This window comes from Anopheles funestus, chromosome 2RL (genome assembly GCF_943734845.2).
Source record: "Anopheles funestus chromosome 2RL, idAnoFuneDA-416_04, whole genome shotgun sequence".
NCBI lineage: Eukaryota > Metazoa > Arthropoda > Insecta > Diptera > Culicidae > Anopheles > Anopheles funestus.
In genome coordinates, this window is record NC_064598.1 from 37443479 (window position 1) to 37731836 (window position 288358).

Below are 288358 nucleotides of genomic sequence, written 5' to 3' on the forward strand. Positions count from 1 at the left end.
TAACCGTAATGTTCCGTACCAGTGCAAATTTTTACGCTTCACCTCACAATCAAGTTTGTTTTGCTACAAGTTTGTGCGAAAGGTTTTACATTCCGTCGTACCTTTTTTGGGAAAGAATTCCAGTATACGCAGTGCCCGGTGTAACAACCACGCTCGTCGCCCATATTTCCAATCGACAGGTAATTAATTCGATACACAAAACTCACCCACCGGACGAACTTATTACGGGCGGTGTGCCGTTAATCATGGTAATCAGAGATCAACATCCCGAGTAACGGTGTGGAAAGGAAACAGTTCGATGAGAGTGCTTTGTAGTGGGTAGTAAAGCACCAGGTCATGGCACAAGTGTTGACGAGTGAGAACCAATACCAGATGGCTGAATCCTTTTTTTTGCCGAGAGTTCTTCGAACCACGTCTTGGTTTAAGCAAGCAATAGCGGGTTAAGATAAACATTGTTAAGATTAATTGCATGTACAGTAATACATTATTTGCAATTTTTTAACGAAATTGTAAGCAATTCTTCGAATGTAATGGCGTTAATCAGCATACGCGTAATGATTAAGTATTTCTTCCGTTTACACCTAAGTGAACATGGTTGACGTTTCAGAGCTGTCAAATGTAATGTCAAACAATGATCGATCGTGAATCATCAATGCAATTTATTAGCGACCTCTAACGGATCTTACTATGAACTATATACACGCTTGTTATCCGCAGCGATGATGAATGGTATTAATTATTACAGCTGAATGGTTCTGGCGAAACTTTGACCATAATCTTTGGTAAAAACGAAACCTCAATACAAGCAAAACTATAAAAAAATGACGTCTGTAGACTTGTGAGAAAAATCACCACTAAAGCACCTTGAGAACAAAGCAAGTCCTGCACGCGCGAAGATATGGCGTGAACCCAACACACTCTCACACGGCAGGGGGGCAAAAACTTCAAGTGACGATGGCTTCATTTCATCGGAATACGGGTGCAAATAAATAGATGAGTGAGTGAAAAAGGGAAAGAGATGGTGGGCGAAACTTTTTGCAACAAACCAGTCAGTCGGTGGCACATTTTTGCGGTTGACAGGGAGTGTTTTTGGCAGGCGCACGCGACTCCGGAGCATGGAGGGAAATCTAGTTTATAAATGTATTCAATTGAAACCGTCCCTCCCGCCCCCGGCTAGTACCCGATGCCACTGTTGCTCGTGAAAGTTTCCACAAAGTCATCGTACTAAATACCACCCATCCGAATTGCACCTTGCCATTGCAGGAAGCACCCAAAGACAGTCAGAGCCACGCCACAAGCTCCATGCAGCGCAATATGCAAAAAATGTATAGAAAACAAGGCACGTATGAAGGGGTTGGGGATGAATGTGCCACGCAGGGTAAAACTTTCATAAACCTCTCATTTGCACAACGCACATTGCTGTCACGTGAAAATGTAGGGTAAGCAACAACAACAAAAAGACACATAATCAGTTAGTTCTTCCTTTTTCCAACCGCCCCTTAGCACTTGGGTTTCGCCGATGAACTGGAAGCAGGTGATGCAAATGAAAGGTTGTGGAAATGAATAACACTTTTGCGTCAGTACCGTGTCGTTCGTGATGATACAGCAAAAAAAAGAAGAAATAAAAAGAAACCTTTGCAAACAGGAATACAGGAAGAGAAAAAGCGAACTTCAAGCGATTACTTCACAGAGAATAACATGACACAACGTTCTTTTAATAGCTGCAACAAACAAGTCCTGTTACATTCGCTTTTTTCTTTCTCACGATCATTTCTTTGGGACGATACTCCTTATGTAACTTTTATGTCGTATTAGATTGGTTTAAAAAAAACACTCCTCTTCAAGCATGGGAAAATGGATGTTTTCGGTACGTTAAAAGAATGATGATTTTGCGTGTCATACGCAGGTTAATAAAGGACCACCGCCTGTTGGAAGGCGCTATTGCAGTTGCCTTTCCTAAGGAAATGTATGTTTGTGGCTTACGCCTTCGCTCTCTAATCATCATTAACGTGTGTGCACCGTTCGCGGACCATATCTCCAACTATCAGGACGAATGGGCAATATCAATAAAGATATTTCTTGTCGGCTCGACCGATCGGTGAATCTTAATCTGCCGAACATTTGCCCGAAAATGGGAAAGCTGTACGTTGAAGAAGGACCGACCAGTACCGACCGTCAAATAACTGCCAGCATATGACAAATGGGACCTCATTCGGCCTGTTCGTGCAAGAAAACATGGATCATTACGGATCTACACCGAATTTCCGCTTTCCCGAGCACACCCACCCATCCACAGACACACACGACCCGAATCCGGTCCAAAAGATGATTGAGTAGTACGCTACAGTGGCAAATGTTTCGACCATTAGTCATTTCTCACGTCCATTAGGGGTTTTTGGACGCGTGTTTTGCCTGGCGATCTACTGGCTGGTTGTGCGCGCGTTTTTCCTTTTTCTTTTGCCGTCAAGGCAAATGACAAGCCCCACGGAAAACACCCCGCCCCCAACACCGTTGCGCTGTAGTGCACATCGCCGCCTGGAAGGTATGCAATGTTTCAACAGCGAGCATAAATTAAAACTTTTCGCACAAACTTTATCATCCGTTGCCGAACGAGAGGCGGACTCGCAAATGGGTGACGAAGAAATGCAAAAAAAAACGCATTGCGCGATTGTATGAAAACTTTCCCCGCGGGTTTTCCACTTTTCCGCGACCAGCTCCTGTGGCGCGTTTCGTTCACGATGTTCCGGATGTCCGTCCGTTGCGAAGTTGCACAGGAAGCGTGGAAGCTTTAATTATGAACTTCGATAGTGACAAATCGCTTCCAATTTATTGCTCCTGACAGGGGAAAGTATCGACACTGTTGAAAAGAAACTTTTGCCCAGTGTATGAAGCTCTTAAAGGGTGCCCTTCCGATTGGGTAAGCGAACTGGAACGTGATGAACGATGAAAGACATTCGCACAGCTATACAGTACAGTGTTTGTTGCTGGTCGTGTCGTGACACTACAGCTTGGAGTGGGCAATGGGAGCCTGTGTACGGAATGGAATGCAGGAAGAACGGTTCACAGGAATTGGTTATTCAATATTCAATTATTTTTGCCCTCAAGGCAACAGTGTATGGTTTATCAGTTCCTAGCTTAAGGGCAACCATAGCCTTGTAACAATTCTCCTTTTGTTGCACACTTTTTCTTTAACTGCTTTTGTTGCTATATAAATAGCATAACAATTATTAACAGCAGAAGCTTTAACATTCATCGGTAATTTTAGCTTCTTTATGCAACAGACAATACAAAAATTAAACCGAACCGTTCAACTTCGAAGCAACTAGCAAATGCAGCTGGGGAATACATTTGTGAAATGCACAGCTGGGAAAACTGTTTGCCATTTCACAGACACATAAAAATGGGCCCCTAGAGGCATGGGGATGAGATTAGCAGGCATTGGGGTGGAACGGAATTATCCTATTTAAGACAAACACTTTCCAAACTCCCGAGATGGCCGGTGGGATTTGAAGTTTGGTGTTCCAGTTTTTAACAGAATTGCATACGATGGTTTGGATACGGTAAAGTTGGACTACTGTTTGCTTTGAAGCAGCTGAATGCAGAACGATTAGAGCGTATGCAAGACTTCTAAATGGATTGAAAGTCCAATTTTTACTCGAAAGTTTTTGCTGCTTTTGGGAAGGTTTTAAAGCTAGAAGGGTTTTGTTTGGCTTAATGAGAGGGAAGGGATGAAGCCTGAGAAAATATTTGACAGTAAAAATGGAAACAACAATCATGATTGAATTTTTAAATGTTATTAAAAAAAGATAAGTATGCCTGTTGAGTATTTTTAGAGGGCGCTAAACGTTTTGATCGAGTGGTGGATTTGATGGGATGATTCCCAATCAAGGAATGGCCTTTTTTTGGCTCCACGCCTCCTCCTAATATGAAGCTTGCATCAATAAGAAAAATTACCATCGCAATATGTAGATCATTATTGTGTGAAAAATGCAATAAAGCTATGAATGAGAAACCTTCTACAGAGATTTCATTCAACAATCGTCTTTGAAATGAGATCACCATGCAAAATCCTTCCATTGAAGATAATAAAGAAACCAAAAAAAATCCCGTAAAATACTTTTAGGGTTATTCTTCTCCGTGCTTGAGGAATGGCAAAAATGCTAATATCGGTTTATGGCACCCATCCTTAAATACACCCTTGCTGTTTTCTCCATTTTCACCTGCCAGAAAATCAAAGGCTGTCCCGAAGGTAATCTCGACGCGCGTCATCGAAGCGTATCGCAACCGTACATTGCGATCCCGTAACCTTTCCCCTATGTCAAATTCGTACGCAGGGAAATTTAATACAGGGGACGATTTCTTCCCTTACGGCAGACGTTGAGAACCGTAGTAAATTCTTTATACGAAACCTGATGAGCCATACACGCACACACTCGTTGTCTATTTTCAAATCATTTGATGCAGCATCGTTTTGATGGATCCATTTCTCTTTCTCTCTCTCCATGTCCAAGGACATAAGTGCCAGCCGGCCGATAGGTCGTGTGCAGTAAATCTTTGATTAGTGCTACTGACGATGAATTTGGCAGAGGTAGCAGGGCGGGGCAACAAAAAGGCAGAGAGGTAGAATAAAATATTATCGTAAAAACAGACAAAGATTCCTATTTCATCCTTCGTGCACGAGTAAACTTCAAACGTAATGTCATCCCTTAAAATCGTCCCATTCCATCTACCATTAGTCCCGTCCCGGAAAGAGCAAAACCCGGCCAGCTGAACAGCCACATAACCAAAGAGAATGAAGGCACTAGGAAACGAGATTTATCACGCATTATGAATGCATTTAGTACTTTATTAGCTATTATTGCCGCTCTCATTTCACGGCTATCACTTTGAGTAGGTGTTCTAGTGTTTGGCGACGAGGAACATAGGGCAACGCTTTGCAAGCGTTTGCGAGGGTGAAAGAATGGGACTGTAGCCTACAAGATTTGATGCATGGCTGAGTTCTGCTCTTTCGTCCAATCGTTGGCCATTCCCGAACCATCCGCTTTTGGCTTTGATCTTTCTCCTCGTTGCTGGTACGATGGAACGATTCCACCAACGAGCTATGGCTAATGCTTTTTCCGACAAATCATCGTTCCTGTGCGAGGGAGTGTGTGCAAAAACGGAGTGGGAATGTTCGAAGGGCGAGTTAGCCTGCTTTTGCCCAACCGGACAGTTTTGCCAGCGTACCGGTAACAAACGCTGCTCGATGTTCTGGGCAATTAGATTAATTATACATTCCTCGGTGGTATCGAGTTTCCTTCCGGTCTGCAGAGCACATCGATCGCGACGATGGAAAATTCCGTTGAACGGTGCATCAGCATTCTATATTCGTCTATTTGCCGCCAATACGAATCGTGGCTTATCAATATTACTGCCAAAAAGGGAAAAGTGATGTGACGAGAGTAATTAGTTTTTGTCATTAAATTACTTTTGATGCAAGTGTTAAATAGATGTTGTTCACTATTCCCACTTACTTTGGTTGAATTTGGAATTATATAGATATTTTTTTAAATCCATTCCCTCATAAACTCCCCCTCAAAAGTACAACTTAATGTCAACGATGTATTGTAGTCATGCATCACCCGTTGCTGCATTATTCAGCAGCCGAAGACGTTCCCCATGAAGCCCCGAGGTTGAGATTTCCATCATTCACGTTCCATTTCGTGCCAGGCAAACATGACATGTCTGCGCACAAGTGCTACTTTGCGAGGAACAAACGAACAAACTGGCAGCTTCTTACTTCCGACCAAGCCCCTTGTTTTCCAGTTTGCAATTTGTTCTCCGGTACGGTGGGAATAATTTAATGGGTGTAAAATGGTACTAAATAATGTCCCATTTTGTCCCGTTAGCTGGAAAACACCACCTCCTTTTGCTGTGGATGGTGAATGCTAAAGAACGAGCACGAAGTTGATGATGACCGGTGGGAAATTGTGCAGATGCAAGCGAGAGATAAATTTCTGTTAACATGATCGAGATGACTGCAAGCATGTTAGGGTTGAACCATTGCACCAATTGCGATTGTGGAAATGAAAGAAAAGTAACAAACAAATAAGGTTTCCTTGGAAAGGGGAAAGCTAGTTTAGTGTGCAATACAATTACTCACAATGGTATTGACTAGTGAAAAATTGTATTTAATGTGGTTTTGTAAACTATCGTTCAAAGGTTAATTAATCGTATGATTTCTGATCGTCTTGATACCTGTCAAAAATTGCTTTCTACTGTTCGATACCAGTTACTTTACGAGATTAAGTCAGATCAAAACACTGTTAAAATGACACAAACAATTCATCTACAACCAACCAAAGCTAAACTAGCAGAAAGTTATCACAAACAACACAATCAAACATGTCAACAGTAAAATCGCACCCAAAAAACATCACTAAATTATGATTTTATTTATCGACTGCCAATAAAACCATCCGTATTACAATCACCGATGATCATCTTCATCACTTCATCCATGCAGGTTTATGGTTTGTTTTGTTTTGTTTAAGATTAACTTGCTTCCTTTGCTTTACGATTGTCACGATTGGATCAAACCAAACCACGATCGGAGAGGGTGATAGGTGCCCTTACAATATGCCATTATGACATACACGGTTGGCAATTACTTTTTCTGTTGTTGCTGTTATGTTTCAACCTGACCTTCCTCGGTTCGTTTTTTTTATTGTAATCGTGTTGATTTATTTTCTCATCATGCATAAGCGCAAACCATAAAAAAGGACAGCCTGAAAGGAATGTTTTATGTCTGGCTCACCAATATGGTTTTGGATGGGTTTTGACGAACCAATCGTGTACGGAGACTCGATTCGAACGACATTGTTTGTTTATGGCGGCACGGAAATAGGGTGGTGGGGTTTATTTTGGTGGGAACCAATTTTTGCAACTTCACTCAACGTCAGCAGATGCTTTCATACATTTTGTGCGTCTCAGTTAAGCCTCCGGGGATAGTTATCTATTCATGCACAAGCCATATTTCAATGAAGGACAATTCTTTATGCTGTCCACCCCGTCAGGAGGGACACTCCTGGGCCGATACGCTGGGTAAAGCTTTCGTCAGAAAGACAGCGAGGCAAAAGGAAATTATACGCGGCAAAGAAAGTAGCTAATGTTGTGCACGATGATGGTGTCATTTTGTGTAGGAAGAGAAAATTATTACCCAATCCGTTCGTGCTGTCATACTCGTTTCTGCGCGCTGAAGGATGCGCCCCCCCTCCCCCCCACGTCGTCGTAATCTCGTACCAGAATGGTGGACGTTCGTACAAACGCCGCGTCCAGATGGAGCCGGACTAATGGTAGCGCAGGAAAACGAGCGAATCGTCGTCAGGGTGATCGTGATTTATTGCATTCTTTTCGCCCGAAAGATCGTTACCGTGCGTTTCAAGACACACTCACACATCCATCAGTGGAGGAAACTTTAGCAAAACTTAATTTGTCGTTTGTTCATACAAACCCCCAACGTTTCTGCACCATGAATTGGCCCCATACATTAGTCCGGGTTGTCAGCTTCCGAGGATTTCAACGCTTCGCGTATAATTCCAACAGTCGTTACGGCAAATCAAATACGATGCGTTCGCGTCCTTCGCACTAATGAGCGCGTACGAAACTCGGTGGCTCTAAAATATGCGACCAACTTTCATTAATGCAACCACTCGTCACTGTCAAACGTAAAGCTGAAGAACAGAAGGATGGAGAACAGACGGGGACAGAACATTGGTCATTGTAAATTATGCATTTTGTTGTGTGAATGTGTGCGTGCTTCAAATGGCTTCGATCTGTTGCCCTGACTTCTCGTCTAGCTAAAGGCTCATTAAAATCCATCTCGCTTCGCGCTTGTAGAAGAGAAAGTGGAAAATGGCTTTTTCCCTTGACGATGAGTTTTGCCCACGTGTGTAAGAAAAGTGGAAGGAAAAGGACGGAGGTAAGATCATTATCATTGCTTGTGTTATCTCATTAGTGCCCACTGTACGATAGTTTCCATCGCGCGGATGTTAAGGGAGAAAAGAATAAAAAAAACACACGAAAGTTGTTGAAGAAGCACAGTGAGTTTCTTAAAAACCGTCTCGTTTACCGGAGAAAATCATGAAGGAAATCAAGCACGGAAGCACGACATACAGCTAACGACGAACTATCGTCGCACTCTTTCGGAGGACATTATAACGTTGCGCACCGGGAAGCAATGGTAGAGCAACAAAAAAATAAAGGCATATCCAATCGTTTCATCGAGAAGCTACAGATTTTATCACCCTTCACCCTTTTACCGGTATGGTCCGCACATCCTCTCCCTAAAGGATTTCTTCCAGCGCTAGCTTCTTGGAAATTTCATCGCTTGGCAAAGAAACAGCTTCACTGATGGAAAACTTCATTTTCCAAGCGGTACAACGAACCGGCGCTTTTACCAACGGTACATTACAGCTTTCCGTACCCTTTTGTATCTGTAACTCTCTTATCGCCCGACCAAAGACGTCGGGCACATCCCGGAAGCAGCATCAGCACCGTAGCAAGCAAAACTGCTGCAAGCGATTACGAGTAATTATCTTCCTGTTGTGAAAGGATTTCATTTTATGTTTGCATCCTACGGCACAACTTGCCGGTGAGTTTGTGAGCGAACCGTCCATCCCGTGGAGTTGAGTGGTCACGAAAGAAAAAAAAAATCACGGCTACGAATGCATTTTCAATCGACGATAGCAAAACAACAGCAAAAAACACGAATGATGCATTCGACTGCGCTTCGGTTGTCACCGAATGGTGGGATTTTTTTTGTTCGATCAGGTGTTTCAATGAAGCGTCTAATGGATCACACGCTTAGGGAGGAAATCAATCATGTTCCAGTGGGTAAAATAGAGATTTGGTCGGAGTATCGAAGGGTATTTCGATACAAGTCCAGCCATGCGTTGAGTGGTAGAACTTCGTTTGGAGCTTTATAAAAAACGGTGGGTTTAGGTATTCGGGAAACATCGTTTATATAATTTAAAATTAAGTTTTTTTTATCTGATTTTGCTTAGATTAATTCCATGCCTGACATGAAGATGAAAGTACTAATTATTATTTACACAGAGTTCTCTCTGTGGGAGCAAGTAACTGTTGAGGATCAATAATCTGTCAATTGCTGAAGGTTTTTTAACTGATAAGACGAATAGAATTCAAATTTTAAGGTTCCTTGTACAGTAATTACCCGAGATACGCGGATGATGCGTTCCAGAGAAATCCGCGTATCTCGAAAATCCGCGTATCTCGAATACTGGATGACATGTAGTTTATACCTCCTATTCAGGGATCCAATGTGTGCGCAAGAAGAAAAGGTATTTTTTAAAAACACAAAACAGACCGTTATTTAATCATATTTAACACATTCAACGATTGAAGATATACTGCCTGGCCGTTGTTAGGTGAAATAAAAAACACGTTCAACGCCGTGTCAAAAAATGCAACAAATCTACGGTGATGAATGTGTTAAACATAATTTTCAATAACATTTTATTCATTATACATGGAACGAAAAATTATTTTATTGATGTAATAAAAGTTTACAAATAACTAATTTCATAAAGGAACGAATAAAATATAACTATAAAAGATAAAGTGTAAAGTATAAGTTATAAACTCCTCTTTCTGTCAAATTTTAAAAACCGCGTATCTCCGAATCCGCGTATGTCGAGAACCGCGTAACTCGGATATTTACTGTACAAAAAATGAAAAGTCTGGAATAGATCATAAAAATCATATTCAAACCTCAAAACGTAACATATGTATGTCCTCATTTAAATACTACAAACTTTATTTATTTTCTTTGCAACATAACCTTTAAATTATTTTCAAAGTACTTCATGTTAAATCTCGCGAGGCGACTCCAAAAAATAGGGCTTCTGTTGCTACCTTCCTTCCAATATTGTGCTAGTATTCATCCAATCATGTTAAAAAACTCTTTTCTTTTGGTCACTCCTGACACGTTTGATTTCGTCCTCTCGAGGAATATTATTACCAAGAACTTTTTTGTGTTTTTCGATAAGCAAATTGTCGACAAACGGTACTCCAGTCGATAGGGTGCAAATGCACCAAACTCAATCCTAGTCTCTTGGTTCAGTTTTGGTTGTCTTTAGTACCACCCTTCTCATCACAGGGACAGATACTGCCGTGGGGCTGTATCTGAACTGAACGGTGGTCTCAGGTGTATTGCTGGATTTTTCCCCGTATACCTGTCCATCGTGAGTATTTACCCGTGCATCGGGTGCTCATCCCATTGTTTGCTAAGAATTGAATCGATTTTCCAGGTCATTCAATTGGCGTATGAGGCGCTACTGGCCACGAAACCACGGTTCCGGATTAGCATCAGATTATTTCCCTAGGTTGCTTTTTCGGTTCGGTTTTGTTTGGGTGGTTTTTGTAGCTATTTCAGTTACTGGAATCGTATCGTCTTGCACATTCGGTACAACGATCGGAAGGTGCATGTCAAAACTGCAAATGAATTGACGTTAAATCGTAAGGGAAGGTGAAGTAGTGATTCGATGTCTGCACTGGTGGTCATTCGTCAAAATCGGATTAGATGGTTGTGAAAAAAGGGAATATCTGCAAACACTCATCACGATTGTTCGTTTCCAATTTTTCGGTGATCGATTTATCGTTTCTAGTAAGCTTGTCTTGTAAAACGCTTACGATTTAACTGGAATTCATTCACCCGGAAGCTGTTTGGTTTGTATAAAGATATGTGCAAAAACTGTACATCGAAACTAATCACGTATGAAATAAACTTCAAAATTTGTCTTCATACCAATAAAAAACTTGACGTATAACTTTAGCATGATTTCAAAACGTGAAGGCGTTCCACTAGATTGCTATAACAAACGCCCAAGCAGTGAATAATAGGTGCACCATAACGTAACGATTCTTTCTTCAGGGGGCTTTGTGAACCGATAGGAACAATTATGATTGAATTTCGCAATGAAAAGACTCGCGACAGCCGAAAGGATAAGCGGCTGGTACGGAAGTGTCTCCGAATACCCTTCGCCGTAGGTTCGTTCCTCCAGCAGAATGGAAACTTCACATTTAACTACAACAGAACGCGTACAATGCGAAACGCTGACAAAGCAGCTCGATTTGATTGAGAAAATGCAACTGGAAAAAGTGGAACACCGGCCCTTCAAACGACACGTGTCGTTGCCATTTGCGATGGAGTTCCGCACGGGTAAGGTTACCCAAAACGAAAAGAGCGTGGAAAACGGTTTTCTCTATCGCCCGCGCTGGAGCCAGCTTTTCTTTAATAACTTTCGCAGAAAACGTGCTTCATCAGCTCTGGAAAGGTGATGTGATCAGGCAGTGAAGGGACAAAGTTGTACATTTTAGCATAATACAGGTGTATTGTACTGCCGCGGTACAAACTTTGCTTTAGCAAACCCAAAACGGCGAATAGAGCGAAGCGATTCGAGCGGCCCTTAACATTCACAATGACGATGGTGAAAAAGTTATCGGTATCGATGACCAACACGGTGAAACAGCCCGATTTCCGGGAACGAGTGAAATATTAACCAGTGCACCAGCCAAACATTCAACATGAGCTTTTCTTTCCCATTTTCGGGCGTGTGAGTTGGCCTTGTTTTTCGGGAGTTTGCCTTTGTCATTGCTTTTCTTTGCTTTGCGAACCGTTTCAAAGAAAGCGAAAAGTTCGATACGACTAGCTTTATGGGAAGCGATAAGATGACTTGGCGCAAAATAGACTGCAACAACCGCAAAGTGTGGAAATACCCGCCGGCATAAGGTGCCAATATGGTTGTAGAATTCCGTTCCCTTCTGGTGGGAAGTTTCCCGAACACAATTACACCACATCAGCAACTTCCTTGCCATACTCTCTAGCACAGGTATTGGAGTTTGGTTTCAAAGGTTCAAAGAACACATTTAAGTTCTTAAAAGAATAAATTGCCAAGCGAAGAGTTTAAAAATTCAAACTTAAAGGATATAGCAGTTCACACCCCTTTTCAAGAAGGATGAATAAAAAATCATAAAAGACTCAAACGAGTGTCTCCGTTTTTGCTAGCCAGGCACTGCACTGTAAAGACGCGTATTTATGGTCACCTAACTCGGCAGTGATTTTATAGCTGATTTATTCATGGCTTTCTCGCGGTGCGGTGCCCGATCAGCCTCGCGAGCCATGAGGCCATGCCGTCATTTTCCGACCAGTCAGATTTAAAAGTGCACTTTTGTCCACGGAGAAAACCGATGAACCCCGCACACACACACACACAGTAAAGGCTAAACTTCATCACTTTTTTGGCATCATAAAATATACAACCATAAAGCGTCTCGGTAAAATAAATTTCCCTCTGATGATTGGTAGAATTTATGTGCATTTCGGTTGGATTTAAGATTTGCAGCAATTTGTTCAACAAATGGATGTAAAATTTTCAATCGTTCTACCAGTTTGTGTCGTGCTTTTTCTTTCTTTTCCTTGCTGATAGATATTCTTAAATGCCCCTTTAGCACGCATTTGCTGTCCGCTTTTCTTCACTCGTGCTCTTTTCGTGAAAAATCTGACCTCAAAGGACATAATTTTTAATGACAAAGACAAGCAAACCTATTCGATTACCATAAACCCGTTACTCAGGTCCTCAGCAAAGGAAAAGCGAAACACAAATCAATAAACACGAGTATCAATCTGAAAAAAACGAAAGTTTGTTGCATTCGCTAGAGAGAAAACCAAAAGTTGGGGTGACAAATTATAGCAAAAATACACAAAAACAAGGTTGAACATAAAGCTCCTTTTGTAATCATGCCAAATAACTTCACGAAATGTGAAAGCTTCTTTCGCATCCACAGAAGTCAATCGATTTGGACACGCAAATTTGAATTTCTTTTTAAAAGCATGGAAAAGAATGAAATTCCAATAAATTGTTCAGTCCAAACATTTGATCTTTGAAATACTTACAAAAAAAAAAACTGGCGTAATAAAATATTCACGGAAAATTGGGACTTATTTTAGCTGAAGGTAAAATAGGTTTGATAACAAAGATCCATTTCAATGGACTATGATCAGTACTTTTTACCTCAGAATGTGATATAAGTTTTTTCTACCGATGAAAATTTTGTATTGTTGGTATCAAAGCGATAGAAAGACGTTCCTCGTTTGCATGAAATTTGTGGAAATAGTTTTTTATGTTCGTTGAGAAATGTTATCTGAACTGATTTTTTTTTATTTACTACCAAATCAAAACCATATTCACTCCACCCTAGGCTAACATTTTTCATGCGAAATATACACCGTACCATATTTGAAATGAAAGATTTTCAAAGGAACTTGGGTGTAAAAATGATTTAAATACGACGAATTTCTTTCATGTTACGAATATTCAGCAGTTTGCCTTTCGAAACGCGTTATTATTTGACTTGCTACTCTTTTTTATACCGATAATACATTTTATTTAAATACTACTCTACGTCTTCACGTATAATTGTTTCTGATTTCGCAATGATTCTTCACTGATGAGGCAATATTTGCTAGATATTTTGTCGTAACAACTACAACGTAAAACTATGTGCATCATTCATACGCAATTATAAAATTGAGTAAAATTTTTATTGTAAATGCTATAAAATAACAAATAGGAAAGATTGAAGATCGTTTTCTTGAGCTTATATAAATGTTCTTTCCTAAGGAACAAGTTACGTCTACTAAAAGCTAATGCTGCATGCAATGCGTATTGCCTACTTATAGGCGGAAAGTATCGTGCCGCCACGCCGCACCGTTATGTACAGTAAGCAAATTGATGTAAAATACTACACAACAGTAACGATTGATTCGATCCTTTGATATTGTTTTTACGTGACGAGATTTTCATCTTTCCAAATTTGTCACTCAACATTTTGCAACCGAGTAAAACGCTCCATGCCACAGCTACACACACACCGCCTAGCAGACATTCGTGCGAAACCGATGAACCTACTCCGACGGTAACATGCCACACTTACCTGTAACGACTATTGGCCCCATGAATGTCACCGCATCGTATCGCTTACACAAAGCGGTACAAAGCGGAAAGTTTTCTACGGTACACCAACTGCGCACCGGTTAAGCGTGAAATACGGTTAAGCCGGAATACGGTGAGCACGGGCCCGTGCTGGATGCTCACACATCACCGGACGGTGGTAACGGTTCGGTTCGGTAGAAAATATTGAAAATTCATGTACTAAACAACTTTACCGCACGGTTTATTGTCGTCACTTTCGAATGCAATAAAGAGCGATGGCGCCCGGGGAAATGGAAGCGACGGCGGTGGCGGCGGTGTGTTAGCATAATAATAACAATGATAATAAAATAACACCAACGTGTCCCCATTCGCCACGATGTGAAACTGGTCGTGGAGGTAAGGGGATGAAGGGGAGGAGGGGTAAGAAGGAACGTGGGGGAGGGGTAGAAAATAATAGTAATAATACTAAAAAGTATGCACACTCACGTACGCTCTTGTGGCGGTAAACGATTGGGCCACGCAAGGGCTGCAAGAACATTCTCGAGGATGGTTTCAATTTTTATAGGTTATGTTTAAGCTCCATTTCCTTTGCGATCTCCTTTTTGGGTGGTTTTTGGTACGATGCGTTTATTTTATTTTTTTGCCGTTCCTCACACGATCAGCTTTTTCCTCCTTCCATTATGTTTTTCCTCCCATGTTCCCGTGAGTGATAAAATTGCACCTTTGGGTTGTTTTTTGTTCTCTTCTTTTAGCTCTTGTTCTGTTTTTAAGCACTTGTTTTGCTACTTCACCTTTTTTGTCGGATCGATACCTGAGAGTTTTGCTTGGTAAGGAGCAGCATCAGCAGCAAAACAGTCAAGCGATAAAGCCTGACATCGCCGAAAATCCATCCCATCTGGGGCGGGGGATGAGTTTTTTTTACGGTAGGTGAAACATTAATGGCTCATTTGCAATGACTTTATCATTATGGAAGGGAAGTCGATTTAAACTTTGAGGCGTACCGGGTAAAAAGTTATTTGTGTCGCTTGCCTCGCTTCGTGAGCTTGCGAACACTCGCGACAAAATTGGCAACAGCATTGTTTAGATGCTTTTGTGTATCTGAAGAGCGTGCGTATAAAAAAGTTTGAGCCAAACTTCATTATTCAGTGGGTGGGAAAGGACGGTCGGAGGTGTGGCGTTGTGTTTCAAATTTAAATCCACGATTTACTTGTTGCGCCATAAGTTAATCATCTCGCACTCGTATCTCGCCCTTGACTTGAGGAGGATGCTGATGAAGCAGTAAATTCTTCTACTACCACGGGTTCCGGAAACCGGGCAACAAATGTCGAAATCGGTGACAACCGTGTTGAATCAAACGCTTGAGAGTGATGGCAAATTATTAAACTCGCCAATTTTTCTTCTACAACTAAACTCATGCGACTGTGTCGGGACACAAAACAAAACACTGAAAGAGCACTTGAAAGCAAAAGGGGGCCCTCTTTGCACTACGTCAGTCAGAAGAACCATTTCGAAATGGGAAGGAAACGTGGTAGGTGAGCGTATAATGTGTTTATTGCATCATAAAAATAAATTGGTAATTGCTGGCAAAATGGTCGAGAGGAAATTTTATGAGATATGGAATGGAAAGTGTGACGAAGCCGGCATTGTCTTTCTGCGGTGAAACGAGCGTAAGTTCTTTTTCCTTGCTGCACTTACGATCCTATTATTGTTGCTTCGAATGTAACGCTAACGCTAACGAGCATGAAGTGGGAATATATATTTCTACAAATGCTGTGCGTTGGCGTTTGTTTGCGTACGCGCACAGGCAAAAAGCAGCAAATGTTTCAGCTCTGATTTCGCTAGATTGTCGTCGAAATCGATGGAAACAAATTTTTCCAACAAACCATTCGAACATTTTCCACCGTGTTTGCCTTGCTGTTTGCCACCAACCGATCTGCCAATTCTCAATCATTTCCGCGCACGCACTCTCGAAGAGTTATGCTTGGTAAAACATTTTATTGTTTTACTACCTCACACACACACACACATACCAGCACCATCCAACTAAGTTTCGGAATCTTCGCTCCTTTTTATGGATTAAGCGAAACATACCATAAGCATTTGCAAGGGTTGGAAGAGAGGAAGCCAAGGGCAGTAAAAAATGAAATCGAAAGTTGCTTATGATTCATGTTGGCCCCCTCGCCGTACCAAAACTGTACGTAGAAGAAAATGGATGATTTTAAGAAACGGACCACCGGGGAAGTGGAGATGATAGGAAGGTATGATGGCATTGAAGGCAAAAGAAAAAAAAAGGAGAGAAAAAGGAAAAAAGGAAACAACAAACACAAAACGCTAAAATCCGAATGTTTCGCATGTTTGGCTTTGTTTTCGGGGCGTGATTTATCCCGCTTAGCCTTAACTTCCTTTCATTGTATTTTTTTTGTTTTGCTTTCTCAACGGTAGCATTTTTGAGGTGAAATCAAAGCTGAATCATTGACGCTTCCGAAAGCCAGTTTTAGCCATTTTATTTATTTATTTGTTGTTGTTGTTTTTTTTTCTGTTGGTCGGTACCATTGGCAGGCGGATAAAACCCGGTGGAAAGCGCCTAGCTATTAAACGATTTCGGATAGAAGCAAGAATTTATTGCCCCGGGTACTGGGTTAGGATTCCGAAAGATATCCTTTTGCTGGCCGGGGGTTGAATGGGTTTTATTTCTTTGTTGCTTGCCTGCGGGTCTGCGGGCCTGGACTGGGCAAAGGAATTTCGAGAAGTTTTTCCAACCGAATGGTGTCGCGGCACCGGGGGGCCGGGGGGAGCGACGTTTGGTGCTTTCTTCTGAAAAAAAGCCTGCTAAAGGTGGGGGAGCAAACGAAAGGAGGTTTTCTCCTTGTCAGGTTGATAATGGTAACGCGTTTATTGTTTGGTGAGCAAATCAGAGTGATAAACTCGCGCTTGCTTACGTTCCGATCCGATTTCGAAAGGGATAAGTTTTGATCTCACTTTGAAGGTAAGTATTAACAGAACGGATAAATGAAGTATAAATTGTTGGATATAAAGGTGGCAGTTGATTTCGTACACTTTCTCATACAGGCAGGAAATGGTTACTGTTGATTCAATTGCTAACTGAAGCCAGGTGCCATAATGCCATTGGGGATTCATTAAATATGCGAAATCGGCTGTAATATACGTTTTGTACTCGTTATTGAATTCAAAACCGCCACCAATTTGTTGGCTTGTGGTGTAGCTTTGCTAGAGAAGATAAAAAATGTTTAAAAACCCAACACCCAAAACACACATTCACGCGGTCGATCAGCAGCTAAATCGTTCAAAAATGTGTCTACAGTGAAATGGAGTGTGGAAAATATTATTTACTCACAACACAACCAACCATTTCGGGTGGTGTTTGTTTTTGTGTGTAACTTTGCAGCTCCAGCTCAAATGTCGGACAGAGGCAAAGTTTTTTTTTCCTAATAAATAAACCCATTCCTTCCCAAAAAAAACCATCCTATCCAGTGTTCTCGGCATCCAGAGAATCGCATCATGTGTTAGCAGCCGTTTTTGTTTTGTTTTGTTTACCTTCCACTTCTTCTTGGCTGACTGTTTTATTTAACCAACACACACGCACCGCTGCTAGCTATCATCGGGCGGGTATTATGCGTAAAACGCATGCCGATTTATGCCACCGCAAACGAAGTGGTTGAGAAAATTTCGAAACAATACGATTTGCGTAACTGGTTCTGCGGTTTTTTGCTAAAACCACCGCCAATGGTCCGTCGTTTGACAAAGCCTACGACCGTTTTCAAAACAAGCTCATCGATGTCAGTCGGTGGTTTTTGACATTCGGTTGCCTGCGCAATATTCTATTAAACATCGGAAAACTACGGTCGCTTGCGTTTGTCTCCAGCTGCTTCTGGCTGCTGAGCTGAGCTTTCGAGTTTTTGATGACAGTTTGTTTGTGATGCAATTGTAAGCATTTCACACACGCACTCGTGCGGTTGTGATAGTAAAATTGTTCTTTTACAACTCTCTACAATAAATTGACTGTACGGGTTTTCACCCGTCGCAGAGTTATTCAATAAACCACCAGGCGTCTCCATTGAATGTATCATTCATCGAAGCAACAGCGATTGGCATTGGCAGGATGTATTCGCGACGATCAAACAAAGCTTTATCGCATGCAAAATGCCAATAAAAATGCTTTCCAATCAGTACAACCCACCCACAGGCAAACCTACTCAGAACAGGCACCACTCATGAAGCAATGCAACACACACGATAATGATCAATGTGATCGGCGTCAACTCACCACACACGTACATCACACACAGGGTGTTAAGTACTGTTGAGCAGAGAGGGCAAAAGGGCACCCGGTACCCATCCCTCCCCACGGAAGGGATCGAAGCTTACACCAGACCAGGGATTTAAAGCTTATTTATTGAATTATAAAATATATGATGCACGCGCGTTTGCTTGCATCGCCACGATGCAGGCAATCTACGCCACTCCACACTCGGGCCCGCTGTTTGTTTATGGTGTTTTATTACCCTAGCCCTGCGATAAACGGGCATGGTGTGGAGAGATTTGTTTGCTTTATCAGATTGCAAGCTGTGATTGAAATTATTTACTCGTGTTCTCGTGACATAAAAAAGAGCTTATCGTTCTGCCTACGGGGAACCAGAACGGGATGAATGATAATTTTTTTTTATGTGTCGAAGAGGAAGGACGATTTTTCACAGCGATAATGCATTGCATGTGTGTTGCTTTTCTTCCGTGGTTTTTCATGCGAGGGAAGGATTTTTGGGACGTTTGCTTTTTGGAGATTGAGAGGGTTGGATGAGGGGAGTACTTAAAATTTAAACACGGATTAAATTGCATCAGTTACTGTTCTGTACTGTACACACGATTTTACTTAACTATTGCCTACTGCTGGAAAAGAAAAACTGCAAACTTGCAAACTTAAAAGTATGCAATTTTTAACATAAATTTAAAACATTCTATTAATTGAGTTTAAATTCGCCTTGGAAGGGTGTTTTGTACCGAATTATTACATTTTTTTACTTAATAAAAATAACGAAAAATACTAACCTATGCACTCAGTAATATTTACGCGATACTTTTCGAAAATGTTCAACCCTTACCACTAAATGTTCACTTTCTCCTCTTCGAAAATGTTTTTGAATGTCATCCATCCTAAATGAGTAGATTTTCACTGCTTTCTCACGCACGGTGAAATGTTTTGCTCGCGATGAACCAAAACAAATGAACGAAAGGAAACGCTTCACTAGCGACATGCGCAATGCGTGAGCAAATCGAAATACACCGGTGTACGGTTCAAATTTTCTCTCACAAGTGCGAATAAAAAAACACACGCTCCCTTCTGAAGCGTTTCACTCTCATCCCCCGAGTGGGCTGTGAAACGCTTGCACAAAAATGTTCGTCTGGAAAAAGCGGTTTCGGCAACGCAGAAGGAGTGTTGTGTTCGTGTTCGGCTGCTGTTCGGTTCGGGGTCGGGAAAACTCCATCACACCGCAGCACGACGGAAACGAGCAACGAGTTGTTTTTCCTCCACCAGCTGTCAGTTGACGTCGAAACATTCGCCGATACGGTCTCGCCGGTCGGTTCTGTTCGCAAACGCAATTTTTTGACAGCTGGTGTTCCGTCTTGCTGAACACGGGCCAGTCCGCCAGCGTAGCCTGTATCTGTAACTCCCAACCAAACAGTAACAACCAGGGGAGCATAATCCGATTTTCTTCCGTACTCGTGTAACGAACTGCGAGCGATTCCGGTAAGCAATAATGGTTAAAGTGAACACGACATACAATAACAGCTCGGTACTCGTACGGGGTTTAGCTAGAAACACCCACCAGAAATAGGCAAGTTTTGCTAGGTAGTGGGTGTATCGAGCACGCAGGAATAATATGGATTAAGTGATTAAGCAAAGTGTTGCTTGTGTGGCTTTGCGTGCAAAAGGAAACGGGTTGTCGCAAACGGCAAACAACTCAACATTCGTGCGTTAATGTCGCAGTAGCGCATAATGTACCGCGGTTCACATACATTCAGGCGCACTGGCGGTGGCTTTTTTGGCAGAAAAGAAACAGACAGTCTTTCGCTGTAAAGAAAAGCACTGTAACCGGTGAAAATTGAGTCTTTGAGCATGAGGTGTAACGGCTTCCGTTTACTTATCTGTTCGCAATCTGATGTGCTGGTGGCGTATTGTCTGTGTGACTGTATGTGTATGTGTTTGGCATCGTTTTCTTACTCGCGTGTGTTTTCCCAGCCCAGTTCATAACTCATCGTAACGCTGCTGTGGTAGGAGCAAAAACCCCTCCATAGGAAAAAAGGTGGAAAAGTGTAAAAGCGTTACAAGCGAAACCGCCACAGACCCAGCTTTGGCAGGCGCACCAAATTTGTGTACGTGTGCTGTGTGAGTTGATTTATGGTATGAACGTGTCCTGCGGTCGGCTGTAAACACCGGGGTGTTGACGAATGTGTGGGAAACGGTAGGTTGGTGGTGAATAAGTGCAAACCATTTTCCAACGCACGTGTAAAATCTGTCAACACGCGTCGCCCACTTTGCGCACCGTCCCGCCCACGATCGTGTGAAGCAATTTTCAAATAAATCAGTTCAGCGTCTTGTCTTAAGCTCTTCGTACAGCTTTTCTTCGCGTGTACGGCACTCGAACGGTGTTGTTGTACGATAAATTTTCTACAAAAACCGAGCCAAGTGTATAAAACATGCATTCGGTACGCAACAGGAACACCCCGAAAAAGAACAACACCGCGTGTCATCGTGTTGCTAGTCGCAAGTCTGCTACAATAACAACAGTGACAAGCAGCAAAGCAACAGAATTGAAATCGTTCCGAGTAAAGTGAAAGCAAATAACTGCAACAACCAAACCAAAACAACAACAAAAAAACAAAAAAGAGAAACCATTAAGCACTGTAAAAATGGCACCGCGGTTGAAACACAAAGTGCTCTTCGTACCGCAAGTTCATGTAATGATCATAATAACCTGCCACACGGACCATTTGGGCGGAATGTTTGAAGTGAAAAGTGGAGCTAAATTAAAAGAAAACACCAGCCCAGATCCAGTGGTCCCAGCGTCTTGAGTTGGAAAGTACCCTTGTAATCGTGTACTGGACCGGTCTTACCTCATTGCGGTGTCCTGCGAAATGGTGAAATAAAAGTAAAGGAAAAACAAAAATATTCACTAAAAAAAAAAAAGATGGAAAACTGTAAGCGGTGGAGTGTAAAATTTGATTGCAACCGTACCGTTTGAGCGTACGGAGCAAATGGTTGTTGCTGCTGCTGCTGCTGCTTTAAGCTCTTCTCGAAGTACACCGAAACATGGCCACGCACACACACACACAAACAGAGATTTACTCCAAAATGGGAAAGATTTTCCGGCGCACAAATTGTTGCACGCTGGTGTGTGTGTTTGTATGTGTGACTGTGTGTCTGTGTGTGCGTAACCGACGAAGCCACCAAGATCGTTAGCATAAACAAAATGCCACCGTTTAGTGCGTGTGCGGGTGGTGCCTACGCGTGCTATTGTGACTGAATCTTGGCTCACAAAAGAAACCGATAGCGCAACTCACCCAACTCCTTGTCCCTCTCCCCCCAACCTTCCCCTCTGAATACCCCGCAAACACTTTTAATCAGGGAAAGGTGGAACCAACCGAAGGGATTCTTACCCTCGTTTGGAAAAACCATTCGTTAGTGAAGAATTTTCCTGCCGGCTGTTTGTGTTACGGTTCGGTCCGTTGCGTTTTGTTTTAGTTTGGAGTTTTCTTTTCCGCATCCTTGAAGCGTTCCTCTTCCCCTTTCCGTTTCCCTGTTTTTCACGTCCCATAGTGTACTTATAAATTGTGCGTAGCAACCGGTTTACTGTGGCGTTCAATACGCATCAGGAAACCGTTCGATGACGACGACGAGGAAAACCTTTCAACGATCAGCGTTTCAGGAAAGGGCGAATGATTGGAGGTGATTGTTTTCCTTCTTATCGCATCGTTGGAGCAATCGGTTCGAGCTGTTGCAAAAAAAGCGAGTCCAAAAGTCATCGTCATCGGTTGATACAGTTTCGTACCATCGGAAAAGCGAACTGTGACACAGAGGAAGGAAGGAACAGAAAAACGAAAGGTTAGTACAAAAGAAGGGAAGGGAGTTTTTCCGTTCTTTTTTTTTTTGTTTGTTTGAAGGAGCGGTTTTGGAATGATTTACCAGCCCGGAAAACGGTCAAATATTCATGGAAAGATTTGTCGGTTTCGGGACAGAATCGGAAATGATTTGATTTTTATTTTCCACACTTTTCGGTTAAAATAACTTTTGAGAGAGTTTTATTTATGTGATTGGATTTGTTTTTTTTTTTTTCTCTACGGTGTCCAGAAAATACAGTTTTACCCCGAAAACTCTCTTGCAGCAGTTTTTAAAATAGATTTTTTGGGACGATGTTTTGACTGGAACGATAAGTATTTTTGTAACCTCCACCTGTTGACGGTTGCCTCGTGCAGTCGTAGAATCGTGTTCTATTTCTGTACCGAATGCTCTTCCCAAGGTAATGTCGCTTCTTATGGCGACCGTAAATGTAGCTTCATTAGCATCTTTGATGACAGTTTTTTCTTTCGTATAAAGAAAATTCCATGAAATGTTTCAATCTGTGCCGAAGGTCGAAACGATCGAAATCTGGGCGTAGGGCGCGGTGCAAAGTCAATTCGTTACTGGCATGTTCCATTTTGCTCTAATCGCTCAATTTCACTTGCAAAGCTCCCAGACAGCAAATGGCAAACAAACAGTGAAGCACGCGTAAAAAACTTTTACCATCGCCAAACGCAGATTGTGTAGCATCAAAGAGAAGCTCAAGAAAAGTTTAAACAGATTGCCTTGCAGCCGGATGGGCCACCTTGTGGACGGTTGGTTTGCGGGGCTGGTAGAGGAAGGTAGAAGAGCATAAAGTTCACCTGGGGAAAATGACGAAAAGGAAGAAGAAAACGTGAAAAAACAGGTGGAAAATCTGCGCACACACACAACGAAGCACTTAAACATACGGGTTTTTGGCGGAAAGACTTGGGCCACTTTGGGGCGGAAGGAGCGATTTGTTGAAAATCAAAAAGCCATCCAGCGGCTAAACAGGGTGGGACGTTTAAAACGATGATTGCCAACAACTTGTTGTTTGTTGCCTTTACCCGATGGATTCACGCGGCAAAGCATCAAGTTTGGCCGTAAAATCAACAGAAAGCAAACAGTGTTGTTTTCTTTCGCGATTGAATGGTTCGGAAATGCGTTTCCTTAACGGTGGCCGAGGATTTTCCTCTTTTTTTTTACCCATCATCATTCCACCGTAGTTTTGATTGTGCTGATGGTTTGATTGTTGATTTGGTCTGTGTTTTTAAGCCCTTAAATATTCTACTTTTCGTGTTTCTTTTTCTCATTGTTTCGTAATGCTTTAGCTGTAAGAAAAGTTTTTATTGGGCGTAAAATTGTACCAAACGTTGGTAGAAGATAAATTGAAGATATTTCCTAATCGTCTTCCAGACTGATGCGTTCGTTTGTTGATTTTTAGTCAGGCCTTTTTGACAGGCTTGAAAGAAAGATGCTGATTTGCATAAAAAAGCACAAGTAGAGCTTTTAAACGAGCTGAACCATGATTTGAAACAACATTCTTACGCGATTCGCTCTTAACTATGATGCAAAGCGCACGCCTTAGCATTCACTTTCAAGGTGAACGATAATTAAAGAAGACCTCAACCTCGACACGTACCATTACCACCAGTGAAGGATACGCTTCGACACCCGATATCTATCGTGACGGCAGTACCCAACAGTTCTGCTTGTTGCTGTAACAGGAATGGCACGGTTTCACCATCACTTGCCATTCATATCGTGTTATCTTGCGTAAACGTGAGGAAATGTGTTTTTCTCACAGTCCGTACCAACCGGGTTGTATGATAACAACACGCAGCTTTTCCGAGCTATGCCCACGCTGGCACGTAATGTCCCGTACTCGAAGACTGTGCCCCCCTGCCAAGGATGCTAATTGAAAATTGACATTTAAAATCATCAGCCTTGGTGAATCAACAAATTTGAGCAACTCGCTGGAAGCATTCTGTTGAAAGGGAAAAGTTTGCTCCAGCTGTCTAGTACCGGTAATCGGGAAACAACTTCCACAAGGGAAGTCCCTGCGGGAAGAAATGAAGCACGAGACGGTTGAGACGTTCGAGAACACTACCGCGACATGTTACGAATATGTACATATATACGTATACACATTTCTGGCAGCCGAATTGGGTTAGGCAAGGCTGGAAAAGTTGTAGCCCAGTTTTCTGCTTCATCGTGCATCGCTGAATGCCTTGCGGCTTGAGACAAGTTCTTGTGAGTCTGACTACTTTAACGAACTAGAGCGAGAGAGAGAGAGAGAGAGAGAGAGAGAGAGAGAGAGAGAGAGAGTGTGTGAGTTCTAAGAAGCATTGTGTACAACTATGAACCATCTTGAAGCATCTTTTCCTTCCAGCAGCTAGTGTGGTATCTGCGCTTCACAACTCAGATGTTGTTGCGAGGGTGAAACCTTGAAGTTCGCGCAACAAAAAGCTTACTTGCGGTTGTTCTAAAACGGGCTGGCATCAAGGATGAACACAACGTGACAGACACGAATGAGGATGAAGAATGGTAATGGTGTAATTTCGGTACAGATTCTAGTAGCAGTTGCGATTCAATCACAGGGACTAAGCACAACCAGGCTAAGGTGGAAACATGCGATGATAGCAGATATTTGGCAACATGACAAAATTCCACGCCACGTCAACAGAGCGCCAACCACGGTACAAATATGAAAATTATCATGGTACAGACACGCTTGCGGGACGTAATGTTCAGTGAGTGCTGTACATGAGCACGCAGCTAGTGGAATGTTGCTAGTTTTTGCTACCATTCGTGTCTTTTGTTTTCGGGGAAGTAATCGGAGAGTTGGTTTAGCAGTTTGTTGTGCTTCAGCCCTAGACTCGTGCAGTTCTTGGAAGCCGAAAGTAAGAGAGCAGATTTTGTTTTGCAGCGGTTTATCAGTTTGAGAAAATGTGTTTGATGTGAATATTGTAATTTTACCACAACACTTTAAGTCAATTTATGAATCGTGGAATGAGTACTAAACGGATCTTTTTTGTGCAATTTTTCCCCTTTTTGGGTGTCATAAGGAGAATGTTAATTTAATACTTTATTTTCCTTTCTTTTTTCGACTGCAAAGCGCCTACGCCATGCATTCTAATACAAATTCGCCTATTCGCTTATCTTAAGTTTTTTTTCCGTTTAATCTAAATCAACTTTTTTAAAAACCACTTCAAAATGTTGATATTTTTTTACCGAAATTTTTATTCCTATGCGTCAAAACCTTCATTGTAAAACTTTGTTTGCCATTGTTGAAAAACAACGGGCTTAGGTGTAAAGCTAAAATAAAACAACTATTTCAATAACGTTTTTTCAATTCATCCATTAAATAAATTCAAGGAATCTAGGGAAAACAGAAAACAATGGTAGTGTACAAAAACAATAAATAAAAGCAATTTTTCAATTATCTCCCATGGACTTAAGTATTCGCTGAAAAATCAGGCATAACATTCCGCTGAGCAGAGTTTAAAATTGCAAAACATGCATCGTTTTTACAAACTAGATAACCCATGAAAACGAGTATGGAGTATTCTAAAATTTACTTAAAATTCCCAACTCTAAATTGCCCCTAAGCGAGATGTTTCAAAACAAATGTAACTACAATCATTACAAACTTTTATCAGCTTCATATCCACTATCGAGTAAAGCGTATAATCGCATCCCGGCATGGAATGCGGGAAAATGTTTGTAAAAACGGAAATATTTCTTATTTAATCCTGTGCAAATGAAATCTCAATCATGCTCACAATGAGCACCTACTAGTATTCACCAGCTGGTTCCGGATAAATAGCGACGTCCGGTACACTTAAATTCGCTTGTTCCAGTCCGCAACCACTGCCTAGCCACTGTTCCACCTTTTGCCCCATTGGCATTTTTTGTGTGTGTGTGATATTCTCATCATACTGGTGCATTGCATATTTTCACGCAAAACGCAGTTGCAGCGATTTCTCCACGACCAGATTAAACACGAACCGGTATTACGATTCGATGCCGTTTGTTCGCCAGATAATACCACGTGTGTACACGCCGCACGATGGACGCTTGTAGATTGGCATTGTTGGTCGGCTCAGCAATGTCGGATGTAACCGAGCTTAACCAACGGCGCTCGGGGTGAGTTATACTCGGTCCATCCTTCCGCCGTGGCCGGCAACCTTCTGCATCAACAGGCCATCATCAGGTGCAGCACGGAACCGAATCCACAAAAAGCTGTTCATCCCTTTACCGGCCGAGGCAACAACTCCCAGTGACCACTCACCGGGCAGAAATGTCATCGTATATCAAACATAAATATCACCCTTACCCGGTGGCACCCTTTTCCTGTGGCAGTGTGGCAGTGTGCGGTTTGCGGGGGAAAACATTCACGCTTGCTGTTGTAGCATAAACGGTTCGCGTTTTTCTCCCTTTTCTCTAACGAACCATAACGCCCCGGAGGCTTCCGTCCTGCAGGAGTCGGTGGGAATCCGTTTTTTTCCTTCTTCTTTATGCTTTCCCTTCATTTTTCTTCCAACTCCGACAAGCTTTTGGATGTGTTCAGATTGGACGAATGTTGTGATCGATAACGTCCCGTCATCAGAGGATGGTTTTTGCAACCTTCACCCACACAAGCCAGGCCAGGTTGAGGTTGTGAAGAAAGGAATAAAAAAAAGGAGGAAGTCACAACGAACACAAAGCCGAACAGAGGAAACATAAAACATCACACCCAGTGTGCGTTACGCTTGTCCGGGGGGGGGGGGGGGGGGGGGGGACTTTTGGGGACGGCAAACCGGCGAACAAGGGAACCCATGTGTCGACGAAGTTGCTATTTTCCCATCAACCATCAACAATCAGGCATCTCTTCCGTCGTCCGTCATTCGTTTCACATACACAGGGGCGTTGTGCGAAGGGTGTGTGCGATGTATTTTTTTTTTGGTTGTGTTTGCTGGTGGCAAATTTTGAGCTCGCGAAAATTGCGCTACCAGGGTAGTCAATTTTGCTTCCCACATTGCGTTTTTATTTTTTTCTTTCTTTAGCTTCCTTTAGCTTCCTTTAGCGCTCTACTGATGGGTTTTCCGCAACGGTCCGCATGCCCAAATAGCTGCCGGTGGTGTTTGATGTAATCAATCAATTTTAATTTTATATATAAATTTACAGCACCATACCTCATTAATCATTCGACGCCGGGCATCGTAACGGTGATGCGGTAAGGCAATACCAAAAAGCAGCAGGGAAAAGCGTACAAACAACCACGTTACGCGTGTTGTGGCGCGGTTCCGATATGTTCGGCGGCAATACATCGATTAGCGAGAAACTTTTTGCCAGCGTTTTTTTTCGTGTTTTTTTTTTGCATTTTTTTTTTGCATTCTACCTTCCCAAAGGAAAGCGTGTGAAAACAAAGGTGGGAAGAGAAAAAGTTCAACAGAGAAGCTTTCTTTTTTATTGGTTCCCTTTTTTTGGGGAGGATTGTTTTTTTTTTGAGGATGGCAATGTTTCCCTATCGTTCCTGATTTTACGGTAGGGTTGGTTTGGGGGGTTGGAAAATATATTCAATTAACACGCCCCGAAAGCGGAGCTGCACCCATTTTCGGGTGGCTGCTCATCAACATTGTTTCGTGCTGATGGGGATCCAAACTTACCCGGTCGGTTGTCGATTGGAAGTTGATTGGAAAGTACACCTGTAGCAACGCAACGCAGCAAATCAACAAGAGTGTTTTCCGTTTTGTGGAACGCAATACACGTTGATTGATCGATTCGATTTGATTCGATGTTTCTTTCTGTACCTTTTTTATATGAGTTCATCCCACCTGCGGTCGGGTTTGAAAAGTTTTTTTTTTCTGTGTGCATCATTCCGGCCGGCTGAAGTGAAACGACACGCAAGTTGCCACGTGTGCGAGAACGGGAAGAGAAGCTATTTAGTAAAGAAGCTCCTAAGAATCAAGTCCAGCCAGACGCCCACAAGCTCTAGTCGGCGTTTGTTGAACGTTTGCTAAACTTCGCTTTAAATTGCCCTCCTCAGATGGTCAACTATCGGTACCCGGGACGTGCTTGATCCAGTGCTGTTGATTGATCGCTTCTCACCGGAACCGTACGTCTGGTGTAGCGGTCCGCAGATAAAGAATCTTTCCAGAAACCATACTAGCATTCTTCCACTCAAAACGAACAAGAGCGGTTAACTAGGGTTCTTCGTTTTATTTTATTTTTCGCTCCTGACGTGTTCCGTTGGAGAAGAAAATTCAAATTAATTTCCCCATAGTCTCACGGACCGGCCCAGGGGCAGCATGAGGTGGGAGCGTTACGAAACGAAAAGTTCACAAGACAAGCACGCAAACAACCGACTCGTTGACCAAGATTGCAAACAGCTTCAGAAGGTAAGGTGGGGACAAAGTTTTTGCTGCGTCCAGTCCACAAGCTGGACTTTATTGAATCGTAACGAAATGAATTTCCCACCATATTGCTACTCCGGGGTTTGGCTTGATGGTGGTCCAAAGGATGTTCCATTTTTGCTGAATACCCGTACACGCTCTTTCTCTTTCTCTCTCTCTCTTTCTCTCTCTCTCTCTCTCTCTCTTTTCTCACTTTCTTGCTCGTTCACTCATACTGGTGAGGTGAAACGAGCATGACAATTTCGGAGACCAACACCCGAACTAATAAGCAAGAATTTTAGTGAATGCTTAAGTTGAACCAGTTGTGCAACAAATTAGGAAAGTTTTAACCGATACCGGGACAAGGACAGACGAAAATTGTGAGGGAAAAGTATGCAGAAAGATGCAAAAGAAAAGCGACAAACGTAAAGTATATTTTTTTCTTTGTGGTGGAATTGGAATTTCCACTGGAATCGTTTTTCCCCTTTGCTGCATACATACTTTCCGTACTATGCGAACTCGTATTGAACGCAAAGTGGTCAAGCATAGTTAGGAGCAAAGTTTCACAATGAATCGATCGATGCTGCGTAAAAGAACACAAGAACGGGCTGCATAATTAGGCACGGAGCAACGAACGCATAGCGTTTGGATAGAGATGAAATTGAAAATGTTTTTATAAAAAGAACTTTTGCCGAATTTCGTGGTAAAAAACGAAAATATGAAAAAATATTATAACCAGTCATTTCAAACTTTTCAAATTATTTGGGAAATTAGTGGATTAATGGAGATATTGAAAATCCCGACCCAAATCTGTAGCATATGCATACGAAAAAACCCGTAAAAACCCCATAAACTAAAAAATTGGTATTTTTTTAGTAACAATTTCCAAACAGAACTAACTTTACACATCAAATGCATACAGCAAGGAAATAATTACGATTTTTCCTGAGCGGCGTGGAAATTACTTGCAATCGGCTTTAAAAATTTATGAGCTTTCGCACAAAAACTTTGCCTTGATCTGTCTCATTTGCTTGCCGGAAGATCGGCAACCTACCTTCCAGCCCCAAAATGGGGGAGGTGAATGAATCCCGCAACCCCTACAGTCCCTAAAAATCTGCAGAATGATAATTTATTTGCCTCGAGGAAAGCTTCTACATTATTAAAGCATCGTTACCAGCCGTCGGCCATCGTGCCATCGTGTGTTGATTTAGGAACCGGAGAGGAAATGAATCGTTCACGACCGTCAAAGCAAAAAAAAAAGAGGCCTAAATATGTATATGTATCTTCCAAGCTTATGGAGCGCATGGTTTTTTTTCTTCTTCCTGTCTTTTACGTTTTTGAGGGCTTATTCGCGCGAGAGTGATTCATCTTATTTTTTTCCAACTCGCAGAATTTTAGTGAGTGATTCAGTGTTTTCTTTTTTTTGCATTCTTTTTTTGGTTTCGCTTCGCCAACGCTTTCTGCGGGGAATTACGTTGGAGGTAGATAGCAGAACGAAAAAAAACATCATAACGAACGAGATAAACGACAAAGCTCTCCGTTTCGCTTGGGTTATTAATTAATCTGAAGCAAAGATGCAGCAGGCTGTAATGCTTTTCGGTCAAGCGTGTACGTGTGTATGTGCGGGTAAAACATAAGCGGATCCAGCCGGTAACACAATGCGCTCGGTGGTTACATCACAGCAGGGGTTTTCTGCTACCACCGTGTGCAACCCCAAAAAGCTCCCGAAACGGTGAACCCCATGAACCGGTGGACGGTGAAAGCCATTAGCCTGTAAGTCTTGTTTTCCAGTAAGCGGATGCAGTCGGGAAAGCTTAAGTCGGAAACATTTTCCAGGGCAGAAACCGGGCTGAGTTTTTGCGGTTCGGTGAGTTTGAAATTTGTGTGTTTTTATTTTTTTCTTTATGCCACCAACGCCCAGCTTGGTTGTTGCAAATTCTTTTTTAGTTTGTTGTTGAGAAAATTCCAACAGGAGAAGAATTACATATTTGCTCAAAAGCAGTGTACGAAAAGAGACCGAGGTTGAACAAGCCGAATGGAGAGAATCAGGTTGGCTTAATATGTTGAGAAAGCCTTCACGCCTTCCCAGCATGATACTGACGATGATAACGATCATGATGATGATGATGATGATGATGATGATGATGATGATGATGATGATGGTGATGATGATGAAGATGGTACCGATAGTCCGTCCGTTTCGTGTGTCATCCGTTATCAGCAAGATATCTTCGAACACGATGGCACACACAGTAAATCAATCAAGCCCGGCTAATGAACGAACGATGAAGTGACAGACGCGTCGGGCACTGCTGCATTATGAAATATTAATTACCATCCCCATCGGTACCAGGCGCCTCCATTAGCCTGGTGCGGTATGATAGATGAACGCGTTTGCGATCGTGGCGCGTGGTTCGATAATGACTTCGCTTATCAAGGTACGTTTTTGGAGTTCCGTCCGATGAAGGACACACTTTTACATGGACGCAAGCACAAAACCCTCCAGCCGTTCGATCGAACCGGCAGGCAGCATTAATGCAGCTTTGTTGTTTGCGATGCAGCACTCGGATGTTAGGCGGGTGTTTCACCGAAAGACCCTCGGATGTGGTTTGTAGAACGATGCGTTTGAATTTTGCCGTTTCGATGGATTACCGTAAAACATTACGGTCGAAATTATGTTCCACCCGGAATGGGAAGCAACAGGTACAGCAATGAGTCCGTTGCGTATGTCCTGCGGTGCCCTGAAAGCGTACCTTTTAGCAGAACAAAGCCGATAAGTATAGATTCCATTTATCCGAAGCCTTGTTTTAGTTTAGACTCGTTGTGTTGCGAGAGAATCCAAACACGAACGTTTCGAAATGTGGATGCGTAAGCTATCTTTAGCTTGAAGCAATCAGCCAAAAAGCAAGTTGAGTTAGTGTCCAACATGAAGTGTCAAGCTGGAAAATTTGACTCACTGAAAGCGGATCTGCTTATCACGATCTACCAGGTGTTACGTTTCGGTTTAATCTTAAGGCGCTTTTTTCGAAATTCTAGCGATTTGACGATTGGCGATTTTAGAAGCGATTTTCACTCTAATCCTGATACGCCTTCGACGGTCACCTTCGGTGCATAATCGGTTTTCTTAGACCTGAATCGATCAGCTTCGGCTTTGCTTTTCGTACATCGGTGATTACATTTCCACCAACCCGGAATCTTCTTATCAATCGTTCAGTGGATGTTACTCGCCGCACACACAACCACACAGCTTAGAAAGAGGGTTTTTTGTGTTTGTTAGTGCCCAGGCCCAGGCCACTTAGTCGTAAAATGCTCACGACGAAATCTAATTTCCGTCCATCAGTTAGAACGCGCCTAGCCTTTCTGGTTGTGGAATCGAGAATTATGTTTGGCTGCGTTTTTGTATGTGTGCGTGTGTGAGTTTTTTTCTCTGTTATTGTATGTGTACCAAATCGTACTCGCAGCTCGATCGTAAATGCCGACCGTAGTGGCGAAAATATTGGCGCAAATGGCAATCGCCTTCTGGATGTGAAGAAGAAGGGTAAAATTCAATCAATAAAACCTCACCCTCAAGCGCCAAAACGCTAGTGCGAAACCGGTTGCGGACCGGCTTTATAGTAGCCCATATAAAGTAATTCCATTTTATTTTATAGCAAACAGGGTTATACGCCTGGACCGACGTCAGCTGACGCAAGGGTTTGCTGGCTTTTCCTTCTAGCAATACCACCGATAGAAATGGCGAGGGTGAGTTGATGGGCAATAGACCGGAAGCCAGAATATCTTTCCGTTCGGAAGGAAACGAATTCATAAAGTGAAAATGTGAATAAAATAAAGGACCTTTTCCTTGCTTTGATCAGAAAAAAGGGAGGAAAATAAAAGTTCTTGCAAGCGAATGGTGAAACTTCGGTTCTGAAATACGTAAACATGCGGCCCTGCCGAATGGTAGCAAAACGTCCCATACGAACAGCATCTTGTGTTGCTATTTCGGCGTGAAAATGAAGTTGAACCCCCTCGAAAACCCCCTAAAACGCTGATCCGGCATGAATGTCCGCCCAAAACCCCCAGACGAATACTATCGATGACTGTGACAACACACGGGACGACGACGACGACAATTACGACGGCTGCACAAATCTTGCAACCAGGCGACCGATCGAAGGGAACAAAATCCAAGCCATTCTTCACCGGAGCTCCCTCCATTCGGCATTGCTGACTGCCGAAGTGCGAAAATCTAGACAGCAAATTTATGTTAATGCTCTCTTCGCGCGTTAGTGTGTGCGTGTAGGTTTACCCTGTGCACGGAACGAAGTGGATTACCCGTTCCAGTTTCATCGACCGTATAGCATCGGTTCCGTTGTTTTTATCTCGAGATTGCATCACATTTCCGGGAAGTTTTTTCCGCGCTACGATCGTCCGGTTTTACACCAGCGGGAAGTTTTGCCGTTGCGTGGTACGTACTCGGTACGCACACCACAAACGCTGAGTTTCGAGTCGCAGTTCATTTTATATCGTACTAACTCACCGACCATCCCTTTTTCGCACACCCGCGGTCATTCCCGTCTGCTGACCCAAAACTGGCCCCCAAAATCCAGGGCTGGTTGGCCAGCAGTGGGGAATAGAATGGGGCCCGGGCAGCCCGAAATGTTTTCACCCGTTGCTCCATTCCAGTGGTTGGATGGAAAATCGTACGAAATATTTACGAGCGTGTATATTGGCAACATAAACATATTTGCCGGTCTGCTTGTTTTCCGGTTAGAACAGTGCCGCTCGATGGTTGCTTTTTCGGTGTCTTGGGGGCCACGGTGTCGCGCACACTCTACCCACTGCTCCGTACCACGTGACCATTCGTTCACGTATGGCCATTTCTCATCGTTTGCTGCTAAAGTCGGTCCCGACCGGCCCCGAGTGACCGGAATGGAAGAGGAAATGGATACGAAACAGCACGTTTTCCCTATATAATCTACCAGATTGCGATACCCGTGCAGTGAACTTTTCCCGACCCTGCGGGAAGTCTAGATGAAGACTACCAGAGGGAAGAAAAATACAGCAAGAAACCTTTACCGGCGCACGCAGTTTCCGCCCGATACCAATGTGTGGCACAGTGTTTTTTCCTCTTAAAGACTGATTGCTTCTTGCATTGGGTGATATGAAATTTACTTCAGCTACATGAAGGGCAAAGGAGGTTGCTAAATGCGAGGTCAAATTCCAGCAAGGACATGTCCAAACCGGGCACCTTGAAAATGGCTTCCAAAGCGCTGGTAGTATTTTTCGTTTTTCGGCTTTAATTTATGATGATTTCGGGATCTCTCGGTATAATTTGATTGATGGAAGCAATTTCGTTCCGATAAAATGATACGAGCGTTTACTTTCCCCCCTTTGGCTAGAAAGCAATCGGTACGATGCACGATATCGAACGTTTAGCTCTGTTCCGGTCGACCTGAAACGGCCGCATCCGGTCACCGCATGTCAAAACGTTTCGTTTAGCCTAATGACTGAAATTGAATAAGGTTGATGTTTGCTGGAAGAGAGTGGCTAAGAGGTTTGAGAGCCCTTTCGACTGATCGGTCAACCAAAGAAGGAAAGGCTTGGCATGTTCGGCACGATGGGCGACGATTGCCTGACAATAGCGTTAACACGAACGCGAACCACAGATAAAGATGTGCCTATAAAGACGAAACCGTTTATATTCACATTCACAATGGTTTTATTGCTTTAAGCACAATTTAATCAAGACGGAAAAATTATTGATAACTTAGTTTATCGAATAAGACACGTTGAGTATACAATCTAGTTGATTTTGGCGTTACATACATAGTACACAGTAAGTATGTCTGAAAAACGTCAAATACCTATTATATTACATTGGTAAACTTATACATACATATTTCTGACAGCTATTGATGTCAGAAAGATGTGATGGCTTATTGAGAGAAATTCTCTGGAAGGAAGGAATTCGACCTCATCAGAAATTCTCTGGAGAAATGTATTGACGAAAGTTTTTCCGAAACGGATTCAAAGAAAAATCTTGTTATTTATGTACCGTTCCGTTTACTACGGTTTATTTATGTTGAGTTCATTTTTAATAATTCTTGGAATTTTATAATATACTCCAGATGTATTATGTATCGAACTTAACTCAAACGAAATTAATTTTACAGCTATTTCCTATTAACTATTCTATGTCAGTTTTACATTTTTAACTTCCCATTTTCATCTGCTAGTGAAATATTAGTTGGAATAGTTTTCCTTTTTTAAATCTATTAAATTACCTCTTTTATGAACTTTTGAATATTTCTCTGCTCTAAATCCCTTTGTAAAAGGTATCATAAAAATCGGGAGAGTATTTACTCCGTCCAAGAGGATTGCAATTCCAGTAAAAACTTAAAACACCATTTTATTCTACTTAGCAGCATCACTTTCCACGCGTCAAATTATGAATAAATGAAACCATAAAGCTCATTTCGTGGTATAAAATTTCCATTGTTTCCTAGAATATTACTGCACAACCTGTATACGACAACACGCACAGAAATCGGAATTCAATCCTGTCCACCATCCCTAGCAAACGATCACCTCCGGTCCAGTTTTACAGCCACCAAACTTTCGACGAAGGCAAAATTTACCAGGAAGCATTAAGAACGCCAAATAAACGACACACCTTTGGCTTTCAAAACTTTCCACCGAAATGGTGCCGCCTGGTTCCAAAGCTCATCAAAGTTCTGAACCTCCTTCCAAACCTTGCCACTTGGCGACGGGGTTACTGTGCTGTATCTCATAAGTGCCCTCGGTCGAAACGTGGCAAATGTGACAAATTTTGCGGTTGCTCCCCACTCCCTTAACAATCCAAAAACAAACCGTAAAACCCTGGTTTTTCCCTAGCTAGAACGATGTGTCCTCTGTTCGGGGTAACTCGTTCAGCTAGTAAGCCGTTTCCCAATCGGCCATGTGTGTGTGTGAGTGTGCCGAAAGGGGAGGAAATAAAATTATATTTTCATACTCCCTGCCCATGCATTATTCAGCGTTCGGAAAGCGGGTCACTTTGGGGTGGACGGACGGGTAGTGTAATCCACTGGAGTGGGATTCACGCGAAGACGCGATATTTTTTAGAAGTTTAAAGGAGACTGAAACGCGGATACGACCGTTCTTGTTGCGTTGTAACTTGTAAGTCGTTTATTGAAAATTTTCGTTTCTTATATACTAAAAATTAGTTGTGAGAAATGGAGGTAAGAGTGAGATGGGTAATTAGAAAGAGATAGTTTCCCTTTGGATAACGTTGTCCTAGATGCCTTATCCTGGCATATGTTTACATGAGTTTTGGGTAGGCATGCTAAGGCTGTACCAATATCTCACACGCATTTCGGTACATGTGGTATCACTTAAGTTGTGTACCCTTGTCTCGTTTTACTTTCCTCGGTTATAGTTTGACCGTATGCAGTTATGCTGCCTTTGCTTATTGCCGGGTAATATGTTTAGTTTCGATTGTCAAGTGCTTCGTCCTTTTTGGACGTTTTATGATATTGCCTGAAACTATGATCATGTTACGTAACGTATGAAGTGGGTAAGGATTTGGGATCTTTTTATGTTAATGTTGCATATGGTCCTTGAGATGCATCGGTATGTAATTGCGCTTACGTTTTCTCATAGAACATTATTTTGACCTGAAAGCTGAGATTACACACATGGCTTTTCTAGGATGTCAACATGTTAATGTTGGTAGAACATTATCTGACCTGAAAGCTGAGATTAACCACATGTCTTTTCTAGGATGTCAATACGTTTATGTTGCGTAGCTATTTCAAATTCCCTTTTTTACGATAGTTCGCATACGTAACAGTAGATATGAACCTAAGTTGGCCAGGCGATCCCGCGTAGCATCCTGTTTATTTAGAACGGCGTACCATTCTTTATTCCTTTTTCTTCTCGAACTTATTGCCTGTGCTACGTTCGTCTTGATCGACGTCGAGTCTAATTTATGGCTTGTAATTCTCTTAAATGATCATATAATAGTTTGAAATGTATTTGAAAAACGTGAATTAGAACGATTGACCGTTGCGTTCACAACATTCCGGCCCTCGTAAAACTATAAGTTTTACCAAAATACGCAACGTCTTAGCTATGAATAAAACGAAAATGAAAGGTGTAATCTAACTTTTCGTTATTTACCTAATAAAATGCGTGCAATCATTGACGTTCGCAGTTGTTGTTACGCGAAGAGCACTGCGGTTGAAGATATGAAGCCGTAGGAGTCGTCATCTCGTTGTTTGCTGGAGGCGCGATGCTTTTACGCGATGGGAACAGAAACCTCGGTTTTCCGTGGCACGGAATTACCTCAATCGTGTGCGGTTCTTCATTTAGTTGTTCTTCTAGCGGAATGTTGACGTAGTTTTGCGTGCTTGCTTCGTTGGCTGCTTGCTGTCTATGGCCGCGATGAGATAGCAGATTGGTCAAGGAGTCCCAAAAGGATGCAATCAATTGCCATCCTACTCCGTAGATTTCGAATAGAATTCTGCCATTTATTATTGTATCTATTATGAACTTAATGGTTCTTCCACATACATAGATACCGATAGCTGTTGACGTAATGTTTCCGAGCCAAGTTGACCAAGAGACTAGTTTAGACCAGTATTTGTTGAAGGCGTTGTGAATTACCTTTTCTGACACGAGCCCATCGAAGGTAAATCCTTGCAGATTCGGATGTTCGCCGTTGATCATCTTGTGTAGTACTGATGCCGCTATTCTTTTATCTCCTTGTTCGTACACCATATTTTTCATTTTTTGTAGGTTTTCGGCGTCGTAGACACCGCTCTCCATTAGATTCGGCAGTGGTGTATATGTCCAGCTTGTTACGATATCGGTTGTTAGCTGCTGTGGTGCTGTTGTTTCGCGCAAGCGTTGGTCGGTCGTATACCATTTTCCACCGATGGTAAATTTCGCAGGCAAAAGCGGAGTGCAATCCATTTGTGTACCTCTTAGTTGTAACATTCTAGTTACTGGAGCTATGAACATTGACCGGTTATTGTATTTTACCGGAATCTCCTGATAGCAGTCTTCTTTGCTTTCGTATGTAACGTAGACTGGCTTACATTCAAGGATGTATAATACTTCTGCTGCTACGACGGCCGTATATCCGGGAGTCACCAGGTGTGACGAATTCACTAGGATTTAGTCGAGCCAGAGTCAGCTTGGTTTCCAGAAGTGTCTTATCGACTTTGCACATCTCGGTCATTACTGTGAAGTATACATCGTTTAGCTTTTGGCCGAGATAGTTTTCTACCAGAGTGATTTTTGAGTTGAAGTACGTGAATAAGTCGAGGTTTCTTCCGTCGACCGCTTTTCGTTGGAATGGCGATTGATAACCACTTAGCTCGAGGATGAAAATCTTAGGATGGTCGGTGACGTAGCTATTGAAGCCGCATATTTGTGTAGCGTCTCGTGCTCTTATCGAAAACATATGCTCTTTCGAGATTAAGGTGTAGACTGTGTTTGCTGCATTGACCTTTGCATTATCGATGGTTTTGTTTACAATACCTTCATAAATGATTTCGAAGTCGTTTCGCTCGCATTGCCGCCGCAGGTCCACTTCCCAGGTGAGGTAGCCGTAATCTGGATCTAAACACCAACCCGTCGTATGTGCGCACACAAGACCGCTTCGCAGCGTGATTTGATCGTTCTCGAGGTCTGCCGTAGCCACGTAGTCGTATAACCCGATTTCGTACTCGTAGTATACCAACGCGTTTTCCCACGTGTAGCTCGATGTCCGATACGTTCCTCCGCTGCAAGCCGTTCCCTGGATGCTGCCAACGATGAGTGCTTCCCCCCTTGTGGTGTGATTGCGACGCAATTCCCTAACCTTCGTATTGATTGATAAAGCAATTTCTCCTAACATTTGAGCTAGTTTACACTCCTGTGGTGTAAATTCCTTAACGATATATTCATAGCTTCGTTCATAATCTGATATGTGTGAAAAGGCGCCACAATGTTTAATTGACCGTTTAATGATTACTTTACATTGATGAACGTGAACAATAGCTTTTGGGCTTCTTTGTAATACTTGAATGCGTATTTCCTCGGTCGAGACGTTTTTGGAGGGCAGAACGCAAGATGCTACGTCCATAAGGGAGTAGCTGGTGATATTTATATCGTTGTTAGCGCAGTCATACGCTATTAAACCCCTTGCTGATTCCCCAATTGCTTGTGCTGAAAGAAACAAAAGTATTAGTATGGCCATGGTAGTGGTATTTAATTTAATGAATTTAGCTTGTGACGGCATCTCTTTTATTTGTACCGCCTCCGGCCCTCGTTTGAAAGCCGACACCTTTGTAGTGTTTGCTGTTAATGTGTTTTTATACCAATTGCAGGGTTGGATTTTTTTCTTTTTTCTGTTTATACCTGCTCGGCCACAATCCTGATTGCAGGACGTTTTTGATTTGTCGAATATTGCGCCTACAAATTCAGGGTTTTTGTCCTTTATGACGTTATTTTCGTGTTTGTACACGTCGAGCACTGCTACCCCCGTGACTGGGCGACAGTAGATACCTTGAATGGTTTTGATTCTAACGGATCTGATTTGTCCGTCCTTGCCTGGTTGTACTTCTATTACTCGTCCTTTTAACCAAGTTCCAGGTTTCATTGAATTTGTGTCTGTAATTACAACGATATCATCGATTTTAATTGGTTCCGTTAATTTATTCCATTTTGGTCTTTGGGCAATTAGTGGTAGATATTGCTTTACCCATTTGTCCCAAAAAACCTTCCCATAGTGAAGAGCTAGTCTGTAATGTTTACGTTCTAGGCTATGTGTGGGGGTTTCAATCGGAATAGAGTAATTTCCAGCTCTACCGATAAGAATGTGAAATGGTGTCAATGGTTCATCATTCTCTTCATTGAGAGGTATGTTGGTTAACGGGCGAGAGTTTAGAATAAATTCGGCTTGTATTAATGCGCTTCGTAGCACTTCGATGGTTGGAGCACGATGTTGCCTACAATGTATCATTTCTTTCAGATTTGATTTGATAATGCGTATCAACCTTTCCCATGAGCCTCCAAAATGTGGGGCTATTGGCGGATTAAAATGCCAGGCTATTTGTAACTTCATTGCTTCCCCTTGTTCCATACGTGTGTTAATTTGTTTAACCAAAGATCTTAGTTCGTTGTCTGCTCCCACAAGGTTCGTCCCGTTGTCGCTGTAAACGTGTGTTACTGCCCCCCGTCTTCCTTGAAAATTAAGAAAGCACATGATGAAGGAATCGGTATCTAGTTTCTCAGCCAACTCGATATGGCTCGCTCTTGTGGTCATGCATGTGAATATTACACCCCATCGTTTCTCTAATGATCTTTTTACAGCTACTTCGAACGGTCCGAAGTAATCTATACCTGTATGAGTGAAAGGAAAAACGTACGCTTCCGTTCTGCAGGTTGGTAAGGGGGCCATAATTGGCGCTAGTGGCCTTGCTTTAGCATTTTTACAATATTGGCACCTAGCCTTTACGTAACGAAATGCCGTATTCAAGCTGGGAATGAAGTATTTTTGTTGAATAGCTGATAAGACTATTTTATCCGATTGATGGTTATACACTTCATGGTACCATTGTATGATCAATCGCGTAATGTGGTGATCTTTTGGCAATATAACCGGTATTCTTGCCGAAATTGGAAGGTGTTCCGTGTATTCTAACCGGCTCTTGAAACGCATTACGCCATTTTCGTCTAAAAATGGCGTTAATTTTGAAAGTGGTCCAACCGTTGTCAGTTGTCCGTTTTTCTCGATGTCCTTTATTTCGTCAGGATATGTATCCCGTTGGGCCTTTCTATACAGGATATTTTCGGCACGTTGTCGATCTTTCATCGTGTATGCTTTATTAAATGAGGTTTTGTTTAACCCGTAGTCGACTATCTTCATTATAGTGGAAATCCTAAATAATAGTTTCCACCAATTGGAAAATTTTTGTTCTTGAATATAGTCTTTCTCATCCGTATGGATGTTAACGAAATGCATTTCTTCGCTCGTTTCGACGGATATATTTTTAGGCCACTCCTTTTGATCGAGTGTTAGGAAATTGGGCCCTGTTAGCCATATTGAAGGTTTGGTTATAACCTTTGTTCCTTCATCTGCTGGATTCAATTCTGATGGCACCCATCTCCATTGATTCATTGTTGTTGTGTCGAGAATTTCCCCGATACGATGGGCAACGAACGGTTTATATTTACGGTGAGAGGAATTTATCCATGCTAACACCGTTTTGGAATCGCTCCAAAATATTGTTTCGGATGCCTTGATTCTCATTTCGCTTTTTACCGTGTCCAGCAGTCTAACCCCTAATAATGCAGCTTGTAATTCTAAACGAGGTATTGATAACATCTTTATTGGCGCCACTCGAGCCTTGGCTGCGAGAAGTTGAACGTGCGGTTTACCTTTGTCCATGCTTCTGGCGTAGATAACGGCCGCGAACGCCTTATCGGAAGCGTCTACAAAGGTGTGTAGCTCTATTTCCGATGTAGGCGATTTCATGATCCATCTAGGAATACGAATATGTTTGGTCTGCTCGATGTATTTCAACCAAGTGTTCCATATTACAAATAAATTATCTGAAATTGGTACGTCCCATTCATTCGTTTCTTTATGCACTTCCTGCATAAGAATTTTTCCTTGTATCGTAACGTTGGATATTAATCCTAACGGATCAAAAAAGCTCATGACGAATGATAGTACTTCTCGCTTGGTGGGAGGCCTTAACTTTAGCGACACATCGGCTGGTAGATTATCTAATTTCGAGTGAAATCCGATGTTATCCTTTTTGGTATTCCAGTAAATGCCAAGTATTTTTGATTCCTCATTTTTGCTTTCTAGCACCTTTATGTTATCTTCGTCGATCCTATCACTTGATATAGTGTTGAGCAACTCTTTATTATTTGAACAGAATTTGGTAATAAAGAAGCCCCCTTCATCGTGAGCCTTTATAACCTGTTCCACTGTTTCTATTGCCTCGTTTATCGAATTAAAGCTGTCATTATAATCGTCAACGTAATGCTGATGTACGATCGGTGTTAATGCTAGCGGGTATTTATCCTTTAGCCGTTCGGCATTGGAATTTTTTGCAGCCTGTGCGCAGGCTGGTGAGCAGGTAGCGCCAAAGGTCATCACCTGCATGACATAAGTGTCTGGACTACGATTTTCGCAGTCTCGCCAAAGAAATCTTTGGGTGTTTTGATCCTCTTTGCGGATCTTTACCTGGTGGAACATTTCTTTTATGTCACCACAAATAGCATATTTACCTTCGCGGAATCTTAAAAGAATTCCGAATAACGAGGTTGTGCCATCTGGCCCTGATAGTAAGGCCGAATTTAGCGAATGTCCTTTTATTTTCGCTGCTGCGTCAAACACTAATCTTGGCTTGGGCGGGGTTTTATTTTTATTTACTACTATAAAGTGTGGTAAATAAAACGTGTTCGACGGCTTTATTTCAGTTTCCCAAGGTTCTAGTTTTCTAGCATAACCCTTTTCTACATAGCTTGCGAAAGTTGTCAATGCCCAGTCCTTTAGTTCTGGATCTCTTTGCAATTTCTTCTCCAAGCTTATGAGTCTTGACATTGCATAGTCAAGGCTAGCGGGAAATTGATGATTATCCTTTTTCCATAACAAACCGACTTCATAACGTCCATTTTTGAATTTCAAAGTGCTTGCTAGGATTTGTTTTGCCCTTTTTTCTTCTTCCGATTCCGGAAGTTGTTTTATTGGTTTCACACCAAAATCTTCAACTGAAAAATAGTTAGACATCATCTTTTGGATGTCTTCCTGTTCTTGAATGACCATTGAAAAGTTTGTATTTTCCTGATCTGAATTCCTTCCGTAAACAAGCCAACCTAGTTTGGTTTTCATTGCGATGGGCTCTCCCTGTTTTCCATATCGATGCTTTAATCCCATTAATAATTGATTATGTTTTATGCCGATTACGATTGTCGGCTGTACATTTTCAAGCTCATTAATCGGTAAATTCTTCAAATAAGAGTACTTGAGACACAATTCATTGTAATTTAATGTTTGTATTGGTAACATTAAATTTTTAATTGTTCTAACATCTTTTAGTTTAAAGGTCTTTTTTGATGCGCCTCTAATTTTCAAATCTACGCTCTGGCTTCCTTCATGGTGTGCCTTTGTGCCTTGAGCCCAAACCAGTTGAAGTGGAATATTTTCTCCCGTTAAAGAGAGTTTCCTGGCGATTTTTGCATCTAATAGGGTTAGAGATGAACCCGGATCTAAAAAGGCATATGTTTGAACGGATTTATCTTTGTTCATCAGTGTTACTGGTAACACTTGATAGTGTGTCGAAGACGGCACTTGTACCTCGTGATGGTTATTAACGGCTTCTTGTTCAACGGCTGGAGTTGCTCCCGAAGGATGAAGCATTTTGTGATGTTTTGATGTACATCCATTAATACCACACCTTTGTGCGCTTCTACAAGCGTCTATGGCATGATTGTTTGATTTTAAACATCCCGCACAAAGACGTTTGTTTTTTACTATCTGTTGACGCTCTGTGACATTTTTATTCACTAAGGCGTAACATTTGATAGTTTCATGTGGCTTGTTGCATATTAAGCATTTTGCCTTTGATTTACTAGTTTCCGGTTGGTCGGATCCTAGCTTTTTTGGCTTTGATTTAGCCTCGCCTTTCGGCTCATGGATATTAACGTGTCCCTTTTGAGTAAACGATTGTAACGTACTCATAACAGTTGCGGTTTTCGCATAAGGTTTAAGCCATTCGCATAATTCATCTAATGTTTGATCCCTTAGGCTGACCTTTTCCTTTGTTACATACTTGGCTCTATCGAGTTGTATGTTATAGGGAAGCTTTGACGTTAAATCAAGCACCAATCTATGATCGCTGAGATAAGATGGTTCTTCCATGAGTTTTATTGTATGCACTAAATTTTCTAATGCATTTATCAGATCAACGACTATATTCTTTGAATCTTTTTTTAGTCGTTGTAATCCATTCAACAGTTCTAAATAAATTAGATCTGTTCCTCCAAATTTTTCTTCTAATCTTTTAATAATTTCGCCTACGTTCTTGGATTCCATCATAAGCTGTTGAACGTGCCTTAAGGCGTCTCCGTTCAAAGCTTGTCTTAAACGGTTTAGATTTTCTAAATCCGTAAATTTGCCTTCCTCGTTTGTTTTGTCAAACGTTTGTTTGAAGTTTGTCCATTCTTTCGGATCACCTCCAAACTTTGGCAATTGCATCAAGGATTGTCTTCGTAAGAAGGTTTCCATGTGCGATGGACCCTTTCTTTCATCCATCATGGATTTGAAAGCGTTGAAAAATTCTTCCATCTGTTGCTTTTGGTTATCTACCATTTTTCCTTGGTTGATAACCATTTCTTTCATAGTGGTGTCCAAACTGGACCCGTCCATGCTTTCCTTTGTTCTTTCCTCATCCTTTTTTGCATATGCCTCCATCGCAGATTCCATACGTTTCAACTCGTATTTAATCTTTTGGCACTTGGGGCATAACCAGCATTCGGCTGGTGTTGGACTGCGAGTCAGTCTAACGCATTGCAAATGGAACCATCGGTCGCATTCGAAGCATTCCGCCATTGTGTTTTCGCTGGTATCAATACCCTCGCACAAGCGGCAGCTACCGTTGGGATTTTTAACAAAATTGAAAGGCATTTTGGACGAATCTGTGATTTCCTTGCCGTATTATGAGAAAAAACTGACTTACTTGGATAAGTTGATACTTTCCTCTTGTAGATCGGCAGGAGCTAGAACCGTCTGGAACTGGGATGGCTTCGCTGTGATGATGTTGCACGGTACTTCTCTGGGTTTCCCGCGTGTGTCGGAGCAATGTCTTTCACAATAGTTTTTAGAAACTTTCACAACACAACGTAAAGCACTAATGTTCCTATAATGGTTTAAGCTATATTTGTTGACACAGAATATAAGCAACGACGATTTTGAAACGATCGAAGGTCGAAAACGGAGTATTAAAATATTCGGAGGTTGACGTTACAAAATTGTTCACAACTACAAACACTTTCTATAAACGCTATTTCAGTTCACTAACTTTTCAAACAAGTTAATTTGAACTGTTATTCACTTTAAATTTGAACAGTTCGACACTGGAGTTGAGTTTAAACAGGATTTTACACTTTTTTCACTTCAACTCCTCTCTGGAGCCACCATGTAATCCACTGGAGTGGGATTCACGCGAAGACGCGATATTTTTTAGAAGTTTAAAGGAGACTGAAACGCGGATACGACCGTTCTTGTTGCGTTGTAACTTGTAAGTCGTTTATTGAAAATTTTCGTTTCTTATATACTAAAAATTAGTTGTGAGAAATGGAGGTAAGAGTGAGATGGGTAATTAGAAAGAGATAGTTTCCCTTTGGATAACGTTGTCCTAGATGCCTTATCCTGGCATATGTTTACATGAGTTTTGGGTAGGCATGCTAAGGCTGTACCAATATCTCACACGCATTTCGGTACATGTGGTATCACTTAAGTTGTGTACCCTTGTCTCGTTTTACTTTCCTCGGTTATAGTTTGACCGTATGCAGTTATGCTGCCTTTGCTTATTGCCGGGTAATATGTTTAGTTTCGATTGTCAAGTGCTTCGTCCTTTTTGGACGTTTTATGATATTGCCTGAAACTATGATCATGTTACGTAACGTATGAAGTGGGTTAGGATTTGGGATCTTTTTATGTTAATGTTGCATATGGTCCTTGAGATGCATCGGTATGTAATTGCGCTTACGTTTTCTCATAGAACATTATTTTGACCTGAAAGCTGAGATTACACACATGGCTTTTCTAGGATGTCAACATGTTAATGTTGGTAGAACATTATCTGACCTGAAAGCTGAGATTAACCACATGTCTTTTCTAGGATGTCAATACGTTTATGTTGCGTAGCTATTTCAAATTCCCTTTTTTACGATAGTTCGCATACGTAACAGTAGATATGAACCTAAGTTGGCCAGGCGATCCCGCGTAGCATCCTGTTTATTTAGAACGGCGTACCATTCTTTATTCCTTTTTCTTCTCGAACTTATTGCCTGTGCTACGTTCGTCTTGATCGACGTCGAGTCTAATTTATGGCTTGTAATTCTCTTAAATGATCATATAATAGTTTGAAATGTATTTGAAAAACGTGAATTAGAACGATTGACCGTTGCGTTCACAACAGGTAGTACCGGAAACTGAGTGGGCGTACGGAACGGGGCGGTCCTTCAACATAATCCAATTTCAGTTACACATCGCTGAATTTGAGAGGCACTCACAAAACAAACAATGAAGCACACAATGCCACACAATGCCGTTTTCCCTTCAGGCAACTTCACGACTCCTGGGGACGGAGTCCACCCCCGTTTAACATCCTTCCCACTTGTGGTCCTTGTTTGTATGTATCATTTTTTACTTCATTCTTTTATTTCATTCTTTCAACAAAAAAAAACAACAACAAATACCGACACCCCACAGGAAGATAGGTTTTCCGTTTATGTATCCGTTTCCGGTTCGGTGCGCTCGGTCCACTTGGCGATGGATGATTGGCGTATCCCAGGAACGCGCTCAGATACACGAATGCGTTCCTAATCAAGCTCAGCCGCTAAGGTGGTGCCGGATGATTGTGTCCTGCTTCCCGGAAAATACTGCTCCCGGCCAAACCAACGCACTCCGGCAAATATGATTCCACACACGCGTGTGATCGTACGGAGGATGTAAACAAAACAGCAAAAAGAGAGAGAAAAAAAGCGACAAGAAAATAAATACCCACTCACTGCGGTTAAAGCCGTGACCGCATTTGGAAACTTCTTCAATCGTCGTACGTCGTGCGCATTGTTGACTTCCGCCGACAGGGCGTGTGCGTGCGTGTGTGTGTGTGCTAAGCAAATCCGTCTATTTGTTGTTCCACTTTGTGCGATGTGCTGTCACTTCTTCTGTTCTCGTTTTGTGATGTTTCCCCCTCAACGGGCCCCAAACGCATGTTGTCGTGGTTGTTTGCTTTGGCACAGCCAGAACAGCTTTTCCAGCGTCCTGCGGCCAACGATTCGCGCTGATGTTTGTCCGCTCCTTTTCCGCTCGTTGCCGGTCGGAGGACGCTGCTGAGCTGGAGCTGTTTCGATGATAAAATGGTATTGCTGACGCAAGCACACGTATCCGTGCGTATCGATCGTAAAGCAAAACGAAGACACCACCGGATCCATGTTTGTCGTGAGAAAAGCATTAAAATATGACAAAATGTTCGCTGTGTAAAGGTCAAGCAAGTTCTTGGCGGGTCGGGCAAAAAGAAACACGCTCGAACAATCGCGCCAGACGTCATCGTATGAATATACAATGCAATGATGATACATTCGCAGTGCCGCTGTAGGATGGCTATATCCTTAATTATTTTCAGTGCTATCAAAACAACCGCAACGATCGCGTAACGGGGGGGTTTAAACGGTTCGTATGTAACATGAAGATTAGAGAATGAATATTTCATCCTACGGTAAGGGATTTCGGTTCGTTTTACTGTCGACTTTCAATTTGATTTTATGCTTTACCCTTCCCCCGGGGATGTTACTTCCATGATCCGCACAAAGAATCACCGAACGTATTCCTTTTTGGGCAAATCATATTTCTTGGTTATGGGATATGAAAACATAGAACCGACGCTGCCTGGTTGCTTCAGCGTAACTAGCATCATCCAGGGGATTTCCTGCGGACGTTCCGTGAAAGAAAACATACCCTAGCGGGTCCGTTCTACACCTTCATGTAAGGCGTGGGTCCATTTTAAGGATGGTGGAAAACTGAAAGAATTTTGCCATGAATATGGCGCTAGCAATGCACAGTGAGGAAGCAATGAGGTGTGCAGCAAATTTAAAATTTATTTCGATCAAAATGGTCATACATGTTTAGAACAGCTGTACATTTTTCAACAGAAATGAGTTGTTATTTGGTCTCATGTATTAAAAAAAAATTTATCATATTTTCCGAAAAATAATATTTTTAGTGGGAAATTTTTTTTTATCGTAATTGCATACATTTTACCAAAAATTAAAAAAAAAAACAAAAAAATCTCAAAAATTTATGTAAACCGCACACAAATAACAGTAGCAGGGTAAGAGCGTAGTGTTATTTAAGGAAATATGTTATTACTTCATATTTTTATTTTAGTTAAATTTACACACCGAACCATTTCAATTTATTCCGATTCATAAACGAACCGTACCAAAAAACCTCTTTTATCCCACAGTGCAATACGATTACACCACCATATGCGGGTGAAGGTGCCAGAACTCTTGCATGTGTGTGATTGTATCCCCGAGATGAATCGTAATTGAATTTTACCGTCGCTAAAGTTTGAATGATTTATTTAACATTTGTATTTCGCTTTGTTCGTTTGCTGGGTTGCCACAATCGTCCTTTCGTTGATCCTTTTAAGCTCACCCCGGGTACATGGAACCGTGGTTAGCTACCAACACCCCAAAAACACACACAATCCCACACAAAACAGAAAGAAAACTGGAGGATTCGGGTGTGCTTGTGCACGTGTAGCTTAATACAATTTCTTTCCTTCAATCCTTTCCTCTAAAGTTCATCACAAATCTCTCCCACCGATGGGATGCGAAGATACGAATCGAAGCGAAACTTTCGCAATCGTTCCCTTACCCCAAAAGTGCGGGATTATAAATCCACAAGCCCGCGTAACCCTTGTGTGAGAAGCTCGGGTCTATTCGGGGCGAAAAACAATCCCAATCTAGACACACTCCCCGAAGATGGATTCGGCGGGGCGCGAATTATGATGTTTTGATTGGATTTTGTTTTTCCACCAAAGCACGGCCTGAAGGAAGCGCAGGACAAGCGCAGGAAGCTTGTCTACACGGGTGCCGATGGGTGGTTGATTCGATGGCACATGTACCGATGCTTCGTTGGATTGGGAGGGGTTTTGGAATTTCCCGAAGGTGTCGGGGACAATCATGTCGCATCCCTTCACTCGTTTTGTGCGCGTAGCTTACGGGCACCATGATAACGCAGTACAGTAAACATCGAGCTATTGTTGCTGCGTATACTCGGCGAGTATTTACCGGTCTCTAATGGGTTGATGGTACTGGTGGAAAAGGTTAGCAAAATAAAACGCCACTAGGGCAGATCGCACTTTGATTGGGCTTTATTATTACCCTGCAATGAATGGTGAGGCGGATTTTTTTTTGTTGATGTGTGTAATACAATTATTTAAATTATTTTACTGGTGTTGTATTAAATTCTCATACATGCTGATAAACATGCCGCGCTACGATAGCAGTACAAAAATCTATCAAAAAGTGCAATATCAGATAAGAACAGCGAACAAAATGTTCACCCAAAAAAAAAAACGTGTTATAATAACAGCGATAAAACCGTGTGAAAACAAAGGCTCGAAATGGACAGAACGAGCCAACAACACGGTCAATAAACAAGCACACACAGACACACTTGAACGCGGAAATACAACAAAAAAGGTAAAACACCTCACGGCTCGGTCCAATAATTGTCATCCGATAGATTGAGGTTATTTTGTTTCCATTAAAATTAATTAAAAACACGCTTCATCAAATATTTATCCATTGCCGCTTCCGTTCCCGACTATTGCTGCTCGCTTTCCACCACTCTGGTTGGTTCTGTTTGACGTGCGCTAGCATATTTACTCACCGGTAAACTTCTAACGCGTAGGGAAAAGTCTCTTTCCCCCGTTTTGTGTTCCCCCATTTTGTGTCCCTCCTCGGATCGCATCAACAACCGTTCCCGGGCTGCGTAACACTTCCGGGTGAGTGATTTGCAATTGTGGTGTCATTTGCAAGTGCACTTTTATCACACCCCCTTACTGACCCGTGTGTGTGTTTGTGTGCAGTGAAGGGTCACCGGGATTAGAGTGTTTGAATTTTTATCACTTTTATCTAACACCTCAAACCTCAAGCTGCATTGGTTTCACATTCACGCTAATTCAGTCGTAAATGTGGCGTAAAATTAATGTTTGCCATTGCCCACAATCACCCGACGTAAATGGAGTCGTAAATGGGGGTGAGATATGCTCCCAAAAGGCCTCTTCATTTTAGTGGACATAATCGATTAATTTAGACGTGCTACAGTTACAAATTGAGCTGCATCGGACACGATGTTACACGATGAGTGGGTTCCAACTTGAACCATAACGACACAATTGGTTCATACAAAAATTTGTTTCCAATGTTTCCAAATGAACCACCTTCTGTCATCAAATTGCACAATTTCGCTGGTCGGTGTTTTCTAACTTGCCAGAATGATAAATTATCGATAAATATTTTATTCGTGTACGAAACCATTTCTGTTACACTCTGCTGCTGCTAACTAACTCATCGGCTTGCGATTTCTCCTGTGCCTCGGGTGTCTATTCACACAGGGCATCCACATCCGGAACGCACATGCTCATCAGCGGATCGAAACGTTCTCCGGTGACGCACTTGAACTTGCTCTTCTTGAACTTGTCCAGCTTCTTCAGCGTGCAGACAAAGTAACGGCTGCAGTTGTTCGGATCGGCAAAGGTACCTTCCTCCAAGCACTGGAACTTAACCTTCAGCTTCGGTTGATCTTCTACCGGGGCGACAGTTTCTGCTGGTTGCGTTGGCTCCACTACCACGTCATCCGCTTGGGTTGACTCCTCAGCTACCACTACCTCGTCATATTCCAACTCGTCCAACGGAAGCGAACGAGTTCCCGCTACCATAAACGCACAGCGACCACGGAACGGGTTGAACACCTGGCCCATCGGGCACTGCATCTTGTACTGCAGGTACCCACCGAACATGTTCCATACGCACCAGAAGTACTGGGTCGGATCGGTAGGATCCGGGAAGCGACCCGGTCCCATACACGTGAACTGTCCCGGGAAGCAAACGCTCTGGTCGGCGGTACATCGTTCCAGCGTAGGGTTGTACGCGTATCCGGTCAGACAGTTCTGCTCGAGACTGTACAGGCCGAATGGTAGCCAGAAGCAGACGTAGTATTTATGGCAATCGGTAGGATTTGCAAAGCGACCTGCAGCAGGACACACAAATGAGCTGGATCCGGGAGCTTGAGGTACGTTGGGTGTGTTGCCTTCGTTCGATTCAGCGCCAGATTCGGCCGATGGTGCTTCCGTGGAGTCTTGGGAAGAGGATCCTTCGTTCGAACCAGACTCACTAGTGTTAGGGTCGGAGGATGAGGTGTCTTCATCACTTGGAGATGAGGTGGAAGTTGTTTCAGCTTGGTCCGTCACTGGTGCGGATGTCTCCGAAGGTTCGGAACTGACACTGCTTGATTCGGTAGCTTCTGGTTCTACAGATGGATTGGATTCAGGAGCTTCTGGTTCTGTAGACGATTCCGAAGTCTCCGGTTGAGCGGACGGTTCAGAGGTCGATTCTGACACTTCTGGCTCTACCGAAGGCTCAGAAGGGTTTGCTTCGGAACCCTCCTGTTCGCCGGCTTCTGGAACAGCGGTTGTTTCGGGCGCTACATTATTATCATCCACAGGCACTTCCGTTTCCTCCTGTTCGGGAGCTTCTGATGCAGCGACCGTTGATGAGTCTTGCGATGCTTCACTCTCAGTCGTAACACTATCCGTTGATTGTTCCGATGGCAAACTTTCTTCCGTCGTAACGGCTTCAGCAGCATCCGTGGACGATTGATCTACCACTTCACCCTCCGTACCCGATTCCGTTGGGGTAGATGATTCCGAACCGTCCGTCTGTTCGGTCGTTACAACCGATTCCGTGCTTTCACTAACTTCTACCTCGGGAGCATCCGTTGCAACTGATTCTGGTTCGGTCTCCTGCGCAACCGTCGTCGCTTCGGGCGATGTTTCTTCTGCTGCTGGTGGATTAGTTACTTCCGGTTCGACTGGCGCCACCGTCTCCACGGGCGATTCTTCGGTTTCCGGATTGTTTGATTGCGAAGTTGTTTCGACCGCTTCGTCTTCTGGGACCGGCGTGGATGGTGCTGATTCCTCCGTCGGTTGCACTGGGACCGTCTCCGATGCTACGGTCGTTTCCGACTGTTCCGGCAATTCGGTACCTTCCGATGGAACTGCAACTTCGGCTTCCGGCACCTCGTTAGTCTCCGTTTCAACCGTTGCTGTGGAAGATTCCTGTGCAGGCGCATCGCCGTCCGTTGCGCCTTCCTCCTCTACCGGTTCAAGTGAACCGCCTGCTTCGGGGTTTGCCGGTGTGCTATCGTCATTGCCACCCTCCGTAGCAGGATTGCTTGCAGGAGCTTCCGTTTCTTCTGGTAAAGTAGCATCCTCTACCTCCACCGCAGGTTCATTCGTGGCATTTTCCTCCGTTTCTGGTTGTGCCGTAGCTAAACAATGTGCAAAAAGATTAGATTTTCTTCACACAAACTAAAGCGTGCCGTCCAGCTCTTACCATCATCATCAACGTTAACGTGTGGCTCAGCAGTGGTCGAAGGTGGCACGAACGAATCACACTCAAAGTGTCCACTGTTGCTGCAGAACGTTCCCTGCGGACAGTGCTGCACCTCATCGTTAACGGTCGTAGGTTTCCCATCACCATAATCTACACAAAGTTGAAATCGAACATCGTCCAGACACAGGTAGTCCTTGCCGTGGCAGTCGGTTCCTCCGGTTTGCGGTCGTACATGTGACACCAGCAGCCCCTGTAGCAAGTAGACAGAGAGCAGCAGAAACTGTCTATAGTTCAAAGCACTAACGCAATCGCACCTTGCCGAACACTTACGAATATGAGGAACTGCAAAAAGAACACTCTGAAAACAAAATCCATACTGCACGCGGTTGTTACTGTTGCAATCCAGATCCCAAAGACTTTGCTGTAGGCTGGGTCGTTTCGTTACTGATGCCGGTTGGGTCTCGAGCGTGCTTATTTAAACGACTGTTGCAACTAACCCACCCTGCATTGCTTGCCAGCATCTGGGAAGACACACTTAATCCAGGGCCATATGCGCTTACTACACTATTTGCAGATAAGACGCGGACGATAGTTGAGTGATTTGATACACGATAAGACGCACAACCCAGCGCTACCAACAAGATAAAAGCAATCTAGTTGGTAACGAACGAAACAGGTTGTTTGATTTGGATTCGCTCCCACACTAATCCCTCTGCAGGTGTTAGGGGGAGAGATGACTCAATTACCGTGCTGGCTGATGGAATCTGCCAGATGTATTTTCTTCTATTTTCCCTACCCCATATCGTTGTATCTGTAGCAAGCATTCTCATTCTCTTTTCGATGAATTTTGTTAAGTAAATCGAAGAATGTTATTATACCGAATCGTTATCTATCCGACCCTATAACAGTGTTTCCTAGGAAGAATCATTTACAAGATTGTTTTAAAATGTTTGTCTTCTTCCGGTGATTGAGTACAATGGCAGGGCATCCTGATGTATCTCGAACGGTTGTAATCAAATAATAACAAATCTGTTCATAAGTAGTGACTGGAATCAATTTCGCCGGTAGATTTGATTACCGATGGTGAAACGATCATGCTGTAGCAAGGGGTACAGCCGTATTCGAAACTTCTTAAATACATAAGACCAAAGAAATGAGTCTTTGGGGTTATCTGATTCTATTCCCTAGCCAACATAAATAAGTGACAATCTCTTGAATCTTCCCTTTTTTTATTCAGTAGTGAAGCATACCTTCTCGGATCAGGCCAAGAAGAAAGGACTCGAAATCGATTTCCTTTCAGTCCATTTCATCGAAATCGGTTCGAAATCGGTTAACGTTACCGCTTTCCAGCTTTACAGCGGAACCTTTTGCCAACAAAATCACCTTAAACATTCCTACGGTAACTACATCCTTCCGCCCTGTTTCACTCTTTCTTTGGCGATAGTTTTCAAAGGCAACGCTCCGTTTAGCAGCGAGCGTTAAAAATAGTCCTGGGCCGAGGATTTTTTTTTGCCATTTCGAAACTGTAACTATCGATTCTCCTATTCCGGTGGAGCCTAAACGCATTCGTTGGTGCGATTCGAAACGCAGCATCAACCCACACAAAGCCGAGGGATGCTTTTGCGTAAAAGGGTTTGCCGTGCCTGCAAAAACCAACGCGATGGAAAATATCGATGATGAGCAAGTTAAATAAACTGCTTCGAAATGGTGGCTGAATTGGTGGCAAACGGATACGGTCGAATGGAAAGCATTTTAGCTGAGTAAGCGAAAATCGTCCACATCCCCTTTTTTCGCTTGTGTTCGATTCCGGGAGCACTGAGGGAAGTGTGTTTTACCGTCTTGCGGGTTTTGAGTAATGATGCGAGCAAAAAGTTTCGGACGCAAAATTTCGAATGCGACACTTGCGACGACGGATGCTTTAAAATTAGTTGCTGGGGACAACATTTATATCCCTGCTTGGTACGGTATTTGCAGGGACAGCGTAATTTAAAGAGCTCCTGGTGCCGTTTTGAAGAAGGACAGTAGGAAGAAGGGCTATATAATTGGAATAGAACTGTACAGCATGATGCAGTGAAATTGAAATGAAAGCATTTCTCGTGTTCCTGTGTCATGTTGTTCATCTAGAAAAAAAAATCGAGCACAAACAATCGCTTGTCATTCGATTTAATTTGAAATGTATTCTGTTCGCTCTTGTCATATATACACACACACCCTTTGTTTGAGTGTTTCTGTGTGACGAACATTTCGAATTCTGCATTCGGAAGTTTGCCAGTCCTTCGATTTTCTAGCGTTCTTTTCCCTTTTGCTATCGCTGTGGTTTCACGATGTAGACTGATTATGTGTCCTTACAACCTAACAACGTGGCACCTGGTTCTATTTCATCCCATTGCCAGCACATGTACTTCAAGTGTGCATGATACTTCCGATGGCTAAACGAACCTCTACCGTACCAAGTTTTACCTGTACGCGGGAAAAGAGAAAAAAATCACACACAGACACAAAAATCAACCATTTTATTTTTACCGACATGTCGACACGATTCTTCGTGGTGCACAGACTTTGCCGTGATTTCCGATGTTTCAATTGCACACGGCAGCGTTCATCCTGGCAAGTTTGCCAACCTGCCGCACCGGTGCAGTAACGGAGAAGTAAGACTGTACGCCACCACGATGGCTCGTGGTCCAACAGAAGTTTACTGTTTGAGTGCAATCAACATTCGATCGAGCTATCACTTCCGAACGGTGTGTCTTTTTCAGGGGTTTTGTTTGAGGCTGTCGGATAGTTTCATGCTACATGGTTATCTCTTGTTCCACGTTGTGTTTGGTAAATCGAGATCCGGTTCAAAAACACGATGATTGAATTACCATTTAGTAGCGACGGTTGCGAACAAATCAGCACTGGTATCTGGTCGGTGTATTCGTAAAATGTGTTGCACATAATCGTTTGCAGATGTTATGTACAGAAATTTTCCTGTAGATATTTCCGAAGTTCTCTAATTGAAACTGGTAGCTCGCTAAACGTTAAATGTGAGAAATTCATTTACAACAGTAGATTACTCACGTGATCATTAAACACGGCGCCTAAATTTATGCAATTGATACAAAAGTCCACTTTAATAAGTATAAGAAAAGCTTTCAAAATTTCGATCCTCGAAGCTTAAAATTACTTTCCGTTCTTACAACCACGCATAGTTTCACATATGCTGGTCCGAATGCGGATGCTGGCCACAATCCTCAACCTCAATCCATAGTTCTCAATATTCTGGTCTATAAATTTCTATCATCGAGATCGATACGGTCCTTTCTACCACGTGCAAGATGGATAAAGTTCACAACACATTTCCAGCTATGAACGCGCTATTAACAATAAACGTATCATTCTGTTTCTTTAAAAAGCTGTATTGAACAGAAGAATAAATATTTGGTAAATTGTCCCCAGTCGCCGCAATTCAATGTTAAATTCCTTGTTGTTTAAAAACGATATTATTTGATATTGCATGAAATTCAAAAAACATGTTTTTAATTAACAAAACATATGAGTCAATCATCATTTTCAGTACATAAGTCTACCCTAAAGCATTCTTTAACTCGCTTTTAAATCTATTAATCCTCTCAATTTAGATTCCAAATTAAATACATATCACTTATTCACCTCGTCTCTGACTAAACTCTGGTAGGGCGACTGGAAGACTGATGATGAATGGAAATGTAGCCATTTTACTTTAACTGCCAACAGACCGAGAGGATAAAGCTGAACCATTTTATAACCACACCTTATTCCGTGTGCTTTATCCATGTCTATATTTCTCCATTTCACGGTGGGAAGCAATGCACTTAAAAAAATTACACAAAAAGCTTCCACCGTGTTTCCTCCAGCAATCCACATGTTTCCTCCGTGCGAGCATAAAAACCCAAGCTATTTGAACGTGCAAAATGGTGCAAAACTGTCGTTTCTCGATCGGCAGCCCACACGAACACACTTTCAAAAACCGATGGAAAAGTTATGGTTGTTGCGGTTTATCGGTAAACAATAAAATTTTACGAATTGTGCTGCTTGCAAAGCAGTTTACGTTACGAACCGATGTACTCTTTTTTTCTCATCGTGCAACCTAAAAGACGCTTTTCTAACGATCGGGTAAAAACAACGGACCCTTTTTTTCGGGCCCGACCAGCTGGGGTTCGGATGGGTGAGATTTTTTCTCACCCCCACTGCACTGACACTATTACGGTGAAGGGAAAGCAAACAGACATGGGTGGTTATATATTTTCGTTTTCTTTAAGACCTAAAATGGCCTTCAAGTGGGTATGTGAACTGAGACTTTTATGATTCGCTGAGCCTACGATCGTTTATTTCTTGCTCATGGTGTTTTCGGCACCGTGGCCGAATGGAGCCGGAGTAAAGGTCCTACAGCAAGTAAAAATAAAGGAGCGCGATATTTACATTTAATAAGTTGTAAAAGAAATTCAACTCTAACACTGTGCAATCGGGTCAATCGTTTGGAAAATGTTCAGTCCCACATGGTTTTCCCAAGGGGCAAACATTAATTTTATTGAGTGATTTTTCAATTAATTTACACAAAACCTGTCTTCGACAGAAATTGCCCTTGGGTGCGTTCACATGTATGTGCCTATGTTTAACTATTTGGTTACCCGAATTCAACTTAACCGAGTGCCAAATGGTGCAAATAATCAATGTTTACACTTCAGCACAGAACTCACTTCACAGAACAGCGTATTCTTCCGATTTTCCGAAACGGTCAGCATAACACAATGTGTGTGCGTATGTGTGACATTACAAGCGAATTTCGTACGTGTGAATAAGCGGGAAAACCCATAGTTTTCCAACGCGTGGCCGTACGTGAGCCGTGTGGAAAGATGTGCGTTGGCGATGGATTTTGCAAACGCCGCCCTAAACCACATGCTCGGGATCATACTTTTATTTTTCGCTCCACTTCACACCGTAATGTAATTAGTTCTCGGGGGAAATCAAGCTAATGCTGGGGGTTTGGTTCGGCATCAACTGCCCTGCTGCAGGGTGAAAAATGGTATGCGATGCTTTATATCGTCGCCTCCACCCGACCTGGGCCATTGCTTTAGTCTTACGATCGTCGACGGGGGACGATAATGCATGGAAAATGGAATACGTGATTGTTTTTCTCATAATTGTTTGCAGTGCAGGAAAGCACAAAAAAACCGTAGAGTTACTGAATGTTTTATGAATGGAGCTTTGATTGCAGAAGCAGTGGATTTAAAGAAGCCGATTTACGGTGGATTTTTTTGTTTTTTGTTGCTAAATAAAACATCGAATTATATCTATTATTAAATATTGCTTCCTAGCACAAACCGTATAAACACTATGCTAATTACGGTAGAAGTTTCACAAAACGGTACTAATTTCATTGTTTTTACCACGCTGTGCTAATGTTCTCCAGATTCTTTCTCCTTTTTAAGCGACCCCACACTGCAGTATATTAGTGCCGCTAAAGTATGCTTTAAAACAAAATGATTATTACGCAAACACAAGCGATAACATACAAGAGCAACCAAAAAAAAATGCTTCACCCTTAATATTTTCCTTTTCCAAAGGCATACCAGCGTGAAAACACTCGTACCTAGGAGCTTGATGATGCAAAATGATCCCACAAAGAAAGAAAGAGAGAGAGAGAGAAAAAAAGAGCGATAAAAAGGGTGAAAAAAGGAACCTAAAAACATCCATTTGAACAAAAGCGCTTTTCCGCTTTAACAAATTCAATTAATTATAAGCCGCTCGCCCACGCTTCCGTGGCCATATTTGTGACGATACACTGCCCTGCTGCTGCTTGCTGTTGGGTTGGGTTGGTTTACCGTTCAACCCAGAACGGAATGAAGCGACGATGAAGAACGAAACATTAGAAACGACCAAACGATGGATCCTCTATGGCCATCTTCCACCATGAAGCGTTTCTTTTTAATTCCCATTTTGGAGTTTGAAGCTTCTCTTTGCGATTCCTCTTTTTTTGTGCCCTCTTTTCAAGCGTACATACGAGAGATGGCCGGGTATGATAGAGGTTTTTTTTGGGGAGGAAAATGGATTCTTGACCTACTAATTTTTGTTTGCAATTATCCTGCCACCGTGCCAACAACCATGAGCGAAAGCCCTTCGATTTGTTTCCCATCGCTGGGTCGATTGAAAGCGTTGTTTTGTTTCGGGGGATTTTTTTTTTGGTAAGCGAAATGAAAAATGACGTCGTTTCGACTTATTTCGGATTGAATCGTGAAAAGAAGGAAAGAAAAAAAACTAAATTAAGGATGTGCTTCGTCATGAAGTTTAGCTATTATTTTGCAAATAGAAAACCCATTCCCAGTTTTATTATGTGACGGTCGAGTAAATGAAATAAATATCAATCACAGTACTGTTGCTGTTGTTCGTGCTTCCTGTATATCTTCACATTTGATACTGTCCCCAGTATCACATATGTTACTGTCTTTTTTATGGTCGTAGATTTCGAGTTTTAAAAATTTAACCATACCATCGAAAGGATGAACAGGAATGAATAGCTCCCATGTGGATACAATTAAGCTGACCTTTCTTCCAAGCATATGCGTTGGTCAGATTTATCCCTGCCAAAATGACCTTCCACACTGCCGATAAGCGTCGCTTGCAAGGCAACGAAAGCAAAAAAAAAGAAGTTCCGCCTTCCGGAACGTCAACACCGAACACCGGGCAGTGATCGTTTCTTTTTATTGACACAAATTAATCCCCATCGTAAGATAACGACCTTCTTCCAGTACATAAATCACGAGCTTTCTCGCCTTGCAAGCATGTGTTCACTTTCGCTACGCCGATCATGGCCCCGTTTGCCGACTGACAAACATTTTCACGTGTGAAGCAAAAGTGAGTGCACGCTTTGAGGTCACAAAACGGACTAAATCTGCAAAGGCCCTTATTCCGGTGACCAGACATGGATCATAAAATCTGCCCAAAAACCCGAAGCAACTTCCGAGAAAGTTTCACAAAATGTAGAATGTGTTGTTTTTCGCCTTATCAAAATAGTCAAGTGGAGCTGACAAAATGGGGGAAGTGTTTTCACGTTTCACACGTCCATCTATCCTGTCCTCTGGATTTCTGTTGCTAGAGTGTGCGGGTGTATCACTTCCTCAAAAAAACATTGTCACACAGCTTCCGTTTCTATGGATGTGTTTGTTGAGCGTGTTTCATTGTGAAATACTACGACGATACAAACACAGGTCGTGGGGAGCTTGTTTTTGTTTTTCCCCGAGCACATTAGACGGTTGGTTTCTTTACTCATGAGCAACGCGTACGTTTCCCTGCTACGTAATGAGACTTCCTACGATTGTTGATAATGTCGCTGCTCTACTATGCAAACGGACTGTATCGGAGGTGTGTTGTGCCGGACCGGAAGCGACAACAAAATATTTATCATCACAACAAGTGCAGCTAGCAACGTCTTAAAGGGGTAACATAGTTCAACACTTTGCGTTTCCGCACGGCGAGACTGAAAAAGTAGTAGGAAATGATGGAGGGAAGCTGAGCCGCGGGAACACAGAGGAGTAGGTTCCATAGCCAGCTCTAAGCCCAAACTTTGCTCAAGCATCAGTGGCAGGCTTAAAGGGAAAGCGCTCTACAACAACAAGCGGCAAACGACGACGCTCATTGAGCGGACGGATGCTGAGTGGAGTGGCGCATTGTTACTAAGAAGGGTTTTCATGGAGCTACCGTTGCAACCGAATCCTCCATTAAACGCTTTGTCTGATGCGGCAAGATTGCCCTGATGCTGACGTTCGCAACGATAAAGTTCTGTGCCAGTGTGTTGTGCTTCATGCTTGAGAGGTGTTTTGTTGATGCAGCTTTGAAACACCAGGCTGTTGAAAAACAGCCCGAAAAGTGTTTTAATTTATTTTTTTATTAATACATCCTTGCAGGAAGGTGTGCGAGAACGAATCGATATACTATCGAACCGAAGGATCGATCAATAAAATTATGGGAAAAACTCTAGTGACACTCGGTGTCATAAAAGACAAAAGAGTTATTTCTAAAGTATCAGCAAGGTTGTCTGGCAGAAAATAAGACTTTAAACAACATTGCGGTTATTCTAGAAAAAATTAAAACGCCTAACAATATGCAATTCATACAAAAAAGTTCATGTTTTAAAGATATTTTCGAGCGGATAAATATTACATTTAGGAACGTTCATATATTAAATATTTCAAAGCATCCAAAATGATTTGATCTCAAATTATGGTTAATAACTACAACATGGGTCAAATCATCTGCCGGGCTGCACCCAGTCTTGTCCCTTACAGCCGGGTCGATTTTGCTTCTTAAAGTTGACAAATTTAATCACTAACCCTTGTCACCGTCACGTACCTTCGTAATCGCTTTTCGGTGGTTTCTCTTTCAGTGATTTTTCTCCCCATCCCTTTTTTTATCCCCTTTGCCGACCATCGTAACACATTCTCATAGGAAGTTTTATAAAACAAACAAAAAATAAAAGAACATTTACCACGGATAGGAAAATGGCAAAGAGATCCGATCCTTCGCAAGCCGTCACGAGCAAGGATAAAAATTGAATTTCAATTTTCATCGCTCGCACCGTACTGCGCCGGTGTTGCATTGCATCCTGTCTGCACTGAACTTTGATGGTGAAAAATAGACCCATTGCTATCGGTGACCCTTCTCGGACCCACGAATTGGGTGAAGCACGGTAAGGGTAGGGCACGAGATGCGGTGCAAGATTTTCTCTTTTCCCGGGCACGAGAGAAGAATGTATTATGTTCTACGTTTTTTTTTCTTAACTTTATTCTACCTTCAACCTTCTAAAGGTTGTTTTGTTCTGCTCGGCTTCCTTCTTTTTTCTGATGTTTTATTTTCCGGATTTTTCTCACACGTTGAAATTCATTTTTCTATCGTATTTTTTTCTCCATTTCTCCTTTTTCATTCCAGACCATTTACGCTCGAACGGAAAGTTGATACGACGGCCCGATCTGCAACACTACACGCTAACAACGGATTTCATTCAACGTGAAAAACCAAACGAAAAGTGAATCCCGTGGCAAACGCTGACAGGGAGTCGAATCTTCCCATTCCACCCGCCCTTCCTTATCCATTTGATTGCCAAAGCCACACACACACATACACGTAGGCAAACTTCCTTCGTGTCGAGGTCCCGGAACAGAAAACGAACCGAGAAAAACCAATTATGATGTGAGAAAAATCAGAACCAGGAGTATTTTTTCTCCCGTTTTGCACCGTCTTTCGTTTGTTTTCTGTGGCCTGCGGGAAAATCGCGCACGAATGAAAATTTGAGTTAAAAGTGATCTTTTTTTTTCGTTGAGTTCGTGGTTGGGCCGAGAAATCGCACATCCAGCATGCTTTCAAGCAATTTCACTGCTACCAGAGCGAAAGGCAAATGAGGACGAAGGCCCGAAAACTAGAAACGAAATTTTTTCGAACACCAACAGAGAGCGGACCTTTATTTTGTGGTTTGGGGTTTTTTCATATAGGAGTGTATGTGTGTCCTCCCTTTTGTGCGGTTTTCCACTAAACTGATTCAGGCACGTTTGCTGCACATTTGTGAAGGAAATTTTATGTGAAAAGAATTGTAACGAGTAGAGCAATTAGATTTGTTAGCGCGTGAATAACATCATAAACCTTTCGCGTACTGCTTCCTTCCAAGCAGCAAAAAAAAGTGCCAACGCCTTCCAACGACCGTCGCACGAAAACATTAATTCTTGGTCGTTAAACTGTTGTTTTTTTTTCTGCTTCGTGTGTGCTTCATCTAGGGGTGGTTACCGTTTTGCGCATCGGTTTCTTTTCTTTTTTTTTGTTTTCTGCATGTGATTGGCGGTGTGCGTGCGTAGTTTGTTTAAGGTTAAACAAACCTTCCCCATGCGGCCTGTGATTGTGTTTAATGTGCTTTACTTACCATGAATTGGGCTTTTCCCATTTATGTTTGCGCTCCATTCACACTCCATTCGGATTATCAACGTCTATTTCTGCAGGTGATGGATTTCCTTTTCGACACGAGTGCTGCGGGCTTCGGGAGCAGGCGTAAGCGATAGTCGCGATAGTGAGACGTGAAGTTTTAGTAATTTTCTAGGCCATTTTGAAGTGTTGCCCAAAAGTGAGTGAAGTGTATTGTAAGTTTTTTGGGGGGGTGCAAACATTTTTCCCTTCACGACCGATGCTCCCACGAAACCCCGCCCAGAAGCTAGCGGGGTGGTGCTTCCTGTTTAGTAAGTTTTACGACCATTTTGGTACGAGCCCGAAAACGGAAAGTCACAACAAATGCTTACATTTACATTAGTGGCTAGTGGCTAGCGGAGGCACAACAAATCAGTGAGTAAAAATAACAAATCACGGCCCCATTAAAGTGACGTGACGGTGTTCGCGGTGTTGCGTGTGCCGGGTAAACAAAACTGCGTAGCATAAATAATCGATTCCCAACGAACGAAGTCGGCACGTGGCGCGTGGCAGTATGGAAATTTACAACCGCCGGCGGCTGGAAGCCGTTTCCGGCGCCGCAGTGTGTGAATCCGATGATGAAGGACCGACGGCACAAGGTGGTACGGTATCGAGCGGATGGTGTGGTGTCGAGAGCCGCATCAACGGTGGTGAGAAGGAACATCAACATGGCACCCTTAGTAGTACGCCTTCCACGCCAACACCGGCCTGCACAGACAGTGTTGCAAGCCGGTGGAAAATTCGCGGAAGGATCTACCATCGGTCCCACCTGCACCTGTTGCTAGTCGCTGCCGTGCTGCTGATACACATGCTTGTAAATATTAGAATAGGTAAGTGGCATCTTTGTACGCCCGTGAATGATTAAATGATTTAACATGATGGTTTGTTTTTTGGAAAAGTAACGTAGCGGAAACAGAATGTTTTTTATTGGAACTGCGAGAAAGTAGAGAGAAATACGAATTTTCATAGAATTATTTTAAGTTGTAATCTTTAGTGTCGTGTTAACTTCAAATTTGAACGTTTGCTCTGATTTAATCCCTTGAGAAAAGGCATCATTCTGTGTTGTTAACGCCTAAAAGTATGCAATTTTTTGCTATCAAATCGGTTTTAACATAAAATTAGCAATGACTTACTCCTTGACTACTTTTTGGAGCAGAATTACGTATGATAAAAAGAAATAAGAATAAGTGTTTCACAAACTTGTAAAAACATACAATTTGCATAGGGCTTTAGAAACTATTTAATAAAACTTATAGACAAACTTTAAGGACAAAAATCGTAGCAATACTTTTAACAGCCTTCAGCACTTTCAACTTCCAAACTACTTCTCGTTGTATGACGTGTTTTAAAAAAAACCATACATAAAACATTACCTTTTATTAATTTCATCAACACCACATCAGAACGATTCACCATTTCCATAACCCCATATCGCGTTCCGACATGCACAGGCAATTATTTACCCGTAAAAAGTCGTCGCACTCGTCATTGCGGCACATCAAAATTAACCTGCTTTGACACATGCCAAACGTCGACCACAAACGGTTTGCCATAAATTTTGTCTCAAATTTCCCATTTCCCCGCGGCACCCATCCCAGGGCAGGGGGATCCTCCCTCCAACCACTATTCGCGTCATGCTAATTCGTGCATCAAAACTGTCATCACACACCGCTTAACCGGTACCCGTGGGGGGTGCTGGTGCGGGGTTGTCTCATCACCGATGTCAGCCCAATGTACACGAGGGAGTCCTTTGAAATCACATTCATAACCCTTTCTGCGGCAAACCATACACGCCATTCCGTTTCCCTGGTGCCACGTTTCAATTTCGTTGCCAAGTGATTTCCCGTTCTGACACCTTGATGGACGTGAATTTGTCCCGAATATTTTATGACAGTGTCGTTAGTGATATCAGCGTGGCGTTGATCTCACTAGTGCCACACGATGACTAATATTCAATCCACAGTGCTCATTCCGCGGTGCAGCACTGTCGGCGTGATTTCGCACAAAACCGTACGAGGCACTTGTCTAACCTATTGGTGTTCAGAAGGGTTCAGTTACGTTACCCTTTTCTTTTGTACGCTATACTTTCCTCCGTGCGGCGCGCGTTAAGGAGCAAGAAACCGACCTGGCAACAGATGCTTTCTTTGGGGGCTTCGCAGCTAAGTAGACTGGATTTGCCAGACATCACCATCCATCATGCTGCCAATCCAGGTGGCCCACAGCGTTTGTGTGTAACCGGAGCGATACCAGACGCACACAATGGTGCCGGGAAAATGTGCTCATTCAATTAGGAGATTGATGAATATGATCACAGGAGAAATTTAATGAGTTTTTAATTTAACACCATCCCCTTTCTCACTGCGCTGGGACGTACGAATCTTCGCAAACGGATGGTAAAGCAAGCGTAAAAGTCAATCTAGTTTAGAAAGTGCAGCCAACGACACGTTTGATCGTGTACTTTGCAGATTACTACTTTACGCAAATTTTGCGTCTCGTGGCGAATAAAATCTCGTGGTTTTTGAGCTTCTCGGTGTGAATGCTGCTTTACACGCAGACAGTGTGAAGTTTTTCTTATGATTTAATCGTCATCCATACCGGTCTTTGAAGTTTTCTGTGTGAAAAATTAAATTACTTCTCATTCCCTGACTGCATGATCCAACGAATCATTTTGGTACTCTTCGCATGTCAGCAAAAAACTTGCAAAGTATAATCTCCGTTTGCTGCAAGCGCTTAGGGTGGAATTAATATTGTACACTTGAGTTATTAGTTGAACCATGTCTTAATATGCTCTGTCTGGAATTATTGTCACATAATAGAAAGAGATAGCGTTTTTTTTTCTCTTGAAATTCCATGTCAATTTTCAAATTGTGTGTTTTAAGACGTTACTTAAATTTCATGTTAAAGAGATGAAGAAGCATATACTTTCGTAATTATGTAATGTAATTTTTTTTTCTCGTTGAGATACTAACTGGCAAGAAGCATGCACCCAATAACTTGTCATGCCTGATGATCAGGCTCAAAAGCATACAAATCCATGAAAACGACAATTTGATTGTTTATACGCTGTTAAAACGTGTTCTGTTAGTTCTGAACTATTCGACGACCGGATCGCGGAAAGAAGAAGATCCTCGGCTTGCAAATAAACCGATTTAAAATTATAATGTTTATGGACCAGGGCGGGTCAGGTGGTGTATGTGATAAACACCACCCGGCCTGGGACAGGGCTGGGTATCAAATCGCATCCGGACCGTCCCCTTGCAGCATGGACATACTATCCGGGTACTTGGTAAAAATAAGTCTAGTAAGCCCGAGAAGGTCTGTGTGACCTTAAGGGTAGTTAAACCTATAAGAGAGAGAGAGAGAGAGAGAGAGAGAGAGAGAAGCCAAAATGTCAGGTATGACCTTCTAGGTCATCCAAATTTATCAACGCTAGTGACATAATTTGAAAGAGTTCATTCTGTTGAAATTTGCAACATTTTCAAGTAAAACGCCTAAAGATAGACACTTCTCATCACAACTGTTTCCCGTTAATCCTAATGTACGTATCTCAAACTGTAGCTTATTTAAACTAATTCAAGCATGGTGCGTCCGCACTCAAAGTGCAAGATTTACGACTGATGTTTATTCACTACCTCTACCGTCGTTTGCAATATTGATGCGTGTCGAAAATTCTTCCACACGATTATCGCCCATCATCCTTTCCTGCATTCCGTATGCGAGAAACCATCCCCGTTCTCTTCCATCCCGGTCGAGAACACGCAGAAGTAAAAGGGAAATGGAAAATCTGTTCGCATTCACGTTTTCCGTACAGGTTTTGCTGATTGATGCTGACGTTTTGTAAGCGTTCGGAATCCCTGAAAACCTTCGCGGTCCGTGAGGTGGATTAGTGTACGTTTTGGTCCGATGGGCTTTTAATTGATTTCACTGTTTGTGTGAGTGTGTGTACGTAGTTCAGAGTGGTGTGCGTCTATCGATGCATTCGCTCTGCTCCATCCTGGGTATGTTGGGATTTACCAGACCCCAAAAATCCCGTACACCAAACGCAAACGCATCATCCGAACCTGGAGCAAAAGCAACACACCCGGCAACAAGACAGGAGCAAATGCCGGAAAATGAATGGTTTGCTACCGTTACTTAATTGCATATGAATATTTTATGCCCTGATGGGTGAAGCTGTGGCAACCGTAATTACCGGTGCCCGTAAGTCCCGGTTGTTCTTCCGCGTGCAGAACACGTGTGCACACGGTCCGGAAATTTGTTGTGCCGAAAAGCTTCCTGTTGGCGGGCGGTAAGGAGTAGTGCTGGGTTTAATGGGAAACTAAAGGTATGGTGTGACCGCATGTGAAGACGTTTTGCTGTAGGTACACACCAAGCACACTTTAACAAATCAGACAAATTCAAAAAACGAGGATTCAAAATAGAAGTTTTGTTGCGTTGAGAAAAGAAAAAAAAAACAGTCATCACATCGATTTTCCTTCCCAATCTATAGTGAACGTTGACATAATGGCAAATTAGAAGCTGCTCGCTGTCACAAAGGATTAAGGGCTATAATCAAGACAAGCATATTGCACGTGCCTTCGCATGCCTTCAATCAAGCGCGTTGAACCGTAAAACCTTCATCCACTTACCCTTGGCAGAAGGAAGCACGCTTCCATATATTCCACTAGTAACTAGCCTCAACTGCTATGATAATGCATTTTGCAGCATCCACGGCCACTGTCAGTGTGGTCAGTATGCCTGCAGCGTTTGCGATAAGAGAATGCGATAAGAGATGCAAATTTTACCAAACCCACACGAACACATGCACACACACACACGTAGACTGCAGTGGACGGGCAAATTTACACCTCGATCGAAAACACGGTCAACACTCAACCGGCTGAGTGGGGTAATTGCATTTCACCTTGCGCATAATCAGCATCTAACAAGACGGCACATGAAGTGTGTAGCAATGTGTTGATCGAGGATATTGATCGGTGTGGTGAATACCAGCAGCAAGGCAAACGCGGTACGTGCCTTTAATACATTTAATTATATCAATCTCCCCGCGTGTTTGTGTGTCTGTGTGCGGGTGACGATCATCTGCGAGAAACTGCTCGATTGCACGGGAAATGTGATTTCGTCGCACAATTTATGCTTCCGAAGGTACGATAATTTAATTGCCATGAGCAATATTTAACGACACAAATATCGTTCCCATCGTGCACCGTAGCGATGGGTAAAGGTTGTGTGGTGAATTATCGCTACCCGGCGCATAATGTTTGCTGTAATTTACGCTTCAAATGCTATACAGCTTTGCAAAAAACATTCCTTCGCCGAGTAGGAAACATTTGGAAAAGCGTTTGTATCGCCAATTTATGGTGACGCTAACCGCTTATCATTCTACCCCGAACGCAGAGAAGACTGGTGCTTAACATATTTTTAAACATTTCTTGTTTTTTTTTGCCATCCTTTCTGCTCACGTTCTTCACGTCGCTTCGGTGTTACGTTTGATAGGCAGCGAAGTGTAAAGGTGTGCCATTTTTTAGAAAGCTTTCTTCCACTTTGCCCCATCCTGAGCATTTTGGTGCGATCCCACTTTCCTGGTGCCATATGCTTTATGTTTGGTGACACCCTTCACACGAATCATTTTCGCGTACGTGCCAACCCGCGGGCGGGCGGGGAGGGATGATGTTTTAATGCTTACGGGACCACCGGCAGCACCATTCCCATGCTTCCCCATCTCATTAAAAATGAAGCAGTAAAACCTGCCCCAAAAGCGAATCACGTACCGCCGGTTATGTTTCATTGGCGAAAGTTTATTAGGAAATAAAACGTGAAAACCTTCTTGCCATTTTTTTCCCTTCCCATTCATTCATACCGCCTCTCACTCTCTCTTCCTTTAAGGGTAGTGTAGTGTGTATGTACGATTGGCAAGGTGAGCAGCACACGGTGGTCACATGGGAAACCCCATTCGGTACAGGGAAGTGAATTGGTGGATCTTCTTTGTATCGCGGAGAAACGAACGATTGCTCTCCTTCATACGCAGACAAACGGAAACCTAACCCGGGGGTGGTTTTTGCGAAACGAATGATGATTGGGACGACATTTTCGGTTTGCCATACCACGCTCCCGGGCAAAGATGTCCTTTTTCGCCAATTCAACATTCGGGTGGAACGGGTGGAACCCAAAAAAAGGCCAAAAAAAAACACCGACGAATGATCTAAACGCACGCCGGGACCTGGTGGTCAGGTGGATTCCGTGGCTAAAATAAATTAATGTAGCATGTTTTTCCGGGTGGGTTCGGTTTTTTTTTCTTTTGAGTTTTCGTTCCCTTTTCCCCACCAGAAACTGCTTCAAGCAAAATGACGGATGATTTCCTTTGCGATGGTTTGTTTGGCACGTGCAAAGGGCTGATGATTCTGCCAGCATCGGGTAAAGGGATGGGCACATGGTTTCCTACCCCTTCTCAACAGAAATGTCATTTTCATGCCGACTTGAACAAATTGACCAGTCTTTTTTTTATTTGGTTTCCTTCCTTAACCCAAGAGGAGTCGAAAATCTTTCCCTAAAAAACATCGTTTGTACGGACGATAATTACATAAGTAGCAAGGTGGTCCATAACATGCTAAAAGCCGCTCCCTCCCGAACATACGAAACGTCGTCCTACTCAAACAAATTCGTGAGCAAATTGAAGCCCACGCCACTTGGGAGCCGTCTCGGCGAAACGGTTACACCGGAGTTCGGGTGTTTGTTTGTTGTTTTTCACAGCTTTCCTTCTTTCGCTCGGCTTTTTTCCCCCCGGCAGGGCAAAATTTTTTCAGCTAAACTGGTGACAAAATGTTTCACTATTACATTTCAACCACCACGCTACTGCAACATTAACGGGCTCGTGGCGATTCGTATGGGAAGGACAGCGACACCGTTACTGTTACGATGGGGCATGTTGCAATCATGCCAATGATAATGGTAATGATCGTAATGATGACGAAAATGGGAAACTTTTGCTGCATGAAGGAACACATCCGGGTGACTAAAACCTTTTCCCAAACAACGGTCCTACCCAGTGGTGCAGTAATCCTAACCGACGGCTAACTCCTTACACTATTCGATTGGGTTCCGAATGTGCCGGTCTTACTCACCGTACGTTCGGTCGAGAACCCCCAAGCAACGCTGAAGTTAATAAATGAATCATTACAAGCGTGTCCTTTTCATGTCTTGATAGCCTTTTGCGACATTTCGGTTGGGTTGGGAAAATTGCACGCCACAGTTTTCGTCTTGTTTTTTTTTTCATCTTCCTTTTTTGACCCGCTTTTCCATTCAAACTCCACGCCCGAACTATGTGGGTTCCCGGTGTACCGGCAAGTATCATAAACGCTGGTAGGCCATTGTGTCATCCGATACGATTATCGTCGTAATGATGATGTTTACACGGTTTGATACGGCTAAAAGTTGGGCGTGTACGATTAGCGAGCGTCCAGCCGGTCAAGAAAATGCTACCTCCAAAGTCCACGGCTGCTAACCATAAAGGACAACCAACAAAAAAAAACCCATCGCATGTGCGGACACCGCACACAATGTTAAGTGAGATGAAAAATGATCCACCATTTAGCGGTAATCTTTGGTGTGGGATTGCACTTGGCGGTTTTTCGGTGGGTCCGCCATCTTGGGGACAATAATTCAATTTATTGTACCATGCCGGATGTGGCTTGGTGCTACCGGAAATGTTAACCCCTCCAACCCAACGACACCGCTCCGCTCCGGCTCTATGGCTATGGTGTCGGACGTCTTAGTTACGATGATATAGTGCGATTCGTGGCCATTATGGTCACATTATGGGGATCTAGTGGTTGAGAGGTGAACAAATGTTCGTTTGTAAGCGCAAATTGGTTTGAAATCTTCAAGATTTCCTAACGGTTGGTTATGAAATTAATGTATGTGAAGATTCATAGCAGAGAAGAAAAAACATTCTAGACTATGGTTTCCAGTAAAATTCAACTCAAGGTATTAAAACGTATTCATTTTGTATATACTCATAAAGGAACGCCTATTAAAATGTAAAGCATAACAGTTTCTTTCTGTTTCAAAATTCAAATCCACAAAATGTTACCCAAAATGGAATAAAATATAAAACAACCTAAAATTGAAAGCATAATAAGCGAACGATAAGCTTAGCCACCACCAGAAACGTACGCGATAAACAGGTTTATGGAAAAATTATGCAAAAGAGAAAATTTCAACAAACCCCAACGCAGATCACTTTTGACTTTTGGTTATCTAATCATGTTCCAAAGTGTACGCCCGTTTGCGTTGCGTTCGTCACAAGTTTATCATCACCATGATGTCATCTAAGAAAAAGCAGACCTAGAACGGTGTGGCAAAGCGTACGAAGCAAAACTTTAGATTAAAAGATAGTGTTTTGGAGAAAGTTTTGCATCGAAACGAGTTGTCTTCTAGGAAGTGCTGGTTGTTGGTTGAGTTTTTTTGCTACTTTTTGTAGCTCCCCATTCCTTTTACCTGAGAAAGGCAGAAATGCAGCACTTATGTCGAAGGACGAAAAAAAAGACCAACAACATTACTAATGGAAAATTAGTTCTCAAATAGTGTCTTTATACAACTAACAAAGTTCTAAAGGACACACGGGAACATAAATTTTATAAGTAACTCATGGACGCACAGCTTCCCGCTTACATGATGGATGTATTTTTGGACGTTTCCTTGTCAGCAAACGGTGAGACGTCAACACTCGTCGATCAATTACAACATCCTGCCGAAAACAACTGTCAATCTTATTTTGCCGTGTGAAAAGAGCGGTTACTGACGGGTGGCTTACGAGAATAGTACCAGTTTCCCGGAACCGCTTGATAAGGTTACAGATGCTCGAGGGATAAACTGACAGATTTCGCACGCTTTCTCCCTGGTGCACAACTTGTTCGGAAAACCGATGACCAACAGGCGCCAGATGGGTGGGGAAGGAAATTGAGATGAAGACATCACAATCATGCTGATGGGGTCCGGGGGTGTGTAGGGATGTTTGGAAAAAATAAGCACGAAATGTCGGTGTAACGAGAATTTAATCCCTTTAACATGATTGCTGCAGTGACAGTGGATGAAGGAGTGCTGGTCCTGTGTTGGACTGTCAATTGACGTGAGCGTCTTAAAGCAAAAGTAAAGCTGAAAAAAATGAACTTCGAACTATTTGATACATTTACTCAGTTCATAAGGCTCCATTATATAACGCCTAAACGACAATACAGAAATGGTTACATCACTTAAAAGTGTTAAAAACACATACACTCGATAAGGATTTAAGTCGAGCACACCCAAGTTCTTGGGTTGAACACCATGGGTGATGTTTGGAAGCTGGTCCACAGTATTTCTTCGTTCATCTAAACTAAAGGGAAATGCCTTCCAAAGCACTACAATTCCACCCGTTCGCATGATGTCCGGTTCGATGATTTGCCGTCCTGAGAAAAGGTTTTCCATTCTTTTCAAATTTTCGGTTTTTTTTCTCTCACTCTCTCAGGACACAGATCTTAAGAAGCCCATTTTCAGGACATTGAAATAGCTGGCGATTCTGTCTTTCCTTCTTCGTTTCGTTGACAGATACTGCTTTGTTGTCGGTTTGCCGGTATTTGTGTGTGTGTGTGCGGGGTCGTACGGGGAATCGTTTCCGTCAGCTCGTGAAACACATTTTCGGGCACGTCGCCTGTCACCATGAATGACCACCACCAAAACGCGAGTGGGATTTGGAGTATTTTTCTTATACACATTTTTTTGTTGCCTTTGCTTGTCCCTTTGCGCCTTCATCTTATCTGCTAAATGCGAATGGAATTTAATTTAAAATGCTTCTCTCTCTCTCTGTCGCTTTCTATCGCTTCACATTTCGCACATGGCCATCATCACTTTGGCTCGCCGTCAAACTGGCCGTCGAATGGTTTTCTCTTTTTTCCCCCCTGCCGTTCCCATTTATGCTCGTCCATTTATGATCTTAATTAAGTGATAAAGCATTTGTTCATTCACTTCTGCTTCAGGGGGCCCTTTTATTGCAGTTCCCTGCACACGGGTTGGCGACCTAGCCAAGAGTTCCAGAACATCAGGACGACGACGGTTGCGTCGGTCCTATCTTTCGATCATCCATTTTCCAAACCAAGGCACTGGTCTACTTTCTTTTGCAGACTCTTTAACCTTTTTTAAACCCCCTCCAAACGATTTGGTGTCGTTTCCGTTTTTTTAATGTTGTTGCAAACCACCCAAACCGGTCCGGTCGGCCTCCGGGAACATCAATCTTCCGAGCATTCTGCTCTTGTGCGACTTTCACAATTTATCACGATCACGATGTACTGCTATTTCGTTCGGTTGGAAATTTACTCCTCACGTTCACTTACGAATTCGATCAATGGCCGTACCGGTGGAACAGTACGTCCATACTTTGAAATAGTTTTCATCACCTTTTCCAATCCCAAGCCCAGCCACTGTCCTTCATTGTTGTGCTGCTCGCAAGTGAATTGGTCTTTCGACTGCCAACGGGAATTGTTGGGATTATTTGATGCGATGGAATTTTTCACTCTTCGTACTTGGAATTTCCCGTGCAGCACAATGAATGACAGAAAGGGATGAGCTTTTTTTTGTTGTTGCGAGTGTATATTCGACGTGTTTTGTGGTTAGATTGTCGAGCCTCACGTCCCTACCAGCCTCATCGTCAATTATTATCAGAAGTTTTATCAACCAGCCTGAAACGGTGCAACGGTGGCAGAGGGTTACCATAGAAGCGATACGTACTCTCTACACCGTCGAAGAATGGAAGCCCATTTCGATTGATCCATGATACTGTATGAAGAATTTGAATGAGATGCAAATTGGCCACCCAAAATCCCTTTGATACACGGGGTTTCAGGATGTGATCCAGCTTTTACCCTTATTAGAGCGTTTGGGGGATGGTACACATGCGAGAGCTTTTAGCCTTTGATGCAAACCGGCAGAAATCATCATCGTGTGCACTTGCCATCGTAAGCTTGCGTTTCACTACCAACGGATCGTGCATTTGCATAAAATATCGAATTTAGTATGTAAATATGTTTTTGTTTGTCCGGAAGCAGTTGTAATTGAATTTTAGCTCCCTTAAGATGGCCCCGGGAACGTTAGATGGTTACGAACCGAACGTTCGGCAATGTTTTAAAACCCAGAGATGTGTGTATAGTTGTTTGTATAGGGGTGGAAAAAACTGAATCCTACAACGATCTTGCAAAGAAACGAGACGAGAACTAACGACCCGAGGGAGGGTCCGATGCAGATTTTCCATGTCTTTGGCATATTTTCTGGTTCGCTTGCTTAAAAGGTATTATAAGCAGAAGGAAAAGAGAAAAACAAGATAAGTCATCAGGATGATGCATATGCCGAGCAGCATCCCAAAGCCGGGGAACAAACTGCAACAAACATTCTTGACATATCTACCACGCGGTCTCCTTTCTCGTAATGCTAACTTTGTAATCCTGCTTCGTTCAAGTTCTCCCATTACGGAACATCCCAACAGGGTTCCGGAGAGTGAAATTTATGAGCTTGTATGGATGAGTGTAGCTGTATGGAAAATGAAAAATTACACAAAAACCTGGGTACAGAAGGTAATGGTTGCATAATCGCCCAATCCTCTGCCAAGTGTGTCTCGACATTCGCCTTTAGTATACCTTCCCCAAGCCTTTAAAAGCGAAAAGCAGAAAAGCTTCTGTGCTCGGCTTCTTCATAAATGAGAACAAATTCGTTTATCAATTATGAGATCACTTGAAACTTATGCAACCAGCATGGATTTCTTGGCCCATGCCCGTACCCATTAACTGTAAAACTTCATGTGCGCACATGGACACGCACAACGCCTCTCCGAAAGACTCCGATGGCTCCCAAAAGCATTGTGGCTGCCAAAACAATTGCGCAAAGTTTCGGCAAAGATTGCACCATTAAACATGACAATAAAATTGCACCCCAAAGGCACCCGTTCGGGCTGCGTGAACAGAGGGATGGGTGGACAGCACCGTGAGCAGCGGCACTATTTAGCATCGATTGTTTCGTGTAGCGAGGCGCGTGTCTCGAGGCGCAAAAAACATTAGCAATTTGATTCGTGCTGGTGCTCTTTGCCCTTTTGCATTGAAGATGCCGAGCCGTTGAAAAGTTTCCCACTGCCAGTATACCCGGGGCCCGAAAATGTGCGCGCGAAATGTGAAATAATAGTCTTTGGCAGGGCAAACAACACAATCGTTATGGTGCTAGAAACGGGCACGTGACCGACCTCTGCTGAAGCTCTTGTGAATGAGAAATTAACATTTGCTGCCAGCATTGTACAGCAGGGTGGCATTATAATTTGTTTTGTTAGTTATTGCTGTTGCTCCTTTTTCGGTCACCAGATAATTGTTGCTGCGGCAATGTAAATTTTGTGATATTATTCTATTTTTTTGGTAGAATACTTTTGCATAAAGCTAAAGGATTAAAATTTTGTTTCGTTAGGCAAAATGCATACAAAATTGATTGCATATAAAAGTGTATTACAACGCTTAATAAAAAAATCTTTAACAAAAAAAATTGCTAATTGCATACTGTCAGGCGTCTTATACCCGAAATGAAAAGATCCGGTAATTAAGTAGAAAATTACGTAGAAAATAGAAATTACGTAGCACTCTGATTTGCCGCCCAAATGCGACGATTCGTACCAACTTAAGGACGAAAAACAGGTCAATCGATGCTTAAATGGTGCAATGCAACATCCAAAACTGCTTACGTACAAAACGTACGTGCTCAAACTAATTGATTAGGAGCTAAAGATATGTATTCCGCAGAAAATCATACCGGTTATAATGATGACTATTATTAATGATGGGCACACGCTGCCGCATTGGCATCCTCTCCATCCTGTATCTATGCTGCAGATAAATAACTACCAATAATTAGCATCGATCACAGCATGTAAAAGAAAGCGCGTGGAAAGCATTGGCAAAATAAATAACAACCATAAAAGCTTCTTCGGTCGAACTTTTCCCGTTCGATCTGATCGCTGATAGGGAGCGACCCGCAGCAATCGAGTCTTTCAGTACGTTGCCCGTCGAGCTAAAAGCTACTAGTCTGGGTCCCCTAGTCATCGCCGTTCACATGTTCGATCACCCACCCCCGGAAAAACACTTAAGCAGTACCGGTTAGGCATCCGAACTAAACTTTACTCCAATTGCTTGCGGCTTTTCCTGACATTTTTGTGCGGAACGAGCTCACCCTTCTACCGGTGGCTGTTTCGGGAGGGTTTTTTTTCTCGTTCGATTGTAACCAACAAACAAATGTCGGGAATGGTATCAGATGTAGTTGCCATTTTCCTCTTTTATGCTTCTTTTCCCAACTAACCAGTGCCACCATGGTTCATCCACTTTGCTGCCGTTTTTCTTTATTGGAAAACTTTTAACAAGGCATCAAGCGATACAAGAGATTGTGAAGATTGCTTCAGCCTGCTACAACTTCGTGGAACCCGTCTGCTGGACCCTGGACGATGAGTGAAAGTATTTATGAAGTAAACTTAACCTATCATGTAGCAGCAAAGGCGAAGCCCGAGCAGGCGGATCGCTTGACAAAGAGGAACGAGTGGATAGAAAATAGCTGCCAGATTGTAGTGGCACCGTCTAACGAAATGAAATGAGAATCTGCTTTCGCACTGAAGCACTTGCCCTTTCACAATACGAACGATGCAATTGCTCAATGTGCATTCATGCATTCATTCACTTTGCTTCTCCTTTTTTTCTTTCTTTGCCCCTATAGACATTATGAAACACAAAGTAAATCAATTAACTTATTTGTTGGATTTTTTTTAAGAAAGCAATATTAAATATTTCTTGTTCGAGGTTAGTTGGAATATGCTTCCACGATACTCTAACAGGCCGGGGAATAGGAGATAAAGTGTAGAATGAAAACTGATAAACTTTTGCAATGATTCTCCAGCACCACTTGGGGCCATGATAAATTGAACATTATGATTCTAGGTGAGTGAACGCAGTAGTGGCCATTTACTACCTGCAGCACCAAACGGCTGCTAGGAACATTGCGTCGAACCGAGCGTAGATAAGTGATGGCGGAGGAGAGGGAGACAGATAGATAGAAAGAAGCCCAACATGCTCCCAAGGCTAACTGTAATCGGTAACGGCTCCGTGGGCTTCGATACTGTTTGACGACTGCCGTAGATTGAATTGAAAAATCAAAGATGCGAAAATGATTGCGGCAAATCCTTGCCGACCAACGCATCACCGAACCGACCGCGAACGAACGGCATGGCGGCGAGCTGATCGAAATGGATGTTTTTATATGCTGATGATCGGCATCTCAGCCGGTTGTCGTTCTCTGTGGACTCGCAATGGATGGATGATTTTTATTCCTTTTTTTTTTTTTTTGTTCAGCTGGCTTCACCCTGTACAACACTGCAAAATCCATCTTGGGTAGCTTTTTTGTTGCCATGGTTCGAGTGAGAGTGTATGTGTGATTTGTTCCATGATGTAGTCAAACGGTTTAAGAAGATCTTCCCATTTCAAGTGGCACACGGCAAAAGTAGCTTATTCTTCTTGAGATAAAGCGACGAAGCGGTAGAGCAAATGGGCTTTGGAACTAGGGGGGGTTTGGTTCGTTGCCTGTAAGTACACGAAAACAGAATCCCTCGCCAACAGCAACGTCCGCAGGATAGTGCGGTGTGGCCTTATCTTCACGAGCACTCGTGCTGCATTTCGTTGTATGTGTGTGTGGGTTAGTGGATTTCGTTCCCTTTTCCCATCCACGCAACGTCCAACACTAAATTGAATTGTCGTAGATTGTGTGAGGTGTTTGGTTGGTAATAGAATTTTCCTCCAGCTGTCCTGTTTTTCCGAAGTTTCTAAGAGTGTGTGTGTGTGTGGTTTTCCTTTTGCTGTCACAGCTGAAAGCAATCGTAGATTTGTGCTTCATTTTAACTTGTCGAATCTTTTCCATTCCTGTTGTAGGGAAACACTTTTTTATAAAGTGAATTCAAAGTAAATGGAAAAAGTACTATTGTCGATACGGAAACTCCACACATTCGCACAGTGATGAGCTAACGATTGTCAGTTGATGGCAGAAAGGCTAGGCTTTTGTCACAGTTTGCCGATTACCGATTGACCTACTCTAACCTTTTCCCATTTACCACCACCGAAAAACCATCGGAAATGCACTCAATCGGTAGTCAGTTAAAAAAAAAGAAGTTGCATAACCCCAACCGACCGGGAAAAACAAGTGCAAATGAAAACAATATTAATTACTATAATTATCACAACGTGTGGTCAGAACGGGTAAAGCCGTGCATCATAAATTGATTAAATGCCATGAATATGCATGATTTATCGCTGACGTTACTGCGAAACCTGGACCGTGCCATCGGGCCCGACCGGTGCACGCATATCCGATGCGATTTATCTTTTTTCTTTTATACATTTTTGCTTTCTGTTTTGTTTTCCTCTTCCTTTACTTTGCTTCCTGTGCTGCATTTTTACAGCACAACTCGCAGTTCCTTCCGCTTCAAACGAACTTGCAAAATGTTACCAACGTGCCATTCCTCGCTCGCTAACGGATGCTTCGTTTGAAATGGAAAATTTAATTTTCTCTGTTTTTTATCCTTTTTTTTGCCCTCTTTTTTGTTGCATTCAAAATGCTGACCCTATGTGGGTATTAATATTTCATTGCGTTTAAATTCCTTCACACATGGCTTGGGTGTGAAACCGAACTGCATCGTAAGGGGTTGTACGTGGGGCTGTACGTGAACACAATCACTAAACCACGAAGAATTTAATACTGAAACATTCATTGCAGCAGTTAAGCGGGATGAAGGGTGTCTTAAATCGTTCAACGCTGTGATGGATTTGGCATTTTAAATGGTGGTTTTGAATGGGGAATTAAATATTAAATTTCCTTCATGTCTTTACATAGCTGCATGAAGGATTTTAGCTGCATGAAGGATTTATTTAAGTTTTATTTACTCTAAGAAAATTGCTGGATAATAACTTGACATAGAACGTTAATTGAATCGAAATGGAAGGCTTATTTATTTGTTTGAAACCATGAATCCTTGCTTTATTTTTTATTATTTTTCTTGTATTATACAAACAATTGTATTATACAATTATTGGATTAAAACAAACATTCCAGATAAACATTCAAATGTTATAAATCGGTTTGAAAACGGTGACTGTTTCATTAACATGATTTGTTATTATTAGGACACAACAAGAATGATTTATCTACCTAGCAGCAAGCATGTTAAGTGATTAAAATTCACCCACTCGTTGGATTTCCCCTCCTTCATTGAAATCACATTCTTACGAACTGGCAAATGTGATCGCAATAATGAAGCCATTCTCAACCAGCGAACCGAACGGGTACGTGGAACAATGTGTGAAAGAAATAATGAATAATAAATAAGGATTTGAAATTCATAGCTTATTTTCCTACCTAAAGCGCAAGTGTCTGTGTGTGAAGCGATAATAATTATGCTGCTGACAATGCAGGTCAGTAAAGGCTTACAAGGCCTGCGTAGCTGGTTGATTCACAACAAGAGGTTAACGTTTAAACCAGAGAAAATTTGCATAATTAATGAAAACAGTGTTTCGCCTTAATGCGATTGGTGCAAAATGGAAAAGAGGGTATATCAAGTTCGAAGGTTTTTTTTTTGTTATTCACTTGAAAGGAATTTGATTTCAACAAATATAATAAAATATTTCTTCCTGACAAACTATTTTACATCAAACCGAATATAGGACGCAAACGATCAAAGGGATGTAATGCTGCAGTGTGGCATTTTTTTGTTGTTCTTGTTATCATCCCTATCGTTTGTCTGATGTTGAGAAACAAATCTAATCCCATTTCTATCCTCTCGAACCATCTCCTTCACTAGTCAAACAATTCTTCTTGCGCCACAGAACAAACAGTAGAGGAAGAAAACACATCTACCTTCCTGCTGATGCGAACGATCCTTTGATTTGACTCACCTCATGAAACCTGTGCGTCACAATCAAACTCCAAATGCTTTCGAACACCGCATGCCTGCAGTTTCGAGAACCAATTCCAATTTAGTGAAGCGTTATTTTGCTGCCATGTTTACCGACTTGCTGTGCGCTGGGTCGAGCAGAAAATGGAACCATGTACGATGCGGTATCATTGCGGGTGGATTCCAACTCGATCCAGCTCGATTCAAATTACCGTAGTGAGTCATCGCAGCAAGAAGCAGAAAGAAGTGGCCACCGGTAACAAGCTGGGAACTGAAAGAGCAAAATAACTTATGGCAGAATTGATTGTTACAACACTCCAACTACGGTGTTCTTTAAAGCCAATTCTTGGCACTATTTTCCTAGTCGGTCGAAGAAATCATCCAATGTCCGGAAATGTACACAGCGCACACAATCTTCCGGAATGGCAAGATAGGAAATGAGATAAGCGATAGAAATACTCATTTCCAATCGAACATGTTTTGTTGATTTATTCTTCGCAAACTTGTGTTTTTCGTACACTGTATCGATTTGTTTTACTTCAATACGTCTCGTTCGGTGTGTAAAATGTGAAAGAAATTTGATAAGCCCATTTAATTCAAACTCATCAAAACTATCTTTGTTGGAGGGGTATTTTCTATCGCCTTGTAAATCCTTCTTAAGACAATCTTTAACGAATAGAAACCACCGACATCATAAGCCATTAAAGCGCTCATTTTAACTCCAGCAAAGCTTCTTGATGCCTCCGGTTGCTACCGCTTTCCCCTCACAGGCGCTTTACAGTGCGCTGGTCAGGGCTTAGGGAGGGCTTACGATGATGGGCCGTTATTGTTTTACTTTTCCCGGACAATCCATGTTTGCCACACTGCTTGTCGCGAAGGATGAGATTGGTGCTTTGACTTCATTTTCATCGGCAAATCTTCCTAATCCGGGCTTTGCGCAGTTCATGACTGTTACCATTTGCCATCGAATAGACAACTTTCGAAAACGGTCCCTCTCGCCAACACTATTCATCGTGCCGTGAAGATATTTATAAAACCGAAAATAAATAAAGCAAATGAAAACACCAAGAAGCATAAGGCAATTAATGGGCGCTTTTGTTTATGTATGTCTTAAGAAAATGAGCTTTTCATGTAAATTTGCGCTCAAATTGTGAGTTTGCTAACCTAAGGGTGGAAAGTAAAGAATAAACGATAGTTTGTAACGGATTGCTTTATAATGGGGAATGATTTGGTAAAAAGGTTCTTCTTGTAATGTACATTTTGATATCGAATTTACCCAAAAATAAACGGCAATTACTATACTAACTCATGAATTTTAGATTTCTCAGGTTTATTTAAGCACACCGTTCTATTGTGAAAATTTCACTAATCGTTCCATCAAACTATATACAGAAATAGCCTTCCCCGAATGCTTACCCGCAAACTGACATAGAACCATTTAAATATTCATTCACTACAACACAAATCAGCGACTCTAGGAGGATTAAGCAACTTGGGCAGCTTCCGTAAGCGTTGCGATAATGCACGCCCGCTACCAACCAGTAACGGGGGCGAACATTTTCGGCTGTCGTTCTCCATCGGGCTGGGAAGAGATTTCTGCTCCCTTTTGGTTGGGCGGAAGATTTAAAATATAATGAAGTTAGGCAATTCATACCGCGTATAGAGCTTCGCATCCCACAAACGGTAAAGAAGTAAGAAGCGAACCTATCATTATGGTCACCGGCATCTTCGGGCGCTCATACAAACTCGCCCACCAACCGACTGAACTTATCGCGGGAACAGAGCAAGAAAAAACCCCACACCTGCCGGTAAAAAGGACGGGAAGTGATTTTAGGACAAAGCAGAAGGTAAGCAGGCAGAAAAATATGCTTCAACCGCGCATAAAGGCAGCAATCGACTATCTACTAATGCACGATGGGCATTTGCCGCAACAATAGTCCATAAAATCAACTGTGTATGGGGACCCGAAAGAAAGATAGGTATTTAATCAACAAGATTAAACTGAAAAATCTTTACTTTAGTCGCATCTGTAGCTAATCTAGAATCTGAGAGACGAAGTCTAAATTAAATGTTGAATTCTTGAATGAAGAATCTTCTTTTTTGTTTACTTTAAAACGACAATTATTTAAAATAATTTAAAATTTATATTTTCTTTCTGATTTTTTCTGAAGCTAATGAAATATGTCATTACCAGAGACAGAGCAGAGCCATTTGTAAATATCTAGGTTATATTCTAAGGGATGGAAACATTTTGACAAAATTTTTGAAATCTCCATCAACAATCAAGTGTTTGCAAATGTCGTTATGGAAGAGGCATTGGGTAAAGTCATTTAATGTTTATTAAATAATTATGTAAAATAAATACTGTCACGAAGTGAAATAAACCTGCGCGAGTATATATCTCCAAAACAATTTGATTTGTTTCTTCAATTCAACGTTGTATTTAGTGAACAACGTGAAGTACTAGGCGCCTCCATCGATCATTAGTTTTTATGTTGCATTTTTGTACTTTGTTATTAATTTTTTTCTGTAATGATAATTTGGAACAACAACAAAATTTTCTCTTTACAAATCTCTACTATTCTATCCCAACATTTGGTCCAAACTGCCCACTGTGCCTATAAGATGCGCAGTAAGAGGGGAAAAAACCAACCAAAACTCACCATGAATACATCCTTACCATCTTTCCGTTCTGCGAGAGTGAATCGTCCCGTTTTTATTTTTTTGCTTTCCGGTGCTCGGTTACGATTTTCGGTGCCTCTTATTATTATTATAACGTAGAATTTATGAGATAATTAAACTTGGTGAACGATAACCACATTTTGCGGAATCCACCACCACCGCGCGTATCCCGCGAATGGGCGAAACTCGGGGGAAAAAAACTCCCGCTCAAAGTCTTGCCTTTTCCCTATTCTGCTATGGTGGGGATGATTTCCACCAGCCAAATCGCGCACAAACCATATTGAAAGAAGGTATATGGTAGAGCAAGATATGGTAGGGAAACGGGAAGCGAGGAAAGGGAAGGTAAACGCAACGGAACAGGTCTCGTTCGGCTCGTTTACGGGCTGATTTATCGTTGACACGACCCGTCACGCCAGACAGTACAGTACACGGCGGGATACATGAACCTGACAGTTCTTTATATCCCAGCAAGACACGATCCCCATCCCGATCCCCATGCTCGCGCACTAATTTGGTTACGCAAAGAGGGAAAAAGTTTTGTTACAGTGTGCATGAGTGTGTGTATATGTGAGGGTGTGTATTTAGCAGAAAGACCCTCCCACATTATAACGACGCTCTGGCTAGCAACATTTGACATTTTTGGGAGGCAAAATGCATTACGACACGGTTCTGTCACAGCCTTCAGGCTGATTCTGGTTGCCACCATTTCCGGTGACGTATTAACCAACTTTCCATCGAATTAGTCGTTCACGCGGTGAATCTGCACTTTAATCCAAACCGATTTCAACCAAACTGGATCGACAAAACGGCAAAGCTGATAATCGCCAGCATAAACCGTCGTATTAATGCAATTAAAATCCACTCTGAGTTTCTGCTCGGTACTATGGTGCTCGAGTGTGTCATGCACCGTTCCACCGTGTACCGTGGCCGTGTCTTCGCCCTCGCAGGGCTTTTATCTTAATTGCACGCCTAGAAGCCTTCATCGTTTCTCCGCGTTCGTGTGTGTCAGCCGGTGGGTGTGTTTTAAGCGGTTAATAAAATTTTCATAATTCCCGACTTGATTCAATTCTCAGTCGGAGCCGATTCCTTCCGGCCGACCGATTCGGACGTGTGGCAACAAGGATGCGACCATACGCCGGTATTATACGGTCTGCTAACTTCACCAAATCCAGTCTTCCTTTCACTCCCTTACCGCGGGGTGGATTATATGCTTCCAAAAAAGGGGTACCTCCCCACGGTAATGTCACACATTGGCCATCGGTATACGACAACGAGGACGATCATGATGATGATGATGATGATGATGAAGCTGATGGGCCTTTCAAACGTCTATGTGCTGTCGGTGACACTACTAAAAACGTCACAGCGATGAAGCGATAGTAAAGTGGCGTTTACAAAGGCAAAAGCAACATCCAGCAACGCGAATGTCAAACGAACCATTTCCACTGAAGTAATGTGCATCGTTTGATGTTGCTGAAAGCCGTAGCATATGGATAGCTATGCTGCTCACCGTGCAAAAGTTTGCTGGGTCGGAAAAAATGGTCCACTACGCCACTCACCCCCGATCATCAACCGCCCCCGATGGTAGCAAATGTCTCATTACGTATCGTTATGCCAGCTTTCGGTTCGTTAAAAGCTTAATTCTCCATTTCCGTCCATGCTGCTACCATCGTTGCGCTTTTGCAAATGCTTAATTTTCATTTGGATTAGCGCACAGACACACTGAATGGGACAGGCTCTGAGTGTGTACGACAATTTGGCTGATTAAAATCGAATGGCCGTTAACACGGGCAGGGGACGGGAACATGGGACGGGAACAAGTGCGACCATGAAAATGGGAAAGCTAAATTCAATAGAAATGCTTTTAAAATTTACACCCCTCCCTTACATCCCCATACTTCCTACAAACACACACACACACACATCAAGACGACGAGTGCGCACTTGGTTTCGTTCGGCTTTTGTAATTATAAAACTATTTCCCTTCCGGTGGAATCATACACCAACGGAATGTTTCTCATGACACTAGAAGCGTAGTGTCTATTCCAAATGCGAAAAGTATCCTCTTGTTACTATCAGCGCAACTGGAATGTGAACGTTGTGCTGGTGTATGATTTCCCCATTTTAAACTCGTTCTCAATTGACAACAGATGGTAAAAGCGATAGCGGTCTAGCATATGCTCCATATGCGCACGTTATGTTAAAGCTCGTTTTGCTGGGGAAAGACGACATGCCAACGAATCGCTTCTGTGCTTTCTTCACCATTTTCCGGTTACGGTGCTGTTTGGCAGTGTATGTATGTGTTTGTTTATTTGCACAACAGTTTTTGCATAATATCAACCACCATTTTCGAACATGTACACGACTGTTAGGGAGCGTGTTTTTTCCCATCTCGGTTAAACGGTTTCAATTAAGAGCGAAATGATTATTGCCGTCGACGAAAGCAGCGGAACGGTTGTTGCTGTGTCGTCGATTGCCAACCGTTAAATGTTTTTTTCATCATTTAAACGTGGCTTGTTGAAGCTTTTCCGTATAGCAGAGCGAAAAAAAAACATACAACAACAACAGTGACTATGGCAAGCAGAAGGAAAATCTCTTCACACGTTTAGCAATGGGTTAGCACAGAAAAAGGGTTATTGGAATGGATCATACATCATGCAGTCCTGTGGGAGATAGTTATTTGATGGAATTTTCAAGCTAGTTTTTCTTCTGTTTCCGTGAGGAATTATTATCGTATCGTTGGAAGATGCTTGAAGGGTTTTGGTTGAAGGTTTAACTCTTGAAGTTTTTGCCGAAATTAAGGTACACATAATATTTAGTTTAAATTATACTGTTCAACACACTCTACTGTATACTCTTATAAATACACTACCAACATCTTCAACAAAAAAACACATTTTCGTGATTAAGCAATACTCTTTCATGCGTGAAACATGCTTAAGAATGGCTAAATTTCCCACTCCCCAACAACCCGTTCCAAACACGTGTGAATGAACAAACCTTTTAACCTACAGCTCAACGAAATACTTGGTGCTGAAGGCGGTTAGCAGCCTGGCTCCGAAAGGTGCAAGCCACTGTAAAGTAATTTGTGCGTTTAGTACGCTACCTGCTTGACGCCCGTACCGGGAACTTTCACTGGGTCTGAAGGCGACGTTTATCAAAAGTGGCCCCAGAAATGTTTCGGAAACCGTGCAAAACCCCGTCGGAAAAACCCGCAGCAATGTTGAAGCCATTGGTACTAAGCATTACTTCACCTGCATACTGTACCGCCTGGTACGGTTCAAAAGCGACACAAAACCTGATCCGTGCCATCGTGAGCAACCCGATATTTCTACGCCCAACCGGGTGGAAAACTCCACCTGTCACGGATGGCAAACACAATTATAATCCACTCGGGCCCCGTCAAGGCCACATGTATTTTGGTGCGGTTCGTCGTTTCGTACCGGCAGCATCTGTGCTGGGTGCTGGTTTGTCGGGAGATCCTGCAGGATCACGGAATGGAGTGATATCGTACGACAACAGATGTGGCTTCAAGCATGCCCGTATGCACGGTGGTGGAAGTGGTTTCTACAAAATCAACCAACTTAAGCGAATTATAAATAGATTTATCTTTGCCCATTGTTATGGTGTACGTTTCAGCGTACATAGAATGCGAATTTTCCCCTCCGAATAATGATGCGTGATTGCAATGCTCTTCAAAATGAGGGTTGTTGCAAAGTAATGTCATTACTCACATATAAATCAAACATAATTTATTGCATATTTTTACATTAAAATATATTTTTTTAATCATAGAAAAAAGGTTTATATAAGCACCGCTTCAATGAAAGCAAAAAGCTTTAAACTTTCCAAAACAAACCACAGAACAAGACGAACAAACCAAACAATACAAAAAAAAGAACCATATCAATTTTCTTTTCCCTCGAACAAAAACTAAATCTTGGCACTCGTCTCATGCACAAATCTTCCCTTTTAGCCAAGGCTAAGCCACCGAAGCACAAAAGCTGAGCCGGCCAATTAATATGAGAGGCAAAACTTATCCCTAGCTCCGTGTGCGCTCGGATGAATAATTTTCACCAAGTGCCATTTATTATTCACCGTCCCATGCTTTTCCAAACCGGACATCTCGGCCCGGTGGAGAACGAGATGTTGCATCAGATTTTCTTTCTCACACTCTCCTCCCCCTTCTGGTGGTCTGTTTTAGAAGGGAAGAAAATGAAAAGTTTTTCCCCGTACGGTCACTAACACCGCCACGCGCAACTGTACGACGCGGTGATGTTACCTTCGTTAGGGCCTGTTCTTTCATAAGTTGGAAAAACTATCTACCAGGGATAAGTGGGACGAAATAAAAAGGAAAAGCTAAAAACCAAAAAGGCAAAAATAGAAGCGACAGAGAACGATAATTCAGATGGCCTGATTTTGTTGGGGTAGTATATGGTAACCAAGCAAGTAAAGCAAAAAAAAAAATCCCTACTTCGGCTAAAAACCCGAGAAACATTTCAAGCTCAATTGCAAGCTATTCACGGGGCTCTTCTATCACCAATTAAAAATGTATATACATTATTCAGTGGGGCATGATAAAAAAAATTTTTTCCTCCCACCAACCGTGCTCGTGAAACAAGCTGGCGGGAATATACTGCCTTCTGAAATTTGTGTCACTTCTGATGGGTCACGATGAGACAGTTGAACAGGCACGTTAACTTCAATATGCACTACGTTGAATTAAAAATTCAATCTTGAACCGTCATCTTAAAGTTGATTTAAAAATAGCGTCTTGTTCCATGTATGCCAGCAGCTAACGTGGTATTCCCATCCCGAAGCACTTTCGAATCCACACTTTTCTAATGGTCAACTTTTTTTCTACCTTCACCAATGTCTTTCACAGGAGAAGCAGCTAGTCAAATACTCAACAAAGCGGAACCACTATTCATCTCCAGATCGGAAGCATTCAAGTTCGCTGTCGGCGATACGATTACACTACCGTGCGAAGTAGCCTCTCCAGGTAAGCGTCGAATGGATTCCCTTTTTCTCAAACACACACACACACACACACACAAACAATATCTTCTCCAGGCACACAATCTTCTCGGGACGCATCTTCTAGAACCCTTTCGCATCTCGCACCGGATGCCCCAACAATCCTGAAAACACCAAACAAATGGCTGCAAGGAAGGCATTCATTTCTCAGATTATTTTTTATACTTTGCCGGACCGTATTCCTCCCCAGGGGAGCCATAACAATGTGGAAATTATCCACAGGAGGTTCCTACTGGAGGTTCTTTGCGCGTTCTCGTACGCTCGTACAACCGCCGGCAACCAAACCAAAACGGTCAGCAAGCGACCGAAACAAGCGATCAACCCCGAAACAGCTTATTGAAGGCGTTCAGCTGGCGTCTGGACCGCCTACCCTTTCAGCCTTAACCGCCTAATTTGTACCAGAACTCTTGCGGCATGCTGGGCCAGCATGCACGTGGAGTTTTATTTAGAGCCATCCGATGGCATCAACCAAACGTATGGACAACGTGGTGGGCCTTAGGGTTGAGCCAAATAAAACACAAATTGATTTATCCCCTTTTTTGCTGCCTCCCAAAAACACGGTCGCTTTTATCGAAGCGCATATGGGTTCAAGGTTTTGTAGATGGACGTCCCTAGGGGAATGAGCAAACTGAACCCATTTGTTCTTGTGTTTTTTTTTCGTTTGAGTTACAAGCTACGCTTAGCAAGGTGAGCTTAAACCAGACAGAAAAAGGAATCGCAATCTCAAAACATGATCAAACTAAAAAATTACTCCAATGTCAAGATGGGACAGGAGTCTGTGGTAGGGTTTTATTATATTATGAAGCATATCTTTCTTTTCGTTGCCTTTATACCATTGGGTTATATTTTTAAATGGGATTTCCACTGAAAAACATCTCAAACTTCATTTTTGTGTCCAGAAATACAATTTGATACGATATTCTTTGATCCTTTTTGCTGCAGGCTAAAAGGTATTGTGACTTTAAAGAAGAATTTGATTCGTTTCCTTTATGGCTACTTCCAGATTTTAATAAACTATTTCGAGAAAATAATTACATCCCAATTTCCATGAGTTATGTACAACAAAAGATTATTTATGGAAAAACATATAAGAGGAACCCCTTTTTTAAAGGTAACGCTCCAAAGGAAAATTAATTTGATGTGCTTTTAAATCACACCAAAAGCAACTGCTGCCAAATATTTGTACCAATCCGCAATAAATTTCTGAACTCGGCTGTCAATAAAACAAACAATCGCCGTGCAATAAATCAATCGGTTTTTGGCATTGTTGTCCCTGACCCGGGGATTGGGTGCATTGTTCGCAGCATTAAAACTTTAAGCAAAATCGTACACTGCCGAAAGGAAATATGCCATTGAACTGTTTATGGTGCAGTTAAATGGAAAATAAATTACAAACTCTACCACACACTTCCATTCCCTGAGGCGTTCCATTGCCAGACGGTTTCTTACCATTTTACTCAAGACAACCACAACCTGAGTAGCGTGAGAATTTCTGCGTCTAGAAAAAAACAAACCTCAGCCTTCGACAAATCCACAACCACAACCGGGAACCGATCAATATTTAATGTCATCGTTATGGATGGCAAATTTATAACGATGGTGGAATTCAAAACCAGGGAAAACCCTTCCACCCAGTGCCGATGTGTTTCTCCCTACTGGCCGTTTACAAAATCCGTTTGTTTGTACCATTCGTGACGGGCTGGTTGGGATTGTTAGGAGAAAAGGGAATTTGTGGGTGAAATTTGTCATATTTTTGAATTCATAGCTGTCGTTGGCTTCAACACACAGCGAAAGCGAGTAAACCTGCAACATTGATGAGGTGGAGAAAATTTGTTTTTCCTTTCGTGTATTCACGGAGACAAAGCTTGCCCTTTTACCTCACACGTGCCACACACGTACCACACACAAACTCTCGATGGGACCGTTGGAAAATGGATCGGTAAAATTATTCATTGACCAGTGCAACCAAAGCAACGGTACCAACAGAAATCGATCGGTTTTGTGTTGTGGTGTCTGAAGGCAATAAATTTTCGCTGTGTCGCGCTAATATGCAACAATACACTACCCCACCGCTGTTGACCATGCTGACCCCGTTGGCCAAAAACAAACCGAACATGGATGTAAAGAACACGCAAAAATCGAACAAAGTATGGGGTGTTTTTTTTTTCGTTGGAAAAACATTAGTGTCAACGATGCATGTAACAGGGGAAAGGGAAGTGAAAATTTGTTTGCGGTCAGGCATAATAAAATAGCGAAACGATACACAAACACTGACCTCGTTTGGTGCGGCAAAGCACGGCTTCTAAACCATAGCCGATCAATAAGTGAGGTCTGGAATTTTTAAGTGAAGCAATATGTTACCCGGGACCCGCAAAACATATTGATTGCTGCTGGTTGGAACATATCATAACCTTTTTCGGTTAACCACAAATAGTTATGCTTTTGGTATCAAACAAAAGTTGTGTCACCTTTAATTTGTTACGGCAACATTTCGATCGTCATTAAAATAGATATCTCGTTTGCAATAACAATGTGCAACTGGTCGAGAATGTTGTACATTGTGTGCAAAATTACAATACTACATTGTACCTGGGTGTAAGCTGGGCTAACCTGCACGATCGCATCTATTATTATCATCAACCTTAACTCGTGCCAGCCATATAATAATATTAATTTGCACTGGTTGTTTTCCTTGCAACCGGAGAACCGTTCGCAACTTATTAGACGAGAATAAATCAGTGCTACAGGTGATGTACGACATCGGATCCCTTTCCATCCAGAACGAACGCCAGCGATCCTCACACCTAATCACTGGGATATGGGCATGCATGCCTAGGCCAGATACAACATCGTCCGTACTGACTAGCGCAGGGAACACACTCCTGAACGTTATATATATATCATCGCATGCCAAAGGTCAGCCGCACTAGTACTAGACGTTCCATCGTTGCCGGGAGTACCCAGTAATCAGCGGCCATTCATCAAATCCTTGTACCGGCAAACACGGCTAGCTCTCGGACACAGGAAAGATACACATCCGATTGCATACCCAGCGGGCAAACCATCACAACGCCTCCCCATTTCGTGTCTACACGATTTAGCGATACCCCCGGGGGTACCCCGGTGTTGTGCTTGATCCTGACCTATTGCTAACGACATTAATCGATTTGCTTTGACAGTTGGATGGTAGCAAGCTGCACCAAGGCAACCGACGGTGCAAACTCCGTTCGATTGTCGGTCAGACAGCGGGGCGTTTCCTGCCATCGACTTCGTACACGGACACAGTGTGGCCGAGTTTATTTTGATTGCAAATTCAATCAATATCCTTCGAGCGAAAACCACCGGCCAGATGGACACTTTAGATGGTTGGCCGATTGGTAAAGGTGCAACACCCTGCATACGAGATGCAAACGATCCTCCTTTACACAGTGCTTCTTCTTCTGCTCCGTTATGGGTGATAATGATAGGTTTTTGTGTCCAAATTGAACAACACCTCAACGAAATGATAAAGTACTGTTAGAGGAGCAATCGATTGAAATAATATAATACACACAACAGGAAGGTATAATCTTCAAAGAGGTCACAACAATTGTAACGCGTGTGCGATATTAGACGAAATAAAACACGAACCTTTCATTTTGAAGTGTGGAAATCCAATTTTCAAATACACAGAGTACGACCACCCACTCACAATCGATACGAGTGACTCATTTTCATGCGATAAGTTAGAGCCATGACATGGATCGATCGCCGATGCCACATCAAGCTGTCAGGGTTTGCTTATTGGTTCAAAGACCCAATCATTCCCTCGATCATTCCAATTTAATAATCCCTTTTTAATAATCCCACGTCCGTTGTTTCTTCTGCAGAGCGTGCCGGTATCCTTGGGAGAATCAGTCCCATTGTAGTAAACCGGACTGTACGACTGACCTGACGTTTTGTTCATAATTCAAAAGGACACTGTCTGCACAGCAGTTTTGCTAGACGAATCTGGAATGACCTTTTTATCGATTCTGTCGTGTGCCTTCCCGCGAACGAGAAAACCCCAATTGCTTTTTCCTACCGGACCCTGGATGGACCTGTGTCCGTTTCGTGGTACAATTATTTATGACAATCAATCAACGACAGGCACAGAAACCGCAACCGTCAATAACGCCGATGAGCTGTATGCGAACGAGCGAGGTGAATTGCTGAAACATGTCGCTTTGAAATTTTATCGATTTTGGCAACCACGGCACCACGGTGTAGCTGGTACGGTGACTTACAGCGTACAGTGGCCCCATGTGGTTGGAACGTACGTACGACGCAATCCGGGTACCATTCCCATAAACCCGGTAGCCGGAGACTCAATTTGAATTGTGTCAAAAACAGATCCCTTATTGGATGTTGTACTCCGCACGGTTGGCACGAACTTCTACCCAAAAACCCTCCGAGTCTGACGATGTTGTACTCTTGAAATCGAGTACTGTCCTACAATCCCACGGCTCGGAGTAGCACACGGTACCATGGTACCGTACCATCGGAACATCACATTTCTTCGTATACAGGTGTGCTATCCATCGTTTTCCGAGCTCAAACGCATGTCTTCTCAATCAGATTGCGTTGTACAGCGCTATCGAGCGTACCGCTTACCACTGACACGTCAGCTTCGAGGCCGGATCAACAACATCATGGCCGGGGCATCCCGAGTTCCACACCGAAAGGAAAGAGGAACAAAAAAAATGGGAAGCTAGAAATTTCGAATGACCTCACATTACTCTGCTGGATACTTTCTTACGTACGCACTGCAGAAGACCAGCTCAGCATGGAACCTCCGTTTCGGAATGGAACGGCTAACCTGGAAAATGATAGCCACCCATTTTGGGTGCAGAAGTCAGGCCGTTCGCTTCAAAGCGATGGCACTGATGCTGACAAGTTTGGTGAATTGTGAAAGAACCGCAAAAATGACAGACGTGTACAGCGAATTATAAGGCACTCTCTGTCTTTCACTTCCCATAAAAAGGCATGGTGGCAAGCAAAAACCGGCCATATCAACGTTCATGCGGGCATGCATTTGTTTCCCGGCCGGTAAACTCACTTCCAATTTCTCATCGTGTGCATGATGTGTACCGGTTGTAGCAGATGGAAAGTGCGTACGGATCGATTTCGTCCAGCACAATATGCGTCCAGCCTGGGTGCGTGTGAAAGGTAGACAACAAAGAACTGAACAATAATCATGACTCACAAATGTGGAACAAAGGAAAACTGTTTTTTCTTCTGTTATTGATGTGAAGTAAAATGAGTTGAAGGAATATCTGTTTGTGGAGCAATGTTTCAGCGTGAACTTTACAGCAATTGACTGCAATCTATCTTTTTATAGTGCTTAACACTAGCACTACAAGTCAAGTGCAGTTGTCATTTGTGAAATGACTAACGATCTGCGTTGATTTGACACAACTAACAAATATGAAAGCCCAGCTCAGTCTGCTGTGTTTTCAAACTTATTTTATTAAGTAACATGAAAACATGACAAAGAACAAGCTTTAATTATTCATTAAAGCTTAGTCCCGGTACCAATTCGAACTCCCTTGAAAAGTCATCCATCTTCCACCGGTTAGCAGTCCAGTTAGTTCCAAATCATCTAACCCGATACCGATATCGCTTAGCCCAGCTGATAGCATTTAGTACCCGTTTCGTTACGCACCCGAAAGCCCACTTTCCCACTATCAAGGGCTGCCTTTGGTTTTTATTCCACTTCCAGCCATACTGCCATAAACCCGACCCTACCCTTCGATAGGACCGACGGCCGTAAAACCGGGAGCAATAAAATAAAATTTGTCTCAACTGAATAAACATTTAGATTATCGCGCGAATTGCTGGCCGAGTTAGCGGGTGATTGGTACGGCGCAGCGTGATTCGAGCCAATGGGACAAGCCACGCGGCCATGAACACCCATTCCACACCGGGACAGTTATCACTGACCGATGCTGCACGTTATCTTCGGTGAAGCAAAAGGACACCGTAGGGGGATCCGCGGATCGGCTAAATTACCTATTCAAAAACATCGTCAGCTGGTAGAACACTCGCGCACTACGACAATAATGGTCATCATCGAACCTCACTGTCGTTCGCCCTCTGCGTCGTTTAACAACTTTCAACAGCGGTGTCCTAGAATCGTGGAGGAGGCAATAACATTTCACCACCACCACCACCAGCAAGCAGAGTGGTTCCGTTGTTTTGGGTCTACATTTTTCGCTTGCTGCAGGACATCCATTTAACGATCGAGTGGACCATTGACAGGGTTCGAAGAAGAAATGGGCCCAACCCTCCCGCCTTCTAACCAAGGCGTAGACACTTTGGGTTTTTGGATCAATTTTGCATGTAATTTTATAGCGAAAGACTTCATTAATTTTAATTAGGTTCGTTTTTCGCGTCAAGGGATTTACGGCTTTCGCGGAAAACCCGGTAGCCGGCTAACTTTTTTGAGCGTTTTGCGCAACATACTAATGGGCAGGAATAGCGTCGATGTTCGACTGTTAGGTGCGACACCCGCACGTCAGTTCGTCCTTGAACCAGTTCGGTTCTAATATTCCCGTTAATGTTTGATCACTCAGGAACTTGGCACGGAAATCTGAGCTATGCGTGAGCGCCGCTGCTAGTGGTGTTTTGGGTCGTTTGCAAACGCAGCAAACAATCATCAAAAACTGAAGGGATAATCACAGCACCGAGAAACAGTAATCAAAACAAGGTTTCCTTTTCTCCGACGGAAGGGTGCTGGAAGGACTCGTGGGTTTGGGTCTTTGGGTGCGTGCTATCAGTTTTATTGCTAACAAGAACTCATAAAAACTTACACTTTATTGCCGTCCTTCGATAAGGTGAATGGTAGAATGGTGCAGATTGATAGCAATGCGCGTAGGCCACCCATTTGGAACGTTGTCCGATGCTAAGATTTTCGGTTTCTTTTCCATTTGAAAACATCCAATGTACCATCATTTCGCCTAAAGTAGAACACGTACAGTGCCCGTTTCAAACGTAAGCCAAAGCACACTAATCAAACGTGCTGTACTGATTTCCTATTTTATTTTCCACCCATCACACAGGTACGTACGTGCTGGCCTGGAAGCGGGGCATCGCCATCCTGACCGCTGGTTCGGTCAAAGTCACTCCGGATCCGCGCGTTCGGCTTGTGAACGGCTACTCGCTACAGATACGCGATGCAGTACCGCAGGATGCAGGAGATTACATCTGCCAGATCGCCATGATGGATCCACGAGAAATTACACATCACGTGGAAATTCTTGGTAAGTAATTACACGATATCAATAGAAGTCAATCAATTGCGCGCTTTGCAGGTAGTGTTTTAGGTCCACTTTGTTGAAATGAATTTCTACGAAATGGACAATCTGAATCTTCGAACAGAAGAAATAAATCGATACCCTGGTACATGTTGCTAGCATACACGCCGGAAAGTATGCAATAAGCAAACAAAAACATGCTATTAAATTCAAACAGTTGTCGCGTTTGCGAACGCTTTTTTAAGCGTTTACGCGTTCTTTTCTTTATAACCTTATATGATACCTATAGCCTTATAAGATTTTTAAATTTATAGATTTTTTAATTAACATTATTTTTTTTATTTAAAGCAGTATTTGAGTGAAAAGAAACTAATTTCAATAAATTCGCATTAAAAATACATCAATTTATAAAATTTTGCAAAATTACTCAAAACAAACGCTAAAACTATAAGCCTTACGAGGATGGCAAATTTATAGAATTTTTTTTTTGGGAAATGTTCACGAGATGAGATTTTTTTTAGAACTACGTAACAGCCTTTTTAACTATTTTAAAAATAGTATTTACATTCACAATAATTATATACAACACGTACGTACTTTAAGGCATAAAAAGGCTCCCGATGTTTTTAAACTTAGCAATATTCAATCTAGAAAACTATCATGGCTTCAAGTCGCGCTTCGAATAGCGATTTTTAGCTGAAAATTTACGTATAGCGACTTTTTGCAGTTTTTTGTACATGGAGTTTCTCAAAAAAAATCTTTTGTGACGAGGTGAAGCTAAATTTCAAAGGCGCGAATTTTAAACTCCATCGGCTTAACAATTCGAGCTGTAATTAAATGTTTCCAGTTCATAAACCTAGCTTCATTGCATTTGTATTCAAATAACGAAAGATGAGATTTTTAAAAATGAATTACATATCCTTCTCTCACATGTTCCATTGTACGCAACTGACTTGAAATATTGATTTTAGATGCTTCTTTGATATTATCAACCGTTCCACCATGTTGACAAAATGTTTCCACCTTAACGAACATGCTCTGAACGTACCAGTATTTCGTTCCCCGTCGACGATTATCAGCCAACTACAACAGCTTTTCCCGCACCCCATCATCCATCGTACCAGAACGGGGAAACTTCCCGTCTTTTGTGAGTTGTTTGAACAAATCGCCGATAAGCTCTTCCGATCATCTCACAAGACATCATCTTCCAAACCCCGCATCCCCACCACCAGTGCGTCCATTTAACATTGCCTCCACCAGTGTCAGTAACACTTGTACGGCTGGGAACGCGATGGAAAACTTTTGCCCAAACAACCCAACATGGCGCAGGCCGTGATGAATCATCGATCGTTTTCGTACCCGATGGCAAAAATGTTCCCATTTTCCAATCCACGCTGGATTCACAACCTCCACTCCCTCGTCGTTACTGTTTCATTTTCAAACTTCCCTTCAGCTCATCCGCCCCGGTTGCGTTCCGATACGGTTTGCGAAATCTTTTTGCAAAGAAACTCGCTGTCTCGCATGCTGATTTATGGCGGGTTTTTTCCTGTTCACCGGGCATCGCAGATTTTCTCCTCGTGTGCGCATCCTTATCTCGCACTGGGGATGGTAGTGTGGCCAGTTTGCGCCACAGCATACCATCGTTTCGGGTTAGGGATGGATTTTCTTGTCCCTTTTGCTACCCAGACTGCTTCTCCGCTGCAACAGAACAACCGAACCGTGTATGGCTTTGTGGAGTACAAAAAAAAAAGAAAGTAAAAAAATATCGAGAATGAAGAAAAACGAGTGTAAAAAACGAAGAAAAAAAAGCAACACCCTGTCAGGATCAGAAAAATCCGGAGACAACCTTTCAACTTTCACCGCACGTACCGTAACAATCGTAGGTTATTAAATCTTTTTGAGTGATTTCATTTGGCAAAGCGAACGCTTAGAAGGTGTCACGTGGTGAAATAGCTCGAGCCGATCCCTCCGAGGGAGGTTAAACCGGGAAAATAAGGGAGAGAGTAGGGATGTAACAATGAAAAAACTTTTACCTCCCAAACACGCCAGAACGACGCCCGGAGCGGAACCATCCTGTGTCAGGATTTATTGGCCGAGGTTCCGTTTTGCCCGATACGGTCCAAGCGAATGAAGCAGGTTGTAGGGGGGACGTACAATTTCCTGACAAACAGTTGGTGGGATCAAAACTGTATCGTATATATATTCGCGTAAAACTTCATGATAAGGGTGAATATATGTTTAACTTTTTTTTATGTATCGTCGTAGAACGATTATAAAGAGCATCACAAAAAGATTATTTGTAGCATATTTGTTTGCAATGGAAACAATTAAATGGGATAAACAGATTAAAAGTCAAACAAAACCAGGTTAATAGAAAATAAAACATACATTTAAATCCAGCTTACTTATTACTTTATTCTATTTGGAATTGACTCATTGAAAGCAACCAATCAATTGCAATTTAACAACTAGAGGTGCAGCAATGTCGAAAGCTGGAATGCTTAATTGCATTCATTTGCACTTGTTTTGTTCTTTTATTAATGGTATAGTAAAAAAAGGTATGAAAATCACTGCATTCATCATAAATCGGTACCATTCCACCGGTACCTACTACAAGCAGATAAAGTTTTACCGGTGCATTTTCAAATGTAGATCGTTATTTTGCACACAATTAGCGAACATTTCAGCGAATTTGATTGGTAACGGATTTATTGCCTAGCAATGAAATTGAACACGGGAATCCTAACGGTGCTATGCGAGTTACGTGATGTTGTTTTATCTAAAACTTTCAATGAAACTCCCTTTTTCTATCGATGCTTGTTAAAGAAGATCTGTAGCGTATGCACATGTTAAGCAATGTTGAACACATTTCATGCAAAATCGAAAAACAACGCTACCGTTTTTCCCTACCATTCAAAAACCGTGATGCAACGATAAACACTAGCAACGATCGGCGGATCAATACACTTGAATAGATATGCCATAACGAAGTCAAAGCTCGCATCAAATAGATCACTAAAGAGTCAAATCAAAGCACACCGGTTAAGCTAGCCGGCATGCTGTCGTATGTGTACAGCCTCATTATTTGAGTGCAGTAAAGCCCAGTGAAAAGCGAGTCTATGATGAAATAACCCCGTCCGCGCTACGGTAGGTATTGGTTTGCATCCGTTCAGCGTGCAAATTCTGGTGAAATTTTGCCATTGAACCACACGAAGGATTGAAATGGAGCGTAAGCTAATGAGCTTTCAGTTCAAAACGTTCAAACGAGGTTGTTTGGGGAAACCTTGAACGTTGAATTTACTACTGTGTCAAATAATGCCCGAACGTTTGAGGTACATTTAGCCTGAATTAACCCGATAATGGGATCTAATTAGAGTGTCTCCATTGGTTTCGCAGTTGTTCCCCGTTTAGAATTTTTACCTCATTATACCTTAAATTATTCCAATAATTGAAAAAAAAAATAAATATTGTTTTACTATTTGAATCCTTCGAAGTTCACCGACCTGTTACAAGATAATTGACTCGATTGTTTCTTATTCATGCGGTAAATCTTTCTTTCGTTCAACCATAATACGGTTTCACTTATTGCCAAATCGAAACAAATTGGAAAAACCAACTCCGATCAACAGTTCGTGCAGAAATCGTTGGAACCAAACCGGAGAAAACAAATGGGAAAACGTAACTGGAAAAAGGAAATTTTCCCCCACCCGGAACTCCACACAATGCTGGCGATGATTTTTCTCTTCCTTCGACAGTCTGTTGTCACATCGTTGTCTTCTTCTTCTTTCGCAACCCTGCCCCTCGCGTCCCGTGTCACCATCGCATAGTAAAAAAAACACTCACATGAAAGTTGTCCCTTTCCTTTCTGACACATTCTGACCGCATTTTTAACCCTCCCCGTCGGTGCCGGTTTTTCCGCAATGCGCTACCATTTCGCTTCGTTTCATACGTGGAAAGTGCTGCCCTTGTTTGTGGCCCGCAAAAAGGAAACGGAAGTCAGCAGGAAAATGAACTTCCACACGAGAGTAGATTTCCGTCCCCTTACGGAGAATGGTCGACGAATGAGGGGTAGGGGAGAGGAAGGGGATGGAAACTCACGTACCCGATGTGGGAGTAAAAGTTTGACTACGGCCAGTCCTTTTCCCTAACCATTCCCACCCATGTTGCGTTGGTCTGACAGAATGGAGAAGGTTTTAAGCACTTTCGGAAAAAGGGAACCAATACTGGGTAGCTTATATCATCTGCAGAAGTTCGCCCCTATCGGCACTACAGGCCACGTGGTTTATTTTATTTTAGATATTTTTTCTCTTTCTCTTTCCCTCTCTGTTTGTAAATTATTTCCCTGCGTATGGGAATCACGCCACGGCTAGTTCCGTGCGTCCTGAGTGCCGTGGGAAATTCTTTTACAGGGCAGCTTCCAAACACCCCACACACCGGAGTCAACCGGAATGACTTATGCCATTGCGCCAGGAGCATGAGCCTGCGATATAGGGTGAACCGTGGAACGTGGCCTGCTGTTGAAACCGGAAAACGAGAGACATTTTGCGCTTTCAGCTGCTGAGCGTGGTCCCTTCCCGAAAACATGGCGAACGCGGGTACGGATGGCGCTTAAGGTCCACCTACTGGATCGAAACGGTAGCCCGCACGCCGGGCAACAAAACACCGCTGAAGCTTTATGCGTTTGAGCACAACTTCAACTGAAAGTCCCTTGGCTACGGCTTTTTCTGCAACCAACGTGACAACATTTCCTTTGGGAGTTTGCCGAACGCGTTTTGCTTGAAAGTGTTTCCTTACCATTGCTTCGTTCGGAGGATTTTTTTTTGATCACGCACACTCACATACTTACAGACACGGCGGAAGCCACACTTGGAGCATGGTTGGGTTGATGCCGGAAATAATAAACTTTTCAGGACACAAGTGCCACAGAACAGTGAGTGTGTATGTATGCTGTACGATAACGATTCCGAACTTTGAGACGGCCGTGAAATGTGTCACGGGGAAGTACCCTTTCCTCCGACGATCGCTCGAGGATAGTTGCAAATGGATAAAAGTGGAATTTATTTCTGCCCAGAACAATCCGTGGCTACGTGACGTGTCACATGAGTCGTTTCTGGGAAGAAGCAATAAATGCGGAAAACTCCCTCTCGGTTTCCTGTGTGTGTTTCGCCGAACAGTTCATTTAAGGCACATAATTGTGCCATCAGGGACGTCACTGTGCGATTACGCGTGGGGTTAAGGAAAATCTGATAAAAGTAATTAGTAGAAAATTCTTTGGGCGGTTTTTACTGTCATGTCAGTGATTGTGCTTAAATGACAGTAAGATGGGAAAGGCATAACTTTGTGAAGTACTTTTCAAAGCAACACTAAATGACGACAAACAGCAAGACTGCCATTATTATTATGCAAAATATTTAAAAAAAACTGTAAAGGAGAGTGAAGGAGAATGAGAATGAAATAGACATTTAAATCTCTTAGAAAGAACATTTATATGTATATTGCTAGACAATAAAGCTGTTGTTAAAATAAAAAAACGAACTTAAACTAATATTTAACTCATTTCCTGTTAAGAACTTTTCAAGACCTAATTTATGTCGATTTTCTAAAGACTTTGAACTTGGTGAACGGAAGAAAACTAGTATTCATATTAAATGCATTTTTGACAATAAATGCTTACCCTCTAGAAATAAATTACATTTAACTGTCTATATGAGTCTAGCATTTAAAACATTCTATTACCAATACCTATTATCTATTATCAATACCTTCATCTATGCTTTAGAATACCTTAACCTTCGTAAACGACTAAAAGCTATTGAAAGTGCCTGCTTTAAGCTAAACTCAATCAAATTCATTGTCTGAATTACGATTCATTGCAATTCCTCCCATTAACCGTGCAATGTTTTATAAAATAAAGTGTCTTGTTAAAGAAAAATTGTTGCAAATCAAATCATAATTTAAAACTAACATAACAATTCTTAAACCATTTCTGTTTTTCAACAGTGTTCTATTGATATAAATAATTTAATGGTAAATAAAAAAATATAACTTGACATTTTATCAAACAAATTCATTTTTTGTGAAAGGTATCATACAAAAAATTTGCTTAATCCCAACAAACTCTCTAAAGCAATAAAAAGGCCCAAGCCATGACAAACATTTATATCAACATTTTAATGCATTTGCATTTTATTTCAATACAAAAAAAAATAGCAGCAGTAGAACAATAAACTGCTTCGACATCTAATCTACACCGAATCGATTTTCATCTCGCGCAGATAACAAAACAAAAAAACGATCAAACAATCACACTGCTAAATTCGTGTCAAATCAACTCATCTCTGACAGCACACGCCGAATGGTAGTTAGAACAAAAAACTGCTCCCAGTGCCTGCATCGGAAATCCCCAACCGTGGGATTCGGCAAACGAAAATTGCATCGCAGATCCGATTCGCTCGACAAGTCACGCTCGATTGCATCACGTGACAGTTGCAGCGTTTTGCCAGCCTGCCTTTTCCGGAAGCGTTTTGAAGCGAATGGATAAATTCATCCCCCTTGCCGCATGACCTCCCGCAGGCCTCACATGATGCCTACGAAAGCGCGAAACAGTGTGTGCATGTGTGAATGGAACTGTTCCGATCCTCTCCGTTATTCATATTTTCATTCCACTTCACGCTTCGCCTGTACGATCATGCAAAACAAATGTTCACGGAAAAGTCGGAAACAAAACGACGATCGATTTTTTTTTGTGTTGTAGCATGCAGTCCTGATATGGTATGCTGGGCTCAATGGCAGGAGAGCAAATAATGGTCATTCGCAGGACCGGAATGGGACGAAAAAATAAAACACACACACACACACACCCAAGTTCATGACAACGAACGATGGCACAGGAACGCCGTTGGAACAATGGAAAAATTTAGACTCATTGCGAGCATCCCGCCCCAGCGGAGCAAAGCGGTAACCATCCATTTTGCCTCCGGTCGGTTGCTTTTGCACTGTCCCATCCAACCGGAGCCGAGTGAAGAAGATGTGAATAAGAGTGGTGCAATTGTCACTGCCCACCGCTTCAACTCGTTTGCATTTGTCAGCGAACGCAACTGGGAAACGTTGGCCGACAAGACATCTGGATGAACCCCATGCTACAGACAAGCGCGGTGACAAGAGCACGGCGAAAAAAGAATGAATTAAAAGTTCAAATTCTTCCCTCCTCGCCCATGGTTTTTTTTTCCCACCACCTTCCACCAGATTATGTATCCGGATTGCGCCCATCCAATCGGGAAGATTTGGATGCCCCGAAATACGAAACGTGCCGCCAGCCAGAAAAGTCGATCGCTTGTACGCTTTCACAACCACCGTCATTTCTTTCCTGCCACGAAAAAAAGGATAAACCGTACAACAATAGAAACAGGAAGCTGGTGAAACAAGAAAAACGAAGGAAAATCAAAAGAAGAAAAAAAAATAATGTCCAACTAGTTCCCCTGGTAGTTCACATGTGACACATCGTTCGCTTCAGTGTTCGCGCTCCTTTGCTTACTTTGCGTTGGATAGGTTGCATAAAAATATGCACACTAGTCTTTATGCTGGGTACATAAAGCTTCCAAATTCTTTTTTTTTCTCCCACAACATACTGTTTCCCTATTGTATGCACACAACAGTTAGCATACAGTGGCTGGAAGAGCATAAAAATTTACATTTTGATAAACTAATTGGAGATATAACTGTTCGTTTCATGGGAATGCAAATGTTTGCTTAAAACTAGTACCGTGTCTGTAGCGGCCGTGTTGCAACGATGGTGCATGCGTCTACGTGCAACGAAACAGCAGCTGCGTGCCGAAAGCATCCTCTCGGTGGAAAAGTTGAAAAGAATTACTAATCCCGAAGTGAAACCGATGGTAAACATTTGCCTTCCGCCCCTTCAAACTGGACCGTGCGGATCAGCTTTCCTCCTAACGATAATGGAGATTAAATTTGCTCACATTCATTGTCGATTGTCGATCGGATGAAGAACCCGCACGAAACATATGCTCGAGCGGGTGTGTGTGTGTGTATGTTTTATTGCGATCAATGACGGAACACGGAAAATGAAACAAAACCAGTAAAACTCGTGACCACATTTATGGGGGGGAGTTGTAGGTTGTACAATACGAAGCCGAATCAATTTCATCGTAAATCGTGTACCACAAAACCAGTTGTTTGCAAAAGAGCGTTGTAAAAGATTAATGTGAGGTCATATTTTTCCACCAAGCTTCTAACCAAGTACATGAGTATCGGTTGTTTTGAAAACAATCTCGCGTACGAGCTCGTTGTTTTTCGCTCCGTTTATTCCTTGTTTTGCCGTTGTTTCCCCTATTTCTTGGGTTAGCTTACCATTACCCAATCGTTTCAATCCATTACCAAGCACCCTGCCAAGAAGCTGGTGGATCGAGTTTTATTGGTCCACATTAGGGACACCCAATCAGCCAATAAAGCCTCCACCATCAACCAACGGCACACTTGGTGTTCCGTTTATGGATGCCATTCTAATCAATAATAAACAAGGTACACCTTTCCCCGGGAACCTGTAGCCTGCTGGCACGTTGCAGGGGGATAGAAAAGGACTCTTAATTTTCCAATAAAATACCCTTCGTACCCACCCCAACCGGGGATGGGGAGTCATATGCTACCATCGACGGAAATTGTGCAGAGTAATGAAACGAATCGAAGCACATATAAGAAAAGTTCCAACCCCCAACTGGTGGTTGCTTGATGCCGGTTCCGGTGCAGAAAGAAATCTCAACCCTACCTGCAGCATTCACTTGATGGAGGCTGTATGAAAAAGAAACTCCTTCCAGTGAGCGAGGGTTTATGTTCTGCATGCCTTTTTTCCTTTTTTTTTCTTACCCTACAATCTTTAGCCGATCTGTGTGAGTTAGTGCTATGGCAAGCTGAACGCGCACAGGACACACATAAATACACCCTACCTGTCGGACAACGCGTCGGAAGCAAAAGAAAATCATGAAGCCCCTGAGGCCGAACGAGATTTATGTGACTGCAAAACTAATCCCAAACTCCTCTCGCCAATAAATCACCATACGGAGAGCTAATAAATAAAACATTTGGAAAAGCGAAACGAAACCATCCGGCCGTCCGTGCGCTAACGATGCCACGGATGGGGTAGCGGGGGGTTTGCGCGTCCGAAGACGAACCGGAATGAAATTTCCGAGTATTCCGTCAATTCCTAAAATCGCTAAAGTTCGAATTTTTTGGGGCTATTTTATTGCTACCCAGAGCTTCGAACGATTCGCACCTTCACCGGTCGGGTGATTGTTGATCCATGAAAAAAACTGGACCCCTTGATTATCTCGTTATCAGTGCGGTTTTTTGGCTAAAAAGCTGTCCGGGTTTTCTGTGTTCTGCATATCTTAATACCGCGGCAATACTAACCCGCGTTGGAGATGCCATAAAACTGACGGCATATCGGTATAAAAACCGAAACGGTAATGCTTTAATACGTACGAACGTGCCGTACCAATCGGTAGCCCGATTCGGATCATTATTATCGGATCGGCAGTAGCATGAAATATTTGTTGCATTGCAGTCAAAACTCCCTTTTCACGGTGTACGGTGGGTTTATTTGGAGGGATAAGCGCAGGGTGGACCCCCGACCCCGAAGGGAAGTCGTATAAATTATCTTCAACCGTGTAGTTTGCTCGCTGCCCTTCTGTACAATGCACACAACCCACCGAAGTTGCCAACGTGCGATATGTGTGGCTGAGTGTATGTGGCTAACAAGGGGCACCAAAGTCATGTAATGGAAATAAATTTCCCGCATTTCCCCATACCACCCATACCAGTATCGAGCTTTTGTCCTTCCGTTACAATGCTGGGAGTCAATGAAAAATCAACAAAATATGTTTTGCGGCTTTTGGGAGGATAAATGACGCATGTGTGTGCCCTTTAGGGTAAAACAACCGATTAATAAGTTGGCAAAGCATTTGCACGAGGGAAGCGATTAGTTTGGATCGAATCGGACTTTAATATGAATTTAAAACGAGCATAGTTAAGTAAATTTCAGATTATCTGACGATAATGTTGAAGCAATATGTCTTTTCTGTCGTTTCCGGCTAAACTAAATAAGCTAGTTTAAATTAAAATAGCAAACAATACGCTTTACTGGAATACAGGGTGAAAAATCTTGAATTTGAGTAGATCTCATATTCTTTAGTATTGCTGTATTGCTGTCCCGATAACTGTGAAAGGAATATTATGGAACAGCTTGAATGTTGAACTGTATTCTGTAAAGATAATTGTAAAGTTATATGTTTTATTCACTTCAAACAAGACGTTTACTTTACGGACAGGAAGACACAATAATTTAACCATTTTGCAGATATAAGAGTTAATGAGATTTTCAATAAAATCAAACTCAAAAACCTCAAAGTTTTAAAAAAATTAAAATACCAATTTGAGCAAATGTACATGTTCAATCCACTATTTAATCTTATTTAGACATGCCAGTAAAAAAAGCAAACAATGGGAATTTTTCTTATCCCTTGAATAATGTGATGATAATTCCACCGCAAACCACACACGCTTTCGCTCTTAACGCGATAACATTACTTCCCAAATTCCATAATATTTGAAGCTCATTTTGAGCTGTTATTAAATACCAATGTCATGGTTTTCTGTGGTTTCTTGTGGCATTTGTTTCAAAGATGAAAACCCTCATAACTGTTACATGTATAAAGAGAAAAGCCTCCATTTTCTTCCCACGCAACTGAGCCCATCTGTCACGCAAAATCGTGCCACTGTTTGACACCTTTGTGTATCATCAGTCCCACATTTTTGGCACGGTTTCGTCATTTAGTTTACCAATAAAATCCTTCAAACCAAACAGCCAGCGTAGACACCGGTGTTACATTAACACCAACAACACTGGAACCAGTGTAAAAGAAAGCAACAACATCCAGCGCACACACACACATTACCGTTACACACAACTTTCAAGAACATAACGTAACGGGCCATCATCATTCGCTGTGTCTTCGTTTCGTATGGTTGAATGTAAGACAAATAAAACTGGTGATCGTATTTATTCTTCACCAACATCGTTACGCCACCACTACGCTTTGGAATAACGCGAAAGGTGCGCGCACACACACACGCGTGCTCCATTAAAAACCATTTCCAAATGTTGCGCGTAGATCGTAACATTTTATTTTCAACTGCTACCAACCTGGTAAATGTTGGCGATTGGGGAAAAGCTGAAAACAAATTATTTTCCACCCATCGCAAGTTTCCGTCGCGATCTGGACCGATCGTTCAGCCACGGGCGGAGTGAGAAAACCCCATTGTAAAGCCCTTTACGGTACCATTCTTTCGGTGAAAACATTACAAGAAGAGGTTATTAATAGAACAAATTGCAATTGGTTGAGGCGAACCCGGAAACAAACGGAAACGGTTGCCAAAAACTGTTTTTGGGAAATAGTTCAAGCGAAGGAGAAATAGGTTTCCACTTCTGTTCGGTTTTTCTTCCTCTCTCTCTCTCTCTCTCTCTCTCTCCCTCTTTCTCTCTCTAGCCCTTTATAAAAACAGGACTACCAGTAGCAAGAAAGGAAAACTGTGAAAAAAGTACCACCCCAGCTTACAAATTCCGTGCCAAACGGGCGAATTCGTGTCGGTTCACTTCTCACTAGAAAATACACCGACGCGTTCGACAAAGCCTTTGAAAGCTTTCGATGGCCCACCCGCTTTAGTGTTTAGTGTGTTGTTTTCCAGCATCAAACTTAAACCACCCGCTCCGGTGGCTGATATTTCCTTACCCTCGCAGTAAACCCAAGCACTCTTTAATTTGAAATTAATTACTTGAAAACTCAAGTCGAGTGGCATAGCACCAGGAAATGAAAAGTCGACCAGCCGATGGAAGGAAATTACGCGCTTTTTGACTTTCCTCTCAGCTGTTTCCCATTTCCCACCGACCGGGTACACCCGTCCCGCCACGACGGTTGACTTTTGCCGAATGATGTAAATGTTTTCCTCCTGGTCGTATTTCACGCAGCCAGACACGATCGATGGATATAGGCTGCGGGTACCTTCGGCAGGAAGGAAGCAAATTTATTCAACTCTTAATTTAATTACACTTTAATTGATTTCCACTTTCGGGACTAATGGTGGGAGGATTCTTCGGTGAACATTCCGCGCATTTAGGACCGGCCTTCGAACCGGAACGTTTGCGAAAAACAGGAAGGATTGCGTTTTCGATCAAAGATGAAACCTGCCACAAAACTCTCTCCCTGACCTTGGCAAATGTTGGTTGGTTGGGGAAAAGGTGTTGATGCGTGTAGAAGGCTGTACCGTAAATTTTAAGAAAATTATACCTTTTTCCATGTTTACATCTTGTTCGCTCCTACTTTATCGTGAATGTGTTTGTCTCTTCTTTCGCTTTCAGTTCCACCAAAAATCACTCACGTCACATCCGGCGGTCATCTGCAGGTCCGGAAGGGTTCACCGGTACGGCTCGAATGCTCTGCCACCGGTAACCCGATGCCCAACATTACGTGGACCCGGAAAAACAATCTGTTGCCAAACGGTAAGGCCTTCATTTAATGTTTTTCTTTTAACCCTCAATCACGATATTCTACTAACCTTTAACGTTACTGTTTTTTGTTTTGTTTTTATTTAACGGATTCCAAACAAATCTGGACGACCGCAGGCGAGGAACAGTTCACCAATCCCGTGTACGTCATCGAAAACATGGACCGGCATAAGGGTGGAACGTACATCTGTACTGCCAACAACGGTGTCGGACAGGTGGCCACAAGTCAAATCATTCTGCATGTGCTGTGTAAGTATTTTCAATCTTTTTTTTATGAGCAATTGATATTGAAAGGTTTATATTGTTACATCAACTATTTCTAAACAAAGAATACTACTATTTTACATATAATTATTTAGCACAACGTTACAAAACTTACCAGAAAGGTATGATTTTTTTATAAACTTTCGTAAAGTTTATGAAGTATGAAAATGTTACTTTTACACATTTCATACATCTGATGACTTTCTGATATGACACTCGGACGTGAAAAAGAACTTTCATTTAGAAAATTTTCTACTTATCTTGTTGAAGTTCTCTTCACGACGGCCTGCGTTAAACGATGCCGGTTCCACACGGCAGGAGCGGGTATCAAATCCCATCCGAACCATTCCCTCGTAGTAAAGAGATCCGGCTACTTCGTTTATCGTTAAACCAAGCAGAGAGAGAGTTCTCCGCAAAGAATATTTACTTGTCAAGTACTTTTTCTACTACATTATTCCTTTAAGTCTTTCTGTGATGATCTAAGTGTTCCGAACTTGCTACCGTCCGTACATGTTATAGTGACAGTATCATCTTTTTGATTATCCCTTACAACCTGCGCACGGGCCAGCTAACTGTAGCCAAACGAACCCAACTGTCACAACTCACGCCAGTACACTAGAATAACTCATCAAATACTCAGAACTAGTCACCCCGCTAGGTATCGCTAGTACCGCGAAACAATCTCATCATGGTTTGTGGACGTCACCATCATCCGTGCGTTGGACATCGCTTGGGGAGATATTGGTTCTGTAAGGGGTGTCGTTTTTTCTTTTCATACCACCCATGCTTTACAAAATGTTACAGGATAGAGTTTGTGGTAACTTTTAATACCAACGTCACCTCGGTACAGCTCGTTCAACAAGAACGTTGACTCATCACAGGACGTTTAGACCTGTCCTGTACAATTTTTTTTCCGACCGCTGGTACAAAAGTTTACTTTCAGTACTTTGTTCGGAGAAGCTATTTCGATAGTTAGTGTGTATGTATGAAGTGGAAAAGTGCTTTTGGGTTAACATCGTGAAAAGAGATAATTGGAAAATGTTCTCCGTGTACGCTGAGGTGACTCTAAAAATTTGAAACTAAAATAAAGTTCTTGTGAATTCTGTTTACAATTTTTCCTATCATGCCTATTTCGCCTGTTTGCTGTATCATCATTAAATTTGAAATTCGCGGATGGAATATCGCAAAGAACTTTACATAGTACTTTTAAAATAAAGTTACAAAAGCATTGATTAATTATTCACAATTTTGCACAGAAACACAAACAAGCTCTGGGGAAGAGAGTTTCGTTTCCAATGGGCAAGTGGGAGTGGGCAAGGACAAAATATGAAATCCTAAGCATCCACTACTTCCACTCTTCGTGTCAAACGGAGAGTTGTGTTTTATAATCCAGCAAAAAAGCACTACATGCTCATTAAAATCATACCTTACCGGGTCGTAAGCGGACGCGTCTCACTTACTTGACAAACGATCACCCAACATCGTACCCATGGCGTGTGTGTCGATTGCGTGCGAAAAAATGTCAGAATTTTAATGCTCTGCTAGCTACAGTTTTCCGTTTTTGTTGCGATTTTCTCACTGCACGGACCAAAGTTCCAGCGGTGACTTAGTACGAGGTTTGTCAGACTAACAACCCCTACCAAACACAGGACACTATCGGTATTGTGTGGTTACGTAGTGGTTTTCAGATAGTTGACGAGTACAAATCAGCCCTTGTTGTGTGGCAGTAGCAAAACCAAACCTAACAAGACCCACCAAAGCTCCAGACCTCATAAGCATCATTGACTGCAGGTATGAAGTTCCGTATTAATCTGCATATGCAAATGCTACCAACTTGCCCACCAATTTTCATCCTATCATTCTTTCCCTCTCTCGCACACACTCCTGTCTGGTTGAATACTCTAACCCAAAGCAAAAGGGGCCTTTCGTTTTGGAACAAACCGTGCATTTATCACATAATCAGGCACACCAAACACAGCGTACCCGCGTTGATAAAACCCTTTCATTATTTTTGCTCCCCAGTGACACACTGGTCACCCCAGCACCAACGTTCCAGCACGTTCCCAACTGTGCCCGTGTGCGGAAGGTGCGGAAAAGCATTCGTGATAAATGAGATTCCATTCCCAAGGGTGCTGCTCGAAATCCAAGCAGCCGGAATGGGCTCTGGTCACACGAACCGAAACGTCCGTGACTTTCGCTAGCAATAGCAAAGTGGGGGGACAACACAGTTTCCTATACCAATCGACACTCACTGCTCAATCCGCCAACCCTTTTTGCCCGTGCACGTGACGCAAAGCCGTCTGAAAGAGGAAAAAAAGTACAAAAAGGGGAAAAACTTTACACGCACACGTACACTACGCCGCAACACTAGCGTTAGATAGGCGGAAAGTCATGAAAATGGCCATCGAAAGAAAGGGTGGACAAACTAGGAAATGGACGTCCGTGAAGGCGTGAATAAAGGGAAGAAGAGAAAAAAAACGTACGTGCCAAACTGTGTGGCATCGAAGATAAATAAGGTGAAAATAAATTGGAATTTCAACTGACCTCCGGAAAAAGGGGAGGAACTTCATAAGTGACCCCAAAGACCCTAGGAATGCTTAAGGGAGAAAAGGCCGGAGAATGAACTCGGAAGCCACATGATGACAGATTACGGAGGCACGTCCCGATCCAAAACGAACCCGGACGATAATCATCCGACATTTTAACCCTTGTCGGTTTCGTTCATGTGGGTTCATTTTTATCACGCTTAAAATTCTCACTCTTTCTCTCACACCCATAAGCGTTTCACTCCCGTGGGCCATCCTTGGTGTCGGAAAAATCGCACACGGCGTTGCACACGTTACCTTTCCGCGCCGGGTGCATTTCGGCGCACCCTTATTTTACGCCCTGCCAGACACGTCTAATGAATGGGTCGGAACGGTTTGTAACCGGCCATACCTACTAGCGTCTCTGCACATCTGCAAAACTTTGCAAAACCTTCCGTCGAATCACGCTCGGTCAGCACCGACAGCAAGCTTTCAGAGGGGTTTCTGGCTGAGTGTGTCCGCTTTTCCGTTTTCGTTTTTTTTCCCCGAGTGTGAGATGCGAGCTGAAATGCGATTTTCATGATGAAACAACAAATAATTGTAATTTTTATGGCCTTTCCGTGCTGGCGAGTCGTTTATTTTGAACTTCCCCGGCCGCTTGTAATGGCTATGGCTGTGTTTGCGTTTTTCCAAGATTTTTGTTGTTGTTATTGGTTTGTTTTCTCGCATTCCTTCTTCAATTTCGACGGTACGTTAACGCTTGGCCCTAGCGTTCCTGTCTACGAAGCTATTTTTGTGTGAAATCGAGCTTGTGAAAATAGGCTTTACTTCCTAGCGAGTGCCCCACCACGGCCGTTTGATTGCGTCAAGGTGAAAAGACAGCAAATTTCGCAGCAGTTTTCCCTTGGGAGTGTTTTCCACCCCGAACCAAAAAAAAAAAACCTGCGTTCAAGCGAAGCAAGAAGAATTCGTAAGCATTCAGTGTGACCCTCTGCGGGCCGTGGTTTGTTTTCTTGCGGTGTATTTTCCCGACCTGTCAAACGCAATCATCCCATGCTCCCTTCAGGGAACTCAGGGTGTAGATTTGAATTATAGCACAAGCGTAAAATTAAGCGCTGAAATCCGAGTGACAGCTGCTGCCTTTTTTTCTGCTTGGGTTACACCACCCTACCCTGACCTTATGGTGCAGTTTCCCCGCATCAGGAGTCATTCAGCCTAAGAAGCAGGAAGTATAAATAGTGGGTTCCTTTACTGAAGGAGTGCGGATCAAGAACCGAATTCCGAAAGGAGATTCATTTTTGGTGCGCCGATGAAACGTATCCACGAAACGAGCCCTTATCACGAAGCATCGACGTCAATGTCTTCCCGTACCTCCCATACCTTCGTCTATGTCACTAACGTGTGCGTGAGTAAGCGTTTTATTTTATTCACATTTTATTATTTCACTCCAGCGACTTGAGGCTCCGCACAAACCACCACGTAATGTGATGATGGGTTCACAGCGATTAGCAATTAAGATAAGAATCAGTTTTCCTCCCCACTTTGAACGAGTGCAAATGGGGAAAACTTTCGGCAGCTACCATTCACACTGTGGCCCGTTTTGGTGGGCATTATTGTCGCCCAGTCGCCTAAAATGTGGACAACGGAAGAGTCTCAATTATGTTGCAAGTTAGATTCCTCGCACGAGTTGATGTGTGTTTTTTTGTTGCTGTTCTTCTTAACTAGCAGCTTTGATTTGCATACAATTTTGATGAATAAACATGAGGTGTGAAGATACAGAGGGTGAGAGAGAGATACTGCAACTGTGCCCAGCAGGAGGACGTGCAGCACGTGAATGTGAAAATCAGTGCTTCATTGTGCTATAAAGTGAGGAAAAGCGTTCCATGTTAGCAGACCTCAAATGGGGTTTTTGTTCAAACGGAACTATGTGCATTGCATGCACAATGAGTAACAAAAGGCTACTAAATTACTCATCTTGTTGCATGTGTAAAATCATATCGATCGAATAGTAGAACCATTTTTAATTCCTTTGCCAGTTTTTCATCAACTTTGTTACTATCAGAAAGGGACATCCACTAAAACCAGGACTGCTTTAAAGTGTAACACAAGCCATGTTTGATAATAGTGTTTCTTAATTGCCCTTTTTTGGCTACAGGGAATTTTTTTACCGCTACAAAAACATAGCTTCCTATTCAAATAAAATTAACATTTAGTTAACCTGTTTCAAATGCGTCAGGTTCGACATTTTTGCCTCCTACGAAATAAACTTAATTTATGATACCTTCTGATTCAGTTCTGCTTACAAAACGACCAGCAAAACAACAACAATAACAACAACAAAATATCCATTCACGCTTGGCATTGATCCAACATGGCTTCAACATCCGGTCATTTGAAACGCGAACCCTTTTTCTTTGCATTTAATGCTCTCCGTGCCTTCATCCGTCAAACCGGGGCGCTTTATTTCACCATACCACGCACTTCCTGTTAGCTTAACGTACTCTCGTACACTCTAATTATAATATCCTTTTTTTCTCTTGGTTTTCTTTCATGAAAAGATTTACAGTCCCGCATTTTCGACTTTGCTTTTCTTTCACCTAAATTCTTCTGCCTTTATGCACCCGCCTACATTCTTTTTCTTATTCGCAATATTTATTTAAGGGGTGCGAATAAAGAAGGAAAAAAATCAAACCAAATATAACCGTGGTGGGTGGAAAATAGGCGCAGTAAGCCGAGAACAAGTCTATTACCCTTTATGGAGGAGCATAAAATTATGCTATTTCCTCTTCGTATTACCCACGAAAGTGAAACGAACCCATCGCTCATGGTGCGATCGTACGCTACGGAAAGGAAGGGGGAGTGTAATGAAACTACCCTTAAGCACGATGAAAAACAAACCTTCCCTTTTTGTTTCCCTTTTTTTACCACTGTGGCCAGGACCTACAGAGTGAGTTCCCACCGCGCGTTCATATGTCGAACATGTGAACATACCTCTACGAAAGCGAAACTTATTGACCACGCTCATTGTGAAAACCTACAACCGGTCGGCCAATACCGGTGGCAAACGGAGATGGAACGGTTTGGAGGAAACTTTTACGAGCATTAGCCCACCGTCTGTTAATAGGCAACTAACACTCGTCCCCGCTTGCTCCCTTGCGTTTGCTGCGGTTTTGCCCATTTCCGTTCCGTTTCGTGCGAGTCCGGGTTAGTTTAGTTTCGGCCAATTAGCCACGAGATGGCTCGTATTTCCCCGCCAAACCGGGATAGGATAACCAGCCCAGTGTGGCTGAGGGTGGCTGAGAGTGGGAGTGTTAGCGTCATTTGACATTTGACTTCCTGATGATGCCACTTCCCGGTATTGCCTGCACGAAACTTCCGGAAACTTCTGGCCAACGGGCCAGGTAGCCGTTTGGTACTCAACTACGCAATGGACCACAAGCTAACGACAGAAGTGCAGTACATTCGAAGTTTAGAATTAATTTAATTATACACCAGTGGCAAGGTTGATTGTTTAGCCTCCCCCAAACTCATCCTTTCCCCAAAAAAATACCTCCCCTTGGTTCGTGTGGGTAAGTTTCTTATCGTACCGACGTCACCTCGCAACTGGCCATTTGCATTTTCGTGCATTAAATTCAATTTTCTTGCTCAACTGTTTGCGGTTGTGGCGTGCGGTCGTTTCCGTTTGAAGCAGTACAAAACACAAACATAAAGCTACCGACTTAATGCTTCATAAAACGGATAAAAACGGGCTGTGCCAATGAGGGGTGCACACACCGTTTGTTTACACCGTTTTTTTGGGGAACTGGTTGTGCACCATTTTCTAACTTCACATTCGACCATTTTCCTAACCAAAGCGCAGGCCATTCAGCAGGCTTCGTATCACATCATTATATTCCCTGTTCGCTTGTTCTTCTTTGCCTTTTGCAGATCCACCTGAGATAAGCGTGGAGAATCCGATCGTGTACTCCGGCGAGGGCCAGGAGGCGATGCTCGTGTGTATCGTGCACGGTGAATCTCAGCCGGAAGTAAGTAGTTTTCCGTGCAGTTCATTGCGTCGCTAAGTGTTTAGATTTTTCTATCGTTTTTGTTCTATCGTTAAGGTTATAGTGCTTGTTTTCCGTTAACTAGCTTACACGGCTTTGGGCATTAACTCTTATCGGTAGGATTTATTATTTCCTTTCATTTATGCTGTAGAAAACGAAGCTTTTATGCTTGTTTACCTTTTGCGGGGTAAAGTAAGCATGCAAACGGCATTATGTATTCACGTTTTGTTGTTTGCTGCTGTACTCATATGTTGGTTTATTTTTACGCCAGCTTTGCAAGGCCGTATACTTTTCTTTTGTTTATTTTTTTCCTATTTATAAGTAATCTAATTTATCATCTTTTGAATGATAGGAATGTATGCAAACTTCTGGTATTGCTTCCATACTACTCTGACTATGCTTCATAACGCTAGCTAAACAAATGGTTTTACTATTTTTACTTTTTTCATTCTTCTTCTTCCACTGCCTTTCTTTGCTATCTCTCTCTCTCTTTCTCTTTCTCTCTCTTTCTCTTTCTCTCTCTTTCTCTCTCTTTTTCCTCTTCTCTTTCACCGTCTGTCGCGTTTCACACGACCACAACTTACACACATGCTTTCTACCACGCTGAAGGTACTGTGGCACAAGGATACGATGCAGATCGACCAAACCGAACGGCACGTGATCGAAAACCGTGGTGCCCGCCACACGCTCATCATCCGGAAGGTGCACCCGCAGGACTTCGGTAACTACTCCTGCATCGCGGACAACCAGCTGGGCAAGACGCGCAAAACGGTCACGCTGACGGGCATACCGAAGAAGGCCGTGTTCCGATCCGTACCGAACAGCCAGTGGAAGGACAAGTATAACATCTCCTGGATCGTCGACTCCCATTCACCGATCGAAGAGTTCAAGCTGTACTACCGGCAGGTGGACGGTGATACAATGCAAACGCAGGACGGCATCTATCTCGATACGCGGAAAATGCATCACAGCTACGCAGGTGATAATGTACGTATCAGGGGAAAATCGATCGAATAGTATATAACATTGCCTACCTTTAGGCGACCTTCAATCATTTCTAAGTAGCTCAGCTGTCATATTCAATAATATTGTCATCGTAAATGTCAGTTCAATTTGCTTTCCAAATCGTTATCGGATTGAAGTTCTTTACTTCCTACGTGTCACACATCATTCGTGCAAATGGTCCGTGGTCAAATTTGTTTCACGCTTTTATTGAAGCTGTCATTTTCCGTCGACCGACACGAAGGAATGGAACGGCCTTCCATGCCTTCCCCTGTCCGATTCCGCCGTGTCGGTGTTCATCGCACAGCAACAAAGACATGGAAAATGGAAGAATTAATTCAATCCCATCTGGTTCATTCGTTTTCTCGTTCTCGGTTTGCTGCCATTGTGTGTGTCACATTCATCATTCGGGGTTTTCTTACCCATTGGACTGGGTAACTGTAATGCTGCGCTGCTGGAACTGCTGCTGTGTACGTGAACGACCATCATCCTCCGTTTTGGTATGGAATGGAAATTTTGCTGCACGCGCCAACACCCGATTCCAACCGTGGAAAAATGAACGACAATACAAAAAAAACACACACACACCATGACAACCTTCATCTTGGCATCAAATCCCGCAATTTGTACACGGAATACCAATCCAAAACGATGTCGTTTCGGCACGTTGCGGTCGTTGTGCACTGGGAAATGGAATGAATACCACCTACACACCACCACCACCACCACCACCACCAACGTCGTCAATAACAACACACACACACATAAAACTGTCCTCAATAATGCCAACTAACGCTCGGCAGATGCTAGACTACAACCGGAAAATCAACTCGTACGATAGCTACTCGTACAACAATGGCTACCACAATCTGCACCACAAGTGGTCCAAGACGGACTGGCGGGACATTGTGCTGCCGGCGTTTCCCTACTCCCACCACTACACCCAGGGCATGAGCTACCTGATACGGGGGCTCGAACCGGACCAACAGTACGAGGCACGGGTTCAATCCAGGTAATTATTGATGAGTGATCATCCAGATTTCTAGCCCAGTTCCTTCGGGACACTGGCAAAAAAAACCTTTCGAGCCCGGATCTTCTAACCCTGCTCACGTGCATGGGTTCTATAGCGGTCAACAGTGGCTGTGTGCTTTTGGAAACCAAGAAACCGCCCGTAACAGATGCCGCACAGTGTCTTCCTGTACGGTCAGTAGGGGAGCATGATTGGGAGCTTTGGCTTTTATAATCCGATTCCTGCAAGTATGATCCAAAGCATGGGTGGAAACATTCGAAATGGGAGAAAATTAATGGTTTCTGCTTTCAGATAACCCCCGGAGCGAATGTCTCCTTCGAAGTGACTCTTCCAGCCGACTGAACGAGTTTAAAATTTTGGGTTTTTGTCATGTAGAAAAAAATGTGTAGAGTTCCTACTCCACTCACTACTCGTTCGTTTTGGGCAGAGACATGCAAGAGCCAATGATCCTGTCAGTACAAAGCCTCTGTACAACGATAGACACTAGATAGAGGAAGCTCGAAATTCATCAAACAGAAAATCCAATCTTGTCATACGGGAAAACAGTGAGCTTTTGGGGAAACAATTCAACCTCTTTACTGGACCTAGAGCTGCGCTAGCAGTCATATCATTTTTGCCTCAGCTCGTATTAACTTCTTAAGCTTTGGGGCATTATTTTCTGTCCGAACATGTGATCGAATGGCACTCACACACAGACACACATAAAGATGCTAATCTTCTTACGCTCGAAGCATCCGACCCTTCCAGCACAGCAAGATTGGATGTTCTTCATGTGAATAAAATTGATTGCTTCTAATCGATTTTTAATAATGGCGTCACCCCTGTGGGAGTTTGATCGATGAGGGAACCGAAGCGTCTTTGTGTCCTGCGTATAAGAACGATGTGTTATTGCGGATGCAGATGCGCCTTCAGGTTTGGTTCTTTGCATTCACATCCAGTTAAGAAACTTACCCATGTCTTATCCTGAAGATGGCTTGCCTGTTTTACCCCCTTCGGGACTAAGGGGGGAGAATCGTACAAAGCCCAGCACGCTACCGGTTAAGCGGATCAGCTCAAGCGACACTGTGGGCGTTTGGCATGACATATTCTTAAATTGAAATTTAAATTAAATTTATTTTAATCAACTCACGGTTTGTCTGTGTTTTCTCTTCATTTTATTTTTCTACGCTCTGCAACCATGCTGCTGAATTGGAAACGATTTTCTGCCGTGATTAAAATCATTATCCTTCGGGTGTGAATAAAAAAAAATACGATTCTGCATCCATCTGCGGTGTACATCTTGCCAACCATCTTGCCCCCGTGTACATATTAACCCCGGTATGCTTGTACGTGCTTTTCAAACAACCTGCATCGATGTCGGCATCGATAAGGAACCGGCACGGTTGGAGTGAATTTTCCGAGAGCTTTCTGTTCACCACGTCAAACACAGGTAAGTGGATTGAGTAATTTGTTGCTTCGCAGCAGTAGCACCTTAATAGGGCTTTGTTCAGCCAACAAAACACTGAACATTTTCGTAGAAAGAAGTACATATTTCCATCGAGACACCCTGTCGCTAAGGGGTTCAAGTGTTTACTCTTATGGTTCAGAGAGTTTGATTACGACCAGTGTACCGTACCGAGTAAGTGTTTTGTTGATCTGTTGGTATATGAGCTGTTAATTTTATTTTGCAGGAAACACGACACTTGATCCGTGCTAAAATAACGCATTTTCTAGTAACTTTTATGATTATTTTATTACTTTTCTCAACAATCAACATTGTTTATTTCCATACCTAACTGTTGTGGCATTTTTCATTTTCTTTCTGCTCACAGATACGGAGATACGCGACCTAAGTGTTACTCACTACAGCTCGTCCAGGGCGTCAGTCATATTTGCCAGTGAAATGCGATGTCTACTAGGAGCCCTGTTTCTGGTCACCATATGCCGTTTGGTAAGCTTTTGAAGTTGACCCTATCGCTAATTGCCGTACAGCAGGAAAGATTTACGCAGCAAAGGTTCTGTTAGCCGGTGGTGATTCATTACAACAGCACAGTTAAGTCATCAACAATACATTCTTAATCAGTTTTATCAGTACATCCCACAAAACGTCCTCCACGAAAAAGAGCTCCATTGTTTTTGGAGAATCTCAATTTGTTAATAATTTCTATCGCTCAAAAAGCATTACTCAATTTTGTACTCATGATGTCAAAGAAGCGTTTATTTATTTTTATGACACAGAAGAAAAAAAATACCCTCGAACGAATAACCATTCAGGCCAAGCAAAAGCGACAGCGCACGGAAAACGGCGCGACTGAAAAACGTTTGCGAAAAAAGTAAATGTGATTACAAGAACAAAAAAAAACGATACCAATTCAAACCATCACGCAAGCAAGCAGAAAAAAAAACAACGCGAAAAGTTGAACGCAACTTGAAATTGATTAAGCTGGAAGGACTATATATATTTTTTGATGAAATTTAATTTACTCTGATAAAATAAACAACCACTCAAATTAAACCTCTGGCTACTGGAACGAAGATGGCAATTTCAGCAATTACGCTCGCGACGATGATGATGATGATGGCAATGATGATCATGGTGACGATCGCGGTCACGACCTCGCACCCGTTTGTGTGCCTGTCGCTGGTAGCACGCAGGTGGTCATAATTTATTACCATTTGTCTTACCCCCGGGGAACGGACGGGACAGGTCGTACGGGGCGTTCTGTTCATCCCGCGAGGCGGGTTTTTGGTGAATGGTACAATGCAAAGAAAAGAACACCAAAACTTACCACCAAAACGGATGCGTTTCACAACGAATGAAAAATTCAACCAAAAGCACTCCAAAAAATAACAAAAACCTTCGATGGTGCACCGGCCGAACAGCTGGCGGGGAGGGTGAAAAGGTGGCGCCGGTTCATTTGCGGAAAAACAAGAGGTACAGAACAATCTGCCATTGCCGCCATTGAAGAAAAGTATGGAGCACAAAAATTAAATTAATTTAATTGAAATCACACTCCATTGTGCTGCGCTCACTCCGTTGTCCGGAGGCGAATGAGCTTGCTGTTTGCTTTTATTTCGGAATATTCCCACCGAGAAGCAAGTTTTTTTGCTTCTTTTTTATGTACCGAAAATGTGGTACTAAGCATTGTTCTGCCATTTATGCCTGTGATGAAATAGTTTGTTTAAAAGCTCGCAATTACACACGCCACAAATATGTAACACTATTCATACGGCGATTGACTGTGACAGCCAGTCAAAATTGCATACATTCCGGCGTTCAATTAGGGGATGCATTCCATTATTATTATTTTGTGACATAATTCCTAAAACATTTGCCAGCCATTCCGGTCGGCCATAATGGAATTCATCCGCTTATTGTAATAATGTCCCATTATGCATTTAAAATGCTTTCCCAAAACTAGCTTCCGACGCTACATTGGTGGATGAAAATCATTATGAACTTATGAATATGGAAAAGGTCATATCTGTTCCCCTTTTGCTTTGCCGCAGACCAAAGACCCTCCTACCTTTATCATACGTTTCACGACTGTATCATATTTAGTGGCGGACAATTAAAGGTGTGTAAAATGCAATTATTCCACAACAAGCCCGCATTGAAGGTGCGGTACCACCGCAGCCGAAACAGCACTGGTCCTAAAAACGGATATTCCTTTTGAATATGCAAAACTCTAGCACCGATTCAACTACCACACGCTGATTTCGAGGGGTAGATTTTGTAATTAAATTTTGAAACAAACCTCAACTAATAAACCTTCCGCTGCAAAGCAGACAAACCTGCACCAAGTGGAGCGATTTGTCCCTGTGGTGATGGGACGAAGAAAAAAACTCTCGATTCCAGCTGTGTATTGCAATTCCACCGTGTGCTGGTGGGCATTACTTTTATCGTGCTGCATGGACATAACGATTCAAATGATTCTGTTCAAACGGCGAAGGGTCAATGGTGTAATTGCGAAATGGAACTTTATGACAGTGCGGCACTTGTGCTCGTAAAAACAAATCGTAGAGAAGAAAAAAAACTTAACAACGCCATATTTTTATTTCGGTGCTATAGAAAAATATTCCACCAGTTTTGATGGTTTTAAAAGGGACACCAGAAAGCACAAGATGCAAGCAAAAACAGATCGATTTCAATAAAAGCCTTCCCAGACAGACAGTTTGACAGTCTTCAGCAATCATTCACCCAGAAGGTGTTGATTTCATCGTACGGTTGTCAGAAGCGTCACAATAGCATCAAAAAGCCTATATTCAATTAAAATAAGAACCCTTTTGAGACGGGTTTCGCTTCCATTTTACACATGACGTAAGGGAACAAGAACTATGACCGCTTACTCAACGCTGCTGGTCAGCAGCTGTTCGTCTTATGGTCCCTAATGAATTCCTAGACGCTCACACTTTCATCCGGAAGTCAAACAAAACGGAACTACACACACACACGTCAAGCTTAATGGTACAAAACTTTGCCAACCTTTCTTTATGACCCATGCTTACAGATGCATGTTTCTTTCCCCAACGCAAGCTTCGAGCGTAAAAGTTGAAGTAAAGTTTTTTGTTGCCCACCGATTTGATGAGGTGAAGTCGGATTGGTTGATAGGAACATGTACGTCTTTTTCCAAAAAAAAAACTTTCTTGCAGATGAAAGCCCCTTGGGTTCCACAGCATTACGTTCAGCAACACCGTCAAGCAACAGGGCCGTACCGAGCCTGTTCTTCAGCGCAACCGAAACACGACAGCCAAAAAAGGGATTGACTTCCGTGCCTGTTACGTTTGCGGTTTTCTTCATGGTGCGAGTTTATCTTCGACCCGCTCAAAACCACGACCGGACGAACCAACCTACCATTGATTAGAGCACCAGCAGAAGCTAGCAAAAGGCGCCAGTCGGGGTTTCTTTTTTTTTTGGTAAAAGTTTCACCCAATATTCAACCGCCCGCCCGTTGCAGACAAGCAACAGCTCCCTTGAGTGGCCTTCAGCTGGTGCCCTATTTACGATGCCGGCCGTGGATAAAGGATGAAGAAACGGAACAATGAATGTTGTCGGAAAAAAAGGGAAGAAAACTTCATCCACTTCTAATCCACCCCGTCTGTTTTCGTTTTCTGCTCAACCACAAAACAATGCCTAAGCAAGTGGTGGCCGGTGTTGAGCAGGATGTTTTGCAAACGGTAAACCACCCGTACGAACAAAAGCATCCCGTTTGGATTCATCTTGATAGAAAATCTTGATATTGCATGCCTTTCGTACGCGGTACAGTGATAAGGTCGGGGAGGGGAATATCATTGCCTGCACATCATCATGCACATCATCGTCGCAGTCGTAGCTGTGAGGTTTAAACAGAAAAGTTTTCACCTTCCAAAACTCGGTTAAGCGAATGTAGAGCAAATGCATCTAAAATAAAAGCAAAAGACATCTTTCTCACAACCACAACCCAAAAGCCAATTCCCAAATACTCGATCGTCAGCTGCATTGGAGAAATGGCTAATGTTTCTTTGCGAAAAGTTTAACGGATGCAACACTGCGTGGTACAGTTCCGGGTCCGAAGTACGTCCATTTTCCACCGGGCCAGTGGAAAATTGTTTCGTAAAGTATTTGTTCGCTTTGCATGCGGTTTGGACCGAGGGACATGGGTTTCGAAAATGGTATCGTTTTGTTTCGCGCACGGGCTAAGTTTATCTTGCTTTATCTTGGGGTTTTTTGAAGTGTTCAAGTAAGCACACCAACCGACGCCGTACAACACTTGTTGTAAATATATATGCATGTGAATGTGCTACCAGGATATGTTCCATATTTTGACCAGAGCCACAGACAGTCATGCAAGAACTTTTGCAATGAAAACAATGCCCACTAGCAAACCATGGCAGTACACGAATGAATGAGGAAGACATTCTAGCCAGGGGAAAGTATTGCAAAAGTTCAAACAAGCTGTTTTTAGTAAACTTAAAGCAGCGTAAAGTTTCACAATGGCAACCATCTTGGTGGAGGTAGCCGAGGGTGAAAGGAAGCGAAAAATAGTTTAAAGAAAATTAGGAAAAATGAATTTGTTGTAAGCAGCCCCATTTCCACCCCATACCGTCTCCTCACACACCACCCCAACCTTGCATCCTTTCTGACACATACACCCTCACCCACACCAACACCCAACAACCCTGTTCTGTACAATTTTTGCATAGCGCCTTAGATGTGTATCCGTCTGTGTTGATCATGCTTGACCATCTCCCGTGCAAAGTGGAGCCAGATGTAATGTTACTCTATTTGTGAAGATTATTTATTTACTCGTGGATAAGAATGTGTTTTCTTTCTTTTCCTAGAGCAAAGCATAGCGGTTAAATAGGTTAAATGCGATAGAACTCATTAGTAACTGCATAAGGGATAGGGAACGTACATCCTGTATCCTTTCCTTTCCTTTGATGTCCTGTCAAATGTCGCTAACGTGATCGGTCATTAAACAAAGAAACAAAAACTGCAAACATTCGCTCTCTGCTCAATCCTGATCGTGGGAAAATCAACCCGTGCTGCTTCGGTACGGTACAGCGGTACGAAGCATATTATGTAAATGTTTAGAATAATGCAAGAACAAAGCAAAAGTAACACTGAGAGACGAGGAAGAAGCAGCAGCACGCACACTGAACTAGCACGCTCTCGAAACTATACCGTCAAACAAAAGAAAAACCCAGCTGCTGCTACTGTTTTCCGTGTAGGATAAGTCATCCAAAACAAAGAGGTAGATGATGAACGTATTTCTTAAATCAGATACTCCTGAGTGTATTTAGTATGTGTAAAGAACGGTTGACGGTATGTTAGCTTAACCATTGTGTCACTCATCATCAGCATCATCAACCCAAACCCATCAATCCACATAACAACGAGATTTATGAAGAAAACAAGACTCAATCATCCGGCGCTAGAATAGATCGTGCGGTAACAAAAAAAAATATCGATGGATAGCACACACACACACACTTTCGACACCTTGCTCGTTGAAATAGAACACGGCAGCAAGAAGGTACCATTTCATTTCCCACTGGGATGAAATCATACTATGTATGGCATGGTGGTAAGCACACCGAGCAGAAAGCGATGTAGCGATGTGAGAAGAGAGAAGCAAAAAAAACGATAACAAAAACGAACAAAAGTAGAGAAAATGAAGATAAAAAAAAACCTATGAGAAAATGATACAAAACTCTTTATATGATGACTTATACTTTATATGATAACTATTTAAATAAGCGACAGCAAAGATGATTCCGCATGTGAAAAGAAAAACACAGATAAACACACACACACACACAAACACATCCAGAGAGAAGGATAAAACCAAGCGTAACTTAAATGGAAAATCAGAAGAAGAATAAAACAAACACATACACACAAGTAGCAAACTGTACAAGAGGATAAACTGGTGAACAACTTCTAGATGCACTTTTTGTATATATCTACACACTCACCCATACACAAAGGCCAGATATCCTGAGCAGAATATGGAGATGATCAAAAGCTAAATGCCAACCGGTGGTACGGGCGACCGGAAAAGGGGTGGCAAAAAGAAAACCGAGATTAGACATGTACCGCTCCTTGAAGAAACGAAGATATTCTGCGTATATTTTGCAAAAGCTTATCGAATGTGTCGAATAGTTTATTCAACGAAACAACACACGGCAAAATGTTATACCGATTCATGCTGATCCAATCTTAACCCCACAACATGGGAACGTAAAGACAAGATGGATGTCTTGGGTCTTTTTGTTTTGTTTTTTTTTTTAGATAAAGACAAAGACATTTTCAGCCAGCAGCATGGTAATTGCAAAAAAAACGACATACGCAAAAAACCACCATAAAGCAGGAATGATACACACTGTACCGATCGAGCCCGAACGATCGTTCATTCAAGATATTCGCACACAAATAATGCACAGGTGTAGAGATTAAGCAACAAACCAGAACAAAACAAAACAAAAAACATTCAACAACGGCCACTGCAAGATAAGCTCAAGGTAATAGGTTACATTTGTTGGAGAATATTGTATATGTAAAACAGAAACCTAACACAACCACAGAAAACCTTACTCTGGGTAACATTCTCCTTGGATGACACTATCAATTTCAATGCAAATCATACCGCAATGCCAAAACGCAGTGCATCAGTGAAGTAAAACACAGAGAGAGAGCGAGAGAGGAAAAAAAAGAAAAATTTATCTCAACATGAAATAAAACGTGAAAATGAGATTACTATAGTGGAAACAAAAAAGCGAGCGATGGATTTATGAAACATTTGTCAACAGTGAATCGAAAATAGAAACAGAGGGAATGCAATGTTAGATCAGCAGAAACGATGCCGTGAAAAGCAGTGAACCCTTACTGTGTAACGGAGAAGCAGAGAACAAACACAACTACACTTTGTCCAGCAGATGAAATAAAGTAAATTCAATAAAAAGTAATAAAAGTGAAGTGGTGTTACAATTATTTTACACCTTTACGGGTGTTAAACTTTTATTTGGTTTGTCAGGTTTTAAAATTTGAAGTTTGCTCAGGTAAGCCTAAATGTATGCAATTACCTTTTTATCGATCCGATTTGCTTTTTAGTAATTAATTATATCAATTCATCCCATCCATTTGATTTGATATTGAAAAATGTGTAGCTTAATATTGTTCTTTAATGATGTTTTATTCATTTCACGTACCTAAACCTTATTTTAATGTTCCCCATTTCATTTCCCTGCAAACGCAAAACACTTCCATTTCGAGCGCGTTCGCACTATTGGAGGAAACTCTTTTGCATGCAGCATATCGAATGAAAATATCTCCACAATTAATTATGCACGGTCTCCCCCCCCCCCCCCCCCGCCCCCGTCACGGAAACGAGGGGGACACACCAAAAACCCCCGGCAGGAGGTCGATGACGGAAAAAGCATAAAAGCTTCACCCTTGGCGGCTAAAGATTGTGCGCCGATCAATTAGCAAAAAGACCAAAACTGCCAAAACTAATCAAACGCACGCCTCACGCACCACTTCATTTCAATCGAGCTCTGAAAAACACAGCCGAACCGAACCTTCCCCCAAAAAGGCACCCATCATCACGGCAATCCATTACTCATACGTCCGCTGTGTTTCGTGCCGTGCGTCAAAAAGTGGCTAAATTAGCAATTCAATTCTAGACTAGTTTTGCGAGGCACGAACCTTCCAAAAAGCTGGTAACGTGAAGGTGAAGGCACCACAATAACCTCCCATCCCAAAACAACAAAAAAAACGATCTTCAAATTCAACTTCCTACTCGAGTGTGTGGAACATCAGGTAAATGTTCCTGGTAAGAAGGGATTCCCATTAGATGCCGTGGGTATGCGTGGTGCGTGTGGTTGCGTCATTTGGCACTTGAAGAACGCGTCACTAAGACGGCGAATTTTAGCCCGCCGTCAGGGGGTTCGATGAGAAAATTAAAACGAATGAAAGCATTAAATTTCGTACGCCGGGGGTACGTTCGGTAAAGCCGGGACCGTTTTTTGGTGTAATGCGGGCCGTTGTTGCGTTGTTCCGATGAATTTATCCCCCATGTGTTGTGTGCCCATGCAATGTGCGTAGCGTCTGGCGATGGTTGCGGTTTGCAAATAAAACCCTTCCACCTGTGCTGATGAATGAATCCAGCACGTGAGATTTAGTTGCCGTTTGCTGCGGGGGAAGAGAAATTAATTCACCCAAAAAGCTGAAAGATATCACTCACAACCATCTAAAGCTAAATGGTGCGTATTCATAAGAAGTATGTAAGCTTACCGTAAGTTTGTTCATCATTAGTAACCCTGCCCCTGGGCGGGCGGGTTAATCGTCATTTAAGCACAGCTGACCTTACCATTTTGCATGCTACAAAAATTGCCGCTTTACCAAGTTCTGCCACGGAATTACCCGTCCAAGTTTCGAGTTTCTTCCAGTGACAGCATTAAGCAACGACAATTTATGACCGTTTGACTTTTTTTCGCTCCCTTTTGGCAAAAAAAGGACATGTCTTTTCACCTTCGTTTGCTTTGCTTTACCTTACGCTTTACCACATTTTTTCCATGTCTGCATGAAATGTGATCCATGGTATGGCTCGATGGTTGTGTAGTTTTTTTTTTTTTTCGTGCCAAGGGTGATAACGACCATGCAAGAAGAAAAGCTTCTACAACCGCAACTACCATTCTTGCTCGGTTGAAGATGCATAAAGCAAAGCAAAAGGGACAAAAAAGAACCATGTACGTTCGTTTGCTCTTCAACCTACACAATCTCATCTCGTTTCGCATTTTTTCGCACTTCCCAGATACGCATTCCACCATCAGCCCTGCAACACCACCAGATCCTTTGCCACCCAGGCCCCCAGGTAAGCATACGCGTCGCATCGTAAAGACTGTCACATTTCAGCAAATTATTTAAGAGATTACCGTTCTTTATAATGCTGTGGCTGTGTGGCGCTTTATCGTCGCGCGTTGGTGGTTTTTGGCGCTTTCTATACCCGACCCGAGCTAACCGGTGGGAAGCGGATATTTTTACTCGTTCTACTCGTGCGTGCATGTATCGGTACTGAGGCGGCACAATGTTTTGTGCCTTTTTACCCAAGGACTTACACATTATTATGGATTATGCTCCGGAAAACGGCATAACGCGGTAGGCTCGGTGTACGATCTATGGTGTATTTTTGGGGGCGCTATTGTTTTTTGTTTGTTCCGAGGGTTTGTGGTATTGAAATTTTTATAAACCACTGTCCCAGTGGGCGAACGAGGCACTGCTACGGTAATCTACGGCTGATAAATGTGAGCTTCCAGTTTCATTCGTTTTCATAAACGTCGTCGAGAGTGAAATTGAAAATATGAAATACGAAGGAGCGGTGGAGAGCTTATGAAAACCAATGAAGATTGTTGTGTTATCATCCGTTTTAATGTTATCTTCAAGTTGTGTCTAGGTAACATAGGTAAGGTTAATCCGTTCAGCTTAAAACCTATGAAAATAACTTGCTTTAACTCTAAACATCTGGCCTTTGTTCGTTTAATTGTTTGGCATCGACAAGTCCGTTCGTCTGGATTATTATTGCACATGTTTTATATTTCGTTGGCGTAGAATCGTTGATTTCAAGAATTAATGAAAGTGATGAAAATAACTGCATTGCATAAAAAACTCAGCAAATCAGTGCAATGGTCTTTTTAAAAGCTGCAATCATGTACTGTAAAAGCGCCTCAAGTTATGCAAAACGTATTACAAGATTGTCTATTAATAACATTTCAACTCAAAACCACTACCGACAATTCTAAAGGATTCTTTATTCAAAGAATTTGTTTTGCATTGGACTTACTATTTCCAGAAATTAAATTCACCAGAGGATCCTTACTCCTGAGAAATTGCTGTCTATAATAACAAATCTTCGTTCCCTTCTTGCGCTACACTTAATTGCTTTGCAACCCTTTACCTTTAAGCCACAGTTCCGTGTAACTCTTAACATTGGCTCATAACTTTAGCCTGACGGAAACTATGTTCATTTAGCTGCTGTCTGTCCCATCACGTCACCCACAGGGCATAATGAAACCCAACCGAGATAATCTCACCATTTCATCGAAATTCAAATTGATCTTACCGGACCGTACTTCCGTCAGGTATCGGGACCGGTTCTTGAGTGTGACTTCCGGTACAAACGCGTTCGCCCTGTTTTTGCCAACCGACAAACCGGATGGCCCCATCCGGTGCACACCGATGCAAACGCTACACCAGTTTCATGGAGAAAATGAAAAATTAAGCACTAATAAAAACCAGCTCACCTCAACGAAGACCTCACGGTCCGGCACGTAAAACGTGGCAAGATCTGTTCCGTCGGTGCGCGTACTTGAGCGCGTTTCATCTCGAGAATTTATGATCCCTTCCGTGCCCTTGGGTTCGAGATGCAAGCCAACCAACGACGCACGCTAAGAAGCCTACAAGTGTCCAGGGACTCTTACCGCGTACCATCCACGGATCCGTGGATCCGTTGTTCCAGTGTTGCTGCACAAAGTATGAAGAAATAAAATAAAGCCCTAACGTACAGTGCGCTCCCCCATTTTCCGATGGCACTAGCAAAGACGACCGGATCAAGGTAAGGGTCTGACGACAGACGACGCCGACGACGACGACGACGGTGACCGTGGAGAAACCACTTAGAGCACATCTTACACTGGCTCTTAGTGCCTCCGTTAAAGGACCGTGGAACAGTATGGAATCTTCCGCAGGCACGCAACGACAACAAAAAAAGCCCACCGGAAGCAGAAACACCGTGACGACCACGCGCTGGCACACTAGCAGGAAGAGTGGGAAAATCTTCCCACAACGGTGTTCGGGTGCGAGTGAAAGTACCCACCCGTAAAGCACGTAAGCTTGATGGGAAAGTGGATCATAAATGAAAATAGCACGTTGCTGACGCATTGGCTCCCGGTCCGGAATTTATGTCCACCGAGTTAATTGTGTTCTTGTGATTGAGAGGACACCGAAGTGGCATCCTTCTCCTTCTCTCAAAAACAGGCAAACACTCACACACACACATCCGGGGCACATACAGCCACACACGTGTACGAAACGACCATACATATGCACATGCACACCGCAATGGAGAAAGACCGGTGTTATACTGGGCAGGCAGGCGAATGCCATAGCACTCACTGTTTGGCTTGCGGTTGTCAGAGGGTCAGTAGCCGAAGGACACGACCTCACAGTTGCGGCCAAGTTGATGGTGTATCCTATCCGTTCCGTATGGTTGACGGACGGTTTTGATGTGCATGCTTCATCCATCGGTAACCGACAGTATGACGATACCGGGCGCATTTGGCCGTTTCCATTTGGAGGTCGTTTTCCTTCAAATTTTCCTATTCTCCAAACCTACTTTCCCTTCCCAACACATCACACACATACAGTCATTCGCAAGAACAATGAACGCAGCAGAGCCTGGATTTGTTGGCATCCAATTTTGGCTCGACGAACTTTGATGAAGCTACCCTTATGCCGCACCAACGGTCTCAAGTGACAGATTTGAGGTTAGGATTGCGTGCATGAACAATCGGATGCTTGATGGCACGGTTCGTACGATCGACAGATGTACTTCAGCTGACGCGTTAGTACGCGTTCTTTAGAAAAGTTTGTGAGAGGGTTTGTGAGAGGGTACGACAACACACTGCAACGTTTATCAGTATCTATAATAGATATGTTTTCTACTTGTCAATTAAATTTATTTTGTGTTAAATACAAAATTCTTACTAACTATTTAACACAATATCCATTAATTGTGACCTCTCGTGTATCCAACGGATTACTCAGAAAGACAGATTGGAACAAAACTGTTACCACATCCCAATTTCAGAGCTTATCAATTATATGCAAATAGGAAAGAGACTAACAACAACTAAAATGAATATCAAATTTTGGAAATTTTCGGTGCGGAAGGTTACTCAATTATACCGGTAAACCATGGTTTCTGAGAAATAATTAAAAGTTTCACAAAATACTTGACCTGAAATTAACATTTGTGAACCCCATTATCATCAATATTCGATGTCGAATAATTATATAAATGCAGCTTCAATGTTCTCCGAATTAATATGTTTTTCCCAGCAATAGTAATGAGGTGATGAGAAAATAGTGAACACTTGATGAGGTGTTGTTGTTCAGAGCATATCCATTGTATTTTACAGCTTAAATGGTGTTTGTGTGAGATATTCATTTTTCGTCAAATTCCTATACACGATTGGAATTTAATTGAAGCGAACAATAAATACAACGTTAATTAAATATTATGTATGAATAAAACATAAGCATGTTTTTAAAAAATCCTTTTAAACTTGACCAAATACAACAGATAACATAAAGTACAGAAGGATCATTAAAAAAATGAAGAGAGAAGGTAAAGTAGTTATAGGAGAAGACCGCTGTCCCACGCAAAGTGATAATTTATTAGCCAATTTAATTTAAACTCTTCAAAAACCAATATTTGGCGTATCGTGTATAAATTTATTTTAACATGATTTAAAATGAGGAACAAAGCACTTACTCAGAAAACTGATGAAATATTAGAACGCATTAAAAGGTATTAATTTTAAAACCTAACCCCGTCCCTAAATGCTTAGCAATTGTCGCGTTTGAGAACGCGATTTAGAATTTTTTTTTTGCAAAACTCCATATAAAAAATTGCGAAAAGTCGCTTTACGTGTATTTTCAGCGAAAAACCTCTATTCGAAGCGCGACTTGACGCCATGACAGTTTTTTTGTAATGGCGGCCAGGATAGCTCGATTTTGCTGGTAAAAACAAGGTAAACATATACAAATTCTAAACTTAGATCGGTTGAGTGTCATTAAATATTGTAAAGTTTGAAAAAATCGCGAGCCTTTTTAATTTTAAAAGTGAGTACGTGTTGTATATAATTATTGTGGAAGTAAACATTCTTTTTAAAACAGAAGAATGGTTGAAACTCATCTCGTGGACCTTTCCCAAAAATAAAATCTATAAATTTGACAACCTCCTAAGGCTATAGCCTTTTTTTGGGAAAATTTAACAAAATTTAAAAATTGATGTTCTTTCATACGAATTTGTTGAAATAAGTTTCCTTTCAATAAAATAATGCTTTAAAGAAAGAAAAGAATAACCAATTGTAAGAAAATAAAAAAATCTATAAATTTGAGAAAAAAAATCCTAAGGCTATAGCATAAGCTTTTTAGGTAAATTTAGCAAAATTTATTAATTGATGCATTTTAATGCGAATTTGTTGAAACAAGTTTCTTTTCAATCAAATAATTCTTTATAGTAAAAAAGAATTAAACATAATAAAAAAATTTAAAAAAAATCTATAATTTTGAAAATAATCTAAGACTATCGAACTTGCTTCAATAATGTCGGTATAAACAACGCGTTTGGCCATCTTACTAGATAAATATAGCGCACTCCATACAGGAATTCGATCTATTTCGGAAGCTATGTCGGAATCGTAGTTAGAATTACCTATGTATTGATGGTATGGTGACGGTCATAAAATGAGTAAAAAAGCCGACCAAGTTCGATTATCCCAATACAAACGTTTTTATCTTTATGCTACTCGAAGCTGCTTCTAATTGGTGCTATCCGACTTCTAATATTCGATCTCGATTGTATTTTGCCCGGTGTATGACGCGGTGTACAAAAACATCTTCGTTCACCTATATATCTTGTTACAATTTCTTCTGGCTACCGGAAAAATTATGACAAGATTTGCCAGCGCCAAACACACAAGAAAATAAAACGGACAAATCTGCGGTACTGTTAGTAGCATCCGTTGTTTGTATCACAGCAGTCAGCAGCATCCGGTGACGAGCTTTTTTGATGGTCCGTGGTTTTGAAACATCGTCACTGGGCTTAAAAAACTTACCTTTCTCATCGACTTCATCAAAACAATAAATTTATTACTTATTAAAATTTTCGTTGTTTAAATTAATTTCATTTAACCGGCTACCGGCTCGATTAAAAACGTAAACAAACGAGAAAAGTTAAACAACCATTAAGTCGCGCCAGAATCGCAAAATTATTTTGGAAAATTGAGCTGTTTTTGTCGCGTTCGAAAACGGGACCTTTGCTAAGCATGTTGTGTCGGGGTAATGAATCATTACGAGAAACAACAAAAAGATGGCTAAAATTAAAGCTAATCGTATGTTTCACTTCCTGCAAAAAAAAAACAAAAATAGCACACACACACACCACTTCATTATTCAAGACCCCAACAATAGAACTTCTCGACTGCTACAAAAAAAGTCACATTCAAGCTTCTTACGGGAGCGTTCAAAAAAAAAAAGCCATCCCTAAAGCCCGCGTTCTACAAGCACTGCAGGAGAACAAAGAAACTCGGTGCCGTTGTTTAACAAGCCATGCCCACAAAACCATAAGCTGGCATGGCACCGTTGCACAATCCGACATCCATCGTCCGCCTTAAGTGACCAAGAAAACCACCGAGATGCAAATCATTCCACCATACCGCCTGTTCGTACCAACGGGAAGATGAGCGCCGTCAAGCGTGGTCCCCTGTATCGGTGCCCGGAATTTCTTAAGAAACCGAGAACCACACCGTTGGCTACTGCTCAGCAGGGAGAAATTGAATATCTTATAACATTAGCATATGCTTATGTGGAGGCGTGCGACTGCCTGGCACTCAAATACGTCCCAGTTGCATGTTTACGGTTGGGATGTGAAGATCTCGTACTAACCCAAGCTCGATCGTTTTATGTGTTGGGAGTGATGGTGAAAGTAGTAAGCAAAAGAACAAAAAGTAAAGAACGAATACCCACACACGATTACACCACCAAAAAGCTGCACGAAGCCAAACTTTATCCGAACGCACTTTTCGGTAGCTTCTTACCCTTTTTTTGTTTATTGAACGTCCCGGATTGATGGTTCAAAATACTTGAGATGCACTTCTACTGCTTGCTACCTTTGCATGGGAATTTCGAACGGGGCAAATATCTGCTTATCATTCGACTCACTCACACGCCCAACAACATACGCCATGTTTGCTAAACTTTGTGGTGTTCAGGTGTGTAACGATATTTGCTCATCGAAAGCGATCCTTTCACCACCATACACCCCACTTCCCCCTCCCAACCCTGCACCGGACAGGATCAATGAAGGATGAAGATATGGCCATAAAATTTAACATAATTTGAAGCGTTTTACCAACTTGATCCCCTCGTACAACCTTTCGAACCTTCGAAGGTCCTTGCCACACACACACACACATACGAGACACACACACCTGCCACACCTTGCCCAAACTTACCTCCCGGTTGGGGCAATGCTCATAAATAGTACCGTTCCCGATGGTGCCATTGTTTCTGGCGTAGAACAGAACTTCGTAAGACGAACATCGCAAACCAGCACAACGCTTTTCGGTTCACTTTTATCGGCGAAAATCTTCAATCCACTGCTCTGTGGGGTGTCGTTTCTTTCTTCATCGCTTTTCTTTTTTAAGCTCACGTATAGCGCTATGCCATTGTACATTATCGGAGTTTGTAAACGAAGAAAAAAAAGAAACAAAATGCACACCACACAGCAGAGACGCTACCTTTTTTTGCACACGATCGTGACTGGTATCGTGCCGTTCCGCTCGGTTTACCACCGCCCATCAATGCGCTCGCGGTTGATGATGTTATGAAATGTTTCACGCTTTCGCGCCACAGGGAACAACCCCGTGTTGATGAAATGTTGAATATTTCTACGAAAACAACATTACCTTACGAGCCGGCCGAACCCACCTCACCCGGTGCCGGATGCCTGAACCGGTCCCGAAAACGGTGGATCAAGAAAGACAACTTCAATATTTCGACAGGTTGCGGGCGGATCTTCATTCTTTCGGTGCTTCGCAACTGCTAAGAGAGCTCGTGTGCTCTTATCGGAGTGTTGTTTCTTGTTCTCGCACTTCCATCGATGCGTTCCGGCGTTACCGTAGAGATGGATGTTGTCTTTGACGGCATATCAATTTCCAAAAAACGCAGCAGGCGATGCGATGGATCGGTGTGGCTGTGTGATGAAAGCTTCAAGATGGAGAAGCACTTTTGATGTGGTTGGTTCGTGATGTTACTTTCCTTTTTTAAATAAAAAAAGGAGCTTACATTGGAACAAATGCATTCCATCTGCAGCTGCTGGGGTGTTTCTGCAGCATCACAAATGGAACTACTCTATCAACTAACTGAAACTATGAAATGGGTAAGTGAAACATGTTACAGCGACTCGAGCATAAAGCATGGGTGCTATGGTGCCTTCTTACATGTTTACGGTTCGTTCGATAGTGTTGTTTCGTTTCAAGGACGAAATAAAGGAAAAAGTCATCTATTTCACTAAAAGGATTTACACCATTGTCTGATCGTACACTTACACGTAAGAAACGGATCATACCGCAAAGCTTCTAAATTGAATATTTTTCCTTTGTGGAATGTTTGTTCTAAATCGGGAATATCATCCGACCGTTTTGAAAGAAAAAAATTCAAATTTTTAATCTAATAAAGCTGAAGAAACAGTGATGGAAATTACGAAAAACAAAGGTTTAAATACCTAACTAAATGAAGCAAAATCATGCCTAACATTATGCAATACAAATTCAAATTGTACATTTTTTGTCATTAAAGAGGTTGTTTAAGCCGATGCTGGATTCATCCCGACATAAAACATTATTGTTTTTTTTTATAAAATGGGCGCAACGGGACAAGCCGAGCAGATAATTATTAGGATCTAAATTAGTAGCATTTCTAATCTAAATAAAGTTTGCAGCTTGATATACGTCGTCTGTACAAATAATCAAAGGGAAAGATATATTTCATCAATTAAAAAAATATAACATTAGTTAACTGTATAAATTAAACAAATGAAAATCATTTAAACCTGATAGCTTTCTATTAAAAATAAGATAGCACCAACCGGAAACTAAACTCTTTTGGTTTTACCAATATTATTTCTTCACCAATGACTCCTCATCATCCTGCAGCTTATCATTGTCGGTTCATTCATTCGGTATGCTACGGTATGATAAACTGGAACACCATTCTGACGTCACCTGATAGAAATAGAGGCACGATTCGAAACCTGCAGGAATTAAGCACCCAGCGCCACTGAATCGTCCTCCGTACGGTGCACGGTGGAATTCAAATATGTAATAGCACGCTCTCATATTCATATGCACTCATGTATAGATATTGCCGATGTTCAAATATAAATAGATTATTACTCACGCCGCACCCAATTCCTCATCCCGATTCGCCCACATCTTAGCCCCGTAGCGTCGAAACATGTTTAAACAACAGAGTGAACTTTAACGATGCTCTAGACGCTTTGCCTTCGGACACAAAGCGCTGTGCGGATCCATACCCGACCCATACTCCCGACAACGACATCAACCAAAATCAACCCAAGAAGCAACAGAAGAAGCACGCAAACGGTGTGCGAGCGTGTGCAGTCATGTGGACATTTTTCCTGAGGAAACAACTTTCCTCTCCTGCTTCTCAGTACACTTCTCGGTAAGGAATTCCACCGTCCCCTTTGGTACTTCCACCGGCAAAACGTTGAACCCGGTTGCGTGGAAATGATGATACGATGAAATGGTGCAGAAATTGCATCGGATGCCATTCGTCCGGTGAGCCGGCTTGTGGCAAGAAGTAGGCGGTAAAAAGATAACAGTTGGGAAAATGGAAAAGAAATTCCAAAAGCTGTTCCATTCGCATCCCCACCCCGTACCTGAAAACGGAAACCATTTCCAGCGCTAGAGCGTGTTTTGGGATGAACTTGTTGAAGATAATACTTCGATACACAAGCATCGAACCGGCTTCGGACGATAGTGTTGCTGAATGGGATGAAAGGGTTTTAAAATATTCATACAAATCTCCGGGAATCATAGTTTGTGCAGCACTGTCCGAGAACATGCAACGAACATGGCCACTCGACCTTACTTAAAGGTTATTCGATTTTTTTTTACTTCTTCTCGCCTTTTTCTATCGGTAGCGGGGACTGCACTTGACTGGATTCGTCGAGCGTTATGTTACGGTCTTGTCTTGTAATACAAATCGGATATAGTGGCAAATGTAGCCCTGCTTGCACTGGACGTACAAGATAAGCTTGGTGTGAGATTTCTTTGCATTTGGTATTGGAAAATCTTGCAAAAGCGATATACCATCAACCGGTTTCCCTGGAAGTGGAAACAATTTACATCAAGTACCGTTCCATATTCTTCTGCACAGGCGCCCATTTTAGTGATAAATCTGAAATGCTTTATTCAAGTGCGATGGTACACTGTCCGACTGGTGTGTCCATCCTCGGTGGTAGCTAATAACGCTCGCAACATAATATGGCTGAAATTAACTTGCACGCTACATTTCCCAGCGATGATGCTCGCTAGCAACGAAACGTTGACGAGTCAACCCTACACCATCTTTCGGTTAATCATCCAACAGAATCCACCCTAATCCGTTCTATTTGAGCTAAAAGTCCATCAACCAAAACCGCGTCCACATTCACCGGATGCCATCACCGTGCGGTGCAGCTGCATCTGCATGAGTGAGCCGAGTGCGGGCTTGTGTCATATACACAAGTTTTAATAAATTCACCCAATCTTCCACCTTCCACCTACCTTCTTCTGCATCCCGCATGACTGACGATGATGGACCTGCAGCCACTTCGCACCCGCAAGCCAGAACACCCCAAAAGTTCAAACGAACGAACGGGGACAGGGTGGCTTCACATTCGGACGACTTACGCTTGGAGCTTGAAGTTGACGTGCCAGCAGTTTGGTGTGTGTGTGGTGCTTGCGATCTGAACGCGGTGACACTAACAAGAAAATGGCTCAGATCGCTCGGCGAGTGCTTTAGGGAGAAAACCACCTCCCCGGCCCGGCCAGGCCTGACAGCGGCAGCGAGCAATGGCGAAAGACCCCGGAACCGTGCGCTACCGAACCGTCAGACTCAGGAGATCAGGCGAAAGACGACATGACATGATGCCGGTGTACGTCCCGTGTGTAGGTGCCTGTACGACGCCAGGGTTTGTGTTTATGTGTGATAGTGGTAGTGGTGGTGTGCGATGGTACGCGATGAATAATGTTAGGAAATTATGATTAACTGCATACTGTGCGCGCATTTTCCGCTCACTGTCCGCTTTGCATCAAAATCCTCTTTTATACTTCAAAATTTCCTTCCCCACCATACTGACACGGGCAGATCCTTCCACTGCCATTATGTTTGGACAAGCTAGTGAGCGATATTTGTTTGCGCTTCCGAACGTTGTAAAGTCGCCTGCAGTAGCTGGCCGTGGAAAGGCATTATGCTGTACAGAATGAGACTGTGTGTGTTTATTTTTTCAAACTCTTCCCGCTGCCTTTGTGGGTTTTTGCACGCTTCTGCCTCAAAACCACTTTCCATCCAACAATGCAATGCACTACGGTGCTTCACCATCCTGCAAAAAAGGGCATATCGTTCACATCCGTTCCTCTTGTGCCACCAGCGGTTGTGCGCACAATACACACACACAATCCAGTGTTCTCGTGTCCCGCACTCCCAACACCAGGACAATACCAAACGCACCGCTGAATGTCCTTTGTAATGATGAATAAATTATAGCGAATTACAAACGGCGTAAAATTGTACGGGTCGTGGCGTACAGGGCACAGTGGAAATACGCGGAGTGGAGGTAATGAATGAGAGGAAAAAGAAAGAAAGAAAAAAAAACCTTGTATCCCATCACCACATTGCCCTTAGTGCGGGTGTTTCCTCGGGTCAGTGAAATGACCGAGGGTGACATTTTCCGGTTCCGTTTAGCCTAACGGGTAACCTGTTAGATGACGCAGGGAAGGTTGAACGTCATTTATGAAGCCTCGCGAAGCCATTGTTCCAGGCACAGACACTGTGTGGCATGGCCATTAAGGAGTGAACCAATGGTCGTAAGAAACGGGAGGAGGAGGAGGAGGAGGAGGAGGAGGAAGAGTGGGTGGGAGAGTGTTACTTTGAAAACTTACCCACCCGGATGAATGACGAATGTCCGAGCGCAATACCCTATGCTCTGTTTGTTCGCGTACCGTGGAATATGTTTCGAGACGATGGACAGGGGAAAACGGTGCAATCAGCGAAAATTTCCCATAGCTTTAAGAAATGGAAGGTGTCAACGAGGGTTACTAATAGGAATGATAAGTTGTTGTCATATGGTTGTATTAAAATATTATCAATTGACCTATACAACAGGGTAAATTAATCATCCAAATCTGCTACATCCAAAAGAATGTTCGCCTGAATGTATGCAATCTGCACAACAAAATAGACTAAAACCTTTTTGGTAATAATTTCCCATCATAACCGCACAGTCAACTTCATAAATTAGCATCCTATCGAATACCGAACACTTATCAAGCAAGCGCTTGACATTTTTGCCATCCCACAACGCTTCCCACACAAACGCTCACCCAAAACCCACACGGCAGTAGAACCGACCCGTGTGCTGAGGTGGTCGTTTGTAGCCCGTTTGTCTCCGGGGCTACGGGAGGTTTGCGTTTGCGTGTATCGAAGCATCAGCTCCCATCACCCATCAAAAACCGTATGCCAACCAGGGTGTACACGGGTTTTGCGGTCGTCTGCTGTCGCTTTTTGATAAGAATGATTAAATAACGGTAATGATAATGCTAATATTGCATGCCTTCGTCACATTTGCTTACGGCTCTCCCCTTTTTCCGTGCTCCCTGTCAACCAACCTGTGGGTTGTCCTGAAGTCCATCCCTTTCCATTCCATTCGAGGGTGTGTAATGGGAAGGATTCCCGTTTTCCCGTGGCGTATGTTTGCTCGGCTCGACGTATTAACGCTAATGGGACGATTCGTGTTTCAGTCAATACTATCATAGTAATGATGGAACGGTTCGATGCGTTTATACATTTTTATTGTGTTTGTTGCTCTTATCACTAGCAAAGGAGGTGTGAAAAGAGAGCAAGCAGTGGACAATTGTTTGTTTAATTTGTTAAACTGCATTACTTAATATGATTGTTATTGCAGGTTGTCACATACAACGTGAAAGTATCTTTGCCATTAGCTCTTTTAAATGATTTCCTCATCATCGTTCTTGTAGTCATTAAGGATTACTACGCTTTTTTTAGTTTACTTATACATAAATTTCTTTTAACACAGCCCTTTACTTTACACTTCAACCTTTTTTATTTTCTTCAGAGTTTCGACTTGTAATTCAACCGATAACATTGGTCTTTGACTTAGATAGACTTTGAATGTAGACTCGGAATTGTACAGCAGAAATAATAGACTTTGAACGAAAACTTCGGAAATAACCTTGTAAAAATGGACTTCGAAAAGCAGACTTAAAATTAGCTCCGCTCGAGCTACTTTTTAACAGATACAAAATATTGCGCTACTGGGAAGTAAGGAATTATCCCTCCTAATCTCACGAATTAAGGTTATGGACAAGATTATTTGTGAGTGTTTAACTCGAAAGTCTATAAGTTTCAGGTGTTGCCGGACATTAATCTGCTGCAAATCATCGATGGGACAAACCTACCGATGCTATGTCCGATACCTTTTTGAACGATCCGATAGTGCAATTTATTTTCCTGTTACCCTACACTTACCCATCATCCGCTTGCTCAACACCCTTTCCCATCACACAGTACAGGATGCGAAGATGTTTCAACTCACAGTAGCGGACGATTTTGCAGGCTCAAATTGAATTTTATTTTAATTAAAATCTCAGACAACAGCCAATTAAAATTCAATTATTTCTGAAAGATAGGATTTTGTGAATACCTTTCATGTGCGCCACCCACGATCCGCGCACACTCCTAAGATCCGAAAAAGTCCTTCGCAAAGTAGTGTCGAGTGCAGCAGCTGCAGTGTCGAAGCTTGGAAGGCGAAGCCAAACCGGCCAGCCAACCGGTGTGGTTCCACTTGCTTTGCATAGCAAGCGCTCTACCTTCGCTCGGTGTGCGACCATCTCGGGCACATTTCCGTCCACATTTGCTGCATGTCATTCGGCTGCAATGAGCCCCATTCGGGCATCTTGGTTTTCTTTTTCACCTTACCAAGCGTTCAATTCTTTCCGTTCCACTTTCCACCCGTGCCTCGTACCACCCATCCCAGCCAACACTTTGCCAGTGTCCGGAAAACATCAGCTCGTTCAGATTATTGCCACTGCTTTCGAGTGTCACAAAGCTTTCAAATCGCTACCGGGTTCTAGCCCTTTTGCCAAGATCCGGCACTGATTTCTTGTCCCGTCTGTCAGTACCGTTACGTGGCCAACCACTTCCATCGGGCCTACCGTTGATAGCTTACAATTTAGGTCTCACTCTCGCGAACGAAGCATCCTCCAGAAACCCGGTAGTCCCACACGATTCCGTTCCCAACTTTCCGGTGCTTTTAAAATGAAAATTAAATTTATTTTAGGTTTCCATTTTGTCCCATCTCATCTCATCGGTCCAAGACCGGTGGATACTATGGGGGGAAAAAAAGAAACGAAACATCCCATCTCGAGCACACGAGAATGAACGGCGGTCGGCATTTATTGAAACTTGCCGCAAGTCGCTCGTTTAAAGCAAAACCACGGCCACAATATCCAAGGTTGAGTAGGGAGGCAAATGAATTCTCATCATCACCCAAGTGGAATAGGCTGCCTGGTCCTTCAAACAGGATGAACAAAAAAAAAACATCTACTAAACATTCACAATCTCCGTTGGCAAGTGCTACGGAGACCGCAATAGTTCCGAGCTTCCCAAGTGGGGAAAATTCAAGTGAGCTTTCAGTTTTCTTCAATTTAGGAAAAAACGCAGAAAAGCTTGTCATTGCTTTCAATTGGTGAAGCAGAACAAAGTGCAAACCAACACCGTGTAGCTGAAAAGGGAAGGAACGCATTGGAATTATTGTTTTCAATACTTACTGTGGAGTGCAGAAGATGGCATTAAATTGGACAATTTAATGACAATTTTTATGTTTTCTTTATAGCCGGTAAAATTGATTTAGCGTTTTGCAAACGCATTTCATTCGTCTAATAAAAAGTCAATTTATATACTAATAATTAATTTATAATACATCGAAAGATTACATCAAGAAACGGTCAAATTATACAGTTCAAAATATTCGTGAAACAGATGCACTGCATTGACTATCATTAAAACGTATTTTTAATTGAAAATCGTACTCATTCTTTTATTTTAAATATTTTAATCAAAATAAACTTCACATCAACAACCCTCTTCTCCAAACCGAAAACTACGCATCGATAGTCTGTAAATAACGTATTCAAAATTAAAGCTTGCTTCACAACGTAAAGAAATTACTACTCACTGACACTTTAGCAACTCATTTTTTCCTCCTCACTTTGCTTAAAGTTAATTATTAGTTTCATCTATTTTTGGCTTCATTTGTGAGCGTCTCCTGCTAATCACGATCTGCAACAAGTTTCCCACCCGTGAACGTTCTGCTGTCAACGGCGTCTCTTCGCACAGCTTAAAACATGTGCAACATATTCTGCTCATGCCATTAGCCATTCTCAGACAGCTTCAGAAAGTTTCGATGCGCGCCCAACATGCCCGACATGCCACATTGCTATATCCATTTTGCACAGGTGCTTACTGTACACCGGCGCCCAGGACAACCGGTTCCACGGCGTAACACTTTTACCCGTAGAGTGAGTGTGTGTGTGTGTGTTGATTGGATAACTCAATTTAGCGTTAGAGGTAAAATTTTGCCTCGTCTTAAAATGTTCAATTTACCGTGTGCCCTGTACCGGTGACGGCCTCGGATGCATTTCGCATCCTTTTCGGTTTTATACATACACCAATGTGGATGCTCTGCCAACGGGTTGTGAGTGTGGAGCAGAAGTTTCTGCCACGTCGAAACAACACCAGACCCGGACGAGTCTGAACGGAGTGTGTTTTTCGATGCTTATTTCAACGGGTTTTCAACGGCAAAACGCAAAGTATTTCGTTCTTTCGCTTACCTTCACCCAGTCGGTACCGATGGGCTTCGAGTGGCTATGGGAGCGGTATCGGGAAAACCGCCAAAAACCTATGCCCACGCTAGTGACGTGGGAGATGAAATCCATAATTTATGCTTTCATTACCCCCATAACTAATGCAAATCCCGTGTAACGATGAGAAGGAAAACTCGGGAGTATCTTTAACTGTATTTTCGCCATATTTTAGCACGTAATAAGTTTGCCGTTTCATGGGCTCAGCGATTTTCGACCACCAGAAACCCATGGTACGGAAGTGTACGGAAGCTTTCAGCGATATATCGGATGCTAGTAGTATGTTTTTTTTTTGGTGTGTTCTATATTTCCCGTACAAAGATCATTGTGAGTGTGTGTTCAAGCGAGTGGAAAGAGAGTGTTCAGCATATGAAGACAGTACCCGAATTCGAAAATCCAACACGGGGATTCACCTTTCGCGGGTAACGTAAAACTGGCAGACCAACCGGATACACGGCTTTATCGGGCCAATGGTGGTGTATGGTTTCCGACTGAACACTACCACGCGTTCAGGTGTTCGTATGTTTGTGGGATGCCCGTTTTCGAATAATCTCGCGGTTTTCATGCATGCATTACACAGTTCAGAAGCGTACAGAGCACATCGACATAGAGCTGGCGGCACTACGAGAGTTCGTCCAACCAGTGAGCTAACCTTTCCATGGCACGTGATTGACGAACTTTTTTTTTGCTGCTGCTGCTGCTGCTGCTGGTGTTTCTTCATCCGTTGCTGCAGATCGTACGCTAGGTTGCAAAATTCATCCAAATGAACAAGTTTAGTAACTGATAGTAGCTAACTTTCTTTTCTAAACCTCGGGGCTTTTCACGTGCTTTTCCAGCGGTGAAGTGGCATCGCGTACCGCATCCATCATTGGCACTTTTCATCGCAAAGAAGTAAAACTTTCCACCCCTACCTGCAGTCGCTTTTGCACCCCAGCAGCTTAACGTTGAGCGGAGGGGAATTTTTTTTCCCCATCATGCAACTTTCAATGGAGGCGCCTGGTTGCTTGTACCAATTTGGTTCTTTTGTATGAGAAACGTATTTTTTTCGCTTTAGAAACAGAAACACTTCTACCAACATAATTAAGCATGTAAAACTCTTTTCTTTAAGTGTACTTCACTGTCCATTCCTATTGGTACGGTATATATTTAATGTTTTAATTTGCACTAACTAACCAGCTACAGTGCCGGCGACTAATTTTCAACTCCGACTCCGGATCGAGATACGGTTGCTTCGCTTAATTTGGCTAAACTGATAACAAATTCTTACCAAACATCGGTACGGTGCAAACAGATTGACTGCTTTTGCAACACGACTTATCTGCCATCCCCCCCATCCGAGCAGTGCAATTCAATTTCGAAAGCAGATAAAACAATTTCACCATTTAAGTCGAACTTTTCATCTTCAGATGCACGACGGTTCGGTGGTGCTGGCTAAAAGTCTTCAACCAACCAAGTAAAGCTTCCTGCCAGCATTAAACCCCCATGCCGAGTGCAATGACGGGGGTGCAAAAGGGCACATTAATTCTAACAAATATTCTGCCCCGTAATGAACCCACTCCAAATTGCATTATCCGTGACAGTGCCATCCCAGTGAGCGGTAGCACCAGTAACGCCAACCAGAAAGCCAAGCAGCAATTTACTGTCGTGTGCTTCCCTTTTTTGCTGTCTCATCACCATGCAGCAAACATGCAGCATATCAAAGATGAGAAGTTTTTACCTAAATTAATTCCATTAGCAAAAGTGATGCTGATGAACGTACTGTAAAGTCGACCATATGACTCTACAGCTGTACTGAATGAGAAATACAACAAACGTGACACATTTGTTTGTGCGTGTTTGTCAGCAGCAACAAAATCACTTCACATCGGTTGACTGCTCCGATTGTTTTCCCTTTGCTGGGGCGCAGGTTGTTGAATTTGTTCAATGCTGTTTTCTTTCTTGTGGCATACATGTGTGCGTAAACGAATCTGATCTGAGTGAGTCTGATTTGTATAGCACCAGGACCAAACGACGTCTCAGCTTCTCCTTTGGCGACATGTATACACTATCAAATTTGTCTTTGGTAAAAAAGCATCATCCCAATCAGAATAAAATGAAAGACATCGGAGTGGGAGCAAAAGTACTATTTGGTAATGCAACAGAGTGTTGTTTAGTTTCACGAAACCCGGTCAAAACAACAAGATAAACAGCTATGAAAACATTTGAATTTGATTTGATGAACCAGCGTTGTTCCGAGTTCGAGCTCGAGCTTTTAAAAAGCTCCCTTAGTCCATCTTTGTCTGACCTGAAATGACATCCAACGAGGGTTTAATTAGAGATAAAGTGAGAAACTGTTGATTTATATCCGCTTGTTTTGTGGTTTGTGTTGCAGTAAAGAAGCCATTTCTCTTCATCAAAGCTTTTTCTATTGAACGCACACGCGAAGTCAACAATCTCCAAAACTTTCTCTATCTTTCTCTTCTCTTCATCTTTATCATCATCAGCGTCATCCACTTACTATCTCGAATCCTTCCCTTTCTTCGCGAACTTTTATGCTGAGATATTCTAAATCATCCCTAGCTGCGACCCTTATCCTAACCGTGTCTTTCGGAACAATCTGTTCCATCGTGGGCAAAAAAAAAAATCCTCGAAACAAATATTAATTTTTCGCATCTTTTGCTTCAAACTTCAAAAAAAGGGAGTAGGGCACCCATTTTACAAAACTCTAAGCCTCGCTTTGTGCAATGTTCTTCCCAGTTTGGTTCGCATCGTAAAAGAGAAGAAAAACAAAACTTTCCCATTCATTTTTCTATTTGCCAACTCCATAAACCCAAGCTTCAAATCCAACCGAAATTGCTCATAACTGGGTTTGAGTTCGGAAACGACCTTTTGACACGAGAAAGTTCCCAGACAGCACCGTTTTCGCTCGTCGTGGCTACACAATACAAAATCATGCGTTTTTATTTTTACCCCACCCATACCACAACGCAAACAATGGTGCGTGAGAACGGAGAAGAGAATAACAAAACCAGAGCGGGGAAAAAAACGACCGAGGCGAATTTTAAATCGCACGGGAATTCGCAAACATGAGCCTGCCAAATGGTAGGATTACGGTTAAACTCTCCAACACCATGCGTTTGGCAGATTCAAGATAGGCTGCATCACAGCTGACATCGTGAAGCTTATGCGTATCCTTGTGCTGCGGAAAAGCGAAATGGCTCAGTTTCTTGATTTCGTTTCCGCCTGCCAAAGATCCAGTGCCGATGATTAATGTAGCTTCCGCGCTACACTTCGAAGTCGTTCAAAGGTACACACGATGAGCGGTAGATTCACATCTTGTTTTATGTGAATTACCGGGCAAAAAAAACGCCTTTTGTTATGCATGAACTTGAGGGAAAAATAACTCGGTTAATTTGCAGTTCATACTGAAGTGTAATAAATCATTATGAAAACAACGGATCGAAGTACTTTGCTTTACATCTTTTTACTTGTCTTCGCTAATCAAAAGCTCAAACGTAAAACAAATAAAAATTAAACGTTAAATTTAATTATACACCTAATATTCTTTCTTAAGTATCCATCAACTATTTTAATAATAACGCCAAAAGTTACTTGTAGTGATAACAAAGTTATTCTTATTCTGCCGATAAACTTCTTCTTGTTCTATGTTCTATGGTATGTTCTTGTTTAGACATCAATTTCTGCTAACGTACCTTCGACGCCATTCAAATAACTCGTAATTTGTCCGAGTTTATCGTAATTTTGTACAAGTCGCATGAAAACGTTTATTAAGAGGTTTGGTACACCTAGTTTAAGTGTCTGATCTAATGATCTTTCCCGTCCGGAGGTTCCTGATAGTCTCCTTCTTATAATCTTTTCATACTTTCTGTCACTCTTTCCGAAGATGGTCCTCCGCGTTACGTGCATTGCTGGTAGAGCTGACCAGATCTTCTATACCCGTTTATGAATCTCCCATGGTCATATTTATGTCTATTAATATTAAATATTTCCGATGACTTCTTAAAAAAGACTGGATTATGTTGATAGCATTACTTATGTTCTATTATGCCCTCATAGTTCGAAACACAGATTTTATATTTCTGAATTTGTCCAGTTAACTGACAAGGTGTTATTCTTCGTTATTATTATTCCCTTATGCGAGTATGCTTACAAAAATCATTAAAAGCCGCTAGAACAAAAGATATACGTAAGAAAAGAAAATAACAATGCTCTTTTCCAATTAATCCAAGGCTTTCATCGAAAAATCAACCCAATTCAATACGCTATTGGTAGTAAATTTATTGGATTTTTTGTTTTTGCTTTCCAACCTTATCGACTTAAGAGAACGGAGGAAGAAAAAACAAACCTTCCTTAAATTATTATGCATTGCAGACACCCTATCTAACGGAATGCGGGAAATGTTTTTTTGTTCCTTCTTCTTAAATGGACTCCCTGATCCCTGCTGTTGGTGACATTTGTTCGTTACTTCCGAACGATTCGTCCCATCCCACAACCCATCTCTTCCTCCAACAGCACAAAATCCAGCAACAAACCTTCTGCGTTGATCAGTAGCAGCAACACGAAAGCATGCCAGGATTAACGTTAATTTGTATCAGATTTTTGTTGCCCTTCTTACCCCATTTGCCACCGGTGGTAGCATGGAAGCCGTTCTCGGATTTCTGTTCCATACGAAATTAGTCAGGTTTTCGTACCGTAGCAAGAGGAAGCTGTGTTTCATCGGTTGTTTCGTTCGAGGAGATTGCTTATTATGTCAGCATTTTAGCTTTTGCAAGAACTCCTCCTTCTTGAAACAGCTTGAATATTGGTTTGTTACACACAGATACACACTCCCCAAAAAAAAAAAATATCCCCCCTTACACGGACACGAAATGGAAATGAAAAGAATACGCGCCAGTCAATGTGAGCTTTCAAATGAACGACGAAACGGTACTATCAGCTTCATCGTACCGGCTGTGTCAAGTATCCCTTCCTTAAGCCGCATCGAGGGGGTAAGTAATCCTCTCGGAACGATACACGCAACCGGTTTCCTTCAGCAACCCCGCTTCAATGCAACCCCCGCGATCCGGCGGGGGAACGATGGTGGCCAAATGATAAGCACAACGTCTAGTGCCACGTTACTGAAGTTGCGGTAAACAAAATCCTACCCCAAAAAATAAGGACACGCACACTGCTGAAAACCAAACCAAGTATGTGGCATTTCGGGGGGCTTTGCTCGATGGTGCAAAAGAATTAGTGAGGAGTGTGGCAAAAAAAACGCAAACAGCAACATATAACCAGAATAACTTTTCATCCACAGTTACGCATTACTTACTTTTTACGCCATGGACCATTCCGTGAGTGATTAAGGAATTTTCACTCCGAAAATTCACCATCGTACCAAAGCACACTTCCTTATTTCGTAGCCTTCGTTTTCGGTTTCGGGCTGGGAAAAAAAGGATTTCTTTTCTCGAGAAGAATATTTTATTATGAATTTTGTTCACCTTTCAGACAAAATCAACCACCGTTTCGTGCGTGGCCCAGTCGGCCTCATCTTTCTCATCAGTAGAGCAACATTCCCCAGCGGGACGAATAATCACCGAGGGTATTCGATTTGAAGAATCACGTCTTTACTGTTTCAAGCAAAAGGGGGGAAAAAGGGTGCTTCGTAAGAGGGTTTTTGCATTTCGCAGATCCCCACACTCTGGTCAGCCGTCAAAGCGTATAGAGGGACAGTGGATGGAAAGCTTTTGAAGCAGATCCGGTTAAGAAATACCATCGTTGAATATTTTTCCCTTTCCTCGTGGGTTTCTCCTTTACAAGCTGAAGGAAAATCTCAAGCCTGGACCCTGGATCTGAACGATGACTAGGGCTATATCTCCAACAGTACAACCCAACACAAAAAAAAGCTGCCGAAGAATTGGCTACCAAAAGAAAGGAAATATGTGAATTTTGAATAAGGTATAAGTGTTACCTGGGGATTTATCTTTACCCTCTCGAGGCTGGAGGACAAATACTTGCCCCTTTTTTTTGGTGGTACCTTGAGATAAAAGAAACCGAAAGGAGTAACTCTTACCCCGTTACAAGAGAGCTCCACATTTTCTTTTATCCTTTTCGGCATGGTTTTTTTTCTTTTCCATTCTTTTTTATAATCTTTCCTAGTGCTACAATGGAATGGTTTTTGGTTTGCCGGACGAAAATTGTAGCCCTTTTTCCCCCGGACCTGTTCCATCATCCAAACACACGCGAAAGGTCTATAGCGGATGAGCTAAAGAGAAATATGAAAGGTAACGAACCGACGTAAATCGATTGAGTTTACATTTTTTCCAAAATATTGTATGACCAATTGGATTGCGCTTTGTGACCGGGAAGGGGGTGGGGGTTTCCTAGCAGCACCCATTCGGGTGCTGCTTTTGTGGGATTTGAAGAGCGGTTGGTTTGCCCTACTTGCCCATACTTTCAATCGTTCAGCAAAAAGAAGATCAATCGATGCTTACGGTTCAATGTTGGGCTAAAGAAGCCTTTGAAATTTGTTTACACAAAACTCCACACACACACACACACACACACTCAAACCCCTGGAAAGATCCCGGGAAGGATCACCCGCTGGAAAGGGTTTATGCGTTTTGTCACATTTTATTTACATCTCGCCCATTCCCGCTCCCTAATGCTAATATCTAGTGCCATTAGTTTTCCATACGGCAAACGTTTCGTTGCTTCGGCAGCGGTCAACGGGTACGGTCAACCATTTTTCGGTAGGCGAAAAATGGCCACCCTAACAGAGCAAATTTGTCCACTCGATGATGATTTGTAAATATTGAACATTTTGTGTGCGTTATTATCGAATCGCCTTTTCCCCCCGGCGAGGGGCCAGGGTGGATCACCCACTCTGCACATTCAATTCGTTTTAGGTGGTAATTTATCTTCAGCAACAAACACAAACCCTTTTTTTCTTCTTCTTCGGAATGGCCCTATTGCGAGAAGGGTACCGGTTGGAAATTTTTGGTTGTGTTGCCCTCCCCACCCTTCCGTAGAAGGGACAAAGGTGTAGAAAAAGGAGGGAGGGAAAAGAAAAATAGATTCAATTTATCGTTCCATAATGATTTGACACATTTTTCTTTCCTTGTTGCGTTGCGAATGGTAATATTTGTGCGACGAATTATTGCCAAAAGAGTTGCTTTTGATTTACACCAGCGTTATTATAATGATTGCGCAATAATTTTTGTGGGAGTATAGCTTTTAGCTATTCAAGAAGAAACTTCAACTAAAAGAAATTACATTCTCTTCGTACAAAATATAATTTCACGCACATTACAAAACCAATTATAACACCATTTTGCTTCCTTCAATTGGTAGCGCTTTTCTCCTCAATAACACGCACACCTAGCATGACGATCGCAACATCTTTGTCTTGTATTTACCACCGGAAATATTATCCAATAAAAAGCTCACACAAAAAAAAACCGGCGCAACAATTTCACAACCAATGGAAACACAGAAACGCCAACACACAATCACGACCTTACGCGCGCAGGAACGCTCACGTAAAAAGTTCAAAAGTCCTTCGAGCGATATTGGTGGCATCTCAGACCACTTCGCCCAACGTAACAACAAGAGGAAAAAACAAACCCCGCTCAGAAACCATTTTCTTCCCCCCGGCTTGAAGGCGAAATATATTCGCGGCTCTTCAATTTATCATCGCTATCACGCAATTATCGTAAATCAGCACCAATCAGCCAGCCGAAAATCCTTACCTCATACTGCACATAAATCATTCCGGAACAGCCATTCTCATCGGAAGCAACGAAAAAGAAATGTTAGTAATATGCGCGGGGTTGGGTTGGGACCGCATACGCGTACACACATACCAAATTCAACGTCAGGCAGCAGGAGCAAAAAGAAAATATCTTTCTATCGGTTTTGGTAAAGTCAAACCAATCGAAAACATCCCTCCCCCCGTAACACCGATCTCTTAGTGAGTTGGTAAATCCAAGGTAGTTACAAACACACAACATACACAAATCGTTTGTCCCCCCCGGTTAAGGCAAAGAAAAACTTATGCCTGATTTTTCCATTGGGGTTTAGTAAGGGAAAGAAAAGCTTCATTCGTTTTACACCTGACAAGACCAAAAGGCTCTGCTGAACATCTTTTTTCTATGTTTTTTTCTTTCTCTCGGGTGTTGCTTTTTCGCTTGGGTTGGACCGGATGAGTGTTAATGCGTCCCTTTTTCTTCTTTTTTTTCTTTTTTCTCTTTGTTGAAGTCCCATTTTCACACCTTGTTTTCCACACCACCGTTGCAGGATGATCACCAAGGATTTGTTTTTCCTTGTATTTGCCCATAGACTTTCACCTTTCGTTTGCAGCAATCGAACAAGCATTGCCCACGGCATATAAGCTTGTGTAAAAGATAAAGAGCCTTCGCCTGTGCGCTTTGCGCGCTGGTCGATTTTTGGGACAATCTGATCGAACGGATGAACAATACAGCGTGTGTGAGCAGCGTGAAATAAAACAAACTCAATGTACTAACAACTAACACACGCAAACACTCCAAAACTTGCAACCCGGAGCGAAATAATACGGCTGCCAGAAAAAAAAAACTTCAACGACGTGCCAGCAGAAGCTTTTCGCGAGCGGCATTAAACCGCGCACCGTGTTTCGTTGTAAGAAAACGCACGTTAAAAGAAAACTAATCGTTAGCTTGAAAAGCACGTACAAGATATTCAAATAAAATATTCCTCCTGGGTATACGAACCTGACGATAACCGAAACCATCTTTTCGCTTTATTTTATTATTTTTTTTTTGTACTGCCTTGAAGATCATAGCCCTTGGAGGTGAGACTGACAAGAAGCTAAAAAGGGACAGGAAATGGAGTGCTAAACAAAACAAAACAAAAAGAAGTAAGGAATTTAAATCTCCATCCTTCGGCGCGGCAAATGCTTTGCCTTTTCCCCTCTCTCGTCTGTTTCGTGAATGGAGCGAGTTTGAAGTGGCCATTACTCGGTGCGCGAAGTGCGGAGTAAACCCTTGGCAATGGGAATGGGTGAAAGAATTTCACCAAAACGCTCGAAGGGAAAATGTTTGTGTGCGTGTGTATGTGTGTGCCACGCAAAGGACCTTCATTTCGACCACGGTGAAAGTGATATTCGTTTCATTCCAACCCCATTGGAATGGATTCTCCCCTTTTTGCGTTTTGGTTCCGCGTAGTGATTGTGCGTTCTTTATCGTTCGCATGTCCGCATTTTTTTTTTTGCGGGGCACACTGAAACCATAACCTCAAAAACGGTGAAAGAAAACAGAGAAGGTTCCAAACAATCGGGCAAGGTGTGGAATAAAATCCGAATACGAAATCCCTTCCCATGGTCTGGCTGAACCGCGAACCAACACTTTGGTCAAGATGTTTCCATTTTTTTTTGCTTTCCTGGTGTGCTTTTTTGTTCTATTTTATTACGCTCCCCCGGGAATAATGCCTCGCTAAGCGATTTGGGTGGGCATTGGGCAGGTAAATGGCTAGAGCGAGAGAAAGAAAAAACGGCATCACTTTACGTTTTGCTAGGACACGGTTGGAAATGCCATTAAAATTAAAATGCTGTTAGCCTAATCCTGAAAACCCATCTTGACACGATCGTTGTTACGGTTAGAAGGAAGGAAGATGAATGCAAAAAAACATATTCTCTAGAAAGTGAACTCACCCACTGAAGTGTTTTTTTTCCTTCAAGAAAAACACAGAGTAATAACTAGGAGTAATCAACCCAAAATAGCCAAAAGATGTTATAAAGTTTCAGCTGTTCATAAGATTAAATAAAATTTATATTTTAAATCAACAGTTCGATTTCTGTTACTTTTTTAATCTCCTTTGACACTTTCACCTCGCCTGTGCTTTTCATCAAACATTTCCTCACGTCCGAGATCTCAGATTCGAATCGTACCAAACACAAGTACAAGTTGCTTCTTAATTCAAACATAAATTAGCAAGTGTTAATTTTCCTCTAACATTCGGCCCAATTAATACTTTCACATTCCGTATTCCGTTCGTATTCGCCACTTCACGGCACCGAAGCAGGAGCATGAATTTAATATGGATGAGCAGAAGATTTATCCATAAACACAACCGTGCCGTGCTGCTGGCCTCTCCGTTCCGGCCATAACCTCAATAAATCGAAACTCATGCTTCTTACCCACACGAACGATCGTATCGCAAAACGAATACCGCCAATCCACTTCATCCACGGTACAATTTCATCCCCGGGCAGCCATTTCGGCCGGCTTACCGACGCAACAAGACTCTCTTCAAAATCTCGGAACACGTTTATGAATAGGATCAAAATTTATTGCCGCTATCATGCCTCCCGCTAATGTTGACGCTTCGCCCCGCTACCAAAAAGCCGTCTTGATCGATTTCTTCGTGCCGGCGCCACTTGGCTACGCGTGGAAAAGTGCTGGAAAATTCATAATTTTACGGCTTTGCCACACTAGTTGGCGGTTCGTTTCCCCGGTTCAAGTTCCACCTCAGTATGGATCGCACAGTTTGGTAAGATTAGAGCTGAAGAGCCGCTTGCCGGATTGATGGAAGCGCTTCATCGTTGAAGATGTGCTGGAAAAATTAAACATTGCACCCACGGTGTCCTAAAGCATTAGCCAGAAAGCGTTTACCTCGCGTCTATGGTGGATGGTTCTTGGAATCTAAACCAATGTGCCGTTGAATCGATGAATACTTTACATAATTACAACCTAACAGCTACAAGCAAGCTCCAAGCGCAAAAATCGAATCGGAACCACAATTTTACGCTACCCGACTTGAAGTGGCTGAAGCTTCGATGGCGGCCCAACTTCCGGCATTGCGTTACGTATTTAAGATTTAACCCGCACCGCGTCAGTCGCTCGTCATCTAAGCGCTTGAAGTGATTTCGTGGATCTGACAATATTGGCTGCGAAACTAATTGGCAAAATTAAATTCCTCGCCTAATTAACTTCTCAAGTGTGCACCGTCCAAATTAGGAGGGCCAACTCCACCAATTGGAGAACATTCATTCTTTCCACTCCGCACAAATGGGAGGGCTTTCATCGCGTACGAACTTTCCCCCAATTGGTATAAAAACACTTGAAGTGTTTCAATTAAAGATACCAAACGATCAACCTTAACAACGAACCGGTACACAGTCAGAAGAGATGCTTACCGTGTCCTGTTGGGATGTTTTTATACTTTAGCCATTACACACGAACTCGTCTGGTTTCCTTCGAAGAAAATGGTCAATCATGCTTATATTTAAAATTTCACATTGCCGCTTGACACAAAACCTAATGACCGTGCGCCGCATGTAGCTTTGTTTACATTTGACAATCAAGACATTTACGTCGAAAAGTGGCCAATCGGGTGTGGGGCAAGGAGGGCAATCAAATCTCCAAAACTGGATGGGCGAAAAGTTGCCCCGCCGAAACGGCAACATGGCTTCGAAGGAAACTTTTTTCATTAATTATTTTTAAGCGAAATCCTAACGATGTTCATGGTGGACAGTTTTCGATATGCAGAACATTGAACTTTACCTTATGGTGTGTCGTGGAATTGAGTTTTTTTCGTGTTGTTTGGTAGAAAATTCACAATAATATTATTTTTCAAGTTTAAAGCTGATTAATTAGAGTACTGTTGTCCACTTGGATACTTATTCTAAAACTCTTGATCATAGAGTTTTAAACTAAATAAAAAATGTCAACTTACAGTTTATTGAGTAAAACTGTCTACATAACAGCAAATAATTCGAATTTCATATTGTGCATGAATGTTTCATCCATGGTCAGCCGTTATCTTATCCTTCATTCGTTACGCTCATGAGTTTCAACTCAACCCTTCTGCGGCGTACACCCATCATAAGCTAAATGGCGGTATAACATCAAACGCTACGCACGATAACGCTTATGGGTATCACTTCCCTTTAACAGTTACCGATCGTCTCTTCATTGCACCCCTTTCCTTGACACGACAAACATTTTTCGTTCGTGCTCAAACCATGCTCAACTAATCTGCACGCTTAAGTATGCCCTCCGTTCATAGCATTCCGAGCAGTTGATGGGCAGCATCAAGCCACCAAACAAATGGGCAACCGGAAGATACAACCAAAAACACGCTACAAATTCCACTCCTAATGATATCAAAGGTCGCTCGCCGTTTTTCCCTTCCAGCAGCACGTTTCAATGTTTATGGGATAATAAATTTTAATCGCATTTAAGTCACTTCCCATGTAGCACTTGTCGCACCTCACCGCTGGATGTATGGTCCAACGGTTGGTTCGTGGGAAAACCTTCATGCATTTGCCGAGTTTAGAAATAAAAACTTAACCAGCGTTAAGGTTTTCCTTGTGTCTTAGCGCTTGCGGGCAAAAAGAAAAAGTACCCAAAACCAATGGCAATGGAAGTGAGAAAACAAATGGTACTTCCATCAATTGAACATGTACCACTCGATACCTTCTGCAGAAGGCTATCCAGCAAAGAATGCAACCGGTCCATATGGGGGAAGGAAAGTTTGTAAGAGAAAAACCTAAACCACCGCAGTGGATTGACCGGAGCACTTCGCACCACCGAATACCGTTGGGAAACTGGCACCAGCAAACAACACGGTCAAGTACATTCGACATCAACTACTTGTACTGTCATGAGCAAAAATAAAGGCCGAGAAGAGAAAAGAAACACATGGAAGAGAACAACAACAAAAAAGGCAACACAACACAGGCTCGAGAACTGGTATCGCAATCCATGTTACAATTTCCAGCTCGCTTGACCAGGGTTCATGTTTCTGCGGCGATTGATTTTTATCGGTTTTTCCTGTGTGTATTTCTTAAATCTTTTCCCACCACCGTTCACCATTTTCCATCCATCCTTTACCGCGGGATAGGTGGGTAAAGTAAAATGTGTTTACCCTCTATACCGTTTCTAACCATCGCTTAAGAGTTACAATTTTCCATCGTTTGCTTCCACTCCTCCCCGGCACCCTGCGGGGGCTGCACGACTCCTAAGGGTTCTTGATTTTTCCGGGGTATTTTTTCTGTTCTCTTCACCCAAAGGATGGGGAAGACCCCCATAATATAGATTACCGAAGGGATCTCTGAACTTTACTCCTAATTTAATTATATCGTTCGGTCACTTCGATTCCAGGGATCTCCTGACTTAGGTATTTATGTGACCTCGAACATGCCTTGTCCGTTGTACGGCTGTGGCATAAAGCGCAAGTAGCGCAAGAATACGAAACCGATCGAGATAACGGACGGTTGCTAGTGCTTATGTGGGCGGGTGCGCAAGGACGGTCGGTACAGTTGAGATGGATAATGGAGCAACCATTTCGCCTACTTCAGAAAGGCTTTACTGATTGGTCAGCAAAACTGGCCCATCGCTCGTGCAAAAGACACACGAACCGTACGTAAGACGGAACCCATCCCTGCCGCCCGTCCAACACCCGTCCAAACCCGGCAGCATCCACAAAAGTGAAAGATAATCGTGTAGAAATTTAATTAATTTAAGTGTACCGAAAGGTTTCGCAAAAGTGATAGCTCAATTTATTGCTAACCATTTGGGGTGGTTCCCATTTTGAGGGGTTTTTGTATCGTTTCTGCTCTTATGCTTGTTTAATTTTCTTTTTGCTGCACAGCAATGAAGAAGAAAAAAAACCCGATCGCGGATGCTCATCATTCTGTGTAGCATTACTTAGTAATGAAATAAAAAGGGACAAAACCAGAACCGGCAAAAAAGGAAGTGTAATGTACAAGTTATGTGGCCTGGTACCTGCCTGCATTTACGGATCACCGTACGCGAGATTAAAAAGCAACAAGCTTCTTAGGGAATTTATTTACCAACCGCAATCGCGATATTTTATGGACTGTTTGCACAATTACAGCACGGTTTTTAAATTGATGATTGGTTTTTCTGATTTTATTGATGATACTACACTCTTGTGACTCACAAACGGAGAGTAATCGATTTTTGTGGGTCATGATTCCTCGCCCGGCATTGCCCTGAGTTCCCGCGCGGCTGTCCTACTTATAGGCGAATTCATTCGCTTGTCAATTAGGTGTTAATTATTTCATTGCTGAGAAATTTATTTTTGATTTATTACCACCTCTAAAACGGTCAACTTATAAGTGTTCCTTTAGATTTTTAATTTTCCTGCAAAAAAATGAGTAAACGCTTTTAATTAGGCTGAATTGAAGTGAAACTGATTTATCAATATTTGATGTTTGCTTTTGCTGAAATGACTTTTTTTGTTTAAAAATGACGGTTTAAAGTACTATGGCTTATTTGTGGAGTTTCAACAACTCCCTCCCTGGAATTATCCAGAAGTTTTTTTTAGTTCATTGTACTTCCGTATCAATTACTTAATGTACCTCTGTATTCGTATCAATTACCGTTTTCCATGTATTTTAAAAGAGATTTTCTACCGGCTTTTTATTTTTGTTTTCCACAGTCCGGTGAAGCAATAGTAATTGAGCTGGTAATTGTGATTTTACACGATCAGACTATTATCAACTCACTTTCGGGACAATCCCAGGAAAACATGGCTGACAGGGACATAGCCGAAGGTTGTAGTTCCACAACAAAAAAGATCCACGCTGTTTTAAGAGGGATTTCGTGCAAATTTTTTATTCGCATTTTCCAGACAATTTCGTTGAGTGTTCCAACTCGATCGTGAAATTTTCACGAATTTTCAGAAACTTTTTACTGGTGCTTTCAGGAGTATAATAAGTTTGAGAATGAAAAACATTATTTTTGTGACGTCGCCAGTTTAATTGAAATCCGTATTAATATCATTACGCCATACTTATTGCCTAGTCCTACCAACTTATTGGACTCTTAACTGTCAAAGCAGGTTTTTTCGACTTTTTTTAACAATGAGCAGGATAGTTCTGCATTTGTAGAAACAGTCGAGATAAAAATAGCTGCCGGGTTTTATTATTTAAAACCAGGAACTCGATGCCGGGATTTTTTCTGCACCGGTACTACTCTTGTTTTTTGACTTTATTTATTAATGGTATATTTTGAGTTCTGGGAAACGGTCCATATGGTATTTGCTACAAGTTCAACCATATGAAAAATCCACGTAGTTACTCATGCACTATCAGACTATCACTCCAATACATGAAAAATTCCATAATATGACAAACGATTTGCGCTGAGAAGGCCGTAATACTCTTGCATGGATTGCATTTTCCTAAAAATATTATCGACTTATCTGAAGAAAAAAAAACTATCAGCAATTAGCTTCGGGTCTTTAGCTAAAGGGATAAACATTAAAATATTTATTACAATATTTATGTTACCCTGCTTCATGTAACATTATTTATCTGCTAGAACACGCTTCATGTTGCAATACACATATTCTTATTTAAAAAAAAAACATAAGCGGAAAGTAAACGTTGAAATTTAACTACAACAACGCATTACATTTGCCATAAACAAGCAAAAGCCCTGTGCAAACCATGAATGCATTCAGTATAATTAATTAAAAACTTTCTCACAGCTCCACATTTCACAATGCAAATTTAAAACATTCACATACGCAACTCCATTCCATCGTACAAATTTACTCATCACAATGGTTCATTTGCAAGGGCAATCCATATTGCCCAGAAATTGGATGGTAGCAGAATAGCAAAATATAAGAATAATCCTACAACCATAGAACAAAGGAAGAGCAGCACAGGGTGAAAGAAAAAAATCCAAAACATATTTTTAATACCTTTTAATTTATTTTCTGACGTTAACACCGGTTCCTGTCAATTACCTTGTCACGGTTGTCAACGGTCGGCGTCCCTGGTCTCGGTCTCCTACCTGTCGCTATATTTTCCATCGATGAAAAGCTCTTCCCGTAGCAGGGCTTACGGTGAACTTCGATTCTTTCAACGATCCACACCTCTCCCTTCATTCTTAGCCAACCAGGCGACATTGTTGATGTTGTCTATTCTACTAAGAAACAGCGGGAGAACCTGGTGCGACCAAACGAAACCATCCCATGCGCACGCTGTTGAGACGCTGGATAAATTTTGCAAACAATAGCATTACACTGTAGCTGTGTGGGAAAATATTGTCATAAAGCATATTAAATTACCGAACCGAACCGACCTCTCTTGCCCCAGAACACTGGCTGTTCGTTAGGGGAGAGCGGAGAAAAAACTGTTTTTCTTGTTTGCCGCACCTTAACTCCATATCCGGTGCACACACAAAAAAAGGAGGAAGCAACACAGAACCCCTACAGGAATGTTCGCCACACTGTCCGTTTACAGTAGAAGTGTTTTTGTTTGGTACTGCGGTGATAAATCCACCCACACCCGGCGGTAGTAATCGAACCGAACCGCAAAACGATCCCAACCGTCTGCCCGGTAAGGATGGTGTGGCTAGGATTATGCACAGCGTCGCTGGCAGCTTGGAATTTGAAAGGTGGGAAAGAAATCCGCTACCCAATGGATGATGGATGAAGTGAACACGCTATGAATGACTGGAAAGGCAAGCGTTGATGAGCCAACCGTAGCAAAAAGCTGAGCTTTTTTTCGCATAATCAGAAAGAATAATGAAGATCTGCCTAAAGAAAACAACCCATTAGCCCCGTTGGAAGGCTGTGTGGTTGGCCGGAAAACAGACAGCGAAATGAACGAAAAGGCAAAAAGCGTTAAAACTAGCAGGAAGTTCTGGTCACATTGACGATGGGCAAAGACGGGCAAGGGAACGAAAGTGACCAAGAGTGGCGATCGAGAAGAAGGCTCTTCTTTCTGATGGTTTTTATTAAAGCAAACTTCAGCTCAAGCACGGTTTCTACATCCTCTAGGAATATATTTAAAGGTTGAAGCAAAAGAGTCCGATTTTTCAACAAAATTATGTTTATCAGGTCAAGCTAAAATTAAATGCTTAAAATCAATGAAAGTCAAAATAATACATTATTAAAAATAATAATTAAAAAAAAGTTGTTAGAAAAAATTAACTGTATATTCATAAGTTTACATTTGTATTTTTATATTTTTGATGAAAATATTTTCTATTACTTAACATTTCTGCATTTTTCTATTACTTAACCATCCATTGCAGTGTTCGCACTTGCATGTAGCTTTTATGAAACACAAATACAATATAAATTTGAATGTCAAATATCCGGACCATTTCAGCATTGCCATTACTGACTATCCGGCTACATGGTCGAATTAAGTCTTAATACGCGCGATTCTTTAAAAAAAAGGCTAAATAAAATATCTCCTCTCTTCTCAGTCTCGTTCTGGGTCTTCAACACAAAAAACCTTGTAAGTTATCATGTTACTTTTATTTAATATACTAAAATAGTACTTCCTGTTTAGTTTGTATTCGGATTGTAAGAAAATTTCCTAGCAAGAAATGGATGTGTACAACTTTCTTTATCAACCGAAACCATAGTTAGTCATTCATTTGAGTTATGATTTAATTCATTTCTGAATTCAAAGTAAGATATTAAATATCATTCTCGATATCATTCATCCAAAAGAACAAACGAACTATTTTTTTTTATTATTTATGTACGAAATATTTGCAGTGGAAACCGTGCTTATCATCAAACTCCTCGCTGGATTTCCCTCTACGGTGCGTTAAAAATAAAAAGGCACACCAAAGATAGCTCAAACCACCAACGCTTGGCGAGTTCTTCCGCTCGCAAACACAAAACCAGCAAATGAGTGTCCGCTAGTCCAGTAGTGTCACAGGCCCGGAAACCGAACCATTCTCAGCTTCGTCAGACTTCACCATCCCGTCCGGCAAACAAAACGCCACTAAACTGAAGCCGTGTGTACTCGACGGAAGCGGATGTGCCCGGTTATGAAAGGAACGCCGTAAGCCCAAGCCTGGTGTGGTTTGCAGATGATACGGCTGTCATGTCGACTAAATGAATTTTGACACTAATGTTTCCCCGTTTTTGTGAAACAACGTCCGGTTCGGGTTTCGCTCATTGGTTGGCCTTGAGATTGTAGTTTCTCCAGGAATTGCAACTCACCGTGTTTGCGAACGTGGAACACCACCGGTAGGATAGAATGAAATCGATCGAAATCATCACCATTACCGCGTGGATCCACGGAATCCAATGATCGATCGACTATTTCTATAAGGAACATAATTATGCTGTGCCCCGAATCACCATCGTCAACGTACATCAATGAACGCGCTTAGCTGGATCAATTAGTTTGATTCCGTACCTGCCGTAGAATGTTCAACCCCACAGGGGAGATGATAAAATTATCATCCTTGATTATTGTGGGATCTGATAATATTTATCAAAAACAAGGATTCATCTACAACAGCACCATCGAATCAACCTCAACCGCTTCGTGTATTTTGTCGCTACCCTCCCCCGGCACCAGCCATGCTAGGAATTGTTTTCACTCACTTTAATATTCACGAGCAAACTTTGACTAGCGCCAAATACCCGAGCCTGAATCCGCATTCAAGGGATTCGGTGGTACGCTGGTTCCAACCGAGTGCCAGAGAATATGCAAAAGGGAACTGTGGGAACCACAGTCGAAACATTGCGTCTCGTTCTGTTTCGCGCACCCGTCACCATGATTCTCGCTCAACAGTGTCGGCATCCTGACCATTCCACGCAACCGACAAAACCCCATGTCCCGGAAGTGGACACCTTAGTTTTGGGTGGAACGGGAAGGGGTGCGAGAAACTCATTAAAAATTCATCACTTGTCTTATTAGCGTGTAGCCGGTGCGTTGGTTAGCGCCATTAGTTTGCCCTGCTGTCGTCAAATCAAATTTCGTTGTATTTAATTATGACCTTAGCGTGTCACTACATACCGGTCGGTCTGTGACCGGCTTTTTCCACGGGAAATCTCGATCCGGGATCGTGTGTCTCCGGCTTCTCGCTTTATCTCCTTATTGTGATAAAGCGGGGGAGGGGGGGGGGGGGGTGTTGATTGTGGGGGTCTCTGACAGTGCCATAAGGTAAAACTGCTTGCTGACAACTTACTTCTCACCCCGGGGGTGAGACCGCTAGCTGAACGACATCCATATCATTACGTTCGCTTACGGGGGGCGACACACCAAAACTGACCTATTTCGGTGTTAGTGGTGTTTTTCCGTTCCACGGCTCTGCGTTGGGATTTATCCTAACCTATTTTCATCCCCAAACCTTTGTCGTTGATTAGCTGGCTAACTCTATTTGCGGTGGAGTATTTTTCCTTTTTTTTTTGGTGGAAATTCCCTGGAGGAGGGCGCGAATATACTTTCGGTCTCGGAAAAAACAAACCAACCGATTTGAGCGTAATCCATGTGCTTGATTATTTACGAATTATTCGAAGCGACAAGTACGGTTTCCATGTTCTGGAGGACCTTGAGAGAAAAACATAGCCATGCATGACAATTTTTTTTTGTAACTACCTAATTACTTTTAGTATAATAAAACAAGATAAAACATAATGTTACAGACAATATGGTTCAGTTGAATGTTGTTATTAATGTTCAATGTAATTTACTAAATGATAGTTTAATGATATAATCACATCTAGTCGACTTTCACAATTAATCTTTTAAATTACGAACTGCAATCACATTACACTCCAAAAAAATATTCCTTCACTATACTTAAATGAACAGTAATAATTCATGGTGTACTCCAAAACAAAATTCAAAAATAATTTACATTTTTAAAACACTACAGCAACACATGTTCCAATGATGTGAAATTAATCATTAAAAAGGCACATCACATTATTTGGACCACATTTCCATTCCGTAAGCCCCCTGTACCATATTCGGTAATAGCAATTGATTCGTAAGCTACGCTTTCCATGCTGAAGTCATAAACATTTATTACTTATGTTTCGCAGGCGAAACCGGTTTTTTTTTCTTCATCCGTTCCGACAGCAATTCAAACCACGCCAAAAATGTGCCTTCAGACGTGGTCACTGGATGCAGACGACGAACGGGGTTTTTCAATATTGACACAACGGGAACTGCCCCAGGGGAAAGGAAAGAGTCGAACGAGAACACACAGCAAAGAGTGTTTCCGAACCGACGCAAAGTCAATCAAAGCATCATGTTTTGAAACCTTTCATCCACCTAGGACGAGAGCGAGAGAGAGAGAGAGAGAGAGAGAGAGAGAAAAAAAGAGAAAGAGAGAGAGAAACAAAAAGGGGAACAAAAAACACTTGCCCAAAATGATGATTCCTAACCGAACCGTTCCCAATAACTACCCACTACCCAATACTACCCGTAGTGACCTCCCTGTCGAATTTTCACCCTTGAGTAAGCCCGAAGTAAAGTAGAGGTTTTGTGTGTGTGTTTTTTTTACGATCGAAACCGCACGTGACGCCATCTGGTGGACGTATCGTTAGGTCTCCGTGTACCGTATTTAATAGTCATAAAATTTAATATTACCAAAAACCCCATGGTTCGCGGAGGCGCGCTTTTTTTTTTAATGACCGGACCGAAAAAAAACCCGGACAGCAAAACCATGCGAACCAGAATGCGAACCGTTACAAACGCACGAAATGGAAACAAACGAAGAAAAAAAACACAACAATACGCTATTGAATATCATAAAACATTCTCTAAATTTTCCAGACACCACCAGGCACGGATCAGGAGGCAGGATTCGAAATTAAATACTTCTGATACAGTCCAGAGCAAGGAGTGGCAGTGCCAAGGCCAAGCGCCCCATAATAGCACTGCCGAAATTCTCCATTGGCTCAGTTGGCAACATCAATTTCAACGGTTTTGTTGGGAAATAAAATAGTACCGATGGAATAAATTCTTATACAAACTTTCCTTCCTTGCAAACCTTCTGCTACCGTAGAAGACACAGCCTAATTCCGCTACAAACAGACACCCACAAACACACGCATACACACACACAACCGAGGGAAATAAATGCTGAAAACCCCTAAACGGCATTTGGGTGATAATTTGTTTTGGCCACCGGTATCAGCCACCGGACGTCTCAATCTAGCGCCTCATTAGCTCCGATTTAAATTCAATTTTCGCCGGAAAATCTTCCACACCCGCGCCGCCGTAAATTCTACCACCATTGCCTTTTCTTGTACGTAGAAGATGGATTGCGCAAAGCTGCGAAATGATTGAAATTACACCATGGGCTGCAAAATTCACCCACCGTTTCGGGGCCCACCGATGCCCGAACACCTGCTCCGTGATGCACGCAGCTGTTCGTGCTGTTCCGTCTTACTGTCTTATGGACGTGGCTGGCGGGAACCACCCGTACCGACCCACAAGTCTCCGGTCACTAATAAATTCTCTACAGAATTTAATCAACTAAACACACCTTTTATGCAAATAATTCTACTTTATAGCTTGGGAAAAACTTTTTTCATTTGTCCGCGAGATGTGCGTAATATTTTGCTTCGATTCTGTATCATGTTTCTTTTTTCTTTTCTTTTTTTTCAGTTATATTTGTCTACTGGAAATGGTGAGAAAAAATCGCATCCCTGTTACCGAGAGGCGCATATTTACTGTTTTGTCATGTCTTTACTCTCTTCCCTTTCCTCCCCCCGGTCGAATTTCGTTCACCTGGGCAGGAGGGCACGCACGAAAATTGGTCCCCAAGGCTTCCGGATCCGAAGTGGTAGCAGCAAGTACGAGACCAGACAAGAAGCAAGTGCGACTGGTACTGTGGCGTGGCAGAAAAAAAGTTTCCCTTTTGCTTCCGTCCCATTCGCATACAGCAAAAGCGAATGGTACAGCGAATGATGATGATTACAGGCAACGCGAACCGAGGGACCAATAAGTTCCGGGTCCCCGAGAAGGAGAATATTTTTCACTTTACGATTATCAGCGTCGCGCGACCATCGTTTTCGATGGAAAATCCCCTCTAGTGAAGATGGGAGCGTTAGGGGGAGTAGAATCCACCATCAGGGGGAGGAGAAAGGTAAGGAGGATTTGATTAAATTTTGCACAACATTTCCACCATCAACTCGGATGTCCTTACCGGTTCACCAACAGTTCATTATGTAAATTACAATGTAACTAAACAATAATCCCAAACCAACAACAATTCACATTCCATCGTTTGGAGGATTTTAATTGTATTATTACATTCGCTTACAAACAAACTCTAATGCTTTTAAAAATGTAGAAAATTTTCTATCAATAGTTTTAACCCGTTTTATACCATTCATCATAAACGGACGGTTAATTTCCATAGCAATATTTCAGCGCTTAGCAGCATAAAATCCTGAACTCAAACACAAATTTGTAATAGAGTAAGTTTTCCAGTGAATAATGTGTCTGGTTGCAAAAAACCTTCCAAATCTGTTTGGCTAGTTCCTTTCAGAAAAACACATTCAAAAGATTCATAACTCATCCTTACTTCCACACAATAGATCATGAACGGTTCCGCATCACGTAATTAAAGCATGTCCTAATCCCCACACATTAGCTCACTGCTTTCTGGTCTAAGCCTGAAAACATAAACAAAGTCATCTGCATATTAACCAAAAACGAAACACACACACACACACACACACACATATGTAAAAAAATGGAACAAAATCAACCTCAATCTGGAACCATCACAAATCCGAAACCAAAACGAACTCTCGGTAGGTCCGGAAATACAAACAAAACTTCCCGCCAGATAAAACCGGCGCCCAGCGGCACATCTATATGGCAGCATCGTACCAACTTTGAACATCCTGTAATTATCCCTAAAGTGCATTTACCAGCACGAATGGTGAACGGTAGCCCATAGCGAATGCATACGCTGGACCGGGTGGCCATCACCGGAAGTGGGGCAACTCGCGTGTCCTATTTTCGTGCTTTGACTTCTCATCTCACTCACCAGGCAGAGGAACGAGCGTACGCCACTCTGGTGGAAAGGGGTTAGGGAGGTGAGAGGAAAGTTTTATGGAAGGAAAATGCTTTTTCCGGCATCTTCACACACAACGTCATCCCCCAAAACCGATCCCTTTCGGCCACCGATCCCTGAGCTGCGTCTTTTATGTAGGGGTTGAAACGCAAGAAGGAAACTTTTGCTGTCCCATCACGAACTTCCGCCTCGCGTAGTACACCGTATCCGTGCCCACCGTACGTGCATAAGATGGAGCTATCGAGGGCCGCCCCACGCGCGCTGACATTAATGGCAGTCATAACGTTTGCAGACGTGTAACATTTTATGTTTCTTCGAAAAAGCTCCCGAACTCTCGAACAGTGAATGCAGTGACTGTGTGTGTATGTGTGTGAGTGTATTGGATTTCTGAGTGGCGGCCATGAGAAAGGGATGAAGGTGGACAGGAAAATGGGGATGCTTTCACTAAAGAAAGCAAACTCATATATTTTCCTGACTGCGCTCATGGGCCCCCCCAAGAGAATTCGAAAAAGGGTACAGAACAAACAGCTTTTCCCGCGCAACCCCTTTGTTATCCCTGTTGCAGAACAGGCGAAAATGCTACCGAGCTACCGAATGCAACGTGCACTGACTGCAACGATGCAATGATGCATAAGGAGGCAAACCCGGCAAAAAGGCAAACAAACCTCATTGTGCTTAATTTTAGCGTTTTTTTATTTTTGGGGTTTGTTTGCAGGAAAATGGTAGGGCAGAATGTGCCACTTTCTAAACGAAACAAAGAATATTATTTTTAATTTTCATTTTCCGTTAGGTAGATGAATGTCATGATCATGCTTTTTAACGTTTTATATGACATTTAAACTATATGTTGCTTAATGGCATGAATGTTATTTAACACACGTGGGTAGCACTCAACTTTTCTCTTTTACCAAGTGATAAAGAAGTGTTTGAAACAATTTTAAACAAGCTGCAATATTCCCAAGATTCTTAATATTAAATAAAGAAAATCACAATTGCTGCAAATGACTCTGGAATAATTTCCCCCTTCGTGCTGCATGTGACGACAAAGATATGGAAAATAATTAAATAACACAACAGTGAAAAGCATTCGTTAGCAGCTGTTAGACCATCCGTAATGTGTACTTATTTCCACTCAATGCACAATCGTCTGTGAGCTTTGTTTCTTGCTTTCTTCAAGATAGCCTTGACAGAAGATCACCTTCAGGCCAACGAAACATCGACACTGAGCGCAACATCATACTTGCACACACCAGTCACGCCGTATTCCAAGCGGCCTGATCCACCATTCGCACTTCTCCAATGCACGGAATTGTACACCAGCTTCACAAGTGCACTACACGCGGCTTGCCAACGGATTTGATTGCATTCATTTATCCACCTTTTAACCCCCAACCCATCGGTAGAAGGTCGTCGCAGCTTTTGAAAAAGCACGCCTTGAATATCGTGCCCGATGCTACGTGCTAGCTTGCCAAAGGAAGACTCAGCTATCATCAGGTCTCTTCCCTATCACCTACTACCTGTTGTACTTGCCGTTGCACCATCCACCACCATGTATTGTTCCCCCGTTTTAGCTGCGTGCATCCCGAGCTTTCTGTAACGGGCGTGAAAACGTGCCACAAGAGCACAAGCTCCGGCACTTCAAACCGCTTTGACGGATCGAGCCGAAGTAATGTGACCCGCACCGGCGCGAAGTAGTAAGTGTGCAGCAAAGTGAAAGAAACACAACACTTTGCGCCTTTGCGCTGATTTGTGTAAGCAGCAAAAGCATTATGCCGAACACACTTCCCGTTTAACGAGCCGGACTGTTGCGCACGACAACATCAAATGATTGTGCAAAGTGTTGCGCGGAAGGGCAACGTTCTGCGTTCGTGACAGGGTTTTTTTTTTTTGAAAAGCAACAGATGGCTTTTTAATGAGCTTGTTGAGTGTGAAACTGTTACAGCAAACGATACAAAACACTCATCATTCATTATGCAAGTAACAGTTGGATGCAGCATTGCGGATGCATATTTTAACGCCATAAAAACAGAACGTTACACCGTAAGATCATTATGGATGGATTGCTAAGCATCTTTACGAAAAAGGATATTTATTTTCAATTGGAAAATGTAATCGATGCTTAGTGCTTATTATTTTAGCACCGATAAGCGTACCGCAGGATCGTACCTATCTTCCTATAGGAAATTAAAGTCACCCAAAAGCCAGTATTGACAGGCTAAAGCACTTGAGGTTTTTAAGTAAATTTGAATAGAGAAGAAGCAATTTTGAATGGATGATAGATGATGGGTGGCCACATTTCTGAAATCGTTCAAAACTTTATCTACATTCGGGCAAAGATCAGAATAGTTCCAGTACTCATATACTTCTCTGAGACATGTCTTAGAATTTGTCCAAAAACTGATGAAATTCTCTTAACCTCGAACTACTGGAAAGATAAACTTCAAATATTTTGGGTTAAAGTTCAGCATAGTTCCAGCACTCATACACACCTTTGAGACATGTCTAAGACTTTGTCCAAAACTGAAGAAATTCTCTTAACCTCGAGCTATTGGAAAGACAATGGAGGAACTAATGTAATGACGTGCTCTACCACAACTAGTAGAGCTTACAGCGATAGTACAGCGAATTAGACACCTGTAAAGCCGGTGAAGTCCTTTTAGCTCGTCCACATAGACAGAGGAGGTGTGGTAAGTTCAAACTGAGATGCAAGGATGCCCATGGATTGGAAAAGGCCAGGAAGATGGATTTTCAAACGACGATCCATGATCCTTGAGAGGATTCCAGCAGTAGACGAAGATCGCGAAGTGGTTGTAGCGCCTAGTAAGCAAATAAGTAAGGATTAAATCAGTATATGGACTCAGTGATTTTCAACAAAATCATGAATTCATACTACATACCTTTACATTCAAGTATTTTTTTTTATAAATATTTAATGTAACCTGTGTATCTTAACAGACGTACATTTAGGATCTATATCTACATATAGAGGATTTATATTTATCATCAATTTTTTCGTACATGCCCAACTTAAAGTCTATACGAATAGCCTCCAAATTTTTTAGATGGCGGGCCACTTTGAGTGGAATAGACACAGCTGAGGGCCAATCTCGGGATCTCTCAGGAGGCCGTAGTTTGGAAACCCCTGGTCTATAGAGTTTTAGAGAAAAAAAACAATTCTAAATTTATTCTAAATTTGACACAGCTCCAAAACCAAAAATCATACAACGCAAATGAAATCTTTTCATCATCTTCTCCAAATTTCAAAGCAAATCACTCACATTGGACAGGAAATCAAACGAATTGTATAATAATAGTGATGCGGTCACAGCTGCGTACCATTTGACGTTTCTAATCTGTCAATGTCAAATGAGTGATGGGTGAGTCATCTGTTGCAAAACCGTCTTACATAAAGATAGCAAAAAAAGCTTACCCACACACACACAGCTTCCGAGCTTAACATACTTCTTGCAGTTGGTGCACATTCATGAGCAAAAAGAAACTTTTTTCATTAATTTAAATACGGTACCAATTGAAGAGATACATCGTTCTAGGAATCATTTGTCTTGTTATACTTAGCTGTTAGGGAGGGGAGAAAAAAAACTAAAAAGCACATTTACAAAACACTTCTGCTTCCCTCACCGGTCGTTATGGGAGCCATTAATACGATTACCGTTTCGGGAAGGGACAAAGTTTAGATGTGCTCCTTCCTCTCACTTTCCGTTTACCAGATCCCCTAAAAACCGAAAAGCAACACATACACAAAAAAAGCAAAAAAAAAATTATAAAAAAAATACACCACCCTAGTTGTTCGTTTTGCCTAAAAATTTGGTCACCGCTTTACAGCACGGTGCACCCAATTAGTGAGCAAAACAGCGACGTTCCGATTCGATCACTGTGTCCTTGATCTTCTGGGAGCAGTTTGCTTTCGTTTTTGGGCAGTTTTCCTTTTTTCTTCTCCCCACTTTTGGGAAAAATGTGTGCTGTCGCTTCGACTGACCGGGCTCGGGTTCGCGTCCACCGCGTTTGCCGTCCCGCTAACGCTTGCTCATTATTCCCTGGTACCAAAGTTTACCGAATAAATTAATCTGCTTTTCCAAGAATGGTCTTCGAAACAGACTCCCGCGTACGTCCGTAGGATCGTAGGTAGTGAAGAAAAGGACGTTTCTAGCTTATCGATCTCTTCATTAAACAGATTTCGATAAAGCTCTTCCCGTAGCCCTGTGATCCACCAGCGGCGACACGATGCGTCCTCTATCTAGATTTGTTATGCTTTTTTTTTTGTCCTCCGGATTGTTTTCCCTGGGTCACGGTGCTAAGAAAAACATAAACATGAACCATGATCCTAACCGTGGGACTAAGCAAAACTGAAAAAATTACATTCTTCTCGGCACGGCTCATCGCTTTTTTGTGCAAAACAAAACATCGCGCTCGATAACTTCCACAAACATTCTTTTCTTTTTTGCTTCATAGGCCTTTCGCTTCCTTTTGTTAACACTCTCAAAACCAGATCTGCTATGCTTCGTATCAAACCATCAAATCTGTCATGTAAACGCCCTAAAAACACGTCCCACTATCAGGGAAAAAAAACCATTCCTTTCCCACCCTATATTTTCCACTCTCGCACATCCCCATATCGACGCGAGTACATTGTCGTTCACAGACATGCCCGCGCAGAAAGTGGGTGTCTGGCGTTGGACAGCAGTGGCACATCGGAAAGCAAAATATGGTCATTCCAATCCAGTGCCGTAAGTTTTTCACCATTTTCCAATCCAGCACACAGCACCATCATCACCGGCATCAGGCGAAGCGTTCGAAGTTTGGAAACAAATTTGCGCCTTCCACTTTCGCATTCTCATTTTCCTAATCCTCATTTTCCACCCGGCAGCATTCGTAAGAAATACGCACGCAAAGCACAATTTTCCTACCGCTCCCGCTTTGCGTGCGTGCCCGGGCGTGCGTTCGATTTTGTCTTCGCAACTCATTGTCCCGTGCTCTCCGTTTGTGTGCGTTCTGCCTGGGTAGCTTCGGCACGGGCTGGCTCGGTTAGTAATTTGATGAAATTAGCATAATTTCAATTTGAAATCAAACTTTTATCAGCAAAACGAATTATTCAAATTGAATTAATCCTGCCTAGCAAACATGAAATTTGTGTGACGGAAAAAGTTCTTACCGACGGTGCTTGCAAGACTTTTCCTTCCGCGGCACCTTACGATTCACCATTACGTTCGTTTGCCCTGAAAACTGACTTCACAGACAGATACTTTTCGTTTTGAGAGCAGAAAAAAAAACATTTTTTCCACCTTATGCAGCTCCATCAAAGCAATGATAATATTAAAAACATTTTTTTAATGCAACTGTAATGATGTTTTTGTACACTGGCAATATTAATACAGTGCATTTTCCATTTACCCAAAAGATCGAACACAATCCTATCAGCTCTATTGAATGTTCATCGAACACACGGGCGCGCGCATACACACACGCAGCACCCCTTCGCGCTGACAAGCATAAATATGTTGAGCATACCATAATATTAATTACAGCTCAACATTCACCATCCGAAAACCACACGCTTAATCAGAAGCTGCTTTTAGCTTATGCCAATCCAAAATAAAAGCTCGCTTTTACCACTGCAACCAACGATGTGGCAGCACATATGGTAAAACGGATAAGAGAAAGAGAGACCGTGGGAAGAAGGAAAAATCGAAAAAAAAACCTCACACAAACAAGCGTACTATTTTCATTACGAATTGCATCGATTTTACGGCTTCTCGAACCCGCCTTTCACCAATTCGATCGCGCGTCTGTGGTTTTCAATGCATTCAACATTTATCACCCAGCCCATTTTGTTAACGCTAGAGATGATGCATTTGCAGTAAGCGAAGCTTACGTTACCCGTCCACATGACGTCCACAAGCGCGTAAGCATATACAAAGCCTTTACGGCCGTTTTGCCCCGGTTAGTGTTCGGTGCCGTAGCGAAGGACGGCAAACGTTATGGTAAAATAATAAAACCATTTTCATATGCAACACAAATGCTGCTCCGTTCATTGAAGTCAGTTGGTGCATCAATTAATTTTAATTGATTAATGACTGGTCATTTCGTCGGCATTATTTACATCTGAAGGGGCACTCGATCAAGCCCAGAGTGGACCCGGTTTGCTGAATTGGTTAAACGTTTGGAAGGTCATTTCCGTGGGCATTTTTTATTCACATAAAAAGAGGAACTCCCTTTTCTCCAGATGCTTCATTAAGGTTCGTTTAAAAATGAAAAGCATTTTTCTTCTTGGTGAAGAAAAACCCGATAAAGATAACACTCTTCACGATAGAAGCACAAATATTTCATTCCGCAAAACAAACAAGACCACTTGCTAAACACTAATAAGTGAAATCTCGTTAATTTGTGTTTATAAAAGCAGTCCACATCTATCTTCCCATTCGTCTCGATCATCTAATTCCGTTGCAACCAGCGCCGTCCAAGTCAAACAAAACATATCTTCATGGCCCCATCAAACGCAAACACGAGTCCACGAGTCGGAACAGTGTAAACACGGCTATTTATGCCATCCGACTCACATTGATATCCTGCTGCACCGTATTTATGAGCGGCAATATCCTTCGCCCTAATGAGCACTGCCCGTGGGCACCTGTTGGTGCATATGTGATCCGTCTCCGTAGCAAAAAGCATGCAAACAAATTACCCACAAACGATCGCATCACAACGCCATCTGGGTAGGTGCGAACGGGAACGTACCCCGGATCCGGAGCGAACGCACGGAGGCAAATAATAGTAAACGATTCGCAGAACTCATCAAGGTGCAGCATGTTAACGTTTGCTGCTGGTTTTCTAGCCAAGCGAGCTTTGCTTCGTAATATCTGAAGCACCTGACGACGACCTCTAGACCAGGCGACGTTTGGGGAGGGCGAAAACGACGACAACAGGATTCAATGCACATCTACCGTGGTTCTTCTTCCTGTCACGCACGCTTAGCTATACGGCATAATACACTTTTTTACACCGAGCGAAAGGTGCCACCGCACCAGAGCAACTGCCCTTTGATGGTAACATATGCGTTTATTATTTATTTTCACCCACAATCACACACGGGATACGGATGATGCATTCCTCTATTACCAGGTATCTGGTAACACCCACAGCTAACGTATGGGAAAAGATAATCTTTTTGTGGCCGCCTTGCATCCAATCCATTATCCGCTTGTGAAAAGCTTTTGCATCCTTTACATAATATCTTTATTACATTTTGCAGCAGGGTGATACTAAAGAGCAGAGCATAAAGGTGACGTGATTTGATCTCAACTTTCCTGGCATCATGTGAGGTTTTAGTTTGAAATGAATAATAGACGATCTACATCTGCAAATGATATTCAGCACACGGGGGGTAAACAAAATTATAATACACAAATTGAAGACAGGGGTTGGAAAAGCTTTCTACCATATATTGCTTCAATAGCGAGTAAAAATCAGAACTAATGGTTCGTTAACTGTTTACCGCCTACCTAATGTTGCATTTAAGTACAACTTTGATAGCGTAGTTTTGCAGATTCCCACCATTCAACACCTTCTCGTAGACGCTTTTTAATGACCATCAATTTTCTTGCTATAGTGACTCACTTACCTTTTGAATCGATGTTGTTCCCATTTTCCACCCCCATGTGGCATTTATATTATCGAAGGTTGCCGTGAATTGCCGGAAACAATAGTTTACAGCATAACAGCCTAAAAGTATGCAATATGCAACACAGAAAACACCTTTTTTTAAAAACAAACCCCGTTTCTGTTTAGCTTCTTTTGCTAAGGTATGTGTCCTGGGGGTCCCTTTCTTTGTCCCAGGCAATGACTTCCTGAAAAGGGATTAAAACAAAAAGGACTTGTTGCGAAAAAACAATCCATTTTCTCAGCGCATTGGAGTACCGCTTTAACGTAGGGTTAAGTTTTTGCTCGCATGACTCAGTGAATTGTTGTACAGCGAAAATCAGATGTGATTTATGAGCCTTCCGCACGCTCCTTCGGACAGGTTTCAAACGTGGCAATATTTAACGCGCATATACTGGCACTCTTATCGCACACCCGGTTTCGCACGAATCGGCCAAATCGAAGGCATTGCTAAAGAGTGGATGACCAACACAATGGTAGCATAGCAAAAACAAAACAACGGATGATGACGACGACAACAACCATTAGCAAGTTTAGCTGAAATATTTGTGTGTGTGTGAGTGTGTGCTCCACCTGTCGGCATTTCATTGGCGGTGGTGGCCCGCACAGGCAAACGAAGCAAAACCGACCCACCGATGGATGTGTGAAAATGAGCAGGTGGTTAAGAAGGGCGATGAAAGGAAGCCAATTTTCTGCTACCATATCAACACCACCGTTCCTATCCGACGCGAATGGCTGACGAGCGTTCGACAACTTCATTTCGCAATGGTTCACCCGTTCGAACGAAACCCCTGGAACACTCGTTTGTGCCACGCTGTGTCCTAGCATGATTGTGTGTGTGTTTTTTTTTCGTCTTGCTTTTCTTTCGCGCTGCATTTTTCCTCCGATGAAACCACTTCCAAGGAAAATGCTTCCCTGCCGGGTTTGGGTTCGTTACCCGGTTAGTTGTTTTTTTTTTGTTTCTTTCTTTCACCACAGCACAGAAAAATGTCAGAAACGACATCAACGATTTAATTGAATTCCTCCAGCTTCCACCCCAACTTAATCGGCACACATGGTTCGATTCCAAGACCTCATGCTGATCGATACGATCGATCTAACTCCCTTTCCTCCCACCCCCATCCCACACTCCCCCGCAGGGACTAGCCGTGTTTGTAACAATGCGTACTGCAGCCACAATACCGTCTTTGAAGGGTTCCCTAATACGCCGGAACATTCGATGCCGGCTTTCCACTTGAAAGCCTCTTCCATTTCCAAAAGCGGAAACCCACTGATGAGTGCCTTTTGTGGCGTCCGATTGGCACCCATGGTAAGTGGGATGTTACCGGGTCAATGGCCACAAACACGCCGCATAATAACGAACCATCCCGGGGAAGGATCATAACGGCCGCCCCGGCAAGGTTCTTCACTCCAGTACAGCGATTATTGATTAAAGTGCACACCGATACACACGGGATGCACGGCTGTGGTACACATTTCACCGTCTTATTAAGCAAATGAGTACAAATAGCATGTGGCCAGTGCGATGGAAATTGATGCCCTTTCCGGACGTCAAGCCTTTGCGATTTACTGGCCCCTTCACGTGACGATAATTGTAGCTTAATTAGAAATCTTCCGTAAAAGTACCGGTTGTTTGTACAATGAGCACTTTCTTCCGCCATAACATACATGCAGCGTTGAGTTGGTTGTATATTCTGCTGCACCACATTGCAAACCTGTCCACTTTCTTACGTTATTGCAAAAAGCTACGGACGAAATATTTATGGCAAACAGGTCGAGCTGCGAACATGAAACATTTAAGTATACATTGCAAATCAATCGTATTGTTTGTTGAGAAGGTGGTTTTCTGCACGCAATACTTACCTTTATAAACTATTCAACAGTTGAAAAAAGTGAACAATTCACACCATCAGAATGTCTTGACCATCCATTACAGGTTTCATATTTATTGGTTCCTGTACCAACTAGACCAAGAAAAAGATTTTACTTTTAGGGGTGATATACCGTAAGCATGATTCGTGTAATCGATATTTACATATATTTTAACATATTTTTGAAGCCCAAAAGGATTAAGAACAACTGATGAAAATTCAAAACAATTTATCATCAAATGACGAAATAATATCCCAATTAGTAAACGTATCCAGAACATCTCGGAAACCTGTTAATCGATTTCAATTTTTGTTTTTTTATGAAGGTTTTTTTTACTTACTTAGTTATTCAATATATGAGGAAGGTTTTTCCTTCCTCTTTTCTTCCGTTGAAAATAGTTTAAAAAATTACAAAATTTACATTTTTTCGAGGTTTTGAGAGTATATCACCCCTTAACATATTATCCGTCATATCATGTGTGGTACAAAAGTTGTAAAAGGATTTTCTTTCAAAATAGCATGTAGATTGTTTCTGTATAATGAAAAGAAATTTATGATTTTAACAAAAAATTCGCTTTATAACTTAACGTACAATCAAATGTAAAAAAATAAACTGTCAACAATAACGGCGCTATTGTTGACATGTCCGACAAAACGTCAAGTACGCGCTTCGGGGAATCCGTTACGCACTTACGCAACGGGAGAGACAATGGGAGAGAGAATGAGAGAGAGTAATTAGAATAAAAGGATCGGATTCGTTGCGTGCGATGAAGACGAATAGAAAAGAAGCACAAAACGGTACGGTTTTTAGCACAGCTTAAAAAAGTATCGCCTGTTTCCTTTTATAAAAATTATTCGTGTCCGAAAAAAGTACCCCTGTTCGCGCCGCTGCGAACATTCTAAAAACCGTACGATAGTGATTGAGATCGCGTCGTAGCCGGCCTAAAATCGAAATTTTAGGATCGAGAATCGGGACGCTTATCCGCCATCGCGAAAGCCGCGTGTTAAAACCTCGTGTTCGCTGCTGGACCAAAGTACATTGACACCGCGCCGGAACGATTGTGGAATCGGAACAAATTCACGGTTACGTTATCCGTTGACGCTTAAGTATCAACAGAACCAGTGAATCCTACTAAGAACCACTAATTTGCTAATCGCTTCTATGGAGCCGTCGAGCGTGATCCCGTCCTCTGAAGAGGATAGATGCGGAGAGTGCAACGGTGTGCCGTACGACGAAATGGCGCAATGCGATTCGTGCAAGCAGTGGTTCCATTTTGACTGTGTCGATGTGAGCGTCGATACAGTCGCCGAAGACTGGCAGTGTCGCGCCTGCCACCCTCCACCGCAACAAGCGAAGCCAGGTACCGAGGACATGAGTGTGATCACTCAAGAAATCAACGCCCTAAGGTTAGAGCTGGCTAACCAAAGAAAGCAGTATCGAGAAGAGCGAGCAGCGATGGAGGCGGAAATCAGCCGGCTGTCATGTGGACAGCAAAACTATTCACGATCGCAAGATCGAAACGCCTTTGAGGTTAGGAACCTCGGAGCTCATTCCACGAGGCGCTTTTCCACGTTCGAAAACATGCACGAGTTGAGCCGTAGCCAGGTAGCCGCGCGTAAAGTGGTCTCCGGGAAACTTCCGACGTTCTCCGGTAACCCCGACGAATGGAGTAACTTCAAAAGCCGTTTCGATACTACTACCCGTATGTGCGGTTTCACTGATGATGAAAATGTGTTGCGGCTGCAAGAGTGTTTATCGGGGCGTGCACTAAAAATGGTTCAGCGTCGCTTGAATCAAGCAGAGAACGTGCAGCAAGTGATGGCCGACCTCGAAAAGATGTACGGGCGGCCAGAAGTGCTAGTCGAAGGCATCCTGCAACAGATTCGCCAAGCCGCTTTGCCGAAAGTAGAGAAAATGCAGTCGATGATAGACTTCGGAGTCGCCATCGAGGAACTTTGTGCCACCATTAGAACGCAGGGAATGCACGAGCAAAATTACAATACATCGTTGCTAGCAGAGCTCGTTGAACGGCTTCCGCCCTACGTGAGATTAATGTGGGGTATCCATCGAGAAACATCCCTGCAAAAAGTAACTCTTGAAAATTTCGGCGCTTGGATGCGTACCATCACCAACGCCGCCATATCTGTAACACCGCCACCCTCGCAGGAAGTAACAAAAACTAGCGCTAGAGTGCACACGCATACGGAGACGAAGAAGAAGGAGTCTTCATGCGTCATGTGCCAGAAAAACGATTGTCCTACAGGAGTGGACTGCAAGAAATTTATTTCATCCTCCATCAACGAACGTTGGGGCTACGTACGGAAACATCGCTTGTGCAGAACGTGTGTGTTGAGACATTCCGGCCGCTGTAACGTCTCGTCGCCGTGTGGCGTAAACGGGTGTTCCGCCTATCATAACAGTGCGCTCCATGGTGAACGTCCAAGCAATCCGAATTCGACTACTGTTCTCTCTCACTCCTCTATATTCCAGGGAACCCTGCTTCGGTACGTGCCAGTAGCGCTTCACGGAAATGGCAAAGTGGTACGAACCTTCGCGCTTCTGGACGAAGGTTCGTCAGTGACCTTAATGGATCACGCCCTCTTGAAAGAGCTGCAGCTGGAAGGAAAACCTGAACCAATTTGCCTTAGCTGGACCGGTGATCAGAAGAGAGATGAGCATCAGTCGCAGTCAGTCGCGATCGGAATTTCAGGGATCGACGCCATGAGCAAAACATATGTTATGCCCAAGGTACATACCGTCGCCGAATTAGCGCTGCCCGCTCAAACGCTATCTGTACCGCACCTCGCCGCAAAATACGTTCACCTAAGGGAAACGAAAACTAGGAGCTACCATCACGTCGCTCCCAAGGTTTTGATCGGGATAAACAATTTCCACCTTACTCGTCCTCTAAAGACCATCGAAGGAGCTATAGGAGAGCCATTCGCCACTAAGACACGCTTAGGTTGGGTCATCTGCGGTCCACACGAGCCAAGTGCGATATCTACGGTAAAGCCAAAAGGTGTCCACTTGTGTACGTGTAGTGAAGTCGACATGAAGCTGGACGAAACCCTTCGCAAGTACTTCGCAGCCGATAACAACAGCATCTACGGCGACCGCGCAAAGATTCCTTCTAAGGAAGAGGAACGATCCCTCAAACTGTTAGAATCGACAACAAGATTCGTAGGGGACCGTTTTGAAACCGGACTGCTATGGCGCGCAGATGAGGTGACTCTACCAGACAATCGACGAATGGCTCTGAATAGACTGGAGTGCCTAGAAAAACGTCTGCGAAGGGACGATGGTTTGACAGAGGTCATCAACAACAAATTGAAGGAGTATCAAATAAAAGGGTATGTACGAAAAATCTCCGATGAAGAACTAATCGCTACTCGTAACAACCGTAGGAAATGGTATTTGCCGATATTCCCCGTATGGAACCCCAACAAACCCGGGAAAGTACGACTGGTTTGGGATGCCGCCGCTGCAGTACGAGGCGTTTCCCTGAACACAAACCTCCTGACAGGCCCAGATCTACTAACACCCTTGCCATCAGTACTCTTTCGATTTCGCGAGTATCGATATGCATTCGCAGCCGACATTCGCGAAATGTATCACCAGGTAATGATACGTACAGAAGACCAGCACAGTCAACGCTTTCTTTGGAGATGGGGTGACAATAATCGCGAGCCAGAAGAATTTGTAATGACGAGAATGACCTTCGGCGCCACGTGTTCGCCTAGCAGCGCCCAATACGTGAAAAATCTAAACGCAGATCGCTTTATCGCAAAGCTTCCACGAGCAGTACGATGCATAAAGGAACAACACTACGTCGATGATTTATTGGCTAGCACCGAATGTGAAGAAGATGCCGTAAAACTAGCAAACGAGGTACGAGACATCCATGCACAAGGCGGTTTTCAACTTCATAATTGGTTGTCAAACTCGAACCAGATAGCGAATAACCTCTCGGGTAACGTGGCAGGGCAGCGTGAGTTTAACTCAGATACGGTATGCGCTCAAAAGATTTTAGGGATGTGGTGGAACATACAGTCTGACACGTTTAGCTTCAAGCTGATTCCTAAACAGGATCACGATATTTTAGAAGGACATCGTATACCGACCAAACGACAAATACTGCGCGTGCTCATGAGTATATACGATCCTCTCGGACTACTAGCCGGATTTCTGTTATACCTGAAGGTTATTCTGCAAGAAGTTTGGCGCGCAAATATCGGTTGGGACGAGAAAATACCACACGAGCTATTCCTGAAATGGAAACAATGGCTAGACGGCTTAACCCTCGTTCAAAAAATCTCCATTCCTCGCTGCTACCGACAACACATTAAACTACAAGGCATTGAAACCCAGCTACACGTGTTTGTAGACGCCGGTCGAGACGGATACGCAGCGGTAGCCTATCTTCGTTTTCAGTGTGGAGAGCACACCGAAGTGTCCCTGGTAGGCGGTAAAGCAAAGGTGTCACCGCTGAAATATATGTCGATTCCACGAATGGAACTTCAAGCGGCAGTTATAGGATCCAGGCTCGCCCAGACAATCCAACAGTCGCATGATCAACGAATTGACCAACGCTTTCTATGGACGGACTCGCGCGATGTTATGTGTTGGTTACACTCTGACCACAGAAAGTATAGTATCTTCGTTGGACATCGCGTGGGTGAGATATTGGAGAATACGACCGTCAGCGAGTGGCGTTGGGTACCAACTAAGTTAAACGTAGCGGATGAAAGTACAAAATGGAGCAATTTGCAACAACACGTGAATTCGAGCCGCTGGTTCACCGGACCAGCATTTCTAAAGGAATCTATCACAGATTGGCCACCCGTAGAGTTCCTCGCTAAGGAAACCGAAGAAGAAGCGCGGAAAACGGTTACACTACACCAAGCCTTAGAGCCGATTTTTTCCTTCGAGCGTTTTTCCAAATGGAGAAGGCTTCTACGCGCTATCGGATACGTATGGCGATTCATAAACAACGCAAAGAACCCTTCGACGCGATGCGGAGCTGCGCTTACGGCCAAAGAACTTCAACAAGCCGAGCGATCGATTCTACGCGAAGTTCAACGACAAGCCTACCCCCAAGAATATTGCAGCCTTGACAAGCAGTCAGCCAACGAGATGAAGCCCATAAGTCGGATTAAGCGTAGCAGTCCGTTGTACAAACGTTCTCCCTTTATGGATCAAGATGGAATCCTAAGAGTTACAGGTAGGATCGACGCCTGTGTCTTAGTCGATCCAACCGCTAAAAGGCCGATTATTCTTCCGAAATGCAGCGTAGTGACGGATCTAATAGTGGACGATTTTCATCAACGATTTCGACACGCGAACCACGATACCGTCATCAATGAAGTACGAACGAAATACGATATTCCAGCATTACGCAGCGTTTGTCGACGTGTACGAAAGGCATGTACCTTCTGTCGGATCAGAGAGACGATACCTCGTACGCCAGTCATGAGCCAGCTTCCTCCAGCACGTTTAGCAGCATACCTCAAGCCATTCTCCTTCACCGGCATCGATTACTTCGGCCCAATCTCTGTTTCGATGGGTCGCGGAAGATCAGAGAAACGATGGGGTGTGCTCTTCACCTGCATGACTATTCGCGCGATTCATATCGAAGTAGCGTCCTCGTTATCGACCGATGCATGTATTCTCGCACTAAGGAACTTTATTGCCAGGAGAGGAACCCCTAATGAAATCCTAAGCGACCAGGGCACGAACTTCGTAGGTGCCAGCAGAGAGCTGATCGAAGCCGCCAAGAATATCGATTCGCAAAGACTCGTAGAAGAGATCGATTGTCCCAACACGACATGGACCTTCAATCCTCCCTCCGCACCGCACTTCGGAGGATCCTGGGAGAGGATGATACGTACGGTAAAGAGAACTCTGGAAAGAATGCCATTCCGTCGTCTCCCAACCGATGCCGTGTTGAACTCTATGCTGATCGAAACAGAGAACATAATCAACTCACGTCCCTTAACGCATGTTCCCGTAGATCGAGATGAAGATGCCCCATTAACCCCTAACCATTTTCTTCTAGGAACGTCATCCGGTGTAAAACCGTTGATTCCGTTCGACGATTCCTCGGCGACACTTCTAAACACCTGGCGGACATCACAAGTGTACACAAACATGCTGTGGAAGAAATGGTTGAAGAGCTACCTGCCAACACTCACGAAGAGAACGAAATGGTTCGAGCCGTGCCGTCCAGTCGCAATCGGAGACCTTGTGCTGGTGGTGGACGAAAATCACCCTAGAAACTGCTGGCCTCGGGGTAGAGTGGTGGAAGTAGTGCAATCACGAGATGGAACAGTTAGGCGGGTAACCATTCAGACCGCAAAGGGCACGCGATTAGAACGACCAGTAGTGAAGGTAGTAGTGTTAGACGTCGGACATGTAAATAGTACCACGGCAATGGAGCCGTCGCACGGGGCGGAGTGTCAACAATAACGGCGCTATTGTTGACATGTCCGACAAAACGTCAAGTACGCGCTTCGGGGAATCCGTTACGCACTTACGCAACGGGAGAGACAATGGGAGAGAGAATGAGAGAGAGTAATTAGAATAAAAGGATCGGATTCGTTGCGTGCGATGAAGACGAATAGAAAAGAAGCACAAAACGGTACGGTTTTTAGCACAGCTTAAAAAAGTATCGCCTGTTTCCTTTTATAAAAATTATTCGTGTCCGAAAAAAGTACCCCTGTTCGCGCCGCTGCGAACATAAACTAAAAATATCTTAAGCTTAATTCTCACATGGCAAAATATGTTTTATCCATAAAATTTACCCCTTGCAGCTGCTTTTCCACCACACACCACGCGAAGTCTGCGAATGAGCCCTAGTTCGCCAGGTGGCTATATTAAATTAGGTCATCTAATTTTAGTGCCACCTCGTTTCGGTGCACTTACAAACCTGTTAGTCGAGTTGGAAACCTGCACGATTGCCTAGGTCACGATTGACCATCGAAACCACCGCAACCCCCAAACCGCATCGTGGCATCGACTGGGCAACCGGCTATCGCTACCGAACCCGCACAAGAATCACACGTGCTTTCAATTAGCTGCCGACTATCCGATCAACTCTGGCGATCGGTCGATCGGTAACCGACACTATTAAACACGGCAATAGGGCCAGCTTGCAAAAGGGTTGTAGATACCACACACACACACACCCAAAGAACCACCAAAAAGGATCAGTGTCGGAAGCCAAAGCAGACCGATAACTTAGCTATCGCAGCTGGATAATTGCACTTATTGCTAGCGACTCGTGTAGCCTGTCGACAGTTGGTGAAAACTGCACAATATTCAACAGCGAACAAAATCATTTTTGGCGGAAGGGTAGTGTGCAGAAAGCACAACGAGAAGTCACTTTTTGGTACCAGGCAGGTTTCAAACCTGCACACACACGTACACTTGTTCATAAGCTCGTGGAGGGTGAGCGCACCGAACGCGCTCAAGCATATTTTATGTGCCGATTATGCAATGACCCTCTTTAGTGGTGCACACAAAATTGGCCTACCGGTCCCAATTTGGGCCGTGCTGTTTCGTTTCACCTCACGCAAAACCCTCAAAACCCTCGCTGCACACCCAACTGGGATGGCTTAATTAGTGCTGCGGGAGACGGTAGAACACCGACCGTAGGTTTTGGTGGGAGTTGGCTAACCCTACAGCCAAGGTTTTTGCCGGACCTTGTCCTGCCTGTCGTCGACAAAACCACCGGACATGGTGGACAGGTTCTGGCCAAAGTTTAATTTCATAGACTCCGTAGTGAAGTTTAGCCGTGCAGCACCAAACACTGGCCACGTGAGAGTTCTGGAATGAATCTGATTACCGTACCGATCGGTTCGGAGGGTTCCTGCTAATGGAACGGGATACACCAGCAAGCGAAAGGGTGAGTTTGCTCAGTTGCTAGCAATAAATGAACAAAAAAACGGACGGACGAACAACATTGTGTCACACACGAGGATACTTTGTGTGCCAGCTAATCGAATAACCGGTTCGTGATGCGAAATCCGATACGGCTTTAATCAGATCTCTTTTTTTTGCTGACCAAATCTCCCAAAAACCAACGAGAACGAGGAAGTCTATTAGTGTCCGGTACGAGTTCGATGCGAGTTTGTACCCAAAATTTCATTCCCTGCACGCACCGCACACAAGATGAGCTAAAATTCCCATCATCCTACCTCGTAGGCTCATACCCGAAAACACAGACGATACCCACGGATACGGTAACAATATCCTCCGGGGGAAAATGCAACCAATGCCTTAAATTGGGTCATTGTGTGCTTTTGGGGAAAGGAAAATTTAATGCAAACACTTCTTCCGGCTCTGGGAACAGTTTTGTTCCCATGAACAATGCCGTAAAAGCAGGAAACAGCTGGAAAACCGCGTACCCACCGGGGAGCGGTACCATTAATGATCACCTGCCATCCGCCAGGTGTGAAGAAAAGGCTCCGCCTTGAGCTCCACAAAATCCGGTGCCCGCAGGAGAGCAAAAAAAAATCTTCCACCATCGCGCCAAAGCGTGCCAGAAGAAGTGCTAAAGTAAACATTAGCGTTCACACGGGAGCACATTTTACAAATGCGAAAACTTTTCTTCACTTTCACCACCAACACAACGAAGAGAAGCAGCAGAAAAAAAAACTCTCGTTCTGTTTTCGCTCGAAACTTGGCCAAAGCTTTCGTCTGCACCGAACCATCATGGGTTGGAGTTTTGAAACGGTTTCTTCTACCGCAAAACATTAAGCTTTCTTATACCATTGGAATGCAATCGCTTGACGGCATTCGGGTGAAGATGAAGAAACACGATTCTTCGTAACTCGGTCACAAAAAGTTTTTTTTGTGGCTTTACGAACAGCACCAAGCACTCCACCAAAAAAAAAAAAGACGAGTGCCAAATTCTTGAGTTAGTGTAGAAAGTTGACTCGGGACTCGGGGAAAAATACGACATACTTCTATCAAAGTGCAATGAATGATCACCAACACTGGCGTTAGGTGTACTCCAGAAAACGGGGTCATCATTATCATCCTGAATGTCACCTACTCGTTCTGAAAATAAGAGCATATTACAAAGAATAAAAAAAGCGCTTTGCTTTCAAAGGTTTCCAGCCCGTCTTCAAAGCGGGAAGACATCTTACGTGTCCGTGATTCCAGCGAAGACGACCAATTCGTGGAGCATAAATATATTTAAATAAATTATGAAAAATAGCGTCACAATTTATACGAAAACTTCATCGTGCACATAAGTCTCCGTTTTTTTTTCGCTCTCTCTCTCTCTCTCTCTCTCTCTCTCTCTCTCTCTCGCTGGGTGGCATTTGTTCCGGAACCACACAGATACACACATTCCTACTGAGTGCTCGGTAAATCTGTCCCCGGAGACGAAGGATGGCAAAAGAAAACTAGCCCCAGCGCTGTGCTTTGGGTTTCCCCCTTGGAAGGTCTGAGACTTTGTGCTGGACCCAAACTCCAGCCGCATGGTCGTTGCACTTGTGATGTGAAAGTGCCCCACGCTAAGCAGCCAGGTGCAGGTAAATCCTTACGCTGGTTTGTAGCAAAGATACGGCAAAGGATAATGACACGTCCACTACACGCTACAGAATTGGTGGGAAAGCAAAGCCCAGCGCGGGTTAGCAGCGCACAACACAAACTGCAATTAGTGTTCATTCATTATTCAATGGAAACTCATTTCTCATACACACACGCGCGCGGCACAGTGACGTGGTCACGGGGCAGCATGGGCGGATGTTCTAAATATACGTCCGTGCTAGATGAAGGAAGAATTTCTTTCTACATCAGAATCATGTCACGAACGCACTTCCTTCAACTGACGTGTCCCGCGGCTAGACAATGTGCACTTGAGTGGAGAGAAGCTCAACATTTTTGCTTTTTGTAGATACAGTTGAACACTTTCACGAAAGTATACAATTTTTTAATTTAGAACTTATTTTGCCTTCATTTTGTGCAAGAAGAATAATGTTTGAAGTTATCGTTTAAGGCTCAACAAACAAATCTCTCGAAAAAACGCCTAAAGTTATGCAAACTTCAAGACAACTGATGCTTTTCCACGAAACGCTTTAAAAATGCATCGCGCAAATTGCTGTAAAATGATCATGAACGATAAACATTCTTAATCTCTTTGTCTGCTATTTTGATAGACCGTTTATTTTTTTCCCCGCTATTTTTCTTCCCAATCTGCTTCATAAATCACATTCTACCGCATCAATTGCATCGTTCGTATCGTTAAAATTCGATCAAAAGCGAATGATTATTCGTTCCTCATGCTTACGCACACACAGACACACCCGGTACGATTCATTCAATCGATTTGTGAATACCACCCTAACACACTCTGTCACTTGTTGATGTACACTGCAGCAGTACGCATCATAAAACATTTAATCCATTGATCTTTTTTTTTGCGCCCCATGCTACCACTTCTGCTCGCATGCATCCCGCATCAGGGTATAAGGCTATTCGATTCAAGTTTCAGTTACGTTTTTTTCGTCTTCATGTTACGGCTTCAGAAGAAAGTCAAATCACACAAACGTCCATTTATCTTACTCCTGCCGTACGTACTGTCACTACCAGAATAGTACGTTTTGCACTGTGGAAACGTCTGCAAATCGGAGAAGCAACGTCCACCGACCGGCACAAGAAATGCTACCGAATTCTTTCGATTTATCATACCCGCAGGGATGGGCCGGGTTTGTAGAGACTGTAGGAAAATGGTGGTCGAATTCCCATTTGTAGACTTCTAAGCATCTAAGATACACGCTACCACTTCCCAAGGCTTTAGGTTAGCGCCAGCCAACCAACCTTCCCAGCACGCCAAACCCCCCGGTCGATGCGGGAGTCCTGCAACGACGAACACATTTACCGCATATTGCCTTCTTGATGAACAATTCAAGGCCTTTCTGTACAGTGTTCTGCAGTGGTAGCTACTTCATCATTTCCGCCGGTCGTGTGGATGCAGGTGTGGAGCAATCCATCGCCTCACTCCAAAACGCCGTTCACTCGATACGCTTTGTGCCTTGTTCAAACGATTTCAAGAACCACCCTTCCCCAAAAGACCTTACCGGAACCGAAGTAAAGCTATTTATTCCTCCTGCTCAGGTGCCTTCACGGAGTGGTAACCCGGGGTACGGCATGTGAGTCTATGTCAAAATGTAGATTTTCCCAGTTTCAAAACGTAGCAATTCGAGTGGCATGCCTGTGAGAAGGTTAAGCACAACTGCACAACCGGTAAAACACGTGCCCAACATACACACTCACAGATATACACTTCTTCATGTGACACACCGTGACACAGACAAATGCATATCGCGTCGGGCTAAATTATGGTGCGCACACTTGCCCAGTTACCGGCACAAGAGACAAAAGAAAAATTATCTTAAATAATGCAGAAACGTGACACGTCATACCGGGGGTAGGCGGCAGTGAATTACACCTCACTACGCTTCTTATCATGGCTGCAGCTTATGCTTCCTGTACGGCTTTCTCCTACACCCTTTCATCCCCTTTCCTGCCGGACGTCGCACCGCCCGGGCTATGGGGAGGTAAAACTCACAAAAGACCTAAACAAAGATTGCACTGGTGGTGGCACCGACACAGGCAACTTAACCTGGGAAGGAATAACGTTTCAAGCTCTTAGCTAGCCGTTTGACATACGCTAGGATTCGTGTGCACGGGTAAGGCATAACGTTTGGTCAGGTGCTAACCGTCGGTCATACTCGAATGCGACACTTCTCGTAAAAATGCGAAGTAACCATTGAGAAACCTTATCATATTTCCTTTGGTGAAAACGGGCTACGGCACAGGATACGGGGAAATTATCACTCGACAAGCAAAATGCTAGATTTGCTGCAAATAAGCACCTTTGCACATTAGAATGCTGCTGCACATCCGATCTTGCAGTACAGCTGTCTGTATGATGCTTATGAATTTATGCAAATGTACATATTTTTTGTTTCTTTTGTTCTATTTTAATCCATTTCGGGTTAAAAAAGGTCTTAATGTAAAGAATTTATTCCTACAACATAAATTCCTCGTGCGTTGTACAGGTTCGTTATTCATAATGAATTCCGAGCCTATGTTTTAAGTCGTATTGACCTCAGTCAGTACAAAAGGAGTTGTTGAAATCTTCCATGAAATAACTTTTTTCCACTTCATAGGCGATTGATAAACAATTGCTATTTCAAAAAACATTTCCACGAAAAATAATATTGAGGTATGTTCAATACTACACAAAAAAATACCGAACAAACTTCAAAAGATATCAGTTCGTTTCCGTTTGTCTGAAACAAGTAAACAACTACACTGGCACGGACCAAAAACATCAAAGTAAGGCGCAGCAATATGTTGTTAGTGCTACTTTCACAACTACCGCATTGACACTGGGCGCAACAAAAGCGCGTTTTTTGTTATCCTTCGAACGATGTTTCCCTTATCTGATGCAATGTTGCATCAGTAAACGTTCATTGCGTTTTGCTGCAATTACACAAAATGCTTTCAGCCATCACCGTACCGTTGGGTGAATCATTACCGTGTCGCTGTTTACACCATGTCGTCGAATCAACTTCTCTTTTTGCATGTAGTACATCAATTATTACCTTCAGTCTGGCTAGGTTTAACATGCTAATGGGAACAAGTTGCCTGTAGTGTTTGTCCGCATGTCTCCAAGCATCTATTCATCATGTTTTGCATCAATGTTCATACATTTTTTTAAAGAGAAGGATTCACACAACAAAGGTGTCTTGTCGTCTGCAAACGCTGCTACATATAATAATGTGGTGTGAGAAATTAGCATGAATAGTGTTCCATCGTCTGCTCAATTGTTCGCGATCGTGGCAATCTTTTAACGTTTACTGCTGCGTTTAATTAATGAATGAACATTTAAGCGCCGAGTTTGATAACATGCAGTTATCATGCAACCCCGACTCTAAACGCTTAGCAATAGTCGCGTTTGCGAACGCGATTCAGATTTTTTTTGCAAAACTCCATATAAAATGGCGGCCATTACAGAAAACTGTCATGGCGTAAAGTCGCGCTTCGAATAGCGATATTTCGCGGAAAATACTAGTAAAGCGAATTTTCGAGGAAAAAATTATGTGGAATTTCGCAAAAATTTTCTGAATCGCGTTCGCAAACGCGACTATTGCTAAGCGTTTAGTGACGGGGTAAAGGAAAGAAAAATAAGTCATTCCAATACACAAATTTCGTTTAAAACAACTGAGAGATCTAAAATTAATGTATTTCTGGAATACATTTTTGGCATATTTTTATTTCGTTTCATTCACAGATAATCTTCCCTCTTCTGGAAGTCTAATTTAAGCCTATCCCTATCGAGAGGACTTTTAAGGGGAAAAAATTCACCTCCTATTTCCCCCATCAAACGTCACACATTATCATAGATCCTTCACAAGACCTAAACTGAGTCCTGTAGCTTTGCTACGTGCAGCAACTTTTTTTTCATTCGCAAACACTTCAACAACTCCACACACGTGTGGGTGTCATGTATGGGACTTCACCGACGCACTTCACAACCAAACGCTACAACACACAAGACACAAGAGTATATTGTGTGCGTCGGTCGAGGATGTGATTGGGTTCGGTCTGCCACATCTTGTGCCACAGCCTCTTTGCTCGCACCATTGAGTGGTTTTCAAGTGCTGAAAGAGACCAACGGGTTTTGCCAGTCTGCCGGGGAGGAGAAAGTGTATTGGCAGAGGGAGACGAAAAAAACTCATCCATCCAGAATGAGAATCGGGCCCATGGTTGAAAGTCAGTCACAGTCTGACGCACGGTCGCATGATGGTAGATGAAATCGCGCAAACCAGGATATAAAGCGTTGGCTTCATGCTTTTTCCGGCATGCCGGCACAAGATACGCACAAATACACACACACACACGCTCTGTCTCGTTATCGCCATTATCAACTTCAGCCGAAGTGTGTTCTAACGCTAGTCGTCGATAGTAAAAAGCCGCCTAGTTCCGGTGTTTCCTGTAAGGCTGTTGGTGTTTTGTCTGTACTGGAGATCTAAAGGCCCGCAGTGCAGCGTATGGTTGTCGGTGGCATACATTTTCAGCTAGACATTCCGTTGTTTGCAGGTTTGTAGGATGATGCAAGGAAGTGACTGTTAACAAATCGTGGCTTTGGTGCATCAAAAACAGAAGTGCAAGCCTATGCGACATGCGAGCTGGTGTTTAATGCTATTCATGGATGCAGCCATGTTTTTAGTGGTATATTAGTCAGTTAACAAGCACATGGTGATGGAAGTGTTGTGGTTGTAAATTGATGCATTGTAGTAAAAACCAACAGCTTCAGAGTCTATGTTTCCTATTCTTCGTTACAGTATGAGTGACGTGTTCAACGCCTAAGTGTATGCAAGTTGCAGTAACTTATAGAGTTATAACAACGTCAAACAGGATTACCAAATTCTCATGAATATAGAAAAATATTAGGTTTTAATTTAATTTCTCAATTCACTAATGTATTTTTGTTTTTATGTTTATGTCATACAAAGTTACCGCATTCTACGCGTTTAAAGACTGTTCAAGGGCTTAAAATTGAAAACTGTTTATTCATCTGTTCAGCTACGTATCAAGCTTCACCAAAGTGGAATGGTTGAAACGGCATTGAGTTACCGATTTGAGTAATGAATTCAAGCGGGGGCAGGCGGTTAGATGACAAACAAACGTCTTATCGGAAGTTGCGAACTGGTTTCAAAATTGCTAACCGGAGAGGGACAGCTTTTTACAGATCTCAAACAACTTCCGCCCTAATCGGGCTGACTAATTTGTTTCAGTTTTTCAATTTTGTTCGATTTATAGAAAGTTAGTTTTTTTCTTTCTTTTATTTTTATATTATGCTAATAATATTCACTATTGGCAATGATAGTATCCACCGAAAAGAATTATTTTTTTTAACAAAATTTTAGACATGGAAAAGTGTATTGCTCTCCACCCTCTAAACTTACTCACCAACACCAATTCATCACAGTAACAAATCAATGCTTTCGTTTGCACCAAAGGCACACAATCACTCACCACTTTAATTCATCCCAAACCGCCGCTAATCCACTCGGGGCACATTCACGTACCTAATAAATGATGATCCACCAAATGATGATGGCGTGCGAATCGTTGCTGTCAAATCATCACACGGAAAGGCGCGAAATTGGCCCTACACGAACGTCAAACCAATGGGGCAGATATACATCGACCCACACGCACACGTCATTTGTTTCATTTGCCGTAGCCACAAACCAAAGCACAATGGTAGGCGCCATTGGTCGTCTCACGTTCAACCGACCGACCATCAGGAAGCCACAGGAAAGGGCATAATCTTTGATTCCGTAACTCTCATCGGTAGAAAAAGGGGGCCCATCACAATACATCAACCAGGGTGTCGTGTATGTGTGTGTGTGTGTGTGTGTGTGTGTGTGTGTGTGTGTGTGTGTGTGTGTGTGTGTGTGTGTGTGTGTGTGTGTGTGTGTGTGTGTGTGTGTGTGTGTGTGTGTGTGTGTGTGTGTGTGTGTGTGTGTGTATGTGTGTGTTTGTCCGTGTGAGAGAATTCTATTCCAAATCCTGCGCCGAAACCATGATCCATGCCGACGCAGTCTCTTTCTTGTTGCTCGCATCGATAACGATTATAGCGAACATGGTGGCTCAATTCCGAGTGTCAAACCAATATCACCCAATACGACGCCACCCACTAGCCAAAACGGGAAACGGTTGCAATCGAAATAATCTATTTTTCATTCGTTCGTGTGTTTCACCGACAGAATCAGCCCGGAACGGTGGAACGTTTTCCACCGGTGAACCACTGCTGCGGTCATTCCGTTTCCAGCCTTTCTCCCCTCACACTTGTTTGTTAGCTGCTCCGGTGATGATAAATATATAGTTTCCGATTCTGCCCGCTTTGCCGAACATTTCCATGGAAAATGCTTCCCATTTTGTATGCATTAGTTCGGTTTCTCCCATCTTGTGCTGCGTTTTTATTTTGAAACCTTCAAACACACACACACACACACACATATAATGCACGCACAAATCGAAAGGAGAAACAAAAATAGAACCAGCTGGACAAAGGAAATATCGACAGCAAGCCATCACAGAGCAGGCAAAATACAAACGAGACCCAAAAAAATAAAGGAAATATTCCAAACGACATGGCACAGGAGCAACAGCTTCGAATGATTTTTTGACATGCGAAAAGCGAATAAATCGAAACGCAATCAACGTAAAAGCGAATCCCCAAATGACCGCCCGGGACTGGATCGGTTTTTTTTTCTTCTCTCTCGTTCTCGGTTCATCGTGTTTCGAAGGCGTACCACCGAAAAAAAAATATGATTCGTGCAACCGGTAATGTGCGCCGGTAAGGGAAAGTGAAGAAACAATCCCTCGTCCCCTGCCAGCTGTAAGACTAGTGGGCGGCATGAGGTGGCCATTGACCATGACGGATTGTACTACCCGGGATGGCTGTGCCCGGCCAGTGTCATGATGATCGTTGCTACTCAACGCCACCAAATTTTTATCGCTTTCGGTTGCGTCCCCCATTCGGTGGAAAGGTGGAAAAAAACATGCAACTGCAGTACAAGTGAGACAATAATAAAGCAAACAGGGACAAATGGAGAGAAAAAAAGTAAGCCCTACCCATTCAAGCACATCGGAACATCGGTATCGATAATACCGAAACAGGGCACGGTATGAGATTGTTAGAGCCAAAACAACCGGAAAGAAAGAACTAAAAAAGTAGAATAAACCGAAAACTAATAAAAATAAATGAACATCCATTGCCCTTGATCGAATCAGGCTGGAATCGGTGAGCTTTTCAGAAACATTTCGCACAGCGTTCCGTTCCTTTTTCCCCCCAGGTCCAGTGCGAGTGTTGCGACGCTTGTACGACGGTCACGAGCAATATATCCGGTGAGGAAAACTTTTCCAGCATACGCAAGTGAATGGGAAAACTCGTTGGGCGTTATAGGATACGCGTCCGACATTATTTTTCTGCCCTTTTGTAACGCTCAACGACCCTAAACTAGACGGGGGAAAGTTGAGAACGCGGCAACAATAAAGGGAAGCACCGTGAACACACTCACACGCTCGCACACGTGCATACAAAAGAAAGCCCCAAAACCCTAGTCGTCCATATAACGACGGCCCCTCCAATCAGTATCGATCAACATGAATAAAAGATAATTATTAAATGTTTATGATCAACAAAATATTTTTATTTATGGCTTTTCCTCGCCGGTCACATAACTCATCGTACGGAATGCGGAAATAAAAAAAAATACACATACATATATGATATAAACATATATATATAAACTATATATAAACTATATATAAACTATATATAAACGCACATATACACACAAAAAGTGCACAAAAAAACCCCGACTACCATAACGAGAGCGAAAGTCGATCAGTAGTGGCAGAGAAATTGGGGTTGTTTCATTCGACTGAGTGCTTGATTGGGACATTTCAGAAATTATAGCATGCAAGAGTGACCGAACAGGAAAGCGCATAAACGAGGAAGTGCTTTTGATGGGCTTTTTTTTGTTTTTGTTTACGATCATGTCGAACATTTGTGCTTCTTTTTGTAGTTTCCCTCCCTCTCTCTCTGCCTCCAATTATTTCTTTCATCAACTCGTCATTAATGAATGGTGATGTGGTTTGTTTCGGCAGATGCATCAAAAATGAAGAGTTCGGGTTTTTTTTCGATTTGACGATATTTATGCCAAGCCATGAAAAACTTTCCATCGCTACATGCAACAGCCAGAAGTCAAAAACATTCACTGGCGCGGATTTTCCATTTGCAAAAGTTCTGTACATGATTGCGAACAGAAAAAAAATGATACTTGCAAAGCGAACTAGGTACACGATTTTGATCAGCTTTTTTTTTAGATTTATTATTTCGTTTGCTTTATTTTTTCCTCTTTTTTTAAGCTCTCTGTCGTTATTTAAACTTGTTTATTTCGTTTTGCGAAAAAGATATCCTGCAATCTCCCTGAAGCCGTTTTCATGTTTATTGTATTTTAAAGTTTTTGAAATCATTCGTGTTGCGTCTGTTCGTTCATCATCACACTCTTATTTGAGCATTGCATACGAATCCTTTGACTAGCGAGAAACACGGGTTGTTGAACTGCAATTCCAATCGAAAGCGCACTGCACACGGTAGTCCAAACGCTGGATGATGGATTTCCGGTCCATTTCGGGTGTATCGAGCACGATCGATCAAAGTGCATTCATCGCTAACATCCTGTTGCTCGCACACTGTTAGCAAAGTGGAAGAAAAGTTGGACAAACTGTTACGAGAGCTTTGGGTTTATATTGTGTTATCCTTTGTTATCATTATAGTAAAGTTTGATAGACAATCTGTTTGCAACTAGATGCTTTTTTCATATATGCTTACACATGGAATATACGTTCATTCAGCATCAATGAGAAAAACGCCCTAAAGTATGCAATTAAGCCTATTAATCCTTCGATACCTATCCTTTAAATATTTTTTCCTTAATTTTTTGTTAATTAAATCTAACAAAAAAAAATAAAGGACGAAACGAAAAACAAGAGAAACTAAAGTAATAATATTTTATTGAGTAACTCATTTCTCGCAAAAAACATTTTCAATTTCCACCGCTCCCATAGTGCCTTTCGTGAAAGGGCCAAAAATCGCATCGTACAAAACGAGTAAATTTAATTGGCAGTTATAAATGTGCCTCGAATACAACCCAAACACACACTCACACACACTGCCACCACGTACTATCATGTCAATGACTTACCACCGTCTTTTCACACTCTTTGCGGTCCCTTTTCCCCATTCGCGGCCCTTCGCCAGTTTCCAATACAGCTTCAATCCCAGCAACGCCGCATTTCGTTCGGAGCACGCTTTAAAAGGCTTATGAGGTTTTAGAAAACGACAAACGACAAACCACGCACCATCCGGCGCACCAAAGACTGACGGTAGATAAATCATTGTCCCGGGACGTCAAACGCGATCCCGAACCGCGCGCTCTAAGAAAGCCAAACTCCCCAAGCGAAAGCGAGCGAACGAAGACTTTTGTAATTTGTTCTTTCTCTTATCGGTGGCCAACGATCTTGCGATGGGGGGGAGGAAGGGTGGTTGCACAGGACAGGCGAAGGATGCAGGGAAGCATAAAACTCTAACTGACAGCAGAATGATGGCAAAGATTCTTCCCATTTCTTGTACCATCCTTCTACCAATCTTTCACCCAAAACAAACACAAGCGCAAGTACACACACGCACACAATCCCGCAACCAAACGCAAACAAACTGCTGTCAATTAATCACGACTTTTTCTGACATTTTGCCACAATAAACTTTCATATTAGAGCGAAATTTCTAATTTTCCTATATTAAAGTCAACCGCCGGGTTTCCAGGTTTTGTTGTGCCAAAGTCACCCTGCCCTCGTTCGGCAATCGGTCGTAGCTTCTTTGTTTTTCGGATGCCGCTCTGTTTAATGACCCTTTTTTGCCGTCCCACGCTAAGCCTCGCTAATGAACATTAAGCAGAAGCCCCGGCCCCGAAAATACTAATAGCTTATCCTGACGGGCTGCCCTCCTGCCCGTGGCCAGGCTAGGAAAAATCCCCATTCACACTCACTTCCGGTGTGTTTGCTTCCGCGGCGACCGTGAAGATGATCTTCGTTTCTTTTTTTTAAATCCAGTTGCCCCACCGATAGACGGCACTTTTGGGCTGGCTTCGATCCATATTTTCGGGTACTCAATTATCACCGGAAGGCGTTCGGTGGCGAGATTATAATTGTCTGAATTAAATATTTGCAACTTTCGACCGAAATCATAAATCTTCATTGTGGTGCTAGCCGGTCGACCATAATCCTTTCGCACCGTGGCAAGCAGGAGCAAGTTGGGCCAAGTTTGCCGTCCGTCCGTAGCTGTGCATACTGTGTCCCGACCAAGATGGCCGGCGATAACAAAAGGGAAGAAACCTTCAACGGTGAACTTTTGGACGAGAAATTTGCTCCTGATGCAGGTCTGAGTGCTTCGTTGTTGGAGCATCGTTGGTTATTGTTAATAATGCGGTGCTCGGTTTTACGTTTTCTGACATTTAAATGAGTGCTGGAACAGAAGCCCGGTTTTGGCGTCTGATGATTTGGCCCTTGCTCTTGACTTCGTCTATTCTAAGCTTTAGGGCACAAAACGCACACCTCCAAATGGTGCGATAGCAATTCACAAGTATCAAGCCTTTTCATAATGCAATATTTTGCCATTCTTTACAGCGCTAAATGGAACGTTGAGGAAAATATGATGGTTCAGAAGTTAACGTTCGCCAAACTCATTAACTATGAACACTAGGTTTTAAGGACGGCAGCGAGCTTTTGCAGATAACGATAGTATATTTAAATTAAAGAAAATTGTATTTATGTTTCTTTTAATGCAAGTCATTTGTTGACTAAATTGAAACACTGTACAATTATTATGAATTAACAAAAAAATTCTTCCACACTTTCTCACATGCGGATTGCATACATATTGGCGTTATGGTAATGGCAGCTCTCTATCTAAAAAAATGTAAAGTAATATGAAAAAATCGTTGAAAGAAAAGTTTAAAAAAAATACATTACTGTCATAAGACATTTATGTGAACCCCCCCAAATTCTATCGTATGGAACGATCATCAATTCCATACCACATTCAATCAATTCTGGCCACATTTCCGTGGCGTGTTTTTTTTTCTCTCCTCTTCGTGCCATCATATTAGCAAGCATTTGAATTCGGCACGGTCAACGGTAACGATCGGGACATTCATTTTTATTGATTTTACTGCCCATTTCTCAACATTTATGTTGCCAATTTTCCCATTTTATTTTTTACCCATTCATTTCACTTCCATCCCAATTTCATTATCAAACAACAACAGGCACACATACACACACACACAAAACCCATCCGCACTACGGTCAAAGTTCGCTCCGGTGGCTTCCTTTATGCGTGCCGGATCGAATGAAATGTTCGAATGAAAATAAATAGCAAACGGCATACAGCGGACATCAGAGGCAGTAAACTAAAAAAAAGCAAGAAAGAAAAAATGGCTACCAACAATCCGGTACCTCCGGTTCGCTCTGACGCAATTTTCTTCGCCACGATAAATGGTGCCTGCTGCCCACTTTCGGTGAGCGGCCGATGAAAAGTGTAATGCTCGGATCGCCTGCTGACTTCTGACTAACTGGTTTCCTCTGTTTTGATGAAGCAATTTAGAGCATTTCCATCATGCTTTATTTTCGTGGCCGTTGTCCCAGCCGCCCAGACACCGGGGCACTCGCTTTTCTTCACTCACGCAATTCCTCGGACAAAATGTCCCGCCGCCCAGACGCGTTTGATTCGGTGCGCTATGCCTTTCAACACTGGCCCTTTATGTCCCTGTGTGTGTGCATGTTCAAACGATATTTGGTTGGTGATATGAAGCATGAGCGCGTACTACCACCGCATGGGTGAGAAGGAAACGATAATTCGTTCGCTCCATTTGGTTTACCATTTTACGACCAACCCATTTACCGACCACACTGCCCCATGCCATTCGGATCCGCTCCCCATATCTCTTGCACATTGTTCGCTTATCGTGGGTCTAAATCATTTCCCTGTTGACACAGTGGGCACCCACTCAGTAGCACTCAGCACTGCTTTCACTTTCACTACACATCAACGTTGATTTGGCGTCTGCAAGGAAGTCTGACAGGCTGAAGCCAAAGGCCCACATTTGGTCGGCGCTTTGTTAAGACACATTAGAGCTTATGCTACCAGTCGAAACATTACTCCTTAAAACCGAATCAACTGGCCCGATAACGCAAAAGTGTACTTCCGATAGTGTTTTATCGAAAGTGAAATAAATTACCTTAATCTAGCAGGTGCATCAACAGGCTGCAGAACAGCCGAAACGCAAACAGAAAGGTTTTTCTTTCTTTCTGAATTTCTTTTTCACATCTTAAAAATAAACGTCATCCTCCCTTTGTACTGTCGTACTTCATCATGCAGATAAAAATATCTGTTCCATTTCAAATCCCATATCAGACACCGAACGATGTATCGATTACGACTTGTTACGACTCTCAGTTTTCCCACGCAATCTATATTAAGACACTAGAATCGCTGGACTACAATTAGCTGCTACAGAACTTGATTGGCACATCAGACCAATAGATTCCAATGACCCAAAACCGACGCCAGACAACATATTTGTCTGGCCAGGCTTACAAGATGGGCTCAATAGCCATCTTGTAGCCTGTGCTTCCAGTTCATTGCTCACGCTTACTTTACTATAGTTCCGATTGAGTTCGTGTAGCTCCGTCTGGTGTTTTCTTGTTAAATTTCATCCTTAAATAGAACAAGGGGAAGAATATGAAAGCTGCGAGAAATAAAGCAACATGTCTACTTTTGAAACAACAGACGAAACCAATAGCTATGCCTGGAATGTAACACGTAGCTATGGATTCAACTGGATGCCTATCTTAGGTCTGTTAGATATTTTGCTATTTTTCCATTTATTTTAGGTCATCGATATATATACAATCCTTATCCAGAGATGAAAATAGCAATGTTATATTTTGCCTCGTAAAAATAACGAATGAGTTTCTTGCACAAAAAAAGCAATCCGGTTAAAGGTATGTTTCTTCAAGAAACGATCCATACAAAAAAAACTGAAAAATATTTTTATGGAGGCTGAAATTCAAATACCTACCGCTTTAGTTATTACTTGTATGACATCTGTTACCGTAAAGAAATTTCGAAATATTGAACTTTGAATACTATTTGTGTACAGCATGTTTAAAACTTCCTTCAGTACCACAATTGAACACGTTTGCAATCTCCGTTGAGTATTCCGTACAACAAATACATTGCCAACGTTCCAATCCACTTCCAAGTTCTTCCGGAGAAAATGTATTTCCTTGCACTAAATCTTGATGCGTGATGAATTTCTACTGATTAACATATTTTGTCGACCAAAACACCGAATAGATCTCGAAACTCTTTCCCAACTCCGTTACTCGTGAAAACATTCTTCAACAAAAATAAACACAGTACCTGTGACCGTTGCCGTGATCGTACTTTCGGTATCGCTTGGGTCCTTTTTTTTACTCCTTTCTTGCAAAATAAAACGCAAACCATTACAATTTATTGCGGTGCAAAAGGCGAAGGAAATGCCATTCAATTTTCCGCCAAAAATGGTACAGCAAACGCAAGATTCGGCTACGGACGTAAACAGCTTTCATCCAGCACAGGTTCGTGAATTTGCGTTCTCGCTGACGGTGCTGCACTGTCGACAAGCAGCTACTGCTGCTGAGTTGCTGCTGTGCCATGCACGGGGGGTAGGGGGGTGGGGGTGAAAGCAATAACAGTACATCTTCGGGACTTCAATTTTAATGCTCACCAGTAAACGATAATCCTGTAGTAAAAGTGAAAGATAAAACTGGTGGAAAAGAACAAGCGCCACAACACGGGCACCATTACTCGAAACCGCCTTGTGTGCGGATCCACTACGGCTGCTACGTTGATAAATTGTTAACGAATTCGAAATTTAAATTATCCTTTGACCCCGTCCCATCGCCTCAGATGGATGGGAATGTGCCTCCAATACACTTCGATCGAAAAGCCACTCGTCATTTTGAGTTCCCTTAAAAAGAATTAAGTTCTCACTGACGAATGGTGTGGACCCTTTCCATTTTTTTTCTTTTGCTCTCCGTATTTCTTTTTTCGTACAAGTTATTCATCCCTAGTTGAGCAGCTCGTTACGCCAAAAAAAAAGGACACACTCCTATCGATTATTGATCGAGCTAACGAATGATTTAATTCCACTCCATAAAGACTACCTGGTGATACCCGGGTGCCGTAAATTTGTTCCCATTATGCTGATCGTTTCGAACAGAACAAACGAGCATCCCTTTCAGAACGATGGCAATAACGAGTCAACTTCGCCGGTGGAGAAGAACGGACACCAAATTAGGACTTAATGGTGGGCTATCGTAAAAACTTTTATTTCCCTGTCTTGCAAAAGCGAACTTCGCCAACCGTAATCCGGCGACACTAACCGCACAGGTCACAGGTTTTGCTGCTAGTAGATTTTCCCACATCGACGAAGATGCAGATCTGGTAAAGCAATGTCGACGGATACCGGGAAATTCACTGCCAAGATTGCAGCACCGGGATTGCACTTTCGAAATAGTCACGGAGATTCGATTTGTATAAAATATTCAAAACCAGCTGTCAAAACTCCTGTCCCTCACTACATGGCGAATGCACCGCATAGCTTCGAAGCAAATCGAGCTTCGTTTCCTGCAGGGTTTAGTAAATTCTCGTTTCTTCTATCATCGTTCTTTTTTTTGTCTATCTACCTTCCTGATACGCCAACGATGCAGAAATTGGGACCCAGCGACATTCACCTTTACCGTTATTTGCAAAACGAACTTCCCTGCGGTAATGTAACCTTCGTTCGGGGTTTATACCTAAATGGAAATGACTCACAAAGAGGATCTTCTGAGCTACAGCCCGGTCTCAGCATGGCATCTGAACATATCCCACAGCTGTGCTTGTGCTACACACAAACAAAAAAATCCAAACCAGTTCAGTGTCGTTAGCCGGCTACAAGTCAAATGAACATGACTTCTGACACAAGCACATTCATCGATGGATTCCCACACGAGTGTCACACACCGGGATGGGTATTGATAGATTTATGAAATATGTAAAACTAAACATGAGCAAAATCTATCACAATCGAGTCACCCGACAGACGAACGGTCCCCAGTCAAAACATCTCTTTGTACACCGGTATCTGGGCACCATTTGTCGAAACTGCCCCCGGGAAGGATGTGGAGTGTATTATGGAAATAGATTTCAACTCCCTCCCCCAAAAAATCCGGGTGTCAATCCTGGGACAAATTCAACGTCATCACAACCATCCAGTCAGTTTGTACAATTCACTACAGCCTTATACGGTGGAAAACCATCGGCTTCCTTGCTGACTTCATCGATTTCCTTTCCAGCCAGCTCATCCTGTGTCTCGTGTGACATCAATCAATCGAAGGGAAATATTTTCACATTTTCCTTCCTCTCGTAGCATACAAACACACGCAAACCTTGTAAAGCCCACGTAGCATTAACTTGCCATCTAATCGATTCGTATTCCAATACGTCCTTTAACCCCTTTTTTTGTGCTCGTCACTGTGAATGGTACGGATCAGCGTCCATTTCCATTAAGCGGGCCGGTTGGAAAACAGGCCGATTGAATGGCACATAAAAATACGCAAATGCATGCACAACAAGCCACTCTCGGTAAAAGGCAATGATCGTAAAACGTGTGCAGCGAAAATTATGACTTATCGAAATGAATTGACATTGGTTGTAGGGACTTTATATTCCCACATGATTTTTTTATTCATCCAAACTGCTAAGGTAGCATTTTAAAACCATAGTATACAATTTTCTCTCAGTATATCGTTTAAAAATAAAAGCAGTTTGTTAACATTTTCATATTCATTCAGTTTCGTCATGTAAATTGCCTAACTTTAGGCGCTCAGGAATACTGATGTTAAACGAAAAATGTTAGACCGCTATCGCTCTCTCTCTCACACACTCTTTTAAGCTTCAACGACCTCTAAGGTCAAGCCGGCCATTTCTGGATTACTGGACTTATTTTTACCCCGTAGCCGGATAGTCAGTCTTTGCTACGGGTGACGGTCCGGATAGGATTTGATTCCCGATACTGCCTTGTGGACCGGAGCCGTTTATCACATGCACCACCGGGGCGCTCTTATCTTAGACGCCTATCTTGGACGTAATTTCGTTGAAGAATGATTTACAATACAAACCGTTTAGGACGTTCAAACAAGCCTATGGTCGAAGCTCGTATGTTGGTCCTTCGCTCATACATCTTTGTCCTGTTGTTTTCTTTTAAAGCAAATCAGTTTATTCCATCAAGCCTCCCTGTTCGGCAACGAAAAGGATCTGCAAACTTGATCATCAATTTAAACGCATATTTTTCATACCAGAGAACCAGTACACTTCATTTGCTCATTCCAAATCATAACAAAGCTTACCGCTAACGACTAATGCCCCATTAGTAGAAACGCCAAACAGCCACATAATCCTAAATGACGCACGTTTCTTATTCCATCGCTCAAAGCGACCTGTCATTCAAGCAACGCACGATAGTCACTGCCATTAACGCCAATTCATACCTTTGACCAGGGGAAGCTTGAACAAAATTCGCGCTCTAATAACAGACGGTGGCTCCGAAAGTCATCAAACATTAACGCCAACGCTAATACCACCATTCAGACTGGAATGAAACGCGTACATGCGTGTGTGTGTGTGTACGTACGTGTGAGACAATGTATGTGCTGCCACTGTGAGAAAATCTAGCACCAAACCACCCGTTACCAGTCACTTCCCATTGTGGCGTAAATGGGGTAAAAATGGGCCTCTCCTAATTGTGCCGTTCACACGCCAAAATGATCGAACGGTGTCCATTTGTCTTGCTTTGTGCCTATCCCTGACCTGGTGGAAATGTAGCAAAGCGCACAACAATAAACAAAAAAAAAACACAAGCAAAGAAAAACTTCATCCAACTATGACCGTGTTGCTTTGGTGGCCACATGTACGGCAGCAATGGTTTCTGCAACACTAAAACCCTATCACACGCCTATCGGCATCAAAAGCGTGCGAATTGCCCCGACAAAAGTACACTCGAGCCCGTGGGTACCACTTCCGGTACGATGTTCCAATATTTTCTGGATAAATTACATCGATTATGGTTCGGTCGATAGTCACCTAACCTATCGACGCCCGGCCCTGCCAGACGGGAGCCTGTCTGGGAGCCCCGCCTCCCATCGCACGGCCAAAAGAACCACGCCGTGACTAGAAACGGAAAATTGGAAGCCCAAATGCTGCGAATGACAATGGAAAACAATTTTCAACCATTAGTAACATATTTCAAACTGTAAAAATCCAATTTGCTGCCATCGGCCATTCCGATGCCGTGCACGGTGTCTGCCTGTGCCGAGTCGCCGGTGCCTTTTTGCACGTTTTATGCCTCATTTAAACATGTCGCCTTTTCGCAGCCACCGGAACCTATACCGCGGGCGTGCTATTGACGCGCCGTTTCACACGAACGTTCCCATCGGCACGAGTGTATCCATAATGGTTCAATATCAACATTTAGCCGTCATCACGCGGGCACCATTCTCATCCGGTTTGCTTTTGCGTTGCCCGTTCTGTGTGTCCGTATCTCTCTCATCCACCATCCCGATCGACAACAGCCTACACCATTCGCGGCCATAGTTCGGTGCGTCATTCACAATTCATTCAACTCGGCTTGTTTCTATTCCTTTGCTCTGCATTCCAACGAGTCTGAAACATTGCATAAGGAAGGAGTAGAAAAAAAATCGCCCCTCGACCCATCCTGCATGCACATCCAGTCGAAAGCCTCTCTAGCGTCCGTAGTGTGATAGAAAATGCATTCAAATTGCTTTCTTTACAAAACGGGGAGTTGAATTCTGGGGAAAAAAATGGCGCGCAAAATAAGACGGAAAAAAGAGCTTCAATTGCAACCGAGCTGCATTAGATTCCGGTGGTTTTCTCCACTCGCTCTGAATGTTCGCACCGAATTGCGAATATAAATGAAGCGAAATTTAATAAATTGAGCGCCCTTGGGAACGTTCACCATGCCGATGGCAACATAGAATCGATCGATCTTGTTGCAATCATGATCAGGAATGACCGGTTTAGGTTATGACGGAATGATCCGACGCAGATTCAGGGGGTGGTTTTATAGGATTTTCCTATTGCATAGTAAACGATGGAAATCTTTTCTGCATACTTAGCTAGCATTTTATTTAATTGAAGACACCTTTAAACAAATTAAATTGTTATTACTTTATTATTTAACGTCTGATAATCCAACTCATAAAAAGACAACGATAAGTATTACATTTTTTCCTCCATGACAAACTTTCAGCAACCCAATAAATATTTGCTATACTAAAATATTTAAACCAACCTTGTCCTTAGCTTAAACTTCTCTTCAACAACCTTGAAGCGTCATCCTAATTGTGCGAATAGAACGAAACTTCCCTTCACAGGGTTGACAGGTTCGGTTCAAACCCCTGACAATAACCTTGTCCACTACCCCAAAATGACCGTACCACAATCGTTACAAAGCATACATGTGGATTATCAATTTGTTCTTTCGCACCTTTCCTGCGTATCCACAAATTATCTTCCCATAACCGAAGCCCATACGTGCAAACACTTTATTTTCTTCTGTAAACCATAATGGCTATGGACTGCAAAACCTTCCAGACAAACACAAACACACACTCGCAGTAACAGTAACATCTACCATCTAACTGGACCTTTTGGACCGATTTCGTTAACTTACACGTTGTCCGGGCTCATTCTGCCCGTTCCATCTTCGGGTGCCGTTCGAGTGGCCACTTAGACCCCCTCAACCCCAACCAAAAAACATTCGTCCGGTAATCGATATCTTAATTTAGTTCCTTACCTTTTTCGGATGTTTCGTCCTACCTCCAACCCGGGTTGCACCTTCGCTTCGGTATCGGCCTTCAGATTAAGGTTAATTGAAAAGTCTGGTAGAATACAGCATACAGCCATTGGAAGGGAAGCAACAACAACAGCAAAAAAGAACTCTAACCGGTCTTACGTAGAAATGGCAGTTTCTCTTTATCAGTGACATTATCATAAACTCCCCCAACATTCGGCCCTGACCATTAGACCCATTCACACCACCACTCCCTCCAGGTTCTCCCCAATATTCGTCCAGTATACTCATTTCGTGAATGGAATAAACACATATGACTGCTATCATATTTCCGGTCACCTTTCTGGGCGGGTACTGTTGGAAAACTTAACACTGCTGACATTTAACTAAAATATAACACTTCACCAACATTCCCCGCCTTACCGATCGACCCTCGGATAACAATGGTTTCCAACCCGGAACATATATGGGGAACTCATACACGGACCCCAAACACTCTGGTACCATAACCGGGGGCCAATGTTTATTCACTGCATGCATGCAAAAAGTAACCCCAAACCCAAACCCGTAGCGTGTCCCAATGTCCGAGCACGGACCGGGGTCCACGAATATTGGGCCTTCTGCAAACCACTGTCTTCCAGCGGGGAGCAATTTCACTCCCGACCAGGAAGCAACATGTCTGCGACATAGAGCAAAACAATTTTCTGCTGCATAAAACCTTAGAGATATGTACGGTTTCTCACTTTCGCATACCCGGTACGGGTACACCAGCCCAAGGCCAACAATTTACCAAACCTTACGGCCCTGTTTGGCCGTTGTTTCTACGTGTCTGCGCTCTCGTATTCTGTACGCGGGTACTTTTGCGCTTTCGAAGCCAAACAAAACGGACAAGTTAAAACAGCTCTATCGAATCAACACCAAATTGTGTCATCATGCCTACCCAATATCCCACCCACCCAGTATGGTGGTAAAGACACACACACACACACAGTCACTGCGGAAGATGAAAATATTGTCCTGCAGGAGTACACCGTTTCACCACGAACGCAACATAAAAGAACAACATCAGCCCACCGGTGTGCGGTGCAATGACGGTGACCATTGTCGACCGTGTAGCAACGCCCATCCACCCACAAAATCGTAGTGTTATTCATTTGCACCGGATATAACAAGCATTTATTTTCACCGGGGTTTCCTCCCTCCCGTGCGACATTACCTTCTTCCGCTTTCCCATTCGGTCCAGTTTTTTATACGGCGGGTAAGGGATGCTGCCCTTGGTACAGGAAATATGTTCACTTCCCAAACCATTTCGAAAGGTTTCGGAAGGATGTTTTACTACCAAAAGCCTGAGGTTTTTTTTCCCCATCATCCGGTTCATCCCCCTTGCTGGGATAGTGCGAACGCGTGCTCTAGCTTATTCAATATCGACATGAACCCCAAACAGTACCAACACGTTTTTACCCCATTCCGGGACATGAAGTGAAAAAGTCATTTTCATGAACACCAAAAGTGGTTGGTTAAAAGTTTTGCCATATGCTTCGGTACCGCATGATACCTTCGTCACTATGCCAGTGCACTACTAGCCCCATGCTAACCCCAACCACGGAAATGGTACTTTATTTTCCACCAAGCCTGGTACCCCAAAAACCACCTTTCCGTGTGTTACATCAAACATACACACACACACATCCCCAAGCCTCCATGCTTTTCACTTCACTTACGCTTTTATCCAACGAACGCCTCATTACGAGCGTTCCGCAGGCTAGAACCAAACCCAAGAGCCTCACCCTTGGCCAAGAACCTCAAATGAATCAGCGACAAGATATGACATTTAAAATATTATCACCCATAAAAATGACCATTAAAACGTTAGGACGGAAATTTAAGCATCGGCTACCGAAATACCGTCGTTTGACCCACTTTGTGCCAACAAGCTTGAACACTTACGTGTACGCAACTTGACGCTGGTAATAAAGCTTTCCCACGACGAGAAAATGGGAATGAATTTTGGTAAAGCAAATCGTATAACAGTTGAGGAAAAACTCTTTATTCTGGTTAGGCAAAAACCTTCACGTGCAAATTGAGTTCGGCTGCCACTATCTCTTCGAGAAATGTCAGGAAATAATTTTCAAACTATTATTAGCCTGAAACTATCGTACAGCAAGTAACGAGCGGGCGTGTACAAATGGAGTGCTAGTTTGTTAAATTAATTTGTAGAATTATTTGTCTTCATGGAACGATTTCATAAACAGTAGAACGGTCGTAATTGGCAACACAAAATTGTATTTTGTAAAAAAGACAGTTCAGAGAAACGATTTGTATGGTGAATTTGAAAAAGTTTGATAATTTTAGTGAAATGGATTCGGTTTGATTTTTTAACTTGAAAACACGCGCAATATTTGACAGAAATATTGGACGAATCTTCCAGAAAAAAGGGTCCAAACGATTTATCTTGAACGGAAATACTGTGAATACTGTCTCTCACTTCTTGGCTTAACGACCTTTAAGCTCACGCCAGCCATTTCTGACTTACGATACTTATTTTACCGCATAGCAAGATAGTCTGTTCTTGATACGGGGGACGGTCCAAATGGGATTTGATACCCGGTACTGTCGTGTGGAACCGGCGCCGTTCATCACATACACCATCGGGCCGCTCCTCACTATGACCACAATATCACTAAAATGACTAATAAATCGACGATGTTCTGAGCACTTTTTAAGATAACACTTACTGGCTAAATATTTTTACGATTTATTTGATTTAATTGTTTCACTTATGCTCAACATTCTCTACAAAGATTATTCTTTCAAAAACTTAGAATTTTATTTAAAAACAAAACAAGTTTAATTCAATCTAAGGTTTCACAAGTTAAATGCAATTATTTTAACATTTCAAGCGCATTGTTGCACAAATCTTAAGCCTTCAACCCATAAAATGGTACATCAAAGGTGTTAGTACGCTACACAGAAACTGTTTCACTATAGCCACTACCAGCAGCATCCGGCAACTAGGCCGATCTAACCGCACCAGACAAGCGTCTTTAATAGTAGTCACCGCGCGTCGTCGCGTCGCTGACAAAAGCAAAAGACAACCACTTTAGCTACCGCTAAAAGATGGGCCAAAGGGTTAACCACCATATCACTTCACAGACAGCAGGAGGACGACAAACCCTAAAGCGTTTATTGTTCGTAAAACATCACTTTCCGGTTTTGCTTCTTTGATCTTACGAACCAAACACACCCTTCACCATCCACCAGCCGGGATGCAAGAAGGCAGGCCGTCACCGTCTGTTCTTGGTCTTCATTTTTCAATTTTCTTTCCCTCATACTACTCCTGGTCGTCCTACCAGACATCCCCCCCGCTAGTGCCGGCGCATCCTGTGGTAATCATTCGATCCGACCGCCTTTCGCCACCCTTTCCCAACCAATGTACAATTGGGGTTTTGCTTGCAATTGGGTGAAATTAATCATACCCTAACCGTTCCATAAACCGGTACCAAAACGGTACCATGTCATCGTCCTTTTGGTCGCACTGCCATGAATCGAGAGTCATTTAAAGCGAACTATCAACGGTCCCATCCAGCCAAGCCGAACGAACTGAATAAGTACCGAGCTTTGGTGGGGTACCCCCGAAAGTGTCCCAATTCGAAAGTTTGTCATTAATTTATTTCAACACACACACACACATACCCACATACAAGTGGCACGGGTACACATCCTACTGGTACAGCGATACCAGACGCCAACAGAGCCCTTCTTTCATTCCCACCAGATCAAACTGTGGGTCGGTGGAATAGGGATGATCCGTAACTGAGCATCCATCTTCTTGCCAGTGCCAGAGGATAAACATAAATTATCGCTCGAAAGCACTTTAAAATTCTATTATTTCTCCATTCGCCCGTGAGAGAGATCTATTTCACTTTCACCACTGCCGTACGATGCAAACCACCATGCCGGGTGACTGCTGCACGGCAAGTTCTTGCTTTGGAACTTATTTAATCTAGCTCAAGTTCTGGAGCATCATCACTCAACTTAGCACCGCCAGCCGAACTTACCCATACACACGGCTCAGCTGATACCGGTTATACCTTTTCCGGTGGAGCATCGGTCTTCTTTCGATCGAAAACCCCACTCAAATCACTTTCAAACACCCGGGCACATCATTGTCTTTCGCTTTCGCCGTGCCCGAGGACGCACGTATAAGGACCACGCGGTCCCGACACATGCAAACCAAAGCTTCAGGCACTCCTGAACACATTCGCGACATTGCCTCTGTATGGGTGACGATGACGAAAGAAGACTATCCATTCCACCAACCTCCCCTACCAACTCATCTCAGTACACACCAAAGACAACCAAAACAACAGGACACGCGGGAACTACACTCCCGGAACCACGGCTTATCTTTGATCTGTGTCAGCAATAAAACCGCCCCCGGGCACGGCTATTTTTCTCCACCGGGGGCTTTTCAAGTAGTTGTTGGCGGTTGCTTTAACGTCTTCCATCGCATTCCCAACCCATCGTGGTCACCCATCAGGCCCTGGGTGCCCTGTGCCTTCCACACATTCAACAACTGCTGAGCGTGACATATTGTTGTTAGCCACCGCCATCGTCGCCATCATCAGGAACAGAGAGAGAGCTGTTGCTGTTGTTTTGTGTTGACTGGCCCGGTACCAGCAGTGTGGTGAAGACACTGGTTCCGCTCGTCTTTGCTGAAAAGGATAAAGCCACTTCAGTTCCCTGCTTACTATAGCGCTGCAAAACCATACCATGCATCAGACCCGCATCAAACGTGCAATAGCCAATGTGTTGATAAAGGAAAATAAATGATCCACGACTGGTACATGTCAACGTTGTCACTGCCTGAAACGTGTTCCCGTTGGTAAAAAGGGCTCTGGTCTGGTGTACATGTAATCGGTAAACCATCGCAATTGAAAGTGATACGGACTTTCTTATAGGCATGTGGAATATTAAGTGCAAAAATAGATCAAGCGGTGCCGTAACCAGGATTAAATTTAACTCCACACAATTTTGTTGTCTTTTCTTGAAATGTCTATTTGAATGTATAGTTATATTTTATGTTTCTCAAAAACGTTACGCAATCAGTTTTTTCTCAGCAAAAAAAAATCCTTCTCAATCTCAAACCTTTCTTTACCTTCTCCTGTGCCAATGCGGGCATTTTTTTATTATCGCAACTCGCAACACTTAATTGATGATCGACGTCAAATTAATTCCCCTTTGCAAAGCTTCTGAATGAAATATTCCAAAATACATTATTAGCGATGATTTTGCCGTTGGTGTTTTGTGCTTTTTATTAACCATTAATAAACCTTTCATCAACGGTCCAAATTGCAACCAATTTACCTTCATCTCCATCAACCGGTACACAAATCAATCAAGTGATATCGATCGATTAGGCAACAGTAAAACTTTCTGCCGTTTTCTAATTTCTCATCGCTCAGTGCGTGGAATTTTTACCCAGCCCGGCCGGGCCTGCAGTAAAATTGATTGAGATTACCTTTTTGTTTTTTTGTTCGCCACTAACCTTGCATCAATCATTCGCGATCTGGAAATTCCCACGTACACGCCTGTGTCATGCAACCTGTATATGACGAGACCGGTGTAATCAAAATCCTTCGAGGAGAAGAGAAATACGCCACGTTGTAATGGTTCGCTGTTTGAGCAGAGTTTTACATTTATCCATTAATGATCCACGCTCTTCTGCCTCCCTCCTCCCCCCCCCCCCTCCCCCACACCATCCTATCCTGCCGTACAAAAACAAAATCTCTTTGATGTCGGCACTTGCCGGCCCTTCTTTGGTCGATGAATATTTCAGCGCCCGAACGTTTCGATTCCTTCGGTAGCCTTTTTTGGTGGGCTTATGAAAAAAAATACATCATCCCCAGTAAAGCATAGACATATTAATTTATGATCAAATACGAACTCCCCGTACACGCAGCACCTGAGAACCTCCGACTCCTAGCAGAATTCGCTCGTTCGGATAACGTTGGTAGAAAATCAGGAACCAGGATCCGTGGACTAGCTGGCTAATGAAACTGCTTGTTTTACCTTTGTTTTTTTATCACTCCCTTTCTCTACCTCTCCACCTAGAATTCGTAGAAACCATCATTGATGCTCGATAGCTCGATGATCCCTTTCCATCTCCAATTTTGTAGAACATTTCAGTTTTGCCCTTTTTTGTACCTACTGTCTACTCTATCCCGTACATAAATGGAGGAAGGGGGAGAGTTTCCGCCTCGGGTTTATTCCCCTTGTAAATCTCAATGCAAAATCTGCCCTTCCCGATGCCGATATTGGTCGCATCAAATTCCATTCGCGTACCCAGAATTCACCTGAAACAGTTGGATGATTATTGAGATGCCATAAGGTTAATGGAAGGGACGTCCTTTTCATCTACGGCAAATTGACCTCGACAAACAGTGGCACTGGTACGACATTTGGCATTTAAGGACGAGGAAGAAAACCCTTCGGAAAGGGGGAAAAAACCCCCTCCAGAACTTCCCGACTATTCGATAGGGGCAGAGTTTTACAAACATTTAATAAAAGATTCCTGAGTAGATATTTAAGATGACTAATTGAAGGTGCGTTTTACTGCGTTTTGAGGAAATGTACGATTATACTAAATTTTACTCAACGAACAACACGTTGGCTTGAGACATCTGATAGTAGTAGAACGTCTTTGTTTGGGAATCATGAAAAGAACTCACCAAAAATTGTATTATTTTATGAAACAAATAACTTTGAATAACAAATAACCATTATTATGCACCCGGTGACTCAGCGGATCCATCTTGTCTACGAAAGAACGTGAGAAAGAAAGATTAATTTTCCCATCATCATCTGAAAGCCCTGCAACGCAATCCCCACAACCATTGGGGCAATATTTTCTCCCATGCCGTTTCCTCGACGTTTTTTCCTTTCCCAACCCATATCCATCAAATCTTTGGCTCGCTGCAAAAGAAATTAAATGAGCCAAAGCCAACGTCGTCGATACCGCAGTTGATTGAACGGTGGTGCCATTTTCTCGACCTCACCATTCAGCGCAAATTGAAAGGAAAATGTTCACCAGCGTGCACGGTCGTCATCGAACCGAGCACACTGTGGGATCGAACCACACGATAGCTCACAATCGTAGACAAATGAACCCAATTGAGCGAAAGGGTTCGAATCAGCCCTTTGATGTTGCGCTTTACCGCGCCATGGCATCAAAACCACCAACTGTCTTTTCTTATCGTGAGGACGGGGGTTTTTTCTTCCTGTTATTCGCTCAGAACGGTGGGAAAGTTTTGCGAAAGGCAAACAAGTCGAATCAATCGATAAAAACAACTCGTAATAATTATACTGTTTGAATTTCAATCAAATGCAAATTTTTATCTTTTACCTTGTCTTTTTGCACCACTTCATATCTTGCTTTCAGTTGAAGAATGTTTTCTCGCATTTTAAAAAGTGGTACTTTGGGGGAAGTTGTTCTTCGCATGCTGGTTTTTCTTTCCTTTTTTCTACCCTGGCTATAAAATGAACACCCGACCGAAAAGCTCTACCAAAACTGGGAAACGAACGATTTCGTACGTAAAATCGCAATTTGATTTGAACATTCACTTCTCCACCAAGCGGCCTCCAACCTCGCCCGTTTTGGCGTTTTATTACGCCCCGGAAACGTGCTTGCCTTTTGCCGTTTGGCACCGAAAGACGTCGAAAAATGACACCATGTCGGTGTTTTCCATCAAACACTTTATGCAAATGCAAGCGCGAATGCAACGGGGAAACTGCAGCGGACGTATCCAACCTATACAGCCGTTCCCGAAACCGTTGACGCAGCGCTGCTTTTATGAAACGAAGAAAGATTTATGGCGACGTTTTTAGCGCGAAAGCTCCGCAAGCTTCACCTGCTCTTGGCGAGGAGGGGGAAGAAAGCGACGGGGGGATGAAAGGCGGCAAACGGTAGAACCGTGCACGAGTTATTGTGGCACGGATGAATGGGAAATCTGTCACCATGAATCTTTTCCAGCAGGAATTTTCTACCTTGTTGGGTTCTTTTAAGAAGGACGAAGTGCCCCTTGTGAATGGGGCGAGGGGGCGGGACACGAGTTTTGCTTTGCGGGCGGTCGTTTGTACGCGCTAAAGATTTTCACCGCACTGTTGCGAATGGTTCCGCAGCTGGTCAATAAATAACACACAACAAATGGTCACGATTATTGGTTCCGTTGAGTTATGCTGTTTCTTCTAGTGCAATGCAAACGCACCGTACGGAAATGCACAGAAGGAATGCATTTGTTTCAAGCTTTGGGGTTTTTTTTCGCATTCGTTCCTAACATTCTTAAATTAAAATCGAAAATAAACTGCCTTACCTTAACAAATCAGTTCCATTGTTCTAAATTGGGAAAGAAACGAAAGTCTACTTCAATCCAACTTCCGGCACATGTAACGCATCATGCATTGATTTTTCGAAGCATCATTGCACCAGCCACAAAATGCACTACCCAGACATGTTCAGTGCGATAGACAGAAGCTAACCTACATCCCGAGGAGAACAAGAAAAAATAAGAGCAAAGTTGTAAAACATCCCGAAAGTGTAACAAAAAGTAGTTACATTGCTCGAACCCGGTTCGGTTCCATCACGCAGATGTTAACAACGCGGTCATACGAGACGTACGTGAAGCCGGTATATTGCACCGTTCATTCTGACCGGAAGCACTTCGGTTTGGTGCTTCAATGAGCCTTATCTACTGGGCAGCATCGCGTGTTCCCGGAAATGTACCACACAGTTCATTCGGCCGTACCAGAACGGCGTCAAGTCTTCGTACAGTAGCGTACGTGCGTTTATCCCTTTCTTCTTACACACTGAACCGATGGCTGATGCGTGCTGCAACTGAAATACTACCGGATGCAACGAACGCCGTTTTCCCAATGCAAACCTTCATCGGTGAGTCGTTACGTTCGAAATTGAAACCCAAAGTACTCAGCACAGACAATAAAGTTTGAATGAATTTCGAACACTACCTACAAGGGTATACTAGCGGTTGCGTTTACAGTTTTCTTACCTACAAAACATAGTAGTGAGATTTGAAACAGTTTGGCTACTTTGATAAAATTTAAATCAATTCAAAGTAAGTGTAAATATGATTCAATTCAATGCATCTGTAGTACTATTCCTGGAAAATGTTTTTCAAGGTAGGGTAAGTGCGCCAGTTTTCGGCAGTGTACCTATTTTCGGCAGGTGTGTAATAAAAGCTTAATTATACACAAATGCGTTATAGAATGCGGTCAAACACTATTTTAAAACGTAAATACCAACAGATATTCTCCAAATACAAAGTTTTGCTGCATTTAGCCAAATATTTACCGAGATATGGCAAATTTCATAAAGTGTTAACAAAATTTCATCCAACTTGCTATCAGTCGATAACTCGGCAGGTACTGGAAATAAGAAAACACTGCATAAAAAAATCAATGAAACACTTTTCTGACAGATAAAATGGTTCTAAAATTTATGCAATTTAAAAAAAAAAATTAAAAATTCGATAAATAATTTATTTTTCACTTTAAAGGCTGCCGAAAATGGGTACATGCCGAAAGATGATGTTTGACAGCACAAAACTGTGTGATTTTGTATGCAATGACAGCGTGGTCTACTAGATTAAGCATGAAAACTGCAAAATCTGACAGCAAAATTGTCGAAACGGGCAGCATAAAATTACATTTTTAACCACTTTGCGGCCACAAAATTAGCAAACTAAGAGTGGAAAAGTGTTTAAAATTCAATTTTCTATTCATTTCAATCGTTGAAAACGTTTAACGGCCCTTATTTACGCTGCCGAAAATAGGAACATTGCTGCCGAAAACAGGAACAAAACCAATGTTTACATTTTCATAAATATTGCATATAAAACGCATTAGAATCACGAAAATGAAAATGCAGAAAGATACTACGAAAGTTTATCAACCGAAATAACATCACTTTCAATCACAAATATTGCAAATAATAGGTGTTTTTTTCGTTTTTTGCAAAACAGCTGCACTAACCTGCCGAAAACTGGCACACTTACCCTATTACACTCCATCCAGATTGGTAGAGAAACGTCCATCATTTGAATACCCTTCCGCAATAACAATCTACATATCTTAACGATGTACTGAGCATACGACCTAAAATTGGTTACTACAGTTCAATTCTCATATTTTTGTTCTTCATCTTCACACACACACAAAACACCTCGTAATACCCCTTCAACGTCCGAAAGTCCGAGATCAACTACCAGAAGAATTTGTTATTAGTTAGAGAGATTCACAGGACACACCAATAGGACTTATCGAACAGATGAAATCCGATTTCAACCCGTATTATAATGCCCACCATAAATCCCAAACAAACTAAACCATCAGATGCACCATCGTCAAAAAGCGTTCGTCTCAAGTCCAATGTTACGGCACTACGGTCAGCAACAACACGAACAACGTCCAATGAAACCGATTCGATTGTTTACCGAAAGCAAACGGCAACAGGTGAAAGCTATTTCCCCGTAAATCCCTACATCGACTTTATCGTACTCGTTTCGAGCCGGGCCATTTTACTTCTCGGACGCATCTAGTAACCATCGTCAACAGTTATCCACACCAGACAGAGAGTATAAAACGAGAAAACAAAACAGGATGCAAAATGGCAAATGACCAAATCGATAAATGTACATCTAACTTAATCGGATAAAATTCGAATTATGATACCGTTTTTTGCGGGTTGAACTATTGGGAAGCTTTAATGAATGGAAATTTCATCCGGTCGCTGGTGCATCAACTGATGCTGCAGTATCAAGTAAAGTTAAAATGTGTTTATCCATCACGAATAAATGCTTTGTAGACCATTTTGAAATGTCAAAGTCATGTTTTTATTTCTGTTCAATTAATCAGAGCTTTGTATTTGCATCACACACAACAACCAAAACGAATTGAAAGCAAATGTAATAATAGCTATTTTCGCTAAAGCTGTTTACCACGAAACAGTAATGAAATGGAGTTACTATTTCGTGGTAAACATTATCTAATTTGAACACATTTGTAGCACAAAAATATCACCGTGTTACAATGTTTCATTGTTCAATACCGTTCAACAACTAATCTCCATGTTCAATGATCTATCAGTAAGCGTATTAGCTTTTTCCGAGAGAAAAAAAAACCTGCTTCAAAGCTTCATGTTCGAAATTTAAACCATAAAAACGAAACAAATCTAATCAAGAGTAAGGAAAATAGAACACAACAACCATTAAATAGAATCGATAAACAGTTACATACAAAAATATCTTCATATGTTTCAATGATGTTTCACCACAATTATTCCATGCCGTGTAAGTGCGAAACAAAAATCGACAAAAAAAACGACAACGAACAAAACCATGGTCGAGAATTACAAAATCCCATCTCATAGGTAACGAAAAGACATGTTCTTTTTGTCCACTTCGAACCACACCGTCACCGTTTTATTTCCCGTTCTGCATCCACCGATGGAGACGCCCAGTCGTTCACGGCGGAAAACAACACCCAGGGTCGAGATTTCTGCTGCACCAGAATGTATATATATATTTCACTCGTAACGCAAACATTAATTATCATTAGAATTTGCATAAAAGAAAAATCACGCTCCACGCCCGGTACGCTGCGGGCGTCATACTCGTGTAACGCTGCGTGTAGCACTCCAACCGTCCAAAACCGAAAGCGTCCAAGGTGAACGTGCGAACGGATGGCTTTTTTGGTGTTTCATGTTTTAAACCACGCTGCCACATGGGTAAGTCCATGGATGCCAAGATGCACCGGTTTGAAGCTCCTGACCCCCGGAGGCAACAGAAATGATGTGATCGTTGGTAGCGTGCACTTGGAGCAAGGAACAAAAAACAAAAAACCAACGCCTCCCGAACAACGACAGCAAACGAACGCTTTCACACCGGAAATGGGTGGATGGGCCATTGAAACCAGCCGGGGGTTGGTTCTGGTCGCTGTAAACATAGTACAACCCACGTCTAGTGAGTCAAGCCTCAACGTTAAACCGTGGCGACGGGAACCACCGTTCATGGTAGCCGCCACCCGGTAACAACAACAGCGAAACCAGAAATCTACAACTACTACAAGCTTCACGCGTCCATACTACGCGCCCACCCCTCAACGCGTAACGCCGCGTTCCGACCAAATCCGGTGAAGATAATGGAAATTTATAACATTCTTGTTCTGGTCAGCCCTCCGGGTGGTCCGGTCCGGGGTGGAACGCGTGACACACGCTGTCACACGCTCGCCCAGTACCTCAATGAACCGTAGCGAACGGACGACGACCACGAACGAGCACCATGAACGAGCAGCTGCCCCAGCTAATCGCTTGTTCGTCAACCTTTTTGCGAACCCAATGTCACAGATGCTCTTTTTCTCCTTCTATTTTTTTTGCCCTTGTTTCTTCAACCACGTTTTGCGTGGTTAGATGCACTTTACTAGCTACACATTCCATTCCACCGGTGTTGCACTATCGCTATCGCCGTACGTCAGCACCGTGAAAACAACCGCAAATCCTTGCAGTAAGGGAGTAAAGACACACACACAAAAACGCACCGCTTGAGGTAACCCGCCAAAAGGCACTGCGGGATGCGGAATGTTGGTAAAACCTTGGACAAGAAGAAAACCCGACCCGATCCAGGAGACCGTGAGGACCGCTTTCCCACAGGATGTTGCGTCGTATCCGGCACACAATCATGAACAAAAGTAAATGAACAAAGCGTTTCGGAGCGTTAAGAGGAAAGCGAAGGGAATCCCATCTCATCGGACCGCTTCAACGATGCAACAACTGTAAATAAAAACGGCAATCTCTTGCCAGTGTCCCGCAAACGGGAAGGAATTGGAACGAATGACAGAGCATGGGCAAGAAACTAAAAAAAAAAAACAGACACATACCCACCCGCCCAAACCATAAAGAAACACCTTCAGCATCGTGAATTCTGGAGGTAAATGGAGAAATCTCTTACCGGCACTAAAGACAACAGCACTACAAGACGGAACGATACTATTGCTTAAATCAACACTACCAGCTTTACCACTCTACAACCGTGAGGCGCTAGTAGCGAGGACTCAGCGGCATCTGGGGGGCGACAACATGAAACAACAACGATTGTTTCTTACTTTCAATTGACTCCCAAAAACCTCTAACCGCAACAAACCTCCACCGGCCGGACGAACAACCGCCGACCGTTGGAGACCGGTTGGAAGGTAATTGTTTATTCGGTTACTTTTCTCCAACCATTCCCCGAGTTGGAGCACTATCTCTGTGGACACTGCAAACACGTTCGGTTTGATGAACTAACCAGGCAAGGTTATGGACCTCAACCACCAACCGGTGACGCTGAAGCAGCAAGCTGTGTTTTTAATACTTTATCTTCTCCATGTTCTATGGTGTGTGTGTTTTTTTTAAATACGTAATCTACCCCATTTGGTGCATCCCTTACTGTTTGGTTGTTAAATCTTTCCCAACATCGAATCGCAAGTGGCTTGTGGGTTAAATCGTTCAAACAACATTGATCTCTCGCTTCCAGTTTGTATCTTACACCTTGCTGGACGCGATTCACCATTTCGACACATCCACGTGGTCGAATGCAAAGGGACCGTACCGAGCGCAAGAAGAGTGAAATATGCAAATTGGATTTTACTGTCGGAACATTTACATCCGAATGCAAATGCACGTGGTTCACTTTCGGTTTCTTCTTCCTCCCAGGATCAGTTTCTTCACCGTCGCACATTCGAATTCTGCTGGTGTGTAATTTCAGTTCGTCTATTTAAGTCGAAAAACCCACAAACCCACCCCTCCGGATACCAGCAGTCGGGGTAAATAGTCAGCCCCGAAATATACACCACCGGTCAAGTGGAATCGTTTGCAGCCGCACAGACAAACACACCAAACCTTGCCCAAAACCAACCTTGACAATTTTCGATAGGATTTTTTTTGCTTTTAGTGTACTAATGAAATTACTCGCTGTCCTCCTTCCTGCGAATGGCGAAATGATTCGTTTGCTTGGTTCTCTGTTTCCATCTGCATCTGCTCAGTTTGCTTGCATACTCGTAGTAGAAATAAAGCTGGGAGTTTTTTTTACACTAAAGGTGAGTTTTCTACCTTCACTTACACTTCCTAGTAATTTGAGCTAAGTAGATTTGACTACCGCAGCTATAGCAGCGGCTGGTCTAGCCGGTGAGTTCTCTCAGCTGTCAAAGACATTTACTTTGGGTAAGTGATATGCAGTGTTTGAGTAATTTGCTCTCTTTTTGCCGTTTCACTGTGCACTGTGGCTACCGATCGAGCATGTCAAGAGGTCATTAGCAGTTGCCTTTCTTTTTTGTACAAATGCACAGGCCCACCCGAGAGTGGTTTAATTTGGAGCCAATCATTTATCAAGATGTTGGCCGACTCATTTAAGCAAATAAAAACATTATACTCGGAAGGAGTGTTATGAAGGAGTTTTTAATTATTTATTGGGTTTTTTCTAGTTTTTGCTTGTCCTGGATAGTCGTAGAAAGGGTAAACAGTAGTCTTTGAAACCAAATTAGTTTAGAATCATTACTGTCAAAGTATATTAATAGAATTGCTACCGCTCTCCAATAGTTGGTCACAATCATTGAAAACACATTTTTGGATTTTAATTTACGTAAATTATACTTCAATCTTAGTTACATATTAGACATCTCAACAATGGCCATAAATCTTATTTATTCCAAAAATATCTAAATACATACACGAACCTGTACTAGACTAAACAAGCTGAAATTATAAATTATCAAACATTTGCGTATCCCGGTTTTACGCGTATGTCGAGTCCCAATGCAATTTCGCTTCAAATCGACCTTTATAGAACCAACTTCCTTCTTTACTCATAATGTATTCTAATTTTTACGAAATTTTTGAAGGAAAACATTTAAACTTTGGTAAAATTTGTTTTACACCGAAAAAGGCATTGTTTATCAAATTTTAACTTATTTGCTTAAATCTGTTTGATTTAAAATCATGGAGTTGTGAAATTTTAAAACTCGCCTACAAGTGGTACCGTGTATCTCGGAGATTATACTGTTAAATAATTGCAAGATTAAAAAATTGTTAACAAAGAACACTCATTTTAATTGAAAAAAAAAACACTAAATACAGTGATAATCATTTGAGCTTAGATTAACTTAATTCCACTTATTCTGAATCTTTTCTGTAACATTTCTTTGGCCAACTTAACATTTCATGCTGAATTACCCTAATCTTTATTGCAAATTAATCATCTTTGACAGATTTATCCCCAACTGGTCATGGTTGCTATCACACATTTGCAGACATGCAAGGTACAATCTTTTCCTTTTAATAGCACAACGAGAAATTATCTTGCATAACAAACGCAAAAGATTTTTGCGTACGATACAGTACCGTGTGTTATGCAGTATCTGTGACATAACTTTCTCCCAAAGTACAAAACAGTACCGCCACTCCGAAGTCACGCCTTACCTACGTCGCTCCTTCCGTTCGCCCATTGCGCACGAAAACAAACAACAATTTCCCTAATGGAACGCCGTGCACGTTCACTTTGACGGCAATAAAACTAACTTCCATGACAAGTGAATTATCAGCGATGGATAACGATTTCATCCACCGGACCCGGGCAGAAAAGTTCGCTTAGCGTACTATGAATTGTCAGCCCCAAAGCATCCGTATCAAAGCTGCGCCTGGCGGGAACCCTGGCGTGGTTCGTTACATCGAAGCTTCGGTGAGATGTTATGTAAAACTGTCCGTTTGTGCTTTTTTTCTCCTCCTTCTTAGTCCCATTGTAGCTTCCGGATGAAGTTTATATTTGTCGCAACGCAACGCAAGGTCACCGGCGCCGTGTACCCGATAGGCAACATTGATAATCAGGGCGGAACGTACCGTGATTGGTTTATCGTAATCCTTCCGAACCACCTTCATCGCTGTGCGTCATATTTTGCTACGACGTAATCAAACCACCAGAACGACATGACAACGCAAATACGCAACCTATCACTAGGCGCTAGATTGGTTCAGTTTTTTTCCCTCCTCCATCACAATACAAAAGATTTCCTTTAAGAATTCTTGAATATTTTCCAAGTGACAATAGCCCCGAGGCAGGTTGGCAATAGTGATTCTGAGCAGAAAGAGAGAGAGAGAGAGAAAAAACTGCTAAAGTCCCACAATTCCATGATTTACGCGCTTCATGACGTTTTGTAAACAATGATTTATGAAAGAGTTCGCATACTCATAAACAGTTTATGTTTTTCGGTTCGTTATTTAAAAAAAAAAAGCTCGCATTCAGACGATGTTGTTTTTTTCGCAAGGTCATCCTGATCACGTCAAGTCACATCAAGTCAAAGGAGACATCTTCAGAAATGGATTGAAGAAAAATATAATTCGCTTTCCTGCTCCATCTGTACAAAATGTGAAACAAAAATTAATCATATCTCTGAATAGACGGAAGACTTACTCTCAGAGAAGATAAACAAAAAAGGACAGGACATGCCTTTGCGTCACTAAATATTATCGGACATATTTCGGGTTGCTTTCAATGGCCGTCGTGTGCCTTTTTCATATACAAAATCCGTCTACCAAGTGTTGTAAAAAAAAAAAAAAAAACATACTGTCCATGTGTAACTCCAAGAGTGTTCCGCAATCTGTGACAAACCAGACAGACCTAATATCTTTATGAATTTTTATCTGCACTGTGCTGTAAAAGAATTTCCTTTTCCAACGTGCCTCTAAAACGGGTTTTATTGTTGCACATCTCATGGATAAGTCGTTTTCGTTTTTGTTTTTTTTATCCTGCTTTTTTGTTTTGTTGCTCCATGCGTGTCTTTCTTTCCACTTTTATGACGCTTTCTTGACAGTGGCTGAACACTTTTCCCACAACCGGCGTACAGCCAACCAGTGCTAAGATAAATGATAGTACAAACGATCAGAGATGACGGCCCCTAGTTAGTTTCACTTTCTAACTTTGTTATTTCTATTCCCCTTTTTGTAGATCGGCTCGTTCCGACCCTGAAGGAAAAACCTTTTTCCAGAAGCAACTACAGTAACAACAACAACAAAAAACTCCCCAAGCACAACTTAACGAGCATAACATACACACACACTAGCATAGAAATGAGGCCACAAACATTCAGTCACATGTAGCAAATAAAACCATTCAACTCTGAATAAATTAAGCCGTGCGCCTTCGTTCCAAAAACGCTTTGAACCACACACAGCACCATGACGACGGAAGTCAAACCCATCCGGAAAAAGGCAACTGCGACATCAACAGGCTTCAGCAGCAAAAATGTTAGATTGAACTACCCCGGACAACAACTACAACACAAAAAAAAACTGAAAACACTTTTCAGTTGCTTTTCCAAGCAACTACCAAGTGGGCTGGTCTTGTCTGGTTTGATAAAGAAAAAAAAAACACACGAAATCTTCACATGGCAAAAAGGCTGCGGGCGCGATACATTGCGAACGATTGTTGAGGACGGTGTTGCGCCAAACATTTCCATTTCTATTGGCCGAATCTGGGTCTGGGAGCTCATTTTAACGCTATCAACAGAACGCGGCCAGAAAGTTACCATAGAAACATGGCAAGCATTCGAGCATTCGAGCTGCAACAACCATCCCTCGGCAACAGTTGCCGATTCGGGGGGTGGTTCGTCGTAATGCCGACTTTGCCCCCCTAAACCTACCCTAGTGACGACTTTCTTGCTGTGCTGGAAAACAAGTGGCAATTTGGCCAAATTCTGTGCGCTGGTTTTTTTTTTCATCCACAAAATTAGTGCACAGACATTGCGCGAGTTAACAACCACCGTTGTCAACACAGCATTTTCCAGTGTTGTCAACCGCCACCAGCCACTGCACCGATATATTGCTCAGATCAGCAAACAGCGTCGATCAGCAAACCGTGTTGATCGACTGACCTACTCACCAGTTGCAAAACATCCAATTGCCGAATCAGCAATAGTCAGCAAGAATCGTCGATACCTTCCCCTTCCCCATCCAATTCCCAGTAAGTTACTTGTATGTAAATTAAAATTAATAAAGTCACTCCGATTTTGACCACAGAAGAAGCAAGTGTCGATTTCCTTTGTGTCCGAACCCTATTGTTTTTTAACTGGCGCCCGAATAGGGACCTTCGTGATAAAAGTGAGGTGAAGTAAAATTGAAAAATAAACCTGCACACGTTACATGAAGAGTGAAAGTTCCTGCACATCGTGACATCTCTCTCGATTGACGCCGAGGACCCGTAGTAGATTAATCATCCAAAAGGACCATCCGGAGCATCCCGCAAACTTTCATCCCAACACCGGAACGTTACATCAACCTTCCAACTCGAGACACTACGTGGACATCGATTCGTGGACATCGCTACGCTGACATCGCTTCGTGGACATCGCTACGTTGACATCGCTTCGTGGACAACGATGAGCTGCATTTGCTTCAAAGTCTGCATAATTCTACTGTGAGTCATTACGAGTCAATTTAATTTACTATAATATAATTTAAATTTTTAAAATTGTGAATACGTGGTGTGAAAAAAGTGAACAGTGAATGTTAGTTACATTAGAGGAAAGTTTAGATTGAGTGAACTTAACGTAAAATTTCTCTTAGTTAACATTTGATTTGAAGGTGATAAAATTTCTCCATCATTTTTCGTAAAATTAGACGTTTCGAAATCCAATCAAAAAATAGAATAATGAATCCGCAGGAACAGTCTAGTTCAATACCAGCCGTACAATCCACCATGACTCATCATGAATACATTCAGTTAGGTAAAGTGCCAGATTTCGTAAATAACCTTCCTGAATTCCATGGACACGGATCTAGCCTTCCAAGATGGATTTTAGAAGTGGAAAATATTTTTAAAATTTATGAACGTCTTCCTCATGATTCAATTGAATACCATATTATCGTGGCAACAATCCGAAGGAAAATTAAAGGCGAAGCAGCTGACGTTTTGGATTCGAATTGTGCTACATCGGATTGGAACGTAATTAAAAGAACTCTTCTCCTTTATTACAAGGACAAAAGAGATCTAAAAACTCTGGACCATGAACTGTCATTAATTAAAAAACGACCGTCTGAATCACTCAGCTGTTATTTCAGCCGAGTAAATGATTTACAAACGGCCATAGTAATGCAAATTCAGTCAGATCCAAAATACGTTTCCAATCATGAAGCACATATAAGTTATTTTAGGGAAAAAGCTTTGGATAGCTTTATCCGAGGCTTAGAGAAACCATTAAGCTTCTTGTTAAAAAATTATAACCCGAACAGTTTGAGTTCTGCTTATAATTACTGTTTAGAATTTTATAATATGGACATGAGATCCACACCATTCCACGATAAACCTAATTATTACATTCCTAAACCAAGAGATTTACAGATTCCACAAAATCGACCTAACATAAATAGGCAACAATTTAATAGCACAAATTTTATCCCCCAAATGAGTCAAGCTAGGCCAATGTACCAACCAAGAAATTTTCCCCACAATTATAATCGTTTTTCTATGAGAAGTGTAAATCCACAAGGAAATATGTTTAGGCATTATCATCCAGGTAACAATGTAATGCAACAAAATACAAATAACAGGCCAGTTCCAATGGAAGTTGACCCTTCTTTTCAAACAAATAACAAACCACATTTTAACGCCAAACGCCCCCGAGCATCGTCTTCAATTAATAGACAAGTTTATGGTGTTGATGGTGACATTCAAGAAGTTTCAGCATATCGCACCGCTGATCCTCTTGAATATGTAGTGGGTTCAAAACCGCTAGATGAGACATATTGCCGAACAGACAATTCCGATTATTTGTCCTATAAAACTACGGAAAACAATCAATCCACAGAGCTTAATTTTTTAGAATGGAACGCAAATTGGTGAATAGATTCCTCCCATATATCAATTTGCCTACCGTAACGGGAGATTACCCATTTTTGATCGATAGTGGATCGAATATAAATTTTATTTCAAATAGACTTGCGTCGAGTTATAAATTATCTAAACCATACGAAGTGTCAAACTATAATATAAAATCCGTTAGCGGAAGTTTTAACACTAAGTATGCAATAGATATTGCATTTTTTGCCCCAAAATGTAAGGAAGCTTATCAGTTTTTTATCCATGATTTTCATCCTTTCTTTGAAGGAATAATTGGCACAGATGTTCTAGAAAAAATTAAGGCGGATATTTCTTTTGAAAATTGTGCAATGAAAATAACTACAGATAATGGAGAAAGATTTACTATACCATATGTAAAATACCCTTATAAAGAGAACAATAATATGGTTGATTTCCGTGTGGATCATTTGGATTCTTCCACTAAGCAAAAAATAATGAAAACATTGAACGATAATTCATCAGTCTTTTACGAACCTAATTTTAAACTATCATGTGCTACAAATGTTGAATGTACCATCAATACTACTGATGATATACCAGTACATCAACGCGTATACCCTTATCCTGCTGCTTACACAGAAGAGGTGAATATTCAAATAAAAAAGCTTTTGGAAGATGGAATAATTAGACCGTCGAGATCCGCTTGGACATCCCCAGTTTGGATTGTACCAAAAAAGGACGACGCTTCAGGAAAAAAGAAATTCCGTATGGTCGTAGATTATAGGAAGTTAAATGATAAGACAGTAAGCGAAAGGTATCCCATGCCTGAGATAGCATATGTTCTGGAACAATTAAGAGGACAACAATATTTTTCTACTCTTGATTTAGCTTCTGGCTTTCATCAAATCAAGATGAAACCGTCCGACATAGAGAAAACAGCATTTTCCATTAATAACGGAAAATATGAATTTACGCGAATGCCTTTCGGATTAAAGAACGCCCCGGCGATCTTTCAAAGAGCCATAGATGACGTTTTAAGAAATTATATTGGCAAAATGTGCTATATTTACATGGATGATGTAATAGTATTTGGAAAATCCTTAGAAGAACATTTGGGAAATTTGGACATGATTCTTAAAGCACTAGATGCAGCTAATTTAAAGGTTCAACTGGATAAGTCAGAATTCCTACACAAAGAAGTTGAATTTTTAGGGCACATTATAACGAGTACTGGAATTAAACCCAACCCCCAGAAAGTTGAAGCGATTAAAAAGTTCGTTGCTCCAACAACAATAAAAATGCTACGATCATTTTTAGGGCTAATGAACTATTACAGAAAGTTTGTGAAAGACTTTGCAAAAATAGCAAAGCCACTTACTAGTATATTAAGAGGAGAAAAAAATCCTAAATCTAACAGAAAAATCACATTGACGACCGAACAAGTTGAATGCTTTGAAAAACTGAAATTGATTTTATCTTCCTCGGATATTTTGATTTATCCTGATTATAGTAAACCCTTTGTGCTAACAACCGATGCTTCAAACTATGCTATAGGAGCAGTTTTGTCACAGGGTGAACTTGGTAAAGATAACCCAATACATTTCGCTTCTCGATCGTTATCAAAAACCGAAGAAGCATATTCCGCTTCCGAAAAGGAAATGTTGGCTATAATTTGGTCATTGAAAACCTTTAGGAACTATTTGTATGGAACTAAATTTAAGATAGTAACGGATCATCAGCCGCTTACCTTTACACTTTCACAGAAAAATACCAATGCTAAATTAAAGAGATGGAAATCATATCTCGAAGAGCACGATTATGAAATAATCTACAAACCAGGAAAAGCAAATGTCGTGGCCGACGCCTTAAGTAGGATTTGTTGCTCCATGACAGCAACCCAGCATTCGGCACCCGACTCTGGTTCGTTATATATACCATCTACTGAAGGACCTCTGAATGCTTTTCGGCATCAAGTCATAATAAAAGAAGGTATTCAAAACGTAGAAATTAAGAACCTCTTTTCGAACTTTAAGAGAATAACTATACATACAAATGATATGTCTGAAAGGAATTTATTAAATATTTTAAAAACGCATTTCGATGCCTCAAAACTGAACGGATTATATACATCAGAAAATATAATGGGAAAAGTTCAAGAAACGTACAAAAAATATTACGGACAACAAAATATGCTAAAAATACGATTTACTCAAAAAATGTTAGAGGACATTGAATCACCTTCACATCAAATGGATATAGTTAGCAAAGAACATAATAGAGCCCACAGAGGATTAGAGGAAAATAAGACACAGATTATACGGAAGTATTATTTCCCAAAAATGACTGGTCTGATAAAAGGATTCATAAAAAATTGCCTAATCTGTAACGAATGCAAATATGACAGGAAACCGAACAATCAACCATTGCAAATTACTCCTTTGCCAAAAAGACCTTTTGAAATTTTACATATTGATATAATGTTCTTGGAAAAGCATTACTTTCTTACGTGTGTCGATAAGTTTTCAAAATTTGCTCAAGTAGCACGAATTAGTTCTAGAGCAACTGTAGATGTGTTTCCTATACTTAAAGAATTTACACTAAAATACAGACCCCCAGAAATTATAGTGATGGACGGAGAAAAGTCTTTCAATTCCGGTGAAGTCGTACAATTTTTAAACACCTTCAATATCAAACATTTTGTAACTGCCACTGGTAGAAGTGAAATGAATGGCACAGTCGAAAGATTTCATTCTACACTATTGGAATTATATAGAATTTCTAAAACCGAGAATCCGCTTATGACTCCTATAGATTTGATACAACTTGCCTTGTTCAAATATAACAATTCGGTACACTCTTGTACTAAATTTACCCCTTTGGAAATAATCACTCCTTCAAGAAACAGTTCATCGATAATAGAAAAAGTTACTGAAAATTTGAAACACAAGCAAGGAATTGATTTAAACCAATATAATAAAAATAAACAAGAAATAGAAATTCATGACTCAGCACAGGCATTTATGAAAACAAAACGTAGATTGAAACAAGTTAATCCTTATAAAAAGATAAAAATAAAGAAAATTAATAGAAGTACGGTTACTACAGAAAATGGAAGGAGAATCCATAAAAACGATTTGAAAGTCATTAATGTATGACATTCCATTTCAGATGGATCCCCATAACGATAGGTCAGCACGTAAAGCTGACAAAAATGGACTACGTACCCATTGTAGCGTTCGACAGAGGTACAGCTAGAATAATTAAGGGAACTAATTACTATATACACCATTTTAAAGTATCAGAAATGCAAAACGAAATTAATTCACTGTTTACGGCTTTTAAGAACGTTGAAGAGACTCAATTCACGCCTATAATTACCGCACAATTTGAACACGTTACGGAAATGTTAAAATCCTTGATTCCAAGACGGCAGAAGCGCTGGGATACAGTAGGAACCGTCTGGAAATTTATCGCTGGTAGTCCAGACGCAAACGATTTAAGATTGATTAATTCTACCATTAATGAACTAATTGAGAATAACAACGCCCAAGTTATAATCAATAGGGATTTAACATCGCACTTGGAGGATAGCTTACAGAAAGTAAAAAACGCAGTAGATATTTTTTATAGTTCTTCAACGGAATTATATTCCATAAATATTCTAATGAACCTAAAATTCTTATCTGAAAAGGCGAACATACTGATTGATAGCATAACCCTAGCGAAATTAGGAATTACGAACTCAAAATTACTTAGCAAAAACGAAACAAACAGAATAATAGCAGACATACAGCAAAATAACATTGATGCGAATACTACCATAGAGAGTCTATCATATACCACCACAAAAGTTGCTGTAAGTCATAACGAATTAGTACTTATTATTAGCGTCCCGCAACTTAAGCGTAGAGTATTCAATAAGATACATATTTATCCGACAATTAATAATGGTAAAAGAATGTATATCCCTCATCCCTACTTCCTTACTATCACTTCCCAAACCTACATCGTCTCGACGCTTAACAAAAAGATGTATAACCCAGAGGAACTACGGCAAGATGACACCGCATGCATAACGATGCTGTTACAACAGAGAAATGCTAGCTGTGACTTCATCACCAATCCAACAGAAGAAGAGATATTCAACTTAGACCAGTCCCACATACTTATCAATTCGGCAAAACTATTCACATTGGATACAAACTGCGGAGTAGAAAGAAGGAATCTTACTGGCTCTCTCCTTATCGAATATAATTCATGCAATATTTACGTTAATGGGAAACTGATTTCAGTCAACATAACAGAACTGCCTGGTTTTCCTACTAATCTACCAATACATGGAGTACATGTTGCAGCTTCGAACAACGTGACAAACCTAAGCCTTGAACATCTACACAATCTGCACAAAGATCTACGGAAGGAAATGCAGAATATTAAGTTGGAAAGTAATAGTATCACATGGACTTGGCAATGGTCTTTGGGCAGTTCATTCATCATTCCAACCATAGTCATCATAATTGGCGTCGTATTTCTGTGTATAAAACGCCGCAACACCATCAACGTAGAAGTAATCACAACACCTGACGACAAACCGCAAACTATTCCAGAACCTAAAGGTTATCAACCAACTGACCCAAATCCAGAACCGATGAGTTATCAACCACCAACATACCTTCACGTTTTTCGCCCGGAGTCTCAAATTTAAAGAGGGAGAAGTTAACAACCACCGTTGTCAACACAGCATTTTCCAGTGTTGTCAACCGCCACCAGCCACTGCACCGATATATTGCTCAGATCAGCAAACAGCGTCGATCAGCAAACCGTGTTGATCGACTGACCTACTCACCAGTTGCAAAACATCCAATTGCCGAATCAGCAATAGTCAGCAAGAATCGTCGATACCTTCCCCTTCCCCATCCAATTCCCAGTAAGTTACTTGTATGTAAATTAAAATTAATAAAGTCACTCCGATTTTGACCACAGAAGAAGCAAGTGTCGATTTCCTTTGTGTCCGAACCCTATTGTTTTTTAACTCGCGCCACCAGCCAGCCACCAGCCATCGCGCTGATTCACGTTCAAACGCATTAGGGTAGGATTTTATGGACTTATACCACAGCGTGATCTGAAATTATGAGCGTACGGTTAAGAAAACAAAACCCAATCGCTTCCTAACGAGCATCGGGCACAACTCTCCGGCATCGTGTATGTTGTGCCATGCACAGGCAAAGAAACACATCGCACCGTGGTGTTTCCCAGCTACCCAGCTTCCAGCAGTGCTCGTAAGTCCCGTACGCTCCCGTACGCTGCCAACGCACGCAACCAAGCCCGTTAATTATGTCAACAGCCACAATTAGCTGCAATTATCCAATAACTAATTTATAGATTTCCGAAGTCAACCCCTCGGTCAACCTGAAATTGATGACATGTACAATCACCCGTCATCCTTCAGCATCGGCAAACGTCAACAGGACACAATGAAATGCACAATAAAAATGCATCAACCGGAGAGGGTTGGGTGTGGGTGAAAACCTGGCCTTCACACAGCTCCTCCCTTTCCCACACTGGCATGCACAATGGCTCGCTGGTGGGATCACCTTCGAAACGTCATTAAAATCAACCACAACCAATTTCCGTCCCAATTTTACTCCCAACCGTGCACGAAAATCTGAACCAAGCGCGCGGATCCCATCACCATGAGCGGTTCCATCATACACCATGCATGGCTATTAAATTTCACCCCTCCAGTTATGGGTTACGACACACAAGAAGGTTGCAACCCGTGTGCGGCAAAAAAATGGCTCCCGCTCATGCCTGGCGCCACATACCGACGATATATGCTAACGAGCGGAAATTAACACACTGAGCAAGGAACGGAAGGACGCCGAAAAAAAAAACACACACACACACGACCTGAAAACAACGAATTCCCTGTTGCCTGCAACCCAGAAGCCATGTTCCAAAAAAAAAAACGCAGGCCGGAAAGTGTTTAATTGCTTTATTTACATTTTAAGCTTTAACCACCCTCGGGCACGCTTCCAAGAACCCTATGATTACCAAGTTCGCATATTATGTGCTCCAATTTACATCGAATTGTGCACTTGTTTTTTTTTTCTTCTTTTGTTTGCTTTATTTCTTTTCCTTTCTCGTCCAAAATTCAAAACCTATTCGTCCCACAACTTAATGATCAATCAACCGAGTTTTTTCTGTGTCTTTCTTTCTTTTTATTTTCAGCCTGACGTTTGCTTTATTATACGACCATCAAAATCGCTCTGGTTTGACAGGTACCGGGAAACCCGGGTGAAGAAGATCCACTACACATTATTCACCTCAGGATGGATTACATTTCACCCCACCAACCGTTTTGTCGATCGAGATAAGATGATGTATCTTGGGCTTGTTTTTGCTGCCCGACCCACGGACACATCTGGTTGACGCACGGACAAACGTTCGCACATCGACCCATCCCCACCATCATACATCAATCAATCAATCGTTTCCCTTACACCAACGTGACCATTTTCATAAAATTTCATCCCTTAGTTCTCTGTATCTGCCAGCGGTATCGCCCGTACCCGTAAACCTCATCGATTGATGTCAAAACACGCGGAAATGTTTTCCCAATTAAATTTCCCTTTCCTGCCTGTGTCTCTGCGTGGCACCGGCAGGTAACGGCTGGGACATTATTTCAACCAACGACCATCCGTCCGGCCACATAACATGACACCTTCGGTACAGTAATGGGAGAGTCCCATTTGGGTAAGAAGTTCCCTACACTACACCCTCCATACACACCAAACAGCACAACGTAAAGACCATCTTCGTACTTTGTGGAGCTTTTGTGTCTAGGCGGGTAGTGGCCTCAGCCTTTCCTTGCGTATTGTCGCAGCTAATGAGAAGATTATAGAGAGAAAATCCCTCTAACCTAAGATAATAACAGCACACACACACACACACACGCTCGGTTGGTGTTGCCTTTCGTGTGACAGCCGATGGAATGAACGTCTTGAAACGGCCCACTCGATCCACTGGATGTGATGGCCTTTCAGCGGCCATATGTGTCTTTTGCGTTGTCAGTACTTTGTCCCCCTCCGACCCGGCCCGGTACCCAAACACATTTCTCCCTACATGGGATCTGTCGTCTTCAAATGACACGCTACACACACCATTGTGTGGACAGTCTGTCTGTCAGACCAGCGCGGCTGTGACCGGGTCGTGCTAACCCCTTAACATTCAGAAGGACGCACGGTGGCAGGCAGAGACACGTTGAGTAAACATCCTCACCACTACTGCTCCATCATGCCGAAGGTACCGAAGGATGGTAAGATAATGAAATGGGATTAATGGAAAACTGTCTACCGAATGTACTACCGTCGTCCCGCTGGTGATTAGGTCGATGTGTACCAGCGAAACCCCGGCCTTCCCTCATCACACAACCCTCCTTTTGTCGCGTCACAGCATTACGTGGGGCAAGAACTTTTTGTTCCACACGCTCCAAATGAAAACACACAATCAACCGAAATTGGTAAGGCAAACGAAAGCTTTCCTCAGACACAAACTACCGAGAATTGGCGATTAGACATTCCCGGGGCCTTTTTCCAGCCCGATTATAGATCCCCACTTTACGTGTGGAGGGGACGGGAAGGGAGAGGAAGGGGGGGGGGGGGGGGTCCGGTTCTAATTCATCGCAATTCTACTCTGAAACACTCATTCGAAACACGTGTCATTGCATGATGCTGCTTTTAGATCGTAGCGAAAGACTAAGTAAGTAAGAAAGGAACCACATACTACCCGTAAGCTTACACATGTCCACATTCGGTAGTGTTCAATCACTTCCAAATGCTCATACCACCGTCAGCCACCGCAGTGAATTGAAATCCGATTAATATGACCTACCAACACTAACCCTGTCGAATGCCGGACATACGAAACGGTAAAATCAACAGATGCCATTCCTTTAATTTAATTGCTAACCAAACAAAGTCTACACCCGTTGTAACGGCAGCAGTTCGGAACTGCGTGACGTGCGATGGTGCAGCAGTGCGGATCATGAATAGATTCAACCATTCTACTCCTGCTACCATGACCATGACGCCTTCCTGACCAATCAGCGAACGGGGAACGGACATGGATATGTCCGTGAAGGGGGTTTTCCTTCACGTTTCGGATCAATATCCGCTTACGGTTTCGCAATGAGCCAGATTTCTATGGTAGAAATGTGTTCTGTTCACCTTATGGGTCTGCCAGCTTCGACCACCAATCGATCCTTGGGGATTAGTATCACATTACAAAAGATACGACCATTAAAAGCTTCTAGCTCGCGGGCACGGGCCAACGGAACGCTTTGCTATTCGATTGTTTTTTCGTGTCGATTGTTAAACAACACAGTGAGATAAGATTTTTTTTTACAAAGGAATAAAAAAACATCGCAACGAAACGTGTTGCTGTTGCTAGTATAAGTAATATTATATTATCCGATAAGTGAGCTTTTACCTCGCAGGAAAAACATCGAATCCCACCGCTAGGTGGATAGAAGATGCTCAACACTAACGTTACACCTTCGTACGTTCTAAGCGCTCCCCAGCATTCAAGTGCACCAGAGCATCCAACCCCCATAGCAGTAGTCAGTAGCAGGTCAGCAGCAATGCGCGGTTGGTGTGCTGAACAAAACTCTCGAAAAAGTAATTATACTTTTTTAACCCAGGTAGCAACATACCACACCGAGCTTGTCACCACCGTTACGGCCACCGAGACCACGGTTAAACCGAGCACCGGCATCCATTATGTCGATATCGTCGCACAAAGGAATCACACGAACCTATGATCACGGATTTGTTTTTCCTTCCCCTTTCTTTGCCGAGGTTAGGTGTGTGTGTGTTTTTTCCCTCGCCCACTCGGACGTACTCGGTTGTCCTTTGTGGCAAGAAATATTCTCCGAACGTCTGTTACCTTGTTTCTTCCACTCTAAACCTTACCTCTTACCTGCTATCAAGCAGAATGGAACGAGTCGTCTCGAAATAAGTTCCATGCACATGCCCAGCATGTGCCAGCACCGGATGAAACCAGATTGCTGTGGCTCCACTCCTTTGCTCCGACGGTAAGGATGGTGGAAAACTTTGCTGTCTACCACTACTTCTCTCTCTCCCACACCGTTCCACTCCTGACAACCCCGATGGACATTCCGAAACCGTTGGATTTCATCCATTTGTTAACCTCCACCAGCAGTGTGCTCGAGGAAGAAATATCGTTCTGACCCGTACCGGCCCGACTGGACCAATGGGCTTGCGTTCAAGCCCTTCGGAACCATTTGCGCAGTGCAGTGGGTAAGGTATATTGAAAGTGCGAGAATGTAATCCACGGATCCAAAAAAAAATGGTAAATGGACTTTTGGCGGGATTTTCTTGTTATTTCTATCCTCGGTGGTACACTCTTCCCGAAGCTTGACTGTACGATTGTGAGGACGAGATTCGACTGCAATGACTTAGAAAACGACCAGCAAACGGTTGAACCTACAAACCGAAAGGAAGGATTCTGGTAGAACAAATTGACAAAGAGACTGAATAACAATCAAAACAACGAAAAAAAAACATTCCCGCACAGCGAAAGCTAGGATCATGTGACACCGATGTAAAACTTTTGGATGGTTGTACCGTCTTCTTTGCCCCGATGTTATTCTCGAGGTACCTGTGATCGGATAGAAAACTACACCCGTATTGCAATTCCATCGAATCTGACCTCCTGGGCTGTCGGATTCGCGGTGTCGCACATTGCCCATGGGTAAAGTTACGACATTCTGTCCAACACGCTGACAGTTCGGATACATGCTGTAGTGCCGAAAGTACTCCACCCACACAGCCCGGGAACCGAATTTAAACTTCAATTGATGTATGTTCGTAGCTCTAAAGGGTGCTTGTTAGGGACGCGTGTGGTTTCAATGATTGCTCTACTCGGACTGGTTTATTCTCTCTAAATTTTGTTCTTATTCTAGTTCTTCTTTGTTATTCGTTAATTCAAAGTTCATTATAGCATCTCCCATAACTTAGTATAAATGTAAACATCCAACATTCCGACCACCTAAAATCCGTTATTTTACTTAAGTGGTAATTTTACTTAATCTTGAGTTCAATTCATTATTTCGTAACGGCGTTATAACAACTAGTATTCCGAGTTGTAACTTAAAGTAAGTAATCAATTTCATATTTTACTGCAACCTAATTCCCTTTCCGATATTTTAAATTCACTCAGATTCCTCTTACGAGACGCTCTAGTTCCTGCTATCTGCCCTTTACCCCCTAATTTTCCGTTGGTAATATGCTTAATTTAACCACAGGACGCTTTACGTTCGACGCTTGTGCAGTGCGCAACGTGACCACTCTGACGACTCCATCCTTGCCTGGATGTACTTCAGTTATGCGTGCTAGCGGCCACTTCATCGGAGGCATGTTGTCTTCATGGAGTATTACAAGCATTCCAGGCTTGATCGGAACAGCGGGGTTGTGCCATTTTGTCCTTGCTCTTAGCTGTTGCAAGTACTCGCGCTGCCACCGCGACCAGAAGTGCTGAAGCCTTTGTTGCATCACACGCCAATGATTCAATCGATTTTCTGGTATGTCCTTCAAGTCAATTTCTGAAATATATTTCAAATGAGAACCGGTTAGAAAATGACCTGGAGTAAGGGCTTCTAAATCAGTCGAATCCGCAGATAACTCAGTGAGTGGGCGTGAATTGAGGCACGCCTCAATTTCCGTCAGCAGTGTTGTCAGGTCTTCGTAGCTTGCCGCAGCTGTACCCAGGACTCTGATTAGATGATATTTCATGGAACGTACAGCTGCTTCCCACAAGCCTCCAAAGTGCGGGGCTCGTGGAGGGATGAACTTCCATTTTATTCCTCTTTCCGCCGTCCAGTTGGTGATTGCCTCCTTATGGTTTGACGACTGGAGTAACTCATGCAGCCGCTGAAGTTCATTCGCGGCACCCTTGAAGTTTGTTCCGTTGTCAGAGTTGATCTCTGATACTGCTCCTCGCCGTGAAACAAATCTTCTAAGAGCCGCTAAAAACGCTGCAGTACTTAAGTCAGAAACTAACTCTAGATGCACGGCACGTGTAACAAAGCATACGAACACTGCTATGAACGCCTTGGTTGGTGCTGCTCGTCGGTGATGTGCCTTTATCATTACCGGTCCGCAATAATCAACTCCTGATATCGCGAAAGGTCGCGCCTTATTCACACGTGTAGTCGGAAGAGGAGCCATGGGTTGTATAATTAACTTCGGTTTGGACTTGAAGCACCTTATACATTGATGGTAAGCTCGCCTCACTACTGATCTTGCTCCCATGATCCAAAATCGCTGTCTGATGGTCGTTATCATTAATTGTGGTCCAGCGTGCAATAATTCGGCATGATAATGTTCGGCTAACAGTTTCGCTAACGCATGACGTTTGGCGATTACTATTGGATACTTAACGTCTTCTGAAAGCTTTGCATTTCCAATACGGGTCTGCACTCTCAGGATACCCTTGTCGTCTACTGTAACATTGCATCCTTTCAGCAACGATGTTGTAGCTATGTTCTTTCCCGTACCTAGTGTCTTCAGTTCTTCGGCGAAACTATCTCGTTGAGCGATACGACAAATTGCGTCTTCTGCATGCCTTAGCTCTTCAGACGTCAGCGCTGTTGATTCCCCTTGATGATTTTGTTTCCGCAAAGCAGCAATGTAACGCAAGCAATATGCAATCACTCTTCTCAATTTCGCGTATGTTGAATATCGCGAAAATATTCGATCTGAGAAACTCTCTTCTTTCTCGGACATTACTAACAGCGTGGTTGCACGCTGTTCCTCTACAATTGTCAGTTTACCCACAGGAGATTCTGGCCACTGATCTTCAGATTGGGAAAGCCAACCAGGCCCCGACCACCATAGTGCACTCTGCTGCAAGAATTCTTCCGGATCACATCCTCTCGATGCCAAATCGCTTGGATTTTCCTTACCAGGAACATGTCTCCACTCTACCCCTCTGGTTAACGCCTGAATCTTTGCAGTCCTGTTGGCAACAAAAGTTTTCCAACGAGAGTGTGGCGATTGAATCCAATGCCATGTCGTGAGAGAATCAGTCCACATGTAGCAAGACACATCGGTTACCAACGCCTCCTTCACCACACTATACAATCTACTTCCAAGTAATGCTCCACACAATTCAAGTCTAGCAATGGTCATTCTCTGCGATAAAGGTGCTACTTTAGACTTCGAAATTAATAGATGAACCACAACTGTTCCTGTCGCTGCCAGACTACGAACATAACAGCACGCACCGTATCCCTTTTCGGATGCATCGCAGAATATGTGCAACTGATATTGCTCGGCGGAATTGGATACTGCTAATCGTGGTATTTTCACATCTTCTAACAGCTTCAGTTGGGTAACAAATGATGACCATTCTTGACTTATTGGTTTTGGCAGCTCCTTATCCCAACTCCAAGGTTTTCCTTCCGCATCTTTCAATGCCCATATCGTCTGCATAATGAGCTTCGCTCTCATCTTGACCGGGTCCAAGAATCCCAACGGATCATACAATCGAGCGATACATGATAAAACATGTGTTTTTGTTTTGACTTCTACTTCGCTTGGTACCCGTACCTGGACCTTTAAAGTATCTTTGCTTGGAGTCCAAACCAATCCTAGTGTTGAAATTGAGTCTTGTTCAGTGGCAAGTTCTAACTGACTGCCGGTTGCATGCTGCTCACTGGGAATACCGATTAACGCTCCATGATGATTTGATGCCCATTTCCGTAAGCAGAACTGACCTTCGTTCATTAACTTATTTAACTGATCCGCCATTTCTCGAGCCTCTTGAACGGAATCTGCACCTGACAACAAATCATCAACGTAAAAATCCCTTTTGCATGCTAACGCCTTTGGGTACTTGCTTCCGTGGTCTTCAAAAATACGCTGTAGCGTACGTACAGCTAGGAAAGGTGCACATGCTGTGCCATACGTCACGGTTTTAAGCTCGTACACTCTTAGCTGTTCTCCAGAATGATCTCTCCACAGGATTCTCTGCAATGCCTTATCGTTGTCATCTACTAGCACCTGCCGGTACATTTTCGCCACATCCGCCACCACAGCAATCTTCTTCATCCGGAACCTCAACTGTATGCATATGATGTTTTCTTGTATCTGAGGTCCGGTGATCAGGACATCGTTCAGTGATCGCCCTGAGCTCGTCTTGCAAGATGCATCGAAGACTACCCTGCATCTCGTCGTTGAACTTCCAGCCTTCCACACAGCGTGATGTGGAAGATAATATGCCACCTCCGAACTCTTCCCCTCGAACTCCGAGTATGTGCCTATACAGGACATATGGCCCAAGCTTATATATTCCTGCATGAACTCCTTATAAGCATCGTTAAGTTCCTTTTCTCTTCTCATTCTTCGCTCTATTGCCAAAAACCGTCTCAAGGCAATCTCCCGTGACTCACCAAGCAATGTTGAAAACTGTGGTAATTTAGGAAGAGTTACAATGTACCTGCCATCTCTACTACGCCGAGTTGTCTCCTCATAATGTTTCATACATGCGATGTCATCTTCTGACGGAATCCTTTCTTCTGGCAAATTTTCGAGCGATACGAGACGATCCATCGAGTTGTTAAAGCGTTCTTCCATCACGCTACAGCAGGCAAGATCATATTGGTTCGTGTCTTCGGGGTTCGTAATCATTTTTCCACTTACAATCCACCCAAGCTTGGTTTTCAATAACCTTGGAAGGTTCGGCGCTAAACTTAATTGTCCTTGCTCCAACAGCTCAGCAAATATCTCTGCACCAAGGAGTAGATCAATCTTCTCACGTTTATTAAAACCTGGATCAGCCAATACAAACCCTGATGGTATGTTCCATTGCTGTACATCTATTGACCTTGGAGGAAAGTCTGCGGTGACACTTGTTAGCACGAGGAACTCTAATGTGGCCGCATGTGAGGAGTTTACTGATTTGACCGTAGTTGTAACTGTACTGCTTGAGGTCAAGGCCACCGTTCCTACTCCAAACAGAGGTTTCTGTACTCGCGTCTTCCGCAACTTTAACTGTTGAGCTAAACGTTCGGTTATGAAGTTAGATTGAGCGCCCATATCCAATAACGCTCGCGCCGGCACAGGTTCACCATTCCAGTTCGACACCAACACTTGTGCCGTAGATAACCAAATCATTTTCCTTTCCTGCTTACTGCCGTCCTGTAATGTTGCACTAATGGGGACGACTTGCGTTTCACTGACAGCAGATGCATTCTTATCACACAGTAACGAATGGTGTCTTCTTTTACAATGTTCACACCTCGAATGCGATCGACAAACCCTAATACTGTGACCACTCCTCAGACAGTTAAAACACAGCCTATGTTCCTTAACCTGTTCTTGTCGCTGCGAACGGTCCATAGTTGAAAAGGAACTACACTTTGATAACACATGATCAGCCTTGCACACCGGGCACACAATTACTGATGGGTTCGTCGTTTGAACGGAACACGCTAACGATGTTGCATTGTCTTTCTTCGACCGAGGAATTTGATTTCGCACACCACTGACTGTTTTTGCTGGTTTAGTATCAATTGACGTTTTGTTTCGCATAGTACAACTATTAAGGATCTTGATTTGCTTCTCACAAAAAATCATTAATTCCTTATACGAATCAGCTTCTTGGTCAGCCGAGTGTTGCTCCCATGCTAGAAGCGTTTTAGGATCAAACTTATAAATCACGAGCGACGTTAACGGTGTGTCCCAATGCTTTACCGGTTCACTTGTTCGTTCCATGCCTCTCACTAATCTCTTTGTCTCGTTCACTAAACGCGATAATTCTTCGACCGACGATCCATTCATTGGTTCCAACTGATATAATGCCTTAAAATGTTCCCTTTTTATACGCTTGGAATCATCATAGCGTTCGTGTAATGATTTCCACGTAATATCGTAATTCTCAGCTATGAGTTGAGTGTGATCGTATAAAGTAGCTGCGTCTCCCTTCAAGGCTGTTAACAAATATTGCAGCTTGGTTACGTCTGAAAGTTCAACCACCTCATGAACCATGGATGTGAAACGGTCCTTAAAGGTTAGCCATTTTGTGACGTCACCATCGAACGAAGGCAAATTTATTTCCGGTAGCCGTACTTTAGGGCGATACGTAGATGTTTGCAATATTGTGCTACTAGCTGCTGGCATCATTATAGCTTCCGGATGCAAGTTACTCTTAAGAAATCCCTTTACTTCGATAAAGGTTTTATTAAATTGTTTATATTCCTCCACTAAGGCATCTTCATCACAATCGTCTTCATGCAGTAATTGTCTTCGCGCACTAATGAACTCGCTTCTCACGTCCTCCAGCTGCTCCAATTGCACTTGTACTTGCACGCTGTGCCTTTCTGCATTGTAATCATCCACAAATTCTTTAAATTGATCGATACTACGCAAACAGTCACTGTAAATTCTCTTCAACCTGCGAAACTGTCGATCCGTTATGGGGGCAGGTTGAACCACTACCTTATCCCCAGTGGACGCTGTGGAACCAGTCGGCTGGTCCGTGGTAGGCATATTGGTGAATTAAATTATTCCGGTCCGACACTATCGTTCCTTTAATCACCAGAACTTATAATGAGCTTAAAGCCACTAGTTTGTCTCCGATAAACGATGGATTTAATTCGGGTATTGAAAGTACGCATAAACTTATTACCCACACTGTAACCATGTGACGCGCTTCTACGATACCGAAATGGCTGCACTGATATGGCAGTATCGTTTCTATACAGTCTCAACACGCACTACGCGTAAACGTTACACACACATTGCACCTGACGCGCACAGTCTGAGCCAATCAACCACGATGCCGTTGACCTCACAAATCGCCAAAAGTGTCTGCGAATCAATTCACTTCGCTTCACACTAATACGTCCAATCACTTATCAGTGATCATCGGGTTAGAGATCGCTCGCTCTCGTATTAATGTTTCACACGCAGCACAACCACTTTAAGAAATGAACCTTTTACACGTTCAAAGTTCCTTTGCTGCACACGAATGCGTATACCGACGCATCACTAGTACTCTTACAAGTGCGCAGAAAGTATGGTTAATAAGAATTCACTTATTATCCCACAGTGTAATCACTTCTAACTGTTGGCAATGATATATTTTCAACTGTAAGCCCTGTCCCTAATCCAGCGATCCGGTTCGAAGGACCAATGTTCGTAGCTCTAAAGGGTGCTTGTTAGGGACGCGTGTGGTTTCAATGATTGCTCTACTCGGACTGGTTTATTCTCTCTAAATTTTGTTCTTATTCTAGTTCTTCTTTGTTATTCGTTAATTCAAAGTTCATTATAGCATCTCCCATAACTTAGTATAAATGTAAACATCCAACATTCCGACCACCTAAAATCCGTTATTTTACTTAAGTGGTAATTTTACTTAATCTTGAGTTCAATTCATTATTTCGTAACGGCGTTATAACAACTAGTATTCCGAGTTGTAACTTAAAGTAAGTAATCAATTTCATATTTTACTGCAACCTAATTCCCTTTCCGATATTTTAAATTCACTCAGATTCCTCTTACGAGACGCTCTAGTTCCTGCTATCTGCCCTTTACCCCCTAATTTTCCGTTGGTAATATGCTTAATTTAACCACAGGACGCTTTACGTTCGACGCTTGTGCAGTGCGCAACGTGACCACTCTGACGACTCCATCCTTGCCTGGATGTACTTCAGTTATGCGTGCTAGCGGCCACTTCATCGGAGGCATGTTGTCTTCATGGAGTATTACAAGCATTCCAGGCTTGATCGGAACAGCGGGGTTGTGCCATTTTGTCCTTGCTCTTAGCTGTTGCAAGTACTCGCGCTGCCACCGCGACCAGAAGTGCTGAAGCCTTTGTTGCATCACACGCCAATGATTCAATCGATTTTCTGGTATGTCCTTCAAGTCAATTTCTGAAATATATTTCAAATGAGAACCGGTTAGAAAATGACCTGGAGTAAGGGCTTCTAAATCAGTCGAATCCGCAGATAACTCAGTGAGTGGGCGTGAATTGAGGCACGCCTCAATTTCCGTCAGCAGTGTTGTCAGGTCTTCGTAGCTTGCCGCAGCTGTACCCAGGACTCTGATTAGATGATATTTCATGGAACGTACAGCTGCTTCCCACAAGCCTCCAAAGTGCGGGGCTCGTGGAGGGATGAACTTCCATTTTATTCCTCTTTCCGCCGTCCAGTTGGTGATTGCCTCCTTATGGTTTGACGACTGGAGTAACTCATGCAGCCGCTGAAGTTCATTCGCGGCACCCTTGAAGTTTGTTCCGTTGTCAGAGTTGATCTCTGATACTGCTCCTCGCCGTGAAACAAATCTTCTAAGAGCCGCTAAAAACGCTGCAGTACTTAAGTCAGAAACTAACTCTAGATGCACGGCACGTGTAACAAAGCATACGAACACTGCTATGAACGCCTTGGTTGGTGCTGCTCGTCGGTGATGTGCCTTTATCATTACCGGTCCGCAATAATCAACTCCTGATATCGCGAAAGGTCGCGCCTTATTCACACGTGTAGTCGGAAGAGGAGCCATGGGTTGTATAATTAACTTCGGTTTGGACTTGAAGCACCTTATACATTGATGGTAAGCTCGCCTCACTACTGATCTTGCTCCCATGATCCAAAATCGCTGTCTGATGGTCGTTATCATTAATTGTGGTCCAGCGTGCAATAATTCGGCATGATAATGTTCGGCTAACAGTTTCGCTAACGCATGACGTTTGGCGATTACTATTGGATACTTAACGTCTTCTGAAAGCTTTGCATTTCCAATACGGGTCTGCACTCTCAGGATACCCTTGTCGTCTACTGTAACATTGCATCCTTTCAGCAACGATGTTGTAGCTATGTTCTTTCCCGTACCTAGTGTCTTCAGTTCTTCGGCGAAACTATCTCGTTGAGCGATACGACAAATTGCGTCTTCTGCATGCCTTAGCTCTTCAGACGTCAGCGCTGTTGATTCCCCTTGATGATTTTGTTTCCGCAAAGCAGCAATGTAACGCAAGCAATATGCAATCACTCTTCTCAATTTCGCGTATGTTGAATATCGCGAAAATATTCGATCTGAGAAACTCTCTTCTTTCTCGGACATTACTAACAGCGTGGTTGCACGCTGTTCCTCTACAATTGTCAGTTTACCCACAGGAGATTCTGGCCACTGATCTTCAGATTGGGAAAGCCAACCAGGCCCCGACCACCATAGTGCACTCTGCTGCAAGAATTCTTCCGGATCACATCCTCTCGATGCCAAATCGCTTGGATTTTCCTTACCAGGAACATGTCTCCACTCTACCCCTCTGGTTAACGCCTGAATCTTTGCAGTCCTGTTGGCAACAAAAGTTTTCCAACGAGAGTGTGGCGATTGAATCCAATGCCATGTCGTGAGAGAATCAGTCCACATGTAGCAAGACACATCGGTTACCAACGCCTCCTTCACCACACTATACAATCTACTTCCAAGTAATGCTCCACACAATTCAAGTCTAGCAATGGTCATTCTCTGCGATAAAGGTGCTACTTTAGACTTCGAAATTAATAGATGAACCACAACTGTTCCTGTCGCTGCCAGACTACGAACATAACAGCACGCACCGTATCCCTTTTCGGATGCATCGCAGAATATGTGCAACTGATATTGCTCGGCGGAATTGGATACTGCTAATCGTGGTATTTTCACATCTTCTAACAGCTTCAGTTGGGTAACAAATGATGACCATTCTTGACTTATTGGTTTTGGCAGCTCCTTATCCCAACTCCAAGGTTTTCCTTCCGCATCTTTCAATGCCCATATCGTCTGCATAATGAGCTTCGCTCTCATCTTGACCGGGTCCAAGAATCCCAACGGATCATACAATCGAGCGATACATGATAAAACATGTGTTTTTGTTTTGACTTCTACTTCGCTTGGTACCCGTACCTGGACCTTTAAAGTATCTTTGCTTGGAGTCCAAACCAATCCTAGTGTTGAAATTGAGTCTTGTTCAGTGGCAAGTTCTAACTGACTGCCGGTTGCATGCTGCTCACTGGGAATACCGATTAACGCTCCATGATGATTTGATGCCCATTTCCGTAAGCAGAACTGACCTTCGTTCATTAACTTATTTAACTGATCCGCCATTTCTCGAGCCTCTTGAACGGAATCTGCACCTGACAACAAATCATCAACGTAAAAATCCCTTTTGCATGCTAACGCCTTTGGGTACTTGCTTCCGTGGTCTTCAAAAATACGCTGTAGCGTACGTACAGCTAGGAAAGGTGCACATGCTGTGCCATACGTCACGGTTTTAAGCTCGTACACTCTTAGCTGTTCTCCAGAATGATCTCTCCACAGGATTCTCTGCAATGCCTTATCGTTGTCATCTACTAGCACCTGCCGGTACATTTTCGCCACATCCGCCACCACAGCAATCTTCTTCATCCGGAACCTCAACTGTATGCATATGATGTTTTCTTGTATCTGAGGTCCGGTGATCAGGACATCGTTCAGTGATCGCCCTGAGCTCGTCTTGCAAGATGCATCGAAGACTACCCTGCATCTCGTCGTTGAACTTCCAGCCTTCCACACAGCGTGATGTGGAAGATAATATGCCACCTCCGAACTCTTCCCCTCGAACTCCGAGTATGTGCCTATACAGGACATATGGCCCAAGCTTATATATTCCTGCATGAACTCCTTATAAGCATCGTTAAGTTCCTTTTCTCTTCTCATTCTTCGCTCTATTGCCAAAAACCGTCTCAAGGCAATCTCCCGTGACTCACCAAGCAATGTTGAAAACTGTGGTAATTTAGGAAGAGTTACAATGTACCTGCCATCTCTACTACGCCGAGTTGTCTCCTCATAATGTTTCATACATGCGATGTCATCTTCTGACGGAATCCTTTCTTCTGGCAAATTTTCGAGCGATACGAGACGATCCATCGAGTTGTTAAAGCGTTCTTCCATCACGCTACAGCAGGCAAGATCATATTGGTTCGTGTCTTCGGGGTTCGTAATCATTTTTCCACTTACAATCCACCCAAGCTTGGTTTTCAATAACCTTGGAAGGTTCGGCGCTAAACTTAATTGTCCTTGCTCCAACAGCTCAGCAAATATCTCTGCACCAAGGAGTAGATCAATCTTCTCACGTTTATTAAAACCTGGATCAGCCAATACAAACCCTGATGGTATGTTCCATTGCTGTACATCTATTGACCTTGGAGGAAAGTCTGCGGTGACACTTGTTAGCACGAGGAACTCTAATGTGGCCGCATGTGAGGAGTTTACTGATTTGACCGTAGTTGTAACTGTACTGCTTGAGGTCAAGGCCACCGTTCCTACTCCAAACAGAGGTTTCTGTACTCGCGTCTTCCGCAACTTTAACTGTTGAGCTAAACGTTCGGTTATGAAGTTAGATTGAGCGCCCATATCCAATAACGCTCGCGCCGGCACAGGTTCACCATTCCAGTTCGACACCAACACTTGTGCCGTAGATAACCAAATCATTTTCCTTTCCTGCTTACTGCCGTCCTGTAATGTTGCACTAATGGGGACGACTTGCGTTTCACTGACAGCAGATGCATTCTTATCACACAGTAACGAATGGTGTCTTCTTTTACAATGTTCACACCTCGAATGCGATCGACAAACCCTAATACTGTGACCACTCCTCAGACAGTTAAAACACAGCCTATGTTCCTTAACCTGTTCTTGTCGCTGCGAACGGTCCATAGTTGAAAAGGAACTACACTTTGATAACACATGATCAGCCTTGCACACCGGGCACACAATTACTGATGGGTTCGTCGTTTGAACGGAACACGCTAACGATGTTGCATTGTCTTTCTTCGACCGAGGAATTTGATTTCGCACACCACTGACTGTTTTTGCTGGTTTAGTATCAATTGACGTTTTGTTTCGCATAGTACAACTATTAAGGATCTTGATTTGCTTCTCACAAAAAATCATTAATTCCTTATACGAATCAGCTTCTTGGTCAGCCGAGTGTTGCTCCCATGCTAGAAGCGTTTTAGGATCAAACTTATAAATCACGAGCGACGTTAACGGTGTGTCCCAATGCTTTACCGGTTCACTTGTTCGTTCCATGCCTCTCACTAATCTCTTTGTCTCGTTCACTAAACGCGATAATTCTTCGACCGACGATCCATTCATTGGTTCCAACTGATATAATGCCTTAAAATGTTCCCTTTTTATACGCTTGGAATCATCATAGCGTTCGTGTAATGATTTCCACGTAATATCGTAATTCTCAGCTATGAGTTGAGTGTGATCGTATAAAGTAGCTGCGTCTCCCTTCAAGGCTGTTAACAAATATTGCAGCTTGGTTACGTCTGAAAGTTCAACCACCTCATGAACCATGGATGTGAAACGGTCCTTAAAGGTTAGCCATTTTGTGACGTCACCATCGAACGAAGGCAAATTTATTTCCGGTAGCCGTACTTTAGGGCGATACGTAGATGTTTGCAATATTGTGCTACTAGCTGCTGGCATCATTATAGCTTCCGGATGCAAGTTACTCTTAAGAAATCCCTTTACTTCGATAAAGGTTTTATTAAATTGTTTATATTCCTCCACTAAGGCATCTTCATCACAATCGTCTTCATGCAGTAATTGTCTTCGCGCACTAATGAACTCGCTTCTCACGTCCTCCAGCTGCTCCAATTGCACTTGTACTTGCACGCTGTGCCTTTCTGCATTGTAATCATCCACAAATTCTTTAAATTGATCGATACTACGCAAACAGTCACTGTAAATTCTCTTCAACCTGCGAAACTGTCGATCCGTTATGGGGGCAGGTTGAACCACTACCTTATCCCCAGTGGACGCTGTGGAACCAGTCGGCTGGTCCGTGGTAGGCATATTGGTGAATTAAATTATTCCGGTCCGACACTATCGTTCCTTTAATCACCAGAACTTATAATGAGCTTAAAGCCACTAGTTTGTCTCCGATAAACGATGGATTTAATTCGGGTATTGAAAGTACGCATAAACTTATTACCCACACTGTAACCATGTGACGCGCTTCTACGATACCGAAATGGCTGCACTGATATGGCAGTATCGTTTCTATACAGTCTCAACACGCACTACGCGTAAACGTTACACACACATTGCACCTGACGCGCACAGTCTGAGCCAATCAACCACGATGCCGTTGACCTCACAAATCGCCAAAAGTGTCTGCGAATCAATTCACTTCGCTTCACACTAATACGTCCAATCACTTATCAGTGATCATCGGGTTAGAGATCGCTCGCTCTCGTATTAATGTTTCACACGCAGCACAACCACTTTAAGAAATGAACCTTTTACACGTTCAAAGTTCCTTTGCTGCACACGAATGCGTATACCGACGCATCACTAGTACTCTTACAAGTGCGCAGAAAGTATGGTTAATAAGAATTCACTTATTATCCCACAGTGTAATCACTTCTAACTGTTGGCAATGATATATTTTCAACTGTAAGCCCTGTCCCTAATCCAGCGATCCGGTTCGAAGGACCAATGTTCGTAGCTCTAAAGGGTGCTTGTTAGGGACGCGTGTGGTTTCAATGATTGCTCTACTCGGACTGGTTTATTCTCTCTAAATTTTGTTCTTATTCTAGTTCTTCTTTGTTATTCGTTAATTCAAAGTTCATTATAGCATCTCCCATAACTTAGTATAAATGTAAACATCCAACAATGTACATAATTTTTTCATCGATCGTTCTGTGGAGTAAGCTGAAGAAAGCTTACTTCACTTCCAGTTTCGTGAGCGCTTGATTGGTTTGTGTGACGGTGAGCATCAGCTCGTTTGTCCTTTCCTACATCCGTTGCCCAAAAGCTTGCTGCGCGTTGCCAACCCAACGTGCAACGCAAAACCCAAAACTGCAACGATAGCACTCGCTTCGGACTGTCCGCAGCGATAAATGTTCATTAAAACTTTACCAACGACGCCGCCGATTTTCCGTGTGCCCCCCGCAACACCGCACTTGAACCGAATACCTCCCGTCGTGCCACCTTTTCTAAAACCATCTAAAACGGGCTGACATATTCATTGAGCAGTAAAGTAAACGACGTTAAAGAAGTTTTTCACCTTTCGACCGCGGTCGGTGCGGTTGGTACACGCTGATCCGTACGGATACTGCCGACCGGTGCCGAACCGGACCCCGGTTTATGCCGTGTCCGAGATGTGTGAGCGGTTAGCTGAAAGGACAAACTCGCATCCATTTCCATCGAGTTCGGAAAGTTTGCCTGCAGACCAAAGCGTACAGTGCACCGGGATCGAAGAATGTTGCAAAGTTCAATTAGAGCCATGTTTTGCTTTCCCGAAGTGCGAGTTTGATGAGCCCTTTCGCTTTACGAGCCACCGGGTCATATGTTTTACGAGCCCGGGATGACACGGAGCGTATTGGCCATAACTTCGCTTTATCATGTCATAACGTAACACTTTAGAGAAGGGTCCATATTGGAAATATGGTTTACTGTTTGTTCGGTACTGTTGGTTTTTTTTTTGCTCGATCACACTTTGAAGCGAATTTTTGAAACCAAACTAAACTAGTTGCTGTTGATTGCAAGCGTTTTATGAAGATATTAACTAATTAGCTCTTTGCATGGGTGCGATGAAGTAGTGTTGCTATAAAACTGTGATCGCTGCCTGCGTTTGAAAAGATAAAGCAATTTCAGAGCACTTTCGTACGATGATATTATACATGGTTTTGTTACATTTTGACAAATCCTAATGAAAAATATGTTCTACTGAATGAAGCTAAACATTAACAAAATACTCCTAAATGTATGCAATTTGCTTTACAGATAATTGGTTTTAATGAAGTTTGTTTTTTTAACAGTATTTTCGAGCTTTGTTACCTACCGAAAATCGATGCTCCTCTAAAATATGTTAAAAAATCTTTCAAAGCATCCAATAAACAACAATCAACACGTTTGTCTTGGGCTTAAATAAGAAATTTAAAAAAAACTAAACAAAAGTTTAACATTTCTATCATCACCTCCCAAAATCAAGTACACCTTCGAAGTGGTACAAACTTAACCAATTACGTTGATTTCTTTTCAAATCAAACACCAACATGTCTTTACCTACCTGAAATGGCTATCACGCATCAGGTGCAGTACATTTTAAGCAATTCGGTAAATATTTGATCAGATTTATCCCATCCCTCCAACTTAACGAAGCGTACCCAGTAGGATATCGGAATCAAAACGTCAAAACAACAACAAAAAAAGATACACCCACACACAAACAAATTTATGTTTCATCTGCATCTGGCCCCCCATACCCATCCATATTTGTATTCAATTTATTTCTACCACCATTGCCAACAACCGTTATTCAAATGATTAGCCAAAATGAAGGCAATATACGATGCCCTTTGCGCCCTTGGTCGTTTGGCCCGGTCTACCTGCCAGGTTCTCCAGGGTCGTCAAGTAGCCGGAACCGCCAAGAAGTACGGAAGCGATAATACAGCTATCAACGTGCGACCCCACTGCAAGACATCTGGACGGCCCGAGACCTGACTCTAAAAGCCACATTTCGATGTTTTTCTTTTTGTTTTTTTGTTGGGAAGATTTTTGTTTTCTCTATCTCTCCATTCCCACTTCAGATATGCTTTGTTTTCTTTACCCGTAAACGAATTTTCCACTATGAAGCACCTTCCGCTCCGTTTCCGTGCAACACGCAGTAAGGTTCCACTTTCCACCCGAGCGGCTTTTCACTGCTGCAGGGTTTTCGGGTCCGGCTGTTTCTATTTCCTCGGGTTTATTTGTACAGTCAAGTGACCACTTCAAACAGTAAAATATTCCTCCAACCTATCGTTCCCATACCACGACCCCCCTCCCACACCGAAAACGACACTCAAACCACCCCCAAACACCCCCGCAACGATCGCTCGTGATGGTCGTTTGCGGTTCGTGTTTGCGGTGTGTTTTGAATAACCGACCCTTTAGTGGGCTAATGTAGGAAGCGGGCAGCCATGCAGCATTTCGTGAAAACGCTCGTTAAAATGCTGGATGGTTTTGCTACCCCGATGGTTTTGGTCAACGCCATTCACTACCCGCGCGGTTGCCTCAAAAACGGATGGAAAGGTTGTTTTTTTCCTCACTACTTTACGCATTAAAATAGCCCAGAAGAAAACCAAGCCATGGCCTGTGGAGGGCACAGCAACGGAATGCTTTTCGGCAAACAATCAGCCATTTGGTGGAGCAAGTGGGAAAGAAATTATTGCAACTCTTTCTACCTTTCTTCCCTGCAGCAAGCACATTAAAGTAAAGGTACACATAGCAGAGTTCCACCGTTGTCCAGCGTACTGTGTGATGCAAACTAATTTTTTACCTCTATTTCTTAACTTGAAACTTCACTTCGCTGCTCTGTTTCGCTTTGCTAACAATTTTGTTTATTTCGACTTTTCTTCTCATTTTTTCTTTAGCTTTTTGTTGGTTTGTGTTTCGTTTTTTACTACAGCAAAATATTTCCATGTGCTTCCCAGTTGGTTATTCTACTGATAACACTAAAAGATGACCTTCCACTGACCAAAATGGAACACCAAACAACAACGTTTGTGTGTTTGTGCGCACTAGCAAAAACCAACAAACAAAAACAAAACAAACCTGCAGTTGTATGCAAAGAGCAAATGATGGAGAAACAGTGTGTAAAAGTGGCCAGAAAAGTGGACTCTCGGTGCAAATGGCTCTGGCAAAGGCAACCAACCGCGAACGGGACAGTAAGCGCTCACACTCACTACATCCTTCGAATCGCGAACAGAAGCAAGTGTTCACGGCACTAAGCACTGTGTAACTGGTGAAAAATACCACCGTGGGAGGCAAACAAAGATAAGAAGCAGTTCACAAAATGAACCTCCCAAAGCAAAACAAAAAATATATACATGTGGCTGGCAGCCGGAACCATCCGCCACGGTGAGGCAGGAAGCATGGTTTTGGGCAAGGAACAAAAAACTTTCACTGCTTGTATTATTTATATTTATGTGCTCAAGAAGCATAAATAAAAGCTCGAGCTCTTTAGCTTCAGCTAAAGCTCCACCAGCAGCTGTAGCAAGTTCGAAGGGGGTTTCACTCGACGCTCGCCATTCTTAGACCGTTCTTTTGTTTTTTTTTTGTTGTTGCCTACTTTTGCTGCCTCTTTGAAGCACCATTACTTCGGCACTTTGGAGACCACAGTACGGTTGCTGCCCGCAAATAATGTTGTTTGAGGCACAAGGCTCTCCGGCAGCGATAGACCAACCTGGCAAGGCTTTATGCTGAGGTGCGAGTGCAAAGAAAAAGGTTTTACAGGAGCGCCAAGTTTTGTTAGTCGGATGAGCAGCGCCAAGACTGTTTCGGAAGAACATGACGAACTTTCAAACAAAACCAACCACACAACACCTACACTGTTTGATCCATTTGATTACGCCCTTTTTACTTTTTAAAGTGTACAAAAAAAGTGTAAAACTTAATCGTAACACGTAATGAGACAAAAAAAAGGTGAGACATTTTACCATAAGCTAGTGCGGTATTAACTAACTATTTTGATAGTATTCCCTGTTTTCATCCTATAAGTAACCATTTGCTAAATGTATTGCATACTTTTGGGCGTAGTAAACTAAAGTGCTCTGGTAGAGAAGCTGCTTGGAAAATCGGTTAGTTAATGAAACTTTAATACTTTCGTGTTTCAAACAATTTCTTTTAAGCCTTTGCTAAATTTTCTTTAAACTGTTGTACAACATTAACAAAATTATAATTCATTACAAAGAATTAACAACTATCACGATGAAAGTAAATTATTCATATGTTTTATACATTGGTTTAACTAAAAGCGAATCCAAAAACAACTAATGTTCGTATGCACTTCGTAGAAATCCCTCACATTCTATACAATTTAAATACATTATTTGCCAACTAACCACCTCTGATCAGCACTCAGTACTCAGAATTGGTACAATAATCCATATGAAATTATGATCGATGTTTCGATTGCACAGCAACCAAACGCTAGCTTACATTGATGCCGTGTAATGCAATGCTGCAACGCAATATTATAATGATAATAAATAAAGAAACACGAGAACACCGAGAACTGTTTGCTCAATGTATTTGAGGTTACCGAACCGGTCGGTCGGAAATGGAAATCCATTGTCTCCTGTGCACGAAAGGTAAAATTGCATAGCTACGGTGTAAAACTCATTAGCAGAAATAAATTCACTGAAAACAAAATGCAAATCCACCCACACCCGAAGCATCCCGGGGCCCTGCAATTACTGGGTGAAAATGAGGAAAAATTTCACTACAAAACATGCACACCGCCGCCGGTAAACCGGGATGGTCCTCAGCCCATTTTTTTTTTGCTTCTTTACTTACCACCACCCATTTCCATCCCGCCGGCTGTTGGGTTTGGTGGTGAAGCGAACGTTGTTTGATGTAGGCAAACTGCACAAACTGCAAATGCAAATAAACACGGGCGGAAAATAAATATTATGTTACATCGGGGAGTGTCCTATAATTTAGACCTTTCGCTTACCTCAGCGAGATGCACCAGCTGGGCCCGGGCACAGGTTACCGATTGCAATTTCCTACCCTGCCCACGGCCGATCGCGTCCACCCGGTGTCCCCTTGTGTCTAGCAAACCATCCCCTCGTTAAGCCAGTAATGGACCACTTGTTCATTTGCCACTCCAGTCTATTAACCTTTTTAGTTCTGCACGAGCTGATCGAGCGGTATTGTTGGGTTGCTTCTGGGCTGAAAGCTCTGTGTTTTATCTTTTCTGTTTCCTCGTTTTTTTTGTTACCAGCGCGACCTGTGTGAAAGGGCTCACAGGTGGACACCACAAATAGCCCACCCAATGATGCCCAATGAGCTACGGTCCCGTGAGAGTGACGTGACATAATTGTGATTGTAATAAATTACTGTCACACGGTTTTTGGACCAACATACACCATGACCGGTGTACGAGTATCCCAACCGAGGCACCAAAGGGCGAGATGGAGTTGTTCGGTAATTAATTTGGCCGCCAGCAACCCAGGACAGTAGTGTAACTCCGATGCACTAAATGATCTGCAAAAAAGTGCCATTTGTTCACACGCACGAAACACTCATGAAACTAATCTAGATGGTGTGCCGAGAAGTGGGACAGAAAGAGAAGTTTGATCCTAAGCTACAAGCCCGGCCTAACCGAACAACGATGCGCGCACACACACACGCACACTGTCCATTAATGCTTAACCTCAAACCTTGCCCCATTTCCAGTCACCCCGAACGGTGACACAATATTGACACATGAGTGTGAACGACACCGGTCCGGGACGAGGCCTGAGAGTGCCGTCAGCTGGATGATTTTAATTAAATGTAAAATCACTGGACGGTAGCCGACAGAGCTAGGCGTCACCTACCCCATACACACACGCAAAACGTCATTACGCGGGTAAATGAGCGAGTGTTTATTAACTGTCATTTGTACCGCAGCAGTTCACCGCGCATCGGTGAAAATGATGATCGAGCATCCTGGCCGCATCGGACACACGAGTGTGATGTGTATGAATTGCACACCCCTTTGGTACGGTAACGCGGGGGTATACAGCATCTGATGCATTAGTACGTAGTTAGGTTGCGTTTTGTAGCTTGCAGGCACAATGCAATATTTTCTGCAAACATCCCAGCGATACAATTGTTTGTGATGAGACCATTATGCGGCGATAAACAGCGAATGTTTAGTTTAGCACAAACACTTTACAAGCATGCTTGTTGTTGTTGGGGAAAAGTCAGCAGATTGTATGTTCCCCTTTTTCAATTAAAACTGGATAAGCATTGTTAAAACGAGTAAAAAAACGATCTATTGTTTTAACGTGTTTCAAAATATTCTAAAAAAATCAACACATTCTGTGCATAACAGTTACGGACGCTATTACATTGGAAAGCATTTTTTTCCACTAATATTAAATTTAATTGAAACAGCATAACAGCATGTATATGTTTTTTCTATGAACATTAAGAAAAGCAAATAAAATGTAATACGGATGACATCAATACCGGCTTAGCAATGCGCACTCAATCATTTAAGGGGCCAAGTATATTGTCGGCATGTTAGAAAAAACGACTTTTGTTTCTCATTTTATTTTTTTTTTTATTTTTTTTAAGTTACATAAATGTTTGATACAAACAGTTGTCACAAAGGTGAGCATACGGAAAGCTTTGAAATAATTAATTAAAAACTGAAATAAATGGAAAAATATCCTAGCTTTGGCTTTTTTCTCGTATGGCTTTTTTACCTGTTGGAATTGAATTTTATATACGTCGTATGGAAGCGGCGCCACTATCAAACAAACTACCGGGCGCCTCCATTGATTATTTACTCGAATTACAGTACACAGACGGCAATGGTAAAAGTTCAATTAATGAGTTTAAGAAAAAATCTTCAATATGTGCACCAGTAAAGAAACACTTCCCATGAAATGTAGTTTTTCTTTTAGTAATTCTGGTCTCTTAGGAATTACATACATATTCAAATATCATAATATTTAATATTTATAAATTTGTTTAATGTTATACATAATAACCTTTTTTGTTACAAATAATATCCTAAACAAATATTAAATAAATGATTTAAATGATAAGACGCTAATGACGCTTTAGTTACGATGGTAATCAGAGTCGAATTTTTTTGTTGCATCTTAAGAATAAGATTCGTTAGCTACTTATGCCAGGCATAATAAAACAAAAAGAACGAAAAAAGTTACTCTTTAAAAGGATTAGTCTCATAACTGCCACACTTAACGAAACAAACCGTACGTAACTAAAACTTGATCACCCGTAAAGACTCGTTTCGACGACAGGGCAGCCAGTATGACTCCGACTGAGAACAGACATTAAAGCAAGAAAATTATTGAACGAAACAACAAACCCAACAGACCTAGCACTTGTGACGTTTTTTTTTTCAACCCGACTAGATGTCAAGGGCATGCGGCTGCAGTCGCTTAACATATTTTTCCTCCAAAAAAAAATAAAGCTTATCGCAAATTTATAAATACATTTTTCCGTACCTTAAACGCTTTATCGTAACACTCTTATCGCATCGAACAGCAGACTGGCTCATTCGTTTACCGCTCCATAATCGCTTAACTCCAGCTCGGTTGATGTACGAGCCTCACCTGTGGCCGGTCCGGTCATCGGCAGGTGTAGGATTAGAGTTTACCTTGACAGCACATTCGATACCGTTACCTACCTGCAACACCGAAAAATGACCCACGGCGAACCTGTATCAAAACAACACACCACACACAGAGCATACACGGAAGAAGATAAGTGTATCAATAAATGGCATCTCATCCAACTTTCGGTCACTGATTTTCGCATCCCACCCTCGAACCCTTTCAGAAATCGAAACGAAACCGAGGGTTTAACGAGCCAGCCTGGGTTGAAGGTGTAGCTGTATTTTGCGGTTCAAATTTGCTGCAGCAAATTTCAGCACAAAACTTTGGCACATAATGGAGAAATATGTAGCCAGCTTTAGCCAAAACGATGGCTCAAACCTTGGCCGACGGTTGCATGTGTTACGAGCGTTTTGAACTCGTTCAATCTTTTACACCGCGCCACCTCTGCACTGCAACAATCATCTTTTACTACCGGCCAAACCAAGCAAACTACTAGCAGTAGCACATCATCGTCAACATTTACAATGCAGCTCCTGGGGCGACGTACGGGCGGGTCACCGTCCATACCGCTACACCAGCTGCAAGCAGTAACACGTTGCTGGGAACTTTTCTGATACGAAGCATCACTGGCAAAACCAACTGGCCATGCATCCTCACACTGCTTGTGTATATGTGTGTGTGCATGCGTGTGTATTCCGATGTATGTGTGCATATCTCGAAATTCCGTTCCGTAGACGACATGGCCCTGTTTCCTTTGTATTCCCAGTGCATACGAACGATCGGTCTCGGTTTCGTCGGTCTGGCCATGTCGTGCCCTTTATCAAACCAGTTGTATCACGGGCTCCCTCTTCCGTTTACTGCCGAAGGGGAAACGAGATGATTTGTAGCAACAGTTTCAGCATATAAATATGATCTTTATTCACTTTCTTAACCCCCCCGTCGGTTGCCGCTTTTCCCTGCCACGACCGTGCGTCTTCCGCATCGCACGTTCATCGTCACCGACTGGCGACCCACTTTGAGGTCCTTTACCGGTTCGGTCCAATGGAAGAAGGATGATTGCGTAACGGAATCACTGTTTTCATTCTTTCTCTAAACTACTACAATTCGATTCTTGCATTCCCATTCCAGTGGAAAATCGTACCGCCAGATGTGTTTGCTGGGAGACCTGACAGATGACCACAGCAGCGCTAGAAGCGTACAGTAGCTCACATTGCATTGCCCTGCTAGACATTCGATTGAATAACAATTATGTGCCTGTAATCGTCTTAAGACCAAAGTGCATGTAAAGGCTTCAGCTTTCAACTTTACTGAAATTATCACACAACACAAAGCTGCTTGCTATCTGTAGATGAAGCGCTCCAAGAAATAATAAGAGGGTAAGTAAAAAAATAAATCTCAAGCTTACTTAACCCCAACAAAAACCTGAAACATAAAATAAGTGGATTTTCGACAAAAGATATACCGGTAATTTGATTAACCTTCACTAAAAACTTAGTTTTTCTTTAGTTGGAAAAGCTGCTATTAAGCATCATGTGCGCTGTATTCGATCTTTCAACTTGCAAAGAAACGAAACATAAAAGATGATCGTTGTGTATCAAAATCACGATCCTTTCCTAACTTTAAATAATACTCCCTGAAGCTGAAGCATACTACACACACTCACACATATTATGCATGCAAAACTTCATATTATCTTTTTTTTTGTTGCTCGTTCTTACTTTCCCGTATCCTGTTACTCAAAAATCAAACTTTCTCTACAGATCACAAACATGCTTTCGCTCGAAATCTCGCACTCGCAAAGTTAATATTCCTTCCCTGAGGCACCGCAGCAACACTAAAGAATAACTTTTGCCACGATATTCCTTGCTTACCCGTTATTACCTCCTTCACCACGCGCTGTGTTTCGATCGTCGATATGCGTCGATACCAGACGATATCCGCTTAGCAGGTAAAATAAAAAAAAATGCACACACCTTCCATCTTGTACCATGTACGACACGATGCCACCCTATGACCCGCACCGCACACTACGGAAAAACTTTCTTACCGAGCATTTAATTATTAATAGATTCCACATCGCAAACGATTCTTTCAACGCCTTGTACGGCGTTCCACTCCCTTAAGGAAAAACCGAGGCAAACTTCCGCCATTCACTAGCACTTTCGTAACCATATCTGGAGGTTTTCCACGAGACGCAATGATAATGGTGCACAGGATGGAACGAAGAAGCAACGGCTGGGTGCAAGGAGTGAAAGATTTTAAAATTCATTAGCAAAATCTGAACTCGTGGTGATCCGATGGTACGCTGGGTTTCATTTCAACAAGCGGGGACAGATTATTGGTGAGTTTGCGGGAACAGAGAATGGCGTTGCTAGACGATGCCGGAAGTTACAGAATGATTTTCCAAGTTCCCGAATTTCCAGATAACGAAAGAGAACGGTTTTGCCGTGTGTTGAGAAGTGTAGAAATTCCGGATGCACCACATGGCAAACTAGCCATCCTTATCCCACCATACCGACAGCCGATCATCACCACCACCGTTACCCGCCATCATCAGCATCATCATCATCATGATGATCGCAAAACTTCGCACGACTCAGCCGTAACCACTCGGAAGCGATTCATGCTCCAAACTCTTCCAATTGAAACCGAGAGGCTCATTTGCATTTATATTGAGCGAAAGCGATGCAACCGAATGTTAAATCGCACGAAACGGAATGGATGCGAACGCACCAATGCTTAAATGTGGAAATGTGTACATGCGTTTCACAGAGAATTCCGATGGTAAAAGAACACCGGAGGTGAAAGAACTTGGCAGAACTATTTTTGAGTAAACTGCAAAATGTTTCCAACCGAACACAATTTTAATGTATAGTGAAACACATTTTTATTCCAAATCTATTGCAAGAAAAGTTAATTTATGTTTTTAAATTTTAATACTAGTTTTTATTTCAATAAAATATCGTTTTTCGAAAAATGGATACGCCTGGTGTTTTACTAATTTTTATAACTCAAATTTTAATCTTTCTTTTAATGTTTGCTTAAGTAAACAAAATGAAATCAATAAACAACGATCATGTAAAGTTTAAAAAATCAACACAAACAGTGCCGAATTGTACAATGCACATTGTCAATTAAAAGGCGATTTTCGAATAATGGAGACGCCTGGTGCTTCACATATTTTTAAAATTCAACTTTTAATTCAACATTAAATGTTTGTTTAAACGAACAAAATATCGTCTATAAATAATAATCATGCAAATTTAAAAAAACCCAACGCAAACTCTGGCGAAATGTACAATCATGCACATTTGATTTTGAACAATATCAACGCCCACGTGCTGAATGAACCAGATTAACGAAATGCATCTCGAAATGTATACGGAATCATGCGCATGATGAACAAAAGAATCGCTTCCAAGAAATTATTGCAGCTCAGCATGTTATCATGAACCGCTTATTGAAATGGTAAAATAAATGAATGGCCCATAATCGGATTTAATCGATGCTTTCTCGAGTAACAATGCGATTTTATGACGTAGAAGTAAAAATATCCCACCATTTTCGTATGAATTTGAATTTATTGATAAATTTATCCCAACAGTTTGTGGACAGAAAAGAATTTCAATAATATGTTTATTTGCATTCTTACATACTTTGCATTGTTTTCCTACGCTTGAAACAGATTTTGTTAAAATTGGATTAATAATTGTATGTCATGCGTACACTAATGTACGATGGAGCTTAAGGACACAACTAAATAGAAAACAAATCACAAACAGTTCAAAAGCTTTATCCTTTAATTTAACAAAGGTCGCGTCATTCGTCCGTACAAAGAAAAAAATCAGTCCCAAGACGCAAGGACACCGAAATATAACACCGCTCTCGTGCATTATTTTTCCCAGCTCTTCTGCTAATGATATTCCACTGCCTGTTGAAACTCAATGCGTTTGTTTACTGCAGCCGTGAAAAAAGTCCCATTCCTCCCATCCCCGATAGGAATGCCTGACGCATTCGGTAGCACAAGTACTATGACCGAGTTACGACAGCTGAAAGTTGAATGAATTCTCTCCCGGCGACGGCGCAAACTCATCACAACAGAATATAGGCAAGGGAATATAGGCAAGCGAGCAGAATACTACTTCAACGGGATGGTTCATGGTGAAAATGAACCCGAAACCGGTGGGGAAAAACAAACGTTCATTGCCTGTACAGTGAACGAGTTCGAAAAAGAGTGATGCAGGGTTGAATGGAAAGCTGCATACATGTTGAAACTGTTTACCATTAGAGCGATATGAAAAAGTATTTTATTTTGTTTAATGTTATTATATGGCTTTCTTTTAGTAAACTAGTCTGCTAAATAAAATTAGATAACGATACTCTTGAATGAGTAAAACGAAACAAAAATTTTACTTCATAATAAAAGCATGAAACCAAAATAATCGATTCAAGCTGCAGAAAGACATATTAAACTACCAAACCACAAAAGCATACACGTGATTTTACCGAAAGACCCAATTAGACAGTTATTCCTCTAGTGGTAGAGTCATAAATGGGCATAACAGCAATTTTACGAGCTCATTTACAGAAATGTTAGCCAGCAAACTAATAAAACTGGACATCATTTCATATCCACACACGCGACCGAGTAAACCGAGTGCCTCAATTACAGTTGAAAACATGTACTTCACCTTCATCTCACAGTGCTCAGTGTTTCTCCAGCTCCTATTCTATGCAAAAGTACCCGATTAAATCCTCGAAACCGGTAAACATACTTATTACCGGGTTACCCTAGGTTCCAAGGAAGCCGGGAAAGAAACTGCATTCGGCACAATCCGCGCAACATATCCCGATTCCCGTTCACAAATCTCGCTGTACACGAATGGCTGCTACTACTGAGCAACAATACCTCCCTGAGCTGAGGGGATACCTCGCCCTATGTTCTCAAAACCCAATCATACCATTAGCTCCTTGTTGCATGTTATCTGAAATTGCTCATAATGACAGCCATTAATGTAGGGTCTCATCGGGCCGCTCGTGCTAGTGGTTCCTTCACGTGTAACGATTTATGACCTTCTTCCCGCTACGTCAAACATCAAACCCATTCCGTTCCTTAACCGAGAGTGAATAAAATTTCAATAATCTACAACCGAACGGTCTCCGAATGTTTGGTTCATTGTGAAAGTCCTGCCATTCCTTCGAAGCTCATCCAAAGTACCCGCATCAAGACCTTAGAAGTGTGGATGTGTGTGTGTGTTTTTTTTTTCACCATTTTTATTCCCGTTCCTCACCTTCATCCCCCCCTCCACACAAAGCGTTTCGATGAGTGCGGTGAACGTTGATGACCCCGAAATTGGAATCTAGGGGGGTGTTTTAACGGTGTTGGTCCATTTTGTAGATTAAGGAAGTTTTGTTTATCTGCTCACCATCACCGCGGCAGAAGAGGAGAGAGTATGGGGATGGGGGTAGTTTGAAAGGGAGGATGTTGGATAAGGGTTTCCCGCTTAATGGTGCATGAAGCGAAATCCGTGCCCTGCCATCATCGTCGTTATGCTACTGATGCGTTCCATACACGCATCGTACCCATTGAGGATGAGTCTCGTTTACAAATTACTTTTACAGTTCAACGGCAGTAACGGACCGGCGAGAATAGGAACGGGTTTCTGGGGGATTTTTTTTGTTTTGTTCTTGCCACCTACTTCTTTTCTGGTCAGGATTTTACGACCACCCAGTAGCCACCCTGACCTCGTCACCGATTTGGTTTTTGTGTGGTTTTAGCATCATCCCTTACATCCGAGGAAATGGACCTGATTAAACTAGTTGGGTTCATTTGGTTTGATGAGAACCGTATCCCTTCAGCCAAGGGTGAGGTGGGAGACTTACGGTTTACGGTCATGCGTGTGGCCTCTCATGTGACCTCCGATCCCTATGGTAAAATCGTATGTGATTGAGTGTAAACGAAGCTCTCGAATTACACTCATAAAACGTTAATGATGACTCGCATACCGTTAGAGATCAGATGCTTGATGGATTAAAATCATACCCGTAAGCTTCTGGCCTGGAGTTGAGCGTAATCATTTGGGGTTTTTTCTAACATCCATGTAAAATCAAGAACAAGAAAATGCTTTAAAACATTTGCTCGGCTAGTCAATCAATCATGTACGCACATGATAAATAAATCTAATAAATCTTAACCCGATCACACGACACAAACAACAACCGTCTAATTAACTCCAGCACGTACAATCATAAACCCATTTCCCAGTAGTACAATTCAAGATTTTTCTTCGCCGGTATGGGAAAAACCAATCCTTTCCAATCACTCCAACAACAAGCGTTCTGCACGGTTGCCCTTCATATCTGCGTGGGCTCACTTCAAGCTAACCTCACATCTCACTACCCCTTAACCAATAAGTACAGACACTTGGTACTATCAGGTAACGAGCCTAATTACATATGCAAACAGAAACCATAACAATAATTGATAAGGGATTTGTGTTTGAGGTTCGCTTTGTCTGCTTTATTTGTTTCCTCTTCTGTTGTGCGGTTTCACCTAGTACCACGTACTGACGTTTCCGCTTTGTTAGTGGAACGCTCTTAAACGCATCTCATCCTTCGATCGATGCGCGTGAAGTTGTACGTATTGTGGTGTGTAACTGTATGTGTGTTTATGTGTGTTACCCACGGATAGAGAAAGGACTGACATTCGATATTTAAATTAGTTATAAATACCTTAATGCGAGAACACTTCACCTTTGGCGCACTGATTCCGCTCAACGTTTCAACTTGATCCCGTTTGCGATCTCGACCGTGTGTGTGTGCTGGTCCTGTTTTGCCGCGACTGGGAATATCCCCTTCCCATATGTGTGTGTGTGTGTGCCAATAGGCGTGTGCGCTACGTGTGCATGGTGTGTCTGGACGAAAAGGGCTAATAGAGCCACAACGAACGGGAGTTTCTTGATAACAAGCTTCCATCCTTCTCCACGACTCACTTCTACGTCGCCCCCTTTTCTTCTCATGCGGTGAACCTAGTCGACTTTCCCATGCATGCTAGAATGGAAAATGAATAGTCACTAAGGAAGGGGAAAGGGCTGAAGACTGGATGGATTTACCAGGGAGGACGCATTTGCATTTCATTCCTTTCTCTTCGTACAGTACGCTTGGTGGCAAACATTTGCTTAGCGTTGGCATACCGGTAGTGGCACATGTACAGTTCCTTTTCACTACCCAAAACGACACGGTGTAGCTGGTGGACCTGACTTACGATCCGGCAGGCTTGAGGGCCTGCCGGTAATGAAGATATGCTTCTGCGGCGTAACGCAGAGAGAGAGAGAGAGCAAGAAGCCTTCATATGCTCCGTACCCCGGCTGTCGGTTATTTTCTATTTTCAGGGATTATTGCTTAATCCTATGCATATTTTATCTATCATTACTGTCATTATTGTTCCTGCAAACGATTTTACTCCACTATGAGTGTGGTCTCGCTTGAGTACGCGAGGTTCGAGGTCGAGAAAATCACAAACCACTCGCTCTCTCTCTCTCTCTCGCTTTCGCTCCCTACATTTATTTCTCTCATATAGCTTTTCTCTGTCTTGCGTTTCCTTCCTCACAAGAGGTCGAAGAATAATTGCACGAGCATAAACATGCCAACATGTTTCACGGAGGCCACGACAGGTCCGATGACAATGGCAACGACCATCGACAGTATCGCGCACCGGTACCGCCAACGATGTTGATGATGTTGATACCATGCACTGGTGCTGCTGTTACCGTTGACGACTGTGGCTCAATTTTAGCACAACTCACCGAGCATAAGCTTCCGAAAGCGTTCTGCTTCGAACCGAACATCCTCGCTTTTCTACACACCCCATCGCGTACCCCATTGTGGGGGTGTGTGTGTGTCACTCCAAATAAATTATCTTCGCTATCATCTTGGCGATGACTGGTGACACCACACAAGGCTACACCATCCCCAGTTTACCTCCCGAGAGGTTAGACGAAACAGCCGAGAGACTAACGGAACGAAGCAAAGATTCATTGTCGTTGACTTCATACCGTGGCGTGGTTTTCGAACAACGAACTTCTCACCCAACCATCGAAGTGAAAGACCTCGGCAAGAGACAGACGAGCGAATAAAGGGAGAAAAAAACACATTGGACATTGTGGCTATAATTTACAATATTAGAGTACATTATTGATATGGCTTGCAAATTAAGATACAATTCCATTAGCCATTCCGACACTTCCTGTTGCTGGGAACGAAAGGATGAGCATGGAGTGGTTGTGAATGCCAAAAAAAAAACATCAAAACGACGTTGGGGATATTATTTGTTAAAATTTAAGATATTGGTTCATGGCAGCAGTTTCTTTTTCTGTGTAGATGTTCATTGATCGTTTTGTCATGCGAATTGCATACTTTATCAATTCCCTGAATGAATGTATGTCATTAAAAAAACACAGTCAGCGCCCAAGATACATGGCTCTTTTCTTTCAAAAATCGCCTGAAGACGGAATACGTTACCTGCAAAGAAAAAGGTTTATTCTACAACTGTCAATTTGAAACGAAATTGCACCTGGATTCAACATACGTACGAGACTAATGATTCCATAAAGTGTATCTCGAGGAGTATAGAAGGATTTTATTTTTATGAACTTTAGTTTTTTAAATGTTATTTAGAGTTAAATTATCTATGGTAATCTGCGAATTCCGGAAATCTGCCAACTCTCAGCAACAATAAACATATTGCATACTTTTAGGCGTGCCGGCCCAAACTCCAAAGTCATGACGTTTTTTGAAAAGCATTCTAGAACAGGATTTTCTTGAGCTATATAGTTATTCTTTGTTATATTTCTAAAAAAAAATCTTATATTGTAAATCTAACGATTCACCGCACAACGCTAGTACTAGAAAATATAAAATCGTAATAACATATGCAACACAAAAAACTGCTACAACAGCAAAAAAAATATGGAAAACTTTTTCATCGCGAAACACACAACCGCTTGGTAGAAAGTGTTCGCACCGGTCACGTAATTACACTGCAGTGATTTGAACGTGCCCATACCGTGCCATCATTGCGCTAAGCTGTGACTCATTAGAATGCATGTATTCGCCATAAAGCAGTAGCGCATTCAAAATGAGATTTGCTTAATGCACCACATCCCACCCGTACGTCCGGGGACGTACGCTAACGTATCATTTAATTTATCTTAGGCAGTAGAAGAAACAAAGAAAAAACATTTCACTTCAAGACGCTTAAGATGGTGTGCCGTTATATTTTAAATTAAATTTTCACTTTAATTGAAACAAAGTGAGTTGTGTCTTCGCATACATAGCCAGGCGAAAACAAACATTCTTCGCTTAAGGGTCACTGCTTAAAGAAGTTTCACTTAACACCAGCATTAAAAAAAACCTAAATCAACTAAACTCTGTTATCAACGAAACAAAATCTAGCACAAACGAACAAAAAAGCAAAACCGGGATGGGATATTTGCCAACGCATAGTGCATGCTTCTTAAAAATGATAAATGAAACGAAGTAAAATTACAACCTTCGAAACTTCCACCCGGTAGCGTGGAAATCATGCATAACCTGAACCAGGGAGATGGTGGAAAATTGTGCACTCGACACTAGTTTTTTGTAGTTCCGGGTCTCGGGAACGGACGCAGCCAGCAGCAGAACCGGTATGCAAGTTCTGCGAGCAAGAAAAATGAACCACTATTAGCTTGCCGGAATAAACTTTCCGTACGCTTTCCGTAATGGAGGTTTGCAAGAGGGATGGTTAGAAACACAGCAAAAAAAAACACTCTAACTGCTCATTCTCGTTCATGGGAAGAAGAATCTGCTGGCTGGAATTCTTTGCCCCAACCATTCCGTTGTCGATCAGCAAGCAACAGTCAACAACTGAGGCTAAATTTTCCGAAGTTAAACGACCGTGTAACGGAAGACCGGCTGACGTGAAGTGAACTAATTGTGCCCGGTTCGGCATGCTACATCGTCTTTCAAACGGATGTCTTCGCCCGTTTGGCTGATGAGAGACGACACTCGCATCCCGGTTACTGCAGTGTCCGAGCACCGTACACCCTACAACCGGTCTAGTGCCTTGATGTCCTTTGAATTTGAAACTTCTGAAGGACGTTGATTAAAAAGGGACAACGGTTCAGCCAAGCCCGAACTTATGATTTATGCTTCCCACGGGTTCGTTCACTTTTATCGCCCGCCGCAAACGCTGCAAACGCTTCAAACTCGTACAGGCATAAGTGGAGGTCGAGCACTCTTGTCCCGCATAAAATCAGGAAGCGCAACCAAAGTCATACCGACGGCGTTAGTTCGTCTAAAATATCGCGCTCACACACACGCACACTACACTAAAGGAAAAGGAGTTTGTACATGACCGGCAACCAAAATCAACCTCCCTCCCCCCGAAATCATTCCCCCAATCATGCTCCTTACGTGGCATTCATGATTTCCACTACCGGGTGAAAATCTGGCCTCCCCAAAAAGATTCCTCAATGTCGTAAATTTCGATAAACCCCCCCTCCTGGAAATTATCATACGAATAGCGTGCTCTTTGCATCTTCGGTACGGAAGTCGGCCACAAGAAAACCTGAAGCATCCGTAAGCACCCCACAAACCACAAAGTCCCAGGTATCAGCTTCTTGATGCGCAAATGCTGGTTTCGTTAGTCCTGCCAGGTTTCGAAGGTACGTCCCAGTGCCAGTTCACGTGTAAATAGCTCCAGGGTTTTTGAACGTTTCCCAGGCTACCGACCGGCGGAAAGGTACGTGTGTTGATGAATGTAATAAATTTCCTGAATTTCAAATACCGGGGATTAGTGGCAATGGGCAAAAACCCTCTTCAAAAGTTGAACTATTTTCTACCGATGCCTTGCCAGAAAATGACACTCTTCTTTTGAACACCCGCGCACACTCTTCCCCCCGGGGGATCGTTCCATCTTTCCTGCTGCAACATTTCGCACACACTCATTGACCGCACAAATCGATAAAATTCTTCCCTCTTCTTGTGACCTTCCTGAGCAGGACGTTTCAAACACGGCTCGTTATCGGTAACCACCGGCGGGATACAAAGAATGACCGGTGCGCAAGGAAAACCAGGCGAAGACCATATTCTTTTCGACAATAATGTGCACTGTCGCGTCAAATAGCCATCGCTGGTACGGATCGTTGTATCGTTCGTTCCTTATCGTCATCATAACCATCATGCTGATCATGTTCCGTGTGCTCGTTATAAGCGGCTGCACTGGCCAGCCCCATGCACTACTCAACATCCGGTTCGGCTGGATAAAAATGGACGATGCCACCGAACGAAACCACAACCGATACCCCGTCCTCCGGCCAGTCACCGACAAGCGATGCGGCAGACATCATAAAAAGAACGAAGTATGTGCAAGCACGCAGTCAAAGATGATTATATTGCGAAACGCATCGTACGGAGCCAAATGACAAAGGCATTTTGCAATAACCATGGTTGGTGGTTGGAATCTTTCTTTCTTTTTTGCTTACTTTCTTGTTTTTTTTTTATTTTTTTTTTTTTTTTGTTGGTACCATCCCAACTTTCAACCCTTTCCCATACTGGGATAGTTATTAGAAAACGTGCGTCTTTATCACGAACGGAATGAACGATGAGTTATGGTGAATCCGTTCAATGTTGCAGCTAACAAAAGCTTTCTGTGGCAACAATCAAGAAAATCCATAACTCTAAGCTCATGAAAAGATTTTAATGCTTTTGCTACGAAAGATTTTCGGCGTGATTAAGATTTAGTTCGAAATTTTAATGTTCAAACATTCAATGTTATTCTATAAATTCACGTAATTGATTCGTAATAATTTCTTCTTCTTTTTTTATTAATAGGGCATTTCAACAACAAATGCGTTTTTTTCTTACCCTCTTTTAAATTCTATTTTCAAAAAAAATACTTAACAAACTTCTTTGTTATGCGATTTGCCTGTATTTAGGCGCTTATATAACAACGAACAAAATTCAATTTAATTGTGGAAGTATTCATGAACTAAACCTTTATATCAGTATCACATTTTCTCTTTCAAATATACAAAATAGTGCAATATCAGCTAAAAGCTTGAACAGAAAAATTTCACATTAGATCTAACCTTCGGTACTTTATGCTGCAACCGAAAGAAATGAGCAGAACCCACTTTCAAACTAGATCGTTACAAAGCTGCCATTCATATCCACTTCAATTGGCAATTCGCATCGTTAGCTATCATCACGGCTGCAAAATAACATCACTCGCAAAGTTTAACGGCCTTTACAACTATCTTGCTGCTGTGGGAATGACTGGTCGATTTGATGTTTTTTTTTTGCTCGCAAACCTACCGAACATCTTTAGCTACAAACGCATAAACGTTCCACTCTGTCCAACCGTATGTAAGAACATTTAGAGCTCGTAGAGCAAATAAATAAAAACGACCAAAAGCATCATGAACTATCGCTATTCTTAACCTTGCTTTCATTTTTTTTCTTTTCGTTTTCATTCTCTCTCACATCTTGCTATTTTGCAAAACAGTTCGTACGCTGAGTGAAAGCATCCGTAATGGTTCGTGAGCGCATGTGAGATTGGAATGCCCGGCCCCGTACCCGTAGCACACTGCCGAGGTTAGTACCGAAACATAACGGATTCAATGGCTCTTTTCTTTCAGCATCCTTTCAAAATCAACGAACCAAATCTTAGAACTTATCCTGTTCCGTTTCCATCCCTGCAAGCTTTTTTTTTATTTTTTGGGAGGGAATAGTGAATAGCGTTCCGTGCTTTCCACCCCTTTACTCCCTTGTGCCTACATTTGTCCTTTTATTACGATGCAAGGCAAACGAATGCTAGCACACAGCGTGGAATATATTTATATTGAAAGGAAAGTTTATCGATTCCGATCCACCCACCGATCGCGTCCTATATCCGCCGGCTAAACTATGCTGTTCAAGGACACCACCTTTAGCAGGTTTGGTGTGCGACCGGGTAAGTGGGACGCGAAACGACGACCCTATCAAAATATGTCACAAAAACGGCAACAACCGAACTGAGAAACGGCACCACACAAACATACAGACACACACACACTTGTAGCGGGAGAAAAACACAAAAACATACCATGGCTGACGTTTGTGAACTGTTTCGCACTGTCGAACTGAACAAAACGAATGTGTAAAAAATTGAAGTTAAGGGGTAGTGGACAAGAAATTGGGAGGCAAACCAGTAGCAAACAAGCAAAAATAAGCTGCAACGAAAGAAACAGAAGCAAAGCAAAAAAAAAAGCAACAAGAAAGTTCCCCCGTACGAAATGAAAGAATATCGCCAGCTACACCTACACCTGTCGTTCCTTATCGTTCCGCAGAACCGACAGCTATGACATCAACGCCTCCTAGCTGTCATTCTCGTGCCACACCGGTCGCAGACACTAAAGAAGATGTTATTTTCTCTGCTAAACATCTCATATATGTCACACATGTTTTCCTAAACGATTGCCATACATTCTCCCTTCTGCACGCAAAAAAGTTTCGTTCGCAATACTTCGTGCCAGTTTTTGCGTTTTCTGGTGCTTTTTCTTTCCCTTTTTTTTACAACTAGAGCGGTAACAGCATATACATCGGGATGGTTCACCGTGTTCACCACACAAGCATACGAGTGATGTTTGGGGGTTTTTTTCTTGCAAAACCACTCACAAACACACACACACCAACCGCTCAGCTCAATAGTTGCTTTTCCTGTTTTCAATTTCGACAGCTTTTTCCAACCATTCTTAAGCCGGGTAGGATTTGTGCGAATGCCACAAATGTAGCCACGACAACGACCAGCAGGCCAGCCCAGCAAAAAAGCAGGCACATACACTCGCACGGTTTGGCACCATGGTTTGGAGCGTTCTCTCTTTCACCACGCGAAACCGTACCACCGAAATCCTGCAGGACGAACCGCGGCAATCGTTAGTTGTGTGTGAAAAATCAGATGACAAGTTGAGTTTTATGTGGCCATAAATATGTTGCCCACGGCGGCACTTGTCGGTGTGGGTTGGCTCTTTGACGCCAACCACGCAGCAACGGGAGCAATGGGTTGTGGTGGATTGGAAAGATGATGGGAAAGCAAAAAAAAACACACGCGAATATTACCATTTGCACCCCTGAAACGCACCGTTGTCCTAACGACACTCGTACCGGGTACGATCGAATCACTCGAACACTCGTTTGCTGGGCTTAGCTCAAGCTACCGCCGCCGGTAATACCTTCCTCTTTAACTCTTTTATACTAAATCAGGGATTAACAAACTTGTCCAACGATAAAACAGGACGGAAGTGTTTACATATTACAAAGGCAATAATTGTCCGTTCTACATATCATCTAAAATAAACGCCTAAAAGTATGCATTTCTTTGTACAAATTTGGTTTTAGTAGTAACAGTGCATGCATGTCGTATAAGGATCAGTTTATTAGTTTTCTTTTTTTCAAAAAACGTTTTCCCACAAATATAATATCACCAAAAAAGCATACTTTGGCAATCCCTGCACGATGCACTAGCGTAGTACGAGGACATGCCGGGTAACACCAGACGCTGTGTTAGCTTGAAAATCCATCCGAAAGCCAGCCGCCATTCTGATGTTTGCTCAGCGTCTTTGCTGCGGATGGAAAATCAACAATTTTTCTGCAAGCTCTTTCAATTCATCCTGCCCCACTACCCTGCAATGGGTTTCCACCCTTGCCGATGAATAGGATACTCGATCATACCAGCGATCCTTTACTCTCTAACGCTCGATGAATTGTTACGGGTACGCGACGAAATGCTGTAGCAGAAATTTCTTTTTTTTCTCGCTCCCTCTTCTCCTTTTATTCCACAATTCAAAATCATCCTTTTGTGTGAGTGTGCAGAAAGCACCAACAGCAATAAAAAAAAAATACCGTACATACGAACGAACGATCTAAAGCGTCATTACTCTGGATTGCGTCCTTTACCCGTAAGCGTGCCGTGTGCTGGCTGTTCCTACTACCGGCGGAAACAAAATATGAGTTTTGAAGGACGCTTCGTCCTGGTGGTGCGACATAAATTGGGACAATGTTGCTTTTTCGGTTTCGCTTCCGAACCCATCATGGATCATGAGGGGGAGGGACCCACCATTTTCCCCTTCTTCACCCCCTGCTTTCCATGTGTCGTGCATGCACGGTCAACCTAAACGCAGCATCAGCAGCCAACAAAACACCATACGATCAGTTTTATGTTTTCTTTGTCTCGACAAACGGTTGAACAGTTTTCGCAAGCTCATGTATTTTTACGTAAACCCCACTCGCATCGTCACCTCTGGCAGCGGGTATCAAAAACCAAAAAACCCGGCCCTACGCCCTTTGCCAAAAATGCTCCCATACAGCACACGCACACGCCGAGTTGCTCTGGTTTCCCTTTTTCCAACGCATTCGATTTTAGTGCTCACATGTTTTACGATTAAACAAAATATGTGTCCAAAGCTTACAAGCGTTTCAGGCCTACCCGGGGCCCATTCATCCGGAAGGGTGATACCCAAGCAGCAGACGATGCGTGAATTTCTCCACCACGGCACACAGTGGCATACGGTGGGAATGGCTGTGATGCTTTTTTTTCTACTTGCCTTCTCAATCCCTTTTCATTGCCCTCCTTCCCCGCCTTTTTCTCCGAACGGTCATGCGTTGGGCTTTATTTTCCTATTTCTTCTCTTTTGTTTTCCTTTCACTTTTTTTCTTGTGCTGTCAATAATTTGCCAAAACCAAATCCGGTTATTTGTCGCCGGTGTTCCGGTGCGTTCCCGCCGTCGTGTGTATGCACACACAGCCTTATTACTAATAGACGTTTACGACAGCAGCCCAATCGTTCCTTTTTAGGGGGAGGATTTTTCAAACCAGCTGTTTCCAGTGCTGCTGCCCAACAATGGAGCTTTACGATAGGGTTCCCGAAGCAGAATTACGATATTAAGGCCATTTGCTAGTAACGGCGCATGGATTATTTTCTCCTTTCTATCAAGCTAGAAACATTTTCGAGTGCCGTTCGCCCTTATTGTCCGTTCACGCGGCATGAGTGAGTTGTGGCAAACAGCTGTTCACATGGTAACTACTAAACCTACACTGTAAACTATTACAACAGTATTTTGTTCCTCGCTAATCCCGCACATAGCTCTTGTGGTGTCGAGTTTGGAAGTGTAATCTGCTTGCAGTAGAACATAATTTATAATTTCTAGCATAATAGATAATGGCAAACCCCGTACGAAGGATATGATACGGGGAAAATTTGTTACTATTTTCCAAAAACAAACAAAATGGGAACAAAATGATACACTGCTATGGGATTAAACAACAAGCACTACTTTTTGTGTCAATGTCATGCAAATTGCTTACCTTTGGGCGCATTTTTTTTTTGTTATAAAAATTTCTAAATATATATATGCAATCTGCATCTTAAAATTTATTATTTTCTCCTTATGTATTTTCTACAAAATTCTCAAAAAAGCGTAATTATTTCGCTTTCATCCAATGTGTGATAATAAGCGAAACAATAAGCTACTGGCTAAACACCATTTTCATTCCATCATAATTCAAACGTTCATTAATTTTGGTTTCAAATTTACAGCCAACTACACGCACCGTTTAGTACGTTCTCACGTTTCCAACCAGTGCAACGGGAAGATAAAATTCATCCAATTATCTTTCTTCCCTTTTACCGTGGGGCATATTGCACTCAGCCCAAACCGTCGACTCATCCCGGGTGGTTGAGAACGACTAAACGATCTCGCAACAGAGAGAAGAAAAAACACAAATTCGTAAAAATGAAATGACGAACGGGAGGGGGATGAGGGGAGAAGACACCCCATGGGTGATGCGCGCCATATCGGAAACCAGCTGCATTTTGGTTCGCAGGTGGTAGGAATGCTTCATTTTTCCACACGAAAGATACCTGCACCAACCTGTAGCGAACAACTCACCCGAAGCGAATGAGAGTTCGCTGCCGCTGGCTAAGTTTACGGATTCGAGAGTGAGGTTTCGCTTGCCACTGAAGTACGTATGGAAAACTGCTACACACCTCAGGAAGTCGCGCACGGTTGGACCTTTTCCAAACCTTACCTTCCTTCCCCGAATCCCCAACCCGGAATGTGAGCTTATTTCCCCTTTGCGCCAGCACACTCCGCATTGCATGTTACCGGTGCGATTATTCTTCGAGCGAGCAGGATAAGTGGTTCCGGTGCACACGCTCCAGGGTAAGTGGCTTTTAAAGTGCGCCACATGCAATGCGAGCGCCCGGTACGTCTCATTGGAGCATTTTTCTGGAAACATTCGGAAGCACCGTTGCTGCCGCACCGTACTGCTAAACTGCACAATGTTCAACTCGTGCGGAACAACGCCTTCGGGCCTGCCCGAATAGTACAGGTGTACACGGTGGGCCTCGAAAGATGAGCTAGCGTGGCTATCATCCAGCACCAGCTGCACGGTACAGCACGGTGAAGTCACGCAAAGCCCTCACGGGCGCTCAAGCTAACGTACGTTCCGCGCGACGTCCCACTCGTCCCCGCCCACCCAGGGGCAGTTGAGTGCGTTTTTCATGCTACAAATGAGCCTTTCCTGCCCTCGCCACGTTCACTCACGGAGTTAACAAATATGTGCGACTGTGGGTATTCACATCGCAATGGCTTTCGTCACCTTCCGACCTTCACCCAAGAGTGTTTAAAATTCTTTGGACAATTTCGTGCTCCAACATACGCAACAGTTGAATAGCCGAATTTTGGTAAGTTCCGCTAAAAGCTGCCCGACAGCTGCACGACTAGCTACATTATTTGAATCCCCATTTGGCCCTGCGGTAGTTAAAATTTGGAAAAATCACAACCAGATCCCAAAGCTCAAAATCACTGAAAGCCTCACGCTAAATGAAGTTACCAGAAACAATTTCAACAAGATCTGACACTCCCATGCGCATCAGTCAGCGGGTCATTAAACGGGCCAACAAGAATTGGCCGAAAGTCAAACGTCTGCATGGTATTTTGCTAGCGTCTTTGACGTTCCTTTTGATAACCGTTCAACTCATCCCATGCCGTCACGTTCAAGAGCATTCGATCGCATACAACACAACATCAAAGCCACTCCTCGGTGAGTTCTCTCCCATGCCGAAGGGCTTCGAAATATCTGCATGCGACAGAGTCTATTTTCACATACCATTATACGATTCGACTCTTGACACGTTTGGCAAGAAATAGTGGAGGAAATCGTTTTAAAATATCAACTCTCTCATCTCTCCGTTAGAGCTGATATCAGTAGCAGTGATAATAACACTTCGAAGAAATTTCTTCAGAATTTCATTTCTTAACTGCTGCTTGAACATAACTGGATATGGAAAATATTGTGTTTCATAAGTAAGTACTACTTCGTACGAAATTCTTTTAGTTGATCTAAAAATATGCAATCATTAACTTTGCAAAATATTATGAGTACGTATAATTATAAAACTGTATTAAAATTCAACAGGTTTCCGCCAACTAGGGCTGCATTTAGTATCGTGTCTTCTTGGTCAGAAATACAAAAGCCATGGCGTCAAGTTTTTCCAAGTCACCTAACAACTTCTAGACATCACCGAAAAGTGCAGCAATATCTAAAGATGATGATCGATGGTCAAGTGATTTCTTCGTTCTTATTAGGGGTTGAAGCAATCGTTCAAACAGCGAAAAAGTAAAAGACTCAAAAGCTTTGGAAAATAGACTTTGGAAGAAAAACTTCAAACCGAGAAAAAAAATCGCACAATTTAGAGGCCAAAACGGAGTGACAATTGTTCACTAAATGCCACGGAAATACTGAAGCAAATATTAAAACTTAGGTTTTGAATGGTGTTTGCGAAGGTTTCCCAGGCCGGGAAAAAACATATTTTTGTAAAAGACTTATCAAACGTAATGTTCATGCAAAATTTTGTTTTCACCGTCAATAAATAATGAAATTAAATAAATAAAATCTCAAAACAGGAAAACGTTCCATCAAGATGTTAAAATCACTATATATTTTCGAAAGTTTTAAATTTTTATGTATAACATGTTCCACTAAAACTTTTAAGCTATTCTTTTCAAATTCCCCAAAACCTTAACCGCAAAACCGCTTATCATATTTCATGCTGCACCTTTAACCAAGCAGCCAAGCTTCAATTCAGCTCGATATGACTTCCGATTGACCCACTTCTCACTACGGAAGGGAAACATCTATCCGGGGAAAAAAAGGTTGCATTCCACTACTAAGGCTGCTCTTACGTTTCCTGTAGCATCAAGATACCTGCCGGTGAACATCGTCATGACGTGATACACGTCCCCCAACACATCCGGTAACCAATTGCTTGCGGTCTTTGGTCTACACAAATTGTCATTCGAAACATTTTGCTCGTACAGCAGCAGCACAATTGCTGCGCTTTCCACCAAAAAGGACCGTATATATGCTATGCATAAATAATGATAATAATAATAAAATGCACCATTTGATTTAGCATGCGTAAAGAATCGGTTTACCGCTTCGTGCGAAGTTTCCGGTGCGTTGAAAGCATGAAACCTTTCCCCATGAACAGAATCGCCCGAATCACCGTCAGCTTCGAATGAAGCATGCAAGGCGACAAACAGCCGTACGTATTATGTGTACGTTCGCAATGAATCGAATAGAAAAGTGTCCTCTTTAGCGAGATCGAACCGTAGTTGTGATACTAGTGTGCCGGACCAGCTGCATCAATGACGGTCAAAAACATTCTCGGATGATCCGGTTTTGTATGCTTCAAATGGTACACAATCGAGCGTGCAAGGACATGTAGCTGCTTTTGCTTTGTGCAGAGTTCTCAGGGAAATATTTTTCTGCTTTCAACGAAACCCTTTACTGGACCATGCCTCATAGAGCTGCTGTTCAGTGTGACCTTCTTTAAAAACGATACGCAAACGATTTTCTTCAATTACGGTTCAATTGCGTACCATTACACGGACATAAATCCCACGTCTAAAATGCCACTACGACCAACCATAATTAGACTGCTATTGGTGGTTGCAAATTAAATCACAGTGCAATTTATTTTCATCTATCCGATCTACCGAAAACCAAATTATTGCAGTTCAATTTGGTGTCTGTTTGATCGTTGAACAATAATCAGTGCCTTGCTTGCAATGCTTCTCGGGCGCTATTTTGCTGAACCGAGCGAAACCTTAATAGCTACCCTGCCGCCACTGGTGCAAGTGAAATAATTACGGTATTATATATTAAGCTGATGCCGTGACCAGGATTCCCTACCCCAACCCCGGGTATCAGTGTATCCGTTGTCGGCTCGGTTGGGTATTTTGGAAAAATATCGCAACGCTCCAAACTAATGCGCACCGCCAGTAGATATTACATCCAATTTATTCAATTAAGCCAACACAGGGGTGCTTTTGCTGCAACTGGAAAAGCAAAAGCACAAACGTACGTAACGTTAACGTAAGTCCCGAACGCACATAAAGCGTCAAACGTTCAGTTTGGATGTACAGTTCGAAATCGAATTCGGTTCCACACATTCGGAACGGAATCCCCAGACGAAAAAGGGGGTTTTTTGTCGCTAGTAGCGATTTTCCGAAAATGCAAAACGATGAAATGTTTTTGCTTAAATTAATTAAGTCAAAATAATGATGTCGCGCTTGGCAAATGGCGCGCCGTTCGTATGCACGGACGGCATGTTTATGTATAGCGAAGGAAGCGAAAACCCCCTTTTTGGGGGGTTAAAAACATTTTCCCGAAGCTGCGAAATATTTGCTACCCCCTGTCAGTGACAGTTTTCCCGTGCCTCAAACCAGGGCCCGAAACGATTTAACGCCGGCAAAGGCAACACCGGTGGCCGTTTTTGTGGATCGCGTTTTAGTGTTTTACCCAACCTTCAGGTTAAGAACAGGCCTGTGTGCCCTAACTCGTAACCGCTGCCGGTGACGCAAATTTCCCCACTGATGGAATCTTCAACGCTGCAACGATAAGCGACTGTCGCGGGTTTGGTAGACCTGATGGTGCTAAACGAATCAGCCGCTTTCGGCAAATGCGTTCTGCGTTTGGCATCTTGCTTTCGGTTTGGTTGCAAGCGCTTTTGAATCGCTTCTACTACCGGTAGGCAGCCGTCACGCGGCAACAAACCATCGGATGGAATGGAATGGATCTGTCGTTTGTCGTACCAAAATTTCACTAAAATGCCGAGCAAATAACTTGCCACCGAGAAAAGTTGTTCATTACCGAATTCGCGAACCCCGATGTCAAACGGATCAACCAGGAAACGGGGAAACCGGTTCCGGTGTGTTGGGTACCCTTGTAGCGTGACATTCCCACTCCAAAACTATCTACGTTTGCCTGGCGGGGTTGCAGTGTAGTGGGGTTCACTTGCATGCCTACGGTACTTCTACTTGCCGGCACAGATAAAGATATAAATTAAGTAAATGCATATTTATGCATGGTTTCTCCCCCACCGCGTTGTTTTCTCACCCTGCCCCATTCAGTGTCTTGCACTTTACGGTAAAGTGCATCAACACACCTTCCCTTTTACGCCACACATCAGCCCGCACACTGTTTGTTGGCTGTCGCGTAAAAGTTTGGGGTGCAAATTTATGCAGATTGCTACCCACCGATTTTCTTCATCCAACCGAAATCGCTTGATTGCGGCCCTATTGTGGTAAGAGCGTTTCCATTGGGACAACCTTTCGATGTTACGCGTTATGATTGGATAGGTGTACCCGGGGAGGGGGGGGGGTGGAGAAAAAACAGTACCCCCAATGATTCAATGGTGCGGTTCAGGATACGCACCAATCGATCACATTATGACGCAGATTTACGTTAACGAGCTAACGATCCGAGCGTGCGTTAAATATGAAAACCGAACTATATTTTTAACTAAAAAACAAAATATCATAACTGGAGCTAGATGTAGTCAATACATACATTATGTCCCGTTTCCATTTACAGATTAATAATCAAACACTTAGAATGAGTTTAAGCCATTTCTAAGGGAATTTATTGTAAAAACCCCTAAATGTATGCAAAATGCCTACTTTATTGTCCTCTAATTTACAGTCAAAAATAAAAACCGATCATCTTGGCAGCATCTCTTTCGTTGCGCTTCATAGCTTCAAACCAGCCAGTACAATAAATTTCATCCCCAAGCCATAGTTCAGCGACCAACAAAAAAATCGAACCTACCACCGGTCGAACGTTCATCAGTGAAACATAATTAAGTAAATATTGCACGGTCACAAATCAACTGTTCGGTATCATAATTTCTACGGTCTCGCACCGTTAAACGGGCTACATTTGCAGAAGGCGAAGTAACTCCCAAAACCCCATAAATACTCCATCAACGATCGCAATCGTCATCAATAAACTGTCACCATAAATTACCGTCCTACCAAGGCCACCGGGTACTGACATCGGTATCGCCGGTGTCGTCGTCGTCGTCGTTGTGGTCGTCTACGATGAATTCATCGTAGCCAGTGTCAACCATCAGACCATACCATCGGTAGAGCGATTATCATTCCGAATCGATGCCATTCCAGGTATAATGACATTCCCTCGGTGGATATGTTCCCTTCCACTGTCTACTAGTGCTTCCCTTTGCCATCCCGGTGTGCTATCCGTGTGCTCAAAGAAAAGGATATAATGATGAAATTCCTGACATTCAAACCACACGCTCCACTGTACGGTTGGTTCCTCATCATCGCGCACTGGCTCGCGCCTGAGTTCCACAGATGCCACAGGCAGCCTCGTTTGAATTTCTCCTCTACAAACGATCCGACTCCACGGGGAAAACCGTCGCACACGGCCGGTAGAGCTAAAGCTTTCAGCAAGCAGAAGAAAATTCCCACCGTTGAAGGTCCCGGACGGGTTAGCCTATCGAAACCGTACTGAAATCGTTCGCACAGTACTGAGCAACTTTGAATCACTTCCTGTTGAATGCTAGTAAATCTTTACAACGTTCACAAACGCCTCATATTCTTAACCTTTCCACTAGCTCCAAAACAGTAACTTCGTGTGCCTGTAGCAGTGCAAAATTTCAAATCTCACCAAACGTACGCCGGCAGAAGTTCCAACACCGGAAAGCTGGACATCGTCATCCGGTGTGTGTTTTCCCACCGGGTTCTTATCGAAACCGATCGGTTCCAAAAGCGTAGTAACGGGCTTGTAATCTGTACGCTTCTGCTCATCGAACGAACGTGTCCACTGCATCGACGACTTCTCGGTACGGGCGTACAGCATCATCGTGTAGCAGTAGCAAAAACCTACCCCCATTTGCTTTCCTGCCGGTGGACACACAGCAAGTCCGCAAGACAGTTGTAATTGAAATTGTAAGTCACGCAAACTCGGTCGCATTATGGCCATCCGGAGTGCTAAATTAAAACCGGTTTGCAACACAAAAGCAAACAGGAAGAAGCCGGAACCGTTTGGACCGCAGGGTAGTAGATCTTTATGTGCTTAAGAGAGTCAGTTGACGATGTTTTGCTGCAGTGTTTGAGAGTGAACAATACAATGAATTGGTGGTTTTAGACCAAATTTATTAATAAAATTGGAAAATAGATAAAGAGGAAATATCAATTATGTTAAATTTTTTTTTATTAAACAGAAATAATCTGTAGGTTTTTTATCTTAAATTTTCGTATAATTTTTTTAAAAATTAGCCCCTTAAAGTATGCAATTTGTTTTACAAACCATCCTCAATTAGGAGTGTTGGAAAATTCTAGGGCTAATCCAACTACAAATTGCATACATTCGGGCGTATAACCTTTTCATTTCTTATCTTACTTCGCAGGTATACCGAAGCATGTTTTAGGAACACAAAAATAACGTCATCATTGCAATTTGAGACTACCTGTAAAGAAATCTTCACAGGAATTGGTTTCATTTTCATTTCACAATCCGGCTGCTATAAACGCAATGCTATGCGTCTACACTACAACTACAACACTTTAGCTCGAGCACAGTCCAATCTTCAACCAAATGACAAATTGTTCGCATTCTTATCAACAATTTGCCACGCCACGGGACATCGTTGCTTCAAATTCTCAAGATACGCTTGAGAGTCTGGCAAGATGGTCTGGCCAATAAGCACGTCGCCTTCTGGCAGGCCATTATGTTTCATTATCAAAGCATTTTTGCGCTGGTAGAGACATCCAAAGTGCTCATTGTTGCTTCTCCGTTCGTTCCATCTGTGTTATTATCCCAGAGCTATTCCCGAACGGTGCGACACACCAGTGGGCAGCAAAAGTCGCATCGTTATTAATGTCAATATCTGACAATTGCATACCTATCGCTTAATTCTATTCTTCCTCCAACAAGCAGGCATATCTATTTCCGAACCTTTATCCTTTTTTTACCTCCGTAACAACACTTCCAACTGCTTCTTACCTTTTTTTTTGAAGAGCACAGAGTTTCTACCTCAGTGAAGCAAATTTTCATCCTTCGCGTGTCGAGTAGGCCCAGGTTCGCTTACTTACCATTATCTGGCCATTCCCTTTTCTTTTCGTCGATGGTGAATTTCTCGTGGGAATGCAAACCAAACCTTGTACGGGAGGACAAAAAAAATTCAACCTCCTTGACGATCATCGTGACCGGCAGATTGCCGGAACAGCAATATAATGAAGCACAAAACATCCGGCAGTCAATTGCGTCGTGTTCCGTTCCCCTAGGACCCCGTTTTCGTTCAGTTTTTCCGATGCATCGTCTCAAAACGATTTTATTTCTCTTATTCTTTTTATCCCTTCCCTTCATATCTTTGGCCATATCTTACCGAGCACACATTGGGAAAAATCTCTGTTCGATGAATGGTAACCGGAAGAAGCTCAATTATTACCGTCCAGAGCTTCCGCTCAGTTCATGAAGCGCTACGATACCAGTGCCACTGGCTCACAGGAAGTCCTTGGCTGCAGTGGGAAAATCGTCTCCCTAATAAAGAGGATGAAACCAGAAACCAAGGTGCAGATGATTGGCTCAGAACGGTCTCTCAGACAAAAGTATACGGAAAGGATATTCAAGTGTAAAATCTTTAGATTCATATCTTTCTTGTGCAAAAATAAGGATAATGTTTCTTTCCTTTCTTCTCTCTTTTCTTTGCCGTTCCTTTTTGTAAAATATCTATGAAATTTATAAGTCAATAAATTAGTTCATTTATGATCATTTATTCTTTAACACAGTTTATTTCTAGCAATATAAATAAGATCCAAATTAAATTCATTCTTACCAACACATCATCCGGTATTATTGAAATAAGAATACAATCACTCTTAAGCTTTTCAATCAATAATAGCAACAAACGGCTACGGGTTTTATGAAAATTGATTTTTAATGATGTATGATAAACTCTCAACTCAATCTTCCACACAATTTGCAAGACGATATTGCAATACGTGCCACCGATGCTAGTAGCGTTTACACGCATGATAGATGAAAATTCAACCAGAATTGAGCGTTCCTTCCATGCAAGAGAAGTAGTCTTTCATCTTATGATTTTCAATAAATTGCTTTCAATCAGTCACACGGTGGCATTTTACGTCAATAGCAATCGAACGGTACTCAACAGTACTCTACACCCTATCAAATCCATTCCACCCTCCGTTTCGTTTCGACTTAGCAAAACGTAACCGTATCATACGGTTTACGACTGAACCACTTGTTGCCTTTGATCAGGATGAAATGGTACCGTTGCCTGTTCCGTTCAGACACCCAACCGGGAGTAACACTGTAACTACCTGAAGCGATCGAATTCAGTGCTGCTGGCAAATCTTATTAAGCGTTTTGCTCACGATTTAATATCGTGTACATTGAAGGTAAGTGGTTTGTTTCAAGGTGTTTGTTTTAAAAAGCAATTTCATATATTCATATATGTTTGTAAAAAGTAAAAATAATTTAAAATCTTCCATTTTCCTACATAAAATCCATCCTCCGTATCGTGCAAGATCAACCTTATTCCGGGTGTTCTCCACATAATTAAATCTTTTTTTATGTAATACAAATATATACTATTTACCCTCCCAAAAGAAGTCGAAATAATTACCCAACAATGACAATATAAACATCCCACAATGTATCAACCTAAACCAATCATGAAAACTGTACCACAACTCTACAATCCTTATAATCCTACGATCCATTCCCAAGGGTCTCACTTCACAAATCGAACGGTCGTTAGCTGCATAGATGGACCACCACTATTCTGCCAGAAGATGTCTCCTTCAAAAGCAGAAAGATTACGTATAACAATAAACTTCAAATCGCTTGTCAGTACATTCCACTAGACAACGACACTGGCTCGAACGTACGAGCGGGTATGGGGCAAGTTCATTGTTACATAACTCCCAACCGATAGTATAAGCACATGTATGTAGCTTTGTGTAAGTAAAACGTGAGAAGCGAAAAAACAACTGCACAGCATCGTACCGAGTAGGTTGGGATTCAATCATTTCTTTGCAAGGACTTTCACAATACTACCACTGACGCTGCTGCTGCTGCTGCTGCCATTCTTCCATTCGCAACATTCGCTTTGAACAACTGAATCACGCTGCGTTCTAGCGAAACTAGCATTAAGACCTGGTACATTGTCCGATGCTGCCAATCCATCGAAACAGTCACCAACGGGACGCGTTTGATATGTTGGGTTTTCCTCCTCCCCCATTTGGCTTTCCTTTTTTTTTTTTCTTGGGAACTTTCGGACGTTCCATTTGCAGAATCTTGCCAACCACAAACCATCTCCCAGCACGTCACAATCGATCGTCTCGGGGAAAAGTTTTTACTATTCGAGTGACAAGACAAACAGACAAACCGAAACGGACGACGACACTCATAATGCTGATAATATGATAATGTTTCCTTTCTGTTATACCTCCCCCCAAAAACCCGTTGCACGCCGATAGTAGTATGGCACCTGCTCCCGGTCACGTCACCGACGCTCCTTGGAGAGCGAACCGACGGAACGACGAACGACGAAAGAAAAGAAGTGTAGGAAAAAAAACTACCCCTCAGCATCGAATACTCACAAATTTTAGCCAGTGCCATAGAAAAGTTATGATAACTTTTCCATCCCGTGTTAACCCTCCCCCCCCCCCCCCCCCCCCCCCCGTACCTTGGAGCTTGGACCATACTTCGGGCGTAAAAGCGCCAGAAGAAAATACCGAAAGAATGAAAATGAGATGATGATGATGATGAAGCATTCAATAGCGTCAAGCCAAGTACAATAACAGTGTGTTGGAAAGGGGAACAAAAAAAATACAACAAACCCCAAACCAGCCACATCGTCAACCGAGTTCTATCTCTCTCTGTCGCTCTAGCTCGCTCATCTAATATCCGAAACTGATCGGTTCCTTCAGATCCCGTACAAAAAAAAGACAAAACAAGAAGTGCCATCGCATGACAAAATAAATAACGAACTTCGAACATTGGACAAACGTGTGTACGATATACACGGTATAGGTGAGTGTGTCTGAGTGTGAAATGGCATCTCACGCTTGTCATGGACCTACTCCAAGATCATTCCAAAAAAAACCCCATTCGTACGAAAGATCCCGTAAAACAGAACAAGGATAAGAATGGTTCCCAGCATCATCCTGGCTCGCGTTAGACGAACAACTAAATAAACCACCACACCACGGGACTTTACGCTGCGATGGGAAACGGTGGTGAAGGTGCAGAACCCGGCTCGTTGTCAAGTATTGCGAAAATGTATTATTATTCGGTATATTGATCACATTTTGAATATAAATGATGTCAGCGTGCCGGTGGAGGTGGGCGCACCTAACGAACGAATGTACCCGGCCGAAACGAGTGTACGAGCGTGGGTATTGGCGTTGTGAATAAATTGCCACACGGAAAAGTCACACAGTCACACAGCGACATGGAGACGCCTGGTATCCCATTTCGGTTTGCACGATGGAGACGCCCGGTACCTCACTCTGTCTGCCGACGAATGGTGGAGACGCCTGGTGTATTACCCTACCGTCAACGGTCTCAAATCCTACCGACCGAGGAAGAATGTATATTAACCGGCAAATCAGCAAAAAGCTCCAAAAACGAAATAACGGAAAAGCTACTAAAATCAGCCACCGTTTTATTACCGACCGTCTTGAAAGTGCCCGGAAAAACTCAACAACCGTACAGTGGGAAAAGTGTGGGAATTTTTTTTTCTTTCTTTCTTACGTACCATTTGCTAAGCCGAACACCGCAGCTAAAGCACAGATTTGGTGGTGTAAATTAGTTCTAAAGAGAGCTAACATCTCTCCATGGGGTGATTCCGCATTGCACGTATATTCCCGGGACCGAATCTAAACCGTGCCAATATACAGACGGCTACAACGATGTCAGGGCAAAAGCGCAAGAAAAATGGAACAAAGCTCTGTAAAGAGGAAGTAAAAAAAAATTGCTCACCCTGTTAATGGGGAAAAACCTCAGCTATTTTCATCATCTTCAGCCCCTATAGCCCCTCGGCAATGTTAGTCAATCTATCCATCGAATGCTCCATCTTGCGCCGCTACCCTACGTCACCCCAGCAGTATCCGGGATTTTCTATAGAACGCTGATTGGAGAGGATCTATTCAGAGCTACTTTCACTGTACTTACTTACTTCCTGCTTCTTTATTCTATCCAGTATGGCCCTTTTTTGTTGTACTCAACGCTTTGCTCCTTTCGATTGCCATTATTTTTTTTTGTTTTGTTCGTTCCTCACTCCCACCACCACAGAAGCCGGTCGTTTCAGTCAATGTGCCGCTGTTTTTTTTTTTGCTTCCCCTTCACGCCCTTTTCTCTTTTTCCCATCAACCACCAAATGATCTCCCATGATGCGTTTCTTGCCCGAGGACATAAATCGCTTTCGCGCTGCCACATTATCCAAAAGTTCGAAAGAAAAGCTATTTTTCTTTCTGCCTGTGGCATATACCCATACCATACCACTGCCTTTACCCAACCGATTGTCGTGGTGCGTTTTTACTTTCCATTTTCAGCCAACTTCCACGAAACGGTGGCTCAATTTTTACCATCATATACTCTTACACACACATACACATTCATACGTCACATGCTGTTCGATTTTAATCCCAAATATATTGGAAAAACCACCACACACTTTGGATGGTTCCGTGCGTCGCCTCACTCATTGCCGATCGGAATCGAAAAACACGAACATCATGCGCTCATGCTGTTCTATCTTCCTATCGATCCTGTTTGGTCCGATCTCGTGCGTGCTCCTGTGGAATCAACTTCCAGTGTGTTTTTTTTTGTAATAAATTTTATTCTTTTTCGTACTGTGTTATCACAAGGTTCATGTTACTTTATACGTATTGTTCATAGCATTCTTAAATCACTAGCAAGCTTTTGTTAGATATTTGCGATGAGAAATATATCTACCATCTATATTATATCAATTAATGTACCTAACCTATCTTACTTTTCTTCAAATCATTTTAAATGATTGTTTTTTTACAAAGGTTCATTACTTTTATTTTCACCGTTACACCTTCACGTACTCTTTAATTGACGTAACTAAAAAAAATAATGCTTGATACGTGTGTCTATTTTGTTCGTAATATCCTAATATTATACGTCCGTTTAACTTAAATCGCTTCATTTCTACCATATCCTTCGAAATCGATCGAGAAAAGCTTTACTTATTGATATTGTAATCATTTCTTCTTTTATACGCTTTACTAGCATTATCTTTCTACCATCACGAATGTCACCAACCCAGCTACAACCCATCCCGTTAACCGTCCCAATTCGGCCATCCTTTGCCTAGGGCAATGCGACCACCGGAAAGGTTGCTCCCAATTCGCTCTATTGACTGTCCACACTTGATCGAAATTTTCCCATTACTATGTACATAAATACATACGGAAGCGGAAAAGATACCGCTCACAATGCCTGGCATTGTGTCCGCTGGTGGTATTGGGTCCCTCTTCCACACCTTACAAACCTTTTTTTGTGTGCACGACCTAAGACGCATGAGTTAGTTTGTGCCTCATTTGCTATACTCACTCATGAGCCCGCGAGCGAACAATCGGTGACTTATAGTTTACGGTTGATTTGGAAACTGATGTCCCCACACATGTGCGCCACTGTCAGCACAGGGTAATCTAACGAACTGTTTCATTGACAAACTACACGACACAACTACTACGGCGAGGAACATCAGCTGTCGTGGTGGGTGATTTATGTTTATGCTCGGTCAAACCGAGAGAGAAAAAAAGGAAGGGAAATGTTTTGAAAATCAGCCCCATAGTCAGTAGAATAAGTAAGTGTTTTGCTTATTAGTAATACTCCGTGGGGAGCTTGCTCTTACTGTGCTCCATCTTTCTGCCATAAATCAGCTGTTCGCACGAAACCTAATTCCCCTAATGTTTGTGCACAGCAGGAAAAATATATTAAATGTTCTGAGACAAAGACAAACATTCTGCTTGTTCGATTTTCTAATTGACTGTTGGTGGTAAGTAAAGGTAAAAAAATAAAAAATAAGCGGTTTTTTCAAATTTTTATATGTTTATTTAAAGATTAGAAAGTCTTTCAATTCATTATTGAATTCATCATTCAATTATTCATTATTCCATATAGCTTTCATTTTTCTATTTCATAAAATAGCATTCAGCATAAATGTATGCAATTTGCAATACATCATGTTTATATTTAAATTTCATTAGATTGCAATATCAAATTACTACTCCGATTTTATATTCAAAGCCGCAATTTGAGGAAAAATTAAATAAAACACGTTCGAATAATTTTATTTTCATTTGTTTTCCATCCAGCTTTAAATTTTACGCCTTTAAGCGAATGCTCATCATCGTATGATGCGCCATAAAAGCATCATATCAGTTCAACGCCTGCAAACTCTAGTGGCGGATCATTTTTTCCCCCCCCCGCAGGACTTCCCACCTTCCCTCCCTTCTCTTCCCACCTGCCTGAGCTACAACCTGCTTCAACCTGCGGGGTATGTTTTCTTTAATAATAAATGAATTATAAGCTACTTCAATCAGCACTTAATTAAATGTAGCTGTACGTCGCTGACCACTCCGGTGCTTTAAAGCGAGCTGCACCAGCACTGTTCCAGGATACAGGCGTTCACACAAAGAACGGTTTCAGTTGAAACAGTGCTGAGATAAAAAGTTGCATAAGCAGAATCGTACATAATGCTAAACCGAACGATGTTAGCCACGATCGGTACGGTAGCATCGCTAATGAGCGGCAGCTCACTAAAATTAGCACACCGAACTTGGTGCGGTACCGTTGGCAGCGAAAGCGGTACTTATTTATCCGACACGTATTTGATAAGCTTTTTTTCGGCAGCTCCGTTAAGCACTAAAAAGGGGAGAATTTAATTTAACAATCATTTTTGCCATCCATCGTTGTTTGTTCGGGGGCCAAAACACACACACACACAATCGGAAAGTGTTTCCGTTCTAAATTTCCTCACGTTGCTGTTTATATTAAGTTAAGTTTTTAAACACACACACACACACAAATGTTAATCAACTATTTTCACCACGTTCAAGCATTCAAGCATTCAAGGCTGCGATGCAAAAAAAGGCCTCAAGCTACACGGTACAAAATGCCGTTTTAGCCGTGAAACAAAACCACAACTAACGGGCACCTACGTGAAACACATCCCAACAGCAAACTAGTATCAGTTCAGCAGGTTCTTGCGCTACTCTCCATTTATCCTTTCATTCCATATTCATTTCAAGTTCTGCCCACGTCAAACACACACACACAGAAACTCGTGTGCGTATATCGTACATAGAATACGTTCCCTTTCCCTCAAGCGTTCTGCAGCATGATCAAAAGTCTACCAAACAAATCGCCCCCCCCCCCCCCCCACTCCACCCCCCCACCCCTCAAACCGAACCATAGTCCGGCACTGCAACTGATGAAAGTTCTCGTGAAATTCGAGTAGAACTGGGATGAATACGGAGGCAGAAGAGGGAAAAAAGCTAACAAGCCTTCGTGCGGTTTTTCCACATCAACACCCACACACAAAACTGTGAGCAATATCACTTCGGTAACTCGGTTCGGTGCTCGATTCAGCCTACGGTGAAGCTGGAACTGTGAAAAGCATTTGCTACAATACGCGCGATCGAACAAAACTGACCGCTGGCTACCGGAGAGACGGCAACGGTTTCATGTACAGAAAGTGACAGAAAGAACTCAACAACCGGGCCAGAAATAAAGACATCAAAACCGAAATGCTGACTGGTTGACAAAGCGCATCGCCAGACTAATGGTACAACTTTTTTTTTGTTTTCCTTGAAGCACAACTCCAGTACTTGTGCGTTTCTGTCTTCGAATTCGGTAACGTTTCCCACGTAACATCGAACAGTGCCAGTAGCTACCTAACATGCTGTGATTGATGTTTGTCAAAAGCATTAACAAACAAAACCGATACGGTATAACCTTTCTATAGTGCTTTTCAAAGAGTTTTCATTTGTTGCACAGAATAAATGTACTCCATTAGCGGGGCGAATGGCAATAGCAAAAAAAAAACCCAAAAAGTACCGAGTATTGAGCCTCTTTTTCCAATCGTCATGCATTTGGAAACCACACAAGGGAATGGTATTGAATAAATAGATTGATGGTGCTAGCAGCGCAACAACGGCATATGTAAGACACCGACGATACGTAGCAAATGGTTCGACTATCTCTAGTGAAAGCTTCGATATTTATGAGAAACCATCTAAATCAGAATTCGAAGCCAATCGGGGGCAGTAACTGGCAGTATTTATGTACCCCTCGGCAAGTAGTAGGCTTTTGTCCACACGCATCTTGTGTGCGTTAGCACACCGAAATCCACCAGCACGCGCATATCCTGGAGCTTCTTCTCGCAGGCCATAAGTGTGTCTGGTGTGTCTGGTACGAAAACTCCCCGGGGATACGTTTTTCACCGGCTTAGCAAATGGCCGGTACAATTGTCGGCACTGTTGCATGTGTGTGTGTGTGTGTGTGTATGTATGTGTTTGCGTATGACTATCGGCATCCTTCTTCTCTGCCATTAAGCGGATAATGGCTTCCGGGAGTTGTCGGCTAGAGCTTTTTGTGCCGGTGCGTATAAAATTTCTCCCGGTACAGAGGGCCCGGGATCCATTAATGTACCATTAAATTGAATCAACCCGCTAGTGAACCCGGGGCAGCCCAGCGTAACGTGCCGATGCGGTACGTCGCTAGGATTGAAGTAGTAGATTGAAGAAGTTTTGCTGACGGAGTTGAAGAGATGCATAAAACTACACAAATTACCTTTATTTTCGATACGAACTTTTGAAAGTTAGTTAATAATATATGATCTATTAAGACCTGTTTTTTTCCTTTCAAACTGTTTTACTAACGAATTGCATATCAGCAGGCGCAAATACGGTTTGAAATATTGTTAAATATTGTTTGAACCTTTTTTCATATTTATATTTATATTTTTGTGTAAGTTAATAATAAAAACCATATCTTCCTTCTATTATCAGCATTAAATTTACTATTCATTCCAACACCAAAGTAATCTTTGGTCAGGACACGGATTGCATACCATCTGGCGCAAATACGGTTTGAAATAATCCTAAGTATTTTTTTTTACCTTTTTTTATATTTAAATTACTATTTTTGTGTATGTTGATAATTAATTATAAAAAATCAAAATCTGCCTTATAATGTCACCATAATGGATCTCTTTTCAAATTTACTATTCATTCCAACACCAAAGCATTCTTTCATGAAAACTCCCATCATCGCGTCACATAATTACCATCTCACGACGTATCTGCCACTCACCTTCCCCTCATTTGTTCGCACCTTTGCTTCCAATACACCGCTTAACACCTTCCGCTTAATCAGAGCGAAACACACGAACGATTCCATTTCATTTCCCCCGCCAACCAAAAAGAACTAATCTATCCGTCACACACGTACCACGTATGATGGTGACGGGTTCCGGGTTACCCGCATAAATACTCCAAGATTTTCCAACCCATTAGAAAAGTCAGCTCCAGTGCTGTTCACCACATTACCAGCATCACCAATGGTGGGCTGGATGGAATGGCGAAGGAAGGGGATTGAGAAGGGAGCTGAAGAGAGCGCAGTGCTAAACATAGTAGAGACGAGAAAAACCAAAATCAGTTGCAGGCACCAGCTAGAACGATAGAAGAACCCACTACTAGAAGAAACTAAAGGAATCCGGTCGAATGCAACACCAGCATAAGCAACACTTGAGTGGAGCTGAAGCAGAGAGAGAGAGAGAGAAAATGCCAGCATCGCATGGATTAGTAGAGGCGGCGTAGAGTAGCAAAGCAAAGGACGTACAACAAAAACCAGATGAAGTGGTAGTTAATGAGGCAAGTAACAATGCATTCATTATTTTCCCTACCCCCCGTACCCAGTTCCTTTGGCGATACTATTTTAATGCGCTCCTGCCTTTGCGTTCTTTCATGCTTTCGCCCCCTTGCCGAGACATGTGGGAAATTTGCCAACATTTCTAACCGGCCGTCCTTCCGAGCACTTACTGCTGCGTTCGGTTGCTGCTCGCTGCCGGCTGTGGTTTTGTGTTTCTTTGCTACTTAAGCAGGACTTATCCCAGAAGCTGCTATGCTGCTAACGGAAAATGTATAAGGTGTAAGTGTGTGTATATGTGTTATTTGTGATGCTGCTTTTAGAGTTGTTTGCATTCCTTCTAAACCAACTCAACCTACTAGCCACCCGGTGGCAAAAGCAAACATCAGTCCCGCCTTGCTTTCGTTCTGTTGTTGGAGGACATTTTTTTTTTTGTTCTGTATTTGCTTCCCCGTCTTGTCATTTTGCATACTTTCTTGATTTCACAGCCCAGAGGGTTGTCTCCATTAAAGGGGGAATCTTTCCAATCCGCACCGATCCCTTTCCTCCGGTCCTCCAGGCACGTCTCCGAAGATTAAACCCGAACTGAAAGAGCTACAGAGCACAGAAAGCAACAAACAAAAGCTTGGAAAGCAAAAAACGCTTTGAAGCAGTGCGCCGCGTCTTTGCGTGTTCGCTCAAGGGGACAGTTACGAAAACAACTCGTGACCGTGCTCGTACCAAATCCGGCCGTATACAGACAAAAGTCCTACCGACTCCCATCACTCGTTTACGGCCCTTCGTCACCGTTAAGCAGCAAATAAGGAACCGGATCAATGGTGAACCTTGATCGACGAGCGTTTAAAAAGCAACCGTCCCAGTTTTGTGTTTGTGTTTTATCTTTTGTGCATCCGGGTGGAAAATCAGGATTCATTATCGTTCCAAAGCCAGCCAGCCAGCCAGCCGTCCGCTGCTCGATATGAGCGGACTGCTAAACTGCTGTAAATTCTGCAGGGGAAGTAGAGGATGGGGCGGAAAAAGACGGCATCAGTACACACACCCGACCGATTGAACCTGTAATGTTGTTACGTTAAAACTCAGCCAAGCAAACAGGGTTTTGTGCCCCCGGTTTCTGCCCCAGAAAGCTAATTAACATATTTTGAACTGACGAAGCACAAACGTACGCGCGCATTGCTCAATGATGAACTGGGGCTGGGAGCTGGGGGTGGCTTATTTTAAGAACGTTTCCAATGTGCAGCGTACAAGCTCGGTCTCGGTCAGGTGTAGTTAGAAAAGAGAAATTTAATTAATTTGATACGCTTGAATAACACGCTGCCGTGCAGGTGTGTCATTCGATTAGGGAAGTAAATCATGTCGTTCTATCAGTGTACTGGTTGAGGGTATTCAATTCGCTAGAAGTGCATTTTCTTTGTTGTAAAGAGAACTTGTACTATACATTGTTGATATTACTTTACGCCATAAAATTCAACTTGAACAGCCCGGTGGTGTATGGGATAAACAGCCCCATCTACACGATAAGACCATGGATCACATCTCCAAACTGATCGTTCCCCCCTTAACAAGGTCCAACTATCCGGCTACGTGGTAAAAAAAAAATTAGTAAGCCAGAAATGCCCCGCATAACCTTAGAGGTCGTTAAGCCAAGAAGGGAGGGAGAAACTTCAACATGACATTTAGAACGAAACTTCTCTGAGGGCCCTAAAAATATGTATTTTTGTCACACTACTTACATAGGGACGAATCTATCAACATGTAACGACAATTTTGATATAAATGGAACATCGAACAAAGCACATCTATGTATATACAGGGTATCCCGCAATTTTTTGACACTTTCCCAGAGATTTTTGATTTCGTCCCATAATCTTTTGACACTTTCCCAAATATTTTTGATTTCGTCCCATAATCTTTTGACACTTTCCCAAATATTTTTGATTTCGTCCCATAATCTTTTGACACTTTCCCAAATATTTTTGATTTCGTCCCATAATCTTTTGACACTTTCCCAAATATTTTTGATTTCGTCCCATAATCTTTTGACACTTTCCCAAATATTTTTGATTTCGTCCCATAATCTTTTGACACTTTCCCAAATATTTTTGATTTCGTCCCATAATCTTTTGACACTTTAACAAATATTTTTGAATGTTACTTTATGGAGCTAATTTCTTCCGTAAAGTTCTTAGCACGCGGAGTATTTCTGATTAGCTATTTAAATATTAGATTGGAAGAACTCAAATATGTAATCAGGGTGTGTATAAATATAGGTAAACAAAATCATCTCTATATTTAAAAAAAATGTATTTCAAAAGAACTTCATATTTCATTTTCTGACACGTACAACAAATCAAAACAAGTA

The 288358-nt window shown here is 42.5% G+C and overlaps 3 protein-coding genes across 7 annotated transcripts; 2 read left to right on the forward strand and 1 right to left on the reverse strand.

Annotated features, from left to right (window-relative positions):
* Positions 1-19555: 19555 nt before the first annotated feature.
* On the forward strand, positions 19556-123675 carry LOC125761057 (hemicentin-1-like). 4 transcript variants are annotated; one of them, XM_049421841.1, is made up of 12 exons: positions 19556-19758; positions 20251-20473; positions 61862-62653; positions 86375-86491; positions 93606-93806; positions 106228-106368; positions 106492-106623; positions 113091-113188; positions 113813-114193; positions 115012-115220; positions 116609-116667; positions 117050-123675. In XM_049421841.1, the coding sequence occupies exons 3-12, from the start codon at positions 62338-62340 to the stop codon at positions 117178-117180; spliced, it is 1785 nt and encodes a 594-aa protein (XP_049277798.1). In that variant the 5' UTR covers positions 19556-19758; positions 20251-20473; positions 61862-62337; the 3' UTR covers positions 117181-123675. The 4 variants fall into 4 exon arrangements, with proteins under 4 accessions (XP_049277798.1, XP_049277796.1, XP_049277799.1 ...); XM_049421839.1 differs by lacking the exon at positions 20251-20473; XM_049421842.1 differs by lacking the exon at positions 20251-20473 and having other exon boundaries at positions 113816-114193.
* Positions 49746-52329, reverse strand: LOC125761056 (cell surface glycoprotein 1-like). The gene is made up of 3 exons (XM_049421838.1): positions 52191-52329; positions 51861-52110; positions 49746-51795 (listed from the first exon to the last, which is right to left on the reverse strand). The coding sequence occupies exons 1-3, from the start codon at positions 52233-52235 to the stop codon at positions 49850-49852; spliced, it is 2241 nt and encodes a 746-aa protein (XP_049277795.1). The 5' UTR covers positions 52236-52329; the 3' UTR covers positions 49746-49849.
* A 52182-nt stretch (positions 123676-175857) lies between the features above and the next one.
* LOC125761052 (uncharacterized) lies at positions 175858-179643 on the forward strand. 2 transcript variants are annotated; one of them, XM_049421830.1, is made up of 2 exons: positions 175858-178936; positions 179103-179643. In XM_049421830.1, the coding sequence occupies exons 1-2, from the start codon at positions 178873-178875 to the stop codon at positions 179510-179512; spliced, it is 474 nt and encodes a 157-aa protein (XP_049277787.1). In that variant the 5' UTR covers positions 175858-178872; the 3' UTR covers positions 179513-179643. The 2 variants fall into 2 exon arrangements, with proteins under 2 accessions (XP_049277787.1, XP_049277785.1); XM_049421828.1 differs by having other exon boundaries at positions 175858-179043; positions 179103-179641.
* Positions 179644-288358: the final 108715 nt, after the last annotated feature.

Coding starts and splice junctions, on each gene's coding strand:
- LOC125761056 (XM_049421838.1), bottom strand. CDS start 52,235: ATGGATTTTGTTTTCAGAGTGTTCTTTTTGCAGTTCCTCATATTC. Junction 52,111..52,190: donor TTTTGCAGTTCCTCATATTC/GTAAGTGTTCGG, acceptor TACTTGCTACAG/GGGCTGCTGGTGTCACATGT. Junction 51,796..51,860: donor CGTTAACGTTGATGATGATG/GTAAGAGCTGGA, acceptor CACATTGTTTAG/CTACGGCACAACCAGAAACG.
- LOC125761057 (XM_049421841.1), top strand. CDS start 62,338: ATGGAAATTTACAACCGCCGGCGGCTGGAAGCCGTTTCCGGCGCCGCA. Junction 93,807..106,227: donor ACATCACGTGGAAATTCTTG/GTAAGTAATTAC, acceptor TTTCGCTTTCAG/TTCCACCAAAAATCACTCAC. Junction 106,369..106,491: donor AAACAATCTGTTGCCAAACG/GTAAGGCCTTCA, acceptor GGACGACCGCAG/GCGAGGAACAGTTCACCAAT.
- LOC125761052 (XM_049421828.1), top strand. CDS start 176,099: ATGAAGCTGGACGAAACCCTTCGCAAGTACTTCGCAGCCGATAACAAC. Junction 179,044..179,102: donor ATCAACTCACGTCCCTTAAC/GCATGTTCCCGT, acceptor ATTTTCTTCTAG/GAACGTCATCCGGTGTAAAA.